This window comes from Thamnophis sirtalis, unplaced genomic scaffold, assembly GCF_051295495.1.
Source record: "Thamnophis sirtalis isolate CommonGarterSnake01/CBP01778 unplaced genomic scaffold, rThaSir2_p1.2 scaffold_6, whole genome shotgun sequence".
NCBI lineage: Eukaryota > Metazoa > Chordata > Lepidosauria > Squamata > Natricidae > Thamnophis > Thamnophis sirtalis.
In genome coordinates, this window is record NW_028261386.1 from 90,853,897 (window position 1) to 91,128,661 (window position 274,765).

Genomic DNA, 274,765 nt, shown 5'->3' on the forward strand with positions numbered 1-274,765 from the left:
TGACAGTTGTGCAGAAAACCATCATTGACACCCTCCATAAGGAGGGAAAGCCTCAAAAGGTAATTGCAAAAGAAGTTGGATGTTCCCAAAGTGCTGTATCAAAGTACATTAATAGAAAGTTATGTGGAAGGGAAAGGTGTGGAAGAAAAAGGTGCACAAGCAGCAGGGATGACCACAGCCTGGGGAGGATTGTCAGGAAAAGGCCATTTGAAAGTGTTGGGGACTTTCACAAGGAGTGGACTGAGGCTGGAGTCAGTGCATCAAGAGCCACCAAATACAGATGGATTCTGGACATGGGCTTCAAATGTTGTATTCCTTTTGTCAAGCTGCTCCTGAACAACAAACGACATCAGAAGCGTCCTACCTGAGAAAGATGAGAGACATGAGACCGAACAATGCAGAAGAGCCGAAGGCCGCTATTGAAGCATCCTGGTCTTCCATAACACCTCAGCAGTGCCACAGGCTGATAGCTTCCATGCCACGCTGCATTAAGGCAGTAGTTGCTGCAAAAGGGGCCCAAACCAAGTACTGAGTGCATATGCATGCTTATACTTTTCAGAGGTCCGATATTGTTCTATGTACAGTCCTTGTTTTATTGATTGCATGTAATATTCTAATTTTCTGAGATTGTGGATTTGGGGTTTTCATGAGCTGTAAGCCATAATCATCACAATTATGACAAATCACGGCTTGAACTATCTTGCTTTGCATGTCTATCTCATATATTAGTTTCACCTTTTAAGTTGCATTACTGAAATAAATGAACTTTTGCACGATATTCTAATTTTTCAAGTTTCACCTGTATGTGATATTTTGTCATGACTGGTATTGTTTCTCTTCAATGCAAACAGAGTTAAAATCTGCCACTGTTATGCCACTTCTGCTCCATAAGGAAAGCTAGGCTCAGTTGCTTTCCTGTTCGAAGTTCATTTATCAAAAATCTCCCTTCTTTGTAGTGTTTCTGTAGTCTCTGAAAATGATATCCATGTAATTAGCAATAACATAAAAATAATGTGTAAAATATAATGAATCAAAAATACCAAGATTTTGTTGGGGAAAAAATACCATACTACTAAACAATGCATATACTTTGTGCATATATTCATTGGGAGAATACATTGCTTTTTTAGAAGTAGCCCATGTGCATTTTGTTGGATATGCATATAATAAAATGTGAACTGATAATTAGCAGAACTGAGCTATCCAAAATCATTTCCAGTACTATTGAATAAAGTCAGCTTCATCTTCAATGTTGCTCCACCTCTAATCCCATCCCTCTGTTATAGGCACACAAAGGTATTCCTAGAACAGTCATTTAGCCTTCTAGTTGACCTGTCAGTCTATTAAAAGTACTGTAAGTTGCGAAAATAGGCTTTAACTTAATGTGCTTAACTGACTTTTTATTTTTTAATTACATCTTAAATTCTGTCTCCTTAATGTATTGAGGGCTGCCTTGTGTACCATTTTGACAGAAAGACAGACTGTAAACCTAATCAACAAGCAAAGTCAAAAATCCCTGAAAAACTGGATAATTCTTTAGCAATTTACAGGCATTAATAGCATGTTTCTGCAATTTTTGATTGGTAGCATTGTTTGGGTTCGAAAGACATCCTGAACTTCAAAGTGAGTCATTAATGTAGGGGTGAATTATACTTTGAGCTTCAATTCCCATAACAAAACTGGGTATAGGCAAGAGATGGTGGGAATTATCATTCAAATCACTGCAGAGTCTAAGACTGTCTATTCTGGCCTTAATGGATAGAGTAAGGGGGGGGACAACAGAGAATGAGGTGGCTGGATGGAGTCACTGAAACAATAGGTGTGAGCTTAAATGGACTCCAGAGGATGGTAGAGGACAGGGAGGCTTGGAGGAATGTTGTCCATGGGATCACAATGGGTCAGACACAACTTTGCAACTAACAACAGCAAGTGTACCTCAGTTTATGACAAAAAGAACTGGACACTTTGGGGGCAAATATAATTCTGAGTAAAACCATGTAGGATTATGGCTCTGCCATTATTTTTACATTTTTACTAGAAATGCCTGTGGATATCTTCAACATAATATAATAATCTTGGAGACTTTTAACAAAACTACTTGATATGATGCAACCCTTGGCTACTTCAAGGTCCAATTTCATTTGGTCAGTTTGGCATTAGCATTTTTACATAAAACAAAGTTTATAGATTTATCCACTGAAGTTTTTTTTAAAATGACAAAAATTGTGCTGAATGGCATCTTCATTAATTTACTGGAACTCATGCCCACAAATGAATGCAAATGAAACCTGCAAACAAAAAACAAACAAACAAACAAAAACCTCCAGCAGATATTGACCACGTAATCCTTGGCAGGGCAAAGAAAACACTTAAAATATAAGACTTTCAGTAGCCATCAGAAAGTTAAAGTACTGTATGCTGGAACTTGAAGGCCTTTATCTGCAAACAAACGAAAGTATATTAATAGTATTTACAAATACTAAAACTAACAGTATTTTGTTCACAGTGCCATTGCCTATACAGGTAGCTTTCCATGATACTTGTATTTTGGCATGAGAATATCAATATCAATATATATATTTGTATATATAATGAAAAACATACAAGTGTGAATATAAACAGGCCACAGATACAGCCATCAAAAGAGACATCTGGGAACATTTAAACTATACAGCTCTTCCCTTTTGATTCGAGAGGAAACATTGTTATTTCGGTGAGAATGTCAGTCTTTTTTCTAAAGTGGCTTAAAATGATCAATGGGTACCACTATGAAAAAATCATTGTGTACACAGAATAATCTTACTTCAAGGTTCTTTAAATGCCTTTTCCAATGCATCAAATACAAAAATTATAAAAGACATTAGTCAGTTAAAACTTCTCTCTGTGTGTGGCCAAATGTCTTCTGATGATGCTGGTGGTGAGTTTTATGTGCAGCCCAGCTGCCAATTCAATGTACATTACTCCAAGCCTTTGTTCAAAACACCTGTATCAATATCACACAAAGTTAATGCAACTTGATAACCCAAAATGCACTGGTCTTTCCTGTGTCCTCCACTATTCCTATGAGTTGATTCCTGCTTATCAGTCCAGTTTCATTATCTTACCCAAGCTTGAGATCAGCGGTGACGAATGGCTTCAGATATTAAGATGAAGAAGGAAAATTTGGTGGCACTTCAGAATCAAACCTACAAATAATGTGGGTTTTTCCAATAGGAGGTTACTTCAGGTTCAGTTTTCCTCCTGCTTTCTTGATTTTCTGTCTTGATGATGGGTCAACAGACCTGCAGGATTTTGTTGCTGTGCCACCTCTATGGGGTTTCTCCTTCATTAAAAGTCTGTCCTTCGTTTTCAGAAATTTGAAGTGAGTGGTCAATGGTGATGCCATGTTGCTTAGGAAGCAATCTCTTCCACTTGGTCTTGTTTCTTCTCAGATGGTTTAGCATGTTTTCAGATAAATGAGTGTTCCCAGTAAAGTTGGCCCATTCTTCAAAGAGTGGCTCCACAATATAAGTCATAAAGCCTGGAGAAAAACATAAGGCAAGTTACATCAGCAGTTTAGTGATCACTAAATGCCCTTTTCTGCTAAGTCAACATTCTACTCTGAAAAAGGGCTCTAGCATAGCTTCAAGGTTGCATTATTTGGGTGTACCTTAATTAATACAAAATTAATTAATATTAATTTTATTTAACTTACTAAAATTATTTTGCTTTTCTTTTAAAATAAACTTTTGCTCTCACACTGCTCTACGCCTGCTGGAATGTAATGCTATTTGAACGGATCTGATGGTATCCCGCCTGGTTATTTGAGGGACTGACTATTTCCCATAACCAGTGAAACATTAACCATTAATCAGTGGAACAAGAGATTGTGGGTGTTTTATCACTGGAGTTTTTAAGAAGAGACTAGATACCCACTTCTCCAAAATGGTTGGATTAGAACAGTGTTGGCTAAACTTTTTGTCGAAGCATGCCAAAAGCAAGGAGATCTTGGGGGGGGGGTGCATGCGTATGTGCCCACACCCATAATTCAATGTGCTCCCCTGCACATGAGGGCACAACCCCCCTGCGCATGAGCAAAGGTCTCACTGAAGCCTCCGGACTTCCAGGAAGCGCTTTGGGCCATTTTTTGCCCTCCACAGGGTTTAGGAAAGCCTTCTGAAGCCTCTGGAGGGAGAAAAAGGGCCCAATAAGCAAACCAGAAATTTGGTAATGGAAGCCGGTGGGACCTGTTGGGCCGTTTTTTGCCCTCTCCAGGCTTCAGGAGGCTTCCATGAAGCCTGGGTAGGGCAAAAAATGGGCCAACATGCAAACTGAAAGTTCAGGAATGGACTTCTGGGTTGCCTGTTGAGTCGTTTTTCTCCCTCTGGAGGCTTCAGGAGGCTGGTTCCACCACAATACCGCGAAGCCCTTATCCAAGGAGACATAAGCACGAACCCTAATCCACGCCGTCCGAATCGCTAAAGCAAATGCGACCTTACCGCGCTGACATAAGGGCGGAGGGCAAATCCGCGCCTTCCGAAGCACTCAGCACCCTAAACCTAACCCTAAACCTAACCCTAACCCTAACCCTAAAGCAAACCCCTAAACCTAATCCTAACCTTAATTTAAATCGGCTTTCTGCCGCCGCACTGTTTTAAAGCGCCCTTCTGTCACCGCGCTGTTGTCACGGCGGTGACGTGCGGTGATGACGTCGCGGCGACGCGGTTTTATCACCACTATTTTGACGAGCGCGGTTTTGTCGTGCCACGCAGGAGGCTTCCGTTACTGAATTTCTGGTTTGCTTATTGGGAGGTTTTTCACCCTCTGGAGGCTTCAGGAATGCCAAAAACCAGCTTGCCAGCATGCGCATGCATGCTGGAGTTGACAGGGCAATGCCTCACGGGCCCTCAAGAAATGCCTCTGCATGTCACCTGTGGCACATGTGCCATAGGTTCCCCATCATGGGGTTAGAAGATCTCCAAGGTCCCTTTCAACTCTATTCTGATTGAACATCTGCCTGGCCAATTTCATCCTGCAGGGTTGGTGCATTTTGAGTTCCTTTGATTAAACAATGTCGTTTCTCAGGATCTCAAAAATGCTCCTCTTTAGCACTGGCTACCCTCTGAAATAAAGCTTCCCCAAGATCTGGATGGCCTCCACTCTACTATTATTTAGAAAAGCCATAAACGTCTGGCTCTTTACCTAGGCCTTCAATGAGAGAGAGTGAGGCTCCCTGCTTCCTTGTACTTGCTATTCTTATTTTTTTTATTTAATTGTAATTTGATTATTGTAAGATGCCCAGAGCCATTGAGAGACATCATCATCATCATCATCATCATCATCATCATCATTATTATTATTATACAATTGTATCACAGCGGCCAGTTGTTTCGCCGGATTTGGCATTGGTTACTAGTCGGGCCCCACCCAGGGGCCTAGGACGTCGTAACATATTTTCGTAATATGCGTGCAGATCCAAGCAGTGCGGCTTTTTGCATTTGACTGATGGTGATTTTGTCAATTTTTAACTTTTTAAAATGTAATTCCAGTGCTTTTGGAATAGCACCCAGTGTGCCAATTACCACTGGAATTATCACTGCTGGTTTGTGCCATAGTTGTTGAATTTCGATTTTTAAGTCCTGGTATCTTGCGATTTTTTCATGTTCCTTCTCGGCGACCCTGCTATCCCTTGGTATTGCTATGTCTATGATTGTGACCTTATTTTTCTCAACCAGTGTGATGTCTGGTGTATTATGCGCCAGTATTTTGTCTGTTTGTATACGGAAATCCCACAAGATCTTGACCATCTGATTTTCGGTGACTTTTTCAGGCTGATGTTCCCACCAGTTTGTTGCTGTTTTAATATTATAATTTTTGCACAAATTCCAGTGGATCATTTGTGCTACTGAATTGTGCCGCAATTTATAATCAGTCTGCGTGATTTTTTTACAGCAGCTGAGTATGTGATCAACAGTTTCATCAGCTTCTTTGCAAAGTCTGCATTTGGCATCATCAGAGGATTTTTCGATTTTGGCCTTAATGGCATTTGTGCGGATAGCTTGTTCTTGCGCAGCCAGGATTAGTGACTCTGTTTCTTTCTTTAATGTACCCGTTGTTAACCATAACCAAGTTTGTTCACTGTCCACTTTATCTTTTATTTTTTCCAGAAATTGGCCATGCAGTGCTTTGTTCTGCCAACTCTCCATTCTTGATTTTATCACATCTTTTCTGTATTCTTGTTTCGTCTGTTGGGCCTTCAGTAGATTTTTGTTCTTTACTTCGATTAATAGATGTTCTTGACTTTCTTTTAAATAATCAGCCAGTGCATGTTTTTCTTCTTCAACTGTTTGCTTCACTTGTAATAATCCTCTGCCACCTGATTTTCGGGGCAGGTATAATCTATCAGTATCACCATGTGGATGTAAACTGTAGTGCATTGTCATTAGTTTCCTGGTTTTTCGGTCCAAAATGTCCAAATCAGCTTGTGTCCAGTTAACTATACCAGCTGTGTATCTTATAACTGGTATTGCCCAGGTATTTATGGCCTTGATTGTATTTCCACCATTCAATTTAGATTTCAAAATTTTCCTAACTCTGTTGGTGTACTCTCCCCTGACAATAGTTTTTACTTCTCCATGCTTGATGTTATCCAACTGCAGAATGCCTAAATATTTGTAGGCTTCATTTTCATTGCATTTAATTAGTTGGCCATTGGGCATTTCAATTCCCTCACATGTAGTGATTTTGCCCCTTTTTATGGATACAGTGGCGCATTTTTCCATGCCAAACTGCATTGAAATATCGGTGCTGAATACTTGGACTGTCAGTGATTGGTGATTGGATTTCTATTTCTGACTTTCCATAGAGTTTCAAATCATCCATATATAATAAATGAGAATTTTTTTCAGCTTCTTTGGCTGTTTGGTAGCCTAATTTCATTTTTTTAAAGATTACTGATAGTGGGATCATCGCGATGATGAAGAGAAGAGGTGAAAGTGAATCACCCTGGAAAATTCCTTGCTTGATATTAACCATTCCGTAGTTCTCATTCCCTACTGCCAACTCAGTTCTCCACTGTTTCATCACCTTTTCAGTAAAGGATGTAATATTTTTGCTAATGCCAGTTGTTTCTAAGCATTTTATGATCCAACTATGTGGCAATGAGTCGAATGCCTTTTTGTAATCAATCCAGACCATATTCAAGTTCATTTTTCTGTTCTTACAATTTTCTAATATCATTTTATCAATTAGGAGCTGATCTTTTGTGCCCCTGCTCCTTCTTTTGTTGCCTTTTTGCTCTACTGGCAAGATGTTATTTGTTTCCAAATAATCCATAATGTTATCTGCAATAATGCCTGTGAGTAATTTGAAGGTTGTTGGCAAGCATGTTATTGGTCTGTAGTTTTCAGGTATTGTTCCTTTAGTTGCATCCTTCTGAATCAAGTATGTTTTTCCAGTTGTCAACCATTCATCAATTTGACCATTTTGTAAAATTTCATTCAGTTGCCTGGCCAATATTGCATGTAAACCGGTCAGATATTTCAGCCAGAAACCATGCAATTGGTCATTTCCAGGTGATGATGATGATGATGATGATTTGACATACAGTCAGCCAGATTGTTAGACTGAAAATGACATTTTATTCTTCTTCTTCACTCTCACCCTTGTCATAAGAAACTATTTACTAATTCAGGAAGTCTTATGGCTATTTTACACCTAATTAAAATATTACTCAATGTAAAGATGGAAGGCTACAGAAATAGCCATAATGGAGAAATGGATCACAAAGATTGAAGAAATGACTAAAATGACTTGTTTGATAAAGGAGGGACCAATAATTAGTTTTATAAAAGATTGGAAACTCTTTACAGACTATTTATGAAAATGGACAAAAATAAATTAGTAATTTGATGGTTTAGTAAAAGGCTTGTTTGTGGAAAGCATTTTGGGAGGATAGAGATGATAATTACTATATATGCTGAAAAGCAGTAGTTTATTTTACACATCTTTCTCTTTTGCTATTTCTCACTTTTTCTTTTATGTTTTCAGAACTCCTTTTTCTCCTTTTCCTTTTACATTTCCAAGTTTTTTAATCTTATGTAAACACTTATTTTAATACAAGTTATATTTAAAAACTCTAATTGCATTTTTGGGATGACTACTACTATGTGTAGTGAAATGTACCTAAAACTAGACCATGGCACACATTTCCATAGCTGTGCTGAGAAGGGCTCCACATGGATAAAAAGAAAGGTGAAAGAGTCAGGGAATCCCTTGCCTGCAAAATCATTGTTGCTTCTTAAGTTGCCACTGGCCATAATTCCTGTGGGCACTTAGCTCCTTTTTAAAAAGACTGTTGGCTTACCTGAACGTTCGCTGGGCGCTGTGGGAGAGTCGAAGCATGGGTTAACACAGTCTATCTGCCCTAGGACTGAGTATCTTTTTCCCCCTTTGACCACGCCTCCCTTTGCCTCTACAATCTCAGATTAAAAACGAACAAGACTCCATTTAGGACCACCTCCACAGTTCCTCGAAGTCACCACCGGAGGCAATAAGACCCTGGACGGGTTTGGACTCTCCTGCAGCGTGCAGAGAATGACCGTTCAGGTAAGCCAACGGTCTTTCACCTGAGCGCTGCTTGGAGAGTCCAAGCATGGGACATACCTAAGCTATGATGTCCCAGGGCGGGAAGAATTCCTAGAGTGCGGAGCCTCTGCAACCTTCTGTAAAATTCTTCGCCCCAAAGAGGCTTTGGCCGAGGCAAAGGTGTCTATTTTGTAATTGCAAATATCAATGAATGATGCCTGGGTCGCCCACACAGCAGACGTGGCCGCACTTCTTGTGGAGTGAGCCATCACACGGCCCGGCACGGTCTTGCCGTGAAGTTCGTACACCAGTTTAATGCCGGCCCGCAGCCAACGTCCAATGGTATGCGACGAAGCTTTTTACCCTTGTGATCCAGGGTGAAAGGAGACAAAAAATGACTCAGATTGTCGGAACTCTTTGGTTCTCTTGACATAGATGCGTACAGCATGTCTTACGTCCAACTTGTGCCAGTCCTTTTCCCGGGGATGCAACAGTTTGGGACAGAAGTTGGGACGAATCACCTCCTGTGACCTGTGAAACAGGGTGTTCACTTTAGGAATGAAGGTGGAATTGAGACATAGGATGACCCTATCCGGATGGACAATATATAGGTCGTCCCTGACCGATAGAGCCGCTAACTCAGATATTCTCCTGGCCGAGGTGATAGCGACCAGGAAGGCTATCTTAATAGTTAGGTGTCGAAGAGACGCAGTTCGAAGCGGCTCAAATGGGACCCCCGTCAAGGCCCTAAGAACGAATGGCAAGTTCCAAGACGGATATCGGTGTACCATAGGAGGCCTGATGTTCGAAGCACCTTTCAGGAAGCTTTTAACCAGAGGGTGCTGGCTCAGGGTGCGGGAGGAACATCTGGAGAGAATGGTAGACAAAGCCACTACCTGCCGGCGCAGGGTGTTGGGGGACAAGCCCTTTTCCAACCCCTCTTGTAGAAAGTCTAGTAACTGAGGAATAGAGACCTCTGTGTCCTGCAATCCTTTCCCTTGGCACCAGATGGAGTACGCCCTCCAGGTGGCCTCATATATTCTGGTCGTCGAAGGCCTCCTGGATGCCTGAATGGTTTGGATGACCTTGTCAGAAAACTTCTGTTCCCTCAGGAGGTCCCCCTCAAGTGCCAGACGGCTAGTTGTAGCCACTGGGGTTCTGGATGGAGGATCGCCCCCTGGCTGAGGGAGATGGTCTCCTGAGAAATCCTCCAAGGTTTTTGAATGGCGAGACTGACAAGGTCTGGATACCAGGACCTCCTGGGCCAATGGGGTGCCACGAGCAGGGTCTCCGCCTCTTCTTCCAGCAACTTGGTCACAACTTGCGGAATGAGCGGGAGAGGGGGGAGCGCATACAGCAGCCCTGGAGGCCACTTGCACCTCAGGGCATTCGTCCCTGAGGTAACAGGAATAGAAATGAGTCAGATGGGTTTTGTGGTGAGTGGCGAAGAGGTCGACCTGCGGTTCGCCGAATCTCTGCACAATTTGGTTGAAGATGTCCGGGTATAGCTGCCATTCTGAGTGGTCGATCATCTGCCGGCTCAATCAGTCCGCTTTCTGGTTGCTGGACACGGAGATGTGGTCCAACCTGATGGAAAGCAGGTGGCATTCCGCCCACCTGCCCAGAGTCTCCACCTCCGTCATGAGTGATCTGGAGTGTGTGCTGCCCTTCCTGTTGATGTGGGCCTTTATTGCCACGTTGTCGGTAAGCAACAGCACGTGATGGCCCACAAGTTGAAGGGTGAACTGACGAAGAGCTAGCCTGGCCGCCCTTAGCTCCAGCCAGTTTATACTGTGGGAAGACTCCCTCTGACTCCACAATCCCTGAGCTAGCTGGCCTTGGCAATGAGCTCCCCATCCTTGAAGGCTGACATCCGTGGTCATGACAATTCTTTCTGGCTCTTTGAACAGAGACCCTTTCTCCACTGCTTTGGTCTTCCACCAAGATAGAGAGCGGAATAACTTTGGGGGGACTCGCACCTGCCTGTGCGAGTTGCTGTTGCTCGTTCTTTGCATAGGTAGGAGGAACCATTGTAGTTCCCTGGCGTGGAGACGAGCCCAGGGAACTACCTTCAGGCAGGAAATCATAATGCCCAGAAGTTGAGACAACTGGACAATCTGTACTGACCTGGCCGCGCTGCAAAGGCGCACTCTGTCCCGAAGAGGCTTCAACTGCTCTGGCAAAAGGAAAACCTGACAAGAGTTCGAGTCCAGGATAACCCCCAGGTGCTGTATTCGCGTAGTCAGCTCCAGATGGCTTTTCTTTAGGTTCACTGACAAGCCGTGCTGTTGGAGTGTTCTGATGGTGATCCGGACATCCCGCTGGGCTTGGGCCCCGCTCAAGGAGTGAATTATGATGTCGTCGAGATAACACTCCAGGCAAACTTGGTGGTTCCGGAGGTGGGCCACCACCACCGCCAACAGTTTCGTGAATGTCCTGGGTGCTGAGGACAGACCGAAGGGGAGAGCTCGGTATTGGTAGTGCTCCCCCTCAAAGAAGAACCTCAGGAACTTCCTGTGGGCTGGATGGATGGGGATGTGAAGATATGCCTCTTTTAAGTCTATTGAGGTGAGGAGATCGCCTCGTCTTACGCAATCCAAGATGGAGTGAAGGGATTGCATTTTGAACTTCTGATATTTTAGGCGCTTCAGATCGAGAATGGCCCTCCATCCCCCTGATGCTTTGGGCACTAGAAACAGTATGGAGTAAAACCCCTGTTTCCCCTGCTCCTTGGGGACCGGTTCTATGGCTCGTATCTGGACTAAATGGCGGATCTCCACTTGTGTGAGTTCCCTTTTCAGGGGACTCCTGGGAGAAGGGCAGCGGATGAATGTTCTTTGGGGAAACGACAGAAATTCCAGAAGGAGACCCCTCCTGACCGTATTCAGTACCCACCTGTCTGTGGTTATCTCCCCCCACCTGTCCACGTAAAACTGCAGCTGACCCCCTATGGGGGGATCCCTGTGGTGGTCACTTCCCCCTGCGGAAGTTTTGGGAATTGGATCCACCACGAAAGGAGCCTTGGTGGTGTTGCTGCCTACCCCATGCTCCGAAGGAGCTTCGGTCCTGACCCCTATCGCCCTGCTGGGAGTAGGACCTATAGTAGGAAGAAGAGGTTGAAGGCTGGGTGTTGTCCTGCGCCCGAAAGGACTGTCTCTGAAAGGAGCCAGATCCTTTGTGGTCAGCCTTCTTCAGGGTTGCGGGAAGAATCTTTCTCTTGTCCTTGGTCTCAATGGTGAATTTGTCTAGGGCGTCTCCGAAAAGGAGACCCCCTTTAAAAGGAGAGGACACCAGCTTCCACTTTGCCTTCATCTCCGCCTGCCAGTGGCGAAGCCAGAGCATGCGGCGAGAGGTAACATTAGAAGCCAGTGCCCGGGATGCAAATTTTGCCGCATTTAAGGATGCATCAGCAGAATACTCCACTACTGTGATGATTTTTGTCAATTCGTGCCTCCAGTGAGATCCCCAGGGTGGGGACTGGATCTCAATTGCCTCAGCCAGAGGAGAGAAGATCTTATGAAAAACGAGGCAGAGGTGGAGGCCCTAATGGCCCAGGCAGCTGCCTGCTGAGTTTTAAGGCACGCCTTCTCTGACTTCTTATCCTCCGCCTTCTAGAAGGTCTGCCGGCAGGTTGGAGATAGAGGTCAGAGATGCCACCGGAGCGTCTACCTCAGGTAGCTTTAGAGCTTCCTCCATTTTTGGTTCAACGGTGTATAAGGACTTGTCACACACACACACACAACCGGGTTGGTCAAGGTCCCAGGCTGAATCCACTGCCTCTGGACCACGTCCATGAAGAGCTCCAGCACTGGAATGAATTCCTGTGTCGAAGCTGATTCCTTAAAGAGACTTTCTTTGTGGTCCCTGGTGCCAGATGCCCCAGAAGTGAACCCCTTGGGAGTGGTCCCTAGCTCTGTGGCCGCCTTCGCCTTATGTAAGATGGACTTAAAGAGAGAAGGCTTAAAAAGGCCGGTGAAAGCTGGTTTGTCCAGAGGGAGGTCCTCGTCTTCCGACAACTGGAAGTCCTCCCCCTCCCCCTCTTCCAGGGCAGACTCCTCCGTGGCCACCAAGGTGCTGGGGGAGGCCAGAGCCTGCTCAGTGGTCAGCTTGGACCCATGTGTAAGTTTGGAAGGGACCTCTTTACCAGTACGATATTTCATGCCCTCAGCAATGCCCTGAGAGATGGCCAGAGATATGACCTCCTTCATCTCTGCGGACAGGCCCGATTTTTTACTCCCCCTGTGGTGGGCCTTACTAGAATCCCTGCAGCTTCTGTAGCCCCTGGTGGTAGAGTCCTCATCAGAAGGTAGAGAAATTTGTGAGGGCGCCAGTTCCTCCCTTAGGGACGAACTGGGGGAATCTGAGTAACCCCATGAAGCTGCAGGAGAGGAATCCCTGGATATCTCCCCTGCTGATGACGGTGACCTGCTCGCCCTGGGGGAGTCAGGTCCCTGCTCAAGCCTCTGCCCTGGGGTGGGATTGGGTGCCTCTCTGCATTCTGGGGATGGGTCCTTATGATCATTGCCCTCAGAAGGCCCTGTGGGGTGCCTACTGGAAGAGCCCTTGCTCCCTTTCCCCCCTTTGGGCGGGTGATCCAGCCTGGCCGTTTGGCTGAGGGCCCTGACTGGGCCGCTTGAAGCTGCAAACCTCCGTCTGGCATGGTGGTGCAGCCAAAGGAAAGGCAACAAGGAGCTGATTCACTAGGCTGGATAGGGCGCAAGCCAGCCGGCTACTGGTGCCTGCAGATCGTGGAGGAGAGGGGTGCCGCAGGACTAGGCCCCTCCTCAGGCCGTCCACAGCCCTCTGGCTGGTGTGGCACAGGAGAACACGACTTGTTGGCACCCCAGACAAGTCTCTGACCTCCCGGACGGCGATCCACAATGCTGCTGGGGCATAGGAACGGCAGCCCTCCGATCACAGCGACTCCAAGCAAGAGGCAATGGAGACCACTTCCCTGGTTCGCTGCAGCCCCGTAGACACCTCTCTCTCACACTGGCTACATGCGGTTGTGAAAAGGCTCCTCCAAAATGGCCGCCGCTGCACACACAGATTCTGCCCTTGTTGCCAGGGAAAAGCGTGCAAATTTCAAAATGGCCAGTGTGACGGCTGACAGAGCCGGGAAAGCCGCCCGCGCTCCTTCTGAGCCAGCGAGAGGCTCTGCGCAATCAGGAAGCGTCGTGATACGAAGGGAGCAGCAAGGGAAGACCTCCTCCCCCCCACCATTCGTCGGCAAGCGCCGAGCGAATGACTCACGCTTCCACCGGCTACAGCCAACTGCACAGACAACCCCTCAGCAGCGACAAGCAGCTGTAAGATGTTTCACAATGGTCAGCAGAATCAGATGTCCAACGGATGAGTGGTCTTTAAGGATGTAGTGATGACAGAAAAATGCTTATGATGGGAAGTCCACTCTATTTGCTCTAGGACCGAGGAACTCCCCAAATTCAAGTCCTCACTGGGCAGACTGAGTTTTTAATCTGGGATTGTAGAGGCAAAGGGAGGCGTGGTCAAAGGGGAAAAAAGATATTCAGTCCTAGGGCAGATAGACTGTGTTAACCCATGCTTGGACTCTCCAAGCAGCGCTCAGGAGAAACTTTTATTTCTTGCATAATACAGTGGTTGTCACAAATGACCTGGCACAGCAGTCAATTCATCTTGGCATCCAAAGTCACCATAATTGTAGACCCATTAGTAGCTAAGCTTTAATTTGATTCAGTATTATTAGCATTGATAGATTAGAAAAAGTTTGGCCTTGGATTTTAATCTTAAGCGTTCAACTTAAATATACCTAGTCCTTAATTACAACCATTCATTTAGTGGCTGTTCAAAGTTACGACAACACTGATATAAGTGACTTATGATAGTATCTCCATGGTCATATGATTAAAATTGGCAATTGACTCATATTTATGACAGTTGGAGTGTCCCGGTGTCATGTGATCGTTTTTGTGGCATCTTGTGATCACTTTTTGTGCAAGTAAAGTCAATGGAAAAGCCAGATTCGCTTAGCAACTGTGTTACTAACTTAAAACTGCAGTGATTCACATTACAACTAGAATAGAACAGAACAGAATAGAATAACAAAGTTGGAAAGGACCTTGGAGGTCTTCTAGTCCAACCTCCTGCTTAGGCAGGAAACCCTATACCATTTCAGACAAATGGTTATCCAAGATCTTCTTAAAAACTTCCAATGTTGGAGCATTTACAACTACTGCAGGCAACTTGTTCCATTGATTAATTGTTCTAACTGTCGGGAAATTTCTCCTTAGTTCTAGATTGCTTCTCTCCTTGATCAGTTTCCACCCATTGCTCCTTGTCCTGCCCTCAGGTTCTTTGGAGAATAGCCTGACTCCCTTTTCTTTGTGGCAGCCCCTGAGATATCTGAACACTGCTATCCTGTCACCCCAGTCCTTCTTTTCATCAAACTAGACATACCCAATTCCAGCACTGTCAGCTGTGACCAGGGGGGCATTTGCCCAGGTTCGCCTGGTCCGCCAGTTGCGGCCCTACCTAGATCGGGAGGCTCTCACAACAGTCACTCGAGCCCTTGTGATCTCTAGGCTGGAATACTGCAATGGGCTCTACATGGGGTTGCCCTTGAAGTGCATCCGGCGACTACAGCTAGTCCAGAATGCAGCCGCGCGAGTGATAGTGGGCGCACCACGGTTCGCCCACGTTACACCCGTCCTCCGCGAGCTGCACTGGCTACCTGTTGGTCTCCGGGTGCGCTTCAGGGTACTGATGACCACCTTTAAAGCACTCCATGGTAGTGGATCTGGGTACTTGAGAGACCGCCTTCTGCCGATCACCTCCCTACGACCAATTAGATCGCACAGACTGGGCCTCCTCCGAATCCCATCTGCCAGTCAATGCCGACTGGCGACTACACGGAGGAGAGCCTTTTCTGTTGCAGCTCCGACCCTGTGGAACGATCTCCCCGTTGAGATCCGTACCCTCACCACCATCCAGACCTTCCGCGCAGCCCTCAAGATCTGGCTCTCCCAGCAGGCCTGGGGATAGGTTCCCAATTCACCCGCCCGAGTGTTTGATTGCTGAACGAAAGTTGTGTTTTTACTATTTTTCTTTGTTCACATTTTTTTTTTTTGACATTGCACCCCCCTCCCTTGTGGTTGTAAGCCGCCCTGAGTCCCCTCAGGGAAAAGGGCGGCCTATAAATCCCAATAAACTCAAACTCAAACTCAAACTCAGCAACTGTGGCCAGAAAGGTTGTAAAATGGAGCAAAACTCACAAGCAGTGAGCTTTGTATCCCAAAGGATTATAAAACGTATTTTATCTGACTGCCAAGTAGTTTTTCATGGAATAGAAAAATTATGGTACTTATTAGGAGGTCAGGCTAATGATACATGGTATACTCACCAATTTGTATACTAGGTATTGTGTCTTTCTTCTGATTACAAAGAGGACTTATTTCCAAGTCAAATTTCTGCTCCAGATCACCTATCAGAAAGGATGATTACATTTTGACACCATAAACGTTTTTGTGTGTAGAGCTCTAAGAGTTTGGTCTACTGGGTAAGACACTAGGCTAGTAAGTGGGAGATCATGAGTTCTAGTCCTGCCTTAAATATGAAAGCCAGCTGGATGTCCTTGGGCCAATCACTTTCTCTCAGCCCAGTTCACCTTCACAGGAACCCCAGGAACTTGTGGGGAAAATAGGAGAAGGAAGATATGTTAGATATCTTCACCACCTTGAACTATTTATAAAAATAAATAAAGGCAGAGTACAAATAAATAAATAAAATTTAATAATTTATACGCTAATCTGTCTGAATTCTGCAAATCCTAGAGGAAACTAATTTTATCCATCTGATATTCATACACAGCTTTTTACAATCTACATTGCACATGCCTGTTACCAAATCATGCAAGGCTAAGAAAAGATATAGGACTCCTTTCTTACACAAATTATTTTATGGTCATTTGTAGTACTTAAGTGATGTGCTGGAAACCTCTACATTGGTACAGATAGAGTACAGTGGTTGTATTTATATTTCATTACTTTATTGGTAGACATTTGTAAGTCATTTTATCTTATTAAACTGCAAATTTTGTATTATTTCTTGGAGAAGATGTCTATTTAATCTAAGATATGTACCACAATGTGTTACTTGCTATCATTGCTTTCATGCACCTTTTACATGCATTGCAATTATCAGTAGCTTTGGGTGGTCAGAAGTATAACCTGTAATGTAAATCTTCCCTAACTTTATGCTCCACACATTTACAAGATTTCAACACCCAAAATTCCCAGCTGGGGGGGGGGGTCACATTTGGGTTAGATGTTTCATAGATTGTGACCCAAATGCAGCTGAAGGGTACTTGATTGGGATAATCTGAATAAGATGCGTCCTTTCAGGTGGAAACTACTTTGCAAGTCACTAGGCCTTTTCTACCCGCTGGGTTAGTCATATTATATAAAGTGAGAACAATTATATCAATACACAATGCTTTGGTTTGAAGGCTCTTCCAAACACCTGCAAATGGATTTTCCTTTGGGATGGAATGGTGAGGGGAAATCAAAATGTTGAGAGTTCTACATGTAGGCCAAGTCAGACCCTTAATCCATTCTGGAGAATTCTGGGTGTTGAAATCCACAATCTTAAAGTTGCCAAGTTTTGAGAACTCTGGCCCTGATTCATCATCTTTTGTTACTATTAAAAAGACTAGTGAACACTACTGTTCAAGGTTAATCAAGACAATTAAATGGCTATGGTTGTATTAATCACCTTCTTTTCTTTTCTTATCTTTTTTTTTTTTTAAGAAGGCATTTATTTAAGAAGGTTGGGTTTTCCCCAAAAATTTTTTAGCAACTTCAAATAAGATGACTAATCACAGCCACTTCATATTAAAATTATGATTCAGAAACACAGAGCCAAGGTGAAAATATATCAGATTGCTGACCTTGTCTGTAGAATTCCTCACAAACTCGCTCGCTCCACTGTTTGCTCAACTCCCAGAGCCGGCAAGGATTGCAAATGTCTGCGCACTTAAGTGCAATCTGAAAATAAAAGACATCCATGATGCAGTAAGACATAATTCGTTCGTTTATTGGTTTTGTATGCCGCCCACTCCCGAAGGACTCCGGGCGGCTCACAATGAAACGGGGGAAGGGGATAAATAAGACAATACAAACAATATTAAAAATACACAACAGTCACAAATGAAGCGGGGCTGGATACTTCAACAGCTCCCAGCCTGCCGGAACAGCCAGGACTTGGTAGCTTTATGGAAGGCCGGGAGGGTAGTAAGGGTCCGGATCTCCACGGGGAACTCGTTCCAGAGGGCCGGAGCAGCAACAGAGAAGGCTCTCCCCCGGGGGGTCGCCAGCTGACATTGGCTGGCAGATGGAACCCAGAGAAGGCCGAGCCTGTGTGATCGAATTGGTCTTTGGGAAGTAATAATACTTTATTGGCTATTGCAAGTTTTATGCTGTTGTACAAAAGACACTCAGAAGGGGAATTATTCCATAATACCAAACAAACAATCAAAATGAAAAAGACCAGTAACTATTAAAACTACAGAAAAGCAATACATTCAATATATACTGAATAACTATTTACAGTTATAACTATAACACTGTAAATCTGTACATTTTATAAATGCAAATATACCCTGATGTTGGATAACTCTCTATATACTAATAGCAAATTAATTTTTTAAAGTATAACTTAAAGAAACTCCATATTCTGTATATTATTAAGAAATACGATCAGGTAGAAGAAGGGATAAAAAAAATCAGGTTTAAATATGCTTTAGGGGCACAATTCCAGTTAACAGTTGTGAGGGGAGGAAATGGAATGACATCCTGGAACAAGGTATAGCTAATTGTCTGAAATGCTGTATTTTTGCTGCAGAGATACCTTAGCACTAATATAAATCATTTTGGAATGTTTTATTTTGTTATATGCAACTACTATTAAATCAGTTAATGTTAATTAACAATGGTGGAGGCTGTCAGAATAACAAGAACCAGAATTCTGTATCTCTCTTGACACCTGAGGGAGGTAAAAGTGGAAGTTAAGAAGAAAATCAAATTAGCTAATGGTGCTGATTCCGCTGAATTGTGGTTTCGTTTAATTTGCTAGTAATTCCCTCAACAGCAAAGTTTGTGAAAGAGGCTTAGTTGAGAGAGAGAGAGTGGCTGAAGACATCCTGTCAACATCTCTGGGGATTTGGGGATCCCCAAAATTTAGAGATAATCCTAAATTCAAGCCGATTTGTCTGTATCATTGCCAGCCAAGTCATATATAGTCGCTACCTTAATTGAATTAACAGATTCAAAATATTTGGGGATGAGTTGGCATCTACTGCTAACAAAATGAGAGGAAGTTGTTCTTGTTAGAGGAAAAATAGATAGGATTGCCAGCTTTAGTAAAATAGCCACATTGCTGGACCAAAACACTTGGCTTAAGGCAAAACACCAAATCCCTTGCCCACCAGTGTGTTTGCCTGGCGCTTAAGATCAACCAAAGTATGGTGGAATGCGAGGGGAAAAATACTGCATTTCTCTTCCTGAAATAAAGGCACAACAAAAATAAATTAAACACTAATGATATCTGATCTTTTCATAACATCTCAAAATAGCTATCTGAGAGGATTCTGCCTATTATTGGAGATGCTGAGCAATAATTTCATAAATAAGATGCTTCCCCACTGGAAGTTACCAAGTTACAAATTTTATCACAAAAGATTTTTGAGAAGTTACAATCTCAAATCCCATAATTATACTAAAATTAAGATAGCCTCACTTCAGTGATGCATACTGTAGTAACTATTGTTGCAACATATTATATTTAGAGCTTTATTGAAAATTATCTAAAAGTTGCAAGTGAAGCTCAAGTGTACAGAAAGGCAGGCAAATGAAACTGTGTAATGTTGAGGGACACTGGCTCAGCAGCTAAAACGTGAGCTTGTTGATCAGAAAGCTTGGCAGTTCAGAGGTTCGAATCCCTAGCGCCGCATAACGGAGTGAGCTCCTGTTACTTGTCCCAGCTTCTGCCAACCTAACAGTTCAAACGCATATAAAAATCAAGTAGAAAAATAGGGAACCATCTTTGGTAGGAAGGTAACAGCGTTCCGTGTGCCTTTGGCATTTAGTCATGCTGGCCACATGACCACAGAGACATCTTTGGACAGTGCTGGATCTTCAGCTTTGAAACAGAGAGGAGCACCGCTCCCTAGAGTCAGGAATGACTAGCACATGTGTGCGAGGGGAACCTTTACCTTTTAATATTGGTCCTAAAAGGACTGCATACATAATTTTTACATGTTGACATCAAACTATGCTACACGATCAGCTGGGATAGACACTGTAGCCAGAAGTTGGCCTTCTTAGTGGTAGGAACCCAACAATACAATTCTCTAATTTGAAGTCAGGTAGGGATTCTTGAGGGAAGGAGAGCTGTTTGCCTGTCACCTGGCCTTTTTTTAGCCAATAACTGAAGACACACCTGCTACTTCTAGAATAACAATGACTCTCGACTAAAAGTTTCAGAATATATTTTAGACTGCCTGTCATGTTATTGTTCTGTCTTCAAATGAATTATGTTCTAATGTGCTTGTATATTATGTTAAAGTCTGTTAATTTTTACGGCGATGGTTTTATCTAAGCACAGTTTTTATTAATCCTTTGTAAATTGCATTGGCTCCTCCAGAGGAACAGGGATATGCTGAAGAAATAATATGTTTGTGGTAAATAACAGAATAAATATGAATGAACTATGAATTCATTATCAACACCAATTATAACTGGTACATTGTTTTTCTCCTTAAGTAATAAGAATGTTAACGATACAAAAACAAGGCAATACCAAAACAAAACTAAATACATTAATTGTTGCATTAAAAACATCCTTATAGCCAAGTAGATTTTCTCTATACAGCGCCTACTAATTTATGGATGGGCAGAATACTTAGGTTTCCCAGCTCCACCTAGTATTAATTTATTACTGGAAAATGTTATTGTACTTGGGAACTTTCAAAGATCATGTGTCAAATGAATAAGAAAGTATTAAAAATAAAATGACATCCAGTTTGAACATTTAATGTAATTTATATATTAAATGGAAAAGTCAGTAGTACAATTGCGTATTGTGACCATGTGATGTCTCACTTAACAACTGCAGATGATTTGCTTAATGACTGCAGAGGGGCTGAGTTCACAAGCTCATTGTGGTCCTGTGCTGTCTTGCTTAATCATATCGCTAGCAATGGGGTTGCTTGTCCCAATCATGGTCACTAAGCAAGGAGTACCTATATCAGGGGTGTCAAACGTGATCGTGTTGCGTCCCAGATCGTGATGCATTGCAATGTTTTTTGCCTTCGCGGAGCCAGGATGGGCATGGCAGGCATGGCCATATCCAACCTGCGGGCCACCAATTTGACAGGCCTGACCTATATTGTGAGAACTGATTATCTGAATGACTCAAGTAGCTGGCCTGTCTAATTCAGCACCTCAGAGAGATCTCCTGCCAGTTAACCATGATGGTGTGTGTGTGTGTGGTTTGTGTGTGTGTGTCGCACATGTTGACAAGCCTTCTTTATTCACTTTCTTTATTCAATAAGCTGCGACCATGTCATGTGAAAGGCAACTGAGATTAGATATATCCAGTGTATCATGGATGACATGAAGAAAGTGGGCAGGGAGAAATTTTTTTCTCAGCTTGAAAAAAATAAGACCAGGGATCAGTCAACAAAGCTGTCTGGAACGAGGCTTTAGAGTATAAGAATGTATTTCCTTACACATCATTAACCTCCCAGAATTCATAACCACAACTGCAGTAAATTTGAATGGCAACTAGAAACATAGGAAACATGGGATTTGGATGACATTTAGATAAATTTATGGAGAAAGCAGTTCTCAAGAGCTATAAATCTTGAAAAGCTAATGTTGCTCTAGGGTTGAGAACAACTTGGCCCCAAATATCAATTGGAGGGGAGCAATGTTGGAAGAGGGATTTGTCACTATTTTCTGTATTTGAACATCCTAGAGCAGTGATGGCGAAACTTTTTTGGCTCACATGCCATAAGGGGGAGAGAACACAGGGGGGTTATGCACAGGCGTGCCACACTCATAATGCAACATGTGACCTATCCAGTGCACATGCACGCATGAGAGCCCCCCCCCCATTTTTTGCATGCTTTTTTCGCCCTGCCCAGGCTCCAGAGGCTTTATAGGAGACTGGGGAGGGTGAAAAAAGCCTCCCCCATCCTCCTGGAGGCCCCCAGAGGCTTCAGGGACCTTCAAGAGGCTTCCCTGAATCCTCCGAAGGGCAAAAAATGACCACACGAACAAACCGGAAGTCACTTCCAGTTTGCTCGTAGGGTCGGTTTAAGCCATCTGGAGGCTTCAGGGACCTTCAGGAAGCTTCAGTGAAGCTCTTGAAGCCTCCAGGGGGACTCTGGGGGGGACGGAGAGGCTCTTTTTGCCCTCCCCAGGCTACTATAAAGCCTCTGAAGCCTGGGGAGAGCAAAAAATGGATTAAAAAAAGGCTATACTCAGCTGGCCAGTGCGCGCATGTGCGCTGGGCAACTGACAGGGCAACGCTTTGCATGCCCTGACAAATGGTTCCACGTGCCACTTGTGGCACGTGTGCCATAGGTTTGCCATCCCGGCCCTAGAGGCATTTTCTTAGTCCCTGTAAAAAACAAATGCTTGTCTTGGCCAACAGGGCCTTTGTAAATTCTTGTGCTGTTTTTACCTAATAGCATAATGCTGTGATGGCAAACCTATGGCACACATGCCACAGGTGGCACACGAACCATTTCTGAGGGCATGTGAGGTTTTGCCCTGTCAGTTCCAGCGCACATGCGCATGCTGGCAAGCTGATTTTCGGCCATTTTTCACCCTCCAGAGGCTTCCCCGAAGCCTCCGGAGGGCGAAAAACCACCCAATGCGCAAAGCAGAAGCTTGGGAATGGACTTTTGGATTGTGTGTTGGGCTGTTTTTCGCCCTACGGAGGCTTCAGGAGGCTTCCTTGAAGCCCGCAGAAGGCAAAAACAGCCTAATGTGCCGCCCGGAAGTCGGGAGGCTTCAGTGAGGCCTGTGCGCATATGCGGGGTGGTGGTGGTGGCTTGTGTGTGAATGCGCGCATTGCATTATGGTTGTGGGCATGGGCCACTCCCCCATGCTCCCCACGCTTTTGGCATGCCTCGACAAAAAGGTTAGCCTTCACTGGCATAATGTGTAAATTGGATGAAAGTGAATAATTCAATGAATGCTATGAAATAATCAAAGAAACTTGGTACCACTGGCTCTTTGTTTCACGTCTCCTCTGCTCTGGGCCACCAGAGAAAATATCTACTTTTAAACAGAAACCTTCAACATTTACCTGGAGCATAAAATGCCTGTCTGAAGCATCCTCTAATTTCAAGTCCTGGTTTTTTAGATGAGCTTTCAGTTGGGTCAAAAATTCGTTCTGCCTGTTGATATCTGTTGCCAAGATCAGGGAACCAAGCTGTTGTTCAATGTCATGACTATAGGACAATGCAAAATTAAAAAAAAAACTGTTATTAACAGATGTCATTTCCCTCATTTTGTATTGTTAGGGTAATGCCTCCTCTTACTAAGTGGCCATTAGGGTGGCCACTGGGAGAAACAACACCATCAAAATGGTGGGCATAATTGGAGTGATCCAAGCCCTGCCTATTTTTTCATATATGTGAGTCACATCTTTAAACGAGGTGGGGCTTCAATTGCCTAGGTGTGCCCACCATTTTGATGCCATTGCCCCTTCTTGTGTACATCCTTGAGGAACTCCATTTTCATCTGGCTTATGATTAGGGCTGTGCAATGGAAGGATGCTTCAGAAACTGAATGTAGCATCTTCCCTGCAGCTCATTAAAACAGCTACATCTTTTTCCACAATCACACAGCCCTATTTCTCATAGCGCTGGCATAAATCTCACCAGAGTCCTCCTGTAGTTTCTCCCAGTTTGAATGAGGCAGCAAGCACTCTGGACGGATGCTGAACTGTATTCCACACATGTGCCCTATGTGCTGACAGTCCACGAGAGTTCACAATTTTTGCTACACAGAGATTTTGAATGTGGAGAAGGAAAATATTTAAACTTGGTATAGAGCTTGCCCTTAGAACACCTGAGTAATGCCAGACAAATTGGGCAATTTCTAAGCTGTATTTTAATTTTTTTCCAGACCAATGTGATTGGGAAGCATGCATGTATGCATACAGATATGCATGCATCAACATACATACCACATCCACACGGATCACATAGGGATTACAACACCATACTATATTCACAAATGTGGATCTTTTCAAAAATTTTGAATCTGGTGATTTTATAGTGTTCCAAGGCCAATAAATAGATCGGTAAATGAATAAATGGATGGACTCACAAATCAGGCCAGGGAAAAACCCAAACAAACTCACCATTCATTTGCACACCTGTTCATCCTATAAACTGCACTGTAAAAACATTGCATTCAAAAAAGTTCTGGGAATCCACATGAGATCAGCTCATTTCCCAGAATCCGATGCTCACCTCTCTTCTTTCGGCAGATGTGCAAGGAGTCTTGATTCTCGAAGTATGCCTATTGTAGATCTCCAGTGATGGTTTTCTAATACAGAGACATTCTGGAAAAGGGATGAAAAAAAAAATTGAAAAGCACACCAAACTGGAATGGATGCAATTTTAATAAAAAGAATAGGTGTATTTTTAAAAAGGACAAAGTATGCATTTCATTCGGTGTTGTGTAAGGCAGTGAGGTTGTCCTACAGTAGCTTTGTCTTAATTCACAGGGCAATAATGTTTCTCCATCCTTTTTCTTTACTTCTCCCTATAAGCCCTGACATTTCAAAGACTTTGCAGCCAGGCCTTAGATCATCCCAGCTGTATGCCTAGCATTTGGCTGTGCCTTGTCAAAACTGATAGAGAAAGATGAGCTTGTCACAAGATAATCTCATCATCATTCTGTACTAGCCTTGGTACTTGTGGCCCTGTCTGTTCCTTTATCTCTGAGTACAAGGACTGTCTAAATTGTTACATAGCTGACATTTCAGAGAAGGGAAGGAAAAATGGGGGGGAAGACCTCAAGCTTTTAAAAAAGCGTATGCAGCTCTCCTCTTATTTCTGTAATGAGCTAATTATAAAACTGGGATTCTGTTACTGTGTTTCCCCGGAAATAAGACTGGGTCTTACATTAATTTTTGCTCCAAAAGATGCATTAGGGCTTATTTTCTGGTTAGAACTTATTTTGAGGGAAATATGATACTAAATGCATCCAATCTTAAGTGGGGCTTAATTTGGGGGTAGGGCTAATATTACGAGCATCCTGAAAAATCATGCTAGGACTTATTGTCTGGTTAGGTCTTATTTCAGGGAAACAGAAACATTCACACCTATTGACTGAGTTCCTTGGATGTATTTTACAACAGAAAAGCAACTAAATTCAATCAGTGTCATGTGCCAAGATAGGAAGGCCAACTAGGCTTGGGGATATCCAAATTCCAATCCCAACCATTGAGATCCCTCAGTAAGTTTAGCAGACATTATCTCATCGTTCAAGCCTACTTCATGAATTGTTGTGAAGACAAACATATATTTATGGGGAAGGAGAGAGAAATGCTTGGAGAAAATATTGTCTAGGAATTCAATAAGTAAATGTGTTACTAAATGATGGACAACAGAGATTTATGTCTGGCAAGGTTCTATGCCAGCCAGATAACACTGTTAGATCCAGAGGCCATTTGGGTGGGGAACTGTTAAAAAACTATTAAATCATAAATAATGGCCTGTGCTACTATAATTCTTTAGCCAAGATTAGAAACGTATAAAGCTAACACTTTTTATTGAATGCAACCTCTGTTTATTAAAGAATACTATGGAAGTCTCACTTATATATTCAACTGCAGCATTTGTCTTGGGAGAGAATTCATGTAATCTTTGGCACCATTTCCAAATTATTTTTCTTTTTGATTTTGGGCTATAAAATGTATGTTTGTTCCAATATATATTTGAAATCGGTGCTTTGTGTCTGCCTCTATTTTTAATTTCTGAAAATTTTGAACAGAAAGTCTGACCCCTAAAACTCAAAATTAACTATGACATTAAGCAATTTTGTGCCATTTTTCTTAGTTCACAGTACATAGCATAGGGAGTACCTATTCTTCAAACCTATCTTTACAGCTATTCACTTTTTAAAATGAGGCACAATCCATCTCCTTCTCATAATCTGCACTTTTTTCACATCACTGTAGAATTATAAAGCTACTGTTATATCTCATAAAAGTAGGAATAGAATTTTAGAAAGTTCTGTTTCCTACAAATTCTGTCTGCATATGTGGGGAGTAAATGAGTTATGTGAGTCATTTTTATAGGCATGGATGACTGCTTCCCACACTTCATGGTCTACGTCTTGAAAATAGTTCTCCAATAACTGAAAAGTTGAGGTGACCATGGCAAAAAGAAGTGACAGCAACCCTAACACTGTACAGTTATAACAAAGGTGATTTTAAAAAGCAATAATTTATGCTAACTGCTATTCTCACCTGATATAAACCGGCAAGATGGTGTTTAGTTTTTATTAAAAATGGCTGGTTGACTCCTGGATGGTCTACATCATGTGCTGCAGCAGCCAATAATCCAAGCATAACATCCAGAGGGGTGAGGAAGTTAGCAAGCTGGAGCATGTAAAAAGGGGTTCAGAGTTAAAGGTGACTGCATTTTTACAATATGTATTTTTACATGTTACAATTACCATACATTGTAATCTCATGCACTGTGTGAAACTTTATGCAGGTTTTGTTTGAATAACAAAACATTGGACCTAATTCACACACAATGTTACGTCATTAATGTTGGTTCTTAAAGCACTGGTTCCCTCATCACACTAAGTCCGTGATGGCAAACCTATGGCATGCGTGCCTGAAGTGGCTTGCGGAGCCATGTGTCCTGGCACGTACGGCCTTGCCCGTTTCTCTTCCGGGTTTCTGGCACATGCGACGATCAGTGGTCCTTCCTGTGTGTGGCAGTGTTTGAAACTGGAAGAGCTGGTCTTCTGTTTTCCTGCATGAGCATGCATGCCAGCCAGCTGATTCTGAGGTGCTGGCCAGTGTCCATGTGCATGTGCTCGCCAAAAACTGTAAGTTCATTTTCGGGCACGCAGATGTGCCTTGGGCAGCTCCTCCAGGTTGCGGCCAGTTGAGCGCAAGCACATGTGCAAAGTGCACACGCGAGCTCCCTTTTCGGCACTCGAGGCCGAAAAGGTTCACCATCACTACACTAAGCTATGGCTTGTTTCCACTCTAGTTAACATAGTTGAACAAACCATAGTGGCCATAATTTATAAAGCTCAATGGCTGAATTCATGTATCACATTAATTCAAAGCCAAGCAACCATTATGGCTCTTTGTATACCCATTTTTCAGCGACTCCAGGAAACTATAATGTTTTTCACTTTATACCCTCACTCCAGGGGTGAAATTCAGCAGGTACTGACAGGTTCTGGAGAAGCAGTAGCGGAAATTTTGAGTAATTTGGAGAACCGGCAAATACAACCTCTGGCTGGCCACAGAGTGGGGAAGGGAATGGGGATTTTGCAATATCCTTCCCCCAGGAATGGGGAGGGAATGGATTTTGTAGTGTCCTTCCCCTGCCATGCCCACAGAACCGGTAGTAAAAAAAATTGAATTTCACTGCTGCACCACTCCCTATTATTCAACTTTAGCAACAAAGTGAATTGCCATTTTTTTAAAAGAACTATTAAATAGTGATATGAAAATTATATGTCAATAACTTTTTTTTTTGGAAAGCATGCTGCCAAAGCCTGATAGAGATATGAGTTCCAGTATAATTTTAGCAGGCACTTTGATGCTGCAACAGATAGAGTCGTAATGTAATGCACGAAATGCATGAACAATTAAAGAGCTCTGCAGAGCCCATCAGAAAGGTCTGGATGCAGTCATAACCATATCATCAAAGTCCTACCCCCTTTTTGGTGCATTATACCATGATGCTTCAATCACATAGTCACATTTGGACTATGTGATTGGAAAATCCAGAGGTTTTTCTGTCTCCTTCTTCTCCCCAGTTCCCTTCCTCTGGGGAACACCTCTGGGATATTAAGTTACAACCAAAGTAAAAAAAAAAAAACCAGAACCCCACCACTTTTGATTTCTAAAGACAACCACTGAAAATGGCCTTCTCTGTTGCAGCCCCTACCCTCTGGAACAGCACTGCTCCCATTCATGAGATAACAGAATAACAGAGCGGAAAGGGATCTTGGAAGTCCAACCTCTTGCTCAAGCAGGAAACTATACCAGGGCTGTCAAACACCCAGCCCGCGGGGTGGGTGTGTCATGCGCGGTTTAGCGAAGGGGGGAAAAGTCTCGATATGTCACATGATACCACCATGGCAATGTGAGTTTGACACTCCTGCTTTATACCATTTCAGACAAATGATTGTCCATTTTCTTCTTTAAAACCTCCAGTGATGGCGGATCCACAACTTCTGGAGGCAAGCCATTCATTCCACTGGCTAATTATTGTCATGCTCTGGAAATTTCTCCTTAGTTCTAGGTTGCTTCTCTCCTTGATTTGTTTCCCTCCATTGCTTCTTGCCCTGCCTTCTGGTGCTTTGGTAAATAGCTTGACCCCCTCTTTTTTTGTGGCAGCCCGTCAAATATTGGAACACTGCTCTCGTGTCACCCCTGATCCTTCTTTTCACTTGACCCAAGTGAAATGTCCTGCAACCATTCATTTTTAGCTTCCAGTCCCCTAATAATCTTTGCTGCTCTTTTCTCCACTCTTTCTAGAGTCTCAACATCTTTTTTAAATTGTGGCAATCAAAGCTGAATGCAGTATTCCAAGTGTGGCCTTACCAAGGCATTATAAAACAGTACTAATACTGTTAATGCATCCTAGAATTGCACTGGCTTTTTTGGTGGAGGCAGCACACTACATACTCGTATTTAAGTGATTGTCCACTAGGATTTCAAGATCTTCCTGCAGTTACTGCTATTGAGCCAGGTATAACTTATTTTATACCAGCACAGTTGGTATAAGTGTAATTTCTTTCTTGCCTAAGTGTAAAACCTTACTTTTCTCCACTGTTCCCTCTAAGGTGCGTGGCTGCACGGCCACGCACATGGCAAGAAAACACCGTGCAGCAGTTTCTAACTGCCGCGCAGTGATTTCTGTCACAGGCTCCGGAAGCTGAGGGGCCTCAGAAAATCTAGGGTTAGCACGGGCGTGGGGATGGCGGCAGGAGCTTACACGGCACAGCCAGTCTCCTAGGACCTCCTAGGCACCGGCTGCGCTGCTCATTACCGTCAGTCGTCCCATGTTCAGAAAAGCATACGCGGGGAAGTCCTTTGCAGGCGGCCAGTTCTAGCCGCCTGCAAAGGACCTCCCCAGACTTGTTTTGATGAGCATGGAGCGACTGACGGTAGTTTGCGCTGGCCGCGGCCGCTCAAACTAGCATCAGTCACCCTGTGTTCAGCAAAGCAAGCCTGGGGAGGTCCTTTATGGGCGTCCAATCCTAGCCGCTTGCGCCCGGCACTGCGACTGAAGTAAACCCCCAAAGCCCCCGCCGCCACCAGAATATCTTCTGCCGCCTCCTCCAACAGCACTGCCGGATTTGCCACCCGACGTTGTGGCTGAGGTGAAGCCGCCAAAGGTCCCGCCAGCACCCCTGCCCGTGGCAGTGGTGCCTCCCCCTCCACGTGGATCCTCTGAGCTGGGCCCTGCGTTATCCCTCCCCCTTCCTCCTCTGCCGTGCTTTTGAGGAGCCATGAGGCCGCGGGAGCCAGTAGGAAGGCGGCAGAGGGGGCGGGAGCAGGAAAAAAAGGCTTCATGGCTTCTCAAAAAGCATGGCGGAAGTGGAGGCAGCAGCAGGGGTAACACGGAACCCAGCTGAGATGCTCCGAGCGGAGGGGGAGGCAGGGGGAGGCACCGCTGCCGCTGCCATGGGCGTGGGCGCCAGCGGGAGCTTTGGCGGCTTCACCTCAGCTGCAGCGCTGGGCAGGAAATGTGGTGGTGCTGTTGGAGGAGGAGGAGGCGGTGGTAGCAGTTATTCTAGTGGCGGCGGGGACTCGTTGGCATCTTCAGCAGCAGCCCTGCCCCCTGTGAAAAAAAACGAAGATGGAGCAGATCCACGCAGATGACGTCGCCGCAACATGACTGGAGGAGGAATTCTGGGAGTTGAAATCCACAAATCTTAAAGCTGTCAGGTTTGAAGACCCCTGGGGTTTTTTTCCCTAAAGGGTTATGGGTGCAAGGATCTTGTAACTTGACTGCTTTAAGACTTGCATGCTTCAATGCCAGAGTTTCTGAGCCAACATGACTGGAGGAGGAATTCTGGGAGTTGAAGTCCACAAGTCTTAAAGCTGTCAGGTTTGAAGACCTCTGGGTTTTTTTTCTAAAGGGTTAGGGTTCAAGGATCTTGTAACAACAGCTTTAAGACTTGTGTGCTTCAAATGCCAGACTTTCTGAGCCAACATTTTGGTTGCTAAGCAGGATTGTTGTTAAGTGATACTGATATTATATAACACTTTTAATTAAGCGGGTACCTTGAATAAACATAACTGATTTCGTTGTTATCTTAGGTGATATCTGTGAAAAAAATTCAGATGCTCAGGCATGAAAATGTGCCGTTCAAACACTATACTTTTTTGCTCACACTGAAAAAAAATTAGAGGAAACATTGCTTTTCTCATCATCAAATTTTGTAAAGATAGGGTTCACTGTTGTCTGTCAACATTCTTCTGGATCTTTAGCCTATCTTCTAGAGTGTTGGCTATTCCTGCCGGCTTGGTATTGTCTGCAAATCTGATGACTCCCCCTTAATTTCCCTCATCTAAATCATTTATGAAATTATTGAAGAGTACTGGGCCCAAGACAGAATCTTGGGGTACCCCACTGCTAGATGTAGTTCCATTAAGGTCTAGATAAAGTCAGCAAGCACCTTCTGCTTATTTGTTAAATTTGTTTGCTGCCCATCTCGTCTTAGACAGAAAAAAATGATAAAAATGTAAACATAACAATAGTAAAGCAATGAAACATAAAAAATAAGAATAAGGTTAAGATTAAAAATAAGGTTCTTGAAAGATATGAAAACCTGGCTTGGAGTTGAAGTTTATTATTTGACTAGGGATCTTGTTTTGTTTTATTTGATTTTTCCTGCTCATAAGTTTATTTTAGTCTGGGCTGTCTGATTTGATGTTTATATGCTTTTTAATGTTCTTTTCTACTTTTATATGCTCCCAGAGTCTATTGGAGTTGGGAGGACAATAAATTCAAAAAACAAATAAATAAGGAAATAAATAAATCAGAGTCTTAGACCAGATATGATGTGTAACTTTGAGAAACAAGCAATTATATTTTAATTCTGGCAAATATGCTGTAAAGTTCAATATCTGGGGATTTTTTTGGGGGGGAAGGGCAGAAAGTAGCATTTTGTTTTATAATATTTATTGAAAAATGCTGTATTTGTATAATGTACATAAAAAGTACATGTACTCAGGATGGATGTAAAAGAAAAGAATTGGGGGAATTGAATAATCTGTGGAAAAATACATTTTTCCAGAACTATTGTAGCTTTTTTAATTTTTGTTGGGAATAAATACAAAAAAATATTTTCGATTTTCCTCCACTGGGCCTTTTCATCTAGAATCACATTACCTCACGACTTGTGGGTTGTTATCTTTCAGGTACAAGAGAAAAAGACTAAAGGTTGTATCTAAATTGCAAGTAGCTGTATAGTATAAAAAGTTTTGATTGTTTCAGATATTTTATGTGACCAATGATATCTCAGGTGAAGAATGTTAGTAATTTTAAAAAGTATACTGGGGGATTCTGCTTATCTTGCTAATGGCAATGGGAAATGCCATGGAGAATAGTACATTTAAAAATGAGAATCAATAGAGGCAAGATTGCCTCCCTCTCCCCTTTACAGCTCTTCTCTGTTAATTGTTTTTTTTAAGATTCTGTCCCAACATGTTGAATTTCAGGTAAGTGAAAAAAATATTTAAAAAGGGCATTTGCAGGAATGAATTGGGTACAAAGAACTCTTAAACATGTCTCTTTTCTCTTCAGCCTGTTAACGTCTTTCTCCCATAATTTGCTTTTTCAGCAAATGCGGCTTGGCATTATTCATCTGCTTTAATGGCCAAGTTTGACTGTAATATTAAACTCTGTATTATGGTCATGAACTGGCATAGATTTTAGGCTTTGCCTTTTGTTTCTCTTGGCATTTCTGCAGAAAGGAATCTGGAAGCATCTACTTCCAACTGTAAACAAATCAGACTTCATTTATCTGAAATCAGGAAATGCTGGTTAGTTTCAAGTTTTCAAAACACGAACAAAAGAACCCAAGACCAAACATTGGAAAGTTTTTATACACTGTTAACACCCTTTCTCTCAATCTACTTTGGGCCAAAAAAGATTTAGAATTGCCTAAATCCCACAAAACTTGTACCAGACCATTAACATCTCTCCAACTTAGGTGAGAACTTCTCAGATTTTTTAAAATGAGATCTCAAGGTTTGTTTGTTTGTTTGTTTGTTTGGCTTCCTGATGAAAGATCTTCTAACTTTTTTTTTACAATCTCACAAAGTGTTGGACAATTTTTCAAAACGTTGATGGAATGCGCTGTTTCTTGGATAAGATCCTATTCTGCCCTAAAGTCACCCTTCTGGATAATTTCTACTTTTAAGATTGGTTTAAACAACTGCATTCTTTTTTGTTCTGTATGTTCCATCCCTCAGGTGGAATGAGCATTGGAGATTCCATTGGCGGTTTTTACTGACATAAGTACAATTGTGGAACACTTTTGTTTTCTTGGTAAAATGAGTTCATCGCTGTGTGGTCTATGGAAATTCTAGCTAAGCTTGTGTGGTTACCTTGGCCTCTTTTAAGTAGCAATGCATAGCTTGCGTGACATCAGCAGCATGGACAGCATTGTGATATGGATTTTGGCTGTGATAATCTTCCTGCACCATACCTAGAAGCAACAGAAGAGAAGTGAACATTTTCCTCAACCTTTGAGTATCTCCATGATTCAAATGCTTTTAAATTTTTGGGCTGAAAGCTAAAACTTAAACTGGAGCTTTTTCTAAAATTGCAATAGCTTATTATTCCTTTGGTTAACGAGAAAATCTATACCATAGAAAAGATTTGTTTCTAAATCACTTTTTATTGCTTTTAATGAAAGCAATAAAATTCAGAAGAAAAAAATAAATACCTTAAGGGGGGAAAATAAAGGGCAACAATCTACAATGCTTTAGTATTATTTAAGGCTGATTTTCTCTATGAATCAGAATGGTCCCTGATCTAAGGCTTAGCAGCACCTCTTATTACCAAACCCAGATAGCAGTCACATTATTTACCCTTCTGAAAAAGTAGTACTGCCTATTTCAGTTAGTATGTGGGAGGACAAACTACATAAGAACTGCCTGAATTTGATTAACACACCAGTATTTTTGTACTATCATTATTATAGTCATAGGTTGTAGTCATAATAGTATCATAAACAGAAATTAGGTAGAGTCTGACCAATCTTTCTAAATTGCTCTTTGTATGTCAAGTAAAACCTCCATTATTGTAAATAGACATGTACTCTGAACTATAAAATCACACTTTTGGAAAAGTGTAAACTTTCTTTCCTAATGTCCCAAAATTAGTCAGACTTTTGCATAATAGTGCCATAATTTCTGTATTCACAAGAATAACAGAATAACAGAGTTGAAAGGGACATCAGAGATCTTCGAGTCCAACCCCCAGCTCAAGCAGGAAATCCTGTGCCATTTCAGACAAATATCCAATTTGTCCAATGTCCAATTTCTTCTTAAAAACCTCCAGTATTGGATCACCCACCACCTCTGGAGGCAAGTCGTTCCACTGATTAATTGTTCTGTCTAATTTCTCATAAGTTCTAGGTTGGTTCTCTCCTTAACTAGTTTCACCATGATTCATGATAATTTCAACAAGATTCATATTGAATCTTTGTATGAGATGGTATATATTTTGTACAAAAACCACGTCCCTGAATGTTCAGCATGCATTCACCTCCTACACCATTGTTCTTGGCTAAGTATATCCACCAGGAATAGTAGCATGCCTGTGAGATTTCCCTCATACCAGGGATGGATTGCTGCTGGCATTACTGCTGGTTCGGTGCAAGCGCAATTTTGCTCCGCGTGCATGTGCAGGTGCCCATAAATGCATGCGCAGAACATTAAAAAATGAAAAAAAAACACCATGGTGCACCAACCAGGGAACTGGTTCGGAGGCGTGGCAGGCCTGGATTGCTGCAGTTTCCGGTGACCCAGGCTGGAAAACCACTACTGTTTTGGTCGAAACGGTCTGAACCAGTAGGAACCCACCTCTGCCTCATACCTGACTCTAACCCTAACCTTCAAGAGCTTATTTCCATATTTAGGGTTCATCTCTGAAATATACCACTGTTGCAGTGGTGGGATTCAGCCAGTTCGCACCTATTCGGGAGAACTGGTTGGTAACTTTCTAAGTAGTTCAGAGAACCGATTGTTGGAAGAAATATCCTTTTGTTTTTTTCCACTTTACAGGGCTAATCCTGTAAGGAAGGCAGGAAGGAAACAGTCTAGTGTTGTTTCTAGCCTAATCTATATTGACCTGCTTACAGAAACTGCCTCTCCGGTTAACTCTTATTACATTGTAACAGCTAAGGCGAAGCGTCCATCGACCTGAGTGACCTTGAGTTGGCCACGCCCACCAAGTCACATGACCACCGAGCCCCACCTACCCAGATGGTCATTAGGGCAGAGAACCGGTTGTTAAATTATTTGAATCCCACCACTGCACTGTTGGTATATTATGGGAAGAAACCAGCATTGGTCAGAGAAAATGAATCAGGAATTGGAATGGAAGTCCTGAAAGAAGAGATTAGGAAAAGCGGCGCTACAAAGAAGATAGCTAAGTCTTATTCTCAATCTTCATGGACTGCAGGGCAAAAATAATCATCCTCAGTTACAGGCAGGCAGATTATAGTAACAGCTACCCTTAATAGAACATGCATTATCCTGAATATCTGGGAATACCTTGATATCAAAGTAATTAGTAGACAAACAAATTTACATTTTTTATTCAATTTGATGTTGAAATGGTTCCTTTATAGCCATATAAATGCATCTAAATGACTACAGGAAGTCTGTTTTAAATGGATACATGGCAAAATCATTTCAGTAGTGAGGCAAAGAAAAGACCACACACTTTGGTTTGGATTTTACTTTTTCAGTCTAACACTTTCAGACTTCTTAAACTATTTGGGTTTTCTAGTCCTGTAATAATCACATTTCAGCTGGAAGACTGGCAACAAGATTATTTTGCTCTTTTGGCTCCTGTTAGCAACAGAAGTGAGAATTCTACCACTCTGCTGCTAAACTTTGATTGCGGCCAAGTAGTTGTTCAATTTCACTTCGCAGAGAAGTGATAAATAAACTGTCACACTAACCTGGTGTTTAAGACGAATGTATTTTATAAACCTTTTCCCACAAAAGAAAAATAAAGTAAAGGGGGGGACAAATGGGACCGGGAAAATGTCCATGAGCACAGACACAGCCTATGGATAGCCATGAAGTCGAAATGAAGCAGGCAAAATTGTATTGCTTCCCATCAAAATAATAAAAAAGCAAAAGCCAGTCAAAGTCTATGGAACACAAATTGGATGGCTGGGCAAATGGAGGTAGGTAGGTAGGTAGGTAGGTAGGTAGGTAGGTAGGTAGGTAGGTAGGTAGGTAGATAGATAGATAGATAGATAGATAGATAGATAGATAGATAGATAGATAGATAGATAGATAGATAGATAGATAGATAAGAGATGGATCAGAGAGAGATGATAAATAAAGAGACAGAGAGATCGATGAGAGATAGACAGAGAGATATCATCAACACTGACAATTGATGAAAGAATATGCTTACCTAAAAACCTGTATAATGTAACCATATCTAACTGAAAATGATGAATAAGTCCATGTATATTAAAAAGGTGGCACAACAAGGTTACCAGGCTGTTTCCTGAAAGAACAAAAAGGGCATATCAGTTACCTACATTTACTATACTATGAAGTAGGTAGAATGCAGGCTCTATAACTCTAGAAATTCTCCCACTAGTTTTTAATTATCTAAACAAGTAGTGGTGTAAGTTTATTGGAAAAAGAAAAATTTCCAGCTAGCATGGCAGCTAAAGATATTTCCAGAACATCTGGAGGGCCAATAGTAAGACCATCCTTCTACCCACTTTCTAGCAGTACTGAGTCAACTTCAGATATGAAATAAGAGTATTTCTTATATTTGCCACATGGTCAGATGAATATAGGTAGTATTCAACTTACAACCACGATTGGGACCAAATTTCTGTTGTTAAGCAAGGTAGTTCTTAACTGAGTTGCTTCCGATTTTACAACCTTTTTTTTTTTGCTATGTTGTTAAGCGAATCACTGCAGTTATTAAATGAATCTGGGTTGCCATTGACTTTACTTGTTGGAAGCTTGTAGGAAAGGTCTCCAATGGAAATGTATGACCTCAGGACACTGCAATCATCATAAATAGAAGCTGCTTGCCAAGTGCCCACATTTTGATCACATGACCGGGGAGGGGGCTTATGATGGTCATGTGGGGATGAGACATAAACCCAAATTTTGATTATGTGACTGTGGGAATGCTGTGATGGTCATAAGTGTGGGGACCAGTCACAAATCACTTTTTTTCAGTGCCATTATCACATTAAACAGTTCACCAAATGAATGGTTGTAAGCCAAGGATAACCTACACATTTTTGTGATTGGAAGAACATGTCCAGGAGTTTTCAATGATGTCCAAACATCCTATTCTTTGCACAATGATTTCATACTGCTGAAGACTGCCTATACTTCATGGGCGTTCCAGGCTGAGAAAGCTCATAGCGCTATTCAGACACTGCTCATTGCACCTGAAAGATGGGTACAGTCAGCAGGCTGTCTTTTATGCAATATATCTGTTGTTATCACATTTCTTCTGAAGGCGAAGTAGGCTGCATATTGAATGAAAGCCAGAATTCACACCAAAGGCTGAGTTGCAAAAATAATCTTGTACCATTGTGGTCAGAGCAATGCATTTTGAAAGTTTAAAAAAAACAAAACTTTTCCAGGATACTTTGAACAAAAGTAAGAGATAAGTGTCACCCTGAATTTTATAGTATTTGGCAGGGACATATGCCACTAATGAAAGTATGGGGGTGGATTAGGGGAATTCTGGGCCCAATCTTCCACCTGACATCATAGCCTAAAGGCTGATTCTAATCGGCTAAAGTCACACAAATTATTAAGAAAGCAGTTGTTGGATTTTGTTTGTTTTGCTTCAAAAACAACAAACACTATCAGTAGGAGCAAGTTAAGATGGTTGTTTTTAGCAGGATCTGGAGTGCTAAAGAGAGAGGATTGATGTCTAGCATATACTGAACCAGGAAATTAGGAGATTAAAAGTGTCAATGACAACAAGAAACAACATGAATGTGCTGTGAACTTGCACAAATCTCTACAGACTTTTGATATGAAATGGACAATTCAGGTATCTCTTCTTTTCCTTTTATTTCTTTTTTGTCCACAGTTACAGAGTTGGTATCTTTGTTTGTACCAACAAGAGCCAAGATGTTCTGCAAAAGGTAAATTCTACGATATAGGAAAGTATCATCACAACTGTAAAAGGCATTTTTGCAGTCTTCTATCCTGTCTGTTTAGGCTATTTCCCTTCATGTTGCACAAGAAGAAAAGTTTCAACAAGACAAGCTTTAATGTTGCAGGAACAACCTTGAGTGCAATCAGTGAAAACATGAAACATGACTGTTGGACATAGAGTTAACAAAATATTGTTTTATGCTGATTCTTTGTACCTTACCATTTGTCAAGCGATCAAACAGGAAAATGTCAAAATCCCACATTCCCACTTTGGATAACATATGCTGGAAATAAAAAAATAAAATGGAGAATAATTTGTATGTGCCAACTAAATGTAATGAGCTTTCTATTAAAATGAGCAGAATCCTTAAAACAGGATACAACAATTGCACAAATAAAGCCTCATCTAGAATTAGAACTACCCTGGAAATCATATCAAGTTCTACACTTGCAATATACAGTAGTTGATTTATCCTAATTTAAGTATTTAAATATGGCAGCATGAAGTTATATAGGAGTTACTCTCCCCCTCCAAATTCTGAGTAGGTAGAGGAATGTGATCATGTTATGACAACATGCAGGAACTGAAGCAACTTTCTCCATTTTTATGGCTTCAGATTATTTGATAAGATCTTGCCATTAAGAGTCCCAACTTTTTCAAAAGCTTTACACATTTTATTTAGGGAGGTTCTAGGGCATAAAACAAAGATTTCGAGATCACATGGGATTGATAGGCTTTGAGATGCCTAACTCCTATTTAAGAATGAATAATGTAAATTTTAGTTAATGCTTGAGCTTACTTAAAATACCTACATTTGTGTGATGGAGAAAACAATCCACAAACATTTGAAAAGTGGGAAAGCCTGCCAGAACTGGGGAAGGAATTCTGGCTTAAAAAATAAAACACAGCAGCAGGGTTCACACATTGTCCTGACCAGGGATGTGCAGTCACTAGAGGCAAAGGAGGCGGGGCCTCACCAGTCTCCTCAGGAAAAGGAAAGAATTTTAAAGAATTTTTTTAAAATAATTAAAGCCAAGATAGTTGCTACCAGATTCCAAGTCACAGTGACTTGGAGTCTGTGCTTAGTGTTAACTATAGAAGGAGGCAAGAGAACTCAGGGCCTCTTTTGTATAAGGAATTTTTCACCTTTTAAAAGTTAAGAAAGGGTTAAAAAGCAAAAAAAAATGTATGCATAGGAGGCACTGATTCTCCCGCCTCCTGATCTGGGAGCAGCGAATCATGCCTTGTTGGCAGTTGAGCACGCTTACGTTGGGCGGGTTATTTCGGAGGGCGCGCTTCAGAGGAGAGAGGAGTGGGAGAGAAGGAGGAGGCTCGCTCTTCACTGCAACATGTATGTATTATTTGGTTGGTTCACTAGTTGAAACAGAAATAGTTCCCTGAATCCCTGAAGAATATTTAAAGTGGTAAAAAGAAGCTGACTTCTTCAAATGAGGAGCCCACAACCCAGACGAGGCTGGAGCGAGAACCGCGGAGGTGAAAGGCGAAGAGGGGTGTGGGGTGTTCCAAGAGGCCCCCTCCCCTTTTGGCACTCCGCAAGCCAGGCCCGCAGCAGCAAGAGGATCAGCTCCGCTTCTATCCCCCCCTCCACTCCAGAGAAGCCGGCCGCGGGCGAGTCTCCGAAGCCCCGGTTCCCTCTTCAAGCAGCCTCAGGAGGAAACGGGCCAGCCCCGCTTCCCTCCCTGGACTTTCCGGCAGTGGAGGACATGCATTCCGCTCCCCCTTCCAAGCCCAGAGTGGCCAGCCTCGGCTCCCGCCACTTTTTTCCAGAGCTCCGGCAGGCTGCCGAGGAGGAGCCCGGACAAGGCTAGAGCGAGAGCCGCGGAGGCGAAAGGCTGGCCACTCGGGGCTTGGAAGAGGGAGCGGAATGCGGGTCCTCCACTGCCGGAAAGTCTGGGGAGGGAAGCGGGGCTGGCCCGTTTCCTCCTGGGGCTGCTTGGAGAGGGAACCGGGGCTTCAGAGACTCGCCCGTGGCCGACTTCTCTGGAGCGGAGGGGGGGATAGAAGCGGAGCTGAGCCTCTTGCCGCTGCGGGCCTGGCTTGCGGAGTGCAAAAAGGGGAGGGGGCCTCTTGGAACACCCCCCCACCTCTCTTCGCCTTTCGCCTCCGTGGCTCTCGCTCCAGCCTTGTCCGGGCTCCTCCTCGGCAGGCCTGCCGGGGCTCTGGAAGAAAGTGGTGGGAGCTGAGGCTGGCCACTTGGGGCTTGGAAGGGGGAGCGGAATGCGGGTCCTCCACTGCCGGAAAGTCTGGGGAGGGAAGCGGGGCTGGCCCGTTTCCTCCTGGGGCTGCTTGGAGAGGGAACCGGGGCTTCGGAGACTCGCCCGTGGCCGACTTCTCTGGAGCGGAGGGGGGGATAGAAGCGGAGCTGAGCCTCTTGCCACTGCAGGCCTGGCTTGCGGAGTGCAAAAAGTGGAGGGGACCTCTTGGAACACCCCCCACCCACTCCTCTTCGCCTTTCGCCTCCACGGCTCTCGCTCCAGCCTGGGCAGGAACTGGCGCTCTTCTGCTGTGGGCGGGACATACTCCTGGTGGCCTGCGGCTCCAGCGCCTGCAAAGTGGAAGTGTTTGCCCTGCGGGGCAGGCAAAAGCCGAAAGAAAGCGCCCCACCGCTTCTGTCTGACATAGAGGCACCCCGCAGCTGGGTCGGACATAGCTGCAAGGCGCGGGATGCCTCTATTTCGGACATAGCTGCTGCGGGGGGGGGGGGGGGCAAAAGTCACTTTCTTTCTTTTTGCCTCATCAGCCATAAGCTTCACTGCATGTCACTGGTCCTGACTTATAAAATTGGGACCAGAATTTCCACTGCTGAGCAAAGTGGTTGTTAAATGAGTTACACCCAATTTTAAAACTCTTCCCCCAGTTATTAAGCCAGTCATTATAATCCCTCCAGACCGTAAGACATATGGTCTTTAGGGAAATCTGGCTTCCTCCATAGACTTTGCTTGTTGGAAGCCAGCTAGGAAGGTTGCAAATGGTGACATCATATGACCTCTTGCGATCGCAACCATAGTAATGGTGTGCTGGTTGCTGAGTGCCTGGATTTTGATCACGTGACTAAAGGGATGCAGCAGTAGCTTATAAGTGTGATATAATTAACTTTTTTTCAGTGCCATTGTAATTTCAAAATAGTCGCTAAGTATTGCTTGTAAGTCGCAGACTATATTTGGTTTGCCATTCTAATTTATAAATCATGGTTTATACGTGAGTTCTGTTACATAATCTAAATATATGTAATTATCAGTATGCCATACCACTCCAAACTTTGGGTGGTTTGTAATAACTCTTAAAGAGACAGATCCAAAGCCTGATCCTGAGGAGACATATATCAACAACAATAAATAATTTTCACGCTGAGCTGTATGAATCCTGACACTTTGTCTCATCAACTAATTCCTGAACTTAGCCGGATCTACAGATAAATCCATCTAGTATTAATTGTTATGATGGGACTAATTACAAATCAATACTTCAATGCTACATTCCATCATATAGGTAGTCTTCCATTTATGACCACAGTTGAACCCCAAATTTATGTTGCTAAGCGAGGGAGTTGCTAAGTGAGTTTTACCCCATAGCATAACCTTTTCTGCCACAACTGTTAAGTGAATCACTGCAGTTGTTAGAGTGAATCATGTGGTTATTAAGCGAACTTGGTGATCATATCACTAAGTAGCATAGACAGCCAAACAAACAGGTTTAAAGATAATTTCTATCCTTGGGCTGTGAGACTTTTAGATATAACCACAATCACTCCAAGCACACGCTAGTTTTTTTTCTTTTTCTTTCTTTTTTTGTTTCTGTTATAATTTTGCACCAGTGAGGTTAAAACCAATTCCGTTGTATTTAAGTGCAATGACAATAAAGATTATACTTATACTTATATGACCCTGCAACAGTGCAACTGTCAAAAATACATGCCAGTTGCCACACACCTGAATTTTGAACACATGAGCATGGGGATACACTACAATGGTCATAAGTGTAAAAACCAGTCATGTCACATTTTCACTGCTGTTGTAACTTTGTATGGTCACTAAGTGAATGGTTGTAAGTCGAGGACTACCTGTAATATATCTAAACCAGTTAAAATAGATAAAGGGGCTTGGTTGAAAGGTTTTAATTCATCCCAGGACAGTTTTACTTGGATATGGTGCTGCTACAGATGAAAGTTATGATTCCACACTTACACATTCGAGAGTTCAACAAGAAAGACCTCTGAATTGACACTTACAAGATTGTACTGTACAGTATTAATATTTTTTTCTGTCACCTTCTTTAAGCTAGGTAGCTTAGAATCAATCTTGCCTATATGGCAGACTGATTAAATTAATAATGCAGTTTAGGCCCGATTCAGATAACCAAATCCTAACTGTGAGTGTGACATCTAGGCATAAGTCTCTGCGTTTTCAAACCTCTTTCAAGCTGCTTTTCATTCAAACATAGCAGGAAACTTCTCATTATTCCCATTTAGTCCAAGGGTTAAGGCACCAGGATAGAAACGGGGGACCCTGAGTTCTAGGCATGAAAGCTGGGTGTCTGACTTTGGGTCATTTCGTTTCTCTCAGCCCAGACCACCTCACAGGACTGTTGTTGGGAAAACAGGAGGAAGGGATATTAGGTATGTTTGCTGCCTTGAATTATTCATGAAAATAATAAAGACAGGATAACGATCAAACAATCTATCAAATTATGGTTAAATTAGGAATGAGATTCCAAAGGCAGCTTGATTATAAGAACTGAACTTGATAGAATAGATTGCTTTTTACCCTTGCTTGACCAAGGTAGTCTTCATCCAATAAGTACAGTGAGGCTTGTGGTATGATTCCACACAATAGCCTGGATGCATGGAAGTATCTCTGAAAACTTAGCAGTCTCTTAATCTTTTTCTTTGTTCCAATTTCTCCAGAGTAAATGGTATCTATGGGGAAAAAATGGAAACAGAAGATCATCAATAAAGTAATAAACATCAACTTCACAAAAGCAAACAGCTTCTTGATTAGCTTTTTAAAAATTTCTGAATAATATAATTATGCTCTTATTTCCCCCAGTTACAAGAAATAAGATACTACATCACATTCTATTTAAAAATGTGATAAGTTGAAACTAGTAAGAATCAAAATATCACTTGTTTATTGTTTTCTACTGCCTAAACCGGACTGCCTGTAGGCTAAGGCCTAGTAGACATCAGCTTAGGGAAATCAAATTTTCCATGTATATCTGAACAGCATGTTGTCTGGGCATAATCAATTTTGAGGAAAGGTACAACAATAACCATAATCATACTAGTAATCTTAATAGACATATCAATATTAATCACAAAATAATAATAATACAATTAGTTTGTCCATCTTGCTACAAAAAAATAGAAAAATATTAATGTCTCATCCTGTGAATCTGTTGCAGAAAATGACAGACTTAGACTTCTCAGGATACAGGAAGAGGTTATTTGGCAGCCAGGTTCAGAAAGCTAGCCCATGGCTAGCATTGCAAGTTCTCAACATCCTTCATTATTGAAGCACACATTCTTATACATTCTCAAAGGCAGCGTAACACGGAAACACTTAACTCATTTCTTATTGCTTACCTTGAGGAAAAAGCCTTATAAGGGGGTAGGGTCTTACTTCTCCATTTGTCTTGGGCCATAGGTACTGACTATGGGTCTTTATGCGAGCTTTAATTGAACCTTGTGGTTTTGGGCTTTTGACATAAGGACATATACTGGAACATTTTGTGGTTGAAGGCTGATGACATTTCCCTGTCCCTTTAAGCAAGCTTCTAACTGTTCCTTTTGCCACGTCTCTGTTTTTATATTTTTTAATCCATATTTTATTCTACTTTAAATCAATGTGCCAAGAATTAAATAAGAGTTGTTGACATATAATAAACAGGGGCGGTGATGTACTTAAAATTATTTAGAATGTACTGTATATAGGGTGAAAATAATGGCCCAGAGTTGAAAAAAACCACAACTGTAAATCTTCAAGTGTCAAAGAAAAAAGAAACAAAAAGACATCATTTTGAAATTTTTAACAAACAAGGAAGATGAGTCAATCCATAAGAGACGCCAGGATATGATTTTGCCTAGAGTGCCAATATGTATAGCCAACCCTGGCCTAAACAGATACATGAGCAAAGAGAAATATTTAAATGCATTATAGCTAAATGATCTGGGTTGCCTGCTGGATGGCACAAAGGTTTCCTACATACATCCCTTTATTTTCATCTGCTGGCTATCCTGATTTTTGTATCTGGTAGCCCTTATATGCATCCTCATATTCCGTTAAGAAATAAAACAAAACATGACTGTAGTAGACAATTATTTTGTGCCTGCATTTAACAACAAGGGAATTTTAAATGAATTTCTATTCTATCGTCTCTTTGTCCTTAATGGCAAATTCACAGTGTTTTCCTTCTACACTGTAAATCCAAAAGAGAAAAATCAACTTTATTTATTTATTAACATATCTCTGCACAGCTTCTTTAAAATGACTGTTATATTCAAAAAGCAAAACTTGATATTTTTTTTCAATTCATCTCAATACAGTAACATTGAGTACATAACACAGAGATTTCAAACTGAACTTTATTGTGTCCCTTTTAAATATTTCCCCCACTCTTTAGTAGTATTTATGTAAGGCATATCCACATTAAAGTATAGCATTTCCCATATTATATACAAATTGTTGCTTGGGAGCAAATAAAAAAAATTGCTTTATTTCGTAGAGAATACTAAAGTGCATAATCAATCTGACTTGATTACTCAATATCCAAATCCAGTGCTACTGACATGATTATGCTGGCCACATACAAAACATTGTCTACTTTTATTTCCAAACTAAGGCTTTAAAATGTTTTGCAAGGTGCCCTGGGATATATTTGTTTTAATTTAATAATATCTTAAATTAAATAAAGAAAAACAAATCTCTCCTTCAGTATTAAAACTAAACATTTTACTCTTTCCAAAATAAAATTTACCTGGTTAATGCAAATGGAATGTTAAGGCTAAATCCTTGCATTTCTCCAGTCCTACCCTGGCTGAAGTTATTTTTTGCTTATTTAAAGTAAATATTTACTTATTTGAAAACATTTTTGTCCTGCACTCAGCTGCTGGCAGAATACCTTATATGTAGTTTTAAAAAAACCACCTTGGCCTTCAGGCTTCCAATTTATAAAAGCACATTGCATGACATGTGTTCTTAAACCCCCTTAGTGACAGAGAAGGGGAGGAAAAAGAGGCCTCAATTCCAAGTATTTTCTATGGTGTATAAATGTCTAAGTGCATTTTTACTAAAGTACATATCTTAAGTAAACATTCTCGTGTCTTGACTGTCTATCTGTGTGGGTGGGGCAGTCTTAGGGATTCTTTGGTTAGGCTGTTTACTAATAGCTCTTTGTTGACCACCCAAAGAATCCCTAAGACTGGCCCCACCCACACAGACAGGCAGGCAAGACACCAGAATACAAACTGACAGCAAACAGCTCTCCTTACTATCCACAGCACTGATGATGTTACCTAGTTATGGAATGAAATGTCTGCAAGACAGCAAGCAAGCTCAGAGAGCACCAAGGACCCCTCATTTCAATCCTGAGCTACAAATATTCCCCTTTATTGATATTGGGGGTTCTAAGATGGCAAATATTTGCAAACCCCCTTAAATGCCCCCCCATTTAAAGGCCATTGAGATATCCTTAAGAAACTATATTATATACATTGAATTATAAATACAATAATTAAACACATAAGGAATTTTATAAGATAAGCTTTTTTACCTAGATACTTTTAAAGTAATTTTTAAAAGGGTTAATGCTTTATGGCTGATTGTGAAGTCAAAGAAAGGAAATGCCCTTCTTTCCCTGTTCCTGTTCCTCCTTAAGGCAAATGAACCTGTAATAATAGAGTATATCCAGCTTTTTCATTTATCATCTTAATGGCTCTTTAACTTTGTTTTCTCTCTTCCTTATGGCAGTTGGAAAATATCCTGTGTTATCATCACAACACTCTTTTCCTTGGAACAGAAGGTCAGGTAACAAACTAAATAACCAATCTCATGGTTTAAAGTATATATTTCAATTTTAGAAACTGTGGAAAATAATCAAGTGATTAATTAAATTCTTGTGGAGATAATATTAAATAATATAAAGTGTTTCTAGATAAGAAAAGCTATACTCCTGATCCAAGAACATACTTTAAGTGAATAAAAGTACTGCAACAGGTGGGTATGGTTTGTTCAAAATGCTTCAACAGACTGGTGTGGGCTAATGAAATAAAATGAACATTCAAATTGGTTTTTGGTAATGAATTTAACAATTTAAAATGGTGGTGGGAATTTGGAAAACAGTGGAGTGTTTCTTCAAGCAGAATTCTATTCCTATGTACCATATTATTCGGACTATAAAATGCTCCAGATTATAAGATGCACCTAGCTTTTGGGGAGGAAAACACGAAAAAAAAATCTGCCTCTCAGCAATTTGCCTCTTTGCAGCAAACAGCAAACAGCTTGGTCAGCTTCAACACAGCATGATTTAGCAAGAGCAGCTGATTGTTGGTTGGATCTGCCTTCCGGAATACTGCCTATCAACTGTTCCAGGCTGTGGGGATTGCCACCACCCATCACCACCATACTTGTAAAAATAATGGATTACAAATTGAATATTGCATTATTATGCAGCTGCAAAAATATGAAGTCAGATTTAAGTTGCATCAACAGAAGCACTGCATCTAAATGTTTTTGTTCAATTAGATTTTTCCATTGATCATACTCCTCACCTTTCACCTTCAAATACTGTGCCTGGTTGTTACTGTTATATTTTTAAAATAATTCAAAGAGACTGAAATAATTCAGAGAAAGGCAACTAGGAAGTTTAAAGAACTAGAAACTAAATTCTGTGATAAGCAATTCTATGAAATTGGAATTTTTAGTTTTAGAAATTAGAATTTTACCCTGTTTCCCTGAAAATAAGACCTCCCTGGATAACAAGCCCAATCAGGCTTTTGAGTGCATGTGCTAAAATAAGCTCTCATCCTAAAATAAGCCCTTCCTGAAAATATTGCAAGACAGCAACAGCCATAAGGTGACCATGCTCACCGCCTCCTGCACCTCAAAAATAATAAGACCTCCCTGAAAATAAGGCCAAGCGCTTATTTCGGGGATAAAAATAAGACCCTGTCTTATTTTCAGGAACACACAGTAGTAAGAATTTTTAACCTACCTAAAATAATAGTAAGGATTTTTTTTAAAAAAAAGGTTATATTGAAGGTGGAATATATTAACTGATTATGAATCAGCAAGACTGTGTTGACTCTTACCAATAACAAAAACAGATCTTCTCCATGATAATTTGACCTTAGCTTGGTCCATTAGCTCCCCAATAATGGATCCATTATTGCTATTTCTATAGATTGTCTTCTCATGTTTCTTGTCCCTTTCCCACCATTATGGACTTCTCAAAAAAGCTGGATCTTTAGGTAAACAACCAAAGTATATAATAATTTGAACCTAATCATTAATACTTTAAGTGAGAATTCTTAATAAATTAGTCATCCATTGTTTTCTTGACAAGCGGTATATTGATATTATTCCTACATCTTTGCTTTTTGTTGGCTATGACTTTTGATCCTTAATAACCAGTTTTCAGTTAGGAACAGTACATGAAAAGCATACTCCATTTTTTATAAACTATGGTGTGAATCACTGATCCCATGTCAACAATGCAGCATGGAATTTCCTCTTGTTCTTAATTAAGGCAATCAAGTAGTGTGTTCTATCAGTCACTGACAGGCAGTATGACATGATAATGAAAACTAATTTTAATTACACATACGAGTTACCGAAAGGAACTGACTCAATGACTCAACAAGCAACTTAGTCAATCAGAGAATTAAATTATCACTGCTTTACCAGGAAAACTCTTTTTGAACTAACTAGCTTCCAATAAACGAAAAGAATATGAAGTAAACGTTTGATACAGAGATGTTTGAAGTCTGAAATGTGCATTCCACAGCTAACAGGTAATGCACTCATATCACACTCAGAGAGAGGTTAAAAGAATGGTAAGCTTTTCACACACTGATGGTTGTTATTTACATAGGGATAAAAGATTTAAATTAGCTTGTTGATTTCAGTACGATTTTTACCCCTGGTGTGATCACAACACATTTAACAGGACTAAAAGTTACCGAATGATTATACCAATAGCAATAGCATTTAGACTTATATACCGCTTCACAGTGCTTCATAGCCCTCTCCAAATGGTTGATAGAGTCAGCATATTGCCCTCAACAATCTGGGTCCTCATTTTACCGACCTCAGAAGGATGGAAGGCAGAGTTAACCTTGACTCAGTGAGGATCGAACCCTTGACAGTCAGCAGAATTAACCTGCAATACTGCATTCTAGCCACTGCGCCATCTTCACTCATAATATAATAAAATAAATATAATAAAAATATTAAAAATATAACATTGCCCATTTAGTTAATTTGCTTATAAGCACTGATATGCCACCTATTATTTCATTTTATAGTGTGTTACACATTATTTTGTTTGTTCTCATATATTAAGTAAACATGCATGAAAAATTAAAGTTAGAGCTAAAAGTAACAGCGCAAAAAGTTCCATTCCATGACGTCTTTTGCCATATGGATTGCCTTTCTGCTTGATCCATAAGATTGTTTGGAAATGATCTAACATTTTCCATGATATTTCCTAAGATACAGTGATGAGAGGAATCATGAACATACGAAAGTATCGTATAACTGAACACCTTCATCTTTTGAAACATTTATACAAAGTCACATCCACACTGCCTGAAAAGTAGCTAGTCAGTTAACTAAAAGTGCACATTAACAGAAATACAGCAGTTTGCCTACTAGGATAGCATATTCCTGAATTTTTATTTAATGATAGATTGCAGAAAGCATATGTGGGAAACAACAACAATAACAACAACAACAACAATAATAAACAATGCATTAGAAAACCTTTGAGAGATATAGTTTAAAATTTATGTCATATCAACATGGGTTTTTTTGTGATCATAAAATATTTCCTTATTTTAAATTCAATTCAATTTTCTCTAGCTTCTCATTTTAAGTAATGCTATTATTAATAAGGCCTAGCAACTGCTCATGATAATTTTATATGATTTCCCAGAAAACTCACATGCTCAAAATCCATTCTCAGGACATGCTTCTTCCATTATGTGTTTATAGAGTTGCACATAACCACAATATCATCATTTCCCCCTGTTATTGATTCATTGACTACATTTTCACTCTGCCTTTTCTTTAGAAGCTGAAGGCAGCGCAGTTTGAGAGCAAGGAAAAGAACCCATATTCACTTAAGTGAGATGAGCGATCTAGAAATAAATAAATTAGTGTTAAGTTGAATGGATTTGATGAGAAAGAGAGCGGTCCAAAGTTTTATGAACTAAAGGTAACATACTCATAGAAGCCAGGATAGAGATATTTAGTGAATGGGGTTGATAAAAATTAGTTGTAATTATATTTCCTTTGAAATCTTTTTTGCTATTCTTTAATTTCTTTTCCCTTTTCTGCACCCTGTCAATCCTGAAAGAGAATAGCATGATACATTCAGGCAAGCAATTTCGATTTAATAAATTTGGCGAGAATAAATAACTAAATAAAATACACTTCCTCTTTTCTGGAAGCATTTCAGTGTGGGCTACACTTACTGTTAAGAAGACGGAAGTCTATGAATGGGTAGGAACCACGTCGCTCAGAAAGAAACCCTGTCTGACCTCTCAGGCGTGCATCTCCTGCAAAATACAATGGGGCCAATGTTAGAGCTACTGTTTCCCCTCCAATAATTATTTAACCCCTTATACATTATTTAAGAGTGAGATAAATGTTCTATGTCAGGGGTGTCAAACTCGATTTCATTAAGGACCACATCAGGGTTGTGTTTGACCTTGGAGGGGGCAGCAGGTGGGTGTGGCCAGTTCAATATCACTCATTTCGGGGCAACAGCAGTGGCCCGACTGCTCGGCAACGAAAACGAGCTCCTGAGCTCTATTTTCGGTTGCAACGGCTTCCTACAACCCTGTGCCAGCAAAAACGGAGCTCAGGGGGGCTGCAGGCATTTTCACTGGCAGAGGCACCATGGGCTAATCCTTTGCTGTTTCCAGGGCACCCCGCAGGCCAGATCTAAGGCTCCCATGGGCCAGATCCGGCCCTGGGGCCTTGAGTTTGACACCCCTGTTCTACATAGAAAATAAAGTTTCTAAAAGCAAAAAAACCCCTTTACAGTTTTATTTATTTATCTAACATAGTCTTATACTGCCAGGGAAAACCTCCAATGCCTTCAATACTATATACAATCAAGCACATAATATAAATTGGTTAAAAAATGATAAGCACTGGCCATGAATAATGGGAGAGTACAATCCTGAAGTACAAATACACATGCAAATAAAGATATTTCAAAGTATAAATAATAAACTTTTCTCTTTAAACAAGAATCCTTTTTCAGGATCCTGAGGTTTTTCCAGGGTAGACAGAATTGAGAATTCTGGATTCATTTTTTTTTAAAATCTGGGGTGGTTTTAAGAAATATAAGTCTTCCATTGACATCACACCTTACCCTGCCAATTGCACAAAACTGGTTTGCTTTCCCCCATACTGATTATTATATTTACTTATGCCTTATCCCCAGTGGTGAAATGCAATTTTTTTTTAGAACCAGTTCTGTGGGCGTGGCTTGGTGGGCATGGTGGGCATGGCTTGGTGGGTGTGGCAGGGGAAGCATACTGTAAAATGTCCATTCCCTCCCCACTCTGGGGCCAGCCAGAGGTGGCATTTGCTGGTTCTCCAAACTAATCAGAATTTCCGCTACTGGTTCTCCAAACTACTCAAACTTTCCGCTACCGGTTCTCCAGAACCTGTCAGAACCTGCTGGATTTTACCCCTGCTTATCCCCCTGAAAACAATGATCCGAATACCTGGTCTCTCTCATTTCAGTGATATTACCCTCTTGACCAGATTTTCTGTGTCAGGAAAGACAGGAAAGAAAGAAGAAGTGCAACCACACCCCTAAAGTGTCTTGGTGATTTAAGCCTGGATGATTCTTCTTATCTGGTATAAAATGCTACATACTGCACTATATTCTAGGGATTGTGGGAACTGTAACTAGACAGTTGTTATGAGCTAGGCAGCACTTTCTTTGTTTGTCTTTCGTCTAGTTTATTAGGCAGCTGTCAGGGAAGGCAGAAAGCATTGTTGACAGGTTCCCATGTCTTGAACATCAGCCCCCAACAAACTTGATATAAAGTGCAGCATTTAAATTTCTGCGCTGCTTGGCTATGACTCAGTTGTCAAAGAAGAAATGCTATGTAGATGGAGAGCAGGAAAGTGGGCTAGGAAAAATTTAAAACCTGTAATATTATTTCTTTCCTTTCCCCATCTCTTCTTCCTTTCCAGACATTCTAATTGTCATAACTCCTGTTTCCACAACATCACCTCTTTATGTCTCCTCTAGAAAAAGCTGCTTCTAGAATAGGGGTCTCCAATTTCCAATAACTTTATTCTGAGGGTGCCTTGGTGGCACAAGAGGGCACTGACAGGGCAAAAGATGTACCTGCTAGGAATTTGAGCTCCTTGATATAATTCAACCGTAGGAAACATTTTCAAGATTTCTTTTGAAGGAACTACCTCAAATATATTTAAAATTTCTATTTTAAAATGGAAATTAAATAGATTCTAATGGGCAAGATCAGAACCAAATTTTCTAGCCTTTATGGCTGTGAAAAAGTGCTTAATTTGGTTTGGTTTGGTTTATATGGCAATTCTTCCTAAAATATTAAACATGAGTGAATTTGAAGAAGCTTGGTAGAAATCCTGATAGTTAGATATTAGTACTCAGGTATATTATGTAACTTTTTGTTTTAAGGGATGATTACCAGAATAAAAATAAAGGATGCACATTAACTTAGCTTTTGCGGATTACATACTTCGCACGGAATAAGGGGTTTTGTTTTAGTGCAGAGAACATGAAGGGAGATATAACTAAATTGCTCATTAGCAACAGATGATGCATGGGGTTGCTATGGCAACCTTGCAGCTAGAGGTACTTTGTTAAATGTTTCTAAAATGTTACATTATTGTAAAATGCATTTTTAATTATGTAATTAATACATAATTGCTAGCCTTCCCTCCACCTTATAAAAATGTGTGTATCAATATGGAGACTGAAAGAAAAAATGTGGTTCATCACTGACATTTTGAGAAAAAGATCCCAGCCAAATAATCTTCTTTCAGCTGCTGTCTGCCCCCTTCCATTATTTCAACTCTGGTGCCAGACTTGGATTTTCCCAACTGCATCAAGCAACTTGTTCTTTTCCCCTTCTGAAGGCACTCTACCTACATTTTAGCAGTTGAAATTTCAGAGATAGCAATGAAAACAGCTTATCAGCAGCATGCCATTTTGCTTGCTCAGCTTTTGCTTGATTTAACCATTGGCCTCGTAGCCACTTTTTTATTTTTATTTTGTCCTGTCAGCACAACTAACTCAGATGTCTGCTTCTATATCTCAGCCAGACAAAAACCTGGAGTTGATAAAGATTGGGTTAAGTAAGGAATGTTATGCTATGAAAGTAGAAGGGAAGACGTAACCTTGAGAGAAGTAAAAAATAAAAGAGGTTAATTACAAATCTGAATTAAGAAAGTAAAAAAAGAAAAGAAAAAGAAAGCATTACTTTAGGCCATGATCTGTCAGAAATTATTCAGGAAAAGAAAATCTCTTATCAGAAGGCTAGCAGAACTTTGGCCCTGGAAGAGATTAACTATGTGTGACAAGATCATGCTGAGTTCTAAGCAAATGGCTTTTCCTCCCAACCATATCTGTATGAAAGGATTTAAATTCAATGTCTCTCTGACTAAACTGCTCTATATACATAATGTAAAATCTTGTTGGGCTGAAGTGGACTGTATTACTCTAGGACCATGATGGTGAACCTATGGCAGGTATGCCAGAAGTGTCATGCAGAGCCTTCTCTGTGGGCATGCACACTGTCACCAACTGCTCTTATGGTTTCCGGCGCACACATGCATGCAGGCCCCCTGGTCTTCACGTGTGCCAGAGTGCCAGAAACCCGAAGACCAGCAAGCGCACCAGCCAGGTAGTCTTCAGGTTTCCAGTGCTCGAGCACACATGAAGACCAGGGGAAACCCGAAGACTAGGTGGCCAGTGTACGTGTGAACATTGGCGGCTACTCCAGCATGCACATGTTCTGGTTTGGACACTCGATGCTAAAAAGGTTCGCCATCACTGCTGTAGGATGTAAATTGAGAGTTTTCCTGCTTAGGCAGCAAAGTCTTAACCACCAAAAAAACATAGAAGAGAACAGCGAGTGTGAAGGTAGTTTTGTTCTCACAAAACTGTACCACAGTGCAAAGATGATTATAATATCGGTAACATGAATCTACCTAGGCCGAGTACAGTATTATACATGAAGAGGAGGTGCTACACTAGATTTTGCCATTCCAAAATAAATAGAATATGAAAGTTTTAGATGCATTCCTGCATTTTAGAAAAGACATTAGAGACTTGCATAGCAATGCAGCTGGTTTTCACTTTCACATGCCTGCCAGATATTATGGGTTTTCATTGATATGATGAAGCATAGTTCCAAAAGAGGAGGACAGCAACTTGCAAAGGATCTTAGCCTAAGGTGACCAGACATCCCGATTTCAGCGGGACAGTCACGCTTTATAACAATTTGTCCCGTGTCCCGGGGCGTTTTTAAAAAGTCCCGATTTTTCGGGCGGGTGAGCTCTGATGCGGGCGAAAGAAAAATCCTTTCCTTCGCCTGCATCCCACCTGAGCTCTGATGCGGGCAAAAGAAGGCACTTTAATCAGTGGGATGCGTGCAGGGAGGAGAGGAGAGATTCCTCCCTGTGCACAGCCCACTAATTAAAGTGCTTGCTTTCGCCTGCCCGAGCTCTGATGCGGGCGAAAGAAAAGTCCTTTCTTTCGCCCGCATCCCACCCGAGCTCTGATGCGGGCAAAAGACACTTTAATCAGTGGGATGCATGCAGGGAGGAGAGGAGGTATTCCTCCCTGTGCGCATCCCATTGATTAAAGTGCTTGCTTTCGCCCGCCTGAGCTCTGATGCAGGCGAAAGAAAAGTCCTTTCTTTCGCCCGCATCCCGCCCGAGCTCTGATGCGGGCAAAAGAAGGCACTTTAATCAGTGGGATGCGTGCAGGGAAGAGAGGAGATATTCCTCCCTGCGCGCAGCCCACTGATTAAAGTTCTTGCTTTCGCCCGCCCGAGCTCTGTTGCAGGCAAAAGAAAAGTCCTTTCTTTCACCCACAGGCCCCAACAACGCTGTCAAGCGCTGTCAAGAAAGAGGCTTTTGGCCGCTGGGTGGGGATTCCTGCAATGGGATTTGGAGTCCTAAGACACTGGCCATTGGGGGCTGCTGCGATGGGATTGGAGTCCGATGCCCCTGGCGATTGGGGGTTCCTGCAAGGAGATGCGGGAATAGGGGGGAGGGGGTCTGCACAAGCCCCCCGACCCCCTTCTTTAGAAGAGCCGGAAGCATTAGGGGAGGGGGCTTTGCACATCCCCCCTCCCCCAAAACCCCGCGCCTGCTTACAGCAGCCCCAGATCGCCAGTGGCATCAGACTCCAGCTCCCATCCCAGCCCTCTGCACAGGGTGACGCTTGCAAAGGAGAGATGCGAGAGGCGCTGGGATTGGTTAGAATCGGATGAAGCTTGGCTTTGGAAAGGTTGGGGGGGGACAAGCGAAAGTGAAAGCCCCATAGAGTGATGCCACCAAGAAGAGTTTTGCAGTGTTCCACGGCCCTCCCCCCTCAGGAAAGGAGGGTTGGGATCACAGGCACCTGACTCTATTCGCTTTGGGTTTGCATCATAATGTTGTAAGCCACCCGGCGTTACCTGTGTGTGAGGTGGGCTGCTCTATGCATCTGCGTTTGTGCGTGGGAGAGAGAGAGTGTGAAAAAGAGAGGGAGAAATAATTATATTAATTATATAGATCAGTGTTTCTCCACCTTGGAGACTTGAAAGTGTGTTTCTGGGGGTTGAAGTCCACATACTTTCAAGTCTTCAAGGTGGAGAAACACTGAGATAGATGATAATGAGATGAGGGAGGGAGAGGGAGAGAGAGAGAGAGAGATACCATAACTAGATAGACAGATAGGCAGGCAGATAGACAGATGGATAGAGAGAAAGAGAGAGAGATAGGTAGGCAGGCAGATAGATGGACGGAGAGAGAGAGAGGGAGAGGGATACCATAACTAGATAGACAGATAGGCAGGCAGATAGACAGACAGAAGGAGAGAGAGAGAGAGATACCATAACTAGATAGATAGGCAGGCAGGCAGACAGACAGACGGATGGATGGATAGAGAGAGAGAGGATATGTATAATTAAGGTGACCAGACGTCCCTAGCGAGGCCATGAGCTGGCACTAACCGCTGTGGCCTAGCTTCCCCCCCCCCCCCGGTCAATGGTGTCCCTCTTTACCAATCTAAAAATCTGGTCACCTTATCTTAGCCCAAAGTTATGGTCTGTAAACATGGAGGTAGCAGATCAAGAAGTGAAACCTGTTCTAATAATGGATTGTCATATTCAGCAAGATAGGGTCAAACAATGTCACTCAGGCAACCAACCACCTTAAGCCTCTCAAATTACTAAATATATATTAAAAATATCTTTTGAAAATGTGGGAAAATTTTAAAAATCCTATGGATAATTTATTACTTGTATGAAATGTATGACATTTTTGGGGGGCATGTGGATTTTCTGAGTCACATATTGTAGCACAATGTGATTGTGCAGTTAAGGTAATCTGCACCCAATAACCTCTGCATAACCTCTTATTAAAGATAAACTTGGTGCTTTTCCTGTAGCAGGGGAAGGGGAAGCAATTTTATTTGTCCAAACACAACTCTTGCTAGAATTACACCTGCATTTTAAAGGGCTTTTGTGATCATTGGTAATCTCTACCCTTTGGGATAATAGGATTTCCCCAGTTTAAATGTGAGTTAATGTGAGAAAAGCATTTCATCTATCTCTGTGAAAGATGATGGCCATAAAGAATCTCGAGAGAAGAGAATATTTGTAGGCCAAATATTTGAACTGAGAGGTCCTTGGTGCTCTGTGAGTTTGGTGGTTTTCTTGCAAATGTTTCATTACCAAACTAGATAATATCATCAGTACACTGATACATTATGATGACATCAGTGTGTATGACAATAGTCTAACGACATGTTAACCTTCATTTCTGATTTGTGTGCTACAAAATCTTGCTTATTTCATTGATGTTCATGTGTGTGTAGGAAATACTAACGTTATATATATGTTAAAATAGACAGGAAGAGAAGAGGGAATGATTAAAGATGCCTCATGACACCTGATCATGAAAGAAAAAAAATAAAATAGGGAAAGAAATTCCAGCCATCCCAACTATAAAAAATGTTGTCAGGAAGAGTAAAATATGCTTAGAAAAAAGAAAAGCTGTAATTCAGTTATATAAGTATCTTCTAGAGGGGCAATAGCAGATGAAAAAATGTATATGATACAAATACATTTAAAATTACATTCAGTATTTCACACATAGAAATCAACAGTAAGAAAGAGACTCAAAATAGCACTGAACAGCATGCAAGAAAATGCAAAAGTATTAAACAGATACAGGGATATTTGAATTCCATGTGACTTGAAGGTATTTCAGTGGAAAGTTATTATCAAATTATTATTTCAATTTATATAGCTGCTCATGTCAAATATATGATCCTGGACAGCTAATAACAATTAAAAGCTCTATAAAATAACAAAAATAAAATCAACAAGCCATATTAAAAAAAAAAACAAATCTACACAAATCTATCAGCACCACATATGTGCTGTAAAGCACTCTGATTCTGATTTAAAAACATGTTTACATATGAAATGGCCTGGCTCTAAGAAATCAATCAAAGTGAAACAACTGTCATCAGTTTAAAATATTTGACCTTTTAAAGAATTAACCAGTTAATCAACTCCAGCAGAAAAGAGAGATGCCTATTTCAGTACTGAATATGGTATTCACTAAGATGGCACATTGAATTTTCTTTCCCGCATTTTGTATCCTCTTCTCTTTGCCAATTAAAGTACAACATATCCCATTATCGAGGAGATGCTGTAACATCTGGATTTTCTACAGCACCTGTGTTACTATTGCCATCTGTTGGAAAAGCAAATTAGGCCATCTTTAATTTTGTTTATTCTCCCAAGTGCCATCTGCTTTGGGAATTATGATGGCGACAAGGTTCCTTATTTCCAAACACCAAAAAATATTATTCTATTCTTTCCCCAATCATCAGGACTGGATCCTCTTTTTATTTGGGAAACCCCAAATCTGTATTCAATCTAGGATTGCACGTTCTATAGCTGTGCTAAACTTGGTATTATTATTCCCATATCAATGAACCCTCAGGACCATTTGATGTGATGGTGATTAAGGTAAGATGTGATACAGAGTTAGGGTTAGGGTGAGCATTCTCTACATGCCACTTGTTTAAGTAGTTGCTACTTTTTCAAAGAGAACAGTATGTTTCACATGTCAAACTAATCCTCTCATTATTACACATTCAAAATGCTAATAACCCAGTTTTTTGCCTTTTAAACATTTTCTTTTGAATTTTTTAAATAATTTATCCATGTTCTCTGACATAATAATTTAGAATTATATATTTGGAGGACTGTAGTACCTATACAAAGAGTGCCATGTTGTGTCAGCAAGAAGGAACAAGCAAGTCACAATGTCTGCTCACCCCACTCAAAATAAGCCATAGAGACAGAGATTCTTGTGTTCAGACTCTTCACACAGTGAAGAGAAATCAGAAGTGCACTTATGGTTGGAACATGTTGCTCAAAAATAAAAAAAAGATCAGAAGTTCTTAGTTACCACCATTATTCTTCAGCTTAAGAACCAAGGACATTCTGGCATTCAGACAATAATAGATTTTGTGTTTACTTGCATTCTAGACACTATATGCACCAAGTGAAATAGCTAAACAACAGCTGACATTTCAAGCTGTAACCAGACTCCTAAATTACTTGTTATAAACCAAATTTTCCTCAAAGGCTGATGTGCTACACACTTTGCATGTAAATGACATCACAGCAAAATTTGATCCATAGCATTTCTTTCCTTAATGCTTACAATTACATGCCTGCAATTAGGGTTCTGCCTGGTTTGACCCCTGATGTGGCTAAATACAACTTTTGTAAAAAAGAAAAAAAAACATTCAAGCTTGGCTATTTATCTACTTAACACAAAAACATACATTTAAATTAGAACTATAAAACAGGGTTTTTTTTCTTCATCAAACGCAGCTCCACAAAAGAGAAATAACATGTATTGAGACAGATCAATCATATTATACTAACTACTAAGTAAACTGAATTTAGACTTATTTTCTTTGTACTAAAGCACACAAACATTATTATATATAATCCTTGGATGGACATCAACTCTTATTTTGTCATGTTTCCTTTTTACATTAATTTAATAATTTTTATGCATCAGGAATGTAATAGAAGACCCATTTCTCTTTTTTTAAATAAATTATCTGAAACTTCTGTATTAACCCAAGAATTGTTTTAAACATTTATTCAACATGCACTTAGTTGCACTTTAATATTCCCCAATACTCTTCACATTTTATGCAAGCAAAAAAACAACAAGAGAGATTTTGTGGCTGAAGTTTCACTTTTTCATACACCGTTTTGAATTCCAAAAGAAAGTAGTCTCCAGTTAGGTCTTTTCTGGCAACTCTGTGCAAAGAGAACATATCAAATACAGTCCTTAACTCATCATATCCTCATGCTATTTGTACAATACCAAATGTTTTTCCAATTATTTTGTTGCCCTGATTGCCCATATTTCATAAGGCACAGGTCATAGTTGAAGAAAAAAACCCCAGTAAGTGTATTTGTTTTAGCAGGGAAATCCTGTAATCATATCTCTATATTTTATTCCATTCCAGAGGTATTCTTATGACTATGTTATATTTTTCTATTTGGAGACTGGATGCTTATGCACAATGGATTGATAGTTTAAAATGTCAAGATGGAAATGCTCTGCAGTTCTTGAAGTAATTAGACTTAGAATAACTTTGCTGTCACTTTAAATGTATACTAATCGGCATACATTAAAATGAAATTTTGTTGCATACAGCTCTCAAAGGGTCACCACCTCCAATATACACTACATAAAGACAACCAAAAAATATATGCATATACCCACAGATGCTTCTGTGCTAGATCTCGGAAACTGTGACCCCCACCTTACATAAGCCAACAGCTTGCCAATTAAAATGTGTAAAAGCACATACAGTAACTGCACAACATTGAGCAAAATTAGAGAATTATTTCAGAATCTGAAAACATGTGAAATGTATGCATAGTTTTGGTATACATAATTGCTTTTCTATAAGGTAGGTACATAAGCGGCATCATTGTCTTGCCTGATGTGTCATGATTTGGGCTTTTCCCCCTGCCCTCTATATGCCTGTGGTCAGTGCCCCATAAAAGAAAATAAAGTTTTCAAAACAGAAGAGTTTATTGGACACTGCCAACATTCTGTTTCATTTGGTCTGAGGTAAACACAATAGGAGTCAGGTATTTGTGATGCAGAAGAATAGTTTACAGTCAGTTTAGAATATATAACATAGGGTTGAGTAGCAATAGCAATATCAGTTAGACTTATATACTGCTTCACAGTGCTTTACAGCCCACTCTAAGCAGTTACAGAGTCAGCATGTTGCCCCCAACAATCTGGGTCCTCATTTTACCCACCTCAGAAGAAAGGATGGCTTGAGCCAGTGAGAATCTATATTAAAAAAAATTAGAATACAAAATGCAAATAACAAAACTTAAAAAAAATCTTTCAAAAAGTAGTAGTTAAAAAAACCCCACAAAACAAACAAGACATCAAAAAAGAAAAGTGCATTAAAAATTAACACATACACTAGTTGAATACCGATTAATATATTACAAAATAGCTTCCCACCCCTTGCAAAAGAGGTCCCAATAATTTTTAAACTACAAAATCTATTTGCAATTTATTAGCCTGATATCTATATTAACAGGAAGAACAATAATAATAAGAAAGGCAAAATTAAAGTTTCAAAACCCTCTGAAGCAAACTGATATTTTAATCAATTTATAGAAAATTTAGCATGGCATTTTATCTATCTTAAATCATCCCAAAAAATAAAGTGATTTGTCCCCGATCAAATATCCACATTTTTTTCTTAATACTATCTCTTATCAATGTTTCTTTGTTAAATACAATATGTCCAATCTCCAAAGTTGGTCTATCCCCCAAAAAAATCCAGATGGAATTGTTTTGCACTTAAATGTGATAAATCTATTTCCCCATATTTTTTAATTTTCTTAGGGAAAGCAATTTATCACTTCTTCACTTAGTCAACTTTCTGCTGTTGTAAAAAAATGCAGGCTTGAACTTCAGAGAGGCATATGGGATTGACTAGGTTAGTTCTAAGACTGTGAATTCTAAGTCTGTAGAAGTCATTTTCCCCCTAGGGAATCTACTGCTTTCAGGTCACATTCCTTTTGTAAGTCTAATTTATCTATAGCTAGATCCATCTGAGTATTTTTCACAACCATTATCATTTCATCAAACTTTTTTTAAAAGCTTTCAAATAAATATTCCATATTATCAAACTGTATTTTTTCAAATGTCTGACACATTTGCTTGTCCATAGCCTGATACATTGTTGTTCTAGGTACCTTGACAAAGATAAAAGCGCAACTTTTAAAAGTCAACTTTTAAGAGTAAAAAGCAAAATAAAACAAAAGCTTTGAAAAGTGAAGTTAAAAGACACACTTAAGAAAATGGAACTGCCAAGATGGATGCCCATGACTTTCTAACCTTTCCCAGAGGGAACCAGAATCTTCAAGACTCCCCTTCCCAGGTGGGTCCACAGCTGTCCAAAAGCCATCCTGGGTTATTCCCAATTGCTCCCATTCAAATCCAGGGAGCAGCGCTGCCAAAAAAAAACCTCCAGCTTTGGCAGCAAAATCAGCAGATTGCCATCAGGAGAAAGAAAAGTTACTATTGTTTTTGCAGCCATTTTGGGAGAAGTAATTATTGGTTTACTAATAAATACACTACTATAATATAATCAATGCAAAATAAAATATCACAAAATCTCTGCCATTGTAACACACCCTTTGATTAGCATTGATCTAATGTTAATCTTGGTGTTATGGAAATCTTGGTGTTATTGTAAGCCTGGCATTCAACAGGCACATAGAGATAAACAACATCTACACACCATTCAAAAGAGAGAATTAAAAGCCAAAAAGGAAACAAAAAGACTGAAACACCTCTTCACCAGCAATCAATATTCAGATGAACAGAGATCAAAATTAACATTAGACCAACAATCAAGAAACAAACAATGCCACAATCCAGACACTATCAATGCAGTCAAACAAGCTAACAATAAGCAACAATCCAAGGAATCAACTCAAGGAATCACCAAGACCACTCCCACCAACACTGACAGGGCAAACACTAGACTAGTATATAAAAGGAGAGCAAGTCTCATTCTCCACTAGCACTGATGATGTTACCAAGGAAACAACCAAGCTCAAAGAGCACCAAGGACCCTGCACTTATATAGCAGATTGGATTTGATGTCTCTACATCTTAGCATTACAGCCCTAGCTAACAATCAGATCAGCTGATTGGGCTTCATGACAACACGGCTTGGCCATAGTTGTGCTTCTTTGCTGCTTTAGCTCACCCCAAATGGCTTATGTCCCGTATCTTATTTATCCTATCTATCCATCCATCCATCCATCCATCCAAAAACAGATACACATTTTGGTTATATGTTGCTATAGCTACACGCTAGGCAAGGGAATCAAAGCTCTATGATATTTTTTATAACTCTAGTTCTTCTTCACCAAGTAAAGTAAAAAAAGGAAGAATCCCACTGTAATATAAACTAGGAATGGGATGCTGCACCTACTTTCCTGCTTTCCTCTCCTGTCCCCTGCTTTCCCTATCTAATTGGGGAAATCATATATTAAAGGAAAAAAGTCAGTCACAATGATATTTACTTTAGGAAAGCGAATTTTTTTTTAAAAAAATTGAATCCATAAAGCTAAATCCAGAGATCTCTGTGTAGAAACAGATTCTTGACAAGATTAGGACAATGGCATCCTTCCATTTGTCACTGGACACTTTACTTATTAGAGGGGTGGACAGCAACCCAGATTCAAAGGGGGAACAGGTAATTCTGAGTCCTTAGGTAGCACCTGCTGCTTAAAGAAACTGCACTTTGTCTTTGTGTTGCTACATCCGGATGTTGTAAGAAAGATATGTTTGGTTTAAGTGGTGTTATGTGCAATAATAAAATAATATCAGTGAATTTATGTTAAATCAGAAGATTTATATTCTACTGCAGTATCTCTCTGAAATTCTATCAGACTATCTCAGGCCCCATTATTGTCTGGAAAATAATCTTTGCAGTTTCACATAATTCAGCCTTCAGATGGATTGGATTTCAACTTCCATAATCTTTCAGTCAGCCTACTTAATTATCATGCTGCTATAGAGAGTAAAGCCAATGCAATTCTAGGTTGCATTAACAGAGGTATACAATCAAGATCAAGTCAGGTACTAATACCACTCTATAAAGCCCTACTAAGACCACACCATGAGTACCACATTTAGTTTTGGCCACCACACTATCAAAAAGATAAGATGTTGAGACTCTAAAGAAAGTGCAGAGGAGAGCAACCAGGATGATTAGGGGTCTGGAGACTAAAACATATGAAGAATGATTATAGGAACTGGGCATGGCTAGTCTAGTGAAGAGAAGCACCAGGGGAGACATGATAGCAGTGTTCCAATATTTGAGGGGTTGCCACAGAGGGGACGGGGTCAAGCTATTTTCCAAAGAACCTGAAAGCCAGACAAGGAATAATGGATGGAAACTGACCAAGGAGAGATTCAACCTAGAAATAAGGAGGAACTTTCTGACAGTGAGAACAATCAACCAATGGAACAGCTTGCCCTTGGAAGTTGTGGAAGACTTCATCAGTTGAGACTTTCAAGAAGAGGTTGGACTGCCATTTGTCAGAAATGGTGTAGGGTGTTCTGCTTGAGTGGGGGATTGGACTAGATTACCTATAACAGCAATGGCAAACCTTTTTTGGCTCACGTGCCATAAGTGGGGGGAGCGCAGGGGGGGTCGTGTGTGGGTGTGCCATACCCATAATGCAATGCATGATCCCCCAGTGCTCTTACGCGCACTACAAGTGCGACCCCCATTTTTTGCATGCTTTTTTTGACCTCCCCAGGCTCCAGAGGCTTTATAGGAGCCTTTCCTGCCCCCCAGAAGCCCTCCGGAGGCTTCAGGGACCTTCAGGAGGCTTCCCTGAAGCCTCTGGAGCAGTCAAAACTACCCCCCAAGCAAACCAGAAGTCCGTTCCCGAACTTCCGGTTTGCCCGTTGGGCTGGTTTTTTGTGCTCCAGAGGCTTCAGGAAGCTCATGAAGCCTCCAGAGTGCCTCCGGGGGGGGGGGGGGGAGGCTCTTTTCGCCTTCCCTAGGCTCCTATAAAGCCTCTGGAGCCTGGGGAGGGAGAAAAGTGGCTTTAAAAAGGGCTGAACTCAGCTGGCCAGTACGTGCATGCGTGCTGGGCAGCTGACAGGGCAGCATCTTGCGTGCCCTGACAAATGGTTCCGCGTGCCACCTGTGGCACACGTACCATAGGTTCGCCATAACTGACCTATAAGATCCCTTCCAACTCTGTTAATCTGATCTCTTGCAGATAGCTGCGATGGCCCTGATGGAAATATGCAATAACCATTACCTAGGTAAAAAGGACAGAAATATTTTTTTTAAGTCCAGAGCAATGAGACCCCATTGGAAGTGCTAATTCACTGGAATATAAGAGGGAGGAGGGGAGGAAAAGGTATACCATAATCAGAATTTCAAGGTTGTGATATTATATACCCAATCACAGCAAAAGCAGTTTTAGCCTTCCTGTGGAATTTGTTTCTTGGTCTGTAGAGGTGACATGTTGGTTGACATCTCATTTGATATGGTGGCTGGGGAACTATGAGAAATAAAATCAAACATATTTACAAAATACTATGTTAGGGAAAATCTAACTTTAAAATTTTCTATGGAAGATGTTAAAAATGTTCTTCCCTAAGGTTCTCAACTGAATTTCATATAACCTGCACAAATGAGAACAAGACACCCCTATATATCTTACAACGTTGCAAACTTCATCACCTCTTTCTACAGTAGAACATTGTTTTCCAGAGGAATCACCTAGTACTGGCTTTGACTTCACCCATGAAACAGCCCCATGAAATCTTCTCTGGGGACCGGCTACTTGGTAGTACAAAAGATTTTTTAACTTCTATCATCTCTTACCATGAACCAGATTGTATGAGATTGCTTGGACTTTCAGTTCAGCAACACTTAAGAGGATCATCTGATCTACAAAAGGAAAAGTTAAGAGTTTGAAATGGAGAGGTAGAAAATGTTTTCAGGAAATGTGTAACTGCATTAGTAGAATCTTTTGGGAGCCATTGATTCAGATCTAAAGTACTGTTAGTTCAAGAAAGTAATATAAAGTAGCATCATTAGTGTAGAGAGCCAACAAAATAAATATTTACGTATAATTTACTCTTGTTGGAATGATTGTTAACGCTGTTTTAAACAACTGGAGAAAAATCATATACCAACCAAGAATATTGCAGTTATAAAAGTTACAACATGATTGTTGTATAAGAAGGATAGAGAAATTTAAATTGTGCTGCCTGGAACATGATGTTCTTTTGCATGTTGTGGTTATTGTGCTCTCTTTAAAATGTCTTGTCATGTAGGCAAGAAATAAGATATAATCAGCTGCTCTCAAACTGTAGAGCAGACTTAACATCTCTCTTTTGTGTGAAAATATATGGGAGGGGGTTAGCTTTATAATTGTGCTCTTTTAATAATAATTTAAATTATATTACAGATGTCACAGATTGTTAAGAAAATCCTGTTCTCTCCCGGACTCCAATTACATTCCCTCCTATTTCTTTGACAATCTTTACCAGAAATCCTGCTTAAAAGGATCACATTCTATAAATTGTCTTTGTTGCCAAAGAAAGTATAAGAGACAAAAGACAAAAAGTCAATAATGGAAGGATTATTTTGCTGCAAAAAGGATGGATGCGTATCTCCTGCTTAGGTAGAGCCCCACTTTCTATGATATATCTTGTGTAATGAAAAAAGAAAAGAAAAAAATAGGAGTAAAAGTTTGTTAGGGAAGGAAGTCACAAACAAGGCAGGGAAACAACAATTTGTTCAAATTCATTTTTAAGAAATTTTATGTATTTTCTATTGCTGCATTTGAGCCACTCCCCATGGAAGAAATATCACTATACTGTTCTTTTGGCAATGAGACATACATCCAGGGGTGGGCTGCTGGGGGTTCGTTCATGACCAAGCTATAGACAACATTTATCAATCACACAGGTTATTATTTTCCATTACATACATCCTTAGGGATATTGCTTCATCTACACTCCACCGCCGCAATGCTCCCCCCCCCACCGGAAGAGAAAATGCTTCACAATGACACTTAAAACTTTGTATATGAGACTATGACGCACAAAGAGATCACTTGAAATGGTACTATTCAAATTATATACAGGCCCCCTTTTTTTCATAAAATGTAAGATTGGAAGGAAAGCCAGTTTGGTATAGTTTTTAAGGCATCAGGCTGGGAGACCAATTAATTCTAGTCTCACCTTGGCATGAAGCTAGATTGGTAACTGTAGTGAAGCCATGGTGGCACAGTGGTTAGAATTCAGAATTGCAGACTAACTCTGCCCACAGCCAGGAATTTGATCCTGACCAACTCAAGGTTGATTCAGACTTCCATCTTTCTGGGATGGATAAAATGAAGACCCAGATTGTTGGGGGCAATGTGCTGACTGTAAATCGCCTAGAGAGGGCTGGTAAGCACTGGAAAGCGGTATATAAGTCTAAGTGCTAGTGCTACTGGTAACGTTGGGCCATTCACTTTATCTCAATCCTAGGAAGGAGACAATTGCAAACCACTTATGAAAAACTTTGCCAGGAAAAGTGCAGGAATTTATCCAGGCAATCTCTGAGAAGAGCATGAGTCAATAGAAGAAGAAGATTTGAAGACAAATATTAACTTTCAAGAAATTTCTGTAGTGTGTTTACAAGTATATCAAGCATAGCAGAGATGTACAATGCTTTGGCCACTGTATTTGATATGGTAAATGCCACATATCAACTAGTAATTTGGGCCAAAATAACCCTAAAGCAGACTAGAATACAGTCTCTAGCTCTCTGCCTTTAACACAAATTGCCTCTGATGAGGTATTCTAGGCAGAGGTGGGCGTCACATACTGCAACAACCAGTTCGCCCACAACACGAAATGTGAGCGTGCACCTTCTGCACATGCGTGCGGCAGCAAACATACAGCAATTATATAGGATAGGATAGCGCCGGGATAGCAGGTGGGTGGGTGGGCCCAGCTGCTGATCAGAAGAACTGGTCCGAACAGCCCACCTCTGATACTAGGCCAACTTAAAGGGAAGAAGATAGAAAACAAGAGGAGAGGGAGTAGGAAAACTGATTACATTTAAAACATGAAGCCTAGATCAATTTTATATTTTTATATTTATATTTCCAAAAATGCTGATTGACGCATTATTTTTCCATGTTTCAGTTAAAAGGTTTTTGGAGCCATCTTGACTATGACCCCAAACCACTACTAAATGAATTGAAACAAGCTCAATAACTGTTTTCTCCTCCTACGTTCCCTATTATGACTCTGATGATGCAGGTATTCCTGACTTCAGGAGCATGTCAGCTGATAATACAAGGTCTTCTAGTCCAACCCCCTGCCTAGGCAGGAAACCCTATATCATTCCAGACAAATGGCTATCCAACATCTTCTTAAAGACTTCCGGTGTTGGGGCATTCACAACTTCTGGAGGCAAGCTGTTCCACTGATTAATTGTTCTAACTGTCAGGAAATTTCTCCTTAACTCTAAGTTGCTTCTAAGTTGATTCTGTTGTTCATTCTATCCTTTTTATAAAATCATGCTTAAATAAAGAAACTGTTTGAGAACCTGAATAATGTTTGACATGTTCTCTAAGGAGAACATTGCCTACCTCTGATCTTGAAAAATTCCTGGCAGCCAAACATCACTACTTGTAACTTCTGATTAAGGTAAATCACACACTCTTTCATTTACTCCCACAGGGCTGTATGCATTCTTCCTTTATTTCAAAGGAATGCTTGCAATTTTGTGGTATTATGCAAACCTTAATTAGTGATCCACAAGATGTCTTGAAAACTAGTGCCTAAGGTGTGACACAAATATTTGGTGGTAGAGTTCCAGAAGTCTGGAAAAATATCCTCTTAAAAGAAACATTTAAGAATTGAGTCACTGGAGTCTGACCGGGAAATGCTGTTAGAAAACAATTCCTCTAATCGTTAATGAATGTCTGTCTACTGGAGAAGGCACAATTTCTTCTGTGTACAAAGCAGGATGTTTGAGCTTCCTTTCATCTTGGAAAGACCTTTTGCTAAGTAGGTTTTGTTTACCAGCGTCAGCCTGGTTTGGTGACTGAGAAATCATTTCCATTTGTTAATTAACAGGCTCTTTTTTGCTATTGGACAACTCTAAGTTACTGTTTATAAGCAGTGGGTTTTATTCAGTAAAGAGAATGCTTGATCCTGCTGTTATAAACGCTCACAGATGCAGACGAAGCTGAATTATTAAGGTTTGCGCTATTTGCATTTCATGACTTTATTTTTTTTAAAATAGTTTTTATTGAACATTTTAATCTTTAAAAACAGAAAGAAAAACACAAGAAAAAACAAAAAACAAAACATACATAACAATATAAAGTAATTATACCGCTACTTTTCAGTGTGTTCTAAGCTTCTCGCTGTGTGTAAGCATACAATTGCTATCAGAAGATAACATGGATGAACAAAATCTAGTCCCATATAGAAATCATAATATTATCAGTTTCTAAAGCAATGCCACAATCCCATTAAAGCCAACCCTACTTAAAATCAGTCACTACTTAGAGTAAATTGAGCCAAAAACTTTGGTAAAAGAGATCATCCAGTCAAGCCAAAGGGATAATCTACTACTACCAGCTTATTCTGAAGCTAAAGTGCAGCAAAAAGCCTATCAAAAGTATACATTGGCATATGGATTGGAATTGTAACGTATTAGGATAGCCTCATGTTGCCATGGGGGCTAGTGAATCCATAGTTGGTCCTCTCTGTCCACTTCATTGCTGTGTAGGATCTACTATTTGTCTTCAAGAGCCATTACATCTAGATACACATAACAAACAGAGACTAGGTTTAGTGGAGTGGTTAAAGCATCAAGTTAGAAACTGGGAGATCATGAATTCCAGTCTCACCTGGGACAAGAGCTAGGTGACCTTGGGCCAGTCCATCTATCTCAGTCTATAAAGAAGATAAGGGCAAACCACTTCTGATGTCTCAAGAAAATTGCAAGGATTTGTTCAGACAGTTGCCAGGAGTCAAAACTGATTTGAAGGTACGCACATACATAACAGAGACTGCAGACTGAGCAACACAAGAATCCTATTGTTTTTCTAGCCCAAAATGATGAACAATATGTCAAAACTGCCTCACAGATTATTATTCTAGTTGGAGGTAGAACATTTTGCAAATGAGCTTATATATAAAACAGTAGATACATATCTCACTTGATTCTCCTACTGATGTTAATGTTACTCTGAATTAGAGCAATCTGTCCCAGTCTGCCTAGCTAGGTCTGAGTAATATATACAGCATATAGAATTTAACAATAGAAGGATGCTTTTTTAAAATTACAAATTGACCTAATATTCAAAAACAGTCCAATCAAAGAGAGCAACTTGACATAACTGCCTAGAATTGGAAAGAGAAATACAGCAGCTTTCAACTTTCTGAAGCCCTTCCTTTCCTGGTTCATTTTTATGATACATAACACGGTATAAGGAATATATCAGAGACTGGAAATCTAGCAGACAAAGGAAACTTCAATTGTTCATGAAAGCATGACACAGAGATCAAACTAACAGATCTACAGAAGTCAAATGGGAAAAGTATGAAGCAAAAAAAAAGTTAGAACCAAGAAGATAAAGAACATAAAACTAAATATAAAACAGTTGATGTATTATTCTGTTCCAATAAAGTAGGAAAACAGAGAAAATATTACAAGATAAGCCAACATTTAACGATTACCTGGCAAAATTCTTTGTTAAGGATATGAGTTTTGCTTCAAACTGCATTCTGATGGGAAATATTTGAAACATTTAAAATGTTTAAGCCCTGAAAACAATGTGAAACTAGAGTAAGCCCCTTGCTACTTTTTTGTAACTCAGGATGCCAAGAATAGTCAGGGGTGACAGATTTTGTTTACTGAAACCAGCTACCTACGTAACACAGAGAAGAAAAAAATGACCTAAGGGATTATTTTAAAACATGCTCAAAATATTAAATCCTTGTAGGGATTAGTTGAAACAGAAGCAGAAAATCAGAATGCTCTGCTCTTCTCAATAAAAATTTTTTCTCGTTTCTTTAACTAAATACTTAGATGTTCAGCTAATCAACTGAACAAAATGGTTAGTTTCAACTGTATTCTTTTCAATTAACATTTTCTAACTTGGACACAAGCAACTCAGGCATAAAATGTACTTGTTGTGCTATTTATTTTCTTTCCTATATGATCATTCATGTGCTATTTATTTTCTTTCCTATATGATCATTCATCATCATCATCATCATCATCATCATCATCATCATCATCATCAAAATGGCCAATTTTTCAGTAGTTGGGCAGCTGATGCTCAAAACAAGCAACCATCTCAAGTACTTAGCAAATTCAGGCATATTTGGTATGCTTTTTAATTACTGGAGGCTAATACATATGAAGAATGGTTGCAGGAACTGGGTATGTCTAGTTTAATGGAAAGAAAGACTAGGGGAGACATGATAGCAGTGTTCCAATATCTCAGGAGTTGCCACAAAGAAGAGGGAGTCAAGGCACCTGAGGGTAGAACAAGAAGCAATGGGTGGAAACTAATCAAGGAGAGAAGCAATTTAGAACTAAGGAGAAATTTCCTGACAGAACGATTAATCAGTGGAACAACTTGCCTCCAGAAGTTGTGAATGCTCCAACATTGGAAGTTTTTAAGAAATGTTGGATAACCATTTGTCTGAAGTGGTGTAGAGTTTCCTGCCAACACAGGGGGTTGGACTGGAAGACCTTCAAGGTTCCTTCCAACTCTGTTATTCTATTCTATTCTATTCTATTCTATTCTATTCTGTTCTGTTCTGTTCTGTTCTGTTCTGTTCTGTTCTGTTCTGTTCTGTTCTGTTCTGTTGTTCTATTCTATTCTATTCCATCAAACACTGCTGTCTTCCATTCTTCCATAAAGAAAGAACCTATCCCATAGCATAAGACCCACTAAAAGCAAAGGAAAATATAGTATTTACCCTCAGCTCTACAACTAGCAAACAAAGCTCTTCTAAAATCTCATCAACAGAACCAAAGACTGAGCAAAAGCTCAGCACCAGTTACATCACATTATCAAATATAGGCCAGAAGAATGTAGACAAGGGGTACACAAATCAACACAGGAGTCATCACATTTTTAAATGCACCCTTTAAAGTGAGTTAGAGTATAGAGTGCACAACCCCAAAGTTTAACAAACCAACCAAATGCAGAGTGTTTCATTGAAAAAACAACCACCACCTAAAAGCTATACAAAGCAAACGAGCATGAAATGAAAGGACTTCCCCAAAGTTCCAAACTACAGCTCCAACTAACAAACTTTAAATGGTGTCTGTATGTTCAAAATTCAACTAATGTACTTTGCATTCATAGCTCTATAGCATTAGCAGTATTTGTGTGTAAAGCACCATAGTTGGTACATACACAGGCATCTTTTAATGCTCTCACTTCTCTTGCAGGCAAAATGAAACACAGCACACAATGCACCCAATCTACCCACTTAACCCATCCATATTAATGGCAAACGTGAATGCTAATTTCGTAGATGATTTTGATTAATTGTATCATCAGAGTCATGACTGAATACCTTATATATCAAGGACAATTGTTACTTTGTTGAAAGTGTTCTACATCTTGTAACAGCGTTCCGTGTGCCTTTGGCATTTAGTCATGCCGGCCACATGACCACAGAGATGTCTTCAGACAGTGCTGGCTCATCAACTTAGAAACAGAGATGAGCACCGCCCCTAGAGTCAGGAATGACGACCGCATATGTGTGAGGGGAACCTTTATCTTTACCTTTACATCTTGTTTTCTAGCTATTTCTCCCTCAAAATTTTATGTATTGGCTATCTACCATTACCTTGTGCCAGTTGCCAAGTGGTTCAGATGTGTACTATTTTCCATTCTACCCTTGTAAAAACAATAAACAAAAGAAAAACATTTTTTCAGTTGCATCATTCTAGAAGCTACATGCATTTACAATGGTACCTTGATATTCAAATGCTTTGAAACTCATCAAATTTGGTACTCAACGCATTTTGACATGGAAATTTTGTCCCAGCATTCATTATGTGTTTGGTATGCAACACACAACCTAAAACTTGTCAATGCCAGCTGCCTTGTGACTCACTACACTGTGCCTTATGGGAAAATTTGTTTAGTACTCATAGTTTTTTGAACTCATCGCACCAAAACAAATTAACAATGAGTACCAAAGTACCATTGTATATGAAGAAGCAAAGGCATAATTGCAATGGCATCCTAAGACACTGACTAAAAAAAAATTATTTGGTGAACTTCATTGTTTAGGAAGAGGAATGCAAAGCAGAGTGATATATCATCAAAATATTCTTGCTCCCTTTCCCTCCAATAGACCCTTCAGCAATCATTAAAAACACCATATACATTGCTATATATTTCTGATATCAGAAGCTTTTTTACAGCTATTCCCAAATTACAGATTTCTGCAGTGACATCCATCTTTCACGCAAAACCAAAATCCTAAATTAATTTCATTAACTTTAAATACAACTTAATAAACGATATTCTCAGATCACTTAATTCATATGTATCAAGTAATACTAACATTCTTGTGTAGTATTTTATGATTCATCAACTACATTTGATACTTTACTCAAAGTGAGCTACTTTGAAACAATTATTTTTGAAACAATATTTGTATATTAGGTTCTGTAGGTTGATTACTTGCAGATTTTTACTATTTGGTTTTAATGACGCATGTTTTTCATGATGTTGTACATAATATGTGCTTCTGCACACGAGAGTATGTGACAGGCTATCTAAATATAGTGGATACACTTCCCATCAATGCTGTAGTAATTTGACCTTTCCCAAACCATATAATTTCACTATAAGCAAAGCCAGATGTAAGAATATTTCTAGGGACACAGAGCCTACAGAAATATTAGTAAAAGGCTTGTGAGGTCTGGGTAATAAACGTGGTCAAGAAACATGAGGACATAATTAGCAGTGGCTGTTCTGAACACTTTGTTACCCAACTTTCAGCAAATAACTAGGAAGTCTTTATCCTACTTCATTGGCCATACAGGCTAGGGTCTTCACTTACCGTAATGTTTTTTGGGTGGCAAGGGCTAGAATAGGCAGGGTGATGATGCGAAGAGATGAGACGAAGATCTTGTGTGCATGATTCCCATGACTGAGTGGTATTTTAGCATTTTATCTTTGTGCTTAGACTTTTTGAATTGTTTCCTGCCATAAAAATGGCAAGAAATTATGTCAACATATTCAAGAACATTGGTCAGAGGATTCTCCAAAAATACACACAAAAAGCAGAAGTGGGCTGCTGCCGGTTCAGGCGAACCGGTAATTCCAACCAGTGGTTGGGGGCGCCCATCTGTTCCAGCGCTATTGTGTCCTATATAATTGTGTTTTTGATGCCATGCGCGCGCTCACATTTTCAGTTCTGGGTAAACCGGTTGTTACATTATGTAATGCCCACCTCTGACAAAAAGGTCTGAAAGTTGCTTGCATCCTTAGAACTCTAGGTTGTTCTTCCTTGTTGTAGAACAAGCCTAAGTATGCTTAGGTCAGAAAAAAATCCCTCACTCCTCCTTGCTCAGTCATTTGAAAAAAGCTACAATTGTTTTGTGTTGCAATTTTGGAAAACATTTATGCTGTGAAGTTGTTAAAAGATATATGAGAAAAAAGGAAAACACTAAGATATACCACTTCCTGATGGCATCTGAAAAGCGATATGGCAAGTAGACATTTCTGCGTTACTATATACTGTATACTATTACATACTGTATACTGTATATAATAGCACTTTAAATGATTGTGCATGTCCCTGTGTTGTGGATACAGAAGTCTAATAATTAAATCAAGAGAGGATTTAAAAATGGGCAATAATTATAGTAATCACTGAGTCTAGAACAAATACACCAGATTTAAACAAATCAATGAACAAATTTTATTTTCTGTGTTTACAAACACTGAATTTCAGCTGAAACATTGAATTCAATTTAAGATCAAATTAAAGATGAGAATTTTACTCAGTTTTCCTTTTTTGACCAGTTTTTTTTTATTTTTTTATAGCTGTTTTGTCCCATTTTCATATATGCATATGTAACATTGGAAGGCTGCAAATAGAGGAAGAATGCCAGAATGTTTCAAGTGAAACATAGTTGAAGAAATATTTTCAACAATAGCAGGGCCACTGGATTAGATGACACAGTTGAACCATTTTAGATGGCTGATTTAATCAATATGTGGATTTTATTAATATGTAATAATCAGTAACAATTAATCAAGATATCTTTCCATGGATGTATTTTTATATTCTAAAATGCAGCAAAATTCTGATCAGAAGAGGTAAAATTAGTCACCTGGTGGAAGAGCCATTCTGATGTTAATATACTCAAAATTGATTCCAGTCTAGATAGTACAACAGTGATAACAATTAGCACATTTCCCTTGTATTCGTATGTGTTCCAGGTATTGCTTTAGCTCCCACAAATTATTAGGTTTACCACCTGCAATGTATTAGCCCACAATTTCTGTTGTTAAGTGAGACAGTTGTTAAGTGAGTTTTGCCCCATTTTACAACCTTTCTTCCCCCAGTTGGTAAGTGAATCACTGCAGTTGATAAGTTAGTAACCCCATTGTTAAGTGAATCTGTCTTCCTCAATGGCTTTGCTTTTCAGAAATTTCCAAAAAATTATCACATGACCTTGGGGACACAACAAGAGTCATAAATATGAACCAGTTGCCAATTCAGTTGCTTCTGAATTTTGATCACATGATCATGGGGATGCTGTCAAGGTTGTAACTGTGAAAAACACTGTAACTTTGAATGGTTTGCCATTGAACAGTTACCACTTTGCCATTGTAACTTTGAATGGTTACTAAACGAACTGTTGTAAGTTGAGGACTATGTGTATTATTGATTAAGGGTTCATAGTTCTGGATTTAGAAAAACATGACTATACAGTCTGTTTGGATTCATACTAAGGTTGAGTCAAGCTTTGAAGGTGATTACCTCCAAAAATAAGTCTTTGTAAAAGATCCCCTTAAGTAAAGTTGGCCTGTTCCTTTGTGCTTCATTGCATTCAACTGATCCCCTTGTGTGGCAGTTCCAGTTGCTCAAATATGAACTGTCTTGTCTAGGAGTATTGTTACAGAGAAGAGAATCAATTAATCAGTGGAACAACTTGCCTCCAGAAGTTGTAAATTCTCCAACACTGGAAGTTTTTAAGAAGAGATTGGACAACCATTTGTCTGAAATGGTATCGGGTTTCCTGCCTGAGCAGGAAGTTGGACTAGAAACGTCCAAGGTCCTTCCAACTCTGTTATTTCATTCTATAAACTGTCTCTTTGGCACTAAGCATCTCATGAAAAATTTGGGAGGTGCTGAGTTTAATATAATTCAAATGATTTTTTAAAAATATTGATGTTCCCATAAGTCTTCTATTATTCTATTATTTCCTTGAAGACATATTTCTTTGACTTCAATGAGGATAGATGTATTGGCCTAAGGCAACCAACCCAAAAAACTCTTGTGGGATTTCTCTGGGCTATGAAAAAGAAAGTTATAACTTTTAGGAGGCAGATTACACAGAAAAAGTGATCTGAAAGAGTAGAGTCCCAACACAGTATAATGAAAAAAGGTATCTTAGCTGGTGACAGAAAATGAATATTGCAAGTATTGTCGAAATGAGAATTTAATGCCAAGATTTCATGTAAAACAATTAAGAAAGTTAAGATTACACTTAAGAAAGAATTTGAAAGGGAATTAATTTATATACAAGTCCAAGTGATTCTTAACCAGTCCTGATATTTGTCAATTCTAATCAGGAAATTATGATGAAGTCACATTTATTGAAAGCATCTGATAGTTCTTGAATAGTTAGAACTGTTTCTGTATTCTCTACAGTAAACATTCATTTACCATATGGACATAAAAATATCTTGAAATATCTCTGTGACCAGAGTTATTTGATGTCTTTGGAATGTATTAATATTTTTACTTTTTTCAATAACCCAATAACTTTTTTCCAATTTTTCAATAGTCCTGCTAGCATCTTAGAAAATAAAACATCACTATTTAGTAAGTAACATATTTCCTCATATTGCACCTTCTGTTCATTTGAATATACTTTTATTCCAAGAGTAAAAGAGCCATTAGAAGTCCCAGAGAGAATGGTGTTCTATTAAATTAACAGGAAGAGATGGCAATATTATTTTTCCTGCCATAGTAGTTCCCATATTTTCCAGTATCACTTGCCCACAAAATGTGGTTGATGCAGGATTACTTTATGCCTTTCTGACTGAGGTCTATTCTACAGAACATTCAACTACTAATTGCCCCACAAAACTTTAAAATCTTGTTTGGTTTTCCTTGTCCCCTCCCTACCCAAATTACGTTAGAAATCTTATACAGCTCGCTCTCCCTTTCTAACCTTCTAATTTAGTATCATTTTAATATAAATTGTTTCCAGATTGGAAATGCACATGGTATTTTTTTTTCCTTTGGAGCTTGACATTTTTCTATCCTTTATCGCCTGTCTCTGTGTTTGTGTTTGTGTATGTGTGCACGTTCACCAGTGGTGGGTTTAAATTTTTTTTAGAACCTCTTCTGTAGGTGTGGGCTGCTTTGTGGGAGTGGCTTGGTGGCCATGTGACCAGGTGGGAGTGTCTTGGCAGTCATGTGACTAGGTGGGCATGGCCAACGGGTAAAATGTGGTGAAACTCACTTAACAACGCTCTTGCTTAGCAACCAAAATGTTGGCTCAGAAACTCTGGCATTTGAAGCACGCAAGTCCTAAAGCTGTCAAGTTACAAGACCCTTGAATCCTAACCCTTTAGAAAAAAAAACCCAGGGGTGTTCAAACTTGACAGCTTTAAGACTTGTGGACTTCAACTCCCAGAATTTATCCTCCAGTCATGTTGGCTCAGGAACTCTGGCATTGAAGCACCAAGTCTTAAAGCTGTCAAGTTACAAGACACTTGCACCCCTAACCCTTTAGAAAAAAAAAACCAGGGGTGTTCAAACTTGACAGCTTTAAGACTTGTGGACTTCAACTCCCAGAATTCCTCCTCTCGCTCTTCATCTTGATGATGTCCGTACGGGTGGGGGGAGGGAGCTGGAACTGGTTCTAAACAGCACTGTAGATTTGTGGAACCTCTTCTATAGAAGAGGTTAGAACTGGCAGGAACCCACCCCTGACATACACAGTCACATATCATTTCCGCCACTGCTATTCCACTCTAATATTCATGATTAATATGTAGAGATGCAAAAAAGGCAAGCCTCAGTATTGCTATTTAATAAAATATTCAAAGACCATTTCCAATAATGTATATACGGGCATATCACCTATACACATCGAAAATATGAGCATTGTTAAAGTTATTAGGGCAGGAATAAATTGAGAAGACAGCTGTGCAGAGTAAATTGTGATGCTTTTTGTTGTTCCTTTCCCTTTTCTCTTCCTATGGCCTCTGCAGTGTGAGAGCATTACTAGGTACAGTTTCAGTTCAATTCAAGCAAATTAATTCCCTGGGCAATGATGTCACTGGGTACTTATCGTAGAGTTAGAGGAAGTACTACTCTCTTCTGCACCATTGTTTTACAAGAGGCAGTCAATGGGGCCACTAGAGAGATGGGATGCTCAACTCACCCTTGGCTCCCAGCAATTCATCTCCAAAGGATGATGGAAGGGCAGGAATTAATAAAAACTCTAAAATACAGACTCAGAAAATACACTTGCCCTATTTTATGGCGGATACACTTTTCAATGAGAAACTGAGGGACAAACTCTGTCCTCTATTGGCCAATAACTGGGCATGGAGTGGTAGAAGTATCCCTACTCTCCCTATCAATTAAAAGGTTTTGATTGGCTGTCACATTTTTGGATCCATTTCTGATTCTACCTTGATATATTTGGAGGAATACAAGTATGCTCTACGTATATTGCAGTTAAATTTTTTCACATTAGGAAAGGAACAAAATGCACTCACTTTGTATTTTTGGAGATGAACCTATATAATTTCATAATTTTTGAGCCATTGTGCAATTTAAAAATTCTTACTGTATTTGTATTTTTCTGAATATTGTGGTGTGGTTTCTCCATAAGAAATAATCACATTAGGGAAAAAGCATATACTTATTAGTTGAAATAACTGATATTTACCACATTGGTCCAAATTTTTAGAATGTACATTTTAGGAAAATATATCTGAAAATAAGTTACCTTGTAAAAATATAACTATTTTGTAAAAATGTGACTATCTTGTAAAAATTGCAATAGTACAACATAAAATATGAAGAGATGAGGACAAAATAGGTTTATTTCTTTAGTTTGCCTTTATATTGATAATGTAATAATCAAGGGTTTCATGTTCTTAGTAAGGGTCAGTTAAAAAGACTGAACATTCAATATAGATTACATGTAGTGGACATCCATCATGCTTTAAAAGCAGTGCTTATGCAACTTTGACGGGGCCACGGTGGCTCAGTGGCTAAGATGCTGAGCTTGTTGATCAGAAAGGTTGGCAGTTTGGGGGTTCAAATCCCTAGCGCCGTGTAACAGAGTGAGCTCCCTTTACTTGTCCTAGCTTCTGCCAATCTAACAGTTCGAAAGCACGTAAAAAATGCAAGTAGAAAAACAGGAACCACCTTTGGTGGGAAGGTAACAGTGTTCCTTTGGTGTTTAGTCATGCCAGCCACATGACCATGGAGATGTCTTTGGACAGCCCTGGTTCTTCGGCTTTGATAGAGATGAGCACCGCTCCCTAGAGTCGGGAACGACTAACACATATGTGTGAGGGGAACCTTTACTTTTACCTATGCAACTTTGTACACAGTGCTGGTTCTTATCTAAAATCAAACTTAGCAGACTTAAATAAAAATGCCATGAACGGAATCTCAGTCAGTTATACATATAACATTAATAGAGTATGAAAATGAGTATTAGTTTGGTAAAACTTTGCTGACTCATGAAGTAAATACCTCATTAGTATTTACTAATGAAAATATAGACTAAGTCAACACTTTTGGAAATAGTCAGAATGCATTTGCCTTAATCATAAAGATTCATTTCAGTTTTCAAATATTTCTCAATCTTTCTTTTTCTTTCTGTCAGTATTAAATAGTAGCCTAAAATAAGGAAAGCACAATGTTACTAATTTGTTTTTAAACAACATTGTAAAGAAAAACAATTTAGAAAAAGCACTGTAGATATTTAGCTAGGCACTAATGCAGATATAGAAATGCCTAAATTCCCAGTGATTTACAAAAAGTGATTTTGATCCCAAAGTATTTATTTGGACACAATTCACACTCGAACGTGTACAAACAAGTAACTAAAAACTAAATATCATCTAGTAAATGTTGATTATACTGCACTAATTCCAACAGAAAGTTAAACACTTAATTTTGCTATATTGTTACTAGAGATTTTAAAAAATGATTGCATTATATTTTCCCTTTAATCCCCCAATTACTAATTTTTGTTTGCTCATTAACTTTGTTAGTTCTGGAGCTCATTAAGATTTTGGTTGCAGGGAACAAGCTTCCAATGCTAGGAAATAATCACTAAAGCTGATTCTGTCACTTTTAGGATTTAGGACATTCGTAGCACATAATATACCATCCAAAATTTATGCCCTAATCTCTTAACATGTTAATTAACAGCACAATTTTATGCATTTTCACTGAGAAGAAGTCTTGTTACATGCATTAGGGAGCATTTTAAAGAAAGTGGCATAAAAGTTTTATGAGAACACAAAATGCTGATTCTTCATTGATGACTGCAGCTAGGAAGTTGACTTTGAATGCTGTCTTATATAATTTAAGTAAATATGGTAAGCCCACAAGAGCCTTCAATGCTCTTAGCCCCTATTAGAGAATGAATATATAGAGTTCATCTACATCACAATAAACAATCAAATATACTAGATTTTGGGGTGGGGGGATTTTGGGAGGAGGGCAATCCAAGCCTCTTATTAGAGCTATGCCAACATAATTTTGATTGCATATTTTAAACTTACCTGAAAAAACATGAGTATTCCCTCCACTTTCCGGAACTCCTCTCCTCTTCGTCTCCGCAAGCTCATTTTTGGATTTCCAAATCAGCTTTATGATTCTGAACTTCTCAGGCAAACCCCAAGATAGAATTCCCTGTTGACAGGCAGGCAGGGTCTCGGCAGAGAAGGGCATCCAATCTTCGTCAATCCCCCACTGCCTACCCTTGTCCGATACACTGAAAAACCTATTCAGCACAGGCATTCTCAAAAAGACAGATGGATTCTTCTTCAGATGAGAATGCCTTTAAATTCCAGGAGGGATAGAAGCACCGAACATCCTTGAACCAGCTGTCTCTAACAGTTTCTCTAAATTTACAGTAGTTTTGTTGCTCCTAAAGTTGAATCAACAAATTCTGCTTGAAATTTATCTTTCAAAGAGTCTCCAAGTCATGACTCTTCCAAAGCTGTTCCTTCTCAACTGCATGCAAATGTTCTCCTTTCCCCCTTTCCCTCCCTCTAAAGTTTTGAGTTATCCGTGTTTGATTAAACCCAGCCTACAGCTAGTCTCAGAAGAAGAAAAATCCAAACTAGAGGAATGTTTTCTTTTGCTCCTCTTCTCTCCCCTGGCCCTGCCCTGTGTCAGCTAAGACTACCAGGCAAATGCAATTATATCTACAGGGAAACTTTTATTTACCAGCCCTGCGATAATTAGGCATAAGGATGTGAGCAGCTGTTGGTTTTTGAAACCAAAAGTTTTGCCAACTTCTGCTGTGTAATTTTTCTTCTGGTGGGAGCGGGGTGTAGAGAATTTTGAGCCATCCAGCAACACCAGCTTAAATTTACTTCGTTTTAGTTTGAAAAAGTCCTTACAGACATTTCCCAAAACATCTACTAACTAACTGCTCCAGTATGGGAATATTAAGACAGCTGTGTTTGAATTTCTGCGCAAAGTAGTACAATTCTAAAAGTCTCTACCCACCCCCCTGCCCCTCTTCGTAGTTGTTTGGTTTCAAATCGCAGCAAATCTGAAGTGCAGAGGATTAGCTAGTTGGTAACCTCAACTGCTCTTCAGCTGGATAGGAAATAACACTGATTCACATTCCAGAGTGAACTGTGAATGAAATGAATCAGGAAAGCCACAGGATTCAGGAATGCTATAATATTCAACAGTTTTGGATTTGTTTTGGACTTAAAGTTCCATTTCTAAAAGGGATAAAAAAAATTAAAACAAGAGAAATTGTGAAAATGCCTAGGTCAGTCAGCAGGTGAAAAACCATACCTTGCAGTAAGATCTTATGGAAACACTGTAAAAAAAATTAGAACAAGAAAAAAAATGCCTTCTGACTAGAGGTGGGTTGCTCCCGGTTTGACCCGGATCAAGGAAACTGGTAGTAGTGGTGGAGGGAGGCTCCAACCATCCACCCAGACCAAGGGTGGGTTGCTCCTAGCATTACTGCCGGTTCGGTACATGCAAAAATTTTGGAACCCACCTCTGCCCCAGATGCTTCTGCACATCCACAGATGCATCGTGCACACATGGGAGGGTGCCTGAACTGGTAGTAAAAATATTAGCAACCCACCACTGCTTCTCACTTACCTGAAGCAAATTCAGGTAAGGATCTCGATTCATGCAGGTTTGCCATCATTATCTTACAATGGTATCGTCCAACTTTTGGTGCATGAAAATAAAATGTTCTTTCATACCAAGCCAACTGTTCACATAAAATCTTGAAATGATTCCAACTGGAAATAAATATAGCTGAAACAACTTCTCCTATCAAGTTATAAAAAATAATATTCAACTTGTCCAGCCTGAAGCATGTGTGGACATGATTCTTGGAAGAATGAAACTCACAATATATTTCTTAATAATTGTTCCTCTTATTTAATAAAAATGACCATATAGGTGAAAATTATTCTAAACTTCTCTAATCCAGAAAGCTACTGTGAATCTATTAAAACTTAAAACTTGCTTAAAACAAAGCACGAACCTATTTCTAGTGAAAGTGCTGGTTAGATCTTACAACTGTCTGTGATTGGAGAACAGAATTATTCAAGCAACAATCTCTCTTCTAAACATGTCATTTCAAGATTGCAGTAAAGTCAATTTTGTTTATCCTGTAATATCAGAAAGGTATCTCTGGGTTGGCAGAAAGGACTTCTGGATTGCTCATTCTAGGCCTCAGGTGTCAAACTCGCAGTTCCATGTTGCCATCATGTGACATTTCACAATGTTTTTTCCCGTCATGGAGCTGAGGTGGGCGTGGTCTACATGTGACGCATCTAGCCGTGGGCCGCTAGTTTGACACCCCTGTTCTAAGCTGTATAACTTTCTGGGAAGGTGATCAGATAAATGCTCTGTTGTTTATGCCTTTTCTGGGAAGAGTGAACTAATCGGTTCTTTTTTTCTTTCTTATAGTTTTACAAATAATTAAAAATGAGACTAACTTTGACTTCAGAGTTTCATGGTTTAACTTTTAGTTTCCACAAAGGCTAATATTAAACCCAGTATCATTTCTAAAAAATACACTTTAAAATAAACAGGAACTTCATTCATTGAAGAAAAAGGAAAACAGAGTGGACTTAATCTTAACATCTTTATGTTTTAAAAATTGGAACACACACACATCTATTTTACTGATGCCAAAATAATCATCAGTAACAGCATGAGGTCCAAGCACCCTTAGCATTTCTACCTGAAAAAAACAGGATGCATTATTAAGTGTTTCTTATATATTTGCTAAAGTGTTTCTTTAATAGTTTTAAATAATTAAATAGCTTTAATAGCTCCTTGAATATACTCATGTTTTACCTAAACACTTAACACAGAACTGGCATAAAAAGTGAAATTCTTCTTAAGTATTATACCATTGTTGCAATTATATTATTTTCCAGCAGTGGTTAGCGCCAGGATATCCTGATCCTTTGAACAAAGAGGTTTAGAAGAAAGAAAACAATTATACTGTGTAGTATTTCAGATGTGCTGATCCATTCATAAAACACATGGCTGTATTCCTGTTGTGTTCAACTTTGGTGCTAATGCCATTGCTTTTAAAATGTTTGATGTTACTCCCAGCTCTGTCCATACAGGAAATTCCAGGACAGAGGGAATCAACATCCTTGAATCTATATTACTTTGCTGTATTTATCTTGAATCAATGTCAGATTGACTTTTCTTCCAGATAAAATCCTCATACCTTTGCTACCGCTTCAGGAGCATGCTTGCGTGCTTGCGTGCGTGCTTCGCTCACATGTGGCACTTCTGCGCATGCCCAGAGCGTTCATGATGATGTCTTGGCAGGTGAGCGGTGCCTCCCACCACCGCCACTGCCAGTTCGGGTGAATGCCACGTCTGGATGATATGATAGGTGACCTGCCCAACCTTCCCAGTACAGCTAGAGTTTAATATAGACTGTGTAAGGACACTCTGAGAACATATGAAGAAAGATTTTCCCCCTCCCCCATTTTTTTCAATATTAATTAATTGCCAGGGTTATCATTAATCTGCTCCACCAATCTGATCCACTAATTTTAATTATACTTTCTATTTTCTCATTGATTCTCATTGTAAGAATGGCACAGGTTTATTCTCTTGGCTTGTAGCAGTGTTGTTCTGCAGCATTCATCATCAGTCTACTCATCAACATTTCCAACAATTAGTCAGGAGACACAAAAAACAATAAAAGTTCTTTCAATTCATTTCACTAATTGTTTTGATTCTGTTGTCAGAATCTATGTTTTAGCAATATGTTCCTTCCTCAATGTCTACCACTTAAATTATATCAAAACCTCTAATTCACATTCTCCATCAAAGGCTCCAGTAGCTGTGACCTCAGGGGTGGGTTTCAAAATTTGTTCAAACCTACTCGGTGGGCGTGGCCTCCTTTGTGGGCGTGGCTTGCCACCCATGTGACCGGATGGGAGTGGCTTGCTAATGCCGCCGCCGCTGCCGCCGCTAACACCACCCCCCGCCTTCGGCCGCATAGTGCACGCGAGCCTGTGGCTTTTGCAAGGGAAGGCCTGGAGGCCTTCCCTCGCGAAAGCTAGGCCGCCGCCCCCCACTTCAGCCATTACCGCCACTACCACCGCCGCCGCTAACGCTGCCCCCCCACCCGCCTTCGTCCGCGTAGTGCATGCGAGCCCACGGCTTTTGCAAGGGAAGGCCTGGAGGCCTTCCCTCGCGAAAGCTAGGCCGCCCCCCCCACTTCAGCCGCTACCGCCGCCGCCACTACCGCCGCCGCTAACTACGCCGCCGCTAACGCCGCCGCTAATGCTGCCCTCCCACCCAGCTTCGGCCGCGTAGTGCACGCAACCCCGCAGCTTTCGTGAGCGAAGGCCTGGAGGCCTTCCCTCAGGAAAGCTGGGCCGCCGCCACCCATCCGAAGCCTCCTGAGTCCCGCTGCTGGGGCTTTGTTGCTTACCTGGGGGGAAGCAGCAAGCGAAGGCCGAAGGGAATTTTCAAATGGAGGTCAAGCATGAAAAAAGCTTCGCTTCGCCTCCAGCCCGCTCACTGATTGGCTGGACTCCAGCCAATCAGTGAGCGGCAGGCTGGGCTTAGTGCGGACGGGCGGGGGAGCGAGGGAACGAGCTGCGGATGGGCGGGGGAATGAGCAAGTGAGCTGCGATGTGCCGGCAAAAGGGCGCTTTGCAGCGACAGGGGCCAGGACCGGTACCGGCTTTCCCGGAAGTTAATTACTTCTGGGTTCACCGACGAACCGGTTCGTGCAAACCGGTGCAAACCGGGAGGAACCCACCCCTGTGTGACCTACATTAATAAGTTGGAAAAGGAGTTGAATAGTGCTTATATTTTAGTTCCTAACACTGTTCTTGTGCCATTTAAATGCTGGGAAGGTCCAGGGTCCATCTAGTAAGGCCAAAGAAAAAGGAAACAAGGTAGTATAAAACTAATAAACAAAGATGATTAGGGGACTGGAGGTTTGGGCATGCCTACTCTAGTGAAGAGAGGGACCAGAGGTAACATGATAGCAGTGTTCCAATATTTGAGGGGGCTGTCATAGAGAGGAGGGGGTCAATCTATTTTCCAAAACCCCTGAAGGCCAAACAAGGAATAATGGATGGAAACTGATCAAGGAGAGATTCAATCTAGGAATAAGGATAAATTTTCTGACAGTGAGAACAATCAACTAATGGAACATCATGCCTTCAAAAGCTGTGGGAGTTTCATCACTGGAAGCTTTTAAGAAGTGACTGGACAGCCATCTGTCAGAAATGGTGTAGGGTCTCCTGCTTGAGCAGGGGGTTGGACTAGATGACCTACAAGTCCCTTCCAATTCTGTTATAATACACTGAAACTATATTGAGAAAATGGATATAATATTCTTAACCATTTGTTTAATTTCTGTTAGCTATAGTAGTTTCTTTCCTACTGTTAAATGGGTTTTTTCACTATTAAAACACTAATTAGCACCTAATATTTTTCAATTTTGTCATTGCATTCAATTCAATTGCAGAATTAAATAGTAAATGCCCTTTGGACAAAATCAAGTAATGACAGTCCTTAAGCAAAGGATCATCGATAGAGAAGATGGAAGGAAATTATTGAGGAACACATAATGATATGAATCAAATTTAATTTTTGTTCTGGCTCCACCTTCTCTTTGGTTCAGCTACTTTTGGGAGTGCAGCCTTTGGCTCAAAAGCCAAGTACAATCCCTGATTTGAAAAATTTAGTCCACTCATGAAGGAAAATAAATAGACTATATTTATCTTTTAGAGTTATGCATTTAATGTTAATATGCCTACATTTTTACACCGGAATACAGCAAAGAGAGAAATATGAGCTGAATATGCATTTTAGATACCATTTTGGGCCAAAGAAGCAAACATAATGAGAGTAAATGTAAACTGAAAGAAATACTCTTAACCATTTAATGTAGGATGATAAATATATTGCCTCAAGTATTTGGCACATTGCATGAACTCTGGTTTATCATTTTTTTCCCTAAAAAGCATTTTGCAGCAAGAGTAAATGGGGCATGAATATTATAATAGCCAACGGAAAACTCTGAGGTATTTGTGTGTTCATTTGTTAGGAAATGAAATGAGATGTTCCTTCAATAGGGTATCTACATTCTCTCTTTAGAAACAGAATAAAGCAATGCAAATGCCATTCCTGCAATCAAAAACTTTGTAGAAAATCACAAGACTGTAGATGATGCTTTCAAATATTCTAGAAACTGTCAATGAATACACTTTCTTATGCTTTTGCTCTTTGGTCACTAGAATTGTTGATGGATCAAATAAAATCACTTCCCTTTGTCCTCAACAATGTTAACCCAAAGAGGAACTTGAAAGGTGATTTGATGCTCCTGACTAGCTTATGTAGTTTGTTCTCATCATATTTTATATCCAAATACCAAACTTGGCTGTTTTTGATTCATAATTATCAATAGTACTGTTTACTGTTTATTAAATTTATAGGCCGCCCAATCCCGGAGGATTCCGGGCAGCTTACAGAAACAAAAATTAAGAAAGATTAAAAACAGATAAAACACGACAAATTTAAAAAGACACAACATGCACCCAATCTAAGTGGGGCTGGTCCTCAATCCAGAAGTCAACAGCCCCAGGCCTGCCGGAATAGCCAGGTTTTAATAGCTTTTCGGAAGGCCATGAGAGTGGGTAGGGTCCGGATCTCTGGGGGTAGCTCATTCCATAGGACCGGAGCGGCAACAGAGAAGGCCCTACTCCGAGGCGTCGCCAGCCGGCATTGTCCAGCTGATGGCACCTGGAGAAGGCCCATCCTGTGCAATCTTATCGGTCTTAGGGAGGTGTGCGGCAGAAGACGGTCTCGTAGATATCCAGGTCCTAGGCCATGTAGGGCTTTAAAGGTGATAACCAGCACCTTGAATCGTGCTCGGAGACCAATAGGAAGCCATTGCAGCTCGCGAAGGATAGGTGTAGTGTGGGTGTACCTAGGTATACCCAGTATCGCTCGCACGGCTGCATTCTAATTGTAGTCTCCAAACACTTTTCAGGGGCAGCCCCATGTAGAGTGCATTACAGTAATCCAGTCTTGAGGTGACGAGGGCGTGAGTGACTGTTTGCAGTGCCTCCCGGTCCAAATAGGGCCGCAACTGGTGCACCAGGCGAACCTGGCCAAAGGTCTCCCTGGTCACAGCTGACAGATGATGTTCCAACATCAGCTGCGGATCCAGGAGGACCCCCAAGTTGCGGACCCTCTCTGAGGGGAGCAAATTTTCTCCTCCCAGGCTTAGGGACGGACTAGCTGGGCTGTCCTTAGGAGGCAACATACACAGCCACTCGGTCTTGTCAGGATTGAGTGCAATCTTGTTCGCTCCCATCCAGACCCTAACAGCTTCCAGGCACTGGCACATCACTTCCACCGCTACGGTGAGTTGGCACGGGGCAGACAAATACAGCTGTGTATCGTCCGCATACTGGTGGTATTTGATCCCGTGCCGGCAAATGATCTCACCCAGTGGCTTCATGTAGATATTAAATAGGAGGGGGGACAGGACCGACCCCTGTGGCACCCCATAATTAAGGGGCCTAGGAGTCGACCTCTGCCCTCCAACCAACACCGACTGCAACCTGTCGGAGAGGTAAGAGGAGAAGCACCGTAAAACGGTGCCTCCCACTCCCACCTCTTCCAGCCGTCGCAGAAGGATACCATGGTTGATGGTATCGAAGGCCGCTGAGAGGTCAAGGAGCACTAGGATAGAGGAATGTCTTCTATCCCTGGCCCGCCAGAGATCATCGGTCAGTGCGACTAAAGCAGTTTCGGTGCAGTAACCAGGCCTGAAACCAGACTGAAAAGGGTCTAGATAATCTGCTTCATCCAAGGTCCGTCGGAGTTGGAGGGCCACTACCTTCTCAACAACCTTCCCTAAAAAAGGGAGGTTGGAGACTGGACGATAGTTTTTAAGAATAGCTGGATCCAGAGGCTTCTTGAGGAGGGGTCTCACCACCGCCTCCTTCAGAGGTTGTGGAAAAGAACCGTCCCGCAATAATAAATTTTTTTGTTTCTAAATTATCACTTATCAGCAGTCTTTTTTAAATGCATCCCTGTGATTCTACAGTATTACATTTCCCAAAGTTTCATATTAGCAAAATATATGGGCATTATAGTCTGCATAGCTTAGAAAAATGATTTCGCACAGCAACCTTTCCTATTTCCTGGTTGTTTGCTTGCATAACTAGAGATAAGAAAATTCCACATGAAACATATCAATGATCACAGCATAGCTTTTAAAATTTAGATATATTCACAGCTATTAACCAAATTGGCCAATGGAACTAAAAGTCAGCGGAAACACAGGAGACAGTGGAAACAAAGAGTAGGAAACAACTATTTCCATTATTTCCTGCTTGTGAATCCCACAGGCAGGGTTACACCTAGCTATTTTGCTGCCTAAGGTGAAGAACAAATCAGTGGCTTATACTGCTCTACAAAAATTAAAGTGAATTGCTCACCACTATATCTACAGCTCACAACATCTGTTGCCTGAGGTGCTCAGCTCATCCTGCCTAAAAAAAAGTGCAAGTTTCTGCACTGAAGTGAATAAATTTAAAGAAATCAAAGAAAAAGCTTCTTCCCTGATGCAAATTCCCTCCTGCAGTATATTTGCACTGTCATGTATAAGTTTCTCCTTTGAGAATATCCACCTCTTCATTGGAAAAACTTTCCAAGTAATTTAAAAAAAAATGCAAATAATACAAACATAGTAAATACAAAAAAAGAAAGAAAAAAGGAAAAGGAAAAATAAACAAACATTACAGTGCACCCCATCCCCCAGAGACCTTTCTCCCCCCTCTTATATTTCTTCATCTATAACAACTAAAAGATATACAATATATACCAATTGTGCCCTTATCCCCTTCAAAACAACATATATTGTTGGGTAGGTTTATTCCCTTTGCCTCCCACCAACACCGATTTTATAAAATCTTCCCATATTTCATTGTAATTGTTTGCTTTGATCATCCCTTTTTTAAATTAAATTTCTGTTGTTAATTTATCATTTATTGCCACACTCTAAATTTCATTATACTACTCATTTCTTTGAATATCCCAATTTCGTTCCCAATATTTAGCTATCACTAATCTAGCTGCAATTATCAAATGTACAATCAATTCCTTTTTTGTTTCATTTATATCCAGTTTTACCAAGTCTTGACATGGAAGTTTGTCTTCACTCAGGCTGTTCTGGAAAATAGACTGGTTGTTATACTAGAATGAAAATTAACCCTCTCTAATCAGGTCTAGTAGAAAATTAAGTTTCCAGTTATCATGGAATCAGTTTCATGGGGCAATAAAGCAGGAATTCTGAACAACTGCAGTCTGGGAACATCTTACCTGATGGCTGCCAGATAAAAAGGGGAAGGGGAAGAAGAATTTTTGCAGAGCAGGTAAGAATATGGAGTACAAGTGGTCCTCTTCTTACAACAGTTCTTACAGCAGAAAAAAAGTGACATGATTGTTTTTTCCACTTACGATCATTGCAGCATCCCCATGTTCACGCGATCAAAATTCAGGTGCTTGGAAACTAACACCTTTTTGTGAAGGTTGCAGTGTCCTGGGTCACATGATCACTTCTGTGACTTTCTGACAAGTCAATGGAGAAGCCAGATTCACTTAACAACTATCTTACTAACTTACTAACAATTTCAGTGATTCACTTAACTGTGACAAGAAAAGTCATAAAATGGGTCAAAACTCACTTAACAAATGTTTCACTTAACAACAGAAATACTGGGCTCAATTGTGGTTGTAAGTCTAGGATTACTTGTACCGTATGCACCAGTGGTGGGATGCTGTCGGTTTAACAACCGGTTCGGTGATTGTGCGTTTTGCGTGCATGCATGCCTAAAGCGCTTGCGCTGAAAATGGAGCATTTAGAAACTCAGCTGTTACCTTCCAAGTCAGCAACGGTAAGTAGAACAGTGAGGGGGGTGGGTGGAATAAGCTGATTGAGATGAGCTAGAAAGCAGAAAATAAAAGATAGGAAAGGGCCAGGGCAGGTGGGCAAGGTCAACGGATCATCGGCGCTACTGGTTCGCGCGAACCGTCTTAATGCCACCTCTGGTATACACATTACAACGCTTAGGATTTTGTTTTTTTCCCTTTCTTCAGGGGAAAATATCATTGGCAACTAGCCAAGCCTCTTTCTTTTCTTTCTGCTTCAGGTTCAACCAATTTCCTTCTCCACTTGAATCATAAGCATTAAATTTTTTTTACAAGCTATTGGATTATTTTCTCCTACCCTCACCCTTTTTGTAAACCTCATCTGATTCTGCAAAAGATCATAAGTGCATTTACTCAAAGAAATTGAATATTTCTTGCCTTGGCAGATTTTTCAAGAGGAGGAGGAAGCAATATTTTGATAAAATAGATAAGCTGCCCAGAGTTCCATTGTAGGGGAGATGAGCGGCATAGAAATTTTATAAATAAATAAAAACACAAACAGAAAAATCAAGCTAATCACCCACTCCTATAAAATTCCATGAATAAAGCAGGGTGACTGCATAATAAATGCCAAACCTGGATTCCCTGGTACAGGTAGCCCTCAACTGATGACCACAATTGGGTCAAATTCCTGTTGCTAAGCAAGACAATTGATGTGACTCATGCCCCACCATACAACCTTTCTTGCCACAGTTGTTAAGTGAATCACTACAGTTATTCAGTTACTAACATGGTTGTTAAATGAATTTGACAGTTAGAATAATGAAATAGTGGAACAATTTGCCTCCAGAAGTTGTAAATTCTTCAACACTGGAAGCTTTTAAAAAGAGATTGTACAACCATTTGTCTGAAATGGTATAGGATTTCCTGCCTGAGCAGGGGATTGGACTAGAAGACCACCAAGGTCTCCTCCAACTCTTCTATTCTATTCTATTCTATTCTATTCTATTCTATTCTATTCTATTCTATTCTTTGCTAAGATTGAGAAACACTGGTTTACCCACCTCAATAATTTGTTTGTTGGATCACTCAGCCTTAACCTTGGGAAATATTCACAAGTGGAAACTTTTTGCAATCATTTATTTCAGTAGCATCATAAACTTCCTGCCTAGCAATAACTTTCTTCATTTGTATGTATCATTAGTCCCTCGTATCATTCCATTTATAACTAAACCCATCTTCTTTGGTTTATTAGTGCGCATTTGGAATCAGTTATGATAGCTAAAATGACAGTTCTTACCAGAGTTTATATTACCATTGCGCTACAAAGATACTTGACTGAGGAAAAATAGAAACCTTCCAATAACTACTTTTGTCTAAATGTTTCCAAGAATATAATTGTACAGTTTTTTTCCCGTAACAGTCATTCCACAGACTTCAAAGGCCTTTATTTTGTTTTTCTACAAATGACAGCAAATAAGATTACACAACTAGATGTATGTTTCTACAAATCCTGTTTCCCTTTAAAATTATGACAATATGTTAACAATTAAAACCAGTTTTTTTCTGGCTCCTAAATATTTCATTTCAGGAGCAGGTCAAATCTAAAGAAGATTTGCAGAAACATTGATTGTGTCCAGTGCATAGTGTAATTTTTCCAAAATGTGTTGCAATTGAATTGTACCGTATATATCCCCAAAGAGGATGACCCTGAAGTCAAATCACCCAACCTAGTAGACATAAAAATACAGACATAAATATTGTACAGTATTAACTGAGAATTGTCAATTCCAACTGAAACTAATTCTTAAGATTCTCCCCCCAAAATGGCCATATATGTCAATGTGCATGGAAATGTTTATGGATATTTGCCATTCTGCATATATTTCAGCTTACCAGACCTGGGCTGTCAAGGTCCATCTACTTGGACATTTGCAACCCAGAACTGAAAGCCTTACAATTTCAACCATTCTCTCTCACAATCAGAAATCACCTTTACTTTCAAAAAGGCATTCTGTAAACACACATCATTCCTTTCTTTCTTCTATCAGAAGCCATACAAAAAGAGGAGAAAAACAAGATGGAGGTGCTAAGAATAAAAGCAGAGTTTCTCAACCTGGGCACCTTGAAGATGAATGGACTTCAACTCCCAGAATTCTCCAGCCAACATGCGTGCTGGCTGGGTAATTCTGGTAGTTGAACTCCACATATCTTCAAGCTTAAGAAACACTGAGTAAGATGTAAGAGAAAGTGATATCTGTGCTGAGAAGAGGAAGAAAGAGAAAGGGAGAAAGCTAAATGGATGGCCTGGAACTGAAGGGAAGAAGCAATGGGGGAGGAACAGAAACAGAAGAAGGAAGCACTGTTGAAGAGTCCTCGAAAGAAGGTTAAAGCATCAATCAGTTAGCCACACCCAAGGAATGACTAAATCCATAGGCAAAGCTTCAAAGGCATCCAGCAGGGATGTCTGCAACCATTTCCTCCAGGCATTTCAATAGCTTCAATATTCTCAGGAACTAATGCCTGGGAGCCCTCCCTCCAGCTCACAAGTAATGATAGATGAAGTGAGGTGGGGGACTCCTCATTTTGTGAAGAATTTAGAATTTTCAAAGAATTACGTGTCTTCTCCCCCCCCCCCCCAAGAAATTTAGAGAACAAAATACTTCTGGAGCAGGAAAGTTTGATTGCTGTTCCAATCTTCTCTTCATTATCAAGAGAACATCAGAAAGGAGGCTGAGTGAAGAGGGAGGCTAAGTTCCTGAAGGACAATTTTGGGGAAATTTTCCAAAAGAACTTATCACTTCATGTTAAATGAGGACAAATCCAAACCGAAAGCTGCTTTATATTCTTCATGAATGTTGAGTGAGAGTGAAAATAAGAGTGAGTGAACGAGTGAGTGATAAATGTCACTATTCATTAATGGCTCTGCTTTTGTCAACTGTGCAATTTTTGATTAAATTCCCTCTCTGATGACATGTCTTCCTAAGAAGAAAAAAGGTTACCTCCCTCACCCTCCAACCAGGGAGCAAAATTTGCCTCAAATACGTTACACAAGATACATAATGTGGATGTGAAGAATGGCCACTGAATTTTTCTTCAGTGTTTTTATTCATCACTGGGGTATCCCCAGAAAGAGGGTAGCAGGGATACTGTGAACAAAGCTCTACCTGGTTTTTTTTATGTCGCACTGCTCATAAAAAGCAAGTGGAGCTTCAGTTATATCATTGTGGCCTCCATTTTTTTTGACCACAACATTGTTTGCTCGTTCTGAGAGAGTCAGATCTGGTCTTCTGCTACCATCCTGTGATTGACCCACTTTAACACCAGGAAAGAGATTGCTTAAAATCATTCTATTCTTATTCTATTCTATTGTTTTCCAGAGCAGCCTGCCACTTGCTTACGAAGCATGAGCCGCAAACTAACAAGCTTCCCGCTTTGACCTTAATAAGTTAATAGTTATCGACTTTCACATCCCTGGTGGCCTGTACCTCACCGTCAAATGGCTTAATGAAGCAAACAGCTTGTGCTACCAAGAAACATTTCTTGTGGATTCCCTGTTGTCTGCCTACAAGTGCTTTTCCTCTTAATTGTAGAGCTAAATAAACTGAACATTCAATTTCCTTGTAATTAATCTTCCCTGGACTGGGGTGACCATTTCAAGGTATGGCAGGAGGAATTGGGGGAGTGAGAGATTTGCCCCATAGAGGCAACCCCTTTTGTGGGCCGATGCCATGGCATTTCCTCCTAAAAGCTATTGCAAATAATCTGGGAGGAATGTATCCTATGCTGTTAAGTATTGGATTTTAATTATTAAACTTTTATTAATTGTAATTATATGCGTGTCTTCCATTGTATTCACCTTTTTAGATATCTAATCCATAAATGCTGGATTAGGTGAGAACAATCACCCACCCACACACATCTGGATTTTGTTATATAAAGTACTATCTCTGTTGGGTAATTCCCTTTTCTTGCTACCTATCTGTTTTTCAAAAATCAGTTAAATTCAATTAAATGTGGCTTTAAATCCATAAAGGACTCATTTGTTTTGTTGCTACACTCAATCATTTCTGGTTTAGAAGTTCAAAATTTTTGTTTCCTTTTGTCTGTCTTCCTTTCTGTCACTCAGGCAACAGAACTAGGTGGAATGTAAGGAAGATACAGGATGGCCTAGTCATTTTGTTAACAATTAAGAAAAAGAAATGAACTTTTATGGGGAAAAAACTTAACATTTCTCAGTAAATGAGATAGTGTGTATATGGCATGGCTTAACAGGCTAGCTTTGAATTGTTCAATATGGTAACATCAGGTGAGCAATGAAAAACTCTTGCAGGTAAATGTGTAATGTACACATTAAACAATAAAACTGAGCTACAGGTACAATATATTAAATAGTAGTAGCTGAAAAGAAAGACTGCATAATCGCAGAACTCTGTGATGAGACTAATACACAAATGTCTTTGTTTTCATCTGTGATGTCCTACAGGGTATAGTAATAGATTCTGCATTAATTTATAACACATGAGGGAAACAGCTCATGCCCATCTCTATAATAGATATCATTGTCAGGTTATCCAAAGGTAGTCAGGCTAGATTAGCTGACACAATGCAGAATGTCTGTTTATTCAGTGTTTAATAACTGTAATTAATTGGCATCAATTTAAGAAAGAGCAACAGCTCTGCCATTTCATTCTAGTGGGGGGAAAAGTTTCCACTGATTCTGAATTCATTTATCCAATGTTCTTTGACAGAAGACTACTTTTTTGATCGTAGACTAATAACATTATTCCTTCCTGGCATCATCTGGCAACAAAGGTAAGATGAGGACCTAAAGCAGGGGTGTCATCCTGTTGCCATCACATGACATTTTGCAACATTTCCCCCATTGGTGGAGGTGGAGTGGGCATGGCCTGCATGTGACACATTCAGCCTATGGGCCGCCAGTTTGACATTCCTGACCTAAAGTATAAAGGAGAACCAAACAACAACAGAAAGAGCTAATAAGAATCCCATGATTCAAGGTTTTAAAAAGTATGAGAGATATACAAATAAAAACATTCTATTTATTATCACTAGTGAAAGAAATGAACAGGACAAGAGGCCATTATACCAAGGAATTGCAGGTTCTGCTGTATGATATTATTTTACCATTTCTTCTAGATTTAATATCTAAATGTATAAGTCTTGGAAAAGTTACTATCAGACTTCTGGGGTTCCCTTAAACCCACTTTTATTGTTTATCCTGCCAGGGGCCAGCAAAACTATGGCTGATAAGACTGTGATAACACTGCAGTGGTTGGGGCCAAAACAGCAAACCTAAATTTTGCTGACAGTGCCCATGGGTCTGAATATTTTGATTCCAGCCACTTCAAAGATCTGCAAATGAGCAGCTGGATACAAAAAAGCTCAACGTCCAAGATTATAAATGGTAGTGTTCCAGAAAATATAAACAAAATAAAAAAGAAATGAAAATGTGAATGTTCAAAATACATGATCAGACAAAAAACAAAAACAAAAAACCAGGAATGCTACTTAATCTTGAAAAACATGACACTCCAGTAAAAGTTACAGAGTATGTGTTTCATATTCTTTGGATTCCGGCCACATGGAAGCCTCTGAAGCTAACTGTGTCCCCCTTTCATGTATTTTGCTTGTATTTTTTTACTTTGCATAATGTTGCTCATCTTGAAAGGGAATAATATTAAGTAAGTATACACGTTTATGTAGGCATACAAAGTTGTAATTACAGTAATGACTGGTACTCACTGCAAATTTTAATGTGAAATATTCTTGAACAACTTTTCAAGCTGTAAGTTATCCCAGTTTGTCATCCTCCCCAATGCTTACCACTTCATGTCTCTGTGCTGACTTATGGCACGCTGGTTTGCTCCAGTTTTTCTCTCCTTTTTAAGAAGACATTAGACAACCACTTGTCTGAAATGGTAGAGGGTCTCCTGCTTGAGTAGGGGGTTGGACTAGAAGACCTACAAGGTCCCTTCTAACTGTCATTTCTTTAAAATCATCCTATAAATATTGGGCTTCTTCCAAGCCCACTGAGGCCTATTTGTGTTTGGACTGAGCTGTTTTGGCTACAGAGAGATCCATGTTTTGACACTATTAAAATATAGAATTAATAATGGGTGCCAATATGAAATTGTGGGCATTTACAATACATAAAAGCACTATTTTATTTTTTTCCAGCAGAAAGTTCAGCATGAATCTGTTTTGATAGATGAGATCAGTCCAGCTATGATCATTAGGAACAGATTTTATATACTACGGTTCTTGGTTTATATCATTCCATTAATTGGGCCAAAAACATCCTTCATCTTGAGTGAAGAAACAGTTCAAAACTTTAAGGCTGGTCAAGGATTTTATCATATTGTAAATCAACACCTATTCCAAGATATTTACAACCTGCTTTTCCAAACCAGCTGTGCTTCTTGATTTCCTGACCTCTTGCCAGCAAGAAAAACAAATCAATAAAAGCATACTACTTCAAACATAAAGGAAGAGACATCAGTGAGATAATAATTGAGCTCAACCTTATTTTTTTTAAAAAACCAGAAGATACAGTAGGAAGTTCCTGTAGAGAAGAAAAAGAATGCCAAAGCTGGACAAAAGAGAAGGATAAGAAAACACACACACACAAACACACAAATCCTCAGCATTTTCAGCCTGTGACTGAAAATAAGCTGTAATGAGACAAACTGGGAGTTTAGTTCTCAATCTAGAGGATAAACAAGAGAAGGAGGGATGCCTGAAATGTGCAGTGAAGGTGCCAAGTGTTTGAAAGCAGTTCTTCAGACAGAGAGGAGCTGGAACCCAAACATGTCATGGAAGGAGTTACAATTGTTTGAGGGAGCTAAGAGAAACACAAGCAACAGCTTCTGTATTGGGCAAACCTGTTGCCATGGCTACCTATCCTATCAAATTTCAGACAGCCCAGAGCTTGTTTGGAATCACAATTTGTGCTGCTTCCATGGGGTAACTGAATCAGTTATTTAAAAGAAACGCTCCTTTAAAAAAAGAAAAGAAAGTATGAATCTTCATCCATTGTATCATTACAGAAAGTTGAATTAAAACATCCATAGGTTTGTGGGGGGTGGAATCAAGAGAAAGGAAAGGCCCACGTACTGTTCTGAAGTTTTAAAAAAAAGCTTAAAAGAGATTTTATTTTATGTTAGAGCCACATGGTCAAATGATGCAGTTTCCAGCATCAATATTGCTGCTATAATTCGTGCCAACTGAGACAATTATCCTCCTATTCCTCATGGATATTATTGTCCTATGACTTTGGAGTTGCTAACATAGGTGCAGTTAGGACAGAAATGATTAGAATTGGTGCCCTATACAAACTTGGGGAGAGGCATTTTTAGTGAACCTCTCCCCAAGTTTCATCTTCTCCACAGCAAAGTTATCCCGAAGGATTTTCTGATTGCATTGCCTCTTCCTTTGGAAATGGATGAGGAGGGATAATAAATCACCCAGTATAGTTCTGCCTGTACTGCTGTCCCTCCTATGAGGTCCAGTATTTCCTTCTCAAATTCATTTCATTCAATCCTTTGCTGACCTTCAACCGTTCACTCATTCCCTGACAGTGCAAGTCACTGGTTGATTATGCTTGCCTTCAATCTCACTCTCATCATTAGAAGCACACATGTACACACAAAGAAAGCCACACCAGTGTTTCAGAATTTAAAATCAGAGCTCATCACAAAATCCATCTCCTTTTCAAATTGCCTCCATCTCTTTCTGAAGCAATTCAAGGGCACTTGTTGTGATTCAACTAGAATAAACTACATGAAATTAAACCTTGTTTTACTCCTTCACAGCTCGTACAACCCCATTCTGTTTCCAATTGCTGCTTCTTTTCATATGTGTGTGCAAAACTGTATGAGAGTATATATAAAAAAACAAAGAATGTTTCTCTTTTTTGTTTATACTTAATTTTTAAAAAAATCTAAGAATCAAGTTATTATTATTAAAATTACATTAAAGTAATAATCTTAATATATTATTCTAATTTAATGTATCTCCTATCTGTATCTTACATCTTTTTATGCTCTCTTTTGCTCTGTGCAAGGCATTCAAAGGCTGTTGAAACTGTTATCGTTTTTTTAAAAAAAACAGATCCAGGAAAGTACAGACCAATCAGCCTCAATACCTGGGAAGATCCTGAAAAGATAATCAAACAGCAGATCTGCGGACACCTAAAAGCAAGCAAAGTTATAACCAGAAGCCAAGGCGGTTGTCAAAAACAGACCATGTCAATTTCATTCTTTGACAAAATGATTAAATTAGTGGACCAACAAAATGCTGAGGACTTGGATTTCAGTAAGGCATTTGACAATGTAGATTACTACTTCTTGGTAAGTTACAAAACTGTGGGATAGATAGCATCACCACCAGATGGATTTGTAACTGGCTGCCCAACTGCATTCAACATGTAGTCCTTAACAGAACTACATCTACATGGAGGGAAGTAAGTGGTGGGGTATCTCAGGGTTCTGTCTTAGGCCCAGTACTCTTTAATATCCTCATAAATGATTTAGATGTGTGAATAGAAGGGGAACACAACAAATCTACAGTTAACACCAAGCTAGCAGAGGTAGACAACACCGCAAAAGATAGGCTCAAGATCCAGAAGGATCTCTACAGACCTGAACACTGGGCCCTATCTAATAAAATCAAATTCAATGGAGAGAGAAGTAAGGTTTTAAAGTTAGGCAAGAAAAACCTGTACAGATACAGATTAGGTGAAACCTGGCTCAGTAGCAATAACTGTGAAAGGGATCTTGGAATCCTAGTGAACAATCACTTAAATATGAGTTAGTAGTGTGTTGCAGTCACCAAACAAGCCAATGCAATCCTAGGTTGTGTTAACAGAAGGATAGAATCAAGATCACTTAAAGTGTTAGTACTGCTTTATAATTCCTGGTAAGATCCCACTTGGAATACTGTATCCAATGTTGGTCAACACATTATAAAAAGATGTTGAGACTTTGGAAAGAGTGCAGAGAAGAGCAACAGAGATGATTAGGGGGCTGAAGGCTAAAGCTTACGAAGAACAGTTGTGGGAACTGGGTATGTATAGTCTAATAAAAAAGGACTAGGGGTGACATGATAGCAGTGTTGCAATATTTGAGGAGCTGACACAAAAAGGAGGGAGTCAAGCTATTTTCCAAGGCACCTGAGGGAAGGACAAGAAGCAATGGATGGAAACTAATCAAGGAGAGAAGCAACTTAGAACTAAGGACAAATTTCCTGACAGTGAGAATAATTAACCAGTGAAATAGCTTGCTGTCAGAAATTGTGAGTGTTCCATCACTTGAGGCTTTTAAGAAGAAATTGGACAGTCATTTGTGTGAAATGGTATAGGATCTCCTGCTTGAACTGGCTTTGGACTGGAATACATTCAAGGTCCCTTCCAACTCTGTTATTCTGTTAACTCAATAATAGCTTATAATTTTATTGTATAGTACTTAATGTAGATCAAAGTATTCCATTACTCCTTTCTTCCTTCATGTACATTTTCTTATTTGGTGATTTATAATTTGGTACATCATGCTAGACAATGATCTATCTTGTGATGAAAAAAATATTGGTCAGTCTTGTTCTGATTATTTTGTTGATTTAAAACATTTATATGGCTGTCCACCTTATATAAAATAATTCTGGGTGGCTAATGTTTATTGAATAAATGATAAAGACAAAAACATTAAAAACCACTTTTAAATCACAAAGGGCCACAACAATCCCATCTCAGAACCACAATGTTTCCCTCTATTACCGACCCAATGCCTTTCAGAAAACAAGAAGAATAGGGATCACCTGCAATTCATGGGGACGCTATTCCAAAAGGTAGGTGCAGCTACAGAAAAGGCTCACTGCCTAGGTCCCACCCAGTGGTGGGTTTCAAAATATTTTAGAACCTCTTCTGTGGGTGTGGCCTGCTTTATGGGAGTGGCTTGCCGGCCATGTGACTGGGTGGGAGTGGCTTGCCAGCCATGTGACCAAGTAGGAGCGGCTTGGCAGTCATGTGTCTGGGTGGGCATGGCCAACTTGTAAAATGTGGTGAATCTCACTTAACAACGCTCTTGCTTAGCAACCAAAATGTTGGCTCAGAAACTCTGGCATTTGACGCACACAAGTCTTAAAGCTGTCAAGTTACAAGACCCTTACACCCCTAACGCTTTAGGAAAAAAACCCAGGGGTATTCAAACTTGACAGCTTTAAGACTTGTGGACTTCAACTCCCAGAATTCCTCCTTCAGTCATGTTGGCTCAGGAACTCTGGCATTGAAGTGTGCAAGTCTTTAAGCTGTCAAGTTACAAGATCCTTGCACCCCTACACCTTTAGAAAAAAAACCCAAGGATGTTCAAACTTGACAGCTTTAAGATTTTAAGGTTTAGAGAGGACTCTTAGACGCGGGCAGTGTGATTGGTGAGCCAGCCAATCAGTGAGCGGTGGGCGGGGCAAGCATGGTGCAGACAGGCGGGGGGAGGGAGCAGGAACCTATTCTAAACAGCATGGTAGATTTATGGAACCTCTTCTATAGAAGAGGTTAGAACTGGCAGGAACCCACCCCTGGTCCCACCAGATGACAACATGAAAAGAAGGACTTGGAGTGAGCCCATACTATCCAGTCTAGTGGGATAGGTAGATATCCTCAGGGAGAGCCAAGCCCAAAATAAACCTGGCCCTGTGACATACTAGTAATGCTCAACTTACAACATTCATTCAGGTTTTATAACCAACAGTCAGAAATCACTATGTCAAGTTTGGAAGTAAGATGAAGATTTGATATAATCAATAATACTCATGTATATTCATTATTTGTGTCAGTTTCAGTTATACTACAAGCAATTATACATCCTGAAGAATTATGGCTCCCAACCAACCTCATTAAAATTGCAGATATTCTTAAATAAGTAACACTGGCTCATTTAATCGTGTTTCACCCTATAACAAAACCCAGTTTGGCTCCCAGGGGAGGAGCCTGCCGTCGCCGGTGGCTCAACGGAGCTGCCCTCAGAGTTCTGGTCTGTATATCTAAAAGATCTATAGATATCTCTCCTTTCAGGCAAGAAAGGAGCAGGGAGGAACTCAGTTGTTAGAATCCTCTTTGTAGTTCACAGCTTTTTGTTTTTCGCTGTGAACGGAGAAGAGGTTCAACAAAAGCTGAGTTTTTTTTTTACTCCAGCCAGATCTTCTCAGCTGTTTTTTTCAGCTCAAGGCAGGTCGCCCCCCCCCCCTCAGGACAAATCTAAGCTATTTAAAATCAATCCGAGCAGCGACCATTCCTGAGAACCTTTTTTTAAATTATTATTCAAAATACCAGCTTCAATTTTATAAAAAACTCCTTTGTCTAACTGCTTTTCAAAATGGCGATTTTATAGCTTCCGCATTTGATATATGATATATTTAATTAGCCCTGTTTTCCTGAAGACTTCTCTTTACTAATTGCCAAAAGTTTATTGAAAGTATTTTATCTTAAATCAAGGTGAGCAGAGACTTTGTTTGTTTCCTTTTTATAATGGCTCCCAAATCAAAGCAGTCTAAACGTTTTTTCAACAATACAACCCAAGCAATTGCTATAAAGCCGCAGCCTTTGCCTTCTACGCCCTCTACTGGAGATTTGTTAACGAAAGAATTTCTTTTTGAAACTCTTAAAGAATTTAGAGAGGAAATGAAGCAACTTATCTTGGAATTATGTGATAAGCTTGATGCCAAGATTGCTCAAACAAAGGAGGATATGATCGGGGTCATAACTGTAATGACAGATTATATTGCAGGAATGGAAGATAAACTGGAGCTTTTGGAAGAAGCTAATTCTAATGTGACATCTAAAATTGAAATGCTGCAACAGGAAGTTGAAAATGCAGAAAGACAACTCGTTATGACAAATTATAAAAAGACTGCGTTTGCAATAAGAGTTAGGGGATTGCGTGAAAATGAACAGGAGAATTTGAAACAGACCTTTTTTGAGGCTTTCAGTCGTTTGGTGGGAAGTCCGGGACTCAACTTTGATTGGCAGATCCAAAAAATTTACCGCCATAATTCGTGGGCAGCAAAACAGAGACAGCTTCCGAGAGATATAATTATATATTTTGCTACAAGAGAATCCAGAAACGCGATACTACAAGAGTTTTACAATAACAGGCTGCGAATTGATGGACAGGACTTGATCGTTTTCAAAGAAATACCACCCCAAATGTTAAGAGCCAGGAGAGACTATGCTTTTCTAACTAAAGAACTCAGAAATAATCAGATACAGTACAGATGGGAGGTGCCATTTGGTATTACAGTTACACTTGATGACCAAAAACATTGCCTCAATTCTGTTTGGGAAGCCCGAGACTTTTACTATAAGATCCTAAAGGCGGGACTTCCTGAATTACCTGGACTTGGACAAAGACAAGGAGAAGTAGAAGAGAAACAACAAAACACACAACTACAAGGCGGGAGGTATCGTTTTCCCCCTCCGGAAGGGCAGAAGAGCAGAGAACAAGGATTTAGTTATGCTTCCAAAACATTTGCTTAATTTTAATTTGAATAATACTTTGTGACTTCTGTCTTGTATAAAATGGTATAGTGGTATACCGATGAAGAGACATTAAGGCTGAAAGAAATGACGCTGATTTCCTCGGAAAATATATTGTATGAGACTTAAAAAAAGACTTGATGGATAACTCTGAACTTTTATATAAATTGTTTATGATTTATTTTCTAGGGTGAGGAGGGTGAAGTTGTGGTTTAGGTTGAATAGAGTTGGGACGCCTGGTGTAGATGGGAGGGTAGTGAAGGTTCAATTAGAGCTTATTTTGAGCCAGAAAGTAAGTTGATTTTTATATAAACTGTTATTGGAATATAATGTCTGGAAGGATATACCCAGGGAGTGTGCAGGAAGGCGGAGCAAATATGAGAGGAGTACGGATGAAAATAAAATATATATATGGACACGGGTGAGGTAGTATGAGAAGAGTTGGAAAAGGAAACTGAGAGAAGTATTTGAGATGTGTTTAAACTGCTTTTTAGAGAAGGAGGTAAAAGGGACAAATTAAAGGTTTGGAAATAGACAGATATTTAGACAAAGAGATAAGGTCCCTAGCTAGAGTAGAATTCTATTTGATTAACTTATTTGGTTTCAATATAGTTTGAAATCCTGCAAGTAATAAATTAATTGAGATTAGGAATGATGTACATTGTTTAAGTTTTAATGATGATGGGAAGCTGAGTTCAATGTAGAGAGTTTATTGATTTTTTTCCTTTTTTTTCTTTTTTTCTTTTTTCTTTTTTTATTCCTTTTTTTTTCCCTTTATCTTTTATCTTTTAATTTTTAATCTATTTGGTTTCAATATACTCTAGACTGTGTTTGATAAAAAACTATGCCGGGCATGGGATCTGGGAAGTCGGAAGGGGGCTTGGGAGGAGGGTTTACTGGGGGGAGGGGGGAGGGGGGAAATATAGTTTCAATTTCCAAAACAATAAGAATGCACTTGTATACTGCTGCTCTTTTTTCTTTTTTTTCTCTTTTCCTTTTATTTTCCTTTTTTTTTCTTTTCTTTCAATTTTAGTATAAAATACAAATCGAATAGATTAATGAACAGTAGAAATACACCGAAGCGAGGAGTAGAGGGAAAGAAGAGGGAGGAGTAGAGAGGGAGTGAGAGGGGAATGTAAGGAGGGTGAGATGGAGGGAAGGGGAGAAAGGAATGTCTGAGGGGGAGGGGAAGTAGAAGAGGGGGATGCTGGAGGGGAGAAATGAAAGTTGGAGGGGGAGAAGAAAGGGTGTGTGGAGGATGAAGTGTTATGTTGGTTTTCTATAGTGGAATAGAAGATGAGTTGTGTTTATTGTTTTTTTAATTGCACAGTATATAAGTGATTGTATAAAATGAAAATGAAAATGAAATAAAACAGTTAATAAGAAAAAAAAACCAGTTTATTTGAGAATGGATGTCACTTACCTAGCATGCGAACACATTTGGCATTCTGCTCTGGGCTATCAAATGAGATTTCTCCACACCTCTGGAAAAAAAGGGAACAACATATTCAATACAAGACTTGAAGGCAGAGACATCTTTAATCCATAGTACGTTGCTTTTGTTTTTCACATGACCACTTCATACAATGTTAAGAAACAAATGCCACACATTTCTTTGTAATAAGAGGATTGAGAGTTATGAGAAAATGATTAGTACTTGGAAATGGTGGAAGATAAAATAAACTCTCAGAAAATTGTTCTGATTTTTAGTAAGTTTTAAACAATAAATTCCAATGTGAAAGTATCGATGACCACTGATTAGAAAGTCTAATGTCTCTATGTGATACTTTGAGTACTACAAGTTTAATAAGGTATTTCCTTGTAAAAATTGTTTGTGTGTGCTGTGGAGTTACAATGCATATTAGACTTCTGTTCCCCAAGCGACTCTGCTATCAAGAAATTATATGACATTGATAGAGAAGTATATGTAAATTTCCTCAAGACATTGTGGTCATGTATGATTTCTAATAAGCAACATTGCACCAATATATTCTGTGGAAGCATCTGTAACACAAAGGGATCATATAACCACGAACCCCTGTGATTATGTGTGAAAGCTCTTATTTAGACAGGCAGACAGACAGACAGACAGACAGACATGAAATTGCCTTAGTTCATACTTGTGCATGTACAAACACACACACACACACACACACACACACACACAGATTCATATAAAAGAGAAAAAATGCAACCTGTTAAATTGGTAAAAAAAAATCTGTCCCATCAATTCTGCCTAATGAAAAGATACAAAAAGTGTTACAGTCATTTCTCTTGCATACTTGTTTCACCATTTTCCCTATTAGATTATAGTTTGATTTGAAAGTCCAAAATCGAGACAGTCACCCTGGAAGAATCATTTTATGTAAACAAAAAGCAGTTGAATTAAGTGGCAACAACGTTTAGTTTCCAAAAATATTGGAAGTTGTAGGATGATGATACTGAACTTTTTTCAAGCCAATAAATAGGAGACTTCCCTTGGAGTTTCAGGGGGGATGGGTCCCTCAGCAAGTTTTAGGAGTCATAATTCTACACTGATGATATCATTCAGTATTTTTTAAGAATGCAATATATTTTATTCTGGTTTACCACAGGAGGAAATTGGCTACAAAGTACAACACTGTTTGGTTAAGAAAATCATTTTTTCCTTTCCTTATTTCACAGAATTTAATAAGCCTCTTCATTCGTACTTCTAAAAAAAAATTAAGAAGCAGAAAATGCCCTAACATAGAAGACCTATGTTAAAAATAGATACTCAGGACTGAAATGAAGCTAAAATATTATATACCCCACACCATAAAAGTTATCTACAATGTATAAATGTACTTCACACTATAAAATGTTGGGCTCAAATACATATAGTGATTTGGAGGACTTTAAAGATTAAGATTTGATTGAAACCAGAAGTTTTTTTCCTGGACTGATGAATAAAAAGAAAAATGTCATGAAATGCTCTTTTTCTACACAATAATTCCAGCAATATTATTGTACACCTGAAGTTGGAAAGATTTGACAATACCTGCAATAGAAGAATGGCTAGTGAAAATGACATTTCAGCAAGTTCTGTCATTTTCACCAACCATTCCTCTATTGGAGGTATTGACTTGTTTGATAAGAGAAAAGACAATATCTATATTTATTGGTGACTGGAAACTCCTTGTGAAAAAAATTTTTTTTTTGCCTAAAACAAAAAATGATGAACTTATGACTTTGATTATCAGACTACAGAAAGAAGTAGCCTTAGAAAGGTTAAAATATAAATATGCTTATAACTACTATGAAGGTGATCAGAAGACCTTCCTTCTCCCCTCCCTCCCTCTCACTTGTCTTTTTACTTTATCCTTTTGTTTTTATCTTTTTTGCACTTTTTATTTCTCTCTTTCTAACTTAGTTTGCATTAATTTTTGCTAAATCTTAATTATATATATATATATATATATATATATATATATATATATATATATATATATATATATATATATATATATATATATATATATATATATATATATATATATATAATATAAACCAAGAGAAAGACAACATATATTGCAAATATACATTGAAATGCCTCAGAATATCTGTGTAGTTTCTCATGAAAGAATAAGTGAATATGAAATAGGACCTTATGTTTTGGGGAAAAATACTTTATGCAACTGAAAGAAAGCTTGTCCCACACCACCCATCTCTTTATTTTTTACTTTGAAAGGTAATCTTAGATTCACAAGAAAATAGTGTAATGGAAACAGATAGCATCTGTTTAGTATCTATAGGAAAATATTAGATGAGGATGTCATCCATCAATATGCTGTTGATACCAAATTGTACAAACTGACTCCAGATTGGCCAAGTGATTCTGTCAATGTTCTGCCCCAATGCCTGCCCCATAAATTTGGATGGGGAGAAATAGATTCAATCAAGGAAACAATTGGTCCATTGTTGGGAGAAGTGGCAAGAAGGCGACAAGCAACAGGGAGAAAGAACGTTGGTCTTACCTGAACGTGTCTTTTAAGAGGAAGGGAGGGAGTGGTCACGTATGGGTATTCTCAAAGCCTGATTGGTCCAAAGACTGAGAGCAAACTCTTAAATACTGGTGCCTTTCAGTCCTAACCCAGTTTACTCGAAGGCGAACGGTAGAACTGAAACAACAAAAAACAACAACAACAAACCCCCTGGAACCACCCGGGCCCTCCCCTTGGCCCCAAAGGAAAAGCCACCAGGGCGGGTCGTGACCACTCCCTCCCTTCCTCTTAAAAGACACGTTCAGGCAAGACCAACGTTCTTTTTCCAGAGGAAGGGAGGGATTGGTCATGTGTGGGACATACCCAAGCTACAGTCCCAGGGAGGGAAACCAGGAAACCACTAAGGCCCAAGGGGAGCATCAGCTGCCACCCTCTGCAAGACCCTCTGACCAAATGATGCGTCCGCCGAAGCGAAGGCACCCAGACGATAATGTCGCTAAAAGGCGTCGGAGAAGCCCAAGTGGACGCATGACAAATGTCTTCAAACGGGGCCCTCATGGCCCATGCCGCTGCGGTTGCGGCACTCCTAGTAGAATGGGCTCTGATGCCCGATGGGGCTGGACAACCAGCTGCTCCATAGGCCTCCACTGTGGCCTGACGCAGCCAACGGCCAATGGTGGCCGAGGACACCCTAGAACCTAACGTTCCCGGCTGGAATGAAATAAACAAAGCCTCTGACCTACGGACCCCCTCAGTCTGCCGGAGGTAGATCCGCAGAGCATGGTGCACATCCAACCGATGCCAAAGACTCTCCCTATCATTGGATGGGCCTGGGCAAAAGCTGGGCAGGACGATCTCCTGAGCCCTATGAAAGGGAGTGTTCACCTTCGGGATGAAGGTAGGATCAAGGCGAAGCACCACACTGTCCTGGTGAAAATGGCAAAGGTTGTCCCTGGAAGACAGGGCACCCAACTCCGAAATATGTCGGGCGGAGGTAACCGCCACCAGGAAAGCCACTTTCAAAGACAAGAACTGCAGATGAACAGACCGGAGAGGTTCGAATGGGGCCCCCGTCAAAGCCCTGATAACCCAGGGAAGATCCCATGTGGGGAACCTTTGGATGGGGGGAGACCTGAGATTAGCTGCCCCCTTCAGAAAACGCTTGATCTGGGGAACATGAGAGAGGGAAGAAGACCCCACACCCCCCAGGACTGAAGACAAAGCCGCCACCTAGCGGCGCAACGTAGACAATGAAAGCCCATCGTCAAGGCCCTTCTGCAGGAAATCCAAGACGTGAGGAATAGTGGCCCTGTCGGGAGAAATGCCAAGAGGAGCAAACCACCGGACAAAGACCGCCCAGGTGGAATTGTAGATGCGGGTCATCAAAGGATGCCGAGATGCCTCGTTGGTATGAATGACCCCGGCAGACAGGTTAGCCCCCCCTCAGTAGCTGCCGTTTAAGAGCCAGGCGGTCAGATGGAGCCACTGGGGCTCCGGGTGAAGCAGGACCCCCTGCTGCAAGATCACCTCCTCCCACAGGATCCTCCATGGAGGGGCCACCGACAGCTGGACTAGGTCCGTGAACCAAGGCCTCCTGGGCCAATAAGGGGCCACCACAATGACCAGAGCCTTCTCCGCCACCACCTTCCGGATGGTCCCCGGAATGAGGGGGATGGGAGGAAATGCATACAGAAGGTCCGCGGGCCACCTGCTCCTGAGGGCGTCCGTGCCCTTCGCAGACTTGGACAGGAAACAGGTGAAAAACTGGGGAAGCTGCGAGTTCGCGTGTGAGGCGAACAGATCCACCAGAGGAGTGCCAAACCTCTGACAGATCTTCTGAAACAACGATGGATGGAGTTGCCACTCGCCATTATCCAGAGTCGCCCGACTCAGCCAATCTGCCTGGACGTTAGAGAGCTGGGAGATGTGTTCCAACACCAAGGACAACAGGTGCCTCTCCACCCAGGCACCCAGTCTCAGAGCCTCCAGTCAGAGAGCCCAAGAGTGGGTCCTCCCCAACGATTGATGTGGGCCTTGGTGGCCACATTGTCTGTCAGGAGCAGTATGTGACGCCCCACCACCGAGGTCTGAAAGTGCCGCAGAGCCAGGCGGGCCACCTTCAGCTCCAAATAATTGATGTTGTGGCGGAGATCCGAGATCGATCACCTTCCCTAAGCCATCCGGGAACCCACCAGGGCCCCCCACCCGAACAGACTCGCGTCCGTGGTGACGGTCACCCTGTCTGGCTCCCAGAAGCAGCAGCCCCGCTGAATGGCCGGGGACAGCTACCACCCCAGCGAGACCCAGACCCCACCGGGAGGCGGAGGGCCTGAAGAGAATTGCTCAATTGCCCCCTCTGAAAAGGAATGAGCTCCCACTGGAGAGGCCGAAGATGAAGTCTGGCCCACGGGACTATCCCAATGCAAGAAACCATCTTGCCCAATAACAGAGATAGAGTGAGGATCGAAACTAATCGACCTCCGCAAACACTTTCCGCCAGTTGTCGCAGGCTGCTCTGGCGCTCCTGGGACAGACGCACCACCCCTGACACGGAGTTTATGACTGTCCCCAGGTGAAGGATGCGTGTGGAAGGGGAAAGGTGGCTCTTGGGTAAGTTCACCAAGAAACCTAAGCTCTGAAGACTCCGGATGGTGAGCTGAAGATCCGAAATCGCCTGAGGAAGAGACCCCGCCTGAACCAAGACATCGTCTAAATAACATTGGAGTCTCACGGGAATGGAGCGCAGATGAGCCGCCAGGGCCACCAGAACCTTCATGAAGGCCCGGGGAGCCGAGGCCAACCTGAAGGGAAGAGCCCTGTAGTGGTAGTGACGGTCCCCGTGTGAGAATCTCAGGAACTTGCAATGACTGGCCAGAATTGGGATGTGAAGATAGGCCTCTGTGAGATCCACTGAGGCCAAGAAGGCCCCCTTTCTGATGCCTGAAAGATAGATTTGAGGGAGGACATTTTGAATCACCTGAACACCAGAAAACGGTTCATACGTTTGAGGTCCAGAATTGCCCTCCAGCCTCCTGAGCTCTTCAGGACCACAAACAGGTTGGAGTAGCGGCCCAGGCCCCGTTCCTATAGAGGAACTGCTTCCACTGCCTGGATGTCGAGAAGGTGGGCAATGGCCTGATCCATCAGGCGGCAGCGCTCCAGGCTCCGGGACGGAGGGAACGACCTGAAGAGATTTGGAGGGGTGGAGAGAAATTCTAACCTGAGACCGTGACGAACCGTGGCTCGGACCCAAGCATCCGATGTGATCTCGTCCCATTGATCCACATAGAGGGAAAGACTGTTGCATTGTTTTTAATCTGTTTTTTGTATTTGTTTTTGTCTTTGTTTGTTGTTGTATTCCCCCCCCCACCTTGTTTATTAGCCACCCTGAGTCCCTCGGGAATAGGGCGGCATACAAGTGTAATAAACATTGAACAACATTGAACAGATGGCTGCCAATGGGACAACTTGGGTTCGAGTCACTTCCCTCTGCAGTAGGGATGGCCGCCTCCTCCACGAAAGTGCCGCCTGGACTGGTGCTGGAAGCTGTTTCTGTCCTGAAAGGACGACCTGGGAAACTGCGTGTCTGATTGGAAAGAAGAGAAACGCTGGTTATAGTCATAATCTGAAGCCCTATACTGATGCCTATGATAAGAATGAGACTTAGACTCGGGCTTTTTAGTGTTAGATGGAAGAACCTTCTTCTTGTCTTTATTCTCGACCAGAATGGGGTCGAGGGCCTCCCCCAAAAGATTAGGCCCCTTGAACGGAGCGGCCGCCAAGTTCCACTTGGCCTTGTTGTCCATCTGCCAGTGACGCAGCCACAGGAGCCTGTGAGATGTGACAGAAGTGGCCAGAGCACTGGACGCAAACTTGACCTTGTCCAGGGTCGCATCAGCAGAAAACTGGCAGGCTGCCATGCTCTTTATGAGATCCTGGTGGAGCCACTCGTCCTGGATGGGAATGCACTCCTGGAGCTGCTTAAGCCACATGATCATGGCCCGGTTAAAATAGGAGGCCAAGGCTGTGGACTTGATAGCCCACGCAGTGGCATTAAAGTTCTTTCTCAAGGTAAGCTCAGCGCGCTTATCCTCCGGTTTCAACTTATCCGCTGCATCACCTGATACCACCGGAGAGGATGATACCAGGGCAGCCACCGGAGTGTCAATGGTCAGCAACTGAACAGCCTGGGCAAAGGTCTGTTCCACGTTATAGTGCCGGCGGTCATTGCTCCCAGGAGTCGAGAAATCGGAGGGACGCGCCCACTGGTTGGTCAGGACCTCCATAAACAAGGGAGGAGCCAGAATCTCCTTCTTGTTCGTGGCCGTGGCAGAAAACATGGCCATGTCAGGATCCCGAGATGGAGGCACCGAAGAATCCCCAGTTCCCACCTTGGTGGTTTTCCGCGCCTTGCCCAAGAGAATTTTGAACATGGCTGGGACAAAGAGGACCGAAGAAGCGGGCTCATCCAATGGGGCGGCACCCTCGTCCTCCGAGAAACCCATGTCCTGGAGATTCTCCTCCCCCATGAACGAAGCCTCGCTAACCATGGAAGGGGATGTAGCCCGATACTGGGCGTGGCCCAGACCTCCCTGCCTGGAAGATAATGAGCTCTTATCTTGCTGGGCAATGCCCCGTGAAATGGCAGTGGAAATAAGCCTCTTAAGACCCTCAGGGAGCTGATCCAAATCCTCTATATCACCATAGGCAGAACTAGGACCCTGGGGAGCCAACCTGCACAAGGGGTAGAATCCCCTAGAAGTAACCTCCAAAGGATCCCCTGAATGGGAGGGAGAGGGGGACCCCCTCCTCCCAGAAGAGGAGTGAAACCTGTCTGGGGAGGCCGAGGACAAAGAACTAAATCTTCTAGGAGAGGAGCGGGCCGAAAGGGGCCTGAGGGGAGACCGGGACTTGTCCCTGGCAGAGGCCCCAGCTGACTTAGCCTGTTTCTCTGCTCTGGCAAATGTCTTCTTGATGGCCTTGTGCCTTCTGGCCTCCTCCCTCATGGAGGATCGAGATGGGCATTGGGCAGAGGAAAAACTTGGAGGGGGAACACCCAACTCCACCCCTCGCCAGGCCTGCTACCTGGCCCTGGGGACTCTCCGAGTCCTCCTCCATTACCCTACTCACGCATCCAGCAGGAGGAATGGAGGATTTCAAGCCACTGTAGGCCCCACCAGGACCTGGGCTTGCTGTTCCAGACAACTGCTAGGCCAAGGGAGAGCCTCCGCACCGCCCTCAATGGCCATAGGTTGAAGCATGATCCTCACGCAGTGGAGTACCCCAAAGCTCTATTTTAGACCAAGTACTCTTCAACATCTTCATCAATGATTGGGATAAGGGGATAAATGGGGAACTCATCAAATTTGCAGATGATATCAAGCTGGCAGGAATAGCCAACATCCAGAAGATAGGCTTAAGATAAAGAAGGATCTTGAAAAATTTGAACATTGGGTGCTATCTAACAAAATGAAATTCAATGGTGAAAAAAGTAAGGTCCTACATTTAGGCAAGAAAAATGAAATGCACAGGTACAGTATAGGTGGTACCTTGCTCAATAGTAATAACTGTGAGAGGGATCTTGGAATCCTAGTGGACAACCATTTAAATATGAGCCAGCAGTGTGCGGCAGCTGCCAAAAAAGACAACACAGTTCTAGGCTGCATAAACAGAGGGATAGAATCAAGATCACATGATGTGTTAATACTACTTTATAATGCCTTGGTAAGGCCACACTTGGAATACTGCATTCAGTTTTGGTCGCCACGATGTAGAAAAGATGTGGAGAATCTAGAAAGGGTGCAGAGAAGAGCAACAAAGATGATTAGGGGACTGGAGGCTAAAACATATGAAGAATGGTCGCAGGAACAGAATATGTCTAGTTTAATGAAAAAAAGGACTAGGGGAGACATGATAGCAATTTCCCAATATCTCAGGGGTTGCCACAAAGAAGAGGGAATCAAACTATTCTCCAGAGCACCTGAGAGTAGAACAAGAAGCAACGGGTGGAAACTAATCAAGGAGAGAAGCAACTTAGAATTTAGGAGAAATTTCCTGACAGAACAATTAATCAGTGGAACAACTTGCCTCCAGAAATTGTGAATTCTCCAACACTGGAAGTTTTTAAGAAGATGTTGGATAACCATTTGTTTGAAGTGGTGTAGGGTTTCCTGCCTAGGCAGTGGGTTGGACTAGAAGACCTCCAAGGTCCCTTCCAACTCTGCTATTGTATTTCTATTTCTAATCTCAGTCCAGCCAAGATCCTTTGGCTGAGGTTCATTTGTTCCATTTTACATTTATTTGTTTGAGACTAACGTAGTGGTAAATAATGCTGTTATTTGAACAATAAAGATAGAAAGCAAAATGTAAATGTAAAAGAAAGAGTTTAAGCATTAAGTTTGTACGGATATATTGTTATTTCTTTTTTTTAAGCATAATCTTTCATTACATCTTGTGGAAAGCGTATCCATTGGTCACAGGTACATTTCGTGCGTTCTGTCCACAATCACATATATTCCATTCAGTTTCAATTGTATATGTTAAGAATTTATATATTTTACTATCACCATACCACAATTTTCATTTAGTTAAGATTTCAAAAACACAGCCACCTGCTGGCATTTTTTCTCCCTTCCCCAGTTCCAGTCAATATGCCATATCTTTATATCTTTATAACATATTCTAAGAAAAAAATAAAATAAAGTCAATTAGTAGGACATCTAACATTTCCTCTCTCTAACAAATCTTTGTTATTATTATAGTCAACCAAGGGTTATTCACATTTTTCTCTCCTCTTCTCTCCACAAACGCAAAAAGCAACAATCTCTAAACAACAATCTATTAATATGTGTTAACAAAATGACTATTTAAAATCTAAGACAATCTAAAGAGAAAAGAAAAAATATTGACATTTCTAGTTAATAATCACCAGAATATATGTTAACTTTCCCTTTTGTTTTTATAGTTGAAAAACAGGGGGGGGGGGGAACCAATTGTTTGTCATTTCTAATCCAAATTAAAATTTCTAATTGAAAATCTCAAAGATATGCCTTAACATTCCCTTTTATTGTAATTAGAGAAAGACAGAGAAGAAAAGAAAACAGTTGTTAGCTGTTTACGTCACATCACCTCTTTTTCTAATCCAAATTATTTATAGCTTCATAACATCAATTGGCATTTTCAGCCAGTGTCTTTCCAGTAGCAAAATAAATCTTTCTCTCTCGCCAGCAGTTGTGTCATTTCTATCATTAGAATCTTTTCAGGGTTTAACATTTCTCGCCGCACTCTGTAGTTTCATTGCTCTTTAATTGTTATTGACGTAGGCTTAACTTTGGTTATCAAACTTGTTTCTGGATATATTTGTGGATATATTGTTATTTCTGATAACCCTTAATGGATTTTTGTGTTGTTAAGTGAGGATGGGGCACCTCCTTTGCAAAAGCTTGCAAAGCCAAATGTAGCCAGTAGGAGGGAAGAGCCCAGCTAGATCAGGGCCTAGAGCAGGGGTGTCAAACTCTGATGAAGCCACACCTGCTGTCCTGAATCAAATCTCTAACCATCTTTTTCTTGCTTTTTTGATCGTACTTACTAAGATTCTTCTGATTTTTTTGCCCAAGGCCACCAATTTAAACAACATCTATAAATAACAGAAATTCAACAAGCTGTATACAGTAGCATCCAGATCTTCTCTATAAATATTTGTGGGATGCCTCTCTAGCATGTGACCAAATGGGCAATTTACATTGAACAGAAGAGTATTTGTGAACGACTCATGGTACCTCCAGCCTAAGATGTTCTAAGCATGTGAAACTAACAATCAAATATTATTTTATTCCTCTCATTTTCAACATGGTAAACCAGCCCAGGGAATTTAGTAAGTGAAAAGTGAAAATCTGAGAATTGAAAAATGTAATGCATTCCTAAAAGATTCTCATGAAACCACAAAATAGCAAAAGTGGTATTTTTGCATGAAGGGAGTTTGCATTTTGCCAATGCCGGTTATAATCATCTGAAGGCATTTAGTAATCTCCCTAAATTGTGTCTACTATAAAAGAAGCATATACTGTATGCCTGATTTCCTGCAAATTGGAATACTAAGACTATCATACCACTTTGTTTAGTTTAAATGGGAAAGATAATCAAAATTGTAGAACCAAAGTGTAGAAAGTGTAGTGTTCTTCCCCAAAATAACACCAGTGCTTTGGTTAACTCAAATTACTAACTTTCCAAAAGACTTGCAACATAGTTTGAATATTCTTTATATCAGTGTAAAAGAAAATAGACGATGCGATATGCAAACCTGTGAGAATGATTTTTTTCCCCTAGCTCTTCTTTAAAAAATAAACAGAAGACAGCATTCACCTCCTCTTTTAAACATCCCACATAATTAAATTCTTCAAAGGAAGGAAGAGAAGACACTTTCAATAATTCAACAGGTAAGAATATTTACTTTGCTCCCCCGATAATTAAATTGTGTTTGCCAACTAAGTATTGTAAATTTATTTTTATTTTTCTCAAAAAGATCTAGTGCAGTTGGGTATGATCCCAAAAGTTTACAATAGAACTATAATGTATTTTTTATTATTTAAACATTTAGAGATTTTTAAAAGAATGTTGCTTCCAATTTATACACCTAATCTAAGAGCACAAGACCAACTCAGCTAAATGAAGACAGGAAGCTCTTTGTTCAGCTTTTGTTCTTCACAGAGGCCAACTGAATGTGTGTTTTAAGGTGATGAATTACTATTAGACTTGCTCTCTGTTCATTTACCCAATTCACTTCTTATGTCCTCCAAATTAAAGTTCATGACTATGTCTTGTGGTAATGAATTCTAGCAGTTAACTCTGCACTGAATAAATAAGTGTTTTCCCCCTGTTATATGACATGGGGTATAAAATATGTTCAGGTGAAAAGTGCCTACCATGGACAAATAGCCCAACCTCATCTTTAAACATGAATATAATGTCAGACATGTCCCAAACCATCACACATATGTATATAAATATCTTGGGGTTCCAGGGTTCTCTATCATCAAACATTTGTTATTCTATGGATGTGTTCTTCTTCTTATTAGATATCTTTATATCCCATCTTTCTTCCATTAACTTAAAGCAACATGCATTTTATTCTCCTCCAACCTGAAACCCTAATTCTAAAACAACACAACCTTGGGGGGGGGGGGGATTAGTGAACATCTCCATCTTTCTGAGCCTTTTGAAATTTTATAAAATTTTCTAACTGTGGTGTGATCAGATATAACATTGAGGGGTGTTTATCAGATATAGCACCAAAAGGCTGGTGCCAGAAGAAAAATAAATTACCCCAAGTTAATTTCTGGCCATGTTAGTCAGAGCCTAGGAAGTTTTTGTTTGATTTATGTCTGAGAGGTGTTTGGAGCAAGGTAGCAACAGACATATAATGAGTTAAATATCTCTGGAGATTATTTGCTTTTAACTATCCCCTCTTGAAATTAATTTTCCAAGAAATAATAACAGTCAGCTTATGTAGGTGTGCAGATAATGTGCTATTAGCCTTGGTGAGAGAATAATCACACTGGGCATTTATAAAAGGACTTGTGAATCTAAACAACCTGGTATTGACCCAGAGTGAATCTGTTTACTGGGGCAGATGGTTAATTAGAGCCAATTATCTGTGCTGTCTCATATGGTTCCCTATTTGACTGAAATCAAGCATTTCAAAAGCACAATACGCTACTGCAATTATCAAGCTTTCTTTCTAATAATGTCCTACATTGATTTAAACCTGCAAGCTTCTTGATAAACAACACATGAAGATGCTTGTATATAATCCTCAAGATGGACAAGGCAGGCATAGACTGAGAGGGCCAGAGTAATGGTAGTGCAGAAGCTGAACAAGTGGCTTGCATAAGACTAGGTTACCCATATGTAATTATGGCTGCAGTCGTGAGTGTGCATTACTTTAATAAAAAGCTCTATTTAATCCAACAGGTATCTTACATTTAAGTCAGTGGTGAAATTCATTTTTTTTACTACAGTTTTGGTGGGCATGACTTGGTGGATGTGGCAGGAGGAGGATACTGCAAAATCTTCATTCCCACCCGACTGTGGGACAATGTTCCCTCTAATTTTTTTTCAGTGTGAGCGGAAAAGTATAGTGTTTGAGCGGCACATTTTCATGCCTGAGCACCTTAATTTTTTTCACAGATGTCACCTAAGACAACAACGAAATCAGTATTATTTGAAACTCAAAGTTATGTTTATTCAAGGTACCCGCTTAATTAAAAGTGTTATATAATATCAGTATCACTTAACAACGGTCCTGCTTAGCAACCAAAATGTTGGCTCAGAAACTCTGGCATTGAAGCGTGCAAGTCTTAAAGCTGTCAAGTTACAAGAGCCTCGCACCCCTAACCCTTTAGGAAAAAACCCCCAGGGATCTTCAAACCTGACAGCCTTAAGCCTTGTGGACTTCAACTCCCAGAATACTTTTCCGCTCACACTGAAAAAAAATTAGAGGGAACATTGCTGACGGGGTGAAGCATAGCTTGCATTGTCCCTAGTGCAGATTCTTTTCCCAGCCTTGGGAGCTGAAGTCCTCCGTCCCTCCCTTATTCCTGTTTCCTTTTCCTTCATTATATTCAATTGTTTCAATATTAAGTGTAATTCTTCCTTCCTAACATTTTTCCATTTTTTTCCTTATATTCTTTTCCATTTCAACATTGTCTTTGTTCCTTCCATTCTTCCTTCCTTCTTTCAATCCTTCCAATATTTTTTCCTTCATTCCCTTGTCTGTTTCAATATTAAGTACATTTCTTCCTTTCTTCCTATACTTTTTCCCATTTTCTTCCTTATATTCTTTTCCATTTCAACATTGCCTTCCTTTTTTCCTTCCTTCCTTCCTATACGTCTTTCCATTTTCTTCCTTATATTATCTTTTCTGTTTCAACAGTCTTTGTTTCTTTCTTTCTTCCTTCCTTCCTTCCTTCCTTCCTATACTTCTTCTTTCATTCATTATATTTTCTTTTCCATTTCAATATTAAGTGTAATTCTTTGTTCCTCCTTCCTTCTTTCAATCCTTCCAATACTTTTTCCTTCATTCTCTTTTCCTTCAATATTAAGTGCAATTCCTTCCTTCCTTCCTTCCTTCCTTCCTTCCTTCCTTCCTTCCTTCCTTCCTTCCTTCCTTCCTTCCTAAGTTATTTCCATTTTCTTCCTTATATAATATTTTCTGTTTCAACATTAAGTGCCTTCCTTCCTTCCCTCCCTCCCATCCCTTTCTTTATGTTTTCTTCATGCTTTCTTTTCTTTTTCCTCTGCTCTTTTTAAATCCCCCCCCTTCTTCTCCTCCTCTACATTTAGGTTGGATTAGTTTGTACAACGGTCATCAAACTTCTGAAGTAAAAATAAATAAATCATATTTAAGAAGAAGAAGAAAAAGGAAGACGTTTTTAGTTAAGTCAAATGTTTTAATAAAAGTTTCATCTTTTAAGATTCGTCCAACACATCCAATTGTAACCTTAACAGTAAAGAATATCACCCCAGCTGCTAAAGGTTCAACCAGTCTGAGAACCATTGAAAAGACAACAGTGCAAAATCCAAAAGACACAACTTCCTCACCGCCATTGCTTTGGTACCAAATCTTTGAGGAAGGGGGTCCAGAAAGGAGGAGGAGGAGGAGGAGGAGGAGGAGGAGGGAACCAAAGAGAGGCTTTTACCGGGTCTGCGCCCCACAGCCAGGACCGTCCTTGCACCTCAAGCCGCGTTTCTTCCTGCAAAGGCAAAGCCCTTCGGGCAACCCGAGAGTTCCGCTTGACGCCAGAAGGGCTTTGCAGGAAGAAACGTGGCTTGAGGCGCAAGGACGGTCCTGGCTGTGGGGCGCAGACTCGGCAAAAGCCTCTCTTTGGTTCCCTCCTCCTCCCCCTCGTTCCACAGCCTGCATGATGCTGCTGCCCAGGCTGAGAGCTGCCTGCCGCTGAAACAAGTTTGGGGAGGTCCTTTGCAGGCAGCCAGTTCTAGCCGCCTGCAAAGGACTTCCCCACGTTTGCTTTGAAAGAAACCTCTGCGCGGGAGTTAGAAACCTCTGCGCGGGGGTTTCTTGCCATGTGCGCGGCCGCGCGGCCGCGCACCTTAGAGGGAACAGTGCTGTGGGATAGCCAGAGGTGGTATCTTCCGGTTCTCCAAACTACTCAAAATTTCTGCAACCGGTTCTCCAGAACCTGTCAGAACCTGCTGAATTTCACCCATGCTTTAAGTAAACATTCATATCATCGCCCTGCAAGATGACATTTTGTACTAGCAATTTCCTGACAAAGTTGCTCATAAGTTTATCCCCAGTTTTACAACAGCTCTTAGGAATCAACCCAACCAATGGATGTCTTTGTTTTATTGTTATAATTCATTTCCCAGATGTTTACAAAAAGATGATTTTGTTCCTGCCACATCCTGCTGCTTTTGCAGCCAGTAACCTTCTAGGAAGTGACTACTGGATTTTCATACACAAAGATACTTTACCCTTTCAACAAACGCATGAAAAATCTGAAAAAGTAGCAGACAAACACAAGGAATTAGTGATTTTTATGAAACACATTATAATGACTAGCACCACAATAACTGCTTCACTCTCTTAAATATGCAGAAATGCACATAGCTAAAATACAAAAAAAATCAGCTTTCTAAATTAATATATCTAAATTAAGATAACTCAGAAATGCAAGGAGTGATAAAAATTGATATTTGTATTCATGATTCTGATTTTTTAAAGAACTATTTTAAAGGCAACAGTGGAAACTTATTTAACTTTCTCCAAGCTGCACATCATGTTTAGTCTTGAACAAACTGTGCTCTTAAACTTAACAATTTTTCACAAGTTTTATACCCTAAAGATAAATCTTTTTATAAGTTTGTCCTCCTCTCAAAAGAGCCTAAATCAACTATTAGCTGTAAGTATGTATAGCTGGGGGAGAAAAAATGAATTCCCAGATGAGAATTTTTTATTGTGAAAATATGAATTATAATTTGCAAAGTATAGACCTGAGAAAATTTGGTTAACAATCTGTTGTTGAAATGGAAGTATCATCTTCTCTTTGATTTGCTGACAATACCTTTACCAAATTCTGACAGGCAAGATATGTTGCTGTTGCTGTATATTGTCAATAGGACTCTTTCCTGTCTAGGAAATATTCTCAGGAAGATGTTTCTATCCTTTAAATCTGTGCTAAAACTTCAGATCATAGAAAGAGATGAATCTGAACAAGCAGAAATCAAAATAATATGTTTTCTGAGAAAAGAGTCACAGTCTCATTTAGACAGGCAGGGGTGGTATTCAGCCAGTTCTGACAGGTTCTGGAGAAGTGGTAGCAGAAATTTTGAGAGTGGGGAGGGAATGGGGATTTTGCAGTATCCTTCCCCTGCCACGCCCACACAGTCACGGCCACAAAACCTGCGGTAAAAAAATTTGAATCCCACCACTGCAGATAGGTATGTTTTGAGGTCATAACAGAACAATATATACTATCCCATAATGCTTTACAGCACTTTCTGGGTGGTTTACAATATCAACATATTGAGTCCTAATTTTACTGACCTTTACTGGAAGGATGGCAGGCTGACTCAACCTCAAACCCTATCAGGTTCAAACTACAGGCTGTTGACAGAATTAGCCTGCAATATTGCATTCTACCACTGTGCCACCAGGGTTCCTTATGTTTGAAGTTGACATTGGATCAGCTGTATATATTATTTCAATTGAATGTATTTACTCTAGGTGCTGGGTGTGAAGTTGCTTTCTTCAAAAAAGAAAAGAATGCAGCAAGTTATACAGGTATAGTTTACATGCCTTCTTTCCCAAATTCTCAGAAAAGTGGATTTACCACAGCTTAGCATACATTTTTGATAACCTTTACAATAATTGATGTTTTGTAACCATTTATATATTTAAATTTATTTTAATTAATACTAAGTTTACTGGTGAATTTTTAATAAGAGAGAAGCACTGGTTTATTGCTTATGTTAATTTATGGATAATAGATTAAATTTTGTATCATTGTTAACTGTGCAGATACAACAACAATTATAACAGAGTCTTTTAAAATCGGGTTTTAAAATAGCATGATTACACTAATATAATACACTAATATGTTAAAACTCTTATGTAAGAACACCATATTGAAGTGCGTATTAAGATACTTAAATCTTAATATGCCCTTCAATATGGTGTTCTTACATAAGAGTCCTCTTTCAAAAGAGCAGGCAGAAAATCAATTTAGTGTTAATTAATAAATGGATTTTAAGAATAGGATCATTGTAATGCAAATGTTCTGAGCTTTTACTTTAGACCCATTAAAGGAGACTATAGCAGAGGTACACATAAATTAACTGGTATATATCTGCAGTTATATTTGTAGCCTACAATGGATCAGCTACATTTATGTAATAGTAAGATCTAATTAGCTGAAGAGGAGTAAGTCTCTCTGAAAGAGGCAATGACCCTATGTAGCTTTCTTGTGCAACTTCTGGCAATTCCTTGTATTTCTGCCAAGTCACATAACCTCATTCTACTGTATGTGATGCAATAAAATCCTAGTTATATTTTATCTGATATCATCTAAAGCAGAGTTCCCCAATGTTTTCAATTTGGTGGACAGGTGGGGGGGAAGAGGGGAGGGTTCCATGCATGCGGCGGACAACTGCATGCACACTCATCTCCATTTGCATGAATGGTGGGCACACACACCCTCTGCTTGCGCAAATGGGGCACGTGCACGCCACTTCCACGGATCAGTTTCTAAAGCCTCAAGGTCCAGTAGTGGGCTGTGCCCCGGGGATTGGGGAGCCCTAATCTAAGGAATTCACTATGCACAATTCAGAAAAAGACAATGAACCAACACAAAGTATTATTAATATATTAATATTAAGTTAACATGAACTATCTCTGGTACCTTTTCTTTCAAAATTTCAAAAAAGACTTGCTTGATGTTTACATAAAACTAGCTAAGCACTAAGCAAATGATTGGATTATGAATGTGGTTTGTCAGGTAAAATTCCAATCAATAACCTTATTGGACTACAGTATAAGTTTGCCAACAGGATGTAGGATATTACATTTTTACATTTTTAGCGAGGCACACCTCAACCCTTTCTTACAAGTTTTCACTTAAGTGAAGAGTCTCCTGAATTGCATGATTTGAATCAGTCAGTTCTGACAGGTTCTGGAGAACCGATAGTGGAAATTTTGAGAGTGGGGAGGGAATGGGGATTTTGCAGTATCCTTCCCCTGCCACACCCACAAAGCCACGCCCACAGAACTGGTAGTAAAAAAAATTGAATCCCACCACTGATTCGAATATTTCCTCTTAACGAAAGGAATGTTACTTGGAACAAATTGTAACACTATCTCTCAAGCAGAAAAACAAAAATAAGGAGTAACTTTATGGATGCATCATATAATTTTATTTCTCAGCTCAGTGCATTTTAGAGAGATCTGACATTAAAAAGGTACTTGTATTTAGGGCCAAAAATAAAATTAAAAAACACACACGAAGAAACCTCTTAGTAAAGCTATTCTTGCCATCTGGATGTAATATAGTCCAGTGAAAGGATAACAAAGTTATGGTTTGGTTTTATAATGTTTTCTTTAGTGTTTTATGTGGTATTTCACAACCCATCAGGGCCTCCTCAGTTAGTACATTAGGAAAACATCCATTGCAATATTAAATTCACAAAGTGAAAAAGTACAGTTTGCTGGAAATATGATTCTTTTAAAACTACACCCCCATTTAAACAATTAAGCTCAATTATCTGGAATCAACTCATCAAATGAACAAATAGGCCTACTCAAAAGGATAAGAGGAGAGAGGCAGGGAGAGAGGGAGGGAGGGAGGGGGGGAGGGAGGGAGAGAGAGAGAGAGAGAGAGAGAGATTAATATATTCAAAACTATTACACAATTTATTCTTAATTTTAACAAGAAATTGTAGGTGTGATCTGAGAACCTGAACTAGATGGGACCAATTCATTTGTTAATTCAATTTCTTTGAATCTGAATTCCCAGATCCATAGGAAGGACTGCCCAAATAATATTGGTTAAAAAATTAATTTACGTTCTTATTCATGGTTTATTTCAGATGTCTTATTTTTCTTTCCCCCAAGAGTTTAAGATAGTATCCCCCCTCCGCTTCTAATCTTTCCTATTATAGCAAGATGGGGGAAGTAGCTAAATAGCTTGGGGCCAAGATAAAGTCCAAAATCACCCAGTGCACAGATACCCAGTAGCCAGTCATGACCAGATATAGATTTCATGGGACATGTGGACTTATGAGATGGCTCTGTTATTATTAACATCGCTCTATTATTCTTGTTTCCTGTTTTCATTCTGCTTTTATAGTTTTAATGCTATTTTAATAGTTACTACATAATGCTTTTGGATAATGGGGAAAAGAAGAAGAAGAAAGAATATTAGATATGTTCTCCGCCTTGAGATGTTTATTTAAAAAATAATAAAGGGGGATAAATTAAATAAACAAATAAATGATTATTTTATTTATTTACTGCTTTACTGGACACATATGTCATCCAGAATCACCTTCTGTGAAATGGGTGACCGGATAAATTTGATAAACAAACAAGAATAGGAGCAGAAACCATACTACTATTCGGTCCTTGGTTTCTCAACTAATAATAAAATAGCACCACCCACTGAGAGCTAAAGAAAGAGCATTCTGAGAAAGATATTGTTTGTTGTGCTTTAGTCACAAGTTTCAGTGTTAATTTTTTTTCACTTGCAAAATGTGTTTTGAGCAGAATCCAATTGACACCTCTGTGGATGATTTTTTGTGTGTGTCTGAAGAACTGACATATTGAACAATTTTCCTTTCTCTTGCACCTGTTCTAGTAGAGAAGCCTCCACAGCAGATTTTTGAGAACATGGAAGAGTACACAAAAGTGGACTGTGTAACAGATTGTTTCAGGCAAAAGTGGAATAAACTTACATACCATGAATGCCAATGTCTTTCAGATGCTGCTGAATTATAATTCTCAGCAGTTCCTATCTATACCACTAACAATTAGTTGTGCTGGTAATTTCTTTAATGGGGATGGGGGGATAGTTTTTTTATGTCCCACTTTGTTGCTTTTAAAAAATAATAATTTGTCATTCCTCTCAGGATTGAATATGAGATTCTACATACAGTCATCTTCACCAAAGCTATGTGAGATAACTTATGCTAAGCCTCCCAGGAATCCATGGATCACAGGTTGAGAACCACTGATCTACCTTGTTTTCTTGGCTACAATTCAAAAGTAATTTGCCATTATCTTCTTCTTCCAACATTGTAGCTTGCAAAGCTGGTATTCTCTGAAGCCTCCCATTCAAGAACTATGTGGACCTACAACTGCTTAGATTGTCTCCTCAAACAAGATCAGTCGGGTGTTGCCACTCACTGAGTTTCTTGGAAGACAGATTATGTCTCAAACTATATCATCTAAAGGTCATAAACTATTAATTTCACATTCTTTAACATTCTAAACTATCGATTGTTAAAACATGACATTTCAGTTCATTATTGTAAATTACCTGAATATTGCCCATATTTTTATTTATTTATTATTTACTTTATTTGTATGCTGCCCTTTTCCCTGAGGGGACTCAGGGCAGCTCACAATTCAAAGGGGGGGGGAAACAAACTAGTTACAGGACATAGAGACCATACACAGCTAAAAACACAACAATCATACCATTCAGTGTGGGGCTGTAAGTCTTTAGCCCCAGGCCTGTCGGAACAGCCAGGTTTTAAGGGCTATGAGGAAGGCCTGGAGGGTGGTGAGGGTACGAATCTCCACGGGGAGTTCGTTCCACAGGGTCGGAGCAGCCACAGAGAAGGCCCTCCTCCGGGTAGTCGCAAGTCGACACTGGGCGGCTGATGGAATTCGGAGGAGGCCTAGTCTGTGGGATTTTATTGGTCTAGTGGAGGTAATTGGCAGCAGGCGGTCTCTCAAGTAACCAGATCCAATACCACGAAGGGCTTTGTAGGTGACAACTAGCACCTTGAAGCGAATCCGGAGACCAACAGGCAGCCAGTGCAGCTCGCGGAGGATAGGTGTTACGTGGGTGAAACGAGGCGCACCCACGATCGCTCGCGCGGTTGCATTCTGGACAAGCTGAAGTCGCCGAATACTCTTCAAGGGCAGCCCCATGTAGAGCACGTTGCAGTACTCCAGCCTAGAGGTCACAAGGGCACGAGTGACTGTTGTGAGAGCCTCCCGGTTCAGGTAGGGACGCAACTGGTGCACCAGGCGAACCTGGGCAAATGCCCCCCTGGTCACAGCTGACAAATGGTGTTCAAAAGTCAGCTGTGGATCCAGGAGGACTCCCAAGTTGCGGAACCTATCTGAGGGGCATACAATTTGACCCCCCAGCCTGAGAGATGGAACACCTGGCCAATTAGTAGGAGGGAAGCACAGCAGCCACTCGGTCTTATCTGGATTGAGAACAAGCTTGTTAACCCCCATCCAGTCCCTAACAGCCTCCAGGCCCTGGCTCATCACGTCCATCACTTCATTGAGTTGGCACGGGGCGGACAGATACAGCTGTGTATCGTCCGCATACTGGTGGTATTTTATCCCGTGCCGTCGAATGATCTCACCCAGCGGTTTCATGTAGATATTAAAGAGGAGGGGGGACAGGACCGAACCCTGCGGCACCCCATATGTTAGGGGCCTAGGAGTCGATTTCTGCCCTCCGACTAACACCGACTGCGACCTGTCCGAGAGGTAAGAGGAGAACCACCGTAAGACAGTGCCTCCCACCCCCACCTCCCGCAGTCGTCGCAGAAGGATACCATGGTCGATGGTATCGAAAGCCGCAGAGAGGTCAAGGAGTACTAGGATGGAGGCATGACCTCCATCCCTGGCTCTCCAGAGATCATCGATCAACGCAACCAAAGCGGTTTCCGTGCTGTAGCCAGGCCTGAAGCCAGACTGGAAGGGATCTAGATAACTTTTAAATACTATATTTCCACAGCAAATAAAAAATAACATAGGTTTAGGAACTTCATAAAAAGCTAATGCATAAGACCTAAAATGTTTCGGTCAAAAGATATTTTCACTATATGTACAGTAACATACATTTGTTCAAATGTACCATTTATTCAATCTTAGGTGAACTAGGTTGTTTTTCCAAAACATGAATTAAAAAAAAATCTAATTAGCAATGCAGTGGGTGAAAAATATTTTTTTTAACTCACATACTCTCGAAAGACTGTTTTTCAGCAACCTTAAATGTTTATGCTAGTATCAACTTTTCATAATAATTTTGGTCAAATTCTCAAGATAATCCAAAAGTGTCTTTCAGGGCAGGAAAAAGAGCTGAATTGTAACTAAAACCAAAGCCAAGAGTGGGCCAAGATATTAAAATAGCAAGATTGTAACTTTCTAATTGTGCCTACTAGGCTTTGTTAATAAAACATTTGAATTCCAAAAAGCAATAGAGGTCAAAATACAAGCCTATATATAGCTGGTGTAGCTGAACTGGGAACGTTCCTTTTCGTCATAGGTGCTTCATTTTGCCTTTAATGTTAGTGTGATGTGTAAACGTAGTACCTTGTAAACCTTATTTTAATCCTATATGAGTCAGGTCACGGTGCCTTCTTCAATACACTAAAGTTAAAACAAAGTGGAACATACTTTGTATCATGGCATTCACTTGTTATTTTATTATTATTTTAAGGAAGGACGTCTGTATGGCTTTAAAAAGAAATGTCCAAAAGAAAGAAAAAACAGCAGTTGGAAACTATGGTAAATTCTTAGAGGATACATTCACCCCACCCATGAAGTGGGTGAAGCAATGGCAGCAATATCTTAAATAGTCTTCAATCCTGAGAATGTGTGTCTGAATGTTATAGCCACTTGAAAAAAAGTTTTATTTCTTCTATCTAGCATTACCCTACTGAATTGTCTAGAGCAGGGGTGTCAAACTTGATTTCATTGAGGGCCGCATTCGGGTTGTTTGACATTGTGGGGCCAGGATGGGCATGGCCAGCTTGACGTGACTCATGTTGGGGGCACCTGTGGCAGTCCAAATGCTCTGCCAGCAAAAATGGGCTCCTGAGCTCCATTTTCGTCTGCGACGGCCTCCTTCAATCCTCTGCCAGTAAAAACAGCTTTGGAGGGCCGCACACAGCCCTCCCAAGCTCCATTTTTGCTTGCAGAGACACTGTGTGCTGGTCCTTCACTGTTTCCAGGATGTGCCCATGGGCCAGATGTAAGCACCCCATGGGCCAGATCCGACCCCCCCCCAGCCTTGAGTTTCATACCCCTGGTCTAGACCATGTAATCATCTGGATTAAAAATAATTAAAATTGAAGCTCTGGAAAACAGAAGTTATAAGACCTGTACATGTACGCATGTGTTCTTAATAGGCTGATGTTTTTATAAAAGAAAAATTTGAAACCATGGCTGTTTTAAATCAGGATCCTGATTTAGGGGCAATGGCAGAAGCACGTAATATAATTTCCAAGGTATTTGCCTATTTCTATCCTTGAAAGATAAGGATCTGGACAGTGATAATTGATTAAATCTCATCTCACTCCTCTGTGCAGTCAGACAAATACTATATCTCTGGAATGAAAGAGTAACTCCTACCCATGCATTTAAAATACTAATAATTTTCTCAGACAAGAGCAATTCATGCAAAAAAGTAATCCCTTGAAAAGAATCCTGCAGGAAATTATAACTAAAGAGCTGAAATTTAGGAAAGAATAATAATTTTCAATGTGTTTCACTTTAACCGTTTCTACTTATTGCTCATTATTCAGCTCTGGTTCAAGACTTTCTAATAGAAATTCCATTTTCATTCACTGGGGTTTAATGGTCGTATATAAGGTATCCATCTGCAGCAAAAGTCGGAAGAATAGAAGCTAAGAAGCTAGTCAAATGCATAAAAGTTGTCCAGCATTAAAAACCTAACCAAAAATCTCTCTCGTTCCTTGAGTTCTTCTTGCCAAAGCAATTACTGATCAGAATCATTGACTAACCAACTCTCTGCACTAAGGACCAGATTAATACACACAGCATATTTTCCTGGCAATCCTACCATTTTTACCCAGGGGCATCATTCATAATAGTGTCAATATGTACAGCTTACCCAGATGTGTTTTTTTAAATAGAAAAACAAGCTCTTTCAAAGAAATCCCACAGTGACATCATCCAAGAGATGGAACCTTTACACTATGGCTTTTGGGGTACATTCATATTCTTTCCCTTAAATAATGCAAGCAAAATACTAAAATGATACTAAGTTGGTAGTGGAACTACTGGTATTTGTAATTCTGTCATGATCATGAGCACCATTTGGGATTGTTTCAGAACCGTTTCTCAAGGAATTCTAGTACCTAATACTAGAAATACATATCTCTGCTGTATGGGTAAGAAATGTCTTCACTCTGGCAAAGCACATAGTAGAATAGAATAGAATAGAATAGAATAGAATAGAATAGAATAGAATGGAATGGAATGGAATAGAATGGAATGGAATAGAATAGAATAGAATTAAATTCTTTATTGGCCAAGTGTGATTGAACACACAAGGAATTTGTCTTTGGTGCATATGCTCTCAGTGTACATAAAAGAAAAATAAAATATATTCATCAAGAATCATAAGATACAACACTTAGTGATAGTCATAAGTTACTAATAAGCAATCAAATCATACTAGAAAAAAATAAAATATATTAATTGTAAAGATACAAGCAACATGGTTATAGTCATAAGTGGGAAGAGATAGGTACTAGGAAGGATGAGAAGAAGAATAGTAATACAGTCTTAGTAAATAATTTGACAGTATTGTGGGAATTAGTTGTTTAGCAAAGTGATGGCATTCGAGGAAAAACTATCCTTGTGTCTAGTTGTTCTGGTGTGTAGTGCCCTATAGCATAAGGTGACCAGATTTTCAGATTGGAAAAGAGGGACACCCTTGACGGGGGGGGGGGGGGGGGGGGCTTGATTAAAAAAAAATTTTTTTGTCAAAAGGTCACCCCAGGACACTGAAACCAGCATAAATACGAATCTGTTGCCAAACAAAATTTTGATCACGTGATCATGAGGATGCTGCAACGGTCGCTAAGTGTGAAAAATGGTCGCAACGGTCGCTAAGTGTGAAAAATGGTCGCAACGGTCACTAAGTGTGAAAAATGGTCATCAGTCACTTTTTTCAATGCCATTGTAACTTTGGTCACTAAATGTTTTCCCCCTCCTCGAGACTCCTCACTTCTTCCTTCATTCCTCTTGCTTATCTACCTTCACCTTATCTGTCTTCTGCTCTTTCCCTCTCTTCCTTCCTTCCTCCCTCTTTCCATCCTCTTCTTTCCTCACTCACTCCCTTCCTCCTTTTTTCTCTTCCTTCCTCCTTCCATTCTTTATACGATATAAAATTCAATGAGGGTGAAACACACCAAATCTGGCAAAGCTGCCTTGCACCAACCTGGCCTGCCCATAGAATAGCAGCCACTTTGAGACACATAAACCTGGTCTGAACATATTGCATCACAAAGATTTGCAAAGATCACATTTGCAAAAAGGAACATTTCTTGTAGTAAATACATTTTATAAACAATTTAAAAGTAAAAATCCCCCCAAAATAATAAAAAAGGTATTCTATAAATAAAAGAAATCCTTAAAAACCATTGTTAAGTATTACACCAGCAATAATTTATACTGTCACCATTTCAAACTATCATCAGAAATACGAATCTGTTGCCAAACATCAACATTTTGATCGCGTAACCATGAGGATGCCACAACGGTCGCTAAGTGTGAAAATGGTCGCTAAGTGTGAAAAATGGTCATCAGTCACTTTTTTCAATGCCATTGTAATTTTGGTCACTAAACAGCCATGTTCCTGACTTAACAACCACCATGATTCACTTAACGTGGCAATAAAAGGTCGCAAAATGAGGCAAAAATCATTTAACAAACGTCTCCCTTAGCAACAGAAATTGGGGGATCAATCCTGGTCGTAAGTCGAGGATTACCGGTAGCCAATTGCAAAAGGCAACTTTACTTGGAACAGGTGAGATTGTGCCCGGATCCCTTTCATGCCAACATCCCATCCTGTCCATGGGGAGAACTCCACAGGCGGACAAAAGCCCCAATCCCCTCTCAACCTCCAGCTGACTCTGCCATCCGCCATAACCACACATGCCCCTCAAAGGCAAAACTCAGGGGGCTGAATTCTACAGGGGGAGGAGTAAAGGGGGGATTTGAGGGGCAGCCCAAAGCACCATCTGTCTAAATTTGCATCAGGCAGGCAGTAACATTTTCATAGACTATGATCAGAGGAGCAGCTGATCCTATGGAGAGACTCCTCCTGCATTCAGTCCCAGGCCTACAAGTGGACGTACCCTTCCTTCCTTCCTTCTTTCACCTTCCTTCCCTCCCTCCCTCCCTCTTTCTTCCTTCTAGCCTTCCTTCCTTTCCATTCTTTCTCCTTCCTTCCTTCCTGTTGCCTATCTGCCTTCTGTCTTTCTGCACTTTAGATCTCTCTTCCTCCTTCCTTCCTCTTTCCATCCTTTCACCAAAAATCAGGATGTTTTATTAGCATCAGCATCATTCTGCTGAAAATGCCAGATTCTGTGGTACTTCTGGATGAGATTTAGAAAATTACAGAGACATGAGGAACCATTATATAATTTCACTTGGCAAAACTCTGATTAAAATAATAGCAACAAAATGTAAGGTTTTTTAATTTTAAAACTCTAGCAAAACATAGATTTATTTCCAGTTTAGTTAATTAATGCCATTATAAACAGGAATGCAATTGATTAAATAAAAATGACTTTTTCTTTTATTAAGAATACTTATTCTACACTAAACTAGAAAATATTTCATAGGCCCTTCAACAAGTTTGTTACAAATTTTCAGGATTGCATGCATTCTTGAAACTGATACCATGTAATGTTAAAAAGCAGATCACTAACTAAGTACACTAAAAACCATGTTTAATTATTTGCTACTTGAGGCCAATAGCAATGATGAAGAAATTTCTCTCATCCTCAGTGACAATATTTTTAGGGCCAAAAAATAAAACTCTGTATATTGGATCTGTTGAATGGAGAAAGGCCTGCCCCCCCTCCCCCAAATGAGATACCTTCCACGATAATAGGAGAGGAGAGCCTGGAGAAGCAATCACAAGGCAGAACGTAGCTAAGAGAATGGGGCAGCTAAGAGAACGGGGCGGGGGTTGGGAGAAGGCATGGGACTGGCTGGGGAAGGAGGGAGGGAGGGAGGGAGGGGGAGAACATGAGTGTGTGTATCCCTCCTTCCTTCAGCCCAACACTCTTGCTGGCATTCTGGCCAGACGAGAGGGACTGCAGAGGGTCTAGGGCAGCGAGCCATTCAATCAATGGGAAACTTGCCTCTTGGAAGGAATGACCCGGTTTGGCTCCCACTTTCAACAATCAAACAGAGAAGCGAAGAGGCAGGACAGACGAAGCGGGAGCCAAGCCGGGCTAGAGTGTTGGGCTGAAGGAAGGAGGGATACACACACTCGTGTTCTCCCCCTTCCTCTCTCTCTCTCTCTCTCAAATGGCAAATCGCTGCTGGGAGCCCGGTCTCATTTGGGGGAGGGGGAGGAAGCAAGCCTTTTTCCATTTCAAGGAGCTGCCGCTCCTCCCCCCCACCTCTTAGAAGTCCAGCCAGCTGCCTGCCAAGCTCTCCACGGAGACTAGTATCCAGCCGGATTTCTTGAATCCCCGCGTGTGTGCGCAAGGCAGCTAGGCAGGCTCTGCTTGGGAGGACCAGGCTATGGAGGGCATAGCATGGTCATCTCAAGCGAAGCTCCCCTCCCCCGCAAACTGCATTGCCCACACGCGCGGGGATTCAAAGGATCCAGCCGGATTTCTTGAATCCCCCGCGTGTGTGCGCAAGACAGCTAGGCAGGCTCTGCTTGGGAGGACCAGGCTATGGAGGGCATAGCATGGTCATCTCAAGCGAAGCTCCCCTCCCCCGCAAACTGCATTGCCCACACGCGCGGGGATTCAAAGGATCCAGCCGGATTTCTTGAATCCCCCGCGTGTGTGCGCAAGGCAGCTAGGCAGGCTCTGCTTGGGAGGACCAGGCTATGGAGGGCATAGCATGGTCATCTCAAGCGAAGCTCCCCTCCCCCGCAAACTGCATTGCCCACACGCGCGGGGATTCAAAGGATCCAGCCGGATTTCTTGAATCCCCCGCGTGTGTGCGCAAGGCAGCTAGGCAGGCTCTGCTTGGGAGGACCAGGCTATGGGGGGCATGGCATGGTCATCTCAAGCGAAGCTCCCCTCCCCCGCAAACTGCATTGCCCACACGCGCGGGGATTCAAAGGATCCAGCCGGATTTCTTGAATCCCCCGCGTGTGTGCGCAAGGCAGCTAGGCAGGCTCTGCTTGGGAGGACCAGGCTATGGAGGGCATAGCATGGTCATCTCAAGCGAAGCTCCCCTCCCCCGCAAACTGCATTGCCCACACGCGCGGGGATTCAAAGGATCCAGCCGGATTTCTTGAATCCCCCGTGTGTGTGCGCAAGGCAGCTAGGCAGGCTCTGCTTGGGAGGACCAGGCTATGGAGGGCATAGCATGGTCATCTCAAGCGAAGCTCCCCTCCCCCGCAAACTGCATTGCCCACACGCGCGGGGATTCAAAGGATCCAGCCGGATTTCTTGAATCCCCCGCGTGTGTGCGCAAGGCAGCTAGGCAGGCTCTGCTTGGGAGGACCAGGCTATGGAGGGCATAGCATGGTCATCTCAAGCGAAGCTCCCCTCCCCCGCAAACTGCATTGCCCACACGCGCGGGGATTCAAAGTATCCAGCCGGATTTCTTGAATCCCCGCGTGTGTGCGCAAGGCAGCTAGGCAGGCTCTGCTTGGGAGGACCAGGCTATGGAGGGCATAGCATGGTCATCTCAAGCGAAGCTCCCCTCCCCCGCAAACTGCATTGCCCACACGCGCGGGGATTCAAAGTATCCAGCCGGATTTCTTGAATCCACGTGCATGTGGGCAACGCAGCTAGGCGGGCGGGCAACCCGCTTGCTGACACGCTGGACGCGGCAGGGCAGGGGCCCGCGGCCGGGAGCGGCTTCTGGCGGCTACCGGGCGGCGATCTCACACCATCCGCTCACGGCTCTTAATACTCACCAGTCAGCGCAGCTGCAACCTCTTTCGTCTTTTGGTGAAAGGAAATGGAGACTCGCGCAGACGTGCTGAAAATTTCCAATCCCAGCCAGCTCACTGATTGGCTGGAGTCCAGGCCAATCCAATCAGTGAGCGGGCAGGCTGGGCTGGCTTAAATTTGTAGGTAGGTAAAAGCACACTTTTTTTGGCGCTCGCAGCTCCCGCCCATCAGCTGCTAGCTTGCTGGGCTGGCTCATCGGTAGGATAGAGAACAAAACGATGAGCCAGCCCAGCAAGCTAGCAGCTGATGGGCGGGAGCTGCGAGCGCCAAAAAAAGCGTGCCTTTTAAAAAGGCGGGCGGGACGCGGGAAAATGCGTTGGAAGGCGGGTGTGTCCCGCCAAAAGCGGGACGTCTGGTCACCTTACTATAGCATTGTTTTCAGGCTAGAAGTTGAAACAAATTATTTCCAGGATGTGAGGGGTCTGTAGATATTTTCAAAGCCTTCTATGTGACATTATATACAGAAAGATAATCAGGTAGCTTCGGATTTGGTCTACTATAATTTCTGTGATTAGTGACATGTTACTGGAAACAATTTTTAAAGTTGAACTAATATCTGGGGTAGAGGAATATAAGTATTTATGGTCACACTTGGGGAAAGTTGCCAGTTGCTTTAGGTTCATTAGCAGATGCACAGTTATACACAGATCCCATCTATCTACTTCAAAACAAAGTAATAAAAGGCAGGGATAAGAAAATAAAAATTGCTGCAGATAAACAGAGTGACATATCACCTGGGAAGTTGCCATATTTATGTGTGAGGCTGAAAATGCAAAAAAGAGCCAAGAGAAAGGAACAGCATGCCAGTAGGAGAAACACAAACACAATCCTACTGGTATTTGCAAGCATACTTTTCCATTTAACATCCTCTACTCTTAGCATTTAGTAGATAAGCTGAAAACAATTGTAGTTCTCTCTATGATAGCTTTATCAATATATGTGTGAAACAACTGCAGCAGAATTAAATGGTCACATACTTCCTTAATTCTCTCATGCAGAAATCTGCATATTAGTGTCCAGAAGAAAAGACAGCCTCAAGACCTCCTGTTTGACCCAGAAAGTGAAGTAAGGAAGATCTATAAACACATGATTCTTCCAAAGTACCTTACAGGTAGGTGTGGGCTTCAAATATTTCAGCAACGGGTTCTCTGCTAGGTGGGCATGGCCATGGTAGGTGTTGCCTAGTCGGCCTCCTGCACCACCGGGGGGGGGGTCTTTTTGCCTTCCCCAGGCTCTGGAGGCTTTCCTTGAGCTGCTGGGAGGGCAAAAACTGCCTCCCCCAGGCTCCGGAGGTGAACTTCCGGGAGGCCCCGTTTGCCCCCCACCCTGAGCCTCCGTGCAGGCCCTGCACTTACCTCGTATTCAAAACGGGCCGCATAGAGACTCCTGGGAGGGGCAGAGTGGAGTGGGAGGGGCTGGGAGGGGCCAGCCAAGTGTGGGTTTTAGCTGGCCATAACATCAGCTAAGAGTTCTCCCGAACCTGGGCGAACCCGTAGCAGCCCACCCCGGTTACAGGAATAGGGCGATCATAAGTACATTCTCTGTAGGGCCAGGAAATGTTATCCAAAGGTTCAGATTAAGCCAAGCAAATTCCCTCTTGCACTTGGTATGGTGCAGTTCAAAACATGTTACCATCTGATTCAATAATTAAATTGTTTCAAAGTCACCCAATCTAATCACACACACACACACACACACACACACACACACACACACACACACACACACAGAGTCAGGTCATTATAAATGCAACTTTGCAGGTGAAAATCTGAACCTGTAGTCAGTGATCAAATGCTTCCTTATTACTATCAACAACGTTCCTTACATGCTTTAGACCAGGGGTGGGTTTCTGCCAGTTCTAACCTCTTCTATAGAAGAGGTTCCACAAATCTACAGTGCCGTTTAGAACCGGTTCCGGCTCCCTCTCCCCGCCCGTCCGCACATTATCAAGATTAAGAACGAGAGGAGGAATTCTGGGAGTTGAAGCCCACAAGTCTTAAAGCTGTCAAGTTTGAACACCCCTGGGGTTTTTTTTCCTAAAGGGTTAGGGGTGCAAGGGTGTTGTAACTTGACAGCTTTAAGACTTGCGTGCTTCAAATGCCAGAGTTTCTGAGCCAACATTTTGGTTACTAAGCAAGAGCATTGTTAAGTGAGTTTCACCACATTTTACAAGTTGGCCACACCCACTCAGTCACATGACTGCCAAGCCACACCCACTCGGTCACATGGCTGGCAAGCTACTCCCATAAAGCACGCCACACCTACAGAAGAGGTTCCAAAAATTTTTGAAACCCACCACTGCTTTAGACTATTTAACTGAGGGAGTTAGAATTAATCACATTTTCTGGCTCAGTTGAACATTGTTTTTGTCAAGGGAACTGCAAAGCGAGGAAATACAATAAATTACAATAAGTAATAAACTTGTCTCCGTAGCTTAATAGAAGGACAGAGGCTGTACTTCTAACCTTGTATTAAGCTCCATTTAGCAAGACATCTGTGCTCACACATTGCATTAAAGTACAGATTATTTAAGCATAGTTTGCTCAATAAGCCACAATGAGCCTATTTTTACATAATTCTAAGCCAGAAACCATGGCTTACATATAAGCCATAGCCATTAATTCACACAACAGACTAAGCCAAAAGTAAACAAATCTGTGAACTTTATTTTTTGTAAATATATGTAAAGTTCTGCTGATCAAATCATAATAAGTTTCTTCTTGATCCATAAAACTTAAAAAAGAGAATTTTTTGTTAACTATTAATGGTTAAGAACAATTAAACGCTAAGGAACTTTTCCAACTTAAAACAAGCTATAAATGCACTGAATGAAAAAAAATATTGCAAAATGTATCTTCACTAAAATAGCAAGCAATCTGGATTCATCTACACAAAATATATCTCACAATCTGTTTTATAACACACTGTGCAAAGAAATTATGATAAATTCTTTTTCAAAAATAATAAGTTGCTAAAAGCATAAATACAGGAAGCTGAGCTTTTCAAAACGGATTGCATAAAATACGCATTCCTTGTTTGTTTGCAAATCAATGATATTGTTTTCTGCAAGGATGTTAGCTACTTCAATTTTAAATGAAAATCTTGTTTCTTCCATGAGAAATATGCTACTAAAACACATTAGATAATCCTACATTATTTTACTTTCACTATTTCCAAACAATAAGTAGGAACACTGCTCAGGAAAGTTAGAAATTAAAATATGTGCAAATAAACATTTTGTAAATATTATAAGGCAGATTTAAAAAAGCACAAAGGGATCAAGAAGAAGAATTGGGCTTCCTTCTGTCTTTTTGAGATGAATTCAAACCAGATTGGACTACAGTGCTGTTTTTTTGGAAATAAAACATTTATTTCATGAAATGCCTAGCTTGGCCTCCCACTTAGGACAGGATGCAGCCAAAGTTAACATTTTAAAATCCTTTTAATATTTATGGGGATATTTAAGGATAACTGAGACTGAAATAAATGGATTATTTGGGGGGAAAGCAACAATTCTGTTTGGACTGCACTACAACAAGCGATACTGTAATGAAGTTTTCTGCAGTAAATTCCGTGTTGTTTTCTTGGGAGACAGATAAGTTGCATGCCATGTAGTATTTTGAGTAGGTTCATACATGCAATGTCTTCAGGTACAAAGTAACATGTGAAGGTTCAATTAAACTGATTTAGTGCTGTAGCCTGTGCACAAGAATCTTCTCAATTAGATTCTCAATTAGCAGGGCACCTGCTTAGAGTTAGATAAGGGTCAATGGCACTCAATGTTGTGGCCCCTCAGCTGCGAGCAGAGCTAGCTGCAGAGTCAAATGCGTAGGAGGTAGAGGGAGAGCCTAGGCCAGTTTCGGAGGTTTTGGAAGTTTCTGATAAGCAAATAGCATCAGAGACAGAGGCCTTCTGTCCTCCCTCAGATGGAGAGGCAGCTGTTTTTGGGGCCTGAGCTGAACAAGGGGAGGAACAGATAGAGCCCATCCCAGATGCACATATGCGCAGAGAGGAAAAAAGAGGAGAGCAAAGGAAAGCAGTAAGTCGGCTCTCAGGGAGAGGGAGACGCAGATGATAGCAAGCCTCTCCCTGGCTGGGAAATAAATAGGAGGTGCTTTGGAATGGCCGGTCCGTGTGAATAAAAGACTGTTACTGCACTGTTATTAAAAAAGGGGTTGTTTTACTGATGAGTAAATGTCTTATCACTACAGTTCATTTAGTGACCATTCAACCGTACTGAAAAAATGACATGACCATTTTTCACATAAGCATTTCAGCATCCAGTGACATGCAGTCAGGGGAGGCAGGGGAGGCAGAGCCTCATCGCTGTCATCATGAAAAGAAAAAAAATGTAAAAGGAAAAAGGCAAGAGCTGAGGTCAGGCTGAGCTAGTTGCTGCCAGAGTCACCGTGGATGACTCTGCTTAGTGCTTAACTGTTTAAAAAAGCCTCTAAAAAAGCGCCCTCTACAGGAGGAGGCAGGAGAACGACGTGCCTCATCTAGTCTGACTTTAGGCATTTTATGATCACTCGAGCAGAGTTAAGCAAGGGTTAAAAGCTGAAAAATTCCTGATGTAGATAAGGCACGTGGTTCTCCTGCCTCCTCCTGTAGAGGGCGCTTTTTAGAGGCCTTTTTAAACAGTTAAGCAAAGTCATCCACAGTGACTCTGGCAGCAAATAGCTCAGCCTGACCTCAGCTCTTGCCTTTTTCTTTTTGCATTTTTTTTTCTTTTCATGATGGCAGGCAACAGCCGAGTTGAAATCCTCTCTGAAACAGCTGGAAAAGGTACATGTGAGTCGGAGGGAGGGGGAGGAATTCAAACTTCATCCTCCTGGTGCGGGGCTTTGGGCAAAGGCTGGAGGGAAGTGCTCTCCCTCCCCAAGTGTAGTTTGACTGCAGGCAGAGCCACGTTGTCTTTTCAAACCTGTAATCAGTGAAGCTGGGCTGGATCCTTCCGGGGCTGAGGGAAAATGTGTGTGCTCCAGTATGGCTCTTTGACTGGCTTCCTGCTTCCTCCTGTGGTCTCCCTGACTCCCTCCAATCCAACTTTGTGTGCGTGTGTGTGTGTGTGTTTGAGAGGGGGGAGGGAGAGAGGGAGGAAGGAGGGGAAGGGAGAAGAAAAAGAAAGAAGGAAACTTATTTTGCAAAGGATGAAAAAAATGCTGTTGCTTTAAATCGGAACTGAGCATGCCTGGCTGTGGAATTCTAGGAGTTGAAGTCCACAAGTCTAAAAAAATGTGTGTCAGTGCCTCACCAGCCATAAACCTCACCACACGTCACTGTCAGCATCCCCATGATCACATGATCAAAATTCAGACATTTAGCAACCAATTCATACTTAGGAAGGTTGCAATGTCCCAGAGTCATGTGATCATCTTTTATAACCTTCGGGCGAAAAAAAAGTTAATGGGGAAGCCAGAGTCACTTAACAATTATGTTACTAACTTAACAACTTCAGTGACTCATTTAACAAATGTGGCATGAAAGGTTGTAAAATGGAGCAAAACTCAAGTAACAACTGTATCATTTAGCAACAGATATTCTGAGTTCAATTGTGGTTGTAAGTTGAGGGTTAATAACATAATGTAAATTTAAATCCTTTTAACAAGTTGTTCATCAGTTGCGTTGTGCCCAAAATTCTTACCTCATTTTAATCATTGAGAACTTTGCTCTCAAGTTCAAGCAGAAGCTCAAATTCTGTCTAAAGGTAAAAGTTCCCCTCGCTCATTTGTGCTAGTTGTTCCTGACTCTAGGGGGCAGTGCTTATCTCCATTTCAAAGCCGGAGAGCCAGCACTGTCCAAAGATGTCTCTGTGGTCATGTGGCTGGCATGAATAAACACTCACGGAATGCTGATACCTTCCCACCAAAGGTGGTCCCTATTTTTCTACTTGCATTTTTACATGCTTTCGAACTGCTAGGTTGCCAGAAGCTTGGACAAGTAACGAGAGCACTCTCCGTTAGGCAGCCCTAGGGATTTGAACTGCTGACTTTTCATCTTAGCCACTAAGCCATCACATCCCTCAAATTCTGTCTACTGCTGCTAAATTCCAATGTCTTATTAGTTATCTTAAACGTTCTCTGTAAACCATTCACTTGTTTCTAATATCCAATTTCTGTTAAAGACACAAGATGTTTTTTAATCCCACTACATTAATAACTAGTTGCTTGTGAGAAATTTTGCATACTAAGGGTTTTCTGTTTAATATTAGGTTCTACTTGAACAACTTTTAATTCAATCTATCTCAAGACGCACTAAATTCAAAGCAGTAAGATTAATAAGTATGCATAGGAACGCAGCCAGCATATTTATTCCTTTCTGAGGTTATCAGTTGACTTAAGCGTTTGGATTTATGTTTCCAAGGTGGATAATGATTTATTTAAAACAATAAATCAAAACTGAATTAGACACTTCCAGGTAGTTTACAATTAACATAATGTAATAGTGGCAAGTGAGACTGAACAGAGCCAAACATTAATTAATGTGAAATGGTAATAGAATCGGTGCCAAAACATCAACTTATTCAACTCGCAGACCAATATTATATCTTGCTCATTTTTTATAGGTTATCTTCAAAGTTGTTCTGTTCATTGCCTCTTTAATACTTCTGCTTTGTTTCAGGTTCATATTATTATAACAAGCTATAATTCTAATATTTTATTCTGATGTCACTTCTATGCTTTCATATTTGCACGATAAGAATATATTAAATCAACAATGGACTTTTCTTTTTTATTCCACTTCTATGAAATGAAATGCTTTAAAAAAAATATGACTTGTACTTTTCCAACCTTTATTTCTTTTTCTTTCCTTATTTTATATTTACAATTGTCCTATTATTTTCTACCTAGTATCTTGATTTCAATCACTATTTTTTCTTTAAAAAGATAGGGGTGATCTATTGCTAAGGAGTTCATTCAAAAATGTGGGTATGTCTTATTTATTCATGTATTTGATGGAATTTGTATGATATCCTAATCAAAGTTTTTTGAGAAGCTCATAACTGATAAAAACAAATGAATACAACCACATAAAACTATTCCACCATAGCATCATTATTCCGACCATAAATTTACAAAATATATCTGTAACTTATATAAGTATAGTTTTTTATATATTTGAGAGTTGGGTGATAGTGTGGTTGTTTTATATTTTTGGGGACTTGTTTGCAAAAAATCTGAGGTGAAATTTGGAACTAAAGCCGCTTATACAGTAGTTTAAACCAGAGATATGAATTAAATTCAGATGCAATAAAAGCAACAAATTAACTGAAAGATACTAATCCTGCATACAGATTACTTAAATTCATTTGGAGTTATCCTACTTGTAGATTACATAACTTTGTCACTAGCTGGCCCTGAATTGAACTTTGTTCAAGAAATATAATACAAATGTTCTTGTATTATATATTAAATTAAATGTATTGTAGAAGATATACATTTTATATCTTCTACAATTTCCTTGTCAGAGCTAAGTACTCTAAAATAGCTTGCAAAGGGCTAACATCAGGGTTATTTACAAAGGTATTACTGTATTGTTCTATTTTGGGACTGATGTCTCAACTCAGTGGTAGATTCAGTATACACAGTATACAGTATACACTTACATGTGATAATGTTATTTACAGTTCCTGTAATTAAAAAATAGTTAATTTTAAAAAATGACAAATCCAAAGAAAGATACCTGCTGATGAAGTCTTTATTACTTAGCTGCACAAGCTAAAGGAACCATGAAAAGGACACTGTATAGTCCTCAAGGGATCAGTTAAGTTATGGAGTAACACAGATGTTTCTGAACTAAGAAATTGTCAGCATTTCTTCATTCAATAATCAGGAAAGAAAACCACTGGACTCCATTTGTTGAAATCAAGTGTACTTTTACTAATTATAAATGAACAGTTGCAAAGCTAAGCTAAATCGGGTTAATTAGGTGCGAAAGCGAATATTATATTGTATAATTCATTCCCCTCCCCTTGGCATCCTGTGCACAGTCCAATCATAATTCTCCCAAATGTCAGGTGTGAGATAACTTCGAAAGGCATCACCAGGATGGAATGCTGGACTGTTGGCCTTGGCAGGAAACACTCCTCCTCCACATCCGCAGTAAGGTGGTCAGTTCAGAGTCTAGAAACTTCCTCCAGCACAACAGTGATTCCCCTCCCAAATACCATACCCCCCCTCCCCGTTTCAATGGCAGCCGAAGCAGTAGCAAAGCAGAGGCTGACATCCGGCCCTCCTCCAGAAAAAGGTGGTCAGACCTGCAGAAACGAGAAAGCACAAACAGACGAACAACAAGACATGGAAAGGGGAAAAGGGGAGAGGAAGAGAGAGAGAAAAGAGAGAAGAAAAAAAATTGTCAGGAAACTGGCCAAATCAGGGCTTGTCAGGATAAGTAGAATAGAACTTGCAGAGTAACTGAGGGGCCCGAACATGGGACCCGTACACCCATTCGGCGTGAGAGGGGGGAGGAAATGCTTCCAAGCCACCAAGTACTGGACACGGTTCCTGAGTTTACGAGAGTCCAAAATTTCACGAACCTCGAAATGTTGTTCACCGTCAATCAAAAGCGGAGCGGGCGGTGGAGGAACAGGCGGACGTAACGACGAAGTGCAAACAGGCTTTATGATGTTAACATGAAAAACAGGGTAAACCTGGTTGAGGTGTTTAGGCAGCTGCAGCCGAACAGAAACAGGATTGATGATCTTGATAATAGGAAATGGGCCAACATATTTAGGCCCCAACTTCTTCGACTTTTGTGGAGTCTGAAGAAACTTGGTGGACAAATAAACCTGGTCACCAACCTTGTAATCATACGGCTTAATCCACTTCTTATCAGCCTGTTTCTTATGTGTGCGATGCGCAGCGTCCAAAGTCTGAAGAGCTAAAGGCCAAACGTGCCGAAGGCGATCACTCCACTCGGACAGAGATGATACTTGGGGCTGCTCGCGAGAAACCTCAGGAATGGGCACAAAATCCTGGTCAAACATCACACGGAAAGGGGTGAAGCCAGTGCTGCTATGCACAGAATTATTATAAGTCACCTCCGCGTGCGGCAACAAATCAACCCAATCATCCTGCTGGTAGTTGATTAAATAACGTAAATATTGTTCCAGAACAGAATTAGTCCTCTCACAAGCCCCATTAGTCTGAGGGTGGTGGGCGGAGCTTAAGCCCTGGGCGGAGCCAATCCGCTTCAGAAACTCTTTCCAGAATATGGAGGTGAACTGCACACCTCTATCCGAAATGATGCAGTCAGGCACCCCGTGTAAGCAGTAAATGTGGGAGATGAACATCTTAGCAAGAGTCTTTGCAGAAGGAATCTTTGAGCAAGGGATGAAATGGACTTGCTTGGAGAACAAGTTGGTAACCACCCAGATAACAGTGTGTCCCTGACTCTCAGGAAGTTCGATGATGAAGTCCATAGAGATCTCCTTCCAAGGGGCAACCGGGCGAGCAACAGTCTGGAGCAGTCCCTGCGGTTTCCCCGGCAGGCGTTTAGCAGCGGCACAAACGGGACAACTGGCAACATAACATTCAATGTCCTTTTTCAAAGAAGGCCACCAAAACTGTCTCTTGACGAGATGGAGCGTTTTAACGAAACCAAAATGCCCTGCCATCCGGGAATCATGAGCCCGCTGAAGAACAATTAATCGAAGAGACGCAGGAACGTAAAGTTTTGCCCCAATCCAGGGCAACTCATCCCTCATAGTACATTCATTCACGTGCTGCTGGAACCAATCATCATGAGGGAGGGCTTTCTTGAGATTGGAAAGAAAGTCCTGGGACATCTCCACTTTAGAACGTGCTTGATTCCTAGTAACAACTGGAGCAGCGAGGCTCGCCGTGGGAATGACAGGCTGGACCACGCTGAGTTTAGAACAGTTGTACTGAGGAAGCCTGGATAAAGCATCAGCCATAAAATTCTCCCCCCCCCCAGAAAGTATTTCAGGGTGAAATTAAAACTATTGAAATGCTGAGCCCAACGCATCTGTTTAGGAGAAAGTCTCCTGGGAGTTCTCAAAGCATCCAAATTTTTATGGTCAGTCCACACCTCGAATGAGTGTTCAATTGGGATAAGCATGGGGCCCCTTTTGGAACTTACCCAGCGATGAGACTGTTCCTCATCTGATTCGTCAGACGAGCTGGAGCTAACGCCTCCCTCCTCCTCCGGCTGGAAATGCTGGGGAACATTTTCAGCGGCGCACGCAGCCTCTCTCTTCTTGCCCAGGGCCTTACTTGCTCTCCCCTCTTTTTGGGGAGGTGGTGGAGCGGTCTGAGCCAATTTTACGCAGCAATTTACGCGGCATGATGGCCTTCCTTTCCACAGCGGAAGAACGTGAAAGGCTTGGTTTTGCCGGTGAAACTCCCTTTTCCCTCACTTCTGGGGCGGAGGGGGGCTTTTGGAGCTGCTGGGGGGGATTTCTCTGCTTCTCCCTCCTTCATGCATTGAAGCCTGGCCAAATCCAACTCAACATCTGCCGCATGTTCATACCAAGCAGTCACCTGGCAGGGGGGATGCGTCTGTTTATGCACTGCTGGTATATTTTTTCATTCAAACCCTCAGCGAACTGATCCAGCAAAGCATCTTCTGACCACCCCCTCATATAGGCTGACAACTGTTGAAACTCCTGGACATAATCTGCCACCGTTTTATTTCCCTGCTTCAGGGCCATAAATTTCAGGCGCCCGCGTCTCTCGGTCAACGGGTCATCAAACCTCCTCTTCATGGCTGCCATAAAATCATTAAAATTCCTCAGGAGAGGGGAATTGCATTTTGTGTAGGCCCACCACGGCTGCCTTTTTCTCTAAGGACATTAACACGATCCTTACTTTCATTTCATCTGTCTCTAAATCAGGTCCACAGATTTCCATATAATTCCAGACCTGAATGATAAAAAGACCTAAACTCTTAGGATCTCCATCGTATTTTACAGTTAAGGGAGGGACTTTTGCCATTTGGCGTCGCCTGGGGGCACCCCTACTCTTTGAGCGGCCCTAGCTGGAGGGGGGAGGCTGGTTCTGGGTTTTCTTGAGCCCAACCCCCCTCGGCTTCTTCACCCTCCCTTAAACTATGCATCGAGTACCTTTGCTCAAGATCTTCAGCCGGCTCCCTTTCCGCTGCTCTTTCACGGCTTTTGCGTTCAGACCAAGCTTCCTCAAGGAGTCTCATGGTGTGGGACAGCTTGTAATCCTCTTCCCCAGAGTCACCCCAATCCACTGACTTTTTCTTTGGTCTCCTTCTCGTGACTCCAGCATCCAACTCCTCCGACTCCTCTTTTTGTCCCACACTCAAAGTCCATCTGGGATGAACAACTAGCTCTTTCACTCTTAGCCCAGCCAGCCTTTCAGTTAAAGATGGTCCTGCCGTCACCCCCTCATCTTCTTCTTGGTCACTCACATGCAAAGACATTTATTTTCTTCTTATGAGGACACCCCCCTCGGTAGATTGTAGCTCCGGGTTGGGTGAAAAATGAGACTTAGCTTATTGTCAGCATTTCTTCGTTCAATAATCAGGAAAGAAAACTACTGGACTCCATTTGTTGAAATCAAGTGTACTTTTACTAATTATAAATGAACAGTTGCAAAGCTAAGCTAAGTCTGGTTAATTAGGCGCGAAAGCGAATATTATATTTTATCATTCATTCCCCTCCCCTTGGCATCCCGTGCACAGTCCAATCATAATTCTCCCAAATGTCAGGTGTGAGATAACTTCGAAAGGCATCACCAGGATGGAATGCTGGACCATTGGCCTTGGCGGGAAACACTCCTCCTCCACATGCGCAGTAAGGTGGTCAGTTCAGAGTCTAGAAACTTCCTCCAGCACAACAATGATTCCCCTCCCAAATACCATACCCCCCTCCCCGTTTCAATGGCAGCCGAAGCAGTAGCAAAGCAGAGGCTGACAGAAATGTTCTTATAACTTCAGAATTATTTTCTAAAGTTGTAATACAAAGTTATCTTTTCAATAACTTGAAGCATTATGGATACAAGGGTTTTTAGAGCTGCCTTCACAGTTTTAAATATGTAGCTTGGTTGACTGAATTTCTTCTTCCTTTACTGTAATCTCTATGCAAAAAAAATCTGAAGCATTAAAGATCTGGCGTAAACTTTTGATATATCTTAGTCCTAAGAAAAGATATTGAGTGATTATTTTGTATGGATTTGTAGGGTTCTCTCCCCCCCTGGATCAATAAATCTATAATTGCTTTTTATCAATTCATTTCGACATTGATTGTAGCTGAACAATGGGAAGACTAATCATTAGCCTTTCATGAAATTTTGCAAGACTATAAAGAAACATATATTTTGCTTAATTCTTGGAAATCTCTTTACCTTTTGCACTGTTATACCTATTAAAGTTGGGGGGGGGACTGATATTTCAAGTCAGTCTAAACTGGGTCAAAATTGAGGGAAGATGTAATAATTTAGGATTGCTCTTTATGAAATTTGTGAAAGATGAGCTGTTTTCCATTTCCTCCTAATTCTCTACCTGTACAGTACTTTTCTACAGAGACTTATATCAAAATGACATTAGTTCATTTTACATGTTTAGCAACATGGGGTTTACCCCTTTTAACAGGGGTAAAAGGTAAAGGAGTCCCTGCAGATTTTACTCTGCAAGTCATTGCCAACTAAATAGAATAAAGGGCCATGGATGAAAATCAAACTCCCTTTAAGTGTTCCTGTTTTGATTGCAAATCCCTTGCGGGAAGTCTAATCATACTATAACTGGTCCACAGCTGATTATAATTGCAATCAGAAAGACACACTCACTCTACAGACCTTGTGCATTAACAGAAGAGGCTAATAGGCCACAGTGCACTTCCTAGGATTTTTAAAATACATAAATACGGGTTGCTAAGTCTTTTTATAAGTCCTTATTTATTACAGGTGAATTTCATAAAAATGGCCTCCTTGGACTTTCCACTTAATCAAAAAAGGAGGGTGCTGACATATTTATTATGGAACACAAAAATCTTCTTTAGAATGTTTCATATGCAATAGAAATGTGCTTTTTTGGAAATATGTTTATTGAAATGAGAAAGTCAAGAGTTCACCTCAGAGCAAAATGTTAGCCTCAGGGTTTAACAATTTTATTTCTACCTGTGTAGGAGCAGTGAATAGCAGTGAGTCTGTTTTGTCATCTGAAGTCATTAACCTTGAAGAATTAACAGCATGATTTCTGTAATTATCCAAGACGTATGTACTGCACTGAAAAAGACTGTAATTTGCAATGTAAATGAGCAGAATAACAAGACCCATTATATTTAAAAAGATAATGTTCAATAATGTCAATACATTTCTGTGTATTGAGTTTTCTTGAATGTCCTGGATTTTGAGCCTTTTTTAAAAAAATCCTTCATCTGAATTAAAAGGAAAAGAAACCCAATGTTGGCATTTAGCCCAAAATATTTCATCAAGAAGTATAACACAGGACAATGTGAGAGAGTATAGCATAACCTCAGCCGCTAACATTAGTCTTACGCTGACATTCCACAGTATGTCACTAAACCAACGTCAGCTCCAAGAATAGTATGAGATAAAATAAGCCAACGTGTCAGCAAAGCAAGAGCAATCACTACGTCAGCAAATGCTCAGAACTTTCCCAATACTCAAGACCACGTGAGAATTTGAAATCATCTGTCCTTGATTACAACACATAGTCTTCTACCTGAGAATGAAACGAAAGAAAGAAAATATATAGATAGATGTGATGGCCTCTCAGACTGCTATTGAGTGCAGAGTTTTGAAATATAAAGAACTGCTTTCAGGTACACATAGAAGAGAATGAGAATGTATTTCCTAGATTTGCTGTAATTATCTTTAGATATGGATCAAACCTTCCCCAAGCTGATGCCTTCCTTTAATCTCCCAGCCACTAGGACCAAAGCAAACTGAAATATCAACCACAATGGACAGAGGTGGGCTGCTGCCGGTTCAGACCGGTTTGGGAGAACCAGTAGTTTCAACCATCCGGCCTGGCACTAGCCTGTACTATTTATCTCACTCTCTGGCTTTGTTCCCCACCCACAAAGCCCAGCTGATTACCACACCTCACCAGCTCTAATCACCACGGCTGCCTGAGAAGATTTGCTGTGTGGTTTGAAGCCGCGCGAATGCGAGGAAGGTGCGTGTGTGCTCACATTTCCGTCAAACCAATTGTTAAAGTTAACCAGTCCGGTTAACCAGTTGTTAAACAAGTTGTGCAGCCCACATCTGACAACAGTATTTGAGAGGTTCCACAAAGAGGAGGGGGTCAATTTATTTTCTTAAGCACCAGAAGGGAAGACAAGAAACAATGGATGGAAATTAATCAAGGAGAGAAGCAACCTGGAATTAAGGAGAAACTTCATAACTGTGAGGACAATTCCACTGTAATCAGTGGAACAGCTTGACATCAGAATTTGTGGGTGCTTAATCACTGGAGTTTTTAAACAAGAGACTGGACAGTCACTTGTCTGAAATGGCATAGGATCTCCTGCTTAAGCAGGGAGTTGGACTAGAAGACCTCCAAAGTCCCTTCCAGCTCTATTCTGATTGATTGAAGCATAATGGGATGGCAATTCCCACTTTTCCTTCAGCAATCTACGCACAGAGTGAACAAAACAATCTGGTCACTAAAATTAGCATTGGATTTTTCTTCCATTTGCAAAGCGATAGCTGTCTTAGTGAACAAGAGCTTGTTGGCTCCAGAAAAACTAAGAGATCAGCATCTTTGGTCTCCATAAAATGCACAAAATCCTATCTGGCAGATTTCTCCCCCTCTTTCTCTCTCACACAAGTGCTTTATTACATTTAACTCCTGTTTTTCAGAGGCATCTGTAACAAAACAAAGAGACATCAAGATCATGAGAGCTGTATGACGACATCATCATGCAAATGCAAATTGATGCAAGTATGCCAGCCATGGATGGATGGCATTTGTGTGATGAAACTATCAAATGGGTGCAAGCACATGCCCTTATTCCCTTGCCAGTCCTGCAGTCACCATGTCATCTTGCCCTAAAATGATTAAGAAGGCTTATATTAATAACTTCCATAATTAATATATAATACAACATTTGTTTAATATCTTCTAAAAAAATTAAAATGGAAGCACTGAGATGAACTGGTAAAATGAAAACACAGATTCACTCACTATGTTGAAAATAAATTAGCTCTGATTTATTTAAAAGATTCCTTCCTTCCATTCTTACACCTTGGTGAAAAGCCATAAATAAGAGAGCTAGACAAGATTAGAGTTGCATTTTCTTGTTTAGTTTTGATAGTTTGAGTTTAACAGGTTGTGTGTGTGTGTGTGTGTGTGTGTGTGTGTGTGTGTGTGTTTGTTTTAGTTTCACTGGGTGGAATGACCTTTCAGCTTCCTATCAGGTCAAGAAGCAGCAGGACTCAGAACAATTTGAAAAACTATACTATAGAGAAACAAAAATACTAGGAAAATATTTTACTTGCTCCATAGAGAAATACAGATTCCTGAGCCAGAGGAAAGGACACATGCTACTATATTACAATCTAGGCATATCTCTTAAAGTAATGGGTTCTAAAGTCTGAGCGTAGTGTAGCTTTAAAAATTCCCACCAAATGTTTATTCGATAATGGACAGAAGAGATTCTTCAAAAAACAAATCTTAACACTCAGATATCAAAAAGAGCACAGGATGAGCAATTTCAAAACAATGGGTTATAGCAATGGTGAAATTTTATTTACTACCAGTTCTGTGGGTGTGGCTTGGTGGGCACGGCAAAAGAAGGATACTGCAAAATCTCCATTCCCTCCCCACTCTCAAAATTTCTGCTACCGGTTCTCCAGAACCTGTCAGAACCTGCTGAATTTCACCCTTGGCTTATAGAGCCTGACCATAGCCGGTTTGGTATAGTGGTTAAAGCACCAGGCTAGAAACCAAGAAACCAGGAGTTCTAGTCCCGCTTTGAGTACAAAGCCAGCTGGGTGTCTTTGAACCAGTTTCTCTCTCAGCCCTAGGAAGGAGGCAGTGAAAAACATTTCTGAAAAACCTTGCCAAGAAAACTCCAGTCCAAGCTGCCTCCAAAAATCGGACAGATTGATCAGAAGAAAAATAAATAAATGAAACTTGACACAGATAGCGACCAATCAACCTGCTTCCATTTGGCCCAGGAATATTAGGTCAGCAATGGGGCACAGTTTTTGAATCCTATCAGATGTCCCTTTAATATTAATAATTAATTGAGTCTCTTCTGTGATAGGGACCGTATTGAAAAAATACATTTTGTTTCCTATGAATTCTGATGAAATAAAAAACACCACAAGGTCACAATCAAACTCATTGTACAATGATTTTCACCTATCTTACTCACATGAAACCTATATTTAAACTTTGCCCTCTACTTTCCTGCATGACCTCAAGTTAGCCATTCAACAAAATTTAGAAATATAATTGTAGGATACCAAACTTCTATTTCATTTTGATTTAGTTCAATAATTTCACCCCCCCCCCAGATGCTTATTTTGGAAGACAAATAAAAATGCATCATTATATTTCACCATAGAGCCATGGATTCCAAATCATATTGTCTGACCCTGATATCTGGGAACATTCCAGAGCAGATTCAAAAACAAACCACTGTAAGAATTACTGAAAATGTAGGCTATAAGTTTTATAGGTTTATAAGAGATAGATAGATAGATAGATAGATAGATAGATAGATAGATAGATAGATAGATAGATAGATAGATAGATAGATCATGAATGAACGAAAAGGAGTTTATTTCAAACAGATCAGCACTCAATCAAATCATACTCTCCAGAGGGCTCAAAAATATTTATCAGATATAAATGCAGACCATGGACCATTATTGCCAGTATAGGAAAGGGTCTCCAGAAATAACAACGGGTCTCCAGAAATCTAGGCAAGCTTTATTTTTTTCATTTCATGTATTTTGAGTACTGTAGCTAGAAGAAGAGACATCACATCAGGTCAATGGAAGTTCAACTGCCACTGTGAATTAAAGGTTTTTTCAAGTGCTATGTAGCTATACTGGGAAGATTATGGTTATCTTGTCTTTTTAAATATACTAAAGTAAGATGGATTTTTCCAAGATGAAACCGTTAAAGCAAAGAATGTAATGACATAGGTAGTCTTAAATCACAAGGAAGCCTGGGCATGGATAGTGCCACTAATGAAAGAGGAGTTCCTCATTTTATAAGGACACATACAGTCAAAACATGGATTATGAGAAGCATGAATGGAAATGTATAGTTGTCAAAACAGAAATGAAACATACAAATGAGATGTTTTAGAAATAGATTATTTTCCATGGGTCAATCTGGGCCACTTTAAATCAAAATATTATGTAATACATAATATTCAAAGCTTGAATACAAGAATTCAAAACCAACAAAGCATTATCAGTGTTTAGCTACAACTAAATAAATGATAATAATCTCTGGTGCATTTTTAATAAATTGTCATGGAATCCAGTAAATATTAAATTACATATAATATATACTTTTGCTGCAAATACACTGGGCGATAATGATGACGATGACCATGATGAATTAAATAGTTATAGCCACCCTATTCCAAAGACTCTGTACAGCTATATAGATTGGTTGCCTATGGCAGGGGTGTCAAACTTAATTTCATTGAGGGCTGCATTAGGATTGTGCTTGACATAGGAGGGCTGGTGGGGGCCATGGTAGGCGTGGCCAGCTCAACGTCGCTTGTGTTGGGGGCACCTGTGGTGGCCAAGTGCAAAGGCAGGACTTCTCTGAGACCCTCACACTCCTTCCTTCCTTCCTTCCTTTTCTTCTTTTTCCTTCTTCATTCTCCTTTCTTCTTCCTTCCCCTCTTTCCTTATTTTTCCTTTCTTGCTCTCTTCCCATCTTCCCATCTTTTTCTTTCCTCTTTCCCTTTCTCCTTTACTGTCCCACCTTGCATGCTCAAATGCAAAAGGGGAAACATTTCTCCTTTTGTTTTGTTTTTAGTTTCTTTTCATAGCCCTCTGCCAGTAGAAACAGAGCACTGTTTTCATTGGCAGAGGCACCTTGCTGTTTCCAGGCTGGCCCCATGGGCCAGATCTAAGCACCCCATGGGCCAAATCCGGCCAGTGGGCCTTGAGTTTGACACCCCTGGTCTATGGAGATTCTCAGTCATCCAGACATGGTTTTCCCAAAGGTGCTTTTTTAAGACTGGACTTTCTGGTTTTTCTTTTAAGATGTTTTGCTTCTCATTCAAGAAGCTTCTTCAGCTCTGACTGGATGGTGGGCTATAGCTCTATAGATTGATTATCACAGAATTGCAGGACAATTGGATTGCATAAATACAATAATATAGGAAGCAGATGATGAAAGTTTTGCAAATTTGAAAGCTTTTAATTACTTCCTTATACTAATGCCTTCAAATAACATAAATGCTTTCAAAAAACCTAAACCTTTGAAACCTAGACTGTGGAACAGACTAGGAATGTACTGCAGTTAAAGATGTAGTTTAAACAAAAAAAAAAGTAGGATTGCCAGCAAGGTGAACATACAGTTAGCCTATAAGATCAGTGTAAAGAACAGATTCATTTGTATGAAACAGAATCTGAGCAGCTAAGAGAGAAGATGTTGTGAAAACCAAATTGGGAAAGAAAATGCTAGCACTTCAAAGGAAAAAAGATACAGGTGGCTTTCGGGACAGGATCACATGATAAGCATGGAAAGATGAAGAGTCACAATTCTTGGGGAGAAGAAGTGCAGAAGAAGACTTCCAACCTCAAGCAAGAAAAGATATCTTGGTTAAGAATGTTAACAAATCTCAGGACAATTATGACTGAAATAAAAACACCTGAATGATTATATTTGACAGCAAATGAAGTTGAGATGATTGGATCCCTTTACAGATAAGATTTGAGAATAGGAAAACATTTGTAAACATTTGTTAAGGAAAAAGAATACATATTCATATTTATGGTGGAATAAGTTCCACATAATGTGAGGCATGATAGGCTGTCATATAGGAAAAACCAAACACAAATGAAATCCTTGGGAGAAGAGGCAATTAATGAGCTAACAACTCAGGGTCAATAAATGTGGAACAAAATGTTGTAGCCTATTGCTTGGAAATGATTTGTGTATATATCTACACCAAGAAAATAGATGCCAGAAAATGCTCAAATTACCAAATCAGTGTGCTACTTTCTTAAACAAGCTTTTTGCTTAAGATCTTACATAGAAGAATAGAACCATAAATGGGAAAGAGATGCCAAATGAACATTTAGAAAAGTCAGAGGAAAATTAACATAAGATGGCTAATGGAGAGAGTAAAGGAATACAAAGAGGAGGGTTAGCTTTGCTTTATGGAATTTGCAAAGCCATTAACTATGTATATCATGCCAGAATGTAGAACATATTAAAGTTAGTGGGTGAGCCAGAACACTTTATTAATATTTTGAGGAATTTTTTTTACAGTGAACAAGAAGCACTGTAAGAATCCAATTTGGGAAACAGAGTGATTCAGAATGAAGGAGGGAGGGAGACAAAGATGCATTTGTCCCTATTATCTGATCTCATATACCAATTAATAGATTATTTTAAAATGACAGTATTAGAAGGAATTACATCTGACATTAAACCTGAAAATCAAAGCACCAACAATTTGAGGTTGGAAATTTATTTGCTGAAAAGAATTGCTTACTATGAAAAAAATGGAATGTGGAAATCCTGAGTTAACTTTAAATATTTAGAAAACAAAGTATTTGGCCATCTACATATTTGCTGGACATGCTGGTCTATTGACAGCAGAGAAGTGAAAATGATAAGTAGTTTGTTTTTTCTAAGTTCAAAAATGGTTAACCATGGACACTATGCTAGAGAAGGAAAATAAATCCCACAGCGACAAATCTGATATGTGTATGAATGCAAAGGATATTTGATATTTGAATGACAAGAAGGATTAGAATGATTATAGCCATACTTTCTCCAAGGATAATATAGGTAAAGTTTTCCCCTGTCCAGTAAGTCTAGGGGGCACTGCTCAACTCTATTTCTTAGCAGAGGGAGCCAGCATTGTCTAGAACAGTGGTTCCCAAAGTGGGCAGTACTGCCCCCTGGGGGGCGGTGGGATGACTTAGGAGGGCGCTAAGAGGCAAGGGGGGCAGCAAGGGGGCACTAAGAGGCAAGGGAGGTGGCAGAGGAGTGCTGGAGGTGGCCCACTCGCAGGGCGCAATTCTGCCTGGGGCTCTGTTGGCCGCCAGTCAGCTGAGCACTTCTGGCAGGGGTGAAATTCAGTCTAACGTCCCAAAGACTGGAAGGATTTTTCGCTCGCTCATTCAGGAGGCATACAAGCATGTCAGGCCGAGGGGGTGTGTGAAGGGGGGGGGGGGAACAGAGAAAGAAGAGAAGAGCCTTTTGCCTGCATTTCTCCTCTGATACGACTCTGCGTGTGCTGTGCACGGAGAAGAGATGCGGAACTGAATGGGGCTGTCCTTGGGCCTGCATTTCAGGGATTGGGAATTGGCACTGCATTACACAGTGAGTCCGATGTCACTGCACAAGAGCAGTTGCCTGCCTGCCTACCTCTCGCACTTTTATAAATGGTTTTACTTTTGACTCCCTTTCTGGGGCTGCACTGCGAGCTGCCTCTGCGAGGATTGCGCCATGGCCCACCTGTGCAATGGAGCCACCCCCCAAATTCCTCTTGCACCCACTCCACACAGACGCACCACTCTCACCTATCTCTACCTCTCCCACCTTAGAAATGCAACACAGGTAAACATGCGGCGGGGGGGGAGAGGCTAGCCCCCCTCTGCCTCCTCACTCCATTCGTAGAGGTGGCCTTAAAAAGTGAGGAGTGGGAGGAAGGGCACTTGGGGTGGTTTCTCAAACTTTGAGTTGCAAAGTAATCTCATTGAAGGCTGAAATATAGGGGAGGTTGTGGAAAAGGGATAAGCATTTCCAACATATATTGTTTTAAAAAAAGTAAATAAAAAAGTGGTCTAATTACTGTCTAAAGTTGGATATTGTCACACACAGGAAAAAGCAAAGCAAAGCAAAGCAAAGCAAAGCAAAGCAAAGCAAAGCAAAGCAAAGCAAAGCAAAGCAAAGCAAAGCAAAGCAAAGCAAAGCAAAGCAAAGCAAAGCAAAGCAAAGCAAAGCAAAGCAAAGCAAAGCAAAGCAAAGCAAAATTATGATAGAACAACGTCCTGTATTAGAAGAAAATGCTGTCTAAATGTTCCAGTATGCCAAACAAGATGTTTTATAACCAAATGGAGTCAAAACACTGCATTTTTTTTAATAAAGTGCCCTTCCTATCTTGATATTTATGCACTGTAAGACCTTTGTCACAGATAAATCTGGATAATGGCATCACTCTTATGTTGTATGAGTATACATGAACTGCAAGGCTTGTATTTTACCATAGTATCATCTACAGCTCCATAAGTACTACTAGGGTTTTGACCAGTTGCTGGGCACCAATATATTGAGGAATACGGGAAGACTGATCACGTGGAGCAGTCTAATGAGCATTTCTGAAATGGCAGATACCACAGAACAAAATCTTCTTCCTTCTCTACCCCCACCCCACCCTGTTATTTTGGAAAAAAACAAAAACAAAAGGCAGCAGTATGTGTGTGAATGATCAAGCATGTACTGTATTACACAGAATTTACTGAACAGTGAAGTAGTTACTAAATTTTACTGAGTTTACTAAGTTACTAGTTACTAGTTACTAAGGTTCTTGATAAATGACTATCAGACTTTGAAAACCTGGTATCACGATCATGTTCAACAATTTTGTTGAATTAACATTAACTAAAAATGTTTTTAAATTGGATTTTGAATAAATGTGCAATTAATTGTTACAGTTTTGAATTTTAGTTACTATCTTCCTTCTGTCCTACAAACTGCCCAGTCACATGACCCCCCCCAAGCCACGCCCAAGCCATGCCCACAGAACTGGTAGTAAAAAAATTGAATTCCACCACTGGGTGGGAAGCACTGAGGATCAGTTTGTAGCACCAAGGGGGCGGTGGACTGAAAAAGTTTGGGAACCACTGGTCTAGAAGCCTGGTACATATGAAGCTAAACTCACTTCAGGGGGAACAAGGTTCCACAGGACAGGAGCCACAGCAGAAAAGGCACTTCTCCTGGGTTTTCAGGAGTTCATATTCAATGGCATAACTACACTTGTGTGTGTGTGCGCGCGCCTGCACACCGTGTCTTCAATAAAGCTTGATCATTGGAGCAGAACTATTGTATCTTCCCTCATCAAATAAGATAGCAGCAAAGATGTGAGTATCTCTTCTGTATCTCTTCATTGCGGGTAGCAGGTTCCACTCAAAATCCTCTATCCACGTGTAGTGGCCATTATTATTTTGAAGAGTTTAATGACACATTTTGAATTTTCCTTCATATTAAGAAAATTCTAGAAGACTAGAGCCCATTCTGAACTAGCCTGCTTTGGGTTGTTTTTTAAAAAGCTCGTTTACTGAACGAAGAAAAGGGCGTAGGGATCTTCATGTAGTTTCAAAGCTTGTCTTGCTGTTAAAAGTCTCAAACTTTCGATTCCCATCCCAGAATCATATGCTAGCCAGTTAAGGTCATGTCTTATAGTCTCATGACTACAAGCAGGGCCATGAAGTCATGATGCCAGATTTTGATATTAAAAAAAAAACCCATCTTGGGGCTGTTTTTGTTTCTTGAGGGCTTCTGCATGGAAACTAGTGCTGCGTACTGTGGAATTTAGCCATCCTTACATATGCTTTTTATGTTATGCCTTTCAACCTGTTTGCTTGAGTTAATGATAAAACTTAACATTCCTTTATTTACTGAAGCATTGTCTCAGGATCCAAAAGAACTAATTGCCTGGGTACTGTCAGTCTCTGCTTTGCTGCTGCTTCGGCTGCCATTGAAACAGGGAGGGGGGGCATGGTATTTGGGAGGGGAATACTATTTGTGCTGGAGGAAGATTCTGGAGTTTCTACTGTCTGTCTTACTGCGCATGCGGAGGAGGTTTCCCGCCAAGGCCAACGGCACCGACATTCCATCTTGGTGATGCCTTTCGAAGTTATCTCGCACCTGACACTTGGGAGAATTATGATTGGACTGTGACTGGGATGCCAAGGGGTGGGGAATGGGTTATTCTATATATCATTTGCTTTCGCGCCTAAATAATAAGTCTTCGCTTTGCTAGGCTTCTGTTCATTTATAATTAGTAAAAGTACACTTGATTTCTATCAATGGAGTCTTGTGGTTTTCTTTCCTGATTATGCAAATGAAGGAGTGCTGACAGGTACCTAATCACTCTTCTGGCACTTGGCAAAAGACCATGACAGAAAGGTGACTTGGTTAATTGCTCTTAAAGGACACGTACCGGTACTGATACCTTTGTCTTATCTCCAACCCTGACGAGACAGTTTAAGACTTGCCTGCATTTCATCCAGTTTAAAAGTAGTGTCCATGATCTACTCCCAATATAAGTATTGCTTTGGATGCAATCTTTGATGTGTTATTAATGTTACTGGTCATTATATATTGAGGGTCTATTATCTGGCTATTTCAGGCTGTTGCAATATCACCCCTTTATCCTTCAGTCACTCATTCAGCATTTCTTTCCATTTTCCTGTGGGCTTGGATCACTAGAGGTATAGGCAGTACGTGGCCTCCTTAGACATTTAAACTTCACACTTTTAAGTTGAAGAGTAAAGACTAGCAGGTGTATCTTTAAAAAAACAAGAGTAATGTTCTCTTGAATATTTCTGTGCTTGTTATAAGGAAAGCAGAGAACTTGACAAGGGAAATTGACAAGAGTGATGGTGTCTAGGCTAGTGGGTGAAATAACGCTTTTTCCAGACAACCTCATTTCCTCAAAAACTAGTTCTAATAAATTAGACATGGAAATCTCTGAGATTCTTCCTTTCCCCATTTAAAATCTATCAAGGAACATGTTTGGTTCTCAAAGAGCAAAGAAAAAACTCAAAAATGTTCGAATGCAGAAGAACACACATGCACCAGAAGTGGGTTCCTACCGGTTCGGCCGACCCGATCATGGTACGGCGGCCTGGGTCACTGGAACAGCAGCGACCCAGGCCTGCCACGCCCCCAAACCAGTTGCCCTGTTGTCATCGCCATCTTGGTTTTGAGTTCTGCACATGCACAAAACAATTTTAATTGAACTATGCATGCATGCGCACAAGCGAACCAGCAGCCAGAACCCACCCCTGACATGCACATACAGAGGAATCATGCTTTTGTCATGATTTGTCGTATCATGCTGTCACAAGCTGTCTTTTCTCCCTCTTTCTATAATCAGCCTTCAGTTATTTTTCCTCTGAAATTTAATTTCCTTGCCCCTTGTGCATAACCAGAGCAAGGTTTGACAGATAACTAAACTTGCTGGTCTAGCCATCTGTCAAAACTCTCGCAGTCCCTAGACCCAGCCTCACCCCACAGTAAAGAAAACAGTTGGTAGATGATGTGCATATTGGCTAATGAAGTTTGGCTGAACGGCAAACAAAGGCAGGGTGATAGGAGACTTTGGGTTCTGGGAAATGATAAGCCCCACCAGCACACACAGCCGTCCTGGTGATTTTTTGTCTGTATTTGAAAATAAGCCAGGATTATATTAGAAAAGAGTTTCATTTTCAGCCTTGCTAGGATAATCACAGAAATCATTAAAGCAAATATTTTCTCCCCATTCTGTTTTTTTTATATATAGATTTCCCCATAAGGAGACTGGATTGCAGTAAAAAAATAATAATATAGTCTATCAGAATAGAGCTGGAAAGGACCTTGGAGGTCTTCTAGTCCAACCCCCTGCTCAAGCAGGAGACCCTATACCATTTAGGTTAGGCAACTGTCCAGTATTTTCTTTAAAACCTTCAGTGATGAAGCACCCACAACTTCTGAAGGCAAGCTGTTCCACTGGTTAATTGACCTCACTGTTAGGAGATTTCTCTTTAATATTCGGTTGCTTCTCTCCTTCCATCTGGTTCTTGTCTTGCCTTCTGGTTCTTTGGAAAATAAGCTGACCTTCTCTTCTTTGTGGCAGCCCTTCAATTACTGGAATACTGCTATCATGTCATTCCTACTCCTACTTTTCTCTAGTCTGGCCATACCCAATTCCTGCAACCATTCTTCATATATTTTTGTCTTCAGGCCCTTCAGGTCTTAGTTGCTCTTCTTTGTACTTTTTTCCAAAGCCTCATTTTTTTTGGTAATGTGGTGACCAAAGTGGATGTAGTATTCCAGGTGTGGTCTTACTAAGGATTTATAAAGTGGTAGTAATATTTCACATGATTTTCATTCTATGCTTCTGTTTATACAACCACAGACTGTTTTAGTTTTTTTTGGTTGCTGGTGCGCACTGATGGTTCAGGTTTAAGTGATCGTCCACTAGAACTCCAAGGTCCCTCTGACAGTTATTGTTTTTGAGCCAGGTTTTGCCTAATCTGTACTTGTACCTTTGGATTTTCCTGCCTAGGTGTAAAACCTTGATTTTTTTTCTTCATTAAATTTTGTATTGTTGGATAGGGCCCATGTTCAAGTCTGTCAAGATCTTTTTGGATCCTGAGCTTGTCTTCTGGTATGTTGGCTAGCTTAGTGTCATCTGAAAATTGGATGAGTTCCCCTTCTATTCCCTCATCTAAGTCATTTATGAAGATATTGAAGAGTACTGGGCCTAAGATGGAACCTTGTGGTACCCCACTGCTTCCTTCCTTCCCTGTAAATGTAATAGCATTAAGGACGATTTGTTGAGAACAGTTTGTCATCCAGTTACTAATCCATCTGGTGGTGATGCTGTCTATCCCATATTTTCTTGTTTACCAAGAAATAAATCATGGTCTATTTTGTCAAATGCCTTGTTGAAAACTAAGTATACAATCTTTTTATCCATGGAATTTTTCTTCGACTCTGTCTGAGTTTTAAAATTTAATAAACTCAGTTTAAAGTTTAGGACACTGGTTGGATGATATTATATTGCTTGTATTTGTATTACACTGAATTCAAATATGACGTGGTCACTCTCGCCCAAGGTTCCAGCAACTTCAATTCCCTCTATCACTTCTTCTCTATTAGTAAGAAGTAGGTCCACTGTAGCTTTTCCTCTAGTTCCCTCCTCTACCTTTTGGATGACAAAGTTGTTAGCTAAGTTGGTTAGGAATCTGTTTGATCTCCCACTTGCTGCAAAGTTAATCTCCCAGTTGATATCAGGGTAGTTTAAAGTCTCCCATTATTACTGTTGCATGTTTCCTGTATACATTGGTTAACTGATTAGCAAAGAGTTCATCTATTTCTTCTGCTTGGTTGGGTGACCTGTAATATACTCCTATAGTAATGTCATTTCCCCCCTTTTATATTGATTCATATGGATTCTAGGAGGATTTCATCCTTGGTTTTGTGTATTTCTGTAGAGATGTAGTGATCTTTTATATATAATGCAACTTCACCTCCTCTTTTGTTACTTTGTTATATATATTATTAGGTATCCTAAGTTAACCATTTTTCTGATTTCAAAGTACTTGTGTGTGTGTGTGTGTGTTTGTGTCTGTGGGTCTGTGTTCATGCGTGCGTGTGTGGGTGGGTGCATGTATATATATATCGAATCCCAGTAAGGGTATGGCTAGCTGATGAGAGCTAAATAGCTTGAAATAGATCTATACTAGTCTCCCTTTATTTATTTATCAGCACAAATACAACATATATACGTACGTACGTACGTATGTATGTATAAAGTCACAACCCCTGGTATGCCCAAATATGGGAGGAAGTTCACTGCTTCCATTCTCTGTCCATCGGCTCGTCACAAGAGACCATCCAGACAGAAACCCAATATTTTTACTGTTGCTTTGTTACATTTGTGTTGTATTTGTGCTGTATTATTGTATTATTTATTTATAAGCACAAATACAACATATATATATATATATATATATATATATATAGATAGATAGATAGATAGATAGATAGATAGAGATAGAGATAGAGATAGAGATAGAGATAGAGATAGAGATAGAGATAGAGATATAGAGATATAGAGATATAGAGATATAGAGATAGAGATAGAGATAGAGATATAGATAGATAGATAGATAGATAGATGAGAGAGAGAGAGAGAGAGAATATATATATTGTTATGTGTAGCTGTTTCTGAAACTGATTTTAGAATTAATCAAAAGCATGAATTATCTCCTCCTCCTCCTCTGCCTCCTTAAAATAACTTCTTCCTGCCATGCCTCCACCCCTTTTCATTCCTTCCCCAAGAAATTTTGTGTGTGAATGTAATGGCTAAGCTCCTAAGGTCACTACTTATCAGCACTGTTTCCCACCCTATGCTTACCACAATATAAGAACAGTGCATATATCCAGAAGAACCCCTGACAGAACGGCAGTGTTTCTTTCTGACACACAGGGGAATCTACCAATTGTGTAGAAGAAGGGATGGCAGAACTTGGGAGTGGAGTGAAAAGGGGGATCAGCCTAGAATTGTTACATAGCCACAAGAGAACTAAGTCCAACTCCCCCCCCCCAATGTGTTGAACTCTAACTCTAAGCAGGTGCCGACTGAAAAGATTCCTGTGCATAGGCTTTTGGCAATAAATCAATTTGATTGAACTTTCAGGTGTGGACCTGATCTTTCAGATCTGACAAATTGCTTTCTTTAACTTGATCATGCTATCATATTTTTCTGCGACCTCAAGCACTGGAAGAAGGCACTTTAATATAAATGTGAGAAAGATTCCAGATCACAGTTTTCTGTATGCCTAGTATGCCTTTTCTCTCATCCTATCTCAGTTACACCAGTCTGAGTGAAGATTCACTGCCTCATTATCTCTAAGTGGCTCAATTTAGGAGGTTTGTGTTGATTCCTCTATTTATGCACCTACTCAAATGGCATCTGCAGGATTATGGGATAGAAGAAAGAATGTTGTGTTCTACCATATGTGATAGATGTGTCCCATCACAAAGAAATACTGGTGCAAAATTCAGAAATGGTTGGAAGAAATTACAAAAAATACAACTGAAAGAAGCATTCTTATTAGGAATACTAGACGCAAAAATGGACAAACAATACATAATATTACACATACTCACTGCAGCTAGGATTGCTTTTGAACATAACTGGAAACAAATCAATACACCTGCAGACGAAACAATAATTAGAAAAGTACTCAAATGTACAGAGATGTACAAATTGACCATGGAACTAAAAGAAAGAGAAGAATTGGATTTCTATAAAATATGGAATAGAATTTATAAGTGGCTAGAAAACAGAAGCCAAAACAGGAAATAGAAGTCTTTGTGGGGTTTTTTTCTAAACCAGTATTGAATTAAAATTAACCAAAGTTACTAATCACTATCAAACTTAAAGTATTGTCTATAATGTAAATATAATGGTGATATGATTATTACAAGTGTTAGTACTACTGTTATTATATTATTAGAGAAGGTAAAATCAATAGGAAGGCAATGGAGAATTATAAAGGCTAAACATGAATGCTGATACAGAAGGCTGTACAATTACTCTATATTGTAATGTATGTTTTGTTTTTTATTAGTTTTTTGTTATGTTTTTCTTTCTGTTTTTCATGGTAAAAAGGTTTAATAAAAACTATTTTTTAAAAAAGGAGGAGGAATGTTGTGGATATAACCTATCCTACAATAATTCTTCAAAGAGAATGTAAATAAGGAATATGTCTCTGGAGATAGGGAAAACTCGGTAAACATATTTGGTGTGTTAGGACCAGCTGTATTATAAACCCTATTTCCCATTTCTTATTCATTCCTTTTTTCATAAAGAACACAGATTCTAAATAAGTTAACTGCTACCTCAAACGATATTGATTTTAGTGGGAGTTTGTGGCTGCCATGCACTTTGAGAATTTTTTTTTATTGTTGTGTGCATATGTTGTCTATGTAATAAAAATAAAAAAAATTATAAAAAAAGAGAGAATTACATCATGAATCAGTTTTATTTAGGAAAAGAAAAACAGATCCAATGCATGTAAAATTTGATGACAGATAACCACATGTGTTTAACACTGTACGGAACAAGTCCATTAAACAATATTTGACATTTTTTTTTTTTACAAAACTAATTTTAAAATACATTATTTCCTTTAATTCAGAAAGCAATCTTTCCCATAGTCATAAATTTACTCACTTTAGATGTCATGTAATAATAAAATACCAGATTTTCAAAATGAATAAGTAATAATTCCGAAACAGATTTTTAATGACTAAAATTTACCGATGCTTCATCATCTGAGCCATTAGTAGTGCTTGTGCTTTCTTATCCAGCATTACATGCTCAGTGAATTTCATAATCAAGTGAAGATAGGGCTAGAGTTTTAATCTACATTGCATGGCTGTAACCAACCGAGATGATTGAAATTGAAATGATAAGTAGCACTTTAATCCAAAATCTGCACAAAATTCCAGATATGACCAGCTGTTGTTGGGAAACAAAGGACCAAGCATTGCCAGGGGCAAATAAAGTTTTGGGATTTGTAGACAAGCTGGCCCAGTTTGGCCACCGATGTATAGAAAGTTAGATAATTAAGGAAATTGTTCCAATACCTGTTTCTGAGGCAACCAGTTTTCAGGATGCAGAATGGAGTGCAAAGGAAGAAGAGAAGTACTGTGGCTTAAATGACAAGGTATCTGCCCAATCACCCCACATGCTTGCAATTTAAAAGATCTGAACATTAAAATGGCGGAAAAATTAAGTCCACCTGATCTGACTCTGTAAATGTATAAGAAGTCTATATAGATAGTCTAAAGTTTCTGTGTCCCATTCAGATTTCTGCTGGATAATTAGCTTATTTCAGTGCCAATTTTGAAACTTTTCCTTGCTGGCCAACAGCTCTCTGTTAAAAAATATCACTTCTTCTGGCTGGTAACAGCTTCCAAGGAAAGAATGTTCCAAAAATGAAACTACCTTAACAATTATGACACAGATGGTAGCAGCAAACCTCCTAGAATGATCCCCTACAGCAAATGAGTAAGTAGGCTCAGACTGACAGAGGGAATCCTACTTAAAAGGGAATATAAGTCGTGAGTGGCTGTACAATTAAAGAGCTGCGGTGGCGCATTAGAGTGTAGTACTGCAGGTTACTTCTGCTGATCACTGGCTGCCAGCAGTTTGGCAGATCAAATCTCACCAGGCTCAAGGTTGCTACAGCCTTCCATCCTTCTGAGGTGGGTAAAATGAGGACCCAGATTGTTGGGGGCAAAAGGCTGACTCTGTAAACCACTTAGAGAGGGCTATAAAGCACTGTGAAGCAGTATATAAGTCTAAGTGCAAATGCAATTAAGAATAATGTGAAAAAAACTGACAACATTCAAAAAATAGTGATAGGAGGCAGGCTATCTAAAAAATGATCTCACTTTAGCTAGATCTCTCTGGATTCCTTTCAGTGAAATACAGTTGCACAAATACTATATTACCGGCAAGTCAACAATGTATTTCTATCTCTTAACATAGGAATTATACTCTTGAAAGTGTTAAGAGTGCTCAAACCAGAACATGATGATTGACAGACTCCTCAGAGTAAATCAGCAAATCAAGAACTTCTCCAAAATACCATGAAGAATATGAAAACTACATCATCTGTTCCTAAATCTGAATAGCATTACTGTATTTTCAAACTTCTTTTAACCACTAACATGGGCAGTGATGTATTCCTATTCCTCTTTCATGAAACACAGCTTGTAATGCCCTCTGAGGTCTAATTTGGTGAAGATTAATGCCATCTGCAATAATTCTAAGAGTCTCAAAATGAACAACTAGTAATCATGGATTACCCCTAGGAAACCAGTCTTCTTTTGGATTAAAAGAGAGAGGGGGGGAGGGAGAGAGTGAGAGAAAGGGAGAGAACACTGCATAAGAAGAACGGGGTTGGGGAGGGAATAAAACTAATTTATAAGCTCTCATTGATAAATTCCTTTAGCTAGGCTAACTATGCATTTCACACTGAGTGCTGGTGCCTTGTTGGAATCAGGAGTCCAGGAAAAGATTAACTATGCAGTCCCCATATTTATGGGGTGACAATATCCGTGTTTCCACCTCTCAAAACACATTAGTATCATCTAAATATCTGTTAGGTAAGAAAGGAGGGTATACTTGCTATGAGACAGTGAGGAAGGAGTAATGAGACTCTGAAACGTGGATGTTGCATTCTAGGTAAGATTTTGTTATCATTCTCCCAATGAAAATTTGAGTCCAATCCTAAACTACTGGAAAGTGTAATGAGAAGGCTAAATAAAGTTGGAAACCAAATGGTTTCCACTGGTGAGTTGTAGAGCAGGAGTCCCCAATCTCTGGGCCGTGGCCCACTTCCAGGCTGCAGCCTATTCACAAGTGGGCCGTGTAAGCATCGGGCCAACACGCACATGTGCAACTCAACTTGCATGAGTCATGGGCTGGAAAGCACATGGACACACATCTCAGCTTGCATAAATTGAGCTACACACGTCTGTGTGCCAGCCCAACACTCAAGCAATCCAGTCCCCCTCTCCCCACCTCCAGCTGGGCTGCCAAGCGGCAAAGGTTGGGGACCACTTTTGTAAAGGTTTCAAGGACCTCATGATAGGCCCTAAGATGTAACATCCAGCTGCCAACACTTTCAACAAGAAGTTTGTCAGGCAGAATATGGGAAACATGTATGCATGGGATGGTTCCATTGAGGCAAAAAAAGCCCAAAACACCTGGAATCTATCAAATCTTGCAGTTTTATTGTGGTGCCAATCAGGGTTTGCAGGGTTTGCAAGAATGCTGAACTGCTGATGCATAGTTCCTTGTGTCTATCTCTTTTTTATTTTTAGCTGTCCTAACCTTGAAGATCTGAACTCTAAAGCTGGCCTGGAGTTTTTCTTCTCCTTATGACTACACGTCTTAGCTGATGTTTCAGAATGGGACAGTGAGCATGGCATTTTTGTTTGATGTCCAGGTTCACCACAATATAAATATATGTGTCAGCCCCACTAGGTAGTCCAGATCATGAAATCAATTTCACAGTATAGGAAGTTAGCACCCAGCCCTCTTCTAGAAGAATGAAATATCCTAGGAAATATTGAAAAGGCAGAATTTTACATTTCCCTGGATCAGAAATGGAGAAACATGTTTTTAGGCAGGAAACAGTCCCACTCTTAATAGCCACCACTTTTCTTAATGGCCCATTAAGCTGCCCAAGCCAGTCTATTCTACATAATAAAGAGTTCTCCCCTTCAGCTCCAGAGTGATGGGATTAAGGCATGATAGTATTAGTCCTTTACCCCATTCACCATATGGCATCTGGAAACTCAAACTTGGTCTCAAAACAAAGCCTATAGAGTTGCCCCTGCATGGCCCATGGGAGTCTGACAACCAATCATTGTTAACTTTAATTCGATTTTTTTTAAAAAAATGTTATTGTCAATTCTAATTTGGTTTGTTTGGGATTTAATTTTAATTTTTTAATTTTTTTAAAACTTTTGTATTATGTGTTTCCTTTAATGTTGTACGTCGCCCTGAGTCCTTGGGAGAAGGGCGGCATATAAATCTAATAAACCAAACCAAACCAACCAATCCGAATACATTTCTTACACAGGAACAGGAAACAGAGAGATGGGGCTGAACAGAGAGTATAAAGCCAGGAGTGTTCAACCCTTCTTTCTCTCCTTTTCTTCACTCAACATTGAAGCATGTGATCACCTTTTCTGTTCAGAACTCAAGCCATGTGGTCCTGTCCACCATTAAACCATCTTTCCAAGAAGCCTCCATGTCTCCAGTGTCTTTTTTCCCACTTAGAGACGAACCCAGAGGGACATTTCTTCCAACAATAGGATAGGTAAAACTATTTTAATTGCAATTGGCTGTAATAACAGAATTTTGCAAGTAGATTGTACTGTATCTCCCCTTCCTTATAGTTCAGTGGGTTTGGAAGGTGTCTATCTAAACTGCTTTCTGACATTATCTGGACATTTTGAACTTTAAAAACGTTTCTCCTTTTGGCTAGGCGGTAGAGCCTGCATATTGTAGAGTCTCCATCAAGGTCATCTTCTGGTCTCTAAAATATGTTCAACTTTTTTCGAAAGAAGCATAGCTTTAGTGTAAAAAATCTTTTTCCTGAAGTCTCACATGTTTGTGATAGAAGGGAGGAAAAGAGTGAATAGCAGCATCTTCCTTTCCTATCCATACTCTCTTGCAATTTCTTGTGTTTCCTACCAATGACAAAGCAGACCAGGATTAATGTAGTTATGGAGTGCTTTGATTAATTAGCTCCATTCAAATCTCATCAGCCTGTCCCTCCTTGAATTGGTGGGTCAGATGTGTTTTATTGTAGCCCATAGCCTGAAGGAACAGATGAATCACAATAGCATATACCCACACACAACCACTGTTTTGTATGTTTGATTGGATTCTTTTAAGTAATCTCTCAGGATGCCTGAGGAGATTCTCAGTCACGCAGGAAGGATCATATTTCTTTACCATCATCTGGTCGTTAATATTCTCCATGAGAGCTGGTTTTTTGGTTAAATATTTTTTATTGTTTTGTATCATACATTCCATTTCTATGCTGAACAATATGTTCTCTAGGTGTCCCATCCTATTTATCTGACAAGGAAGGTGGTACTTAACAGAGCCGAGGTGGCACAGTGGTTAGAGTGCAGTACTGCAGGCTACTTCAGCTGCCTGCCGGCTGCCTGCAATTTGGCAGTTAAAATCTCACCAAGCTCAGGGTTGACTCAACCTTCCATCCTTCCAAGGTGGGTAAAATGAGGACCTAGACTGTAGGTCTAGGCAATATGGGCAATATGCTGACTGTAAAATCGCTTAGAGGGAGCTGAAAAAGCACTATGGAGCGGTATATAAGTCTAAGTGCCATTGCTATTAACACTGGAAGACTGCATTGACTAAAGCAGTAACAGCATCAACATAGTTTGGGCTAATTGGCTGATCATCTGAGTTTGCTGGTCTGTCCAGTAATTCTGACACTGGAGCTTAACACTGGCCTCTGTCAACAGTCAGCAAAGTTCTCCGACGGTTAGTAGCTATTGTGTTAATCTTTGATTTCTAGGCTCTCTTCCCATAGCAGAGGGAGTCGAGGGGGGAAATCAAGCTGTCTGGCTCCCATCACCAGGACTTGCAGTAAACTACAGACCTTGAGACTTTATAAAGCTCATCTAGGCTCTGAGGCCAGGATTTAAGTAAATCTCGGAGACATAGCTAAGCTAGATAAGAATCTTTATTGAAAACAAGAATGGAGCTAAATAAATAGCTTATTGGCCACTGCCTCTGTGAACCAGCAAGTGCCTCTAATATCTACAGTGACTCACCCCACAGATTTTTCTTCCTCTGCTTCCCACAAACTAGCAGACTGTTTGTGCAGGGCTTGGCAGCCTTGAAACTGAAGAGTTGTTGAGTGTTTACATCCACTTGGGTGAAAAAGTATGTCTATGCTTTCAAATTTTTGTTTTCATATCGTCCTGGCCCCTGAATGTTATCAGAACCTATGTGGATCTTACTGATATCCAACGTGCACCCTATCAATGCAAAAGCACAACTATCCCGCGCCTTCTGCCGGTTGGAAAGAATGAAACTAGATTTCATGAAACATTAAGAGATGACTTGAATCAGCCCTATCCTATATAAAATCTTAATGGTTTTGGTTTTCCTCATTGCAGTGAAGTTTTCACAACAATTGAAAATAAATTTCAGTTGTTAAAAAATTGTTCTTGATTGCTAACACTCTGGAAATGGTTACAAATCCATTTCTAAAGCTTCTCTGTTTCATCAATTCACAGCCAGAGACATAGCCCTGATATGGAGAAGATGTAGGACAAGAGTGAATTAGTGAATTTTCCCAAGAATGACCATCCTGTCAAAATGATTCCAAAAGCATAATGTAAAATCATCCAGAAAGTCACAATTATTGTTGGTTGCAGCATGGCAATCAAAGCCTTACTCATTTGCACATGCATGCAACATTGAGGCACATACAAAAGGGGCCGATCTGAACCGTTTTGCCTGGTTTCTCTCTCTCTCTCTCTCTCTCTCTCTCTCTCTCTCACACACACACACACACACACACACACACACACACACACACCACACCACACCACACCACACCACACCACACCACACAGGAAACTAGCTTTCTGGAAACCATGGCTTGCTTAGCAGAATACTGAAGATGTTCACCTCAGATTTTCCTAAATGACTCTCTTCAAACCTCTGGAAGAATGTTCTGTAAGTAGGACAATTACCCTATATAAAAATTCTACAATTATGTCAACTTCCATGAGTATGCATTAAATCATCAAATTTTTCAACATAGAGTAATGCTCATTTGGAAGAGAATTGGTTTATAATAAATAACCAGCAAAACAGATATTTAGCACCTGGTGGTTATAGTTCTATGCAAGATAACTTGAAGCTCAGTGGATATCATTAAATAAATATAAATAGGACAATGGGACATATGACATTCTGAAATATTTCCAGTGCATTCTGTATGGAGGGAGTAGTGGAATGATATACTGTACATTGAATTGGACTGGAAAATTGCTATTTCCCCATACTAATTTTCAATTGTATAATGGAAATAATAACTATTACTGCAATGCGCTTAACAGATGACTGGTAGAATGACTGCAAATAATTCCATGCTAAAACGATAAAAACTGTAATAATGCAATGAGTAGATGTACTATGACCTCACTTTGTGCTTCATAGTAACACAGAAATGATTCCAAAGAAAATTGAGATTTGCTAATCTGGTAAATAAAGTAGTTAATCTAAGATTTAGACTTATAAGAGGGAATAGAAGGGGAACTCATCAAATTTGCAGATGTAGGAATAGCCAACATGCCAGAAGACAACCTCAGGATCCAAAAATATCTTGACAAACTTTTTAACAATGGGCCCTATCCAACAACATAACATTTAATGTGGAGAAAAGCAAGGTTTTACACCTAGGCGGGAAAAACCAAAGGTACAAGTACAGATTAGGCCAGTGATGGGCAACCTTTTTGGCATGGTGTGTCAAAAATCGGCAAAAAATCGAGCATAACTCGCATTGTGTGTCACTTTGACAAAAACATAAGACTCTCTGTGCCGGCCTGACTGGAGAGAGGTGCGCACTGTTCCCGCGCTCCTCTCCTGTGGGTCCTCCCTCGCCGCGCTGATGACGTGTGCGCGCACGGCACGCACGCCTTACCAGCAGCCCCTGCGCTCAGAAAGGGGCGGCGGCGATACAGTAAGTGAGTGTGGGCGGGGGAGATCACACATCCCCCCCCCCTGTTCCTCCAGCACAGATTCTTTCATCCTCGGCGGCCGTGCAGGAGCCGAGGATGAATCGCATGAAATCCTGTGCGTGTCACCCCAAATGGCTACACGTGTCAGCACTGACACGTGTGTCATAGGTTCGCCATCACTGGATTAGGCGAAACCTGGCTCAAAAACTTTGGGAGTGATCTTGGAGACTTAGTGGATGATCACTTAAACATGAACCAGCAGTGTGTGCCAGCAACCCCTCCAAAATAATACAATCCTTGGTTGTATAAACACCAGCACAGAATCAAAATCATGAGAAATATTACTACCACTTTATAAATCCTTAGTAAGACCTGGAATAATACATCCAGTTTTGGTCATCACATTACAAACAAGTTGAGGTTTTGGGGGGGAAATTACAAAGAAGAGCACTAAGACCTGAAGGGCCTGAAAACAAAAATATATGAAGAACGATTGCAGGAATTGGATATGGCCAGACTAGAGAAAAGAAGGACTAGGGATGACATGAGAGCAGTATTCCAGTATTTGAGGGGCTGTCACAAAGAAGAGGGGGTCAACTTATTTTACAAAGCATCAGAAGGCAAGTCAAGAAACAGATGGAAACTAATCAAGGAGAGAAACAACCTAGAAATAAGGAGAAATCTCCTAACAGTGAGGACAATTAACCAGTGGAACAGCTTGCCTTCAGAAGCTGTAAGTGCTTCATCACTGGAGGTTTTAAAGAAAATACTGGACAACCACCTAACTGAAATAGTATAGAGTCTCTTGCTTGAGAAGGGGGTTGGACTAGAAGATCTCCAAGCAGAGGCGGGTTGCTCTTGGTTCAGCCCAGATTGGGCAAACCGGTAGTAGCAGCGGCGGGAGATTCTGCCCACCCACCCAGATGTTCTGCACATGCACAGAAGCATTACGGGCACATGCACACATGTACAAGCAAACCAGTAGTAAAAAAAGGCAACCCACCACTGCCTCCAAGGTCTCTTCCAATTCTATTCTGAATTAAAAAGTAATAGACAAGGTTCAGCCCCAAAAGTTTTTGACATGTTTTCACAAAAACCTTCGTTTCAAAATGAATTCTAAAAGTTTAGTAATTTAAAAAAAAGAGATTAGGACTTTTATGCTATACATCTGAAACTGAATTAACAGTTTGGCAAAATTTAATTTCCGGAATACATTAATGATCATTGCAAATGACACTTTTATTATTTCTTATATAGTACTGACCTTGTTTTCTCTCTTGCATGCCACTTTGAACAATTTTCATTTGAAAGTGCTTCAGCACAATGTCATTTGCACAGAAGATTACTCTAGGCTCTTGTTTATGTCTTTCCTGACTTTTCACATCCACTCACTCAACCTTTGCGTCGGTAAACTTTCTACCATAGATATTCGGGGGGGGGGGGGAGAGGTAATCTTAATCTAATACTAAATCCTTCTGTTTATCAGATTAACGTATTCAAACCCCCTTTGCTAATAATAATGCCATCGGTATAATGCTAATTCAAAATGCATTAAAACTAGTAACAAAAGCTGAAGTCTGGTTTCCAGTTTTTAAATGGATCGTGTAAACTTCTCTGCATTGTCAGTTCTTAACTTGTACTTCTGGTTTCAGCCCAACAATTCTTGCTGTCTTAGTAAATAGGCTGACTCTCTCATCATTTACAGTAGGGTGGGAAATCTGTGGTCTTCTGAATAACAACTCTTAGTATCCTTTCCCAATGGCCATTCTGATAAGAGTTGCTGTGAATTGTTCAATACTGGGAGAAGAAGACACAACCACAATGGCCCTTTAATCTCTCCAGGCATAAACTGCTAGATTTTGTTTGAACACAAGGAGAGCTGTATTTCTGGAGGCAGCTAACAGGACTTTCTTTTTACCAGCAACAGAGATAGGCAGAGAAGCTATTTCCTTCCTGATACTTTCGAATTGCACTGCTCTATTCAGTTTAATTCAGGGACACGGTGGCTCAGTGGCTAAGACGCTGAGCTTGTTGATCAAAAAGGTCGGCAGTTTGGTAGTTCAAATCCCTAGCACCACCACGTAACAGAGTGAGCTCCCGGTACTTGTCCCAGATTCTGCGAACCTAGCAGTTTGAAAGCATATAAAAAATGCAAGGAGAAAAATAGGAACCAGGTTTGGTGGGAAGGTAACAGTTTTCCGTGCCCCTTCGGCATTTAATCATAACCACGGAGACATCTTCGGACAGCGCTGGCTCTTTGGCTTTGAAATGGAGATGAGCACCGCCCCCTAGAGTTGGGAATGACTAGCACATATGTGCGAGGGGAACCTTTATTCAGTTTAATTTTTTTTAAATGACTTATTTTCACAAATATTTGAGAAATTTTCCCCCTTTTGTCCCCTTTTCCTAACATTGAAGCTGGAAGAAGCATTTTCCTCCCAAAAGAGCACATATGATCACTGCCAACAAAAAGAAGGAAGAATCAGAACATTTCTTCCAATTTGTTATTTTTTTCCCTAGTATGTAGAGGGGGTGATTGTGAAGGTATGACTAGATGGGGTTGCAACTACCTAATCAAAAAGCAAACCACACAAATAAATATACATTTGTAAAGTTAGAATCTATCCACTTCCTCACAGAGAACCAAAGGAAGCCTCTGAAAATGACCCAATCCAATATAAAAGTCTAGGCTATACTAAATCTACCTCTACAAATATATATTTATTTGTGTATTTTAAGATTTTGCTTGGATCCTTCAATATTCAGCATTGAAATGTTATGATAGGTCTATATCCATAAGATCAAAAATATGCAAGCTATGGTGTTCCCTGAGACACCCTATGGAAGCGAAAATTGGACTTTGAAGAAGCAAGATAGGAAAAGTATTGATTTGAACTTTGGTGTTGGAATGCCATAGATAGCCAAGAAAGCAAATAAATGAATCATCAAATAGACATCAAACCAAACTTTTCACTCAAAGAACAAATGGCTGAGGTCAAATTATCCTGCTTTGGCTGCATTATGCAAAGATTCTCTGGAAGATGATGCTTGGAAAGGTGGGAAGAAAGGGAAGAAGATATTTAGCAGCAACATGGATAGTCTCAGTTACAAAGGTACTGGAAGATCTGAAGGACCAGGTAACAGACAGATCATCACGGATAAAATAGCAATAGCACACGTATATATCACTTTGTAGTGCTTTACAGCCTTCTCTAAGTGATTTACAGAGTCAGCATATTGCCCCCAACAATCTGAGTCCTCATTTTATCGACCTCGGAAGGATGGATGGCCAAGTCAACCTATGTATGTTGTCACTAAAAGTTGACAATGACTTGATAGCATGCAATCAATCAATCAATCAGTTAGATGCCTCAAAAAGTAATAAATAGGATGAATTAGTTTGGGTGACCAGTGACTTAGCTAATGACTAATATTAAAAAAAGTTAGACAAGGAGACGTTCTTTAAATGAGAAAGAAACACAATAAAGTCAATGGATAACCAAAGCAATAACTTGGCATCTATTTATAACCTTTAACATCTGAGATACTGGTAATTAAAATCAGATTATAAGAGCAAGTGAAGCTTCTTTTTATTGCTATAGTTGTTACCAGGAATTCCAGTAAAATACATGAATGACTAATTCTTCTTCTGTTGGTGTTATCTTTTATATATTTGCTGATCAAAAACCATATTTAATATTTAACACAAGCATACATTAAGGCCATGGTATATTTATTATGGCAAAATTTGTTGTTTTTTCTTTTCACAAATAACATGAGTTGAAAACTGTTGAATCAAAGAACAAGAAGGAAAAGACCACAGTATAAGGATGCTAACATTAATGGCTGTAGCAGACTATATCACGAGTTTGGAAGTTCTGGAGTCTGAAAATCAAAACCCAATCTGCTAGATTTTGTTCCACCTAATTTCTTTTTTATGAAGTCTCAGTTTTTGTTCCCTATTTCATCTTCACTGTTTAATTCTGCCCCTCCGCCCCAAAAAAACTTCTGTACTTGGGAAACAGCCTAAAATGGCTACTTATTTCATTTGTTGGTATGATTGTTTTAGTTAGAAGTTACTGACAAAAAAGACATCAACCTCAAAATATGGGCTGACATATTAGGTCTTTATCATCCGTTTACCTGAGATATAAATGAAAAAAAAAACAAGGAAATGAATAACAGCACAGGGTATAGGCGAATATATTTTCAAACACAAATTAGCTTTTGAGGTCCCAGTAAAGTGGCTGTGGAGATTCTCAGTCATCCAGGTTATGGTTGTCCCGAAGGTGCTTTTCTCAAGAGGCAATGAGACTTTCTTGTTTTTCTTTGAAGATATTTCACTTCTCATCCAAGAAGCTTCTTCAGTTCTGAACTGAATGAGATGAGAAGCGAAACATCTTCAAAGAAAAACAAGAAAGTCTCATTGCCTCTTGAGAAAAGCAGCCTTGGGGGCCCAGTAAAGTGTAATTTTGTTTTGTAATTTTGTTCCTGTTGCTGTATTCAATACGCACATTAGTAAGTCTGATTGCCATCTATGAACTTTTAAAAATTATTAAAGATAGTTCTTGACTTACAACCATTTGAACCATTGTTCGAAGTTACAACAGTGCTAAAAATGACTTATGACCAGTCCTCACACTTGTGACAGTCACAGCATCCCCAGTGTCATGTTATCAAAATTAAAGCACTTGATAACCAACATGTATTCACAACTGTTGCAGCATCCCAGGGTCATGTGATCACCATTGGTGACCTTTCCAGCAGGCTTCCAACCCGCAAAGTCAATGGGGAAAAATGGATTGCTTAATGACTGCATGATTCGTTTAACAGCTGAAATGATTTACTTAGCAACCATGGCCAAAAAAAAAGTTGTAAAATCGGGTGTGACTCACTTAATAAACCGCTTACTTGGCAATGGAAATTCTGTTGTGGTCGTAAGTCAAGGATTTCCCATACTCTTGAATGTACAGAATACGGAGTTTCCCCCCAATGTTTTGAACAAACATGCAAATATAAGTGCATAAAGTAGAGTATTAAGACATAGGACAGCACTGAAGAAGATGATCCTTTCGACTAAATGAGAACCTTCCATGCACTGGAGTAAATGAGAACTTCCCTAAATGAATGAAAGGAAATAAACTGGGGGGAAATTAAAACTACTTGTTACAAGAACTACATGTCATATGGAAACCTTTACACATTACATTTTGAAGTCTTTCTGTCTCCCCTGCAGTGTGATCTGTCCTTCACCCATGATACGGCAATATTTCTTTGCCTCTCTCTGCAGATATTTGCTTCCCTTGGAGAGGACATAGACAGTGAAATGATATTCTCTCATGAGCTAAGTCATACTGGATGTTATGTTAGATCAGAGGAAGCCATGCTACTGTCTCTGTTTCTCCAGAAATTTCTTCCTCGTTGTGAGGAATTTAAGTTCCATTGATTTCAACAACAGGGATGTGTTGGCTCAGTGGCTAAAATGCTGAGCTTGTTGATCAGAAAGGTCAGCAGTTTGGTGGTTCGGATCCCTAGTGCCACCTAACGGAGTGAGCTCCCGTTACTTCTCCCAGCTTCTGCCAACCTAGCAGTTCGAAAACTTGTAAAAATGCAAGTAGAAAAATAGGACCACCTTTGGTAGGAAGGTAACAGTGTTCTGTACGCCTTCAGCCTTTAGTCATGCCAGCTACATGACCACAGAGATGTCTTCGGACAGTGCTGGCTCTTCAGCTTAGAAACGGAAATGAGCACCGCCCCCTAGAATCGGGAACGACTAGCATATATGTCCAAGGGGAACCTTTACCTTTCTTTTCAACAAGACTTAAATAGAAATAAATGTCATTGCCTAAGGCTTCAGGTAATCCAGAGATCTGAATGGTAAGGGAGAATTCTCATCTGACTGACAGTCTTCTACCTTCATAATTAGTCACATGCATCCTTTAGACTTGCATAAGGGATATTTATCCTGCAGGGAGAGAACACGCTAGCAAGCTGGGATCTCAGACACTAGACTTCTTCCAAAAGTCCAGAAAGTTGGGATTCTTCTTTCTTTCTCCCATTGGTTTTTCTATGTTATTTTAGACCTGTACAAAGCAATTATCCAAGATGAACATGTAGCTTTTATATGTAATAGCCGCAGATATACACTATGCCTGAAAAACTGTTTTGAATTTCTGTACCTGGCTAATACAATAAATTCAGGGTTGAAAATCGTTTTCCAATGTGGCAAAAAGAAAAGAAAAAAGGGGAATATTGGGAGATAAGAGGTGATAAGTTTTAGCCAACATTTCCACTAACCACAATGGTTTGTGGGCTGCTCCTCCAAGACAGAAAGACAGAAATTCCCCAGCACAACATGTGAAATGTGTCATTAAGCAAAGCATTAGTGACAGCAGCTCCTTTGTCCCTACAGCCACCAGTGAAGATACAGCAAAGGAAATGGAGGAGCTGCAGTTATGCATGTGCATAAAGTTGTTTTTCCCACCAGGTACTGCAGAATAGCAAATTGTCCATTCACAGCACATAGCAAATAGTCTGCATTTCGGAGCTAATATTTTGCCGTTTCTAAGCTAGTCCTGATGAACTCAAGCGGGGATAACTGTCCCCCCCCCCCCAAGTAAGCCTTCAAAGTGCATTCTTAGGGTGAACCTCGGCAAATCCTTCTGGTCTTTCCCTCCCCTCCCCTCCCCTCCCCCTTTACAAGAAGCAACCGAAACAAGACACTTTTTTTTAAAAAAAAATAAGCATTTCCACCACCACCACCAAGCGCGCGCACGTTATTCAATTCTTGCAGACGTTATACCTGCAATCTTTTAATTAAAACGCGCGCGCACACACAAGTCCGCCACTGGCTACTGGGGCGAGATTTTAAACACGCGTCTCTCCGTGCGAGTCGCTCTTTCAAATGCACGCTGGCCGCCCGGAACAATGTGGGCTCTGTTTTTAACCGTAGCTCGGGTTCCTGAGGCACACGCAGGTCATTTCAATGCTGCAACAGTCGTCCAAGTGGAGGCTACAGGCTGCCCTTTGGTGGTGGCCAGTCCGGAGAGGCGCTGCCTCACTTTCTTCTCCGGGCTCCCTTCTGTAGCTTGTCGCCCCCTCCCACGCCAGCCAGCTCTCCGAGCTAGGAACGCCGAGGTGAAATATTAACAGGACTGCCAGCCGCCTCGTCGGGGAAGTGTGGAGAACACCCGGGCGTTTGTAACTCCCCCACCCCTTGCAAACCAAAACCACAAGAACCCTCGATGCTCGAGACGCAACACCCTACGCGATTCTTCCGAGTTAAAAAGCGGCTCATCGCGTCCAGCCCCTGTAGGGACTCTCCACTTCTTTACACGTTACTGAAGGAAGCTGGCCGGTGAAGGGTGGGGGTGGGGTGGGGTAAGAGAAGGGGAGCCCCCTGCTTCGATTTTTCTCATGCAATTCGTACACGTTTCCAGGATTCCTGGCCTCTGGTTACAGGCACATGGAAGGAAGGAACGAAGGAAGGAACGAAGGAAGGAAGAAGGGAAGGAGTAGAAGGGGAGGAGGGAGGGAGGCAGGAAGGGAAGAAGGAAGGAGGGAAAGAGAGAAGGAAGGCAGGAAGGAGAAGGGGAGGAAAGGAAGGAAGTAGTAGAGAGAGAGAGGGAAGGAAGGAAGGAGGCAGGCAGGCAGGAAGGAGAAGGAAAGGAAAGAAGGAGTAAAGGGAGAGGGAAGGAGGGAGGCAGGAAGGAAGGAAGGAGAAGGGAAGAAGTAGTAGAGGGAGAGGGAAGAAAGGCAGGCAGGCAGACAGGAAGGAGAAGGGAAGGAAAGATGAAAGGAAGGAAAGAAGGAAGGAAGGAGTAGAAGGGGAGGGAAGGAAGGAAAGAAAGAAGGAGGGAAGGAAGGGAGGAAGAAGGGGAGGAAAGGAAGGAAGGAGGGAGAAGAGAAGGAGGGAAGGAAGGAGAAGGGGAGGGAGAAGAGGAGGAAGGAAGACAGGTGGGATAGAAGGGACCCTGTTTAACAGCAAAGCCCGCCAACTCTTTTCTTCCAAATACCATTGTAAGTTCGTTCAATTAACTTTGCGCAACTGCAGTCTCCCCCCCCCCCCCCACCACCACCACCAACCGTGCCGCCTCCTCGGCTCGCCAGTACTTACCTCAACCATTAAACAAGACATTTAACCATAGTGGCAGTTCGGTGACCTCTGAATGCCTCGAAAAGTGGAAGCGGAGCAGCTTGTTCATGAAGCCCCGACCTGCATGATCCCGAAGCTCGCATCCAGTCTCAGGCAAAGCATTCGGGGAGACGCGCCAAGGGACGGCGGAAGGTGCGCATTGGCCCGGAGAAAGGCAGGAGGGAGGAGAGAAAAGTGCCCGAGCGGGACACACGCGGAACAGCAGCCGCTGCTTCAAGAGCCAGACTTCCCGGCCGGGCGAGAGAACTGGGGAAGAGCTCCGCGGGGCTTGGCGCAGTCTCGGGCTGGCTGAGCGGCGAAGGCCGAGCTGTGCCTGGCTGGGAGGTGCTGTCAACTGCCATAGGCACAGCGCGCCCGGCCAATCAGCGGCAGCGAAGCCTCTTCTGTTTATGTTTCCTCGTTGGAAGAGTGACGTCAAAGGGGTTTAGTTTTTCCTCTGCATGTGCTATTAATTTTAAAGGACTACTATGGGAAGAATGCAGCGGCTGTGATTTCGGCAGGCGAGCTACCACTCCACCCTAGATAGAAACTGGAGCCTTCGTTGTTGTTATTATTATTAATGTCATTATCATCATCATCATCACCCCAAAGGTGCTTTTTCAAGAGGCAACTGGACTTCCAGGTTTTTCTTTGAAGGCGTTTGGCTTGTTATCTGAAGCTGAAGAAGCTTCTTGGATGAGAAGCGAAACATCTTCAAACAAAAACCAGAAAGTCCAGTTGCTTCTTGGAAAAAAAAATCACCTTTGGAACAACCATGACCTGGATTACTGAGAATCACCATAGACGACGACATCATCATCATCATCATCATCATCATCATCATCATCATCATCATCATCATCTGCTGTTGCATAGACCGAAGTTGCCAGAAAGACCAGGATGTCAACATGCGTGTTGCAGAGGCTCAATCAAAATTTGGAAGGAGTTTCAGGGGTAAATCAGGATCTGTTCTCACTGATTATATCTCACCTTGTTTTATGTACTTCTGTTTCCCAGGTGTTGTTGTGGGATATCAGTCAGTCGCTATGTTTTAAAAGTACTATCCCTTTACCTTGAAATAACAGGTTATGTCTTTGTTTATTTATTTAAAGTCTGTTTTGTGCATGCCAGCCTAGAGGGCATTGGGTGGTCCCCAAAAGCTAAGCAGAATCAATATTAATTCAATGGAAGACTAGGAAATAGGGTAGAATGAGAAGTGGGAGAAAAATCCCAGATGGCAGTGCAAATCTTCCTATTATTGCAGTGAAGGATTTGTCCTTACCAGGATGTGTGGCTTTATTCCAGTAGAAAATGTTTTGTGTTACAAAATGGGAAAGGGTCATCATTGCACTTACTGTTAATAAGACAAGGAAAGTACAAGAAGAAGAAGAAGAAGAAGAAGAAGAAGAAGAAGAAGAAGAAGAAGAAGAAGAAGAAGAAGGAGAGGAGGAGGAGGAGGAGGAGGAGGAGGAGGAGGAGGAGGAGGAGGAGGAGGAAGAATGGGGTAACCATAATAGGAATGGTTAGACAGCAACATGATTATCCCTATTCAGTTCTGATGGCACTGTAAACCTCCTCTGCTTGGTGTTATTTTCTTCAGCTTTTGAAAGAGAAGGTATGTTGAATCTGCTTCTTGTTTACCTGTTCCCCAAATGTTTAATCCACATTTTAAAACATGACATCTCCACTGATTCCAGTTGAACTCCAGATGACTTCACAAATGCAACCATCTAGTTCTTGCAGCACAATACAGAAATGGGTTGTATTGACTTCTCAGATTTTATCTGATTTCATTTCATTTCCAGTTTGATCTATAGCCCTGGAATGGTCTCCCCCTCTAGTACTAACCAAGTTCAGTGCAGTCCTATCTGCTGACATTTCATGACCCAACTAGGTAGCATCATCAATGCTAGAAAAAGTGGCTTGCCCTGTATATGAGTAATTGTGTAAGAACATTATTCAGACAAGGAACAACCATGGAACAGTAGAAAAAGGAAACAATCTGCCTATGCAACATCTTCCAACAAAATAGATATGCAAACAACTTTATCAGAAGGGAGCTGATCATTCAACGTACCACAACACAACCAACATAGGCTGTGAAAAAGATAATAGCTCCATACCCCAAATACATATCAGAAACAACCAATAGATTATTACAAGCACATGACATCACTATTCCATACCAACCAGCATAGCCATCCAAAATATCTTAAGACCCAAGAAGAAAAAAAGAGGACTCATCTACAACATACAAGGTAAGGTCTATAGCAACCACAATGTAGGACAGATAGGCAGAAGACTAGCAGAGTGCATCCATGCACATTAACTAAACAGTCAGAAGATACAATGGAAATCCTTTAATCTTACAACACATGAACAGATTCCTTCTCATTGTTGAGAATTTGCTATGAATTACTAATACCATAAGTTGCTATTTCAACCAAATGAAGGAAACAATGTCTTTGTAAAACAACTCAATTGGTATTAATCAGAATGCAGGTTTAGAAGTGGGCGTTTTTTAAATCTGGAACTCTTGAGACGAAATTTAGAAAGTTAGCAATTCAAAATGAAAGAAATACTTTTAAAATGTAGTCTTGAATTCTTCAGCAAGTTTACTAGCACCAACAATAAGAAAAACATGCAGCTATCTTTCCTTTCTTTATGGGTGACAATTAAAAGGAGGAATGAAATGATGGGAAAATACAAGATAGGTTTTTTTTTAAAAAAAGCATATCACATCTGGTTCTCTTAATAAAATTTTATGATTATTAATTCCTTGATGAGAAGAAGCACTTTGCATCAAGAAACACTGCAACAAATGTTTAAGTGGATTTAAAGTAAAAATGATATTTGGTGATGAGTTTTCACAAATAATAACCGATTTTATTCACAAATAAAAGCTGCCTCATTGCTGTCCAAATTCACTCTGGAAGGTTGTCTGACTTTCTGGAGCAGACTGTATGGATTTGTTGGGGGAGATGAGAGAGAGAGAGAAAAAAACATTATTTTTGCATGAATGAAATTCACTTACATAAAGCTAACTTCTCCTTCGATAACATCTTCAAAGGCAGTGATGGCGAACCTTTTTCTTACAGCGTGCCAAAACTGCATGTGCGCACATTATTGCACATGTGCATGCCCATTCAATCCTCCCCACCCATCTGTGCATGCGTGTGCGGCCCCTCACCAGGCTCTGGAGGCTTTCCTGAAGCCTGGGGAGGGCAAAAACTTGGGAGTGTGAAAAATGGCCCCAACAAACCAACCGGAAGTTCAGAAACAATCCATTTCTGGCTTCCGGAGAGCCTCCAGGGGGCCAGGGGAAGCCGTTTTTGCCCTCCCCAGGCTTCAGGAAAGCCTCCGGAGGCTGCAGAGGGTGAAAAGCAACCAGTTGGGCTGTTTGGGCCATTTTTGTCCTCCCCAATCTCCAGAGGCTTTCCTGAAGCCTTGGGAGGACTAGAACGGCCTTCCCTGGCCCTCCGGAAGGGTGAAAAATCAGCTGGCCAGCGCATGCATGCGTGCTGGATCTGACGGATAGCATGCCACCAAATATGGCTCCATGTGCTACCTGTGGCATGTGTGCCATAGATTCGCCATCATGGTTCTAAGGTAATTCAAACCTGCATAGGCATATTTTTAAAACAGCATAGAATAAAACATGTTAGTGACATTTTAAATGTGCAATTTGTGATAAGATAACCAGCCAATGCATTTGATAAATAAATTTTAAAAAATTGCATCTTAGCACAAATTAATAGCATTAAAAAAATATATATCATATGATCAAGGCAAAAAAAAAAAATGACTGACCTTATATAGTGTTGGATTCAATGTACAGTGACTTAGTTTTGCTCATGTCTTTGCATAGGTCAAAAGTAGCATCTTTATCAAAACTGGCATCCCAGTAGCATTTTTCACCTTCCCAAATTCATGCCTAAAGACCTATGAACTCATATGACAGTCAGCATGCGTGTAGACGTCAACCCACCAATCGTAAACTATGAAAAATGGGAAATATAATGGATGTACCTGAGTCTCCTTCATATATGACTAACATGGTTGGATGATGGTTTGCCTGATATCTGCTGATGACGTTACTTAAACATTGCAATACATCCACCAATGTGATAATAGCAAAGAAATTTGCAACAATGTGATTGGGCAAAGGAAGGCTCAGAAAGTATTAGAAAGTCTGATAGCTGCGCACAAGTCTTGCAGTTTAGCGCTCAGAGCCATAATAAATTGTCATGGTAAACAAGCTCTAAGTTGGAAGTAGACAGTGACCTTAGGTTTGTTTTTCAGAAGCAAAGGTGATATTTAAAGGAGCTCAATGAAGTGTTCTGATGACACTGGATGGGTGAAGAGGCAAAACAAATTCCCTTGAAACGTTTAGCTTGAAGGAGTTAAGAAACTCCTGACAAAATGTTCTACCAGCTCAGTAAAACCTCATATCACAAGGCCTCCAAGGAAACAGTAAATCTTCTCAGCTATTAAAATGTTTTTTTTGGGAAAAAAGCTTCCAAAATAATGTTCAATCAGCTTTTCAAATTAGAAGCATTATTTCTAATTGGATGTGCCGGAATAAAAAAGTAGCACCTAATGTATCCTGTGGCTGAGTATAATGTTAAAGAAAATTTCTGAAACAGAAAAGAATTATCCATAATACAGTGAAACGATACTTGTAGCTATTAAGAATAATCTGATATAATAACGAAAGCACAGCTTCTTTGTACCTAATATTAATTCAGATACAGCTTCAAGACTTCAGAATTATTATTATTTTACCTTTGTGAGCATTTTGAACAGAAGTGGTATTCAGCCGGTTTGGATCAGTTCGCCCAAACCGCGTTGGGAGCGGCAGTGGCACTAACAAAATGTGAAACCCATCGCTGATCTTGAGAGTACGTTGTTCAGCTCTCTCACTTAATTTTAGCTGCCTTCCTGAACCTGGTGCTTTCCAAATATACTGAGCTACATTAGCTTAGGGCAGGGTGTCAAACTGGTGGTCCACAGCCCATATGAGCCATGCGCAGGCCACATCCATCCCAGCTCCACAAAGGCAAAAGCAGTCGTGATACATCATGTGACATCAATGTGATGTGGTGAGTTTGTAGGGTAATGTATCAATTGGGCTGAATTGTACCATTGATGTGTGCTTCACCCACCTGAAGGAGATGTCAGCTGCTTTAGCATCCACCACTCTACGCAAGTATGGAAACTGAGCACACTACAGATTTCCCATTTGAAGAGGGTATAGAAAAGGGAGGTAAGTGTAGGAGAAGACCAGGCTGAGCTGGTCAAATACATCATAAGTCACAAGTCCCTTCATGCCAACAGGAAATCTAAGTCCAGCCCACCTTGAATTCCTTCTACTCTTATTCCCGCTAATTTCCCTTGGCCATTAGAGTCTTGTAGAGAGCTTAAGCTCACAATAAATCTTTATACTCATTTGAACTGTCTGGATCTGCTGATTTTCCTGGCACTTGACAGTAAGCAATCAAAAATCCATCAGGATATATTTGTTTTTTTCATAGCATTTTTATCTGAACATTTCAATACAGGAGCCATTCTTATGATGAATCAGTAGGAACATGAAACATCCAGAAATATTATTAATATGTCTTCTTTGCCCCAAAACATACTGTTCGGATGGATGTGCTACAACTTACAGGCCTCCAGAGAAATATGGGGGCTGTAGTCCAACAATTCAAAAGCTCAGTCCTTCCCACTTTTTCAAGTGGGGAAATACTATTGTTTTTCTGAATCAGACTCTAGCATAAGGTGACCAGATTTTCAGAATGGTAAAGAGGGACACCTTTGACCGTGGGGGGGGGGGGCTTCATTAAAAATTTTATACAGAGCAACAAAAATTTTCATACAATGCAAAAATAGTATTGTAATATTTTTTTTATTTCAACATAACTACAATTTACAAATATAAATTGTAACTGTTGTCAAACATCAAAATTTTGATCACGTGACCATGAGGATGCTGCAACGGTCACTAAGTGTGAAAATGGTCGCTAAGTGTGAAAAATGGTAATCAGTCACTTTTTTCAATGCCATTGTAACTTTGGTCACTATACCACCTTTCTTGCCACAGTTCTTAAGTGAATCTTAAGTGAAGATGTTATATCTTAAGTGAATATTAAGTCTTAAGTGAAGATGTTATACAGTAGAACCTCTGGTCACGAACGCTTCTGACCAAAATATTCACATTCTTCCCCCCCCCCCGGCTGCTGATTTCCCCTTCTGCACCATTTTTTTTGTAAGCGCCAAATTTCCAAAATTAGGTTTGATTCATGATCAAATCAGTTTGCGACCAAAGTTATGGAACGAATTATGGTTGTGACCAGAGGTTATACTGTATTCATGCCTTTATATACTCTATATCACCTCAAAATGTTGCACAGCCTTCATAAGTTTCTAATACAGATAAAATTAAATACAACATCAAAACCATAAAAAAGTAAAATTAACCTGGCTGGAAAATCCTATGCCTGTCTTGCTATTATTACTGACACACTTGCTGCAGTATTTGATGGCTAAAAGATAAAAAAAATTGTTAAAGTGTGTATTATGTTCACTCCCATGTCTTGTCTGCTGCGTTGATTTTGAATTAATTAAAAGAGCTTATTTTACATCAAATCCCTCTCATATTATTCTCCTATGTTCAATAAACCCTAAGAGACAGCATACTATACTGTACTGTACATCCCTGCTGCCCCAGGCATAATCTCACAAGAGTGATCCACATTCCTTTCCTTCACATACTGATGGGGATGCATTTTCCAAAACTGGCATTTGTGTTTTGTTGTACTAATCTAATGGATTAGATATACTGGGGGCGGGAGACAGAGGTCAGCAAATAGTAAAAAAACAAAAAAAACTAAGTGGGATCAGTGGGTCCTGTTTAACTAGGTCACATAAACATGGTAAATGCATTATTTATATCTGCAGGATGCATGGAAAACAGGGTTAATAGCGATGAATTATTAAGTTGATGATGCCTATGAATATCCCTTGTTTTGGTAACTGTTACTTGCTTTTAATTTACTTGACAATATTTAACTGAGCTAAATCATTGTAAAAGGAAATTCTACAGTTCCTAAAAGCAAAGTTCCTAAATCAGATTTTGAAATTCCCTGGTCTTTTAAGGAAAAGTTCTAAGGTTTATAATAATTTCATAGGAATAATATCCCCACAGGAGTCTCTGCCTCTTCCCCCAAAGAGCATTCCGCATCGTGCAAAGCTTTAAGAAATTCCCCAGGATCCCCATCCGGCTTTTAGCCAGAAAAAGTTTTTTTCCTTCTCTCAAGTCGCGCAACAGTTCTCAGCAAAGCGCCTCGAAGTTACAGGTTGCTTTAAATCGCCTTTCAGCCACTTGTCCGCGGACAGGACCGGCACCCTATTTCTGCGGAGCCTCAATTTCGCTCTTACATATCCTGCGTTTACAAGATTTTCTCCGGAGCTGATCACACTGATCCAACCTGACAGCAAGCTCCACCGAGCTCAAGGAGGGATAGCCCGGCGCCTAATACTTGCAGAACAAACCGGTGGAATCCCGGACACGACTTTCCACTGCAAAAAAAACATTCCCCAAAGCCAGAGCACCGGGAAACCTTTCGCAACAGGCAGCAAACAACTAAATACTTTCACTCCTCAGAGCGTTCGCAACTTCACTCCTTCCAATTTCTCGGCCCGGGAGGCTCGCCGGGCTCCACCTACCCCGGGCCCCCATTGGTCCAGTGGGCCGAAGAACACACACACACACACACACACACACACAGGCAGATGTCACACAAGGGCCCTTCAAAGACTAAATGTTTTTTTTTACTGGTGGGGAATTAAAACTCTCCTTTTCCTCAATGGGAAATCATATTCGGACAAAGAAAATTATTAAAAATATCCTTTCCTTTCTGAAGCCTGGCTCTTTCTCTGCACCTATATTGGGAGGGGGGAATAGGGGAAATGCAAGCAGCGAGGCCAGCCTGTCCCCTTCTTGTCTCCCACCCACCCCCTTCCCAACGGGACAAGAAGGTGGAGGACTGGTCTTGCAAACGGGGATCAGCGCACTCGCCGCCTCCCCCTCCTCCGGGAGGAGCTCTGCAGCAGGACAGACGAATGAAGGGGGAAATCGCCCCTTCCTCCTCTGAGCCGCCAAACCCCATCTTTCCTGGCCTGCACCCCTGCGCCCAAGCTCCTTTGGGTTTGGGGGTAATCTGAATGGGTGGAGCGGGGGATCCCCGGGGCAGAGGCCTCCCGGTGCAATGGTCTTCCGCAGCTCCGGAGCGAACCTTCGCCTTCCCCGCCCAGGATTGCAAGGCTGGAGGCCTCGGCAGCAGCCACTCCCACCCCCAGCCAGCCAACCCTTGCCCGTACCATGAGCGGAGGGACCCGCGCAGTTCCTCTCCTCCTCCTCCCCGGTGCCATCCTGTGGGCATGCGAGTGCTGGGTGCGAGCGCTGAACACATGTTTCGCTGAATGGTGGCCGAGGGGCACGCTAAACTGCCGGCATGACTTTGAAGTGCCGGCTTGCCTTCCGCGCGGGCCGACGTGGAAGGCAAGGCAGCACTTCAAAGTCATGTCGGCACTTTAGCATGCCAGCAGGCAGGGCTGGAGCGAGCGAGCGAGCGTGCTCCATCCCAGTGGGTGCATGAGCGGAGCACTTTTCCAGCGCTCCTGTGCCTGGAGAGCTCCGTCTGCATATGAGCCCGGGATCCGCCGCTTGCGCTCCCTTGCTCCGCCCCGCCACCCACCTTCCCTATCTAGGGGCTCCTCCAACAGAAGTAGCAGAGTCGCGTCGAGCGCCGCTCTGCCTTCCTCCATGCTCTTCCCGCCCGGACGCCCAAAGCCTCCCAGCCCGCCCGGCCTGGGGCGAGTCAGCTGCAGTGCAGCGGGCAGCGATCCCACCACCATCCGCCTGCTTACTCGCCCCGCCCGTCACTTACTCTGAGTTCGGAGAAGAAGCGGCAGCCCCAGGAGGCTCTTTTCGCGGAGGCTTTCCCATGGCTTGTCCGGAAGTGGGGCTGGAAAGGCGAGCTCGCTCCCCTGCCCATCCGCCCGCTCACTCGCTACGCTACCCCACCCATGCGAGCGGCAGAGGATGGGCATGGGGAGCGAGTCGAAGAAGGCGCCAAAATTAAGCGGGATCTTTTGGGAATGGCCCGGCCTGAGAAGGCGTGCCTGTCCCGCCAAATCCAGGACGTCTGGTCACCTTACTCTAACACCATCTGCAAAAGCAAAATTCACCCCCTGCTCCGCAAAAGTTGCCCTCTTATGGCATACATGGAATATTGTGGAACTATTATGGACTGTTGATTGGGACTCTGGATGAGAAGACATCCTGGATCCCAGAATTATTTTTGAGCAAGTGGTTCAAAGCTGTGGCTGAAGGCTCTCAAACTGGCTTCCTTAAAGAGGCAATTCTGCATGTTGAATACTTCAAATGTATGCCTTCTTCTGGATTTTTGCTTCATTTCTCAAATAAGCTGAAGAAACATTGAGTTATATTGCTTCACTTCATTTGTACACTTGAAAGGCAGCTATCTTACCTTATGATCGGGGTGGGCTTCAAAAATTTTAGCAATGGGTTCTCTGTCTGGTTACTGGGTGGCCGTGGCCATAGTGGGCATGGCCTAGTCAGACTCCTGCACCACAGCAGGGGGGCATTTTCATCCTTTCCAGGCTCCAGAGGTTTTTTTAAGCCTCTGGGAGGGTGAAAACAGGCCCGTTTCTGGCCTTCTAGAACTTCCGAGAGGCCCATTTTTTCAGCCTCTTCAAGCCTCCGTGCAGCCCCTGTATTTACCTGGCATCCCAAATGGGCTACGTGGAGACTTCTGGGAATGGCGGGGCGGAGTGGAAGGGACCAGCCACGGGTGGATTTGCAGGTTTTCCGAACTGGGCAGATTCTTAGCTAAAGGTTCTCCTGAACTCTCTATCATAAGCAGCCCACCCCTGCTTATGATAGAGAGTCACGTGGAGGATTTCCTAAACCAGCCTTGCCTGAGCCTCTGTTTCTTCTTCTCCCATTGTTGATCTGCTGGCTCTGTCTTTCTGCTGTTATTGGAGAAGGTGCTGATCAACTCCAGATAGCTACGAGGCTTAGGTTGTGGTGGCCTTCTGCCCAGAGCTATAAAATACCATTATCCACTATGTCCAAACCCGAAACAGTTACCAGTTGGGTAGAACTAAAACTTTTATTAACTTCTTGAAATAGGGATTGTTTTTTTTCTTCTTTTGTGCAACAGAAACAGTGCTGTTGGAATCGGAATGAAAGAATTCTAGACAGAGTGCTGGCAAAATGAGGAACGTATTTATTATAAAAGCTCAGCTCATAAGCAATGCATTTCATTAAATGCAGGACTATGCTAAACACATTCTCACTGGACTCCTATTATTGAAAACCCTATGACCCTGAATGTGTATCGTTATGCTGCATATGCCTCCCAATTGGTGATAGGCAAGCAATGACATGTTGGCTTGCAAAACCAGATTCTGGATTAGGGGATTTTAGCTTGCATACAATAGGGGTTCGACTGCATTTGTAACATACTGTTTGAATTTTTCCCAAATAGACCAGTGTTGTTTCCTTATCATTATCAAGGAATGCTTCATCTGGCATGGGGGTATGACTGAGGATGCTAATCAGTCTTACTAAATCTCTGTCTTCCTAAAAAGTATTATCTGAAAGCCTTGATTGACCAAAGGCATGATGGGTGGTTGCACCAATAATTATGTGTTCATATAGTAAGTGTGTGTGTGTGTAATACATTAGTTTTCTTAACTTTCCATATTTTACACAAACAATATTTCTATATTCTTTTTAGCTTTTAGAAACACAGTTTGTATTTTATCCTTCCTTTCCTGGTCTATGACTGTAATAAAAGATTAGATTGATACTGACCAATTTTTGTGGCAACCAAGATGTTGTTTAAATAGATACAGAGAGCTAAAACAGGATCTTCCAGTGATGAAATAAAGGTGATAAGTTTCAGATAACACTGAAATGCTGGATGGTGTGTTTTAGAGAATTGTACAGGGTTGAAATGAATGCTATAAACATTTGTATCCAAGGAAAAACAATGGGAAGGAAACCATAAATGTTGTGAGAATATTGAAAAATGATATAACTGCAGATGCAAACAGTGTAACTAAAGAGAATGTTGAATTATGGATAGGGTTTGCTTGTGACTTACTTAACATGTATATGAATGCTGTCTAGAAGTCTGGTATTTTGATAAATGTGATCATTTTTCTCTTTATGAAGAGAAAGGTAACAAGAGTGAATTCAAAAAGTACAAAGGAATTAATATAAGTGTGCCAGAGAGCTCTTTGGCAGAATACTGATTGAAACTGCACAATTGATGACATTGATCTTAAACTCAGTGTAGAATGAAATGTAGCTTCATGCCTGGCAGAATGTGTGGAGTCAAGACTGGTTTTTCAAGTCATTAAGAAATGTATGAATGTGAGCAAGAAAGCTTACTGTGTATTTGCTGAATTAAGGAACGTTTATGCTAAGGTTGATGAGCTTGATCTAGGAAATGTTTCCCATGAATGTGGACTTGATGGTTAGACCCTTATGTGATAAGAGTTTGAACAAAGCATGCATAAGAATAAAAGGAATGCTTAGTGAATAGAATGGAATGGAATAGAATAGAATAGAATTCTTTATTGGCCAAGGGTGATTAGACACTCAAGGAATTTATCTCCAGTGCATAAGCTCTCAGTGCACATACAATAATAGTGATAGATCATTATCACAGTCGTTGTAAAAATGCATTAATCATAAAACATTAGAATCAATACTTAGTGATAGTCATGGATACTAAATAAGAAATCAACATAAATCATACTAGGACACTAATTAAACAATTTAAATCTTAAGATACAAGCAATAAGTTATAGTAATAAGATAGGATTATAGAGAATAGGGAAAATAAGAATAATGATAGTAATACTACCTTTCTTGATAGTTTTAATGGTTCAGTGCTGTATATAGGGGTAAAACAAGAAGTGACGTCTCCTTGACATTTTTAAGCAAATGTATATCTGCCATTGGGATGCGAACACCTTTTATATGAAAGTGGTGTTGTATTGTTGGGTGAGAATGGCTGTGAAAGGAGCACTTGTATAGACTACAAGGCATGTAGAACTGAAACTATGAAATATCAAGGTAGTTGATAGTCAAAGTGGCCAGGAAAATAATATGAATAATTGCAAGTCATAGCATAAGTGAAGAAAAACTAGACCATATAGGTGTATTTGATGGTCCTCTTGGTGGAAACAAATTCAAGGTATGGAAATGCTAGTAGAAAAGTAATAAGTAGCATGTAAAGTACATTGCAAGGATTGAGTGTTGTTCAAAAATGTGAAAATTGCTAAAGATAACACCATGCTTCTGTTGGCTTGGTTACAGGCAGAGTTGGTAATGTCACAGGAACATAAAAGTTGAATGCAGCAGGATTGAGGTGTCTAAGAAGTTTGTGGTTAAATAAGAAGAGATCAGGCAACAAATGTGGATTGAATACAAAATGTACAATCTGAAAAAAAGAAGTTTCTTGAGGCACTTTGTTTATATAGTATAGAACAGAATATTCTTTCTTGGCCAAGTGCAATTTGACACACAAGAAATTTGTCTCTGGTGCATAAGGATACATACAACAACAAAGTTATAAACCGTGCTCATAAGATATCATCATAAATCATAAGATACCACCAACAAAGTGATAGTCATAAGATACCAATACAAATAGCTAAGAGGGAAGATGAGAAGAATAATTCGTAATACAGTCCTACTACATGTTTACATATCCTTAGGCATAAGACGGTGCGGTGGTAATTACGAGTTTAGTGGAGTGATGGCATGGGGGAGGACTGTCTTTGTGTCTAGTAGGCAGGATTGAATTAGGATTGAACTGCAGTATAAATATATTTGTTCTGTATGCTTTGTTTAATATTGCTTGCCCCTTAAGGAAATAGTATGCGGTGTGTGTCAATGGTGGGTTTCCATTTTTTTTACTACCGGTTTGCTCATGCGCATGTGATGCTTCTGTGCATGCGCAGAAGTGTCCAGGCGGGTGGGCAGAGCCTCTCACCGCCGCCACTACCGGTTCACCCGATCCGGGCCAAACCGGAAGCAACCCACCTCTGGGGTGTGTGTGTAACTATGTTGTTCTTTAGTAATAATATTGTGATTCTGGAAGGCAAATAAATGTTGTTCAAGGAACAAGAGCTTTATTAATACCTGCCGGGATTCCAGAACAACCGATGGACTCTCCTTACTGCTGCAAAAATAATACAGCAGCATCTTTTACATATCAGACAGATTGTACGGTGTTGGATAGTTGTAACAGTTTTAGGTTTTTGTTTTTTTAATGCTGGGTGAGGAAGTGACATTTTCCCAATCCTTGTCCAATCTTAATTCCACTGTGGGAGGGAGGACTCCTAAAGTACTTACCACATAATCACTGTAATATAAACAAGCAGAAGCTCCAGCTGTGATGAAGCTGCAGAAATAAAAATCTTGCTTAAAAGAGGTAGCCCAGATTTAATAGTGTTTTTGCATACAAAAAGAGGAAGCCTATATTAGCGCTCCCATAGATAGCTTGAAAGTATAACATCTGAATTAAAACCATGTGTTGATGGGTATTATTTGGGCATTTTATAATGTGTAATGATAATCCTTAAACTAAACATGGCCCAGATTAAAATAAATTCTTCCTGTTTGACTTATGCAATGTTCAGTGATGAATGTCAAGGCACTTTAAGGATCAGCCAGGTTTGGGTATATATACATATACATACATACATACATACATACATACATACATACTCATTCATTTATCACATTTTTGAGCTGTCTATCTCCCTCAAAGATCTTTTGTCTTTTGATATGAATGGGAAATGAGTATTACTTTCTCAGAACAGATAATGGAGTCATAATAATATTCAGTTATTACTTCTTTGGGGAGCTGGAAAAAATGAACAGCAGTAAAATTATTTCAATAATAATGCTAATAATGATGGTCGTGATGACCTGATTCAAATTTGATCAAGACCTCTCCACAGAATTAGGTATATTTTACAAAGTTATTCCTGCCTTTTCTCTATGTGAGAACTTAGCATTGAATCAAATCATTCATGAGATGGAGTTACAAAAGCAAATCTCTCATTTAGTGATTTTAAGGTCTTTTGGTATCATCCAGCTATCACTATATTCATATAACTTTTTTCTTCATTATTAAACAATAATGTAATGGTTAGGTATTACTACATGCTTAATGGTTGGGTAATACTAAAAAAATGCCAGTAAGACTTCAGTCCATATTCCTTATATCTACATATGTACAAGGATAACTACCACTTCAATGAAAGTCAATTTCGAGCTTTTTGTATTCCTTGGAGCCAAAGACACATTTGTATTGAGGGATGGGGGGCAGACAGGGGAAGAACCAGTTTTGTCCTTTAGTTCTCACCAACTAGTGGTGGGTCATCTTTTATTCCCCCCCCCCATATGATAGAATCTGTGTTGGTCTGAGAAAGTGCACACAATGGCTATTCTTTCTCTACACACAGTGCTCCAAAGCAATGCTGAATCCAAATCTGGGACATTATGCATGGTGCACCATGCCAGGCACATGTTACTGAAACTATGATACTGACAAAGTTAAGGATATTCTGATGCACTCTGGGGACAAAGTTTTGGTCTCTGGAAATTTCTGTCCCATAGTTGCTCTTCTGCATCTCCTCTTTCCTCTTCTCCTGCTCTTTCTATTTTCCATAATACATGTTCTCTTCATTATTTTTCCATGTCTTAGTAACTCTAGCTCCTCCTCTTCTTCCTCCTCCTCCTCCTCCTCTTCCTCTTCCTCTTCCTCTTCCTCTTCCTCTTCCTCTTCCTCTTCCTCTTCCTCTTCCTCTTCTTCTTCTTCTTCTTTTCCTTCCTATATCTTTTACTTCTGTAGTAAATGGTTAAGATGTTAGACTAGGGTAGGGAGTCCCAGGTTAGAGTCCCCTGTTCAACTGGCTGATACTGTGTTAATGAATGTGCCACAGACTCTAATGGGCTGTTGTTATAGGCATAAAATGAGGGAAACTTTTCACGTGTACTTTCTTGAGCTCACGGAAGAAGAGGATTATTTTTCTGGTATAAGATAAATATTGTCCTCATTTCGAAGAAATATATGGTTTTGAGGTCCTCTGAACTGCATCCAGTGATAGGAACTATCCCCTGATATGCACTAGAAGAGGAAGAGGCATAACACAAGAATGGGAGGAAAATTTATTATGTTTTTGGAGCAAACTGCCCTTGATTCTACCACCCAGAATATGTATGTAAAATGGGACAAAATCTGCAGTTCAGACTACATCATCTCAAAAGGCATAAGAATTTTTGAAGCCCAGCTTACTTTATTTCATTAACTGAAAGCACAAATAAAATATTTCTGTCCTGCTTGAATTTTTTTAAAAAAACCAAATTTTAAGATTGAATTAGTGGTTTAATTACAATCCATACAGACGATTTATTTAAACACTAAATAGAGGTGCAGTTTCATTTTTCCAAGCAACTTGAATCTTGCAAGTGGTCAAATGATACCACTTAGTGCAATGTTTTTCAACCTCAGCAACTTTAAGATGTGTGGATTTCAACTTCCAGAATTCCCAAGCCAGCAGGCTTGACCTAGAAGCTTGCAGTTGTGATAACTTTTGAGCTGACTCCCTTCTGATGAATGAATGTATGGAAACTGTATCAAGGGAGCAGTTGTCAAGTCTTAACAGGATATAAGCAATTACCCTCAAACCTACTTTGAAAGAGTGGTCTGGTGCTTGCCTATCTGCTCTCAGCTGTTATTCCACTGAGAAATATTGGTTTGATTAAAGACTCTTGACTTGCCAACGTTTTGAAGGAAATAGAGATTTGCCACCATACCCGACTAGGTGTAATTTCAGGCATGACTCTGAGGGAGCAGGTTAAAGTAGTTTCTGGTCAACAATGAGCAATGATTGAGTAGTGGTTCTTTCTGCTCAGGTATTGGTCAAGCAGTGCAAGAATGAGTTATCTATGTATTAGTTCCTCATATGGTTATGTCATCAAGAAAGACCCTCATTGAAAAGGGTCAAAAAACGCCGAAAAAAACTGGCGGTTTAGGTCGGAGCCACGCGAAAAGGGGTCCCTGCAATTGAATGAAATTCAGGGGACCTGAATAAGAGATATCCTGAGGGTCGTTACTGCCAGACATCCTCTGGCCCATGCGGCAGCCCAGAGCAGTCTTGCAGCACTCGGCGAGGGGTGGTGGAAATGGTGGTGCCGCGCTGAAGGCACCGCTTTCGGCATTTTCAAACACCTACAAACCATCTACAAACAGCTTGGATCGGCGTTTTACTGCGTTTTACTGTGCTTTAAGTACCTAGCCCTATTTCCCTCGTCAATTGGGAGGAGTCCTGGTGATCATCGGTCTGCTGGAGGACTATTGTTACCAAGAGGAGGTGGGTGATTCGAACGATGCTGGATGAGACTAGGCAGCTGGCCTATCCTCCACTGCAGCAGTCTCTTAGGCACCCCCCCTCCCTCTACTTCGGCGATTTTTGTTACTTGAGGTTCTTGGCATTTTTCGACATCTTGCCCCCGTTTCTTTTTGGAATCTTTTTGGTCTCTGCTGGCCGGCTTCAGAGAGGGGGTAGTCGGCTTGATGTGAGGCGATATAAGATCAGGCAGTTGGCCTTACGGCCTCTGCCACGGCCCCTTAGACTACCTCCCTCGGCCTTTTCCTGCGGTGCGGCCTCTCCTTTTTTGTTGGCCCTCTGTTTGTCCTCACTCATAAGGGGTTTTTTGTCATCTGGCTTCCCTGCTCACGGCTGCAGGACGTTAGACTTACGATCTGGTCCCAGTTGGTATGACCATCGCTGCCCGTCGATGCCAAGGATGCCATCTCAGCCCCCTCTGAACTTCTTTGCCATCTGTGCCATCTGGTTCCTCCTGTTTATGCTCATAATCTTGGACCCCTGGACTCCCAGCTTTGTAACTTTGTTCCCGGGCTACGATTACCACCGCCCTCCACTATCTCAGGAACCTGATCTCAGCCACCTGGACCCTTACTCCCCTTCTACCATGCTATTGGGGAAAGAAGATACTCTACCTCCCTGGTTCCTCGTTGGCTCTGTTTTGCCTATTTTGACTGCTGTGTTTCTGACCCACGAACTTACGAACATACGTACGGACTCACTCACACAATACCATCATCTTTTTTAACACCTGTGCAACCCTTCTCTTTCGTGTGTGGTATGTATGTGTATGTTTGTGAGTGAATGAATCCCATTTTCTTTTAAATTAGTTTAATTTCTATTTTATTATTATATTGTTGTACTTTTTAACCTATTGTGGGGTATGTATGAGGTGAATGACTGTCTGGTGCACATGAGGGGAGTGTGGGTGCGGCCCGGAGCCCCCTCCACTGAGTGCAATAGCAGAAGTGCATGGGGGCCCGGTTCCACCCCTCAACCTGGAGTGTCTGGTTTGAATGGCCTGCCGAGAGGAACGGGGGCCTTGGAAGATAGAGGGGGGTCTGCGGGTGCGGGAGTGGGCCAGAGCATTATGGTCATGACTGGGAGAGGCAGGTATGACGGGAGCTTCAGGGCGAGCCATTACCAGGGAAGGAGGGTCCGCTACGTTACAACGATCCCTCCTTCCGGCCCCGTTAGTTCCACTCCAGGACCAGATGGCGAGAGTTGCCAGGGCCCTGGTCTCAGGCTCCTGTTGTTAAATGCCAGGTCTGTGGTTCACAAAGCTCCCCTCATCCGGGACCTAATATTAGACGAGGGGGCAGACCTGGCATGTATTACTGAAACCTGACTGGGGCAGGAGGGAGGAGTCCCCCTCACTGAAATGTGCCCAGAAGGATTTCAGTGCTCCATCAGCCGCAACACCATGAAAGGGGTGGGGGAGTGGCAGTCATCATCCGAGGGTCATTAGTTCCTCGTAGGATCCCTGCTCCGGAGCTTGTCGGGTATGAGTCCCTGTTGGTGAAGTTGGACCTTGGGGGTCAAGTGGGCTTGTTGCTAACGTACCTACCTCCCAACAGTGTTACAACAGCCCTCCCTGTGCTCCTTGAGTCAGTAGCCGAGCTAGCGGTTGAGTTCCCCAGGCTTATTGTTCTGGGGGATTTCAACCTGCCTTCGCTCAGTGAATGCTCTGATGGGGCACAGGAGTTCATGGCTTCCATGACAGCCATGGACTTGACCCAAGTAATTTGAGGTCCGACTCATACAGCGGGTCATATGCTTGACCTCGTATTTCTCTCGGAGCAGTGGAGACGTGATCTAGATTTGAAGGGCATTAAGACCTTGCCCTTGTCATGATCTGATCACTTCCTACTGAGGCTTGACTTTAGGAAACCAATACCCCACTGTAGGGAGGGGGAACCGATTAGGTGGTTCCGCCCCAGGTGCCTGATGGACCCTATGGGATTTCAGATGGCGCTTGGTGAAATACCTGACACTCTTGTCCACAGTCCGGCGGAGTCCTTGGTCACTGCTTGGAATACAGCGGCGGCGGAGGCTCTAAACCAGATTGCGCCTTTATGGCCTCTCCGCGGTAGTGGATCCAGGAGGGTTCCTTGGTTCACCGAGGAACTCCGGGAGATGAAGCACCAAAAGAGACGTCTAGAGCGACGCTGGAGGGCAACTCTGAATCCAACCAAACACAATTAAGAGCCTTTATTAGGACTTATCTAGTGGCAATACAGGCGGCAAAATGTGCACATTTTTCCGCTCTTATTGCATCTGCAGAATTGCGCCCAGCCTCCCTGTTTAGAATAGCCCGCTCCCTCTTGAAAGGGAGGGATGCAGACGACCCTTTACAGGGTAGAGCTGAGGAGTTTGTCCAGTTTCTGTTGGATAAAATCGCTCGGATTTGGACGGACCTGGACTCCAATTGTACGGTACCAGCCGAGGCGCTGGGGGAAAGTCTTGAGCGGATTTTATGGAGCGAGTTTCAACTTGTCGCTCCTGAGGAAGTGGACAAGGCCATGGGAGCGGTGAGTGCCTCCACCTGTATACTGGACCCCTGCCCCTCCTGGCTGGTCTCGACCAGCAGGGAGGTGACACGTGCCTGGCTCCAGATGATTGTTAACACCTCTCTTCGGGAGGGATCTTAAAGGATGCGGTGGTGAGACCCCTCCTGAAGAAACCTTCTCTGGACCCACCCATTTTGAACAACTATCGTCCAGTCTCCAACCTCCCTTTCGTAGGGAAGGTTGTTTACAAGGTGGTGGCCTTTCAACTCCGATGGACCTTGGATGAAACTGATTATCTGGATCCCTTTCAGTCGGGTTTCAGGCCTGGTTATGGCACGGAAACTGCTTTGGTCGCGCTGATCGATGATCTCTGGTGAGCCAGGGATAGGGGTCATTCCTCTATCCTAGTGCTCCTTGACCTCTCAGCGGCCTTCAACACCATCGACCATGGTATCCTTCTGCGACGGTTGCGAGAGGTGGGAGTGGGAGGCACCGTCCTACGGTGGTTCTCCTCCTACCTCTCGGACAGGTCGCCGTCGGTGTTGGTTGGAGGGCAGAGATTGACCCCTAGGCCCCTCAATTATGGGGTGCCGCAGGGCTTGGTCCTGTCCCCCCTCCTATTTAACATCTACATGAAGCCGCTGGGTGAGATCATACGCCGGAATGGGATTAAATACCACCAATACGCGGACGATACTCAACTGTATCTGTCCGCCCCATGCCAACTCAGCGAAGCAGTAGAAGTGATGTGCCAGTGCCTGGAGGCTGTCAGGGTCTGGATGGGAGCAAACAAGCTTGCACTCAATCCCAACAAGACTGGCTATTGATGCTCCCTCCCAAGGACGGGTCCAGTTATTCCATCTCTTAGCCTGGGGGGTGAAATTATACGCCCCTCAGAGAGGGTTCACAATTTAGGAGTCCTCCTGGATCCACAGCTGACGTTAGAACATCATTTGTCGGCTGTGACCAGGGGGGCCTTTGCCCAGGTTCGCCTGGTGCACCAGTTGCGACCCTATCTGGACCGGGAGGCCCTTCGGATGGTCACTCACGCCCTCGTCACCTCAAGACTGGATTACTGTAACGCGCTCTACATGGGGCTGCCCCTGAAGAGTGCTCGAAGACTGCAGTTGGTCCAGAATGCAGCCGCGCGAGCGATAATGGGTGTACCTAGATACACCCATGTTGCACCTATCCTCCGTGAGCTGCACTGGCTCCCCATTGGTCTCCGGACACGCTTCAAGGTGCTAGTTGTTACTTTTAAAGCCCTACATGGTTTAGGACCTGGTTACTTGAGAGACCACCTCCTGCCATTTACCTTCCAAAGACCGGTAAGATCACACCGATTGGGCCTCCTCCGGGTGCCATCGGTGGGTCAATGTTGGCTGGCAACCCCCCCAGGGGAGGGCCTTCTCTGTTGCTGCCCTGGCCCTATGGAATGATCTTCCCGTAGAGATCCGGACCCTCACTACTCTTCCGGCCTTCTGTAAAGCTACTAAGACCTGGCTGTTCCGGTAGGCCTGGGGCTGTTGATCAGCATCCAGCCCCATTTTAAGTACTATGTATGTTGTGTAATTTTAAATAATTGTATTTCTTTTTTTTCTTTTTTTAAATATTCCCTTGTTGTCTGTAAGCCGCCCAGAGTCCCCTGGGAGTGGGCGGAATACAAATGCTAATAAACTTCCAAACTTCCAAACTTCATTGTACTTGCTGAGGAGAGAACTGCCCATGTTGTTGTTGGGGACGGACAGATGGACAAATAAACTATGTATTACAATTACATGGCATCTCTCTCTCTCTCCTTGCGATATGCACATGGATTTGGTCCTTGCTGAATGCAAGATAACTTGCTTTTGAATTTGGGCTCAATGTTTACATCAGGCAAGATTTTATTTCTTTGCCTCCACAGATAAAGATGCTTCTATGTACTGCTACTCTTTGTTCCTGTTTATGCTGGCAGGTAGTTAAGGATGAAGTGTGTGGTTTTATTGTAGCTTTAATGACATATCACTATAAATATCCAAACAGCACCTTGATTTTCTCTTAGTATTTTTTTTCTTAGCAGTAGCAACATAAATAAAAGATACAAAGAAATGGGAGCTGCTTTTCTGATCTGAATGTGGTGAACTGTCATTTAATAATTTTATCTAGGCAACTGTGATTTTTAGATGCTGTGCTTTCTCCAATCAGGGCTCAATTCATGTTTTTTTTAATGTTATAAATATACAATAGTGGTTAATATTAGTGTGGGTGAGTGGGTTTTTTGTGTATGTCTGTGTGCCTTCAAGTCAGTGTTGACTCCTTGCTTCTGCCTGGACTTGGCAAGGTTTTAGAACTGATTTGTCCTTGTTGTCGTCTTCTTAGGGCTGAGAGAGAGTGAATAGCTTAAGGTCACTCATCTTGCTTTATGCCTAAGGCAGGACTAGAACAGCCTCTCCATTTCTAGCCTGTTCCCTTAACCACTACACCAAACTGGCTCTCGGTGTTAGTATGTGGGACTATGCAAATAGGTATTTATCAATAATGTCACTGTACTGAACAATTTGCACCTAGACTTTAAATCAGCCATGCACAACTTCTGCCTTTACAAATCCTTCAGTGGTGGCCCATTTCCTTTGCATAAGTTGCATTTTCTATGAGACAGAAGGGGGGAACTATAAGTCATATTAACCATATTTCTTCATTTCATTTTAAATACGTTAAAAGGTAAAGGATCCCCTTGAACAGATGTGCTAGTCATTCCTGACTCTAGGGGGCCGTGCTCATCTCCCTTTCAAAGCTGAAGAGCCAGCGCTGTTGGAAGATGTCTCTGTAGTCATGTGGCTAGCATGACTAGATATTGAAGACGCATGGAACGCTGTTACCTTCCCACCAAAGATGTTTCCTATTTTTCTACTTGCATTTTTAAGTGCTTTCGAATTGCTAGGTTGGCAGAAGCTGGAAGAAGCAACGGGAGCTCACTTCGTTACACGGCGCTAACTGCCAAACTGCCAACTTTTCTGATCGACAAGCCCAGCATCTTAGCCACTGAGCCACCGTGTCCCTATAAAAATACATTAAAACTACATTAAAGTAGTTTTTAGATTGGCTTCATCCACTTCTTTTTCCTTTTTCCTCTCTCATTTTTTTAAAATACTGTCGGCTTCCCCAAGGGCAAGGTGTTGCTTTTAGCCAAAAAAGCTCAAAAGTTCAACTATCAATCCAAATATTTTTATTCTAACTTTGAGTCTTTTAGTTTTTGTTGAAATTTAGCTGTCCTATAAAAATCCAGCATGCCTCCTGATGCCAGTTTGAAAATATAGACAAATAAAACTGGATTCTGGATCCTCGGTTCCACTACACTTTTTGTTTATTTATTGGTTATTATCTGGTTATTTATTATTGGAGAGCCCACTTCATTTTTGCACATATCTGTTTAGTGCCAACTCAGATATACTAGACAATACTTTAAAATTCTTTATTTTCTATGACCTTCAACACACCTAATGCTAACTAAGCCCTATACCCTAAGAGGATTGTTAATCCCTAATGGAGTAATTCATTGTAGTAACCAATGTGTTGGAGGCTAAATTAATAGTACATACTGTCCTGAGTACAATACACTATATGAAACAGATGGCCATTATTTAAGAAACAGAATGATTAAGAAATCATGAAATCAGCAGAAACTGAGAAGCAATGAGAGAGAAAGAATGAGTGGAAGAAGGAAAGATGATCTCCTTTGACACACAGGTCATATCAGGAAATTTATCAACTACTCTGTTTCCTAATCATGGGGAATGGGGAAATGTTTTAATTATAGTGAACATGAATACACCCTGAATTCATTCATCTCAAACAGTTATAGGATTTACTTTCTATGAACAGGAGGAACAGTACTCCTTCCTTTTAGGAGGCTAAAAAAATCTCATTTATAGCTATCTTTGTTGGAAAGTGCAGCTCAGATTTATAGTTGCTTTGAAGTAACACATTCAGTTGAACAGGTACTGGGAAGCACAACAGCAGTGACATCAGTATAATCATTTGTCTCTAGCACAGGGGTGTCAAACTCATGTCATTGTGGCAGCGTCACATGACATATTGGGACTTCCCCCCCCTTTGCTAAAACAGGTGTGGGTGTGACCCGCATGTGACACATCTGGCCTATGGGCTGGGAGTTTGACAGCCGTGCTCTAGCATGACAACTTCAGTATCAAGAGTCAAAGTTGGAAGTTGACTATGTTGAGAATCTGCCAAAGCTTAGATTCTAACTGGAGCTGAATGTGTCTCTCAGTGTCCAGTGTCCTCTTCCTGTCCATCCATTAAGATAAAATAATGATGGAGGACGAGGATGAGAAGGAGGAGGGAAGGAAGGAAGGAAGGAAGGAAGGAAGGAAGGAAGGAAGGAAGGAAGGAAGGAAGGAAAGAAGGAAGGAAGGAAGGAAAGAAAAGCAAGAAGATAGAAGATGGACCTTCAGATAAATTACCTGAAAAATCCAGCAGGGCTGGAACCAATTTTTTAGGAAGTATATCTTGGAAATATTTACTTTCTAAACCATGTTTTGCTGAATAAACCAAAATTGGCTGGGCTCATATAATACACTGAATCATCAAACTTGGTTTACAAACTGCAATAAACAAATGACTCTTCGCTCCAGCCTTAGGCTAGGATTAGGGAAGTCCCCTGTGCTGGATGTTTCATCTGGGTAGGATGCTTTGCAGTATCTGCTGAGTTCTCCAGCATATTTTTCCTTCTTTTTCTTCTGGTCTAGCTTGGTTTTATAGTTTGCTGTTTCTTATTACATTGTTTTTATACATTGTCTTGTGTTTTAGAGATGCCTGGAGCCATTTGTAGTCAGACAACATAAGGTTTAACTATGGTAGCTAGCTACTTACCTAACTAACTAATACAGTAGCCAGGTACAAACACAGTACAAAAGTACAAACAAGCAAACCACATTATGGCTAAGCGACACTATATGTCCCACACAACACCTTTGTCCTGATTCCTCTGTCCAATTAAATCTGGTATCTCTTTGTATTACTAAGGAATGGTAGTTGACCTCCTAAACAAAACTAAGGCCTTGTTCCCTGTGTTGAGCCAACAGATGGTACACACTGATAACTACACAAGGCTGTGTAGTTGCAGTCAAGTTGCTTCTTTCTTAGGCTATGACTCAGCTGGAATTCTGGGTTGGCCAAGGTCAGAAAATAAGACAAGACATCAACACATCCAAATGATTCTCAGACTGAAGAGATCTTTGCACCTTTGCACCAGTGAGATGTAGCATGAAGGATGCTTTTTCAGTACAAGAAAAAGAAGTAGAAAATAATGCACATGAACCATATACTGGCCACCTAACAATTTATAATACTCCTTCTACATCTTTAGGTCTTGGAAATAGCAGGTGCAAAGGGCCTGTGTTTTACTGTAAGGCCTCATGTTTTTAACCTCTGACAGCAGCAGAAAAAAATTTTCACCTGAAAAATCTCAGAAGTTCCCACACATACACACTTTTTTCTCTTTTGGGGGAAAAAATCAAGCTTATTTTCAGCAACTTAACCCAGAAGAATGGGAAGTGAAGGTTTTCTGGCACAGAAGAAAATCTCCCCTCTTAATTTCTTTGTTGGATGCCATTTATTTATTTATTCATGAGACTTTTATATTATTTTAGTCATATGGGAATCTAAGCAGTTCATGTCCAACCATAAACAGAAGAAAAACAAGAGAATGAGCAAATAATAAGATAACCCGATACAATATTCATGGCATCACATTTCTCTCAGAACAACAGTCAAATACGTGGAACAATGGATCTTCCAATGATCATGAGAGAAGGAGCCACTCCGAGCCTTGGTGAAATTCTCATCTAGAAGGAACACACATACTCATGCTGCTACTAAAGGACCTGCTTCCTCACTTCCTCACAGACATCCTGATTGGCAGAAATCCTCTACAGGTACTTTGGTTTGGATATATAATTAAAAATACAGGTGAAGAAAGAGCAAAACAAAAAAGTCATCTTTATTTAGAAGGCATTCACTCCTACAGCTCTTGCTTAGGTTTATTTGAATTATTAAATAATGGTATTGAATATTAGAACCAATATGAAAGAGGAAATGATGAAAATGGTACAATTGATATATAGATAGCCTTCTTAGTAACCACTTCAACAGTGACTGCAATTACGATAGTGATGAAAAAATAACTGTGACCAATGTCCCCATTTATGACCTTCTCTCTCTCCCTCTCTCTCTCTCTCTTTCTCTCCCTCTTTCCCTTTCCCTCTCTCCCTCCCTCCCTCTCTCTCTCACACACGCATGCATTATTTCTCCCTCCCTCCCTCCTTCCCTCCCTCCCTCCCTCCCCATTACAATCAGTTAGTATAGTATTGTGCTTGATCCATTTTTCCCCTCACCGGGCAGAGAGATTATCTAAACAAGTTATCTCTCCCTGCAGTGCAGTAAATCCCTAAAAAGTACTAACTGCAAGTTAACATGCTAAGCTCTGTGACATCAATTAGCTGATGCTGTTGCCTGTAACTAACAAGATTCCAATAAGTTTTACACTGAAGGCTTTTGTTTGCCTCCAAAACTGTTCAGTGAACACACTAGGCAAATAGTCAACCACAGCACATTCTTTTCAGTGTCTATGTCCCCTTGTGTGCCTGATTATTCTCTTGCAATCCTTTTCTCTTCAAAGACCCAGCACTGGGTGAACATTTCCAGAGGTGAAGGAGTAGGGGAAAGGGCTAAAAGATTTGCCCTTTTATCTGGCTTCCCTTTGAGTTGAGTTCTGGAAACTTTCCCCATTGTTTGAGCTCATCTGGTTGTTTGGGGTTATATTCCTCTGATGCTGCAAAGCAAAGGAAAACTGAAGTAAAATTGTAAGCGCAGTCGCATGATTTTAACTTAGCAACCACTTTACTCAATGATGAAGTCGCCAGTGCCAATTGCAGTCATTCAACCGTACTTGAATCCTGCATTGGGATCCAAGTACTCAATTGTGGCACTTGTGTAATGACATCAGTACATGCTTGTTGCCATTTTTGGCATTATGGTAGTGAACTTCTGAAGCTGATAAGGCTTGCAACCCTGTCCAAGGGTTTGATTTCTATGGAAGCTCACAGAAATGCAAAGCTCCAGTGACGTGGTTGTGTTTTGATATACAGTATTTCTGCTACATAACCTAAGATAAAGAAATATTTCCAATTGTTTCCTGCCTCATGAGATTTCTTGAAGAACTTGCGCCATAAAGTTTCCTGTGCAGGGAAAGAGAATATTTCTGCCTTTTCAAGCCCAACTATCTGCTACTGTATACTTGTTTCTTCCCTTTGTCTAATGAGAATATCTCCTCTTATTATTGTTGTGGCTGTCCATCAATATCTTTGTGCCTAGACCATCTTAAAACACATCTGTAAAATGTAAGTAGCCATCTACTGCTTTTTGTCAAGTCTTAAAAATCCTGGCCTTAGAATCCTTGCTTTTCAGTGAATGAAACATCACAGGGTTGAAATCATAATGGTGAACACTCATACACATAACACTACATGTAACATGAAAGATAGAAATGGATCGGTGGATTTTTAAAGCAAAGCCCAACTGTAAAGATGGGGAGTGAAACTGCCCAAATTTTAGAAGCCTGAATGTGGAGAGGAGATATTCATATCCTTCAGCCTAGTTGATTTCGGATCAAAGTATTCTTTTTTCCACCTCCCCAAACAATGCTTGTGATGGCAATAAGGGACACGGTGGTTCAGTGGCTAAGACACTGAGCTTATCAATCAGAAATGTTGGCAGTTCAGTGGTTCGAATCCTTAGCGCCGCGTAACTGAGTGAACTCCAGTTGATTGTCCCAGCTTCTGCCAACCTAGCAGTTTGAAAGCACTCAAAAATGCAAGTAGAAAAATAAGAACCATCTTTGTGGGGAAGGTAACAGCATTCCGTGTGCCTTTGGCATTTAGTCATGCCAGCCACATGACCATGGAGACGTCTTCGGACAGCGCTGGCTTTTCGGCTTTGAAAGGGAGATGAGCACCACCTTCTAAAGTCAGGAAGAACTAGCACATATGTGTGAGGCGAACCTTTAGCTTTACTTTAGTCCTTGACCTACGACCACAATTGATCCCATAATTTCGGCTGCTAAGTGAGACAGTTGCTAAGAGAGTTTTGCCCAACATTATGACCTTTGTTGTTAAACGAACCACTTAACAGTTGTTAAGTGAATCACTGCAATTGTTAAGTTAGTAACACAATGGGTCTGGCTCCTCTATTGACTTTGCTTGTCAGAAGGTCGCAAAAGGTGAAAACACAAACCTGGGACACTGCCGGTGCCATAAGTATGAACCAGTGCCAAGCGTCTGAATTTTGATCATGTTAGCATGGTGAATCTGCAATGATTGTGTGCAAAACAGTCATAACTCAGTACATTTTTTCAGTACATTTGTAACTTCAAGCAGGCACTAAATGAATAATTGTAAGTAAAGGACAGCCTGTAAAGAAAACAGCTGTTGGAGAGAACAAGTAAGATACGTTTAAGCATGGACTATTTGTTTGCTTGCTAGCTTGCTTTAAAAAGTTACACATTTTCTTTAGTTTTTGTCTAGTTAAAAATATAGACAGTAGATCCAATCCCAGACATGTGCATAACATATAATTTGGCTTTGGGGCACTTTTTCAAGTACTGCATTGAGAAGACAAATTGGGAAGACTACTACAGTATTCAAACGCCTGCTGAAAATGCCTCTGAGATTTACATCAGTATGGAAAATCCTGTATACAACGTAGGAAGTCATTTGGCCTGCCTACAGAGAAGAGCTTTGAAATAAATGCCGGGATTCTAGGAAACTACTCTTTAAAAGTGCTTTAAACACCTTATCGTTTTGTACTGAATCGGGGACATCCCTGCCAAAATCCTTCACTTATTAAGGACATGTTGATGCATCACTTTGTCTGGTTTCCAGCCTTGCATAAACTGTTTCCTTCAGGATTGAAACAGACAGTAATCAGTGTTGTTCTTCACAACAGGAAACATCTGATGAACTGTAATTAGTAAAGACCGCATCACACATGTTTGTTGTTATTTTGCATTTTGCACGGCAATGAAGTTACAAGTTTGTTTGCCAATTGTGGCCTTTAAAGAAGGAGCAGCGTAATTTCTTTTGACATAATTTCTGCAGAAGAATCAAGACACTTAAGTGCAAATGTCAGGATTTCTTAAAAGCCAGCACAGAAAAATACAGCCTGATGGAAAGATGCATAATCTTGGGGCATTCTATTCAGTGATATTAGAAGGTTGCCATGGAAAACTAAAAAAAAAAAAAGCAAATTCCACGCTTGTTTAGTAGGACAAGAAAAATTGACGTCAATGATTGTCATTTGTTTCTTTCAGGGCCATTTTTGCCTCTTGTTTATTGTTACCTTCAGAGAAACATGTCTGCTTTTGAAGGAGTTATGAAACTTAATTCGAGTAATGCGTTTACCAGGCTAATTTAGAGATAGACGACAATTATGCATTAAGCAGGTAGAAATCCATGGAACAATTTGAAATAAGAGTTTGCTTTGTGTCTAGGGAATGAAGGCACCCAGAACATTTTTGAATTTATGCCACTGAACTGGAGCAATGCAATAGGCGGGAGAACAGTGGCAGTCCCTTTTCCTACCTGGCTGGGCCAAGAGGGAGGAGTCCCCCTCTCAGAAATGTGCCCAGATGGGTTTCGGGTGCTTCACCAACCACGACACCAGTAAAGGGGTGGGGGAGTAGCAATAGTTGTCTGGGAGTCATTAGTTCCTCACAGGATCCCTGCCCCGGAGATTGTGGGGTGTGAGTCTCTTCTCTTGAAGTTGGACCTAGCGGTTCAAGTGGGCTTGTTTTTGACGTACCTACCTCCCAGCTGCATCACAATAGCCCTGCCTGTGCTGCTGGAGTCAGTAGCCGGGTTGGCGGTGGAGTTCCCCAGACTAATGGTGCTGGGGGACTTTAATCTACCGTCTCTTGGCGAACACTCTGAAGGAGCACAGGAGTTCATGGTCTCCATGACAACCATGGACTTGACCCAAATAGTTCAGGGCCCAACTCATAGAGTGGGACACACACTTGACCTTGTATTTCTCTCAGGGCAGTGGAGACGTGATCTGGAATTAAGGGGAATAGAGACCTCGCCCTTGTCATGGTCAGATCACTCCTTGCTGACGCTTGATTTCAGGACACTACTCCCTCACTGCAGGGAGGTGGAGCCGATTAAGTGGTTCCGCCCCAGGCGCCTGATGGACCCAATGGGATTTCAGAGGGAGCTTGGAGAGATACCTGACTCCCTTGCCTGCAGCCTGACCGAATCCTTAGTCGCTGCTTGGAATGTTGCGGCAACTGAGGCATTAAATTGGATTGCGCCTTTGAGGCCTCTCCGCGGCAGTGGATCCAGGAGGGCACCTTGGTTCACCGAGGAACTCTGGGAGATGAAGCGCCATAAGAGACGTCTAGAGCGATGTTGGAGGACTAGTAACTCTGAAGCTGATCAAACACTACTAAGAGCCTTTATTAGGACTTACTTAGTGGCGATACGGGCGGCAAAATGCACTCATTTTTCCGCTCTTATTGCGTCCACGGAATCTCGCTCAGCTGCCCTGTTCAAGGTGACCTGCTCCCTCCTGAAAGGTGAGGGGGCGGGGGAACCCCTGCAGGGAAGAGCTGAGGAATTTGTTCAGTTTCTGTTGGACAAAATCACTCAGTTTCGGACAGACCTAGACTCCGCTTGAGCAATACCAGCCGAGGTGCCGAGGGCAAGTCTAAGTTGGTTTTCCTGGGATGAGTTCGATTTTGTCACCCCTGAGGAAGTGGACAAGGCCATAGGAGCGATGAGCGGCTCCACCTGTTTACTGGACCCGTGCCCCTCCTGGCTGGTTTTGACCAGCAGGGAGGTGACACGCAGCTGGCTTCAGGCAATCACCAACGCTTCTTTGCAGGAGGGGTCTTTCCCGCAACCATTAAAGGAAGCGTTTGTGAGGGCCCTCCTCAAGAAGCCTTCCCTGGATCCAGCCGTCCTGAAAAACTACCGTCTGGTCTCCAACCTCCCTTTTTTGGGGAAGGTTGTTGAGAAGGTGGTGGCACTTCAACTCCGACGGACCCTGAATGAAGCGGATTATCTGGATTCCTTTCAGTCTGGTTTCAGGCCTGGGTACAGCACAGAAACTGCTTTGGTCACACTGACCGATGATCTCTGGCGGGTGAGGGATAGAGGGCATTCCTCTATCCTGGTGCTTCTTGACCTCTCAGCGGCTTTCGATACCATCGACCATGGTATTACGAAAAGCTATCAAAACCTGGCTATTCCGGCAGGCCTGGGGCTCTTGACTTCTGGATTGAGGTCCAGCCCCGCTTAGACTGGGTACATGTTGTGTTTCTTTTTAAACTTGTTGTGTTTTATTGTTTTTTAATCTTTCTTAATTATTTTATTTCTGTAAGCTGTCTGGAGTCCTTCGGGATTGGGCGGCCTATAAATTTAATCGTGACCCGACAAAAGGGCGAACGTCAAAACCACGCCCGACTAAACCGCATCGCTAAAACCGCGATGTCATCAACGCGGCGACAACAGCACGGAGACAACAGTGCTGAGACAGAAGAGCGCTTTACAATAGCGCGGAGACAGAAAGCCGATTTAACTTAAGGCAAGGGTTAGGTTTAGGGTTAGGTTTAGGGTTAGGTTCAGGGTTAGGTTCAGGGTTAGGTTTAGGATTAGGATTAGGTTTAGGGTTAGGTTAAGGGTTAGGTTTAGGGTTAGGTTTAGGGTTAGGTTTAGGGTTAGGTTTAGGGTTAGGTTTAGGGTTAGGTTAAGGGTTAGGTTTAGGGTTAGGTTAAGGGTTAGGTTTAGCATTATGTTTAGCGTTAGGGATTAGGTTTAGGTTTAGTCTTACCACGCGCTTCTGTCTCTGTGCTGTTGTCGGCGCGATTCAGCGCTCATTCGTCAGAGTGCTTTATAACACGCGGTTTTATCACCGCGGTTTAGTCGGGCACGGTTTTGTCATTCGCCCTTTTGTCGGTGAACCAAATTTAATAAACAGTAAACAGTAAACAGTATCCTCCTGTGACGTCTGGAGGAGGTGGGAGTGGGAGGCACCATTTTACGGTGGTTCTCCTCCTACCTCTCCGGTAGATCGCAGTCGGTGTTGGTCGGGGGACAAAGGTCGACCCCTAGGCCCCTCAATTGTGGGGTGCCCCAGGGTTCGGTCCTATCCCCCCTCCTATTTAACATCTACATGAAACCGCTGGGTGAGATCATACGACGGCACGGGATAAAGTACCATCAATACGCAGATGATACGCAACTGTATCTATCTGCCCTGTGCCAGCTCAGTGGAGCGGCGGACATGATGTGCCAATGCCTGGACGCTGTCCAGTTTGTTGTAAACAAACTCGTGCTCAATCCCAACAAGACCGAGTGGCTGTGGATGCTGCCCCCGAAGGACAGTTCAGACAGTCCATCCTTGATCCTGGGGGGTGAAAATTTACACCCCTCAGAGAGGGCCTGCAATTTGGGGGTCCTCCTACAGCTGACACTGTAAAACCACCTGTCGGTTGTGACCAGGGGGGCCTTTGCCCAGGTTCGCCTGGTGTATCAATTGCGGCCCTACTTGGATCAGGGCGCATTTCAAACAGTCACTCACGCCCTTGTCATCTCAATGCTGGATTATTGCAATGCGCTCTACATGGGGTTACCCCTGAAAAGCGTTCGGAGACTACAGCTAGCCCAGAATGCAGCCGCGCGAGCAATATTGGGTGTAACGAGATACACCCATATTACACCTATCCTCCGCGAGCTGCACTGGCTGCCAATTGGTCTCTGAACGCAATTCAAGGTGTTGGTCATTACCTTTAAAGCCCTACATGGCTCAGGACCAGCATATTTGCGAGACCACCTACTGCCACATACCTCCCAACGGCCGATAAGATCCCACAGGGTGGGATCCTTAGGACGCCATCAGCCAGACGGTTGGTGGGGCCTCAGAGGATAGCCTTCTCTGTGGCTGCTCCTACCCTGTGGAATCAGCTACTCCCAGAGGTCCTGACCTCACCCACCTCATGGCCTTCAGAAAAGCTGTTAAGACCTGGCTGTTCCGGCAGGCCTGGGACTGTTGGCCTTACTATGTAGGGTCCAGCCCCAATCAGAATGTATGCGTGTTGGAGAATTTTTTTATTTTTTTTATTTTTTATTTTATTTTGTTTGTCTTCTTCTTGTTCTGTGTAAGCCGCCCGGAGTCCTCCAGGATTGGGTGGCCTATAAATCTAATAAATTAAATTAAATTACCCTCCACTGCCCTAGTGACCAGAAACTCTTCCAAAGTTCCATTTCTTCTTCTGCTGAAACAAAATTTCAATTGATCCCCCTTTGAGATAATTTGGGATCACTTTTGGGAAAGCTGCTGGGAAATAGCTTTTTTTAAAAAAATGTTTGTGTTAGAATTAAAGCTGTTTTAAATTTTTTCTTATTTGCTTGTGTTTGAAGAAATATCATCTGGTTCAGTTCCCAGCTGGGAAAAAGACACTGGAAACATGGAGGGTGATTGGAAAGATTGTTTAATGATAAAGCAGAACCACCAAGTACATGGTTCTGGTGCAGCTGCCAAAATGGAGTTGAGAGGGTGGGGGAGGGGGTTATTCCTTCTTTGAGCTTTGCACTTGAGCTTCCTGTTTCTGTCCAAGAACATGTATTCTATTGGCTGTTGTCAGACTCCCATGGGGCCATGTATGGGTTATGTAGAGGTCATAGCTGGCTCTATAGGCAAAGTACAAATCCTCGGTGTTGTCTGAGCTAAGTTTAGTTGAAATTTGGACTGCTGTGAGGGTAATGCAATAATTTCTATTGTGGTTTAATGGATCCATGTGTTGGATCTTGAGTGATGGCTGCTTCTAATCCTGCCACTCTGCCTTTGTTTCAAAATATCCTGTCTTGAATGGATTACCAAATCTGCATCTCTAAAAACTGGCCTCAGTATCTGCTGGGGCTATTAAGAAAAGTAGGGGCTGCTCTCCGCCTCCCAAAAAACCCCCATCCATTTCTCCCTTTGGGAAATACTTGAGAAATACTTGAGAGACCGCCTCCTGCCAATTACCTCCCTGCGACCAATTAGATCGCATAGATTAGGCCTCCTCCGAGTTCCATCTGCCAGTCAATGCCGACTGGCAACTACACGGAGGAGAGCCTTTTCAGTAGTAGCTCCGACCCTTTGGAACGATCTCTCCGTGGAGATTTGTACCCTCACCACCGTCCAGACCTTCCGCACAGCCCTTAAGACCTGGCTAGCCCGTCAGGCCTGGGGATAAAGCTAATTTGTCCCCACCCGAATGATGAATGAATGTTGCTTACTATTTTACTTCTATGTATTGTTTGTGTCTATTGTCTGTACCCTCCCTTCCTTATTTTATGTAAGCCGCCCTGAGTCCCCTCAGGGAAAAGGGCAGCCTATAAATACTAATAAAATCCAAAAATCCAAATATAATAATCTGCCTTTTAAAAATATTCCTCAAAATATTTCATTTTTCTAGGAGGGTGGGTGCTACACTTGTAAAGGAATCATGCTCACATATAGATGTAAACATTTATATAACTATCTGGATGAACACACTAGGATAATAAGAGCATTTAAAAAGTTTTCCCAAATAAAACAGTGAAAGAATCCAGCATGGATGAATTGCTAATATCCATTTTAGAATACAGGTAGTCTTCAACCTTCAACAGTTCACCTAGTGACCATTTCAGTTACAATGGTAGGGGGGGGGAGACTTATGACCATTTTTCACACTTATGACCGTTGCAGCCTCCCCATGGTCACTTGATTTATATTCAGATGCTTGACAACCGACTCACATTTATGACGGTTGCTATGTCCTGTGGTTATACAATCCCCTTTTGCAACCTTCTGACAAGCAAACTCAATGAGGAAGAGTTACTAATTCAACAACTTCAGTGATTCACTTTACAAATGTGACAAGAAAAGTCATAAAGTGGGGCAAAACTCACTGAACACATTTCTCATTTAGCAACATAAGTTTTGGGCTCCACTGTGGTCATAAGTTGAGGACTACCTCTAGTTCTAGATTCAAAAGAAAAACTGGTATTAGAGGGAAAGCAGGACACTTGTTTTTAGAAGTGCATTTTAAAGGGAGTTGCATATATTAAAGATATAACTATTATAGACACTTTCAATTTTTTTAACTTGCAAAAATGGACAAATTAATATTATTGAATATGAAGTCCTGGCCTAATGCTAATATCCTAATGGATATGTAAAAAAAATCCAGCTTAATGAATGATCTGCTATGTCAAACTAGATATATACACATTTAAAGCGGAATTGTTAAAATATCTCTTGTTACAAGTGCACAACTCTAGCTATGCCAGTTGATCGATTGGGGGTGGGGGGGGGCACTGAATTTTTGATCCAAGCTGGAGATTTCAGGGTGGAGTCAAGCCTCAACAAGAGATCTTTTAGAATCGCAGCTCCAGTACTGATACACACAGCTTCATCATTTTGTCTGTTGCCTTTAAAATGATGCTCAAGGCAAAAAGATAATAGGTTTGTTGTATTTGAGCTGATATTGAAATCCAAACCCTGCATTGTCTCCACAGCATTTGAAAGCCATTCTTGCTAGTTTTGTTCCTTTGTTCATGCATTGCAGGGGTGGATTCCTGCCAGTTCTAACCTATTCTACAGAAGAGGTTCCACAAATCTACAGTGCCATTTAGAACCGGTTCCATCTCCCTCCCCCCACCCGTCCACACATCATCAAGATGAAGAGTGAGAGGAGGAATTCTGAGAGTTGAAGTCCACAAGTCTTAAAGCTGTCAAGTTTGAACATCCCTGGATTTTTTGCTAAAGGGTTAGGGGTGCAAGGGCCTTGTAACCTGACAGCTTTAAGACTTGCACACATCAATGCCACAGTTCCTGAGCCAACATGACTGGAGGAGGAATTCTGGGAGTTGAAGTCCACAAGTCTTAAAGTTGTCAAGTTTGCAAACCCCTGGTTTTTTTTCTAAAGGGTTAGGGGTGCCAGGGTCTTGTAACTTGACAGCTTTAAGACTTGCGTGCTTCAAATGCCAGTTTCTGAGCCAACATTTTAGTTGCTAAGCAAGAGCGTTGTTAAGTGAGTTTCACCACATTTTACACGTTGGCCATGCCCACCCAGTCACATGACTGCCAAGCCACTCCCACTCAGTCACATGGCTGGCAAGCCACTCCCACAAAGCAGGCCATACCTGCAGAAGAGGTTCTAAAAAAAATTGAAACCCACCACTGATGCATTGGGTGATATGTTTATATTCCTCTTAATTTTGCTCTTTCATAATTTGCTGCCCAGATTCAAACCTTGTTTTGTGAGGTGGGTGGCTGTGTTAATTAGGCAAATAAAGAAATAATTCTCCCAGAACAAGACATTGAATGCACATCTTATTTTTTTCTTCAACACAATACCTTTCATAGGAGCTTTGCTTGAACTACCGGTATTTGTTCAATATTTTTGCTAGTTTGGCCAGGAATAAAAATAAAATTTGGAATGATATATCTCCTCTTATGGCCTAAATTGCTAAATAAAATATAGTTGTAGTTATATTGTTGCAGAAATATTTCAGTGTCCTTGGAGAGGGTGCACGGAATTCACATTCGTTGTTTTACTTTAAAATTTTCCCCACCAACAAAAGGAAGTGGCAGTGAAATTAAATCTTGTTTTTCACAAGAATCGTTATCTACAACAGCTGTGTGCAGTTAAGGATGCTGCAGACAGTTTTCTCAATGGAAATAGCACCTCCTCTTTTGCCAGAATGAACTACTCCCTCTTCTAGTAAGTATTTGGCAAGGAAGGGTGTCTGAACATCTCTTGAGTTAACTGCACAGTTGTACCTGCAAAACAGTAATTTGATACTTTCTCTTTTTTCATTCCTTTCCATTACCATTCAATAGTAATTGTGACTTTTCCTTCCCCCACCCCCTTAGCCTCCTTTCCCTGTAAGCCTAGGCAGAGAGATACGGAGCAGTAGAGATCGACAGCCAAAAAGGAACAACAAGAATCCTCAAACAAGATCTTTGCCAAACTTCTGCTTGGACCCAGTGCAATTTTAGCTGCTGCAAGCAAATACACACATGTGCACTAAGAAATGCTTAATGCAGAAAAGAAGTTGCTTCCAAGTACTTGTTAGCAAAGAGAAAGTTAGCTTAGCCTTGCAGCTGCTTCTTTCACAAATGCATAACAATATCTGTGTCAATTCTTCAGTTCAGGCCTGACATGAACCATGTTTGGCTTCAGAAAACATCTTCATTCTTGGACATCTGGGTCTGCAAATCCATTCCGCGGCTCCATCTCATGTGTTGTCTCCATTGGCTGGTTCTTGTTTCAACATATTTACTAGGAAATCACCCCTACTGCAGTGGTGGGATTCAAAAATGCTTACTACCAGTTTTGTGGGCATGGCTTGGTGGGCGTGGTAGGGGAAGCTTACTGCAAAATCCCCATTCCCTCCTGATCAGCTGGGACTCAAGAGGCAGAGAATAGATGGGGGCAGGGCCAGTCAGAGGTGGTATTTACTGGTTCTCCGAACTACTCAAAATTTCTGCTATTGGTTCTCCAGAATTGATCAGATCCTGCTGAATACCAGCTCTGCCCTACTGGGACTTGCATATGAGTAGGTCTACCTTGGCATGGTTTGCCACTCTTTTTAGGAATTTCTGGGCAGCTGCGCCAATTGTTTTACTGCTAATGCATTTTCCTGAACAGTTGCTTTACATCAGGGACTGGACAGGTTCTGCTGCATGCTGTGCTCAAGTTGAAAGAGAAAGCCTTAAGGTTTGTTTTCCACCGTGACCCGTCAAAAGCGCGTTCCACAAAAGTGCGGTCGACGAAATCGTGTATGTGACGTCATCACAACGCGACGAAAAAGATCGAAAAATTCAAATAAAAATTAAATTACAGCAAGCCGATTCACATAAAGGTAAGGGTTAGGTTAAGGGTTAGGGTTAGGGTTACGTTAAGGGTTAGGTTTAGGGTTAGGTTTAGGGTTAGGTTAAGGGTTAGGTTTAGGGTTAGGTTTAGGGTTAGGTTTGGGGGGGTTAGGGGAAGGTTTTAGCTTTATTTTTACATTTTTTGATCTTTTTCGATCTTTTTCGTCGCGCTGTGATGACGTCGCATACGCGCTTTCGTCGACCGCGATTTTGTCGTCCGCGGTTTTGTGGTAGAACTGTTTTCCACCAGCTGGTAGGCAGGAAATAAACTTTTCATATCTTGCTGATGTCATTCTTCTCCAAATTACTCGGTAAAGTTTGCTGTTGGTTGGATGATGGCTTTAGCAGATAGTAGTTTTGCAGAAGGACCTTAGAGGACATTGGATGACAATTCCTGCATTAGCTGCAGTTCCTTATAAGAACAGCAACAAGTGCAAGAAAGCTACAATCTGTTTCTTGGAATACAGCAGAAGTCCTGTGGAAACTCTTGTAGAGGGTAAGGTCCATTTTAGACAATGTATGGATCATTTGATCAACCATCTCCAGCTTCCTTTGTCATGGAAAAACACAATTCCAGAGAAAGCCACTAAAAGACATGTTCAGACCTCTGAGTTGCCTTAACTATGATACAGTCTTAAGTTAAAGTGCATGAAAAAACAAAAATGATAAAAAGCTACATATTTGCACATATTGTGTAATTTGGATTTGATACAGACATCTGATTGGAGCCCTGCCAAATGTACTCCTATAGATGCATAATCAGCAAACAGAACTTTGGGTCACTGGTTTCGGATGAAGGAACAGAAGGCTATTTCTCTTTTGGAAACTCTTGATCTGGTCCTTGAGTTTCCCCAATTCAGAATAAAAATGAACCAGGTTCCTTCCTACACAAGAGCAAAGTGTTGGAAGAAATGTCCTTTTGGGTTCAGCTCCACATGGGGAGAAAGACACTGGTGACATGGTGCTTGGAAAGATGGTTATAATGGTAGACAAAACCACATGGTTTGAGGTCCTGGAGAAAAAGGAGATCACATAGCTTTAAAGATCTTGAACAAAAAGGTCAGAGATGCTGAAAGTCCCTGGGTTTTATGCCCTCTCTGGGCTTTTGAATTTGAGCTTATATTCTGATTGGTTGTCAGACTCCCATGGGGCCATGCAGGAGCAACACTGTAGGTTGTCTTTTAAGTCCCAAGCTTGGTTGAGCTGTTGCTGGGTGATGATGTAATGAAAGGGCTTTGGGATTCCTATTATGCCTCTGCCTGAAGGAGGTAGATCTTTGTTATGTAGGATAGACTGGCTCAGGCTTTAATGGCCCATTAACAAAGGTGGGAGTGGCTGAGTTTCTGCCTCCATTTTAGGGGGAAATATTCTGCCCTTTGAGTATTTCCTAAAATAGTTCATTTTCTAGGAGAGGGGTGGGTCTTAACTTCTTACAACAGTAATCAGTGCATGAAACAAATACTGTATCAACCAACAAAACTATTTTAAAGAAAGAGAAGGCAGAACATGCCAGATTTAAATTTACCAGAGATATCAACAAGTTGACCCTATAAGGTTCAAGGAATTTGTAGGATCAGGGCTTGACAATTAATGGACTAGGATATTTTCAACATACGTATACTTTTCTTGACTGATGCTTGTGTCTATATGGGCAAAGATGATGTTATGTCACCTTGACATCATTATCTATCCAGTGAAGCAGTTTATGACACTATGCAAATTACATAAAATGCAGGAGTTGTATGATGAAATTACAACACATTGACACCCATGTTGATGTTCAAAATGTATGTGATTTTCCTGATGTGAAGCATGGGCAAATATTCACAAGAAAACTCCGCGTGCATAATTCAGGCACTGTTCTAAAAGAAAATAGTATGTTTGGCTGCAAGTTAATAAGAGGCCAAAGAACACTCCACATATTCCAGAAAATTGTCACAAATAAAATAAATTGCCACATCATCTTTGGAGACATATTTTTAAAATTCTGGAAGTAATATGGTTTCCATTATTTTAAAGAAAACCAGTGTTGACATTTATTGTCTAATTGACAGTAGTTAATTAATAATTAACTGGTGAATATATAGTAGAGGTGACAAATAGAGTTAAGGAATTAGATATGGAAGGCAGAGTAACTGAAGAACTATGGACGGAGGTTTGCAACATTGTACAAGAGATAGCAACTAAAACCACCCCAAAGAAAAAGAAATGCAAGAAAGCAAAATGGCTCTCTAAGCGGTTTACAGAGTCAGCATATTGCACCCAACAATCTGGATCCTCATTTTACCCACCTTGGAAGGATGGAAGGCTGAGTCAACCTTGAGCCTGGTGAGATTTGAACTGCCAAATTGCAGGCAGCCAGCAGTCAGCAAAAGTAGCCTGCAGTCATGTACTCTAAGCACTGCGCCACCACGGCTCATATAATTGTAATACCATGCTAGGACTTCTTTGACATACAGATAGCATGAAATGTTGAAATGTCCTCTTTCCATGCTCTTCATGTGGTTCATTGTTTTTCCTACTTTTGCAAGAGCTGTGCTGCGTTGCCTTTTGAAAACAGCATACAAAGCATCCATATGTTTCTTTTTCTCTTCTTTCTTTTTCTTTTCCAACAAGAAGATACTTTAGGAGGTGAAAATTCAGAAGGGAGAAGCAATAGAAGCAGTATCCACTTCTCTATACCAACTAGCTTGAAGCAAACTAGTTCATAGTTTGCTTCAGCCACTGCTGTTTACCCAGAAATTCTCATCGTTTTCCTCTGGAGGTGGAATTTGTGCCTTAACATGGATGTTGGGTAACTGTTGAGGTAACTTCTGTTGAAATCTAAATCCTTTCTCCAAAGAAACATCTTGTCTATTCTCTTACATACATATGTAAGGAATTTTCTAAAATATGAGGGCAATCTATGGCCAATTGGCCATCCCTACAGGATTCACCCAAAACATACTGAGAACAACAACAAAAAATAGAGCATGATGGTCATCCATTTTAATCTAGCTATTAAAGTGAGAACTCATTCCTTTTTTAATGCGGTATATTGGTCTTTTAATAGATAGAACACAGAGAAATAACCCAGCTATGTTTAAAATGGGTAAAAAGTAGTGTGCTAATAAAAAAGAGTCAATCGACCATGAAGATAGGCACTTTGAGTGGGGCTGCGTTGGATGGCAGAGGAATAATTCCAAAAAATACATCTTTTAAAACATTCCTCTGGATAGAATGAGTAGGGAGATCCCAGCATAAAAACATCTGGCTGCTTCCTTCCTACTGGGAGATGTAACATTTTGAATCAGCCTTTCCCAACTGGCTTCCCTCTGGATACAATATATTTCTCATCAACCTTACCATTAAAATAAAATAAAAAACTGCTTTTGGATAAATAGGGCATATTAGCATTTTTATATTTGCGATTGAATCAATATTTTATGCTTCAACAAGTGAAGGAATGGTTTTGGTTTGATGGCTACTAAGCACTGAAAAGGGATGCCGTGTCTCAGTGGCTAAGACGCTGAGCTTGTCTATCAGAAAGGTTGGCAGTTCAGCGGTTTGAATCCCTAGCGCCGTGTAACGGAGTGAGCTCCCGTTACTTGTCGCATCTTCTGCCAACCTAGCAGTTCGAAAACATGTAAAAATGCAAGTAGGAAAAAATAGGAACCACCTTTGGTGGGAAGGTAACAGTGTTCCTTCACCATTTATTCATGCCGGCCATGACCACGGAGATATCTTTGGACAGTGCTGGCTCTTCAGCTTTGAAAGGGAGATGAGCACTGCCACGTAGAGTCAGGAACGACTAGCATATCTATGTGAGGGAATGTTTATCTTTAGCCACTGAACACATGATTGTATGAGGGAGAAGATATCCATCCATACTCTCGGTCTCTCCATTTCTAAATACATCCATACCATTCCCTTTGGAGGAATTTCTAAAGTACAGCTAGTCCTTGACTTACGATCACAGTTGAGTCCAAAGCTTCCATTGTTAAGTGAGACATTTGTTAAATGAATTTTGCCCTGTTTTATGACCTGTCTTGCCATAATTATGAAGCGAATCACTGCAGTTGATAAGTTAGCAAACTGGCTGTTAAGGGAATCTGGCTTCCTTTCTGCTTGTCAGAAGGTCACAAATATCAAACACTTGCCAAGCATCTGAACTTTGATCACATGATCGTGGGGATGCTGGAAAGGTCGTAACTGTGAAAAACAGTCTTAAGTCACTTTTTTCAGTGCTGTTGTAACTTTGAGCAGTCATTAAATGAACTGTTATAAGTCGAGGACTACCTGTAATTTCCTTTTAGAAAATCCTGATTTTCTCTATTTTTCACTGGGCAGCCCATGCCAACAATATTGCACCTAATTCTGAGCTTTGTGGTTTAGGAAGAGATGGAGGAGCTGGATGGAAATAATTGTGAGAAAACAGTTGGAGACATTGAGTATTTGCTAGAGAAGAAAAGGCTGGGAAAATATGATAGCTGTCTTCCAGCTTCTGAAAGACTCTCAGGTAGAACATGGAACAGGATTATTTGAAGTTGTTCCAGAACATGCAACAAGAAACAGTTGGTTTAAATGACAAAAAAGCAAGTTTTGGTTGGACATCAAGTAATATTTCCTAAATGTAAGAACTGTTCAACAGTAGAACAGGCTGACTTGGGAGGGGGTGTGGATTCACCTTTGCAGGATGCATTCAGCCATCTGGATAACCATCTGTTGAGGATGCTGTACTATTGAATTCCTGTACTTGGCAGGGGTTCGAGGCATCCTCCAAGATCCCATCCTGACCTCAAATTTTTTGATTCTATGAATCTTTCCTCAAAAGTGGGAGGAAAACAGGAACGGTTGCAGGAACTGTGTATGTCTAGTTTAATAAAAAGAAGGACTAGGGGACACATGATAGCAGTGTTCCAATATCTCGGGGGTTGCCACAAAGAAGAGGGAGCCAAACTATTCTCCAAGGCACCTGAGGGTAGAACAAGAAGCAATGGGTAGAAACTAATCAAGGAGAGAAGCAACTTAGAAATGAGGAGAAATTTCCTGACAGTTAGAACAATTAATCAAGTGGAACAGTTGTGAATGCCCCAACATTGGAAGTCTTTAAGAAGATGTTGGATAGCCATTTGTCTGGAATGGTATATGGTTTTCTACCCAGGCAGGGGGTTGGACTAGAAGACCTCCCAGGTCCCTTCCAACTCTGCCATTGTATTGCATTGTATTTCCTTAACTAGCATAAAATAAGATGTGTGAATGTTTACATGTTAACTGTATAATTATACAAATATTTTTGTAGCTACTCTTGATTCTTTTAAAATGGGATTGCATACAGCATTGTGAAATATAAAATAAAGCTACTTTAAAAAGTTACAGTGGCATTTTACAGTAGTTGTTGGTCTTCTCTAAAAGGTAAATATCTTCTTGAACTGAGGCCATAAATAATAAAGGTAAAGGTTGTGAGTCATTCCCGACTCTAGGGGCAGTGCTCATATCTGTTTCAAAGCCGAAGAATCAGCTCTGTCCGAAGACGTCTCTGTGGTCATGTGGCCAGCATGACTAAATGCTGAAGGCGTATGGAACACTGTTACCTTCCCACCAAAAGTGCGTCCTATTTTTCTACTTGCATTTTTATGTGCTTTCGAACTGCTAGGTTTGCAGAAGCTGGGACAAGTAATGAGAGCTCACTCTATTACGCAGCGCTAGGGATTCGAACTGCAGGAGTGCCAACCTTTCTGATTGACAAGTTTAGCGCCTTAGCCACTGAGCCACCACGTCCCCTGAACCATAAATAATAAAGGATATTAAAACATGAAACTTTAAACAGGTCAAAAATGCAAAAACTCCACCTGTTTTTATTTATTCCTGATTAATACTATTTTTACTGGTTTTAATCAAATTTAAAGAAGCCACATTTGGGAGGTTATGGGACTTTACATTTTATTTGTTTGTTGATTTACTTATTTAAGCAATTTATATAATTGCTTATCTCATAATATTGACTCTGGGCAATGTACCAAAGATTACAAATATGAAATATCATACAAAAAATAATAACCTACATTCATCAGCCTCATTATCAACAACCTGGTCCAAGTGGTTGAGAAAACATTCAGGTTTTCAATGCCTTGCAACAGGCCAGGAGAACCAAAGCCATCATGATCTCCATGACATAACACTTACAAGTAGTAAACCTGCCAGTTTGGGTGAAAATGAGCAAAAATGCCTGGAGACAAATGGGGCTTCAAGTAACTTGGCCCCAGGCCACATACAGCTTCATAGATGACCAGAAGCACTTTCAGCCAGAAGCCCACTGGAAGCCATTTCAATTCACAGAGCATATGTATCATATAGGCATATCATGAATTGTCCAAGACTCCCTGCATTGTTGCATTCAGGATCAGTTGCAATGTTCAAATGTTGTTCAAGGGCAACTCCATGTAGTCCATGTTATATTAATCCATTCAGGGGGTAACTAAAGCAGGAATAGAGCTTCTTGGTTGAGGAATGGGTGCAACTGGCACACAAAATGGACCTGTGAAAGGTCCTCCTAGTTATGGCTGCTTCATCTTTGAGCAGAACACAAGGACTTTCAAGTTGCTCTCCAACTCTAGCTGGGGGAGTGCTAAGCCATTCAAAGAGAAAGCTGGAAAATCATGCATCTGAGGACCTTCAAAACCCACCGCCATTTAATCCAGGGGTGAAATGCTACTGGTTTGGATGGGTTCGCCTGAACTAGTAGTAAAAAAAGCTACCGGTTCACCCGAACTGGTAGTAAAAAAATTCTACAGGTTCGGGTGAACCGGTATTACCGACAACCAGCTGTGACGCACGATTTAGATTAGCTAGAAAGCGGATTCCCGCCCCCCCCAATGTTCTACTTACCTTTGGAGACGTGCAAGGTAGCAGGCTCCTCCCACCCATCCAGATGTCATCACATCCATTTTTGACGCTCTGCACTTGCATGGAAGGTCCCATGCATGCGCAGAGATGACACCTGCAAACAGAGTGAGTGAGCACGCTCACATTTACGAACTGGTAGCAAAGGTAAATAGATTACCTTCAGGCGTGCTTGGTAGCAGGCTCCACTCACCCTGGACGTCATCCCATCTGTTTTTGACGCTCTGCGCTTGAATGGAAGGTCCTGTGCATGCGCAGAGGTGGTGCATGCGAACAGAGCGAGCGAGCATGCTCACATTTGCGAATTGGTAGCAAAGGTAAGTAGATTTCACCTTTGACTAGATCTTACCAGGGTTGAGCTGATGCTTTCCTCCTCCAGACCTTCACAGTTTCCAGATGTTAGGATAGAACCTTGAAAATATCACTTGGCTGGCCAAGTGTAGAGAAGTATAATTGGCCATCATCAGCATACTTATTATACCTCACCCCATGTTGATAGATGATCTGTCCCAACAACTTCATACAGATGTTTAAAAAAAAGTTGGGAGAGAAGTTGGCAAAATGGGTCTCATGTTTGATCTCTCCCCACAAAGCAATGCTGACTGGAATCAGCCTTAGAGGAAGGAGGGGAACCCTTAATAACACTGTGCCTCTCGCTCTCAATCCCATGCTTTGGCAGGATACCCCAGTCTGAAACCCAAGTCAACATTAAAGAATTGATTCCTTCTTTAATTATTTTAAGCCATTACTAAGGGCAACTTAAATGTGTTGTTGTGGTTTGATTGTTCAATACACACTTGTATTTAAGTTAAAGACTGACTGAAACAAAATGAAGAAGTACCTCCTTTTCTCCACAGCCTCTATAGTCTACAATGTACAATGGAGATTGACACAAATTTCTAAACACTTTTAGAATCTTTTTAAGGACAGAATTCATTTTTGATGCTTGTTGCGTGTTGTGTTTGTGTGAATAAACTAGCTTCCCTGTAAATCTGAGAACCAAATCCCTTTCCATAGAAACAAAATGGGCTACTTTGACGCTTCTAGTAACATCCATAGATTTGCTGAAATCATTCAAACTGTTAGAGGCCGAGCAGATGCCAGAAAAGTATACTTTGAAATAACATATTATGCTTACATGCATATATTTTGATGCCCATGAAAGAGTGCTGGTGGTTAGACCTTCTGAACATTTTTTTTTAAATTATCAGCCTCCCACCCACAGTGTTGCAATGGGACACCCGCTCCCTGTTCCCATATTCTAATCTTGGAAAACTGCTTGCTTGGACCACCTCAAGAGAAAAAAAAACAACCAAAGCAATTAGGAAACTTTGGAAACTACGGAGCCCTGATGGCTCAGCAATCAGAATATGTACAATTTCCAAATCTGTACTGATAGTCTCCAAATTAGATTTAATCTCTCTGCATCACTTATGAATTTAACTTCTGTTACCACCTTAGGTTGTTTCAAACAACTACATCTACCAGACATTCTACATTTTCACAGAGTTCTTTTAAAAAACACAACCAAACCCAGCTTCAAATAATTTACACCAAAAGCTACCCCCCCTTCTAACAACCTTTTATGCAGACTGTATTCACTCAATAGTAAGAAACATAGCTATGAATTCCTCTATGTTGGGTCTGAGGTTTGAGAAACCAAACCCAGAAATGAACAAGCCATTGATTTGTTAGCATACATTTCAAGTTGCTGTAGCAATAAACAAAGTAGGTTATAACTGGACTACGGTTAGGGTTAGGGTTAACAGTTCCATATGTTATATTATCAGAAATCCATTCATTCTGTTTCTGTCTGACAGAACAATTTAAAGAAAAAACGTGCCAAATCATTCACATTGTGAATGCACAATGTGAACACATTTTGAATGCATATTTCACTATGATACACAGTTGTTACCTGCAAGTATTTTGGGTGCACATCCATAAGTATTGATGGGGATGGGTGGAGAGATCACATTTGCAGTCCCTGCATGAGATCATCCACCAGTTTAGGGTATGGTATCATCAACCATTCTCTAGCAATGCACACACAGTTGTGTGATTTGAAAGATAAGACTAGTGCACTACATATATTTAACTTTCATGAACAGCATATCAGGCCTACTGCAAGAAGCACACTTTTGCATCAGTGGTGGGAATCAAATATTTTTACTATCAGTTCTGTGGGCATGACTTGGTGGGTGTGGCATGGCTTGGTGAGTGTAGCTTGGCTTGGTGGGGATGGCAGGGGAAGGATACTGTAAAATCTCCATTCCCTCCCCACTCCAGGGGAAGGTTACTGCAAAATCCCCATTCCTTCCCAATCAGCTGGGACTCGGGAGGCAGAGAATAGATGTGGATGGGGCCAGTCAGAGGTGGTATTTACCGGTTCCCCGAACTACTCAGAATTTCTGCTACCGGTTCTCCAGAACTGGTCAGAACCTGCTGAATACCAGCTGTTTTGCACATTATATGCAATACGCAGCTGTACCGAACCAGCACCCTTTCATATGTCATATGCAATACGCAACTCCAATGTAGTTAAAAACTGGAAGAAACACTAAAATGAAAAGGGGTGCCTTTTTCTTGTTTGTCATAGCTAGCAGAACCTGGATATTAATTTCTTTTCTGTAATCTTTTTTTGTTTGTTTGGAGAAAGACACACTATAAATGGGAAGACCAAAAATGTCTTTATCCAATGACTGCTCATTTTTGGGACTGAATTCTTCAAGGTAATTCCTCTTCAAGGCTGTAGTCTAACTTCACAATTGCAGTGCCAAATAGTTCTCTTCTTCAAAAATATTCATAGTATTTCACTAAGATTAAGCAATCCCTTTGATTTATAGAGCTATCGCTTAATAGGAGGTAAATACATCCAGATGTAGATGAATGCAATTCATAAACTGGTGTTGCCCACAACATTCCCAGGAAAGAATTATGAGCCATGTTCAAACAGACCAACTGTATAAAAACTCTGAAAATGTTTTCCACTATTAGAGGTTAGACTAGAACTTTAAAACCTTTGCTATTTTTACAGTGAGTTAAGGAAGATTACAGCAGATAGATCATAGAGGTAATCCTTGCTTTGAAGTACCATAATTGGGACGAGCAACTCTGTTGCTATGTGACCCGATTGTTAAGTGAAACATAACTGCAATGGGCTTACAACCTCATTTCCAACACAGATGTAAAGCAAATCACCTGTGGATGTTAAGTGAGACATCCACAGGTGAAATAGGAGGGAGACGGGGGACCCCTTACAGGGCAGGGCTGAGGAGTATGTTCAGTTCTTGGCGGACAAAGTTGCTCGGTTTCGGTCGGACCTGGACTCCACCCCCGCAGATCCAGCCGAGACACAGGGGAATGACTTGGCAAACCATCTCTGGGTTGAGTTTCAGGATGTTGCCTCCGGGGATGTGGACAAGGCTATGCGAGCTGTGAGTGCCTCCACCTGTATACTGGACCCGTGTCCCTCCTGGCTGGTTGCCAACAGCAGTGAGGTGACACGAGGCTGGATCCAGGCGGTTGTTACCGCCTCTCTTCGGGAGGGGTACTTCCCCACCGCGCTTAAGACGGCGGTGGTGAGACCCCTCCTGAAGAAACCGTCCTTGGATCCAGCTGTTCTTAATAACTACCGTCCAGTCTCCAACCTCCCCTTTGTGGGGAAGGTTGTTGAGAAGGTGGTGGCCTTCCAGCTTCAGCGTACCTTGGAGGAAGCTAACTATCTTGACCCCTTCCAGTCAGGCTTCAGGCCCGGTTACAGCACAGAAACCGCTTTGGTCGCATTGACCGATGATCTCTGGAGAGCCAGAGATGGAGGCCACACGTCCATCCTGGTTCTCCTTGACCTCTCAGCGGCTTTCGATACCATCGACCATGGTATCCTTCTGCGATGAATGCGGGAGGTGGGGGTGGGCGGCACTGTTCTGCAGTGGTTCTCCTCCTACCTCTCAGACAGGTCGCAGTCGGTGTCGGTGGGGGGGCAGAGATCGTCCCTGAGGCCCCTAACTTATGGGGTGCCGCAGGGTTCGGTCTTATCCCCCCTGCTGTTTAACATATACATGAAACCGCTGGGCGAGATCATTCGGAGGCACGGGATAAAATACCATCAATACGCGGACGATACACAGTTGTATCTGTCCGCCCCGTGCCAACTCAATGAAGCGGTGGACGTGATGAACCGGGGTCTTGAGGCTGTTAAAGACTGGATGAGAGCTAACAAACTGGTACTCAACCCGGACAAGACCGAGTGGCTGTTGTGTTTTCCTCCCAACAATTTGGCTGACGTTCCATCGCTCAGGCTGGGGGGTCAAAATTTATACCCCTCAGACAGGGTCCGCAACTTGGGAGCCCTCCTGGACCCACAGCTGAGTTTCGACCACCACTTATCAGCTGTGACCAGGGGGGCATTTGCCCAGGTTCGCCTGGTGCGCCAGTTGCGGCCCTACCTGAACCGGGAGGCCCTCACAACAGTCACTCGAGCCCTTGTGATCTCTAGGCTGGAATACTGCAATGTGCTCTACATGGGGCTGCCCTTGAAGAGCATCCGGCGACTTCAGCTAGTCCAAAATGCAGCCGCGCGAGTGATTGTGGGCGCACCACGGTTCGCCCACATAACACCGATCCTCCGTGAGCTGCGCTGGCTACCTGTTGGTCTCCGGGTGCACTTCAAGGTCCTTCTTACCACCTATAAAGCGCTCCATGGTAGTGGATCTGGCTATTTGAGAGACCGCCTTCTGCCAATTACCTCCCTGCGTCCCATCAGATCGCACAGGGTAGGCCTCCTCCGAATTCCATCCGCCAGTCAGTGCCGACTGGCGACTACGCGGAGGAGAGCCTTCTCAGTTGCAGCCCCGACGCTATGGAACAATCTCCCCATGGAGATCCGCACCCTCACCACCGTCCAGGCCTTCTGCACAGCCCTCAAGATCTGGCTATCCCGTCAGGCCTGGGGATAAGACTTTACTCTCGCCCCTCCCGAATGTTGAATGAATGTTGGGTTTTTATTGCTAATTATTTTTATTCACATTTTCTTTTTGTGTTTTGTCCTGCACTCCCTTCCCCTATCATTGTAAGCCGCCCTGAGTCCCCTCAGGGAAAAGGGCGGCCTATAAATGCTAATAAAATGGAAAAAAAAATGAAACATCACATAATCATGAGTTGTGATTTCACTACCGGCTTTTCCATTGTGGGAATCCGTGACAGCCATAAATTGGTTGTGAAGCACCCAAATCTCAATCATGTGACTGTGGGGACACTGCAGCTTGTTGTAAAGTTACTTTTTCAGTATCATATGTTGGAATACTGCACAGGTACAGTATAGGTGGTACCTTGCTCAATAGTAGTAACTGTGAGATGGATCTTGGAGTCCTAGTGGACAACCATTTCAATATGAGCCAGCAGTGTGTGGCAGCTGCCAAAAAAGCCAGCACAGTTCTAGGCTACATAAACAGAGGGATAGAATCAAGATCACGTGACGTGTTAATACCACTTTATAATGCCTTGGTAAGGCCACACTTGGAATACTGCATTCAGTTTTGGTTGCCACAATGTAGAAAAGATGTGGAGACTCTAGAAAGTGTTCAGAGAAGAGCTACAAAGATGATTAGGGGAGTGGAGACTAAAACATATGAAGAACGGTTGCATGAACTGGGTATGTCTAGTTTAATAAAAAGAAGGACTAGGGGAAATATGATAGCAGTGTTCCAATATCTCAGGGGTTGCCACAAAGAAGAGGGAATCAAACTATTCTCCAAGGCACCTGAGGTTAGAACAAGAAACAATGGGTGGAAACTAACCAAGGAGAGAAGCAACTTAGAACTGAGGAGAAATTTCCTGACAGAACAATTAATCAGTGGAACAGCTTGCCACCAGAAGTTGTGAATGCCCCAATACTACAAGTCTTTAAGAAGATGTTGGATAGCCATTTGTCTGAAACAGTATAGGGTTTCCTGCCTAGGCAGGGGGTTGGACTAGAAGACATCCAAGGACCCTTCCAACTCTGCTATTGTATTGTATTGTATTGAATAGTAGCCAAACAGGGAAAATGTTACGTAAGGACAACCTTTTATTTTATATTTTTCTTTCTTTTATAACATCTTCATTTGCAAAAAACGACCTATTACTTTGTCCTTGGTTATGAATGAATTGACTTTCTTTAGCTTGAGTCTTATTTTTGCCCGTTTGCTTCTGGTGTGGAATAGGCTGATGTGTTCTGGTGTATTTCCCTCAGGGATCTAACCCACAACATTCCCTACCTCCCAACTCTGATGGATCGGGTAGATGTGACTGGCAAGAGACGGTCCTTCAGATAACCTGGTCCCAAGTCATGAAGGGCTTTAAATATGACAACCAGCACTTTCAATTGCATCTGGAAGCAAATTGGCAACCAATGCAGCTCCCGCAGGAGAGGTGATACATGTGCACACTGAGATTTGCACAAAACCATGTGGGCCACTGCATTTTGCACCAACTGGAGCTTCCGGATGCTCTTCAAAGGCAGCCTCATGTAGAGCATGTTGCAGTAGTCAAGACTGGAAGTGATTAGGGCATGGGTGATTGGTCCAGGAAAGGACATAACTGGTGAACAACCCGCAGTTGTGCCAAGCCCCTCCTGGCCATGACTATCCTATTCCTGTCAATCACCAAAATTTTTGCTCAGTTCAAAGAAGTTATCTTTAGTAATGATTGGGCTAGGATACTTCATTTGAGGGCTTCTTAAGGACATGCTTTCAGTGGGGCACTTCATATTTCTATGGTGAAAAGGACTCTTACGCCTGGATTCTGTGTTAAAAGTACAAAGATTTAAGGCAAAACCTTTCATTAGAATGAAAGCCTTTCTGTCTAGAAATTCTTCAACTTGCATTGTCTTCACATCTGCAAGCTGCGGGCACAAGGAAGATTGCTATATATGCGTCTCCCCCCCCCCAATCTATTTCAACAATAAAATAACAGGAAATACTACTGCATAAAATGAGAGAATTTAAATTCCTTTGATTTGCTATTTGATTGGGATGGACTCCCCACCCCCACCTCCAAATAGGTGTAAGTATAAAAACAAAGCTTACCATTGACAAAAAGCAGGGAGAGAACAGATTTTCATACCTATGGAGCAAGAGGACAGAAATAACCTGTGTAGAGCCATCTTAGTAATAACCAAGTCCTTCTGTTATCTCCTTTCATTAGTCACCTTTCTTGTCCTTAAAATACGAATGCTACAAAATGTGTTTATAGCTAGGTGTGGTGGGGGAGAAATGTCATCATTAAAATGCAATGCTTGGAAGTTAACATCCAGGGGCATTAGCAGCAGTTCTACCTACAAGGTTTTTTTAAAAAAACTCTTCAGCCCAATGTCTAATTAGGGCACCTAGTATGTTTGAAAAGCTTTTTTACCCTTTCCCCCATGTATTCTCTAGAATGCTGGGTTTGCTTTAACTAGAGTTCAATCATTTTTACAACGGTAGTATTTCAAGAACAAGAAAGGTGATTAATTTGCGTATTAGCAATTCTTCACTACCTGAATTCTAGCTCTTTATTCTAGTTTGAATAATTGGAGTCTACTACATTACACGGAGTGGTGGGAATCAAATAATTTAACAACCGGTTCTCTGCCCTAATGACCAGATGGGTGGGCGGCGCTTGGTGGTAATGTGACTGGATGGGCGTGGCCAACTCAATGTCACTCACGTCAATGGGTGCTTCACCTTAGCTGTTACAATGTAATAAGGGTTAACCAGAGAGGCAGTTTCTGTAAGCAGGGCAATAAAGATTAGGCTAAAAACACCACCAGAATGTTTCTTCCTGCCTTCCTTACAGGATTAGCCCTGTAAAGTGGAAAAAAACCTAAATGAGATTTCTTCCAACAACCAGTCCTGCAAACTGCTTAGAAAGTTAACAACCAGTTCTCCCAAATAAGTGTGAACTGGCTGAATCCCACCACTGGTTACACACCTCCAGTATGTAAATCATTTCACACTGCCCATTTTAGGGCTGAGGCAAACACATACATACAGAGAAACATGGTGCACTGTTCTAGCTCCAGATCAAAGGTAACTATATTATACTGTTGATTACAGCTTTCAGCTATATAGTTGAGAAATAATGTTTAACAATAAGATGCTAACAGCTCAAGGAAAATGTAGAAAATTAAAAAACAAAAAAATTACAACAGAGTAAGCAGAAAGAACAAAGAAACCTTTCCCCTGAATTCCTCTGTCTCGGTCTCGACTTCACACAGTCTTTAAACCAAATCAACAAATTATCACAAACAAAACAGCATCACCAAGAAAAAAAGCTGGTGAAAATTAAGAATAGAATACAGGTAGTCCTTGAGTTACTACCACAATTGAGCCCCAAATTTATGTTGCTAAGTGAAACATTGGTTAAGTGAGTTTTGCCTCATTTTACAACTTTTCTTGCCATGATTGTTAAGAGAACCCCTGCAGTTGTTAAGTCAGTAACACGGTTGTTAAATGAATGTGACTTCCATATTGACTTTGTTTATCAAAAGGTCACAAAAGCTGATCACGTGACCACTGGACCCTGCAACCGACATAAATATGAACCAGTTGCTAAACATATGAATTTTGATCATGTGACCACAAAGATGTTGCAACAGTCGTGTGAAAAATGGTCATAAGTCACTTTTTTCAATGCCATTGTAACTTTGAACGGTCACTAAATGAACTGCTATAAGTGAACGGCTACCTTTACCTATATCTGGCTGCTAAATCCATATCAACATCAGATGGTAGCAAATATTATGTTATTAAAGCACCAGCAGTTTTACGAAGGCAAGATGCACTAGCAAGAGAATACAGAAAAAATATGAACAATTCACTACTATCAGTGGCGGGATTCAAGATTTTTTACTGTCGGATCTATGGGCATGGCTTTGTGGGTGTGGCAGGGGAAGGATACTGCAAAATCCCCATTTCCTTCCGATCAGCTGGGTCTCGGAAGGCAGAGAATAGATAGGGGTGGGGCCAGTCAGAGGTGGTATTTACCGGTTCTCCAAACTACTCAAAATTTCCACTACTGGTTCTCCAGAACTGGTCAGAACTGCTGGATACACTTCTGTTCCTATTGGTGCATGCCAACCTTCCTCATTTATCAGCAGGAAGCCCCCACTGGTACTTGCACAACAACTGCCTAGCAACTTTAACATCGATTCACAATGGAGAGCCGAATGAGTCACTAAACACCCAGGCCTAGCTAGATATATTAATGATCCACCATTACCTCATCAGCAATAGACAATCCTGAATTGATTCACACCTCACACAGCATCTGCCGGGACTCTATGTATAAATGGAGCATAGTATCCTCCCCTCAGTGTGACTGCAGGCTCCCATGTCAAACTATAAATCACATCATGACTGGCTGTAAACTGAGAGGGCATATACAGGTCCAGTATCTGATTTAAAAAGAAACAAAACATACATGGTGCTATGCTTCAAAGGTTAGATGGCTTAAACATTGATGTTTGAACATAGATCTTTTTAACATTTATATGTTGTTGTGTTTTACTAATCTAGGTAAAAGGTTCATATATAATGCTAGTCCATGTATGATATGCCATACGCTAAATAAATAGGTTATTGCTGCTGCCATCCAGTAGTTGTTTGGATTTGTGTAGCCCCATACAGCAGCTCGGTTAAAGAACAAAAGTAAAATCCCAAAATATAAGAAAAGTAGAATGCAATAAGAGCAATTTGGTATAGTGGTTTAAAATAAAAGGCTAGAAATCAGGAAACTGAATTCTAACCTTACATTATACAGTATATGAAACCAGTTTGGTGACATTGGGCTAATCATTCTCTTTCAGCCACAGGACAAAGCAAATGGGAAAACACTTCTAAAATGTTGCCAAGAAAATTGCATAAATTTATTCAAGTCCCCAGAAGTTTGAACACACACACACAAAAGCAATAGCTGGAAAGTTCATTCCCTTTCTCCTCTTTTATAAACCAACAAACAAAACTCTCTTTCATGCCAACAATATCAGGCTCTTTATCTTCCCTTAAAGGAATTGAACAGCATCCTATTCACAGATTCCACACATTCAATCATCATCATGTGGACAGATTTCAACCATATCCCTGTCTCTACCAATCCTGCATGGAGAAGCCAAGTGTCAATTTATTTATATTAGGGGCTCTTATCAAACCACTGGGTCATTGTTTCCCAATGAGTGATGACAACCCTCCTTCCTGTGCACTTATATTTAAAATCTAATGAATGCTTGAGATCATCTCAGACAGCTCCGAGTAGCCAGAAAGAGGAAATAAACAGGACTTGGGATCCTTTATCAATTTGACAAAACTGAGAAAATGTAACTTACTGATAATGCCTGTATTACCAAAATGCCAAAAATGTTTGCATTGCATAATCCAGTATTTCAATCTGTCAGTTTTCAATACATGTCGGTGCCATTATATAATCTCTTAATGGGTTGTCAATCCATGTACTCACTAATTGCCTGATTCTAGTTTCAGGCTCTTCTCTTTATATGACATGAATTGGTTTGACTTTCCCTCTATTCTGCCTGGCCTTCCACATTTGATTTTATTTGTCTTGGACTCTTTCTAGCTTTGAATCTGTCTTCAGATGGATTGTGTTGCAGATGGAATCCAGGAACAACCAATTATGTTGCAATTAGAACCTTCAACTCTCTGCCTACTGAACTGCCTGTAGCACATTGTTAACAGTCTTGGAAGTAACAGATTCTGGAAGAGATGACCCATATGAATAAATGTACCTCTAAATGAACTCCATGTGTGCATAAGTACTGATAAATTTTGAGATAAAGAGAGATGAGACTGTCTTAGTTTGACTCATCTAAACTCCTTAGCCCTTAGTGACCATTTTAACTCTGCCTCTCAGAAAAAGATCATAATTGATGAATTGTAATGGTAATTAACTGACTTGTCTATCTTTAATGACTTTTCAGGTCATTGAGAAATGGGGATGAGCTGTTTCTTCTGGGAATAATAAAAATATAAATAAAGATATTATATATTATGCTCCATATAATTATTGCAGCCAGAATCTCATTTGCCCAAATTGGAAACAAAAAAAACATGCCCTCAAACACAGAGATTATAAAAAAAAAAGTGCTAGAATGCACAGAAATGGATAAATTAACAATCGAACTAAGAGATAGAGAGGAAACAGAGTACTATAAGACATGGAATAAGTGGTATAATTGTCTGGAAAAGATATGTAAAATTAATGTATAATGAATACATAGAAAATATAACAAAAAGAGATGGTATATATGAAGAAAATAATAGATATGTAAATATTGTATATATTGTAAAAATGAGTAATTATGAAATGAGGTATATGTATAAAACAATAGGTCATAGAATGGAAAATCCTAAATTAGAAAAAAGAATACTGACAACGGAAAGATGAAAAAGTGTAACTGTGATTTTAATGTTTAAAAAATGCTGAATAATTTTTTTAAAAGGGAGAAATGGAGATGATTGGGTTCATACATTGTATATAATGTATTTGGTTTAGTTTAAGTTTAATAGCAATAGCATTTAGACTTTTATACTGCTTCATAGTGCTCTAAGCAGTTTACAGAGTCAGCATATTGCCCTCAAAAATCTGGGTCCTAATTTTACCCACCTCGAGAGGATGGAAGGTTGAGTCAACCTTGAGCAGATGAGATTTGAACTGCCGAACTGCAGCTAGCAGTCAGCTGCAGCAGCCTGCACTTCTGCACTCTAACCACTGCGCCACCTTGGCTCTATGTTTTAGATGAACTTGACTACTTGGCTTATGATTTAGTGTTATTGTAGGAACCCTATCATGCTGAGTACTTTTGTATAACATGTTAAGCCACATTGAAGTTGAGCGCAGTTGGTCATCAAATCGTGGGGATGATTCCACACAGTGGTTAAGTCTGGGTGCCTCATCCATAATCTGAATCACTCATTTTTTCCACTGGTATCAGGGGTGAGCTTCAAAAAATTTAGCAAGGGGTTCTCTGCCCAGTTGCTGGGTAGGCATGGCCATGGTGGGTGTGGCCTAGTCGGCCTCCTGCACCACAGCCGGGGAAGGCGTTTTTTCCCTCCCCGGGCTCAGGAGGCTTTCCTTGAGCCTCTGGGAGGGTGAAAATGGCCTCCCCAGCTTTGGAGGTCCTCTGGAGGCCGGAAACAGGCCCAAACTTCCAGTAGGCCTGTTTTTTCCCCCAAGCCTCTGCACACGCCCTGCACTTACTTCATCCAAAACGGGCCACATGGGGTCTCCTGAGAAGGGTGGGGGTGGAATGGGTGGGGCCAGCCAGGAGTGGGATTTGGAGGTTGTCCAAACTGCACAGAATCTTAACTAGAGTTTCTCCTGAACCTCTGCAAACCCCCAGAAGCCCACCTCTGACTGGTACCTACTGTTTTGCCAAGTATCAGGACAGTGTCAAATGCCCAGGCAATTGGTTCTTTTGGATCCAGAGACAATAAGTACACCAGTAAGTAAACAGATTTTAAGCTTGATTATTAGCTCTAGCAAACAGATTGAAAAGCATAACATATCAAGGAAGATGATATCCAAATCTCTTACAAGCTGTCAGGATCAATAATGACAGCAGAGATACCACAAGGGTGACCAGTTTCCAAGGCTAGGTTCTATGTAGACGTTCCCAATAAACAACAACAACCCCAATCAACAACAATCGTGGCTTTGCTATGGTCATGAGATTGCAAGATATGACCTGGAATGGGAATCAAAAGTTTGAGACTTTGGCAGTAAGAAAAGCTTTGCAGGTACCTGACCATTCCTCCCTCTTCATTAAAAAAGAACAAAAAAATAAGCAGATTACCTTAGAATGAGCTCTAAACTTCTAGACTTTTCTTAATGTGAAGAAATCAAAATAAACTCCTCAAAATAACAATTGCCTTCTGCATTGCCAGTATGCTTACCTTAACAATTGCTTTGTTTGTCATTCAGACCAAGATATGGGAGGTTACTCATTCTTTAACTGCCTAACCTCTTCTGCTCCATGTTATTGTTTTTTGCTGCTCATAGATAAGTACCTTTCCCAAAATATAGATTTTCCCAAAGGATCCTCATAGTTCCAATCCTGATTAAATCACTAGAATCTATTTGGGGTGGGGATAAACCAGCATGTGCCAACTGTTTAGCCACCACAAAGACAATGGGGGAAGGTTTCAAATAAGAGAAAGAATGGCAAATCAGTTTTTGTCTTATCTTACCCATGGCTTCTTTTAAAAAGCACTATAAAAACAAAGCTTGATTTAACATGAAGAGTGAATACAATCACTGAAGACCATTCTGTTTCTAGTGTTGAATTTCTTCCAGAGGTAATTTTATCTACCATAAATAAAACCATGCTATTTTCAAGACAGCCCCTCAGAGTTTTTGGAGATGGAGGAGCATATCAGCTTAAGTAAACAACAAAATAGCATAATTGCACAGCTGTGCAATTAATAATAACCCATGAAATCAGTCTCTGTCCCTTCTAATTCAGCTTTTTCAGTTATATTTAACACAGTACTGTTTTTTCAGGGTTTTTAAAATGAAAATTTATGTTTTGGTGCTTATACTATGCATTGTTTGTCTTATTTCAGTGGCTTATATGCCATTTCTGATAGGACAGAATGTAACTGACAGTCCTGTAGGAGTAGCAATATATCAAAATGCTGGCTATGAAGAAAACAGCTTGAGGCTATGAAATATTGCTTGTTGGCTATACACCAGTCCTCCTTCTGGCTACTGGGAAATTTGGCCTCATATTTTCCCTGCTTGTTTAACAACTAAGCATCATATTTTATTTTTCTCTTCCTGTGGGCTAGTGGTCGGACAAATGAATCATTTCTCCCTGTCTTCCATTGTTTCTTGCTGGGTGAATTTTAATAACTTTAAGATATCTGGACTTCAATTCCCAGAATTCCCCGACCAACCTTAAAGTTGCTAAGGCTGAGAATCCCTGTGCTAGGCCATGCCACAACTATTGCAAAAGGTGGCATTGACAGTGCAGGCACAAGACCAAAAGAGAAATTACTGAGAATTTATACATCTCTGTATATAAAAGCATTTTCCCTATAGTGAAATAATAATCACATTTCCCAGTTGCATTACGCCACACTCTTATATCAAGACTCATAACTTACAATACCACAATGAAACAAATGATTTATTTAGATGATTCAAATAGCATTTTCCTTTATGATGCACAGTGTTTTATCCAAACCGTGCAGAACTTGCTTTGCCACTGCGGCTGATTTTCTGAAAATAGTAGCATGCTATAATATAAACAAGCTGCTTGAAAATGCACAAACTGAAAAAATAAAATGGGAGCTTGGGTATGCCACGTAAAGAATAATTCAAACAGCCTCATTTTTTTTCAGAGGTTAATAGTGAATGTTTAAAATATGAAAGATGTTAGTCATTTTCCACTATGTGACCTGAATAACATTTTCTTTCAATATTTGGAAATAATTATTCTAAGGAAAACATGACTATCTTAACTATCTACCCATCTTTGTAAGTAGGCAGAAAATGATAATGGCATGAAACCTGCTATTTCGGTTGCCAATCCCTATCCGTACCTCTGTTCCCAGTCACTGCCAATCATCTGGCTTGCCTCCTGGCCAGTGGGTGACAAAGGGCATGTCCGCACAGTGCCCTTGAGTTGCTCCTTTCCTGTGCACAGACCAGCTTGACTTTAAGCCAATTTAGAAAATTCTGTTCAGACCAAGGTACTTTGGCAGTGGCTTGCAAATTATTCTGTCTGGTCCGTAGGCTACCACATCCTCCCACTGGACAATTTCTTTGCCTTTACCAACTTTTCATTCCATGAAAGCAATTATCATTTGCTTTTCTTCCTTTGAATGGGACATACAATGCATTCAGAAAGTATTCAGACCCCCATCCACTTTTGTCAAATTTGTTATGTGGCAGCCTGATTCTACAGTTGTTGACAGTCATTTTTTTTCTTTCATTGATCTACACTCAGTACCTATAATGACAAAATGTAAACAGAATTTTTAGAAATGTCTGTGCACTTATTAAAAAGAAAAAAATTGAAATATCACATTGGCCTAAATATTCAGGCCCTTCACTCAGTATTTTGTTGAAGCCCCTTTGACAGCAATTACAGCCTCAAGTCTTTTTGGGTATGATGTGAAAAGCTTTGCACACCTGGATTGGGGGATTTTCTGCCATTTTTCCTTGCAAATCCTCTCAAGCTCAGTGAGGTTGGATGGCAACCATTGGTGGACAGCCATATTCAGGTCCCTTCAGAGATGTTCAATGGGGTTCAACTTCAGGGCTTTGACTGGGCCACTCTAGGACATTCACAGAGTTGTCCCTTATCCACTCCCATGTTGTCTTAGCTGTATGCTTAGGATAATTGTCATGTTGGAAAGTGAACCTTCAGCCCAGTATGATGTCCTGAGCACTTTGGAACAGGTTTTCATTGGGGATATCCCTGTACTTTGTGCCATTCAGCTTTCCCTCAACCCTGACCAGCCTCCCAGTCCCTGCTGCTGGAAAACATTCCCACAGCATGATGCTGCCACCACCATGCTTCATTGTTGGGATGATATTGGGCAGGTGATAAGCAGTGTCTGGTTTTCTCTAGACATAATGTTTAGAACTGAGGCTAAAGAGTTCACTCTTTGTTTCATCAGACCACAGAATCTTGTTCCCCACAGTCTAAGAGTCCTTCAGGTACTTTTTTGCAAATTCCAAGCAGGCTTTCATGTGTTTTGCACTGGGGAGAGGCTTTAGTCTAGCTACTCTGCCATAAAGCCCAGATTGGTGGAGGGCTGCGGTAATTGTTGTTCTTCTGGAACTCTGTCCCATCTCCACACGGGATCTCCAGAGCTCAGTCACAATACCATTGGGTTCTTGGCCACCTCTCTTACTAAGGCCCTTGTCCCCCAATTGCTCAATTTGACCAGGCAACCAGCTCTTGGAAGAGTCCTAGTTAAGCCAAACATTTTCCATTGGAGGATTATGGAGGCCACTGTGTTCTTAGGAACCTTCCCCAGATCTGTGCCTTGCCATAATCCTCTCCCTGAGCTCTGCAGACAGTTCCTTTGACCTCATGGCTTTTGCTCTGCTTCAGTATGCATTGTCAGCTGTGATGCCTTCTAAAGAGAGGTTTGTGCCTTTCCAAATCATGTCCAATCAATTTAATTCACCACAGGAGGACTCCAATCAAGGTCTACAAACATGTCAGCAATGATCAAGAGAAATGGAGGGCACCTGAGCTAAATTTCACACGTTGTTGTAAAGGGTCTAAATACTTACGCCAATGTGATATTTCAGTGTTTTTTTTCTTCTTAATAATTCTAAAATTTCTAAAATTCTGTTTTAATTTTGTCATTATGGGGTACTGAGTGTAGATTAATGAGAGAGAGAAAAAGGACTTCCAACAACTGTAGAATCAGGCTGCAGCATAACAAAATTGATAAAAGTGAAGGGCATCTGAATACTCTATATATATTTAATGTGCATATGTATATACATAAACTACATACATGCATGCATACATATATACATACATCTACATAGATTCATATATGTAGTATCTGCATACAGAATTAAAACAACAAAATGCACATCTGCACATGCATAGCATGTTTTAAAAGATAAGATTCTTTGTAGAATTTCCCTAATAATAATGGCATGTGAAGACGAGACTTCTTAGAGGGTTTTTACAGGGCTTTTTAAATCAAATTTTAAGGGGGAGCCGGGGGGGGTGATACGGATTGCTCAGACAGGCTTGCGGGGGGAGTCTGCCAGGGCACAGGCCAGAGCTAACTAATGGGCACGGGTCAGGAGTGCTGGGAAGGGTTGGGATTCCAGGGGAGACATTAAGCCATTCTATTGGGGGGTTCACCATCTCTACTGTTTGTGGGAAAGGCAGATATGGTGGGGCCGAGGGCCAAATTATGTTCGGGGGACGTGGGTCCGCTGTTTAAGAGTGATCACGCGTTCTGACTCTCATCACCCTTCTCACACCCCTGGGTGCTTGGGATTACAGGACCCTGGTCTCTGGCTGGTGTTGCTTAACGCCCGGTCTGTGATACATAAGGCTCCCCTCATTTATGACCTCATACAAGAGGGTAGAGTGGACCTGGCGTGCATTACGTAGACCTGGTTGGGCCATGAGGGGGGTGTTTCCCTTAGTGAATTATGCCCACCAGGCTTTTGGGCATTTCACCAGCCGAGAGCCCAGGGCAGGGGGGGGTGGCGGTGGTTATTAGGGAAAGTCTAGGACCTCAGGAGGTCACTGTGCCTCAGATAGGCGGGTGTGAGTCCCTTTTTGTGAAATGGAGCCTTGGAGTTCAGGTGGGCCTTTTTGTTATGTACCTGTCTCCCTGCTACGTTTCATCGGCCCTGCCGGAGCTGTTAGCTGGATTAGCGGTTGATTTCCCCAGGTTTATGATCCTGGGGGATTTCAATCTGCTTTCCTTTGGCAAGACATCCAAGTCAGCTCGGGAGTTCATGGCTTCCATGACGGCTATGGACCTAACTCAGTTAATTCAAGACCCCACCCATAATGGGGGACACACGCTCGACCTGATTTTTGTCTCTGGGCAGTGGATGAATGATCTAGATTTAGGGGATATTTCTATCCAACCCTTGTCATGGTCGGATCATTTCCTCATCAGGCTTGACTTCCATACTGCTACCCCTCACCGCAGGGAGACGGAACCGACTAGATGGTTCCGCCCCAGGCGCCGGATGGACCCTGAAAGGTTCCTGATGGAGTTTTGGACTTTTCCTGAATCCCTTGCTCACAACTCAACCGCAGCCCTAGTGGAAGCTGGGATAGGGTGGCCACTGGGGCTTTGGATAATTTTGTTCCTTGGCGGCCTCTGACCCGGTGCCGATCCTGGGTAGCTCCCTGGTTTACCGAGGAGCTCCAGGAGATGAAACGCCGGAAAAGACACCTAGAGAGTGGTTGGAGGGCCAGCCGGTCCGAATCTGATCAAACACGTAAGAATTCATATTAAATCCTACTTAGTGGCGATAAAAGTGGCAAAACGGCAACATTTTTCCGCTTTTATCGCATCCGCAGATAACTGCCCAGCCGCCCTGTTTACGGTAACCCACTCCTTACTTAACCAAGGAGCTGGGAAAGACCCCTTGCAGGGTAGGGCTGAAGAATTTGTTCAGTATCTGCAGGATAAAATTGCTCAGATCCGGACAGGCTTGGACTCTGACTGGGTAGATTCGGGCGAGTCGACGGGGATGAATCTTGTGGAGACCATCTGGTATGAGTTTGATCCTGTGACCCCCAGAGGGCATGGATAGGATTATGGGGAGACTCAGTGCTGCCACTTGTGTGCTGGACCTGTGTCCCTCTTGGTTAGTCTCGGCTTCCTGGGAGGTGACACGAGGCTGGCTCCAGGCAATTACCAACGCTTTGTTGAGAGAGGGGTTCTTTCCCACCGCCTTGAAGGAGGTGGTGGTGAGGCCCCTCCTTAAGAAGCCATCCCTGGACCCAGCTTCTTTAGCCAACTATCGTCCGGTCTCCAACCTTCGCTTTGTAGCGAAGGTTGTTGAGAGTGCGGTAGCACGTCAGCTTCCCCAGTCCCTGGATGAAGCTGTCTACCTGGATCCGTTTCAGTCAGGTTTCAGGCCCGGATACAGCACGGAGACCGCATTGGTCACATTGGTCAATGATCTCTGGCAGGCCCGGGACAGGGGCCGCTCCTCTGTCCTGGTCCTATTAGACTTCTCAGCGGCTTTCGATACCATTGACCATGGTATCCTACTGCGGTGGTTCTCCTACCTATCGGATCAGTCACAGTTTGTGTTGACTGGAGGGCAGGGATCGACCCCGAGGCGCGTCACTTGTGGGGTGCCGCAGGGGTCGGTTCTCTCACCCCTCCTCTTCCTTCACTCCTCCTCCCATCGTCTTCCCTGCACCGCCCTCGCTCTGGGAAAGGAGCAGCGCTCCGGCGAGCCCCGAGAGATTCCCCCATTCTCTCTCTCTCTCGCTCTCCCGGCCCTTCCAAGCCAAGGCAGCGGGGGCAGGAAGAGGAGTCCGAGGGGGAGGGAGGGAGGAAGGGGAGGCTGCCCAACCAGCCTGGCACACCACTGCAGGGAAGAAACGCGGCGGGTCTGGGTGTGGCACGCGCTGCTCTTTCCCTCCACGCCCGGGTCCTCTCCGTTCCCAAGCAGCCCCAACTGGGCGATGGCTAGCAGCGGCCAAAGTGGGTGGAGGGAGAGCGAGTGCAGGTTTTGGCGAGGCAGCCACGGGAAGGACCGAGGGAGGAGGAGAGGAGTAACTACGCTACGGCTGAGGTGAAGCCGGCAAAGCTCCCACCATGCTTTTGAGGAGCCTTGAGGCCACGGGAGCCAGTAGGAAGACGGTGAAGGGGCGGGAGCAGGAAAAAAGGCCCGATGGCTCCTCAAAAGCACGGCGGTGGCGGAGGGGGCAGGGCAGGGGTAACGCGGTGCCCAGCTCAGGTGCTCCGAGCAGAGGGGGAGCTGAGATGTTAAGCTTTGCTGCCCAGCGCTGGCAGAGGGGGCGGCTCCCCCTCTGCTCGGAGCACCTGAGCTGGGCACCGCGTTACCCCTGCCCTGCCTACTCAGACCAGCTGAGCCTCCCTGGACGTTGCAGCAGCAGCAGCCCCAAGTGCACTGATCTCGGCATTTTTCGCATCGGGGCGTGCTGCAAGAAGAGGGAGTGAGTGAAGACCTTTTTTAGCCGGTGCAAATGGGGCGGGCTGCAAGAGTGAGGGAGGGAGTCTGGATTGCTGCAAAGCAAGTCTTGGGAAGTCCTTTGCACTGGCTAGAAAAGGTCTTCACTCACTCCCTCTTCTTGCAGCACGCCCCGATGCGAAAAACGCCGAGATTGGCGCACTTGGGGCTGCTGCTGCTGCGACGTCCAGGGAGGCTCAGCTGGTCTCAGTAGGCAGGGCAGGGGTAACGCGGTGCCCAGCTCAGGTGCTCCGAGCAGAGGGGGAGCCGCCCCCTCTGCCAGCGCTGGGCAGCAAAGCTTAACATCTCAGCTCCCCCTCTGCTCGGAGCACCTGAGCTGGGCACCGCGTTACCCCTGCCCTGCCCCCTCCGCCACCGCCGTGCTTTTGAGGAGCCATCGGGCCTTTTTTCCTGCTCCCGCCCCTTCACCGTCTTCCTACTGGCTCCCGTGGCCTCAAGGCTCCTCAAAAGCATGGTGGGAGCTTTGCCGGCTTCACCTCAGCCGTAGCGCCGGGCAGCAAATCTGGCGGTGCTGTTAGAGGAGGAGGAGGCAGCAGCAGTTAGTCCGGTGGTGGTGGTGGCTTACCGTCAGTCCAGTCGCCCCGTGCTCATCAAAACAAATCACTGCGGCTGCGCGGGAGTTGAAAAGTGCTGCACGGTGTTTTCTTGCCTTAGAGGGAACAGTGGTCCCATGGGGGAGTCTCCGGCCTCTGCGCTCGCCTCGCCCGCCGGTCCCCGAAGAAGCGGAGTCTTTCCCATGGCTTGTTCGGGTGGAAGTGGGGCTGGAAAGGCAAGCCGCTCTCCCGCCCATCCGCCCGCTCACTCGCTACACTACCCCACCCATGCGAGCAGCAGCGGATGGGCGGGGAAGCGAGCAATCAAAGAAGGCGCCAAAATTAAAGCGGGATCTTTTGACAACGGCCCGGGACGCAGGAAAAATTATGAGGAAGTGTGCCTGTCCCGACAAATGCGGGACATCTGGTCACCTTAGATATGATGGAAGAATATTTTACCAGAATGTGTTTTTGCAGGGGTGAAAGTGGGGACATGCCCTTCAAAAGGCAAGCATAATGGAAAGACGGAATAGACTTTATCTGAAACAGCATAATTGTGGGGTTTTTGATTCTGTATATATTGGATCTTATATAACTTATATATACACAGTTAACCCTACTTCCTGATTTTGTAATGATTATCTGGCTATTAATTAGGTTTTCTTTGTTTACCTTCCTTGTTTATCTTAAGGACTTTGTGTTTAAGGACAAGTTATAGACATTTTAATAAATAGAATTTTAAAAAGCAGTTCTCTTTAATGGCAATATTCTTTTTCAATTGCAGTTCCTTTCTCAATGCAACAATCCTTATAATGCTGTGGAGCTTGATGACCTTGGCTGACCTTTTCCACTGCAAGGAAAGTTAAAAAAAACAAAAACCCCAAAACCTAGAGGATGATTTGCCTAGTCAAGTTAATTTACTCCTTTGGTTCCAACATTAATTTCTTTTTACTATCAGTATAAAGTAATTCTTGAATCTTGATTTGAATATTGCAATATAAATTAAAGACTAAAAAAGGCCAAAGAGGGAACAAATGAATCCATCATCCTCCATTTTTAACAAAAAATACAAATAGGAAATCTATGGTACTCCAGATCTGGCACCTGAGGCAATTCTGTCTCCTAATGTCTAGACTTTGAACTGGATTATTTATTCCCAATTATTCTTTGAAAGCAAAGCATCTAATCATATAAATTCAGCACTCAGGTTTCTCTGGGATTTGGACACAGTGAAAAGCTTGATGAGTTGCTTTCACCTCAATCAAAATTTCTTTTTTTAAAAAAAATCACATTTCTGTTCTTCTTAAGTTGCCTTCAGGCCAAATCTATTGAAAATGGATTCTCTTTACTTTCAGGAAATTCTGATTCCATGCAAGTGTGGGTCCCAGTACACTCTGTAAGCAAAACTATAAACATGACATAGACCTACAGGGAGAACATGTACAAAAGCCACATCCCACAGGATAGATACATAATTTAAATAGGACTTTTTTGATGACAGTTTTAGCTAATAAGCAGAATAATAGAAGAAGTGGGAATTACATTTTAGCTGTCTTAGATTACTATTGATCATTGACATCAACTTGATTCTTTCATTTATTCCTACCCAAAAGAGAGAGAGAGAGAGAGAGAGAGAGAGAGAGAGAGAGAGAGAGAGAGAGAGAGAGAGAGAGAGAGAGAGAGAGAGAGAGAGAGAGAGAGAGAGAGAGAGAGAGAGAGAGAGAGAGAGAGAGAGAGAGAGTTGTCCAATCACAGACTCCCAGTTTCTAATCTGGTGCTGCAACCACAACATCAAACTGGCTCTCTAAAAATATACACCCACCTTCGATTTTCAGTTCTGAATTAGGGAGAGAGAATCAGCATGGTGGAAGTGAAGATGATGCCGCAGGGTGATGAAGACTGTCACAATCTTTTAACAATGGGGAAAAAAAGAATTGTTCCACGCTATACAATGCTCTTTACTCTTAGTTTTAGGATAATGAAAACTATGATGTTGGAAAGAATTATATTGCTGGATAGAAATCTGCCTAAAATGATCTCCCCCCCCCCCCCCCAACACTCGTAAGTCAGGAAAATAATTGCTGTTTCACAGGTAAGAAATTTAAAATTTGACATTTTTCCATACCTTTTCCCTCACACACGCCAGTTCTAGCCAGACGTGGGCCTGACAAAGATATGCTATATAACAAGTAGAGGCTTTGAAGGCACATACTGTAGCAGCCCAGTCCTGACATTTGCTAAGCTTCAGAGTCCCCCAAGCGCCTGGGAGCTCAGCCATTGACGTCACTGAACAATAGGCAAAATATTTCCTCCTCCTCTGTAGCTTGAATTGTAAACACCAAGCCTGCACAGCAAGCTGAACATTTGGGGAGAGGTGGGAGAAAGGGAATGTAAGAAGCTCTCAAGTGATCTTGCCTGAAAATCAGCAGCTGCTAATGTTGCTGCACAACCAGCTTTATGTCTCCTTCTCTCTGTTTGTGTGTGTGTGTGTGTGTGTGTGTGTGTGTGTGCGTGCGTGCATGCATGCTAGTGTAAGGATGGCAGCGCTGGCTTGCTTTCACAGCACAAACTGGCAGATTTTTGCAGAGGGATTTTTTAAAGTGTTTGGATCCAAAAATCTGATGATCCAAAACACTTTCTCTCTCTTACATCTAGGTAAGCCACAGGCACACAGTCCTGGAGAAATGATCTTGTGTTCACCATTGTACTGTATACAAGAAAGTCACAATGGAAGCCAGAATAGGGCAGCAAAAGGGCAGAGTGCAAAAGGGGAAGAAGAATAAGAGAGATGAAAAAGAAGTCTCTCTCTCCCTCCCTCCCTCCCTCCCTCCCTCTCCCCTTCCCCAGTGTTTAGTAGATTGATGAGCAAAATGAAACCTGTTGCATTGGTTAAATCAGCTACCTGGAGGTATTGGCCTTTGGTTTTCCCATCCATATTTTCTAGACAAGATAGCCTGACATTTAGTCTAAAATTTAGGCTTTCGGACTTCCCTACATTATATCTGCAAATTTCAGTGCAGTGGCAGGGAGAAGAACAATCACTGGAAACAGAAAATGGTTTCTCAATGGTGCAAAAATATTTTTTCTTGTATTGACCGAAATTACAGAGGCTGTAGCAGGAAAAAACCTAGACATTGCAAGGCTTAAATTAAAATACTTGCTTTTATTTAAAAATAACCTTTTTAATATATAAAATATATGTGGCATATTGATAGCTTTCATTTTCCATGTCAAAAGTACTGTGGTTTTTGGCAGTGAGAAATGGAGATTGTCAATATATATTGACCCTATTAATGTTATCAAATCTCTGGAGACTTATGTTGACTTGTTTGCCTTAGAATGCATTCACATATTCATAAATTGCATTTTTCTTTTCTTTGAATGAACAGTGAACTGTTCAATCACAATACAATTAAGAACTCATTCCCATTAGGGATTTCCTCATACAGGCAGTCTCATTCTGCTACTTGAACTCTATATTGAATATTTTCAATGCAAATCTCTGCATTCCTCTGATCCTATGCATGTCATTTAGCAGTAACTGAGGAAAAGCAGCATAAATTATCATTTATATAGCTGCCCCACTCTTCACTCCACCTTCAGCATATATGTGGAAACAAATGGACTGATGACATGGAAGTTCCATTCTTAAGAAATTCCTATATACACTATCCCTGGGAAAATTGAATGTGAAGTTTTAAATTGCAGATTCAGAATGTTCCCTTTCTTTAAGAAGCTATTTTTAAAAAGTGTGCTGGCTAGTGTCTCAATCTGGATAACCAGAAAAAGATCCAGATCCAAGAACACTAAGAAACTGACTGTATGGTCTTATTGTGGGACATTAATCCTATCTAGCAAAGAATTTCCTTGGAATACAATGAATTACAAACAACCCTATCAATACTAATTTCTTTTGGGGCACATAAACAGAGGTGTTATTCAGTCGGTTTGGACTGGTTCAGGCAAACCGATAGCGGAAATTTTGAGTAGTTCGGAGAACCTGCAAATACCACCTCTGTTTGGCCACGCCCTCCCACCCCTGTCATTCCCTGTCCTATATTCCCTTGTTTTTTTAGCTCAGCTGATTCACATGACAGAATGGATTGCCGCACCTCAACTGAGCTAAAACACAGCTCAGCTTGCCAGTGCTGACAACGAGGGTGGTCTTTGAGTGCTGTGTGCATGTGTAAAGTGCGTGTTAGGCATGTGCATGAAGCAAAGTGGTCTCTCGTAGAACCAATAGGAAAAGATTTGGAATCCCATCACTGGACAAAAAACTCCTATAGTTCAAGGACTGTTATTATCTACTGGCAGCACTTGGTAGAAGGTATGCTAATTGGGACTATGTTGGTTATGCCCACTCACAAAATATTTGGTCAAATACCATTGACCACAAATGTTGGGATTTATTGTTGAAATGTAATTTTGTGCAGCAGTAGTAGTCAGCCAGTAGATGGCCGTGTTTACAAGTTTGGATCTATGGTGTATACTCCATGTTCTTTTGTCCTAAGAAGAGTTTCCTATTTCCTGTTACAGTTAAACAGTTAAGCAGCAGCAAAGCACATGGTGACTGTACTCTTTCTTTGATCTATGGTGCTATATATAAACAACCTTTCTAACAAAAAGTAAAGCTAACATCTGGGTTGCAAGTGTTTTCCAACCTTGGCACGTTTAAGATAGATACTGGTAGGGGGATTCTAGGAGTTGAAGTTACCGAGGTTGAGAAACACTGAGTTAGATAATCACTTAATAGTAAAGAGAAAGAACAAATTCTAACTTACAGTTGCATGTGGCTGAAGTCACTACTTTTGCATCCTAAATCTGGTAGCCCAAAGAATGAGGCTGCTTTTCACATTTCTCTCCTCCCTAACAGCCTAGATTTATTTTCAACTCTTTTCTCTCCAAGTGAACAAAATTCCAAACAAAATATATTGAGGTTATAGCTATTTTTAAATATATTAAATCTAAGGGATACATATAGAGCCATATATAGGTACATATAGGTACATTTTGGAAATAAAAGATAATGCCAGAGTTTGGCATTTTGCTACTTAGGAGCAACCAAAGTGAGTACCAGGTTACATACTTCTATTTTAAATGTCAATGAATATGGTTCATAGATATTTAGGTGTCACCAGAAAACTTTGTAGTTCTATAGATAATCACTAAGCAATAGCATAGATTGCTTTCCATTCTCACATATTGTTGGAATTGGTTGTTTGCAATAAAAATGCTAAAAAGCTTGTAGAGTAGGCATGGCTGTGCAGACCTAGCCATAGTTTTAGTGTGAAATAAAAATGAAATTATTTTTAAAAAACAACCTTGTATACATTTCTGGTGGATCAAATAGAAAATTGTAAGGAGTATCAAGGCAAAGGGAAATGAATAAAATTTAGCAACATCCGGCCTTTTTTCACTGAGCCAGAGATGAAGCAGAAAGAGATGAAATCTATTTGTATCGGGATTCACCCAGCTATAAAAATAGGATTAAAATAATGAATAAATATCTGTACCTCTATTTCAGGGGTGTCAAACTTGATTTCATTAGGGCTGCATCAGGGTTGTGTTGAACCTCGGGGGAGGAGTGGCCAGGGCGAGCATGGCCAGCTTCATATCACTCCTGTTGGGAACACCTGTGGCGACCCAAGTCCTCTGGCAGCAAAAACTGGCTCTCAAGCTCCATTTTCGGCTGCGATGACCAGAGGTGAATTGCTGCCGGCATTGCTGCCAGTTCGCTTCGCGTGTGTGCGCGCAGTTGACTGAAAATTGTTCTTTGCATGCATAGAACAGGAAAAAATTAGTAAAAAAAACATTGCCGACCGGGGAATTCTGCCATGTTCATTAAAGACAGAAATAAACCCAGGAATTACCTCAGCACTCCAAACCAAAATGCAAGCCATATTATTAGTTTATTTACAAAATGGCTTTGAGAAAATAATGCTGGAATATATATTCTTTCTCATGCTTGAACAAAGAGGAAAGCACTCTGTTTAAACCAATGAAATAGGGAGACCTATTAATAATATTTTAAAATGGAACTGGAATACATTCTACTAATGAAAACAACTCTAAGGCAAATAATTATTACAAATTGTGGAGAAGTCTTCAAAATTACAGTAATAGGAAGAAACCAAGAAAACCTGACAGAGCAACTTAATGCGAAATGACGTGGTAAAAAAATGGTGCTGCTGGTCAAAGCAAAAAGTATGCTTATATACATTTTAAATATATAAAATGCCCATGTATGCATTGCCAACTAAGAGCCAGTTTGGTCTAGTAGTTAAGGCACCAGGCTAGAAAATAAGAGTGAATTCAAGCCCCACCTTTTCAATAAAAGTCAGCTGGCTTGTTTTGGGCTAGTCACTCTCTCTCTGCTCAAATCACCTCACAGAGTTGTTGTGGGGAAAATAGGAGGAGGATATGTTCATCTGGAGTTTTTTGTGTGAAAATAACAAAGGCAGGATATAAATATAAATAAATAAATAGGAATCTACCTTTCAGAAAGAGAACATAGGTGATATGGACTTAGATTATCTATCTGTCTGTCTGTCTGTCTGTCTGTCTGTGTTGTATTTGTGCTGATAAATAAATAAAGGGAGACTAGCATAGATCTATTTCAAGCTATTTAGCTCTCATCAGCTAGCCATACCCTTACTGGGATTCGAACCTGGGATATATTACATCTTAGGCAGATGTCTTAACCATTAAGCCACAGGTCCTCCTCTTATATCAGCTTGAGCCAGGGAGGTAGGTATATATTTAGTGTCACAACCCCTGGTATGCCCCAATTATGGGAGGAAGCTAACTACTTCCATTTTGCCAACTGCAAAAGGCAACAGTAAAAATATTGGGCTTTCTGTCTGGATGGTCTCTTGTGACGAGCCGATGGACAGAGAATGGAAGCAGTTAGCTTCCTCCCATAATTGGGGCATACCAGGGGTTGTGACTTTATATATATGTGTGTGTGTGTGTGTGTGTGTGTGTGTGTGTGTGTGTGTGTGTTTTATTTGTGCTGATAAATAAATAAAGGGAGACCAGTATAGATCTATTTCAAGCTATTTAGCTCTCATCAGCTAGCCATACCCTTACTGGGATTCGAACCTGTGATGTATTGCATCTTAGGCAAACGTCTTAGCCATTATGCCACAGGTCTCCTCCTTATCAGCTGAAAATATATATTTAGTGTCACAACCCCTGGTAAGCCCCAATTATGGGAGGAAGCTAACTGCTTCCATCATCTGTCAATCGGCTCGTCACAAGAGTCCATCACGACAGAAACCCAATATTTTTACTGTTGCCTTTGTTATATTTGTGTTTTATTTGTGCTGATAAATATATAAAGGGAGACTAGTATAGATCTATTTCAAGCTATTTAGCTCTCATCAGCTAGCCATACCCTGTGTGTGTATGTATGTATGTATGTATGTGTGTATGTGTGTGTGTGTGTGTGTGTGTGTGTGTGTATATATATATATATATATATATATATATATATATATATATATATATATATATATATATATATATATATATACATATATATATATATATATATATATATATATATATACACACACACACACACATACATACATACATACATACATACATATATATATTTAATAAAATGAAATAATTTATAGGATTTCTCTTACTCTTTTTATTCTTTTCAATCCAAAGGAACTTTGAGGGGAGGAAACTTTGGAAAAGAGTTTGGGATTATGTGTGTCCATCACCACAATTACTGTCTGAAAACTGAACAGTAGCAATTGAACTGAACAATTGTTTATGAGTACATTTAATGTTATTTATTGGTGTCAAACCAAGTTTTCCCATGACAGATTACAACTGATAATTCCAGGTACACTTTTAAATCAGTTTAATATATAATAAAGCACAGTAATGAATATGATGTATAGAAAGCTATATAATGAACTTTCTCCTGATATATAGATCTATTGTCCCCATTAATCTTTCACTTTCTCTAAAAGGAAGATTTTCCATCTTAAGCTTGATTCAGGAATGTCAAAAGATCAATGCCAATATGAGTTGAATAATTTTTATTCTTTCATTCTTCCTTTTTTAAGACGATACGTATATTTTTAGTGGCATTGCAGATATCATAGCTTAAAATGGAAATATGATAGGACAGTAAGCTTAGTGAACTCAGAAAATCCTTAAGTTTGGTTTAATTTAATTAAAAGCTAGCCTAAAATTATTGCCCTCCATGTATGAAATAGTTTGTCCGTTTATTGCTTTACAAACTACAAAAATAATAACAACTTTTGGAGACAGTCTATAGCAGGGGTATCAAACGCAAGGCTTGGGGGCCAGATCCGGCCTGTGGGGTGCTTAGATCTGGCCCATGGGGCCAGCCTGGAAACATCAAAGGTGCCTCTCCCAACAAAAATAGAGCTCACGAGGGCCACGTGCGACCCTCCCGAGCTGTTTTTGCTGCAGAGGGTTGCAGGAGGCCGTTGCAGCCAAATACAGAGCTCAGGAGTCCATTGTTGCTGGCAGAATGCATGGGCCACCACAGGTGCCCCCGACATGAGTGATGTTGATGCTGGCCATGGCCCCCCCAGCCCCCCCGCCCCCCCTGAGGTCAAACACTACCTTGATGCAGCCGTCAATGAAATTGAGTTTGACACCCCTAGTCTATAGGTAGTATCAAGCTCTGAAATGACAGGTTTGCATTCTAATGTATAATCTGCAGAAATGTAATAATTTGATGACAGCAATAAGATAGACAAGTACTGCCTGTAGAAGAGTGCTCAACTGGAAGGTTGAAGAACCATCTTAAATAGTGCAATAATTGCAGCTGGAGAATATAGTTATAAGCTATATGGTTTTCAAGAAAGAAGATCTCTGATACTTTGTAAGAGCCGTGGTATTGCAGTATTGCAGGCTGATTCTGCTGACTGCCATCAGTTCCATTCTGACCAGCTCAAGGTTGACTCAGCCTTCCATCTTTCTGAGGTCAGTAAAATGAGGATCCAGATTGTTGTGGGCAATGTGCTATCTCTGTACACTGCTTAGAGAGATCTGTAAAGCACCATGAAGTGGTATATAAATCTAAGTGTTATTGCTATAGTTCCCTAGATGGATCTCATATGCAGCACCTAGCAGATCTTAAAAAATAAAGAGTCTAACCCACTTAGCATTTGGAATATAAGGACATCCTGGGTCTAGGACATTGACTAGTGTTGAAAGTTATACATCATAACAGAAGAAAGCAATGGAAGACTGTTTCCATTTTGTAGCCAAGAAAACTACAAGGAGATGACCCTGAAATCATCCAACTCAACTATAATTTGAAAGAGACGTTATCTTTTGACACAATTTATATAATGATGATAGATTCTTTTTTTAAAAAAAAACAATATACTTGTAGTATGCTACGCCTGGTTTTCTGCTTTTACATCTTTTCAGTGGCAATTGCATTTCTAAAACTGGTAGGTTTCAATGATCTTGGATGTTTTTGAAAAAACAGTTTCTTTCATTGCTCTGTGACCTTCTGCTTTGCTTCATATTGTACTGAAAATAAACTGGAATGTCCACAAGGATGATGGGTCATAGGAAGAGAGCATGGAAGATTGGGGATCCAAACCACCTAAGGGTTATTACAAGTCTTAGTAGGGATCAAAACAAAATCTGCTACTCCAAACCTCAACCGTTTCCTAATTTGCCTCCAGGGAGATTCCACATAATGTAATCCAGCCATTTCTGGATTGTTGGTGACTGAGCAAATGCAAACAATAGCAGTTGGTTCTAATGTCTCCAATTAAAGCTGTAATACTGTTGCAAAGTATTCGGGTAAAGGAAGTGTCTTAGCTTTCCTCGTCATCTTTGAAAAGAAAAGAAAGGTGACATTAAGTAATTAAAAAGTAGTACAAAAAATGACCCTGTAGTTCCTACGACCTTACACATAACCATTGGAAGACTGGCTGAACATTAAGGCTCTACATCTTTTTTTAATATCATATGCTAATATTCCTATTTCTTACCTGACCTTGTAACAATTAGTATAATTGCAACTCTTAGTACTACTTGACAAATTAGTTTAGTAATTATCTTAAAGAACTGGTTGCCAAGTACTGCCTCATCTTTGCACATCAATGACAGTTTGATTCTGGTGCTCAATTATTAGCTCATTCTGGCACATCTTTTATATATATGGACATTTTGTTGAAGTATTAATGAGGACTAACTCAATTCAAAGAAATGTAAATATTTAATGCTTCATACATGAAAGATATAAGGAAAAACATCAAAATACCTTATACCTTACGCTTAGACTTGCCTTTGATATTATAGAAGTTACATAATAATTCTTTCTCTTGTATAAAGTCATCCTGAAAAGAAGCTGGATAGAGAGTAGAATAGCTTCTTCTAGTCTGTTCTCCTTGAAATATGTTGGCCCATATTTCACCAGCTGGCTAAGGCCCAATCCAGAGGAATTAGTGCAAGATGATCTCTAGAACAGTGGTGGGATTCAATTTTTGTTTTGTTTTGTGGGCATGGCTTTGTGTGTGTGGCAAGGGAAGGATACTGCAAAATCCCCATTCCCTCCCCACTCTCAAAATTTCCACTACTGGTTCTCCAGAACCTGTTAGAACTGGCAGACATTGAAAGCATTCTTTCCCCCAAACCCTTCCACCTGTCTTTCATAATCCTTATACCTAGTTGGTATATTGGGTGACATTGTTGTTTAAGGGTGCTGCCCAAGGTGCTGAAATTAAAGATGCTTCTTCCATAGTGGTTGGTGCAGCAGTGCAAACCCAGCAGTACTACTGACCACAACTGCCTTTTAAACAGTGCAAAGACACAGAACACTTCCCCTGCCCCAAATTGCAAATTTACCATGACAATAGAGAGAGGAGACAATCAGTAAACAGCAAAGGGGCCAACCTGTCACAATTAAATAAAATGTGGCTGCTGGTACAGTACTATCAAGTAGAATAACAATGAAATTTGGGGCTGGGACAGGGGTCGGCAACCTGCAGCTCTGGAGCCTCATGTAACTCTTTCATTCCTCTGCTGCAACTCCCTGTTGCCAGTTAGCTCCACAATTGGTAGGGCTTTCGCTTAGGACAGGTAGAGGAAAAAGGATGCTATGCTAGGAGGAGACTCTATGGTGGAGGAACCAGACTTTGGTTGGCAGAGGAAAAAGGACACTGCACTAGGAGGAGACTCTATGGTGGGGGAACCTGACTTCCGGTCTGCTCCAGAATTGAACAGGGGGCTTCCGGTTAGGACCTTTGTGGCTCTTTGAGTGTTTAAGATTGCCAATCCCTGGACTAGGAGATTGGACAGGCTGCACCACCCACTAAAATAGCCTGCTAGCCAAGAGAAGTCAAAGACCCATAAAAACACATCATAATGTGTTATATTAGCAAAACTTCAAAGTCATAAAACCCACAAAATCTGATAGCTTCACAGTATTCTCATTGCAAAAACTGGCTAGATAAATATCCATATTTCTAAATATACATAGGCATTTGAACTGAATTTTCCAATGAAAACTCAGAGGAAATTATGCTTACTGATGGAGATAAATTGCAGACAGAATCATTTCTTTTAAAATCATGTACCAAGCTCAACAAGCCTCTGAGATTGATGCTAGGGGTGGTTCAATACATATGTTATTCTTTAAGATATATTTTGCTTACCGCAATTAGCATTTTCAATGTCTATAGCAATAGAACGAATTGGAAACCATTGTAAAATAAATGGAAATGCTAATTCTTTGTAACACTTTTCTGCAGCCTACTGCCCTCCTTTTGTGTTGGCAATGAATACAAATCCATTGGCATATATATTACAATATTTTTCTAAGCAAGAACAAGTCTATTCCCTATAGACTTAAAGAGAACGTAGGCTTCCACATCTGTGATTACATAAACACATTTTTCCTCTTTCTGTTGAATCATTGCCCATTCTCAAATGCTGCTATACAGTCGTAAAACTGAATGGATATTTTTTTAACTGCACATGAAGTCGAAATCATCAAGCAGGGAACAGAGGTCACAGCATTTTCATTCTGTCTTACATGTTTAATTTGAGTCAACCTGATGCTTTCAGCTTACAACCTGCTATCTAATAACCTGAGGACACTATTCCACACCCTGCAGTCTGGGATGATAAAGAACAGATATTGCTCTTCTTCTGGGTGACCTCCTTTTGGTATTTGAGAAGAGCAGACTTACCTTTTCTCAACCCAAATTCAGTTTCCCTCATTCTCTTCTTCAAAATCTTGCTTTCGTTTCCCTAATGATTCTCCTTGCCTTTCACTGCATTCATTTGAATTTCTCTTCTTAATAGATCCACAGAACTAGACCTAATATTTGAGGTGTGATTCAATCAATAGAGACAATAATCAACATCGGAGATCTGTATATTATACTTAGGATAATTAACATTTAACTCATCAATGAGGAACTGGCCAGGAGAAACATTTATCCTTCTCTAGTCATATGTAATTCTTCTTGTACATCTGGAAAACCACCTGGAAAAGAGTAGTAGATCATTTGTTCAGCCTACAGTAATTTGGCCAAATCTTCTTTAAAGCAATTCTCTTCAATTTCAGTACATTTGAAGAGAGTGGTCTTTTGAAAAATATAAGATATGCTGTTCAAGTTACTGTATTCCTCTGAGGTCTGAATTAATCCATGCAAGGAAAAGCTAAAAGGAAAAATGACAATCACATTGACTTTCGTCAGTCAATTATATCCAATAGAAAGCCTCAATCCAAAAAGTTGGTTTAGAAGCAGACAATGGAAAAGTCAAACTTTATTTTTTTTTCCAGTGACAATACATACATGAACTGAAGCTTGAGAATCTAAATTTTAAATTCAAAAAGATGTGATGGCAATTAAGGGAGTAAATTGATAGAATAAAGTGATAGAAGGCATCCTATGGTGAGAGTATGAAATGAGATAAATAAGTCTATATCCATCCTGATGATGATGCAATTCTGTTGACAAGGCATCACATACTGGATGCTTTGAAAATACGGCATACAAATGTCAATAAACTTCGAAACATTTCACCACTCAAAGGCACCCTTTGTGGATTCCAATCAGCTTTCGATCTTTCGATTTCAAGGCAGAAACTTCAGGAATCCTCAATGGATTAATCCTTCTTATCCAGGCTGTTTTCGAAGAGCTCACTGAGGGTCAGATTGGTTCACCGAGGAACTCCGGGAGATGAAGCGCCGGAGGTGATGCCTAGAGCACCGTTGGAGGTCCGATAAGTCCGAAGCGAACCGGGCAATGGTAACCACCTGCACCAGGGAATACACCAGGGCACTTAGGGCAGCAAAAAGATCGCATATAGCCACCCTGGTAGCATCCGCTGAGTCCCGTCCAGCCGCCCTGTTTAGGATAACCCGCTCCCTATTGAATAAAAGGGAGACGGGGGAACCCTTGCAGGGCAGAGCTGAAGAGTATGCCCAATTCTTAGCGGACAAAATTGCTCGGTTTCGGTCGGACTTGGACTCCACCCCCGCAGTTCCAGCCGAGGCGCAGGGGGACCAAGTAGAACAGCTCTGGGTTGAGTTTCAGGACGTTACCCCCGGGGATGTGGACAAGGCCATGAGAGCTGTAAGTACCTCCACCTGCGTTCTGGATCCGTGTCCCTCATGGCTGGTTACTAACTGCAGTGAGGTGACACGAGGCTGGATCCAGGCGGTTGTAACCGCCTCCCTTCGGGAGGGGAACTTCCCCGCCACACTGAAAGCGGCGGTGGTGAGACCCCTCCTGAAGAAACCATCTTTGGATCCAGCTGTTCTTAATAGCTATCGTCCAGTCTCCAACCTTCCCTTTCTGGGGAAGGTTGTTGAGAAGGTGGTGGCCTTCCAGCTCCAACGGTCCTTGGAAGAAGCAAACTACCTAGACCCCTTCCAGTCAGGCTTCAGGCCCGGTTACAGCACAGAAACCGCTTTGGTCGCATTGATGGATGATCTCTGGAGAGCCAGAGATGAAGGACGTTCCTCCATCCTGGTCCTCCTTGACCTCTCAGCGGCTTTCGATACCATCGACCATGGTATCCTTCTGCGACGACTGCGGGAGGTGGGAGTGGGAGGCACCGTGTTACGGTGGTTCTCCTCCTACCTCTCGGACAGGTCACAGTCGGTGTTAGTGGGGGGGCAGAGATCGTCCCCTAGGCCCCTAAATTATGGGGTGCCTCAGGGCTCGGTCTTATCCCCCCTACTATTCAACATCTACATGAAACCGCTGGGAGAGATCATCCGCAGGCACGGGATTAGATACCATCAATATGCGGACGATACTCAATTGTATCTGTCCGCCCCGTGCCAACTCAATGAAGCGGTAGACGTGATGAGCCGGGGCCTTGAGGCCGTTATGGACTGGATGAGGGTTAACAAGCTTGTGCTCAACCCAGAAAAGACCGAGTGGCTGTTGTGTTTTCCTCCCAAAGATTTGGCTACTATTCCACCAATCAGGCTGGGGGGTCAAATTTTATATCCCTCAGAGAGGGTTCGCAACTTGGGAGTCCTCCTGGATCCACAGCTGTCATTTGACCACCACTTAACGGCTGTGACCAGGGGGGCATTCGCCCAGGTTCGCCTGGTGCGCCAGTTGCGACCCTACCTGAATCGGGAGGCTCTCACAACAGTCACTCGGGCCCTTGTGACCTCTAGGCTGGAATACTGCAATGTGCTCTACATGGGGCTGCCCTTGAGGAGCATCCGGCGACTTCAGCTAGTGCAGAATGCAGCCGCGCGAGTGATTGCGGGTGCACCCCGATTCACCCGCATAACACCTATCCTCCGCGAGCTGCGCTGGCTACCTGTTGATCTCCGGATGCGCTTCAAGGTGCTATTAATCACCCATAAAGCCCTACATGGCGGTGGATCTGGATACTTGAGAGACCGCCTTCTGCCAATTACATCCCTGCGACCGATAAGATCCCATAGATTAGGCCTCCTCCGTATCCCATCGGCCAGCCAGTGTCGGCTGGCAACTACAAGGAGGAGGGCCTTCTCAGCAGTAGCCCCGACCCTTTGGAACGAGCTCCCCGTGGAGATTCGTACCCTCTCCACCGTCCAAGCCTTCCGCATAGCCTTGAAGAACTGGCTCGCCCGTCAGGCCTGGGGATAGGATAGTTACCCCTCCCGAATGATGAATGTATGTTGCTTGCTATTTTATTACATGTTTCTGTCTTAATGTCTGTATTCCCCCTTCCCTGTTTTGTGTGAGCCGCCCTGAGTCCCCTCAGGGAAAAGGGCGGCCTACAAATACTAATAAAATTCTAAAATTCTAAATTCTAAAATTCAGATGTTCTCCTTGATGCAACTTTCTGGGATTGTTCCTACCGAAAGAGGGATAAGGCAAAGAGTACCCCCCTTACTTTTTAATTTGTACATCAATTCAATAATTCAGGCTCTCTCATCCTTCAATCATCACCTTCCAATGTCAGCAGATCATGCAATTCTAGACTTGCTTCTGCAGACAATACAGTAATTTTGTCTGTCTCTCAGGTGGGAATAAAAAAGGCACTGAGGGCATTGGCTTTCTCTTGCCTAAAACAACAACTTGTAGTATTTTACAAAAACTAAAGTGCTAGTGTTTGCATTAACACAGCAGAAATTTACAGACGTGACAAATTAAAGGGACCCCAGTAAAACAGGTACCGTATTTTTCAGAGTATAAGATGCTCCGAAGTATAAGATGCACCTAGCTTTTGGAGAGGAAAAGAAGGGAAAAATATCTGCCTCTGCCTCCTAGCAATTTTCATCCTTGCAACAAACAGCACAAACAATATACACTATTTGTAGTGTTACATTTCAGACTATACTTGTATAGATGCTGTTAAAATTGATGTGGCTTTCTGGAAGTATAGTTATTCTTTGCTATTTAAAAAAAGATACAATAGCACTGGGTCTCTTCAGATCAAGCATTTATTTTTAAAAGCTTCTTCATTTTGTTACATTGTCTAGAACAATAATAAAGCAGTCTTTAAAAAATAAGACTAATAATTTGAACATTCTATAGGCATTTATAGTAATTGACTTACCTCCTTGCAGCAACAGCCTGATTAACACAAGGAAAAAAACATCTGCCTCTGCCTCCCAGCAATTTACCTCCTGGAGCAAACAGCAAGTTTCACTTTCAGTTTCTCTCGATCATCAGCTGTTTCAGGCTGCAGGGATTGCTATAGCCTATTATTGCCTCCTCAAGCCCCCCCCCCTCATTTGCTATAAGACGCACCCAAGTTTTCACCCTCTTTTAGGGGGAGAGAAAGGTGCCTCTTATACTCAGAAAAATACGGTATGTACTTATACATGTCTTGAAGTGCAGCTCCCAGTTTCTTTATCTTGGTGGTGCAGTAGTTAGAGTTCAGCATTGCAGGCTACTTCTGCTGTCTGCTGGCTGCCTGTAACATGTTCAAATCTTACCAGGCTCAAAATTGACTCAGCCTTCCATCCTTCCGAGGTGGGTAAAATGCGGACCCAAATTGTTGGGGGCAATATGCTGACTCTGTAAACCGCTTAGATAGGACTTTAAAGAAGTATATAAGTCTAAGTGCTATTGCTAAGTGCTATTCTATCTTGTAAAAAGCATTTCTCTTTTCAGGCAGCTGTCTTGAGATTCTTCTATTCAAAGGAACATTTTATTCCTGCAACTTGCAAGAATTTTGTTCTTAACATCATTTCTCAGTTTCTTTATGATATCCCAATTTGCATTTTTACAAAGTTTAATATCCTGGAAGCTGTCCAGTCCAAGTTTATAAGAACAATACTCACCATTCCAAGTTGCATCAATCTTTGATATGTAAAATTTTGCACCTTTTGTTTCAGATCTTACTTTACTTTTGCTGCTTTCACTTCATATTAAGTAAAAGTACCTTTTCTCTAAAACAATGGAGTTGGGGGTTTCCTTTCTTGAATTTTGAAGGAGGCTAATTTGGTAGGGAGCACAATATCTATCTGCATTGTGTCTACAGGCAGCCCTTGACTTATAACCATTCATTTAGTGACCCTTTTAAGTTAGAATGGCACTGAAAAAAGTTACTTATGACCATTTTTCATACTTTTGACCATTGCAGCATCCCCATGGTCATGTGATTTACATTTGGATGCTTACAATTAATGCACAGTTGCAGTATCCTGGAGTGGTGTGACCCCCTTTTGCCACCTTCTGGCATGCAAAGTCTATGGGGAAAAACAGATTCAGTTAACAACCATGTTATTAATTTAAGAAATGTAGTGATTCACTTAACAAATGTGGCAAGAAAAATTGTAAAATTGGGCAAAACTGACTTCACAAAATTCTTATTCAGCAACATAAATTTTGAGCTCAATTGTGGTTGTAAGTTGTGGACTACCTGTATTTGGCCAGGATCCTGACACACCTTTCCAGGTTGTCTGATCTTGTGCTATCATTTGTTGTATCTGTCCTACCTAGAATTGGAGTTCAGAAGAAATTTCGGTGCAATTTGCACTATAGTTACTGTAACAGCAATAGGACTTAGTGTCAGTCCTGGGAGCCATCTTTTTCTTTGGACCTTCAGGGCTGCCACATTTAGTGCCTGGGAAAATGGGAGAGGGAGTTGCAAGGAGTGGTGGAGGATTAGCCATAACAACATTCCTTTCTCTGGGAGTCAAAGGCATTCGGCCTGCAACTGGATGGGAGTGACTGGAGGTTGTCTCCAGTTGGGATGATGAATTGATTGGACCATGTGATGGACTTGAGGGTGCAGGGGATGGATCTTTGACTTTCTTTCGGGTAGGGAAAACCTGGAAGCTTTCAGATTCGTGTTTTCCCAGATGTGCCAATATGACATATCTAATAAAATTGAACTTTGAGGAACTTCAAGCCTTGAAGTCTTCTTTTGTTAGAGTGTTACTTGCAGTGGTGGGTTACGACTGGTACTCCCCCGTATGGGTGTACCGGTGCCTGCCTGGAGCACCAGGTACCGTTCCAGTATGGTGTTCTGGAGGGCCCCCGCGCCCGCGCTCCTTACCGGTATTTGAGCTGTTCGGGGCTTATGCACATGGAGCATACAGCACCTGCACGATGCTCTGCCGAGTAGCTGGAGCGTTGTGGGCAGTAAGGATGCATGCACACGCTGCACACATGTGTACGTGCACTGTGTGCATTCATGTGGTGGACACCCGGCCTGTTGCACCGTATCGGTTGCACCAGGATCCGGAACCCATCACTGGTTACTTGGAATCCTGATATTTAGACTTATATATAACTTCACAGTGCTTTCCAGCCCTCCCTAAGTAGTTTACAGAGTCAGCATATTGCTCCCAACAATCTATGTCCTCATTTTTACGGAAGAATGGAAGTTTGAGTCAACCTTGGGCTGGTGAGACCCAAACTGCCAAACTGCTGGCAGCCAGTGATCTGCAGAAGTAGCCTGCAGTATTGCATTCTAACCACTGCGTCACCGCAGCTCATAATATATTTTATGTAATTTTATTGCATTGGGGGGAAAAACTTACATAATAATTACAGGTCTGTACATTTTTTGTTGTGATCTCTAGAGCCCAAAGGTCATGATAAAGGGTGGATTTGATCTGATGCTACAAAAATGCATCAAATTCTTTAATTCATTCGCATGATGAGTTGCACTTGGCAGTCTTGGATATTATCCACTTTAATACAGATGAAGGGAGAGCATTTCCTGTCTCCCTCTGGGAGAAAAGGGATCTTGGATCAGCCCTGAATATTTCTGTAGGCTACACTGAAAAGCAGCCTATGTGTGACTGAACCATTAAGTGTGGTAATAAATTAAGACCTCTTTTTGTTTTTACTGACTTCCTCTCCTCCTCACCCCTGCTCTGAGAAGTGAATCTCAGCTGGATAAAGGGACGAGTATGAGCTCCATCTGGAGATAAAAGTGAAGCATGTTACATAATTTGGCAGGCAGTGGAAAGAATGTGGCTCTCTATACTGTATGCATGCGAGAGTGCATGGGAGGCTAATCTTTCCTTCACCATTGTAAAAAAAAAATAGCAAGAGGGGAGGGGAGGAGAGAGCACTGCACTGCCCATAAAAACTGTAGCCAGTTCATTGTGCACAAAGTGTCATCAGACTTTGCAGCTAAGCAAGACTTTGCAGCTAAACCAAACAAAAGTAAAAGGTTTAGTCTTGTCCATTGCCTCAGAACCATAGATTAGGGAGGGCATGAGCGCCATGGAAAAATACTGGGATGATACTTTCCTGGGTGGAATAATCACAGCAATACCCTGCTATGCTGTCATAAAGTTCCAAATGTCTAATCTGCTGCTCCCCATACTTCAAATGTGTTGTACTGTGAGGGATTCTTGAGGTCTGATCTCAATGGTTCTTGTTTGCTTGCTTGCTTCCTTCCTCATTCATTACTCAAAAGACATCTTTTTCAGTGTAAAGGAACCACATAATCATTTTTTCAATCTGGACATCTCCTGTTCTGTTCTGTTCTGTAGTTTTAAGTTTTCACATTCCAATAGCTGGAATTCAACTTCAGTTATTATTTTAATGATGGTAGAATACACATCATTACTAACTGCAGCTATCTAAGTCATAAAGAAATGTTACACTTAGTGGACATAACTGTGCTATCAAGCCCATCTGTAGAATAGGCTTCTCCCACTGCTGTTCTATCTGCCAAGAATTCTGGCATATGTTGTTAACCAGCATGATTTGGAATGGTATCCTCATTGTCCAACCCATCATTAACAATTATCATGATGACTGGCAATGATTCAATACATCTGCAAAGTGGGATTTCAGAAACAGAAATGCTGAGAAGGTCTATCGTGATTTTTATTTTCTAATGATACACCTTAATACAAGGATATCTATTGCTTCAAGTATTGTCCTTAGAGACAGGTTCCTGGTTCCAACATGAACAATTTGATCCTGGCGCAGAAAACACAAACCTTTGTAGATAAGAAGTCTAAGGTTAAATGACTTCTACATGAAGTTCCTTTTGTAAAACTAGTGACTGCATTCCGTACTTTTTATAATTGGTAGATAAATCTGGAGAATTTTCAGTATGATTGTTAAGCAACAGGAATCAATGAGCGGGCAGAACAATGGAGACATCAATGCCAGACCAAGCAGATACCTAGTGTTTCCAAGTCACACTCAAGCCTTTGGACAGCATATTACTTTTCAGTCTTAGCCTCAACCTCCTTTGGTTTTCAAAATTATTTGCAAGCCCACAGTCTAGTTTTCTTGTTTGGTTCTAAAGCTGGGCATTTGTTGGCACAGTAGGACTTCAGTGAGCACTGGTGGTTCAATAATAAGGGAGGAGAATTGAAGCCTGAACCATAGTTTCTTAATGGAATGTATTTCTTCAAAGGAAAAAAGATTTGGCATTTATTGGCAATTAACATGATTTTATTTAGAAACAAGAGAAATAAATGGCTCTTTCAGACTAATTAATCCACACTTTTTTTATTTTAGGTTACTCCCCCACATAAGACACATATTTTTCCAGATATGGGAAACTTGTATATCCTGGGAAAGACAAAGGGTAATCCAAGTTGTTTAATGGGAGAGAGGTATTTAAGGATGAGTTGTTTCTTTATTGAGATGTCTGGAAGCAATTTACACAAATGCTGCCATTTATCATTCATATTTTGGTTATGAAGAACCAGCTGCTATATCAGAAGTAGAAGGAAAATAATATAATAGCAGTAGCATTTAGGCTTACATACTGCCCCATAGCACTTTACAACATTTTCTGGATGGTTTACAATATAAGCATGATTTGCAATATTGCCCCCAACAATCTGAGTCCTCTCAAAAGTGCTTTTTCAATAGGCAAGTTAACTTTCTGGGTTTTCTTTGAAGATGTTTTGCTTCTCATCCAAGAAGCTTTTTCAACTCTAACTGGATGGTGGGGAATAGAATAATTTACTGTATATTCCTTGCAGACAGCTGGTCATTTGTGTTCTTTTAGAGAGTTGTTCAAGTCACTTGGAGGTTTATCTGTGTTTGTATATTCCTTGCAGACAGCTGGTCATTTGTGTTCTTTTGGAGAGTTGTTGAGGTCACTTGGAGGTTTATCTGTATCTTCAGGGTCACCTGAGTTGTGCAAATCTCCTATTTTGTGCCGTGAGTTGATGAAATGGTTGTTTTGTTTCCCCAATATACAGATTTGCACATGTCTCACTGCATTGTACTGCATATACCACGTTGCTCAGTTTGTGTCTGGGTATTTTATCCTTGGGGTGGACAAGCTTCTGCCTTAGTTTATTCGGTGGTGTAGGAGTCTGATAATTCCAATTTTGTGTTCCATGGGTGGTGAGAATCAAAATGTAAATATTGGTCTCTGTGTGGAGGTTTTCTGTAAACTTCAATGTTAAGCCTTCTATCTCCCTTAATGTGTACTACACAGTCCAGGAAGGTTAGATTATTTTTCTTAGCAACTTCCTGCATGAATTTGATGTACCTGTCCACAGAGTTGATATGCTTGGTGAACGTTTCCAATTTCTGTGTTTTGATCTTGACCCAAGTATCATCCACATACTATACAAGTGAGTGAGTGGAATTCCTGTGAAGGAGTTTATGGGTTTAGTTTCTACCTCTTCCACAAACAGATTGGACACAATGGGGGACAAAACCATGATGCAGCCATGTTTTTTGTCTAGAGGAACTTTCATTGCATTTTAAATAGGTAGTGGTCAAGCAGAGGTCCAGCATGGCACATATGTAGTCTGGGCTGAGGTTGGTTCTGTCACCTAAGGTTCTTTCTTGTAGCAGCAGTCTGGGTCTTCATTTTACTGACCTCAGAAGGATGGAAGGCTGAATCAATGTTGAGCCAGTCAGGATTGAACTCCAGGCTGTGGGCAGAGTTTGCCTGCAATACTGCACTTTAACCACTGTGTCACCAATGCCACCCACCTCTCTGCTGGACTGGGGGTAGGGGGCTTCCTCCTTCTCATATCCATCTTCTGATAACGTATGCTACCAAAAAATATCAGAAAAGCTAAATAAAAGCCATAATAAGGAAAACTAATGAATAAACATATTTTTAACCACTGATCATTTTAGTAGAGTATATCAGTAAGCTGGAAAGTGTAAAATAAATTTTGAGGTTTTTGATAGCCATTAACCCCTGTATATGGAAGGGGTGTCATTATTTTACCAGGACATTATTTTCAGAATAAAAATCGGCACATTTGCACTATATTCATTTTCTTTTGTTATTTCAAAAGACCCCCATGTCACATAAGCTGTCGACTTTGGAGTTTTAATAAGTTTCTGTTTAAAATACGAATAGGGGTATTTCTGTAAAATAATGCTGATAACTTTATTGCCCCATAATATAGTTGTCACTTTACAAATGTCAGTGTATTACACATGCCGATATTCTACAAAGAACGAATTAAGTGCCATTACTAAAGCAGCCTCTGGGGACTATATATCCTGCCATATAGGCAATTTTATCCAAACTTATCTTTTAAATATCTTTTGTAAGTATTTGAAACACTAAAATCTTACTCATAGTGCCCACAAGGTTTTCATGTGGTTCTCTTCATTAAAACACTGGAGCAAATATAGTATGCTTGACAGCAGTGCAATGCACTATGGTGATTATAAATAAAGAAAACACATCAATTAAAAAAATGGCAAAATCATATCCCTCAAAAATACTCGTAATATTTTCCATTTGTTCTTGTTTTAGAGGAATAGTTTATTAACCACGGGGGTGGTAGGACCAGGATGGCAAACCTATGGCACACATGCCAAAAATAGCACACAGAGCTCTCTCTGCAGGCACACGAGCCGTTGTCCCAGCTCAGTACTGCCGCGCATACGCACACACCTCCTGCCAGCCAGCTGATTTTTGGGTCTCTTCCACACATGGGGTCAAGCGCATGCATGGAGGGTGGGTCACACGCACATGCACGGGGTGCACACAGGGGGTTGCATGCGCATGTGCGGCGGGCATGCAGGGGGCATTGGATTATGCATGTGTGCTTTCGGCACTCAGTGCCAAAAAGGTTAGTTATAGTAGGAGAGGATTAAATTAAATATTGATTCTGAGAGACCAGACAAACTTTTACTGCCACATACAAATTCAAAGTATGCAATATTCAGTACTACTTGCTTCCACAGCTGAAGAAATCTTGTAAACTTACCTTGTCTTCTTGGCACTAAACAAACAGAATTTAAAAATCAAAGTTTACTTTAGTTGCTGTCCTTTCGCCACACCTAAAATACATTGCCTGAAAAAGCCATGGAACAGGGACTATTCTTTTTTACACTAAATAGATAATTCTTTACTTTCACGTGATCACTTAGCAACTGTTCAAAATTATGATGATCCATTATGATCCCATTCTGAAATTCCAGCGACCAACCCTCAGTGAACCCATGGCCTCATTTTGAGTTCTCAACAACCAGCCCACATTTGCAGCCATTTGCAGTATCCCAAGATCACGGTAACCACAATTTACGATGTTTTTCCTGAAAACATTATTTATTTCCAGTTTTCTGTAAAAACAACCCATGGTGAACAATGGGTCCATTTAACAATTGTGATGTTTACTTAATGACCACTGCAAAAAGGTCATAAAATTGGGTCTGATATGTGATAACCCACCTTATAACTGTCACAACTTGCAGTCATAATAGGCATGGTCCATTATGGTCTTAACTCAAGAACTACCTTATTGTAGCTATAAGTCAGCTTCCTCACAATCCTAAAAGTTGATTTATGATCCGCACAACTATATTTAATGCTTAGCAAACTGTATTCAGGAAATACTCAGATATACATGTCTCCAAATATTAGTAGTCTAGAATTTTACCCATCTTAATAGTCACCAGATCCTGTTCCCCTCACAAATTGTGGCAGGAAAAATCTCTGGGTAGATTTTTTAAAATTTAGAACTTATTGGAAGATACCCATTCTCATTCATTATGTCTGAAAGAAAGGGCTTATAATTTTGTCTCAGAGTAGTATCTGAATTATTTCACTTTTGTATGATGAAAATCAGTTATATTTAAAATTAAGCATAGGACTAGGACAGCATGAAAATTAGGACAGCAAAGTAGGTTTATACAGTAAATATTACTTTACTGTATATGAGACATTGGCCTTTATGTGGAAAAGTAGAATCCAGAAAAGTTAACAAAATATAATTATGAAATTTAAACATATCTATAAAATGGAGAATTTCAAATATTGATCCTGAAGGGTAAAGCCAGTTCAAGAAAAATACATATCTGGGTAGATTATTGTTAACAATCAAATGTAAATTACATAATCTTCATATATATATATATATATATATATATATATATATATATATATATATATATATATATATATATATATATATATATATATATATATATATATATATATATATATATATATATATATATATATATATATAACGGGAGGGGAGCTTATAGGGACACTAAGCAATTCTATTTATCAGGGATTCAAGATTTGTGTTTATTATCATGTATATGAAATAATGGAGCAAATGTTTATGATTTAGATTTGATGTTAAGGGTGGAATTTCCTTATATTGAAACTATATTGTAGCAGAAAATGAGACAAAACCAGCTCTTTGTCAGAGGGAGAGGTTTATTTGCGCAAAGGTTCAAGCAAAAATCTGAACCCCGAAAGGCAGTTGTTTACAGTCTTTTATACTCTTAGCCAGCTTATCGATCATCCCCAAATACCTGGCCTTCCTCTGTCACGTAGACCCCTTTCCTGTGTCATGTAGACCCCTTTCCTGTGTCATGTAGGTCTTGTACACAATCTCCCAAAACAGAGACATGACATTCATTACTCATTTACCTCCCCACAGGGGGTATTGATACCAATATCCTATTTGTTTTAATTAGGTGAATCAAACAGAACAACTAATCTTAAGGGTAATCATTCCTTTTTCCCATTCCACATGGTAAAGAAACTTTTAATACCCAAAGAATCTGCCTAGTTGACAAATTCTCTTTTAATATTAATGTGATATGGACATTATTTCTTCTGTTTCAGTAAGGTTTTTTCTGTATATTTATTTAGGATAATTGTTGTAGCTTTTTCAAATGGTACAATTACAGTTCAAATGATACATTGGTGTGATTACATGTTGGCTGAGGAATTCTGGTAGTGAAGCCCACACATCTTAAAGTTGCCAAAATTGAGAAACACTAATAAGAAAAAAAAATACTGGCAGATTCCTTGCCAGGGTGCTAATAGAATAGGGTTTATTAAGAGCAAAAAAACCCCACACAACAGATATTGCAATCATTTCTAATGCACTGATGTAACTCCAGGAAAGAAATATGCTTGTTGGTTATTTGTAGACAAAATGGAGAACAGTATTTGCTCCTGTCTTGCATTCTTCTTATAGCTCTCTCTCCCCTGACCAAGAAGTAGCTTTAGGCCCCTTTTTATCCAGGCCAGGTAGAATGGCAAGAAGAGTAGAGCAGAAGAGCAGCCAGAAGACAGAGTGACTGTGTTCACACATGGAGCTAATCCATAATATGGTTTATTTGGATGCTTTGAATCTTTTCCTACTTTCACATCAGCTACAATTGTTCCTTTCCCCCCCCCCTGAGAATTCAACACTTTTGCTTTAAATCTATTGTTACATATTATTTCTGGAAGCTCTGTCAATTTAAGTGTTGCAATAATTTAGAAAATAATCCCCTTGATGTCATCTAATCCTGTAACAGTTCCTTTTCCTGGCAAGATCATTCATTAAATACCTGAAAGCTTACTTTTTCTCACATTATTTAATACCTTTGAACTGGTATCTATAGCATATAGACAAGTCTATATAGTCTTCTCGGCAACATTTTAGGGCATTTATTTATTTATATATTTAATGACCTACCCAACTCCCAAATGAATTACAACTAAGAATTTGCATCTCTATCTCTGCTTTTAGAAAGATTTGTGTGTGTCTTCTCCTTCTCCTCTCCTTTTCTTCTTGAGATTGTGTACAATAACAGAAAATTTTCAGCCTGATAATACTGTACCTCTACCCCGTAGTGCAGGGGTGTCAAACTTGCGGTCCATAGGCTGGATGCATCACGTGCTGACTCCACCCCTGCCCTGTTTAGGGAAGGGGGAAAAGTCCAGATACGTCATGTGATGACGCAAGTTTGACACCCGTGCTCTAGGGAATCGGGCAGCCTCTATTTGACTTGCTTGCAAATGTTACTTGTTTCTCTGGACTTAAAAAAACCAATTTAGTCTATTTTGCCTAGATAGTGGTCCTTGGAAATCACCTTCCTTACTTTCTAAACTGGGTCAAGCGGAATTAGCATTCATCATCTCCCCACTTCTATCTTGCATCTTTAATCATTACACATTTAAACCAATTTCATTGTATTTATTTTGTACAATGACAATAAAGACTATACTACACCAACTAATTGTTTGGTATTCTTATAACTAAAACACACACACACACAAAGAGTGGGTAGATTCAAAACCTGCAAAGATGCCACATTTAAAATAGTCTACCCTGAGAATGTTCAGACTACAGGCAGGTGGATTTCGTTTCATTGTTAGGAAAATTCCCTAGTGATAGTAGAAGTATGCCAGGAGAACGTCTTTGCTGGATATGCTGAAGCAGAAGCCAATAGATAAATGCAAGGGATGTTTATTCTTATTTCTGCATCGAACAGGAAGTTAGACCCAGAGGGCCAAATGGTCTCTTCAGTCTGTATAATTCTACTTTATTTTCTTATTCTAAGTTTGAGATCAAAGAGCTGAATCCAGGGGCTCACCGTGAACTTGTGTTGGAACCATCTTAAGTTTAAGAAACAAGTCTCTTGGTAAGCATATGATCAGATGAGCAGTCTGTGTTGAATGCCAGACCTGGGAATCAAAGCAGAATGTTCTGTCATATAAACATCCAGCTCGGGTTTTTTTCCCTCAGGCTTTTTTAAAAAAAATCTCAGCAGTGCAATTTTAATGCAAGAAAGTGTGTGTGTGTGGAGGGGGGGATCTGTTCTTTTGAAAAGTGTTGAGCTACCTAGACAGATCTGCAAAATTCTGTGGGCTTATTTGTGTTTTCCATCTAGTTCTGAATTTTAAAATTGTGAAAAGAAACCTAATGGAGAGAAGTGTAGCACTGTTACTTCCACAGTTTTGTCAACAAATGTACATGATTGTCACTGAGGAAATAAGCAGTACCAACAAATCTGTCGGGAGTAGAATTAAAGTTAGGGTTAGTGTTTCATATGTCTTATTCTTATCCTTCTAAGCAAAGGCAAAGAATTCAGGGCAAAGAATTTTGCATCATAAATGCCTTATGAGAAGGTTCTAAACATTTCTTTTCATAAGATCTTTGATCCAAGAATTGACCATTTCAAAACATTCTGGAAGCACTGTGTGTGGTAGATAGAGCAAGCGCCAACAGTTTAATTGCTGACAGATATATATAGCCTGGCCAAATAGATTTCTTTCCATCCATTTCCAGATGCATTTTTCATTTAGAATATTTGGGGAACATTTTGCAATTTTGCTCAACTGATTATGCTTTTCCTAGTTACACTGCACTATTCATTTATTGTTGCATGACAGTTAGAAATGTCTATTGCAAATAAGAAAGAAAGAATGGACAGAAGGAAAATCAACTCATTTATCTAGTTTCTAATCAAGCAACAGTGATAATAAGAAGAGGAATTAGATATGGAAATTTTTATTTTGACTATTTGACTGTATTTGAACAGCAGACTTTGCTTACTTTGTTTTATTTAAAAAATAAAAGTAACAACAATGTAGTAATAAAAATACATACATCAAGTCTGATAATATATCCTGGATCTTTAACATTAAAATATTTATGAGAGACATACGGTACTTCATTTCATTTGCAAACATTTGAGAAAAACAATAAGCCAATTAATTATATAACACTACATACAATATATGTTAGTTAGGCCATATCAAAATACATACGATACCCAACAAATCAAGCTTTATTTAATAATTAACACTGTAAAACATGTAAACTGTAAAAAGTTCACAATAGATGTTAATAAGCAATTTCTGAAAGTGATTAGAAAAGGAAATATGTAAACCCTATGTCTATACAAGAGCCAACTATGGTTTAGGCAAAGATCATGTTTCCTTCTCTCTCAGAGCTCTAAACCTACAGGAGACCCTTGTCTTACAGTCTTCTCAAGAGGAGAAACTATCTAGAGCAGTGATGTTAACCTTTTTGATGCCGAGTGTCCAAAGTGCGCGGGTGTGCACGGGCAACCCCAAAATGCAATGCGACCCCCTCTGCGCATGTGCCCTGTGCATGCGCCACACCCTCCCATGCATGTGTGCATATTCCCCATGCATGCGCTCCCCCTTGCCCATTTTTCGCTTCCAGTTTGGTGCATAAGGGGGCAGGGCAATTGCAGGGGACACATGCGGTAAAGACCCAAAAACCAGCTGGTTGGCAGGAGGCACACACTATGTGTGGTGGATCTGAGCTGGTGTGCCTGCAGAGACTAGAGAGTACCACCTGTGGCACACGTGCCATAGCTTCGGATCTAGAGCATTTGTGGGCAATCCTAAGTCCTCTCCTTGTCCAGAGAGGAATTATGAAAAACTGGTCTACTTGCCAGCTCTTCATTCCATTCTGTTTGCTAGTTCCACTCTTATCAGAGCCATCTGAGGTTCCCCATTTCTTCACAGGAACCTTGTACCTATCTATTTTTGTATACTGCCTTACTGGCATTTTCCCCCCCTTGAATTCTGCTCTAGAGACAATAAGACTTCCTCATTGCAGATGATCCAAACTTTTCATCCTTCTTCTTTCTGCAGCCAAGCCAGGTTGATCCTTTCCATAATATGGGAGTAGAAGCTATTATCCCCCCACCCCTGTTGAAAGAAATGTCCTTTTGGGTTCAGCTCCAAGTGGGGAAGAAGACACTGGAGACATGAAGGAAAGATGGTTTATTGTTGGACAGGGCCACATGGCTTGAGCCCTGAACAGAAAAGGCCATCACATATTTCAATGTTGGTGAAGAAGAAGAGAGAAGGGCTGAGGAAGGGGCTTGCTAGGCTTTTTATACCCTGTTTAGTCCGGTTCCACCACAAAACCGCGGTCGACTAAAGCGCGCTCGACGAAACCGCGTACCTGACGTCATCACAGTGCGACGAAAAAAGCACGCTGTGAGCGGTAAAGTTAAAATTAACGCGTAAACCTAAACCGAACCCCCCCCAAACCTAACCCTAAACCTAACCCTAAACCTAACCCTTAACCTAACCCTAAACCTAACCCTAAACCTAACCCTTAACCTAACGCTAACCCTTAACCTAACCCTAAACCTAACCCTAACGCTTAACGTAACCCTAAACCTAACCCTAACCCTTAACCTAACCCTAACCCTAACCCTAAACCTAACCCTTACCTTTACGTGAATCGGCTTGCTTTAAAAGTGCTTTTTAAAGCGCCCTTTTTTCTCCGCGGTCATTTTTGTCGCGCTGCTGATGACGTCAGGTACGCGCTTTAATCGGGCGCGCTTTAGTGGACCGCGGTTTTGTCGTGCCACGGTTTAGTCCCACCTCTCTGTTTCCTGTTCCTGTGTAAGAAATGTATTCTGATTGGTTGTCAGACTCCCATGGTGCCATGCAGGGGGCTACTCTCTAGGCTGTTTTGAATCCAGGTATAGATGAGTTCTCAGATGCCATGTGGAGAGTTGAGTAATATCCCTTCCCCCTGCAGCTGCAGTAGAGAAGTATTTATTATGTAAAGTGGGCTAGCCTGGCTAGTCTTAATGGGCCTATTGACAAAGTGGGGGTGGGCAGGAAGCTACAGGCAACTATTCTGTCTTTTAAAACATGCTTCTTTTCACATCCAGAGAAACATTCTGCCTTTTCAATATTTCCTAGGATATTTCATTTTTTCTGGGAGAGGGCTGGATGATAACTTCCCACACCCCAAAGGAGCTAGTATATGGAAGGTTCTTATAAGTTAATATAGGCAAAAGAAATTCTCCTCTTCGTATTTGGAAGCATGCCAAATGTTGAATTAAAGGCATTTTGAGAACTGGAAGCCTGGCAATGAACATGAGAATAAATTACTGGTATATGAAAAATGAGAAGCATTTAATTTCCATTCCATAACATTTAAAAATGGATTATTTCATGCTCATTTGGGAGTCATATTTTCAACTGGAGAGTCTAATGACAGTTTGCTCAGGAGAGTGGTAACAATAGCAAAATTAAGAAAAAAACAGTTATTAAAATGTGTATTAAGAGGCAAAATGGTGTTGGAAAGGAGATAACCATTAAGTTATTGGCAAAATGGGAAGCAGATAAAGAGCAATAAAGGAAGAACAGGATGAGATACCCAGCAAAGTAAACTTTTCAGAAAGAATCTTTTTAAAGTCCTGCTGAACTGATAATTAAACAGCAGTCTCTCTGCCAACTGAGCTTGACTGTAGGAGACTTTATGGATGAATCCATGTAGTTTTCTTGGCAATAACATAAAAGTGGTTTGCCATTCCATTCTTCCAGGATATTTTTCCCAATTTTCCCTTGTAGCCTATAGCTCTGGAATTTTTTGGTGATCTCTCCCACAAGTATTAACCAAGGCCAACCTTGCCAATGCCCTCTGGTTGAATGAACTGAACATTAGAATTATTAAGAGAAAATTAGCAACACTTCAAAATTGTTGCTAAGTCGTGAGAGACCTTCAAATCTTGATCAATCTGCAAAATTCAAGGTGTTTTTAGTGGGAGAAACTAGATGCTAGCACGTAACATTTTAAGTAGCAATCTCTGCAGGAAAGGGTGATCCACAAAGCATATACAATTCACAATTTAAATTTTAGATATTCTATCACCAATATTTGTGCATGATACAGTACTTACAATATTTTTTTTATTTTTTAAATCAAATCAGTAAAATAGAACTGGGTTCTAAGTGAACAAGTGGGACTTTAAAAAAAAGTAGCATCGTGTTTATTTGGTAGCAAATCTATTCCTTACGCTGTGCTGCGCAATTTTAGTATTTCAATGTTGTTGTTGTTTTTTTTACCTAAGCAAATGATTCTAAGACTGTAGTCCCCAGACCTTATATGCCAACTGCATTTGTGCAGTAGTAAGCAAAGCCAGAATGAGCATAATAATGATATGTGGGGAAAACAGAAACAGATGAGTTCTAGAAAGAAGTTTTATTAAAAAAACAAAGAAAGAAATGCAGCTTTCAAAGAGGGATCTCTCTTTTTTTGTTGTTGCACTCATACATAATTCACCCAATCAGAATATATATGCTTTTAAACCTCAATAAATATTTAGGGAAAGATTATTGGCAGCAAGGAGAGGTTCACTTTTGGCAAAAGATGAACTATGTTTAAAATTTCTGGAAGCCCCACACTAATCTTCTGTTCAAATCTGTGGCTATGTTGTCTGATTCCCAAGATCATATTGAGATATGACTTCCACATGCATTCAGGGGGTTGCTCTGGAAAAGTCTAAGAAAAAGGAAGCAATGATTTATACGCTATACAGATTTCAATGTTATAATTCAGTAAAAGGTAAAGGTTCCCCTCGCACATATGTGCTAGTCATTCCCGACTCTAGGGGGCGATGCTCATCTCTGTTTCAAAGCCGAAGAACCAGCGCTGTCCGAAGACATCTCTGTGGTCATGTGGCCAGCATGACTAAATGCCAAAGGCACACGGAACACTGCTATCTTATAGTTCCTATTTTTCTACTTGCATTTTTATGTGCTTTCAAACTGCTAGGTTGGAGAAGCTGGGACAAGTAATGGGAGCTCACTCCATTATGCGGCGCTAGGAATTTGAACCACTGAACTGCTGATCTTTTGGATCAACAAGCTCAGCATCTTAGCCACTGAGCCACTGTGTCACTCTATAATTCAGTAAGTTAAACTGAGAAAAAAAGTGAATTTCCTTCAAGCTCAACTACCAGAGGATAGGCAGGCAAGTTCATAATATTTTCTTGACCACAGTATGGAAGTAATGCCATTACCTTCTTCCAGGAAGCTTTTAGATATCTCAGTCTAACCTATAGTCCTTGAATTTCTGGGTGATCTCCCATTCAAATATGAACCAGATATGACCCTGCTTAGCTTTTTTGACATCAGCCAAATCAGCTAAAGGTTCTTGGCTTAAATTGATCTTGCACTCAGTTCTAAAGCAAAAGATATAAAATCATGATGAATTGCTATTCAAATAATTATTTCTTAGTTAGTTTGCAGTTATTGCTATTCTCGTATGGCCAAGGTAGCCATTATTTTGTAGTGAACCTAACATCTTTCTCTTTTTAAAAAGCTGTTAAGAAAAAAATGCTTCCAGATTTTTACACTGTAGAAGATGTAGAATGGTTTGAGCCAAATTATCTTTGAAATGTGCTGAATTTAATATTTGGAGAGAAAAATGATCACTGCAGTTTTTATGACTTGCTATTTTCTTACAAATTAACTTAATATATTGCTTATATTCTTTCTGAATGCAAATTGGAGCCAGTTTTATGATGCTTGTTTTCCATCAGGCAGATAATTATTCCAATGGGAAAACACTGTTTCTACAACCAGCTATTCCATTCTCCACAGTGGCTAACAATTGTCACCACATTTGTGGAAAAACATTCCTCTACACACGTCTGAAGCCTTTCTAAATCATAAGTAACTGAAGTGGGACAATTTACTCTTTCTCTTTTCTATTTCTGAATCACTAGTGGACTGAGGACAGACTGTTGCTAGTATAGAAAGCTGGCTCACAAAATAGCCTCTTTTTCAAAGAAATAATTTTACTCTAGGCCTTTTAAAGATACCCAGGTGGTTAGTTGAAATAATGGGATTTTTTTTTTCAGAAAAGGAGACTAAACTAAAAGGCCAGCTTTAAGGTAAAGTATTAAAGGAGAAGAACAGAAAGCTATGAGGGAGCAGTGACTCCAATGTGGTTTGCTAAGATTCTTCCATATTAGCTAAATGAAACCTTTAATCCAATGGTTCCCAGGCCCCACTGGGGTGCAATTTGATTTTTAATGGGGGAAATTTGAATCTTGTTTAAATGAAGTTAATGGCCTTTTAGGCTTCCTCTGCGTGAGTAGAGTTCATTTTCTGAATAAAGTAAGTATTATATGTCACGGGGGTGGGGGGGGGAATCAGGATTTTAGAGATGCTTAGGTGGAGCATGGCCCAAAAAAATGTAGGGAACCACTGCTTTAACCACATTCAGTCATCAATCTATTTCGTTTCTATACCTCTCCTATCAATAGAGGAAAATATGGAGGAACAGAAAGGAATCTATCTCCACTTCACCCTTAGCTTCTTATAATGCTTTTTTAAAATGTGATTTATGTGAACTGAGGACAAGGGGAAGCACTGCGACCAGGGCCGGATTTAGATGAAAAGAGGCCCTAGGCTATTCCACTTATGAGGCCCTTTCACCTCCCATTTTTAAGTTTGTAAATTACATGAGAGACAATAAAATACATCATTACTGTGATATATATCAATATATATCAATATATATATAGCTGGCCTCCCGACAGAGGGCAGCTCTGCTCTGCGGCAAAGGCAGCGAGGCCAGCCACCTCCCCTACTGCGCTCAGCTGCCCGGCTCGGCCCCCTCGCCCTCACCTGCCAGGCCGCTGGTGGGCTCCGCGTCGACGGGGTGGCTACTGGGAGCAGCCGCGCCTCTCGCCCGACTGCCGGTGCCGGGAACATGGGCGGGCTCCCCAACTGCTGCGGCGCTGGAATGATCTTAACCAATCCATTTTTATGTTTGTTTATTAGTCATATGCGTAGAATTTCTCCTTATTTTCGGTTCAGTGTTTTAGTGTTCACTGTTTTTAGAATAGTGTAATTTTAATTTTGCTAACAATTTGAATGTAGGTCCCTCTTGATCTTGAGGCCCTAGGCTGAAGCCTAGTTAGCCTATAGAAAAATCCAGCCCTGACTGCGACCCATCTCTTCACTGCGGAAACAAATCATGAAATGTATTTTGATGGATGAGTGAGAAAAGCGATTCCATCACCTTTCAAGTATTTTTTCTTTAGTCTGAAGTGAGATCAATCTACAGAAACAATAATGGTTTTTGAATGGGATGAAACAAAGCTGCATATGGCTGAAGTCATTGTACTTTGTATTTGCTTTTACTGGCTGCCCTTTTTATAATGCCACTTCTGAATTCAGGAAGCACGTGGGACTTCCTTTCCATCTGGCTACTGAACAGGAAACATTTAGAAATCTGGACCACGTGGAAGACTCAGAACTGAGTGGCAAACAAACTTTTATATTCATCAGGTCTGTCTGATTGCTTTGCCCATCCTGACTGATCTTCTTTCTCTTTTTTAAAGATCAGAGTACGTATTTCATAAAATTATCCAACATATTCCATTCTTTACTTTAAAATTTTAATTTCATCATACATAATCCCCCATAATCTCTGTTTTCTTTGGGGGTAACCAAGGTTACGCAAAATACAGAAGAAAACTAATAAACAGTAAAGAAATTAGGGCCATAAGATAAAGAAAAAAAATTAAAAAGGAAATATAGTCCACACCCAGGACCTTTCATTACACATATTTTTCTAACCTCACAAGCTAACAGTGCTTTTACATGTCCACATTTCTTGCCATTTTCTTTTGTTGTGTTTTGCCCTTTAAATTCCTCACTAATCACTTTTTGAGGGTGTCGCTAATAGGAAAGTGAGGAAAAACAGAAAAAGAAAAGGATAGGGGAAAAGAAGAAAAAAGAAAGAAAAGCATTCATTGATTTCCAACTCTTGGAAGCACAGTAGAATAAAATAATAACATAAAGCCTCAACTTTTTACTTTTACACAGTATTACATACTAGCCATTTCTATAACAACCTACCTAATCAGCAAAACCCAAAGTCAAAGTTTCATTTTTTTCTATCTCAGGCACAAAGTCCAGAAGCAGTGAGAACAAGTGGAAACAAAGTTAGCCATATTCTT

General features: G+C 41.1%; 1 protein-coding gene and 1 long non-coding RNA gene across 7 annotated transcripts; one reads left to right on the top strand and one right to left on the bottom strand.

The window, feature by feature from the left end:
• Positions 1-2,115: 2,115 nt before the first annotated feature.
• Positions 2,116-176,129, bottom strand: PDE7B (phosphodiesterase 7B). 6 transcript variants are annotated; one of them, XM_087718413.1, is made up of 14 exons: positions 175,745-176,129; positions 102,723-102,783; positions 63,707-63,772; positions 48,948-49,031; positions 42,022-42,173; positions 37,457-37,520; positions 35,504-35,599; positions 32,449-32,549; positions 26,098-26,229; positions 24,092-24,183; positions 22,918-23,062; positions 17,489-17,585; positions 15,944-16,024; positions 2,116-3,520 (listed from the first exon to the last, which is right to left on the bottom strand). In XM_087718413.1, the coding sequence occupies exons 1-14, from the start codon at positions 175,763-175,765 to the stop codon at positions 3,309-3,311; spliced, it is 1,404 nt and encodes a 467-aa protein (XP_087574539.1). In that variant the 5' UTR covers positions 175,766-176,129; the 3' UTR covers positions 2,116-3,308. The 6 variants fall into 6 exon arrangements, with proteins under 6 accessions (XP_087574539.1, XP_087574540.1, XP_087574544.1 ...); XM_087718414.1 differs by lacking the exon at positions 63,707-63,772 and having other exon boundaries at positions 175,745-176,128; XM_087718418.1 differs by lacking the exons at positions 102,723-102,783; positions 175,745-176,129 and adding an exon at positions 78,888-79,474.
• Positions 96,842-99,730, top strand: LOC106541553 (uncharacterized). The gene is made up of 3 exons (XR_001312977.2): positions 96,842-97,124; positions 98,500-98,616; positions 99,601-99,730. It is a non-coding gene; the product is annotated as an uncharacterized LOC106541553 (long non-coding RNA).
• Positions 176,130-274,765: the final 98,636 nt, after the last annotated feature.

Excerpts from the sequence above, each read along its gene's own strand:
- PDE7B (XM_087718418.1), bottom strand. The coding sequence starts at position 79,125 with ATGCCTGTGCTGAATAGGTTTTTCAGTGTATCGGACAAGGGTAGGCAG. Across the intron at positions 37,521-42,021 it reads ACTACCTTGGTCAAGCAAGG|CATATGTTATCCAAAGTGGG; the intron begins GTAAAAAGCAAT and ends TTTTATTTCCAG. Across the intron at positions 3,521-15,943 it reads AATACCTAGTATACAAATTG|GCTTTATGACTTATATTGTG; the intron begins GTGAGTATACCA and ends GTTTTTCTCCAG.